This window comes from Plecotus auritus (assembly GCF_963455305.1).
Source record: "Plecotus auritus genome assembly, chromosome: 4".
NCBI lineage: Eukaryota > Metazoa > Chordata > Mammalia > Chiroptera > Vespertilionidae > Plecotus > Plecotus auritus.
This window is the reverse complement of record NC_137775.1, coordinates 87,446,202-87,711,599: the sequence shown is the minus strand read 5'-3', so window position 1 is coordinate 87,711,599 and position 265,398 is coordinate 87,446,202. Positions and strand designations below refer to the sequence as shown.

The window sequence follows — 265,398 nt, the reverse complement described above, 5'->3', positions numbered from 1 at the left end:
CTGTCCTAACCCTTCCCACTTCCCCAGACTTAGCATTCATATTACTCAAGTTATTTTGCCCACAAACACTGCTTCCTACATGGGTTTCTATGAACTTATTTCCAATACCACACAAGTTAACACTTTTGCTCTTATCTTGTCTACTAGAGGCCCGGTGCACAAAATTCGTGCAGGGAGAAGGGGATGTCCCTCAGTCCAGCCTGCATCCTCTCCAATCTGGGACCCCTCGAGAAATGTCCGATTGTCCATTTAGGCCCGATCCTACATCCCTCTCACAATCCAGGACTGCTGGCTCCCAACTGCTCGCCTGCCTGCCTTCCTGATTGCCCCTAACTGCTTCTGCCTGCCAGCCTGATCACCCCCTAACCACTCCCCTGCCAGTCTGATTGATGCTTAACTGCTCCTCTGCCAGCCCGATTGCCCCTAACTGCCCTCCCCTGCTGGCCTGGTCACCCCTAACTGCCCTCCCCTGCCAGCCTCATGGCCCCTAACTGCTCTCCCCTGCTGGTGTGGTTCCCCCCAACTGCTCTCCCCTGCAGGCCTGGGTCCCCCCAAATGCCCTTCCCTGCAGGCTTGATTGCCCCCAACTGCCCTCCCTTGCAGGCCTGGTCCCTCCCAGCTGCCCATTTTGTGGCAGCCATCTTGTGTCCACATGGGGGCAGCCATCTTTGACCACATGGGGGCAGCCATCTTGTGTGTTGGAGTGACAGTCAACTTGCATATTACTCTTTTATTAGATAGGATAGAGGCCTGGTGCATGGGTGGGGGCCAGCTGGTTTGCCCTGAAGGGTGTCCCAGATCAGGGTGGGGGTTGCCTTGGGATGTGGGGCGGCCTGAGCGAGGGACCTGTGGTGGTTTGCAGGCTGGCCATGCCCCCTGGCAATCCAAGTGGAGGCCCTGGTATCTGGGATTTATTTGTCTTCTATAATTGAAACTTTGTAGCCCTGAGCGGAGGCCAGGGCAGGCCAGCATAGTGGGAAGCTTGGCTTCCTCCATCGCCGGAGGCAACCCAAGCCTCCTGCTTGCTCCAGCTTGATGGCCGCCACCATCTTGGTTGGGTTAATTTGCATATTTGCTCATGATTGGCTGGTGGGCGTGGCTTGTGGACGTAGCTGAGGTAGAGTCAATTTGCATGTTTCTCTTTCATTAGGTAGGATGTTGTTGTCTATTCCTTTATACAAGCCTTTTCAATCGAGCTTGAATATAAGACTTCAATAATAGAGACAAGGTCCTTAACTTGTCCTACCATTCCAGTAATTCCTGGCATATCATTTAGGTCACAGAAGATGGTAGAAGATACTTTTTGATTGATGAAAGAGTCACCAATTAATGATCAATTTTATTTTTGCCAGGAACTGGAATCTAATATAGTAACTGCAGCAGGTATAGAAAAAGATCAACACTTCGAATTAAAGTTCAACCTCATAATTTTTGTGATTCAGGAAATAGGTTTTGTCTCCACTATCGCTAACACTACCTGACCTCTTCTGACAATCCAGTAGGAGCCCTGTGAAGAGTGGAATAACTTGGCCTTGTTAAAACTTAACAGAAGGAAAACTGGTAAAGAAGTAGCATAAAAATAAGATACTTGAATTCCTTGAAAAATCAGAAATGAGAGAAAAAGTTTATGGATTTTAGGCCATGATAGAGTAAGAAACATGGAAGATATCTTACAAATCTCTAAAATCATCATTTTACAGAAGAGCAAAGTAAAACTCAGAAAGCAATTTGCCTGAGGTAGATCCAATCCTGGAACCCATGTCTCTGGCTTCTTCAGTCCAGGATTCTTCCTACTCCGATTATGATTTGTTTTTCCTCCTATTTTCCTAATAATCTGATGAAACGATGCACTGAATAATTGTGCCCATTTTCTATCAGGAGACAATGCATCCTAGAAGAAGGAAAGATATGAAATGGAATGTTCCTAGGCCCTTAGTTCCCATGATACACCACTTCTCTTTCTTCATGCCAATTGTATGACTCCACTTTTATATTCCATAGCTCTGAAATCAACACTAAGATTAAAATTAAACAATCCAACCAAAAGAGCATAGCACTAGTTCATCTTGGGGTTAATATTAGGAATGACTCATGAGGCAATTCCTGAGAACTGAAAACATTGTGTGATATGGTAGTGTTCTGTACAAGTGGGCTCCAAATCCTTCATGAACATTCTCTGAGGCCTAAAAGTATGATTTGGTAAACAGTCTTCTAAAATGGTTTTCTTAACTTAATCAGTCATTATCAAAGTTAAATTATTGTTGCATTTGGTTGTGTGTGGTCCAGTGGAAATAGTTTAGGCATGACGCTGTGGTGAGGACCACTATTGGAGACAGACCATAGTTAATATTATACAGCTGGTGTGATGAATTCAATCATTACTTGTTGAGATTTTCTACATCTTTAGAACATTTTAGGGCTCTGAGGAGAGACTATTTCATTAGTCAGGGACTCTTGTTAGATTAGTTTGGTGAAATAGCCAAGTATCTTGGTAAGTCCTGGCTCAGAATGTTGTATATCCTACATGATACTTGCTGAATAGCTCATTTTACACCTGGAAAATAGGGCATGCATTTTACTTCTTCACTAATGGAGTCAATAAATCAGCACTCTGTGAGTCACCATTGTGGGAACAAACAGCAAACATTCTGTTTTTTCCCAATGAATTTCCAGTGGAGAATAAGAAGAGGGAGGATTCACAGTCGCAAGAAAACACTTCAGGAAAAGGCTGGAATGACACTCTCCTCCAGGCCCCTTTTGTCAGCTTTACTCCTTCTCCCAAGGAACAGAATATGGTGATTACTATCCTTATTTTCAGATGAGAAATGTGAAGCTTTGAGAATTTGAGTAATTTGCCTAAAATCACTAGTGATGGAGTGATGGAAGTGAATGTGGCATTCACATGTAAAACCTTATGAAGTTTCTGCCATATTTTATTGCTTGCCTTATACCAAATCAGACCAAACCAAACAGAAGGCAGATCTGCTTGGTTGTTAACTCTCATGAAGCAAAAAAGAGAGGAGATCCAAAGATATCCCCCTTTCACATAAGAACAACTCAAAACAAACAAACAAACAAAAAGAACCCTCAAGTAGCCAAAACATTAAACATGAACAACTCTCTTATTAGCTCAATGGGTTTGGTTGAAGCAGATAATGGATGTAAATATGCTATCTAAAGCTTATTTTAAGTTTCTGATAAGTCTGTGTAAATATCCCATTTTAGAATCCCAAGGTTCATTGGTAAATGATCATCTTTCTCCTTTACCCTTTGTGCCAAAGTTGCATCTTTAAGCCTGTAACAGTATTTCTCAAACTGCATTTTGATGTTAATGAGTGTGCAGAGGAAAGAGAAGTTAATTTAAAAGAAAATGTTAGGGGATGGCTGGAAGATGGCAACCGGCAGGAAGGTAGGGAGGGAGAGAGTGTGAGAGAGAGAGGTAGCCATAGAGGAGAGTGTAGACGTGTGTAGTGTGTGTGTATGAGCTAGGGACAGTTAGATTCTGCAGGTCCTCCAAGGAACTGCCAAACTGGGCAATCTTAGACGGTGGAGCCCTGCGCTCAAAGCGGACACTTCTGGGCGGCCAGGGCGGGCACAGAGACCACACCATCTTGAGAAACAGAGTGGCTTGAAACTAGGATCCTGGTCTCAGCACCACCCAGTCACATCTCAGACACAAACCAGGACCCTGCAGTCATTGGGGACAGAGAACTGCGACCACAGCTTCAGACCAACAGACAACAAGAATCCAGACTTCCCGGCTGCAGATTTCTGTGAGTCAAAAAGCCTATCCCCCACCCCGCAGGCTCGAGGATAGCGCCATAGTAACTGATAGACCTGCCCCTCGCTCAGACTGCAGCACCCCTACGGGAATTTGAGCTTGGGAGCGCACGCTTGGGCCATAGCACTGCTACACTGGAATCTGCTCCCCGGATGCAATCGGGCTACCAAACCTGAAGCCCATGCAGGGTGGCAGTGCCACCTGACTTCGATTCTGGGCAAGTGCACATGGAAGTCTGTTTTCCGCAGTGCACACGGAAGTCTGTTTTCAGCAGCGCAGGCATGCCACAGTGCTACTGTGCAACCCAGTCCCCCATGGTGACTGGGACCCAGATACTCCTGGCAAGAGGAAGCACTGAGCACCACTAACTTGACTCTGTTTCTTTCTTTTTTTAAAAAAAAAAATATATTTTATTGATATTTTACATAGAGGAAGGGAGAGGGAGAGTTAGAAACATCGATGAGAGAGAAACATCGATCAGCTGCCTCCTGCACACCTCCTACTGGGGATGTGTGCCCATAACCAAGGTACGTGCCCTTGACCAGAATCGAACCTGGGACCTTTCAGTCCGCAGGCTGACGCTTTATCCACTGAGCCAAACCGGTTTCGGCTTGAATCTGTTTCTTACTGTGTGCGCCTGGGATCCCTGACTCACAGCGCATTCACATTAAGAGCCACTGACTCCAATTCTTGGTGCATGTGCACCTGCGGACCCTGATTCTCAGCAAGAAGCTGCATGAGGCAACAGAAACTCTGATACTCGAATGTTGATGCAGACACAGGGAAACTTTGACTCCTGGCACGCGCTAGGGGACTCATTTTCAGCACACACCAACAGCGCGGTACAGGCAGGGTCCCTGACTCTAGGTGTGCACATGAGACCACACTTAATACTGGTAACACTGACCCTGGGTGAGCCTGGTTCCCACCAACCCACGGCAGCCACACTTCCTAGTGTCGGAGCACTTCAGTGACACTCGGGTAGTGCGAAGCTCCCACAGCACACGGCCCAGGTCCATGCAACTTGAAGTTTTAACCTTCTGGTGATAGTCAGAATGGGGAGGTGACACAATCCATAGAGGAAAGAAAATGAGGAGTTGCCAAGAAAAGAAATTAGAGAAATTGAAGCATGCAACATGACCGAAAAAGAATTCAGAGTAATGGTCATGGAATTCATACATCGGATGGATGAGAAAATCAACAACCTATGCAAGAATCAGGAAGAAATGAAAAGTGATATAGCTACAATCAAAAACACCATGGAAAGTTTCGACAGCAGACTAGAAGAAGCAGAGGACCGAATTAGTGAGTTAGAAGACCAGGTACAGAAAAAAGCTCAATCTGAACAACAACTGGAGAAAAAAATTAAAAAGCAGGAGGAAAGCCTAAGGGAGCTTTGGGACAACATGAAATGAAGTAACATACATATAATAGGGCTGCCAGAAGGACAAGAAGAGCAGCAAGGAATAGAACATCTATTTGAAGAAATAATGACAGAAAACTTCCCGGATATGGGGAAGAAAAAAGTTACACAAGTACAGAGAGTCTCATACAGGATCAATCCCAAAAGACCCACACCAAGACACATCATAATTTCAATGGCAAATATTAACGACAAAGAGAGAATCTTAAAGGCGGCAAGAGAGAGACAGAGAGTTACCTACAAAGGATCCCCCATCGGACTATCAAATGATTTCTCAATAGAAACACATCAAGCTAGAAGGGAATAAAAGGAGGTATACAAAGTGTTGCAAAGCAAAGGACTGAATCCAAGAATACTCTATCCAGCAAGACTATCAATCAAAATTGAAGGGGAAATAAGGAGCTTTACAGACAAAAAAAGGCTAAGGGAGTTTATCACCACCAAACCAGCAATGCAAGAAATGCTAAACGGAATACTGTAAAAAGAAGAAATAAAAAGGTATGAAGGAACACAGACACAAAAACAGATATGACTACAAACAAGTACCTTTCAGTAATAACTTTAAACGTAAATGGACTTGCCCTGGCTGGTTTAGCTCAATGGATAGAGCATCGGCCTGCAGACTGAAGGGTCCTGGGTCCAATTCTGGTCAAGGTCACATGCCTGGGTTGCAGACTCAGTTCCCAGTGGGGGGCGTGCAGGAAGCAGCCAATCAATGATTCTCTCTCATTATTGATGTTTCTATCTCTCTATCCCTCTCCCTTCATCTCTGAAATCAATAAAAATATATTTAAAAAAAGTAAACGGACTAAATGCTCCAATCAAAAGACATCGAGTGGCTGAATGGATAAAAAAAAACGACCCATATATATGCTGTCTACAAGAGACCCACCTCAGAACAAGGGACTCACACAGATTGAAAGTGAAGGGATGGAAAAATATCTTTCCGGCAAATGGAAATGAAAAAAAAAGCTGGGGTAGCAATACTTATATCTGACAAAATAGACCTCAAAGTGAAGGCCATAACAAGAGATAAGGAAGGCCACTTCATAATACTAAAGGGATCAATACAACAACAGGATGTAACCCTGATAAACATATATGCACCCAATGCAGGAGCACCCAAATACATAAAAGAACTCCTGGAAGATATCAAGGGAGAGATCAACAACAATACAATCATAGTAGGAGACTTTAATACACCACTGACATCACTGGATAAATCCTCTAGACAAAAAATCAGTAAAGACACAGCAATCCTAAATGACTCACTAGATCAGATAGACTTAACTGACATCTTCAGAACATTTCACACCAAAGCCACAGAATATACGTTCTTCTCAAGTACACATGGGACATTTTCAAAAATAGACCACAAATTGGGTCACAAGCAAAGTCTCCCCAAATTCAAGAAGATTGAAATCATACCAAGCATCTTCTCAGACCACAATGCCATAAAATTAGAAATAAACTACAATAAAAACAATCCAAAAATCTCAAACACTTGGAAGCTGAATAGCATGCTATTAAATAATGACTGGGTTACCAATGAGATCAAAGAAGAAATTAAAAGCATCCTGGAAACTAATGACAACAAAAACACAACAATCCAAAATCTATGGGACACAATGAAAGCAGTCCTGAAAGGGAAGATTATAGCTCTACAGGCCTACCTCAAAAAACAAGAAAAAATGGTAATAAATCATTTAACTCTACAACTCAAAGAATTAGAAAGAGAGCAACAAGAAAAGCCCAGAGTGAGCAGAAGGAAGGAGATAATAAAGATCAGAGCAGAAATAAATGACATAGAGACCAAAAAAACAATACAAAAGATCAATGAAACCAAGAGCTGGTTCTTTGAAAGGATGAACCTCTAGCCAGGCTCACCAAGAAGCAAAGAGAGAGGACTCAAACAAAATCAGAAATGAGAGAGGTGAAATAAAAACAGACTCCACAGAAATACAAAGGATTGTTAAAAAATACTATGAACAACTCTATTCCAACAAACTAGACAACCTGGAGGAAGTGGACATATTCCTAGAAAAATACAACCTTCCAAAACTCAATCAGGAAGATTCTAAAAATCTCAATAGGCCCATAACTATGGAAGAAACTGAAACAGTCATGAAAAAGCTTCCAGCAAACAAAAGCCCGGGGCCAGATGGCTTCACAGGGGAGTTATACCAAACATTCAAGGAAGAACTAAAACCTATCCTCCTCAGACTATTCCAAAAAATTCAAGAGGAAGGAACACTTCCAAGCTCATTCTATGAAGCCAGCATCACCCTAATACCAAAACCAGATAAAGACAACACAATGAAAGACAATTATAGGCCAATATCCCTCATGAACATAGATGCCAAAATCCTCAACAAAATTCTAGCAAATCGGATCCAGCAATACATCAGAAAGATCATACACCATGACCAAGTAGGATTTATCCCGGGATGCAAGGATGGTACAATATCCGCAAATCAATAAATGTGATACATCATATAAACAAATTGAGAGATAAAAATCACATAATCATAACAATTGATGCAGAAAAAGCATTTGACAAAATCCAACACCCTTTCTTGATAAAAACTCTCAACAAGGTGGGAATAGAAGGATCATACCTCAACATAATAAAAGCCATATATAAAAAACCCACAGCCAACATCATACTCAATGGACAAAAACTAAAATCATTTCCCCTAAGAACAGGAATAAGACAGAGATGCCCACTCTCACCACTCCTGTTCAACATAGTACTGGAAGTAGTAACCATTGTGATCAGACAAGAAGAAGAAATAAAAGACATCCAAATTGGAAAAGAAGAAGTAAAACTGTCCTTATTCACAAATGACATGACATTGTACATAGAAAACCCTAAAGACTCCATCAAAAAATTATTATACTTAATAAGTGAATTTGGCAATATAGCAGGATACAAAATTAATGCCAAGAAATCTATGGCATTTCTTTACACCAATAGTGAACTTATAGAAAGAGAGACTGAAAAAGCAATCCCATTTACCATTGCACCAAAAAAATTAAGATACCTAGGAATAAACTTAACTAAGGAGGTAAAAGACCTATATGTGAAAAACTACAGGACACTGAAAAGAGAGATAGAGGAAGATAGATGGAAGAACATACCATGTTCATGGATTGGTAGAATCAACATCATCAAAATGTCCATACTACCCAAAGCAATGTACAGATTCAATGCAATCCCCATTAAAATACCAACGGCATATTTCACAGACCTACAACGAACTTTCCAAAAATTCATCTGGAATAAAAAAAGACCCCAAATAGTCACAGCAATCCTAAGAAAGAAGAACAAAGTAGGTGGTTTCTCAATACCAGATTTCAAGCTGATTACAAACCACTGTTCTCAGAACTGCCTGGTATTGGCACAAGAACAGACATATAGATTAATGGAATAGAATAGAGAATCCAGAAATTGACCCAAACCACTATGCCCTATTAATATTTGACAAAGGAGGCATGAACATAAAATGGAGTCAAGACAGTCTCTTCAACAAATGGTGTTGGGAAAATTGGACAGATACATGCAAAAATATGAAACTAGACCACCAACTTACACCATACACAAAAATAAACTCAAAATGGATAAAAGACTTAAACATAAGATGGGAAACCATAAAAATACTAGAGGAATCCACAGGCAGAAAGATCTCAGACATATGCCGAAGGAACTTCTTCACTGATACTGCCCCTAGGGCAATGGAAACTAAAGAGAAAATAAACAAATGGGACTACATCAAAATAAAAGGCTTTTGCACAGCAAAAGAAACCATCAAAAAAAAAAAAACAAGAAAGCCCACTGCATGGGAGAACATGTTTGCCAATGTCATCACCGATAAGGGTTTAATCTCCAACATTTACAAGGAACTCATACAACTTAACAAAAGGAAGATAAACAATCCAATCACAAAATGGGCAACGGACCTAAATAGACACTTTTCGAAGGAGGACAGAAGGAAGGCCAAGAGACATATGAAAGCATGCTCAAAGTCACTAATTATCCGAGAAATGCAATTCAAAACAACAATGCAGTATCATCTCACACCTGTCGGAATGGCTATCATCAACAAATCAACAAACGACAAGTGTTGGTGAGGATGCGGAGAAAAAGGAACTTTTTTGCACTGCTGGTGGGAATGCAGACTGGTGCAGCCACTGTGGAGAACAGTATGGAGTTTCCTCAAAAATCTAAAAATGGAACTCCTATTTGACCCAGCGATCCCACTTCTAGGAATATATCCTAAGAAACTAGAAACACCAATCAGAAAGGATATATGCACCCCTATGTTCATAGCAGCACAATTTACCATAGCTAAGATTTGGTGCCCATCATCAGATGAGTGGATTAAAAAACTGTGGTACATCTACACAATGGAATACTACACTGCAGTAAAAAAGAAGGAGTTCTTACCACTTGCAACAACATGGATGGAACTGGAAAGCATTATGCTAAGTGAAATAAGCCAGTCAGAGAAAGATAAATACCACATGATCTCACTCATTTGTGGAATATAATGAACAACATAAACTGATGAACAGGGACAGATCCAGAGACAGAGAAGCATCGATCAGACTGCCAAACTTCAGAGGGAAGGTCGGGGAGGGTGGGGGAAAGGAGGAGAGGTCAACCAAAGGACTTGTATACATGAATATAAGCCTAACCAATGGACACGAACACCAGGGGGGTGAGGGCATGAGTGAGGGGGAGGGGTTGGGGGTTAATGAAGGGATGAGGACACATCACACCCAGCTCAAATCGGGATCCAGTTAACAGACAGAGACTTCGCTGACAGCAGCTGCCCTCTTACTGCAACAAGACTTGTTTGAGTTGTCTTGTATCCATGGTGTGGGGAAGTGAGTTTTTGATATCTAAATCCAACCTAGCACCAGGAATGCTCAGAGCCTACTCAAGAAGGCAAATAATCCTTTCCACTAATATTTACAGGGTAAAATAAGATTGTTGTTAGAGTATTAAATTTGACAGTAAAATAGTAGTCAAGTTCTCAGACTAATTTAAATTGGGTAAGTGAAATAAGCGAATATTCTAGAAAAATTAATGGTACTGGACAAAATGCTGTTCCTAAAGTGTTAAGTAAAATTTTTCTTGGTAGTTCATCTCATGGTAAAATTGCGTAACATGTAATGAGCCTAAAGCAGAAATATTTTAGTGCAAACAGTTAAAATTTAAGAGCTATCAAGACTACATTATAAAATTTCCAAAAGCCTCCTAATATTTAAATAAAAAAGGGGGGGATAGTAGAAGAATATCATGTAAGGAAAAATATCCTGTAAGTAAATTACATCTAGAAAATTTTTACTTTAGAAAATTAACTTTCATTTGTAATGCTAACAGCAAGACACCCATGAAAAACACACATGGTGTCAAAACTAGCCAAAGGAAAATAGTTTGGGCAAAAAATGAAAAAGGATCCCAAGTCAAATTTATAGAAAAGATTCCTTTGTTAACTTTTGGTCGAGAATGTGTTTGTATATTTTTAGAAAACACCTCCAAGACCATGTGGATTCCTGCAACAGAGAGGAATTGACAGGACTGCTCCAGCCATGAAGACAGAAGAGAAACAGTCCAGAGATGGAAGACGCTGACGACGCCTTGCCATACTAGCAGTCAGCAGCTGTGTGTCGCGGCAGGTTGCCCAGGACCAAACCAGAGAGGGTCGGACCTGCATTACCACCATTTGTCCACCATCTAGAACTGAAATATCATTGCTGACATGTACACATAAGGAACTGTTTGACATTGAAATTGGGACTCAAAAGAACTGCTGGACCAGAAAGAAACTCACTACAGACTGATTCATTTGCCTCTCAGCATAACCATTATTGCTTGTCTCATTTTTGGTTCTTATAAGTGTATTTCTAGTATCACATGATCTCACTCATCTAGGGGAAATAATGAACAACATAAACTGATAAACAAAAACAAACCTGGAGACAGGTAAGCATCGATCAGACCATCAAACCTCAGAGGGAAGGTAGGGGTGGGTGGGGGTAAAGTTGAGAGATCAACCAAAGGACTTGTATGCATGCATATAAGCCTAACCAGTGGTCACAGACAACACGGGGGTGGGGGCATGCGTGGGGAGGGGTTTGGGATGGGAATGAGGGGATGAGGACAAATATGTGATACCTTAATCAATAAAGAAATTAGTAAAAAAAATGTTAAAAATAAGTTGAGAAAATATCAGGATACATGCTATTTTATTTTTGGACTTCTCATATCTAATAAAAGACTTTAATCATATCTAATAAAGAGGGAATATGCTAATTAACCCTCACACTGTTGCAAAGATGGCAGCTCCCACAGCCATAAGGAGGGAATATGCTAATTGACTGCCCTGCCCTCAAAGATGGTGGTGCCCACAGCCAATAAGGAGGGAATATGCTACTTGACTGCCATGCCTTCAAAGATGGTGGTGCTCACAGTCACAAGATGGCGGCGCCCAGTCCCCTCAGCCCCCCAGCTGCCCAGAGCTGGCCCGAGGTGCAGGCAAGCCTCTGATGTCGGCTGCCCAGCTGCCCAGGGCCTCCCGAGGCTCAGGTAACCAGGGCCAGCTGAGGCTGGTGCTGCTGGTAGTGGCAGCAGCAGAGGTGTGATGAACGTTGCCTTCCCCTGATCACTGGGTTGCCTCCCGCCTCTGAGGGCTCCTGGACTCTGAGAGGGGGCAGGCTGGGCTGAGGGACCCCGCCCCCCTCCAGTGTATGAATTTTCATGCACCGGGCCTCTAGTAAACCAATATTCATGGACTTGTTCACAAACATATTTGACCACAGGAACTTTATTTTTAGAGGGATGCATCTATGACCATCTTATGTCCACTGGGACATTAGAAAACATTACCCAGTACAACAATATAAAAGTTAGTTCCCTGGCCCAGCTGGTGTGGTCAGTGGTTGATTGTTGACCTATGAACCAGGAGGTCATGGTTTGATTCCTGGTCAGAGCACATGCCCGGGTTGTGGGCTCAATCCTCAGTATGGGGTATGCAGGAGGCAGCCGATCAATGATTCTCTCTTATCATTGATGTTTCCATCTCTCTCCCTCCCCCTTCTGCTCTGAAGTATATATCTATAATAATAAAAGGGTAATATGCTAATTAGACCAGATGTCTTCCAGATGTCCTTCAGGATGTCCCTCCTGATGAAGCTGGGGCCCGAGGGAAACCAGCCTGGGTCCTGGGTGCCTGATGGCAGCTGGAGGAGTGAAGCCTGGGTACCAGGTGCCAGAGGGAAGCTGGTGCTGGCAGCTGGGGGAAGGAAAGCCTATTCTTGCTCAAATTTTCATGCATCAGGCCTCTAGTATGTATATATAAAAGTTAGTTCCCTGGAGATTCTAGTGTCAGAATTTCCAAGTTTTGCAAGATGTAGGAAGCAAGTTTCACCTGTGACTGAAACTTTTGTGATTAATAACTGAAGAAAACGCTTCCAAAATAAACTAAGTCAAATAAATGTAATACAGTGTTTGTTGAAGGAATCTTTAACAACAAATCATTCTATGTATGACTGGTTCTCTTTTTATCACTCAGAACTTCTCTGACCATCTGATTTAGAGTTCTTTTTTGCCCTCTTCACATTTCTTGAGCCAATTTATATCATATAATTGACTCAATTATATGATAGAAATATAATATTTCTAGCGTATGATCTTGTTTAATTTTCCTCATAGAACTTAATCATCATCTGAAATCATCTTGTTGGTTTGTCCATACTTAGAATCTGAAATTCATGAAAGTTGGGTCTTATACTTACAGCAACTACTACAGTGCCAAGTATAAATAAAATAACAAAAGTTGTCTCATTCACTCATGTATTTATTTATTTGACAAATACTGAATACTTCCCATGTGCCCCAAGTCATTCTGGTTCTGGGTGCAACAGTAAGGAAAATAGACATCAGTTGGCTTCTTGAAAATTGTCTGTATATTAGTGTTGTTGTTTTTTTGAAAATTAAATGAGACTTGCCAGTTCCTTTGAGAATGAAATATTTTAAAATCATTGTAATTATTATTTAAAAATTCAAAATATCAATAACAAATTTACCTAATTCTGTTAACATGAATTTCCATATGATGTTTTTATTGTAGTTTGTTGTTATTTGTTTAAAGGAGAAAGGACAAAACATTTATGAATATTACCTCATTTATTGGTAATCACAACAACCACCCTGTAAAGGGGAGACCATTACATCTATTTAACACTTGAGGAAATTGAGATTATGGAAATGGCTTACCCAAGACACTTAATTAGAAGATAGGTAGTATCTGAATATAATATGCCCAGAAGATCTGTAATCAAAGCCCATATCCTTTTCCACCACAACCACTGCCTTCTGTGATATTAGTAGAATCCAACCTTTACTAATAGAGGAAAAAGTTAGAAGCATCAAAAAATGACTGAGTCAATGGGACCCTCGTGTCTCATTAGTAACCATGTGAATTCTCTCTAACTGATTCTTTGCATTTATGCTCCCTTTCTGAGCTCTGGGCAGTGCATCTTTTTACATAATCCTGTCAGGGCAGTGAGTAGGTGCCTGCACCACCTCAGAAGTAGTGAATTCCATATTTCTGACACCTGCTGTCTTCCTGATGAATAAGACCAAGAAATGCATTTCATTACATGGATGCTGCAAAGGGAAGATAAGAGCAATAAAAGAAGTAAAGGAAACCACAGAAAATTAGAAAAAAGGCAAGTTCCAAATGACCTAAATTTTTTAAAAATGTATTTTTATTGATTTCAGAGAGGAATGGAGAGGAAGAGAGAGATAGAAACATCAATGATGAGAAAGAATCATTGATTGGCCTACTCTTGCAAACCCCCTACTGAGGATCGAGCCTGCAACCCAGACATGTGCCCTTGACCAGAATCAAACCTGGGACCCTTCAGTCTGCAGGCTGATACTCTATCCACTGAGAAAAACCAGCTAGGGCCCAAATTACCTAAATTTAGAAATCATTTGGAGTTTCATTGTTTAAGTTACAAAATTTATTTTGTTTTCCAACTCTTCATGTTTTGCAGTAATTTGATGTGTGGACATAACCTTATCAGGTCTCTTTGCCTTTTTATGTATTAGGTGGATGGCACTATAGGGTGTCGAGCCAGTCCTAGACTGCTGATCCCAACATCTTTAATGTGAGATCATGAACCCTTGTATGTTTCCATTACTGCTGTTTTGGAATTTTCTGTTATATGCAGCCAAATATAATCCTAATTGAGATAATGGGTGTACACCCTTGAGACTTGAAATACTCAAAGAAAAAGTAGTGATGTAAATAGTGATGAGAAAAAAAGTTAATAAGGAAGACAAAGTAAAAGGAAGTGTTGAGTAGAGTTGGAATGTGGCAGAAGAGACAGGAGGAAGAGGAAAAAGAAGAGGGAGAGGGATAAAAACAAAAGAAGAAGGAGGAGGAAGAAGAAAAAGAGAAGAAGAAGAAAATCAGGAACAACAATAAAAACAACAAATAGCAAAACAAGTAGAAGATTCCTTTCAAATATAGAGTGAAATTCTTCAGTTGATATTCAAATATTTTCCAAACTTTGTGTAACTTTGGAGCACCCTGTACTCATTGCATATAATTTTCTCCAAAGATTTCATTATTACATTCTGCTGTCATTCCCATCAAAACCCATAAAACTGAGGTTCAAAGTTCCTATTGCATATAATAGCCAGCAACATTTTTATCTTTTAAGGTAACTTGATCAAACACACAGCTCATTCATTAACCAAATTTTATCAAATATTACTAACCTTAGTATTCTACCAAGGTTTCCACTTCCCTCACTGAGGCCAAAGTCTTCTTGGGGTTCCTATCTGACTTAACATTTCTTTCAAGCTTTGAATCAAAATCCCTTGTCTTTGCCTCCTTGATGTTCCAATTTGGAGTAGCTTGGGCCTCTGACTAGTCTACAGGTCCAATGCTGTCTACAGCAGACCTGTTGAAAGGAGCTGGTGGCAGGACGATAGCCCTTCCCTAAAGCTGGACTATAATGCTCCCCACATTGATATACGGCTAGGGTATGTGAATTACTTTGGCCAATGAAATGGGAGAAAAATAAAACTTAAGAAATATAAAGCTTTCTGTTCACCCCAGATCAGAAAATGATTCTCTGGCAGAAGAAAAGAAAAGATAAAGGGAAAATAGCCAAAAGAGGTCACAGGGGAAAGAGGAAAGAGGTGGCCACATGATCTAAAAGGAATGAAGATGGCCCAGCCTCTAGTCCACCAACACCTTGCATTAGCCAGAGCTGGGGATCAACAAGGAGCCAACTGAGAACCCTGGGCCTCACCCTTATGAGCCCTGTATATTCCCTGTACTCAAGAGCCACGCTAATTTTTCTTCCTGCTGTCACAAAATGAAGACTTTCCTTAGCAGTAATCAGCATGATGCCTATTTATTCAATTAGTAGGTGTGATACTCATTTGAGCCCTCTGTCTTTGCTTTGGCCAAGTTTGACTTGCATTGTGTGGATAATCTCCCACCCTTCTCCATGACACCCATGTCCACCACTCTCAACACTCAAAAACACCATGGGGTTCATCAGACTTGCATGGTGGAGCTAAATGGTAAGAGGGAAAGGCTTTAGGCTTGGGACTTGGGTGGGTTAAATTCATTGAGGCTGAGATCCTCCCTAAACTGGCACTGAGGTCACACATATCTCTGTGAAGCTTAATCCCTCCATTGCTCAATCTTTGGTTTGGCAGCTGTCTTCTGGCTCATGTACTTACATGTGTCTGTCCTGCAGTAACCTACCCTTGTCTTCATTTGCCGGTTCCAGTGCCTGAAATGACTACACCAAGTCATTCTTTTGTTTCTTTCACATCTGCAGCCAGCCCAGTCCTGGGTCTACCATCCTTTGCTTGCCAGCATTTCCCTTCTGCAGATGAGCTGTTTTATTTCTAGTGTAAGAATTAGAGGGGAGTTAATCAACCACTGAGCACTGCGTTACAACTGCGCATCATATGCTTCAGTTTACTAGAGTAGAAACATCTAGCAAAGAAGAAAAGAAACAGAATAATAATGTTTTTAATTTTTTAAAAATATATTTTTATTGATTTCAGAGAGGAAGGGAGAGGGAGAGAGAGAGAGAGAGAGAGAGAAACATCAATGATGAGATAAATCATTGATTGGCTACCTCCTGCACTCCCCCTACTGTGGATTGAGCCCACAACCTGGCATGTGCCCTTGACTGGAATTGAACCTGGGACCCTTCAGTCCGCAGGCCAATGCTCTATCTCCTGAGCTGAACCAGCTAGGGCAGAATAATAATTTTTTAAAAACTGTCATGGAGTTTTATGTGTGAAACCTACTTGTTTTTCCAAATCAGAGGAAAGTGATTCTAGTACCATCCCCACCCAACACCATCCTGTTTGGGGCTTTTGAAGCTAGTGGTGGTGTTATTAATTTGTACTGAATGGATGCTTAGCAACAACCAAACATGGTGTATTAAATATAAAACTACTTTCTGAAGTAGCTCAGAATTACAAAAACAAGCTCATCGGGACATAGCTCAAAAAGAGCTATATAAATAGAACATAAAAATTTGAAAAATATGTAAAGAGATTTCATCACATTCCATTAATTGATGGATGAACTATAGTAAATTAAATCAGATAAAGTTTTAATCTGGTTTGAATTAATTTTGTTTCATTTTATTTTATGGTGCTTGTACTCCAAAGGAAGAAAACTCAATTTGGTTTTCATCATAGTATGGTCACAAATTATTTTGAAGTGATATTAATTTTAAACTTTCTTAAACCTGATCCAAACAACAGCACAGCATTAAATTTATGTTATAAAACTCTTACATAAACATGTAGCATACAGTATCTGCTGCAACTAACAACCCCCAAATTTTAGTGGCCTAATATGGTAAAAGTTTATTATTTACTGTCTTTACACTTCATTGTAGCTTGGACTGGGAGGAGGTGACCCTTCTCCACCCAGTCATTCAGAGACCCAGACATCTTGCATCTGTGGCTCCACTGTCTCCTCAGAGCCATTCACTGGAACCATGATGCAGGCAGAGAACAGTGGTGCACGGAAGGTGTTTTATAAGCCAAACCTGGAAGTGGTGTAAGTCAATCACTTATCTCCACATTCCATTGGTCTGAAATCAGCCTCATGATCACACCTAACTGCAAGGAAGGCTGGGAAATGTAAGGCAGCCTTGTTTCCAATAGGAAAGGGGAATCAGTTTGGCGAAACTGTTTCTGGAGATCTACGTGGAGATGGAAAAGGCTCCTTGCTCAGCAAAGGAAAACCAGAGATAGAAGGAAATGGCACTGTATGGAAGGGAAAAGATACAACGCAAGGGGTCTGCAGTTTCTACCTTTGTTTTTCCAGAATGAAAGAAGATGTGGACTGCAACATTAAAAAGAGCTGAGGGCATGCCTCAGCTCAGGTGACAGAACCTCCTCTGGGTTCTGGAAGGTGTGGATATAACGCCCACCAGTGAGCAGTGACTCAACTCTTCAGCCACCCTTAGATTTAACTAAAGCAGTTATGTCAGATTATCAGCATCCGTTAGGTTTAATTAGGCTCCATTTTCTGTCTTTTGCTATATGCAAATTTATTCATATAATCTATGACAAGGATGCATATCCCATATTTCAGAAGGTCCCAGGAACTTGTGGTCTCTCTCTCTCTGTCTCTATTGGTAGGAGTAATGAGTAACTGTTGAGAAGGGAAGCAGAGTGTGGGCTGAAATATATTATTAAGAGCAATATTTCATGTACACTAATTGTCTGGGAGAATTTGTGGAACATTGAATAGATATATTCCCCCAGCCATGCTATCAGGCCTTATAAATGCTATTTATTGCCTACTAGTGACTGTTTTGTTGGAAATGTATTGAAATTCTGTAGCATCTAATGTATTGAAATTCTGTAGCACCTACTGCACTTGTCATCTACCACATATCAATCTTAGATGTTGGTACTGTTGCTTAGTGGAATGTTGATGGAATTCATATTTTCAGAGTGAAATCACTGGAGCATCTTGATAACATGGCTAACAAGCTAGACAAGTTGAATACCTTTTATTACAGTTTAAATCCCCTTCCTCTGATTATGTTATTCCTCCCAGTGACGGCATTGATAGGAAGTATGAAAATATTTAGAGATTTTTAAAATGAGAGCTGAAAATGCACTAAATCATTCTTCTTGTGGACAGCACTGCTCTAAGATATTTTAAAAGTCTTAGGTATGTTTGAGCTTATAAATTACTGCAAGAGATGATTGCCTATTTGGTGTTCTGAGATGTGGGAATTTGCATGGCTTTGATGGAGTATCTGAAGCATCATATGACTCACCCCTTTGGAGTAAATCTCTGATGATGCCCCCAGAAGAAGCAAAGACAGAGTTATCAGCATAAATCCTGGAGCCCAAGCGTCTGGATTAAATCCTGGCTCACCACGGACTACCTGTGTGCCTTTAGGAAAGCCACTCAATGCCCCTGAGACTCAGTTCCTCTTCTGAAAAATGTTGATAATGCTAGTATCTACGTCATGGGGTTGTAACAGGCACCTGATGTTAGATGGGCACTTGAGAAAGAGACAATCTAACTCCTCTACTAATGGAGACATCCTTGAGTGCAGTGTCTCTCCTCTCTCTCGCTCTCTCACTCTTGCTTGTTCGTGCCCTCTTTGCCCAGTGCCTGGCACTCTGTTGAATTATCTTAGTTGATGGATGGATGAATGAATGAGTGAGTGAGTGAATATCCTCAAAAACAGTTTTCGACTTTCCATGAAGCCTCTGAATGACACATTATGATATAGAAAAAGCTTAGCAAAGTCTCAGTGTGTAAAATCTAACACAACAAGAACGATTTTTATGAAGTTTAGTTCATTTATGTTTCAGACACTGGCCTATAAGGGCTGAGACCTCATTTTTGTTTTATTTTGTACTTAAGTTTCCTTTGGATGAGAAATGAACACAGCATGAGAAAGAATTCTGGGCATGCAACTTGGGGCTAACAAGCTTTTCTGTCTTTTATGTTTGGTTTTTGGTCTTTATCTCCCCCCCAAAAGTATGTTCATGGAAAAGGCAGTTCCGGGATGTGTTGGGGCCTCTTCCACAAGAGAACGAAGAGGGCGTAGAGATCTCTAGAAATTAAGTTCGGAAAAGAACTGAAATTGTTCACAGCAAGCTGGTTCGGAGAATGTGAGTTACAAAGTTCTCAGAAAAGAGGCTTGTTTGTCTAAAACTGCAAGTGAGAGTCGGACAGCGGTGAGAGGAAACCGGAGGAAATGAGAGGAAACGTGTAATGGCCATGCTTACAGCTACTGGAGAAAAAACACAATTGGGCTTCTGCAAAAATGACAGCCAGAAGTTTCCTAGGTCTAACAGCGCTGAGGGCTGCAGTAATCATTGACTCCAATTTCCAGGGAAGCTTATAGGTATGGGAAGTTGATCCAGACATGTTTTTCACCATTATTGTATCATGACTGTGAGCCGCTAGGTAGGTTACAGAGTTCACAGTGATTCCATCTAAATATTAGGCTGAGGCGGTTATTGGAATTATCCCTGTTTTATAGACTAGGAAACTGTGGTTGCAAGAGGTGAAGTATAACTGAGCTAGCAAATGCATGAAGCAGATTTAGGACGTAGAGGTTGGGTCTAAATTCAGTTTTCTTTCCACTTCTCCACGCTGCCTTTCCTTCTATCCCCTTCATGAAAAAAGGTGCAGAAAGGCCAATAGCTGTGGCTTATTTACCCCACAAATTCTGCTTTAATGGGCGCCTACCTGTACAATATTTATGTCATGACCATGTGCGTACAGCAGAGGACATGAGGCATATGGAGGGTCTGACAGCGCCACCAGCCTAGGCCAGCCTTCGTGTGTTCGAGGAGAAATGAAGACCCATGAGGTATGACTCAGCTGTCAATCGGGACTCAGTTAGAGCTCCTTCTCCAAGCTGAGTCCTCCCTCTTTCTCCTGGGCTCTCTCAGCAGCAGAGTGGCTGCTCTCTGTTGAATGTTGCAGAGAAAACCATGGTCTTAGACTTTTTTTCTTAAGTGAAAACTGTGCTTCCATTTATTCTGAAAGGGAAATAAATTGAAAAGTAAAACGCTATTGGCTATTTCTGCCAGTGCAGGAAACTATAAAGCAAGCACCCCTGGTTTCATAGCTATTGTCCTCAATAGAGTTCTGGAAACAACTTCAGAATGTTATTTTATGAATCATTTTGTCACATTTCTTGGAATTGAGGACTAAAATCAATATTTCCATATTGAGTGTGCTTCTTATTTGTTCTTGAAAGAAGAATGGGAAAGCATGGGAAGTGCTTACACAATGCCAAATACAAAAAAAATCAATCAACATTTATTATTATTATCAGCATCACTATATCAAGATGTATAAACCATCAGAATGCTCTCATAGTGCAGTTTAACTGAGCTGTTGGTTCTTTCCTCTGCTGCTCTAGAAAAATGGAATGCAACTATTTCTCATCACTTCCTGGGAAATATTTTCAGTTTAAGCCATTTCTGCCCTTCCAGTTTTGCTAGGCTGTGGTGTTTATGAGACATCGAGGCCAACTCTTAAAGAACAAGAATTGAGTTTCAGGGACACCACGTGAGCCTTAGAGAAGTGGGGAGCAAAGAGAGGTTCTCCATAACTAGAAAGAGCTCCTGCTAGGCTGGCCAAGAATGAGATCGCTGAGCCTTGGAGACCTAAGTCTGATGAAGATGGAGACCAAGGGCATCCAGGCAGAAGGGCGTGCAGACTCCATCCGGTGTTGCTAGCCATGCTGGTCAAGGTGCAGAAACCACAGTACAACAGCAAAAGCAGAATTTTAACTGCAATGTTATGACTTTAAAAAGGTTATTGCATATTGGCTATCAGAAAGTCATTTTAGTAGAATCCAGTCACACGCTTGAGCTGGCATGGAGTGTCCTAGAAGTAGGTATTCCTGTGAATAAAATCCGATCAGAGAAAAGAGGACTAAAGGCATAAAAAAGAAGAGGACTTCATTTCTGAGATTGTGCAGGTTGCCTTGTTTCTGCTGTGGCAGCAAACATCAGTCTCTCTTGCTTAAACCATGAGCAATACACTGTGGGAAAGGACTCTTCTCCTCTCTGATGCCCAGGGACCCAGGCTGATGAGTGCTCTGCCTTCTTGTGCCTGCAGAGCTCCCCTGTCGCAATGTGAGGGGAAGAGAGAAATACAGTGTATACCCCTATGCCTGTGTTTGGAATTGACACATCATTTCTACCTACACCACATTCGCCAAACTGGTCCCAAGACCCTGAGTAACTGTCAAGGCACAGGGAAATTTGGGGAAGCACTTAACACTCAGAGGGCAGTGGATGTCTCCATGACACAGAGTTTGTCTAGTCTAGTGTTTTTCAAATTGTGCCTCTTTGACCCCTGGGCTCTGCAGAGGTGTATAACCAGTTCTGTGGATAATGATGTACAGTCAACTAAATGTCGAGTCAAATTTATCATCATTTATTTGCTTTTTTATTGGTGGATCTATAAATGAATATGTCGTGGAAATAAAAGTTTTGTTGCTGAAGGAAATCAGAAATTTACTCATTTGTTCCATTGCTTGCCTTCAAAGAATGGTTCAGTTACACCGTCGCACTCAGAGGGCTGTTTCACTAGTCACTGAACATCCTTCAAGGGCATGTAACATGACATTTCTCCTGCTTGCATTTCAGCCTCTTAAACAGCAAAGTCAGGATGTTATCTCCACTTACCTATATAATCCTAAACATGCCTATCTTTCACAGCAACAACGATAAAACCTAAGGAGCACCTGCATGAATTGTGAGGCAAACTAGCTATGTGACCTCCAGTAAGTCATCCAAGCCTCTCTGAGCTCCACTTTTCTCATTTATAAAATGGGGATAATAGTAGAAACAAACCTATGCATTGTATTGTTGTTAGAATAAAATAAGTGGGTGGATGAAATGGGCTTAGCAACTTCCAGGCACATAGTCATTGCTCGAGTGATCAAAGGTCATAGTGGTGGTTTCTAGAAAGTGGTAGGCATTTCGTCAAGAAAACAAATTGTTTACACATAAAATTGTACTCCTGTCAGTAATAACCTATAGCCATTTATTAAAACGCCAAGAAATAAGATTGTAAAATGAATAAAACCCTAATAAGTTTTAAAAATTTATCCATGCTCAATAGTGGAGAAAGATGGAAACATTTATTCTAAAAACATTTTTGAAACAAAGGATATTGTGCTAAGGAAAGCCAGGTGTCCTGGTCCACTCCTATCTGCAGGCTCCAGGCTGCTTCACCAAGTCTGGGGTCCCCCGTGCACAGTGCTCATTTGCACCTCATTTGTGAGTGCTGTCCAGCGTCCTCCACTGGAGCCAAATACATAGCCAGAACTCTACTAGAAAGGAAAACCACTGTAGAGGATTACTTCCACTATGGTCTGAATGTCTGCGTCCCTGCCCCCCCACCGATTCATGTTGAAATACTAATCCCCAAAGTTGATGGCATTAGGGGTGGGGCCTTTGGGAGGCAATCAGGTCATGAGGATGGAGGCAACCTAAGGAGCATCAAGTGGAGGAGGACCTGGAGGCAGAAGAAAGCTGGTAAATATAGTCAGCTGGGGAACTAGGCTCCCTGTGACGCTGGAAGTAAGTGTTGTGGGAATAAATGAGAGGACTAGGCGGGTAGAAGGCTCTGGCCAGAGATAGACGGTCTGGATTTAAAACCTCAGAGGACAAGCAGTTAGGGGTGGGGTGACAAGTTCTAGTGCGGGTATGTGCGGGTGACTGCAGAGCTGGTTAGGGGAAGAGAATGGAATTCTGAATGTGGTTTTGATCATATTTTAACACAATGTGAGACCACCTAGATGTAGAACATCCCTCTGGAGGTAGTCAGTGTGGCACATGTGATTAAAAAAAAACAGCAACACACACACACACCAACTCTCCTTTCCCTTTTTCCAAGGAAAGAAATGGACACAGATTATAACTTCCTTTTTATATGGTAGCAGGAACAAGAGTTCATGCATTTACTGACAGAACTGCAGAATTAAATGGTGGTGCATTCTTTTTTTAACTTGCATAAACTTGACAGCTAACATTCATCCTGATCGAGCAATGATGAACTAAACACTAGCCCTAAGTGGTTGCAAATTCAGCTGAAGTGTGTATCATATGCAAATGCAGTGTTTCACTGTGAGCCTTCCCTGAGAACACACCTGGCATCTTTAGAGGAATTTGCCAGATTAGTCTGCAACTCTCAGACCTGCTGGGGATTTCTACACTTTCCTCAGTCCCTTTGGTCTCTAGACCCCTGAGCCTGCTAAGCTGATTTACAAGCTGCTAGCTAAGCTTTAAAATCACTGTATTAGTCTGGAAGAGTTAATATACTCCGAGTACTTAGTTTTCTGCTAGGGAGTCATCTGCTCATTGGTAGGAAACAGATGACTAAGCCAGAGGTCGGCAAACTGTGGCTCGAGAGCCACATGCAGTTCTTTGGCCCCTTGAGTGTGGCTCTTACACAAAATACCACGGCCTGGGCGAGTCTATTTTGAAGAAGTGGCGTTAGAAGAAGTTTAAGTTTAAAAAATTTGGCTCTCAAAAGAAATTTCAATCGTTGTACTGTTGATATTTGGCTCTGTTGACTAATGAGTTTGCCGACCACTGGACTAAGCAATCATTATCAACTCCACGAGATAATTCTAGCGCAGGGAGCAAATAATCCAGAGGACAGCATGCACTACAAAGCTTACTTACTGTGAAATAAAGGAGGAAAGCAGCTTTTTATTTAATATTAAAGGAAAAATCATGACATCACTGACCACTCTGTTATTACTGTCATATTTTCTCCTGAACATGACAGAATTTCTTTTCTGGATTTCATAGAGAACATTTCAGGCATAAGTCTCAATAATGGAGCCAAATGTTGTTATTTGCCTTGACACATCATTATATTTGTGTTTCCATACATTAGCAAAAATAGTGTCTTAAACTGTGATTACAGACACCTTGAGTCAAGAGTGCTTTCACCTTAATTGAAATACATACAAATGAATATATCAATCTACATACATTTATTAAATATGTCTTATAGGGAAGGTGCTGTCCCAGATGTAGTTGAGTGTAGAAATGATCCCTATCTTCACAGGTCTTAGAAAGCTTTCATTTTATTTTTACTTTTTAAACAATATGTTTTTATTGATTTTAGAGAGAAGAAAAGAGAAAAAGAGAGAGGTAGAAACATTGATGAGAGAGAAACATTGATTGGCTGCCTCCTATACACCCCTACCAAGGATCGAGCCTGCAACTCAGGCATGTGCCCTAATAGGGAATCGAACCAGTGACCTCCTGGTTCATGGGATGATGCTAAACTGAGCCACACTGGCTAGGCTATTTATACTTTTAGCATCAGACATGTTCACAATAAAGAATTATAGTAATAGAGCTTGATAATTCCAATTGCTAGTTGAGAATCTTATTAAGAAAAATAGCCCTAACTGATTTGGCTCAGTGGATAGAGCGTCGGCCTGTGGACTGAAGGGTCCCAGGTTCGATTCTGGTCAAGGGCATGTACCTTGGTTGCGGGCACGTACCTTGGTTGCGGGCACATCCCCAGTGGGGGACGTGCAGGAGGCAGCTGATTGATGTTCCTATCATTGATGTTTCTAATCTCTATCCCTCTCCCTTCCTCTCTGTAAAAAATCAATAAAAATATATTAAGAAAAAGAAAAATACACATTTCCAGAAATCATTATTTAATATTTTTTATGCTAGCCTTTCTCAACACAGAAATTTAAGTATGTTGCCTTCATGGTGAATTAATGTATTCAGATTTTCATTCAAATGGCATTATTACTATTTAAGGTCCTAATATAGTTTTTCATAAACCAAATTCCAACTTCTTAAGAAATGCCTCTTCTTCTTGATCATTTAAACATTTTCTGTAAACCACATATTCAGGTCTTCATATCAGTGAGTGATGTCAGATTCTTGGTCTACTCTTGAGGTCACAAACACAGGCACATTTAGACATTTTCTTGAACTAAATACTAAAGCAAAAAGGTTCAGCAGCAAATTTTAGTCAAGCTCAGGTCTCTGTGCTGCCAGGCCCGTGGGTGAGGGGCAGTCACCCTCCAGAAGGCCCAGTCCTCCGTGGCTCCAGAAGATGTCACTTTCTTTGTCTATATTCAATTCGGCATTGTCCTTCTGGCTGCTGGACACCCACCAAATGAAGAGAACTCTAAGAGCAGAAATGCAGAAGAAATGTGGAAATTAAGAGATAGACAAAACCAACAGTTTTAGACTTACAGTTTATTCAGTTATAATTATCCCTAAAAGATACAGAATTTACATTTAGAAGATTAGAAGTATTTGCTTGATGAGTCTTATCAATTTGAGCCTCCCACTCAAGGGACAGAAAAGAAGGCAATCCCTTCTTCTAATGGCCAACCCATCACAGGTTCATCAGCTACCCACCCTACACTTAGTCTGGCTAAACAGGATGCCACAAATAAGACTCTTTCTACATTTCTGGCCCCTAACTGGGACACCTTATTTACAATCTCTGGGTGAGACCTTTATGCCATGTAATAGAAGTTTAAAAAGCAAGGATGACACCCAACCAACTGAGCAGGTATGGCTCACTTGGTTGGGTGTCACCCTGTGCAACTAAAGGTTGCTGTTTCGATTCCTGGTCAGGGCACATGCCCAGATTTCGGGCTCTATCCCTGGTAGGGAGTGTGCAGGAGGAAGTGGATCCATGTTTCATTCTCCTATTGATGTTCCTCTCTCTTTCTTTCTTCCTTTCCCTCTAAAAATTAGTATAAAATCTTAAAATAAAATAAAATAAAATAAAAAGCAAATGAGGTGTTGGTGGTATGAATGAATCACTATTACAGTATACCCAAGGCCCTAACTTCCAAAAGGATATTTTCTGGGTTCCAAATGTTCCGATTTCTTTCTCTCTAGTTATGAACAAGGAATAAATGTGTATGGAGATGAGAGGTGGACAGTTTATTGCAAATAATACAGAGGTTGCTGAGGCTTGGGAGCTTGAAAAAGAAAAGCTACCTATTCTGCCAACCGTGAGGGTTGAGGGGGAGATGAGAAGTGAGGAAAGAGGAGATGGATCCAAGTTAAGTCATCAGTCTACCATCAAGTGTGAGTGCAACATGGCCCGGAATGGGCTCCTTAGCCAGGAGCCTCTCAGGGAAGTTGGTAGGATGAATGCAGGGTTTCTGTGGATCCTGTGGAATTGCAGCCCCAATTCTGTGTGTATGAAGAGGAGTGTGTTTTTCTAGAAAGGGAATCCAGAGGTTTTATACTGCACCCCCCCCACCCCCGAAAAGGTATAAGAGAATAAAATCAATCGAGCAAACAAAACCCCACTGTGTTAGTACAAATGTGCTTGCTTTTGCTATCCAACCATGGACTCTGGAGAGCTTTGTGTTTCCTTACTGTTTGGTTTTTAACGGGAGAGAATGGAAATTCAATGAATTTCTTAAGATCTTCTGAGGTAAAATAAAACAATGGGTTGTTGCAAAATTAAATTGGGGATTCTAGCATTTGATTTTTGCTATTATGACAAGCATATTCCTTTTCAAATCCATTAGTCTCTATGCACGTGACAAAATGTTCAGAACATGCCCCGGCAACCACCCCCTCCCATATCCTACAAGAACATGGACATTTGAAGGTCATTTCCTACGGTTTTTGATCACCTTATTTTATAACTTAGTAACACAGGCCCAATAATTACATAATTTCCATTGATCTTTCTCTTTCTAGAATAAGAATTTATGAAATAGAATGCCCTTTGAGATCATGAGAATTCACTTAGACCTGTACTTTTGACAAACTGAGATAGCATCTCTTAAAAAAAAAAGTTCTTAGTAGTATCAACACAGAACTAGGATGTATGTAAAATAATATAATAAATACAACTAACAGAATTTTTAGCTAGGAAGGAAGTGCTGGGAATATCTTGCCTGGGGATCTGGTCACAATGACTGATCTCCAGCATTGGGGTGATGTGGCTCTGACAAAGGTTATCATTCTGATCTGAAAAGGAGTTTCTGTGTCTTGCTGGTGGGGAAATAGTTGACATCCTGGCAAAAATGTGACATCTAACTCGGGGACCAGGGACCAGGATTTGGTGCCTGTAAAGCCTGGCCCTGATCTTCTTTTTGCTAAAAACAAACAAACAAACAAACAAACAAACAAACAAACAAACAACCCTGTCCTCAGCTGAGAACCTGTGTGAAGGGTATTTGACTCCTGTTTCGTTGTAGGATTCTGAGAGCTCCTCATGACTGATAGTTACTTGTTCTCAAAATAGAAGCGCAAAAGAAATTAGGGGAAAGTGCTGAAAGGTGCACTTTTGTGAGTAATACAATATTGTCTGTGTCACTTATGCACTTACATAATTTCTATTGAAATGTCACCCAAAGGTTTTATTTATCCTTCCATAGATTAGCCTCATTATATCAAGCTTAAACCAAAGCACAAAATGCTATGTGAATAGCCCTATCAGTGCAATGCTTAGTTTTTTAATTTCACTTCAGTTTAAATAGCACCTTTTATCCAGAATTTTCAAAATGACTTCCAAACATTTGGAATTAAATTGCATTTCCCCTTGGACAGTGGTCCTCAAAGTGTGGTATTCAGACCAGCATCATCAGCAGGACCAGGACTTGTTAGAAATGCAAATTCTTGGGCTTCTCCCCAGACACACTGGATCAGAAAATCTAGGGGTGGGGCCAGTATTCTGTGTTCTAACAAAGCCCTCAGGTGATTCTGATGCTTCCACCAGTTTGAGAGCTGTTGGTCTAGGAAACAGAACTATAGAAAATGATGGGAACATTCAATGGTCAGAGGTTGGAAAGGTCATGGCCTTTTCACTTTTGTCCACTGTTTTTACACTGGGTTAGTTTTCTTCCATGCCATTCTTTTCAAATGGATCAAGGGCTACAACCTGCCTCCAAAACTGATGGTTCACTTTTGGACCCACAGACATATCTTTCTAGGGGAACAAGCCCAATATCAAGGCCATGTTTATCTAACCCAGGAAAAGGGGTTAACATTGGTAAATTAATTGAAGAGGTCCCAACACTAAGTGGTGGAAATACTGCTATTGGGTCCTGGTCTTGTGATGATGGAGCACATAGATTAGATGTGGAATGAAGGGAGTATCTTCTTAGTCTAGTTCAATGTTAGATACCCGTTAAGATCAAGTCTAAGAGAGGGAATGAGTAGCTCATCTCTACTAATTAAAACCAAGGGGTGACAGAATAAATTGATGAACAAAATAGATCCAGAGACATAGAAGTATGGACCAGACTGATGAATCTCAGAGGGTAGGTGGGTAGATGGGTAGGAAAAGATTAATGAAAGAATTTGTATGCATATATATGCATAACCCATGGACATAGACAACAGTCTGGTGAAGGCCTGGGTATGGGCTAGAAGGGCTCAATGGGGGAAAAATGAGGACATCTGTAATACTTTGAACAATAAAGATTTTTAAAAAGATAAACAAAAATAAAACCCAGGGGTGAAAGTTCATATCAAATTTAAAAGTCATACTATTCAAAATTCTGAAAATACTCACCTGTTTTGGCAATGGGTCCAGAAGACTGCAGTCATAATAGTAAAATAATAAAATAATACACATTTCAATCTCTAACAGAGCAAACCATCTGGAAGAAAAATATAAAATTGTTATTTGGTTATGAAAAGTGCATAAGTATTCTCTACCAAAGAGAATATCTAGAAAGTACACATATTTCAGAGCAAATATGCTCTTCTTTGCAATATAAATTTTTACTATTAAAAGGATAAAGGAAGATCTTAATTTTTGCTTTCACAGGCATGCCTCATTTTATTGTGCTCCACTTTACTGCATTTCACAGATGTTGTGATTTTACCAATTGAAAGCAAGATCTCCACCAGCAAAAAAAAAGATTATGATTCACATCATTGGGGAGGTCTGGCATTGAACTCACAATATCCCTGAGATGTGCCTGTATAAAACTGTCTATTCAGTAAGGTAGTTGGGATGATGAAATTGTTTAAAAATGTATGTAACAAGCTTAGCCAGTACAAGCTCTTAATAAATGAAAGCCTGGGTCTCTTTCTAAGCTTAGATCTGTGCTTTCCAATATGATAACCATTAGACACATGTGGCTATTTAAATTTAAATAAACAAAAAAAATTCAGTTCCTCAGTGCACTAGCCATATTTCAAGTGCTCAATAGCCATAGGAGGCTACTGGCTACTATACTGGACAGTACACATTTAGAACATTTTCATGATCACAGAAAATTCTATTGGACAGTCTTGTCGATCTAGACCCTTATTACCCACTGAAATTTATTGCCTAAATGTTCTATAGGCACCTCAAGTTCCCCCCAAATTATGTACAAATACTACTGTATTAGTTTACTGTCTACTTTGTAAGATACATACAAATAGAAACAAACAAACAAAAAGACAAACAGAAAAATGGAAATGGAATTCTGCTTTATTTTTCTTTTACTCCAGTGGGTTGTCTTGAATTCTCCAAAGGGTATTCAAACCCTTTTAGAGGTCATAGCCCTTAATGAATACGATTAGCCCAAGAGGTTGGAAAACTGGAAGTCATCATTGATTCCATCCTCTCCATCACCCTCCATATCCAATTAGGCACTGAGACCATTTTCTGTATCTTCTAAATAATTCCCCAATCCCTCTCCTCTCCCTTTGTTTCCAGTCCCTCCACTTCTCCTTCAGTGTGGTACTTCATTTATTTCCTGGATCAGATTGTTACTGAATCAGTTTAGCTTCCAGATTGGTCTCTCTGCTTTCAGTTTCACTTTCCCACACTCTAGCACTGGAGTGAACTTTCTAAATCATAAATCTATCATTCTACACAAACACACACACACACACACACACACACACACACACACACACACACACACACACACGGCATGAGAGAGAAAGAAAGATGCTTCCTAGTTTCCTCCAAATGCTATAGGAGAACACAACCAGTTCTTAAAGGTCTGCTGTTTCCCCAATAGCTTCTCTTTGAAACCTATACTCTTGCTACACTGTATACGTGATGGTCCCTGAAAGGTGATGCTCTCTTTTGCAAGCTCTTTCCCTGTCTGAGGCTCAATATCCTTGGGAGGCAGTCCCTGATCACTTGCCTCTGGGCTGAGGTGCCCTTCCTCTCCACTTCTGTGGCTTGCTGTGCACATCTCAGTCAGAGCATCTATGACACTAAATTGCAACTATTAGTTATTTCTCTCCGGGAGGAAGAATTGCATTGCTGGGCCTTCGCACAGTGCATAGCACACTACTGGTGCCCAATAATGTTTACTGAATAAATGAACAGATGGTGGAAGGTGATGCCTTTTATAAAGCAGATTCAATTTCCTGCCCTTTTCAACCTTCTCTGTGTTTCTGTGGAACGTGACACATACATCAACTAACGTCTTTATCCTACAATCATACTATATCCTACCATATTACAGTTAATCTTTTGTATGTATTTCCTCTTATAGACTACAATCTTCACAAAAAAGCAGAAACTATGTCTTATTTATCATTGAATCCTTAATGTTTGTTGATTGAATGAGTGAATGAATATGAATGATCTGATATTCCTATCAGGCAATTAGATTTGTTATTCTTGAAACATCTTGCCCATATTTTATTTCAAGTGAAATCTGGATCAACGGGTGTTGTTATAATCCACTTGGATACCACATCCATTCTTCATGAATATTTATGATGCAAATTTAACCCTACTTACTTGTAAATACTAAAAATAATTTATTCCAACATAGTATCAATGTCTGTGAAACATAATATACCCAATCTTTACTGATTCAAATTAAAATTCAGCAGCAGTTCCAAGAAAAAGCAATTTTTCTAATTTGTGTACAGGTTCAGAATTTCTCACAACTAAATTTTTGTCTAATTTCTTACCAATTAGAACGTCCACCTGTGCCCATGATGGAGTAACAGGAGTCAGTTATCCTACACTCAAAAACTGGGCAAGATTCACAGTGTAAAATGAAAACTCCCCAAAAGAAAGGAAGAAATGAGGTGAGCCCTATGACTGACTCTGTTCATTGCCTATGGTAGTTTCCAGGCCACATTGCAAGGAGGAGAAAGCCCCCCACAGACCTGGCAGTCTCACTAAATTAAGAAGACAGAGGATCAAAGTTCAGGCAAGTGAAAGAAACTAGAATTTTCAGGAATGAATATCAGAAAGGACGAAGTTTCACAGGGAGAGCAAGAGTGCTCCAGAGAGCTACCCAGCGGGATCGATGTCTCTGGATCAGTGCCTATTTGGCTAAGAAGTGATCTCTGCACGTGTAAGAAAATACTACTGAGGCTGGAGAAGGAAGATGAAAAAGGAAGTCAAAGAGCAATAAGCTGAATAATGCCCAGAGGTCACACAAGACATGGAAGACTGCATTCCCACAAGCTAGAGTGGGAAGATCTTATAACACATGGGCCATTGGTAGAGTCCTTAAAAGGCATTGCCTTAGTAGTTGGTTTATATTATTTTAAATTGAATGTCATTCTGAATTTACCTTAAAGCCTAAGAACAATAAAGCCTAAAACTAAAGGAATACAATAAAATCTAGTATCCATGACACTTCAGATTTATGTTTTGCTCTTATTCAAAAATTACCAGGCCTGGAAGAAACAGGAAAATGTGACATATAAGCAAGAGAAAAATCATTCAAAAGAAACAGACGCGGGGAGAAACCAAGATGGCGGCATAGGTAAACACCTAAACTGCTGCCTCACACAACAATTTCAAAACTACAACTAAAAGACAGAACGGACACCATCCAGAACCGCAGGAAAGCTGACTGAGTGAAAATTCTACAACTAGAAGGATAGAGAAAAGCTCACAGAGAATTGGAGGTACGGCAAAGGGTCTTTGTGCACGCAGAGAGGAAGGGTGGCTGAGAGCCTGGCTGACTTTCTCTGGCGGAAGGGGGAAGGGAGCCCCCGACCGCACTGAACCCCAGTTCTGACTGCACTGAACCCCTGTTCCGGGCGAGCCCCTGGGGACTCACGCTCTTGTGGGGGGAGTCTTGACTCTCAGGCGGAGACTAGGGAGCCGGGGAAGGCGGAGGACTGAAAGTCCGCTCGCACCAGTGCGCACAAAGGCTGCGGAGGTTGCCACAGGCTTTCCCTAGCGGAAGGGAGTGAGAGGCTCCTGACGGCACTGAACCCCAGTACTGACTGCAGTGAACCCCAGGTCCAGGCGAGCCCCTGGGGACCCACGCTCTTGTGGGGGGAGTCTGGACTCTCAGGCGGAGACTCGGGAGCCGGGGAAGGCGGAGGACTGAAAGTCCGCGCGCGCCAGTGTGCACAAAGGCCGCGGAGGTTGCCACAGGCTTTCCCGAGTGGAAGGGAGTCAGAGGCTCTTGACGGCACTGAGCCCCAGTTCTGACTGAAGTGAGCCCCAGTTCTGACTGCAGTGAACCCCAGTTCCAGGCGAGCCCCTGGGGACCCACGCTCTTGTGGGGGGAGTCTGGACTCTCGGGCGGAGAATCGGGAGCCGGGAAGGCAGAGGACTGAAGGCATACACGTGCGCGCAAGGGCAAGGCTGACGGGAAGCCAAGGCTGAGACTCCACCCCATCCAAGCTGAGCTCAGAGGCTATTGCAATTTGGCAAGTCTAATCCTATAAGGCTGTCTCCAGCACCGGACTTCTCCCAGCATAGACACAGCTGATCCTTATAGCCAACTGGCCTGGAGGTCAATTCTTCCCAGTGATACCAACAACAATCAAGACTTAATTACAACAAGGCTGTACACACAGTCCACAAAGGGGTGCACCAAGAGTGTCCACCTCAGGTTAACTGGGGAGGCAGACCCACTGGGCCAAATTGGAAACCTAGCACACAAATCTACCAACTCAGGGAAGCAGTGAAAATGCGGCGTCTAAGAATCAGATCACAAACGAAAGAAATGGAGGAAAACAAACGACTGGATATAGAATTCAAAACCACGGTTATAAGGCTTTTTAAGAATATCCTAGAAAAGGCCGATAAATATAATGAGACCCTCGAAGATATGAAAAAGGACCAACTAGAAATTAAACATACACTGACTGAAATAAAAAATATTATACAGAGACCCAAAAACAGACAAGAGGAACACAAAAATCAAGTCAAAGAATTGAAATACAAAGAAGCAAAAAACACTCAACCGAAAAAGCAAAAAGCAAAAAAAAAAATCCAAAAAGTTGAAGATAATGTAAGAAGACTCTGGGACAACTTCAAGCGTACCAACATCAGAATTATGGGGGTGCCAGAAGAAGAGAGAGAGCAAGATACTGAAAACCTATTTGAAGAAATAATGACCGAAAACTTCCCCCACCTGGTGAAAGAAATAGACTTACAAGTCCAGGAAGCCCACAGAACCCCAAACAAAAGGAATCCAAAGAGGACTACACCAAGACACATCATAATTAAAATGCCAAGAGCAAAAGACAAAGAGAGAATATTAAAAGCAGCAAGAGAAAAACAGTTAGTTACCTACAAGGGAGCACCCATACGACTGTCAGCTGACTTTTCAACAGAAACTATGCAGGCCAGACAGGAGTGGCAAGAAATTTTCAATGTGATGAATAGCAAGAACCTACAACCAAGATTACTCTACCCAGCAAAGCTATCATTCAGAATTGAAGGGCAGATAAAGAGTTTCACAGACAAGAAAAAGCTAAAGGAGTTCATCACCACCAAACCAGTACTATATGAAATGCTGAAAGGTATTCTTAAAGAAGAGGAAGAAGAAAAAAGGAAAGATAAAAATTATGAACAACAAATACATATCTATCAACAAGTGAACCAAAAAATCAAGTGAATTAAAAACCTGAGGAACAGAATAATCTGGTGAATATAATAGAATCAGGGGCATAGAAAGGGAGTGGACTGATAATTCTCAGGGGGAAAGGGGTATGGGGGGTTCATGAAGAGACTGGACAAAAATCATACACCTATGGATGAGGACAGTGGGGGGTAGGTAAGGGCAGAAGGTGGGGTGGGAAATGGGTAGAGGGGAGCTATGGGGGAAAAAGGGAGAAATAATTGTAATAATCTGAATAAAGATTTATTTAAAAAAAAAAAAAAGACCTTAAAAAAAAAAAAAAGAAAAGAAACAGACGCAGAAATGATAGATATTGGAAACACCAATGAAATCTACTCCACATGTTCCAAAGGTAGAAGCAGGATGAAGAGAGAAATGGAAAATATAAAAAAAATCTAAATTGAACTACTAGCAATGGAAAATACAATATCTTCAATGAAAATATGCTGGATGGATTTAATAGAAGGTAAGACACTACAAGAGAAAAGGTTGTGGAACTTACCGCAACAATGGACAATATCCAAAATTAAGTACTTAGATTAAAAGGACTGAAAAAAGAGCCCTGGCCAGCTTGGTTCAGTGGTTAGGGTTTCAGTTTTGATTCCCAGTCAAGGGCACGTACCTTGGTTGCAGGTTCCCGGCCCAGTGGGGGCGTGTGTGGGAGGCGACCAATCAATGTGTCTCTGTCATGTTGATGTTTCTCTCTCTCTCTTTCCCCCTCCTTCCTCCTTTCCAGTCTCTCTAGAAATCAATGGAAAAACAATCAAACAAAAAACACAAACAAAAAAAGACTGAAAAAAGGAAATAAACAGAGTGCCAGTGACATATACAAATATCAAGCAGTCTTAACATACATGTAATTTGGAGATGCAGATAGATGGGCAGAAAAAAATATATGAAGAAGTAATAGTTGAGACATTTTCAAATTTGTAAAAACTGTCATTTACAGATCCAAGACAATCAATGAACCCCAAGCAAAATAAACATAAAGAAAATCTTGCCAGGGCAAATCACAATCATATTGCTAAAAACACACACACAAACAAAAAACAGTGATAAAGAAAAAACTCTAAAAAGCGGTCAGAGGAAAAAAGACTCAATAAATAAAGAAAAACAGAATTAAAAATGATCACAGACTTCTCATCGGAAACCATGAGTGCCAGAAGATAAGGGAACAACATCTTTAAAGTGTTAAAAGAAAAAAAGAAATTGTAAAGGTATGAAGAAAAAGTACTAATATTGTTTTTTATAATAATGCACTACTGATATGAGAAAGGCCAGTCTGGATAATTTGGGGCTAAATATTTAATTTCCCTTTTATGGATATACATATATATATATATATATATATATATATATATATATATATATATATATCTGTTTTTGGGAGATATGTGAAAGAGAGAAAGAGAAAGAGTTGAAATGATAGCCAACCATTCAGTCGAAAATATGAAGAATAAACCTTCGGACACACCCTAAGGGAACTGGACATGGTGAGCCATCACGAACTGTTTTGAAAAGCTCAGGTCCCAAGGACAATCACGGACTGTACTGCTGAAAGCACCCAGGTTATTCTCTACTTAGACTTTGAGAAATGTACTCATGAAGGTAGGAAGATGTGAAATGAACCTGTGTGATGAGCCTCATTTTCACCCATGTTGGAGCTAGTGTGAAAGAAACAGGGTACCTGCCTTTCCTCCCTACTTCCCCAGAAGAGAGTAACATCTATGGGAACAGTGAAATGACACTTAGGTCACACAAGATAGTAAGATCTTCATTCATTCAATAAATACTGAGTATATAAATATAATAAAATAATTTCTTGCCTGGCCTGTGTGGCTCAGTGGTTGAGCATGGACCTATGAACCAGGAGGTGACAGTTCAATTCCAGGTCAGGGAACATGCTTGTGTTTTGGGCTCGATCCCCAGTAGGGGGCATGCAGGAGACAGTCAATGATTCTTTCTCATCATTGATGTTTCTATCTCTCTCTCCCTCTCCCTTCTTCTCTAAAATCACTAAAAATATGTTTAAAAAAATAAGTTCTTCATTCACTTATTCATTCAACTAGAGGCCTGTTGTACAAAATTTGTGCACAGGTAGGGTCCCTAGGCCTGGCCTGTGGTCAAGGCCGATCTGCGGGTCGATTGGGGGGTGGGGAGGGCCCTGCTGGCACCCGCCTTGGTTGGCCTGGGGCCTGTGGGCTGGGGACAGCTCCTGTGTTGAGCATTTGCCCCCTGGTGGTCAGTGCCCATCATAGAGACCATTCGTTCCACCCGTTTGGTCAATTTGCATATTAGGTTTTTATTATATAGTATATTTACTGAGTGTCTTTATGTGCTGTACGTATATTCTTCCAAGTGCTAAAGTTATAGCGGTAAACAAAAGCAACATTTATGCTCTCAAGAAGATTCATTTCTAGTAGGGAGGTAATGAGCAGGCAGTGGATAAATAAACAGGAAATGCATATATCAAGTAAGAGAATAATTGCTAGGATAATAAATAAGACAAGGTAAGGGGAAAGGGAGTGATAGAGGTGTGGGCTACCATATTTTTTAAAAATATATATTTTATTGCTTTTTTACAGAGAGGAAGGGAGAGGGATAGAGAGTTAGAAACATCGATGAGAGAGAAACATCGATCAGCTGCTTCTTGCACACCCCCTACTGGGGATGTGCCTGCAACCAAGGTACATGCCCTTGACCAGAATCAAACCTGGGACCCTTCAGTCCGCAGGCCGATGCTCTATCCACTGAACCAAACCAGTTAGGGCTGGGCTACCATATTTTACATAAGGAAGGCCTCTGATGAGGTGACATGTTAGCAGACTCTGGAATCAAGTAAGAGAGTACCACATGTGAATATCTGGGTACAGTATTCCATGCAGAGGAATTAAAAGGAACAAAAATCCAGAGGAAGGAGAATGAGAAACAATGAGAAAGCAAGTGTTGCTGTAGGTGAGCAACAAAGAGGGAATGTTAGAGAAATCTCCCAGACACATAGAGAGTCTTGTGGCCCATTAAATTCATTTTATTCTATGAGATGAGAAGCTATTGAATAGTTCTGAGTAAATTTGCCTTAAATTATTAAAGGAGCCTTCTGGTTGCTACTTTGAGAATAAAATATAAGATGATGTAGATCAGGGGTCCTCAAACTTTTTAAAGAGGGGGCCAGTTCACTGTCCCTCAGACTGTTGGAGGGCCGGACTATAGTTAAAAAAAAAACTATGAACAAATTCCTATGGGCACTGCGGGCTCGGGACGAGTCAGCTGCTAAGCAGGACAGGCAGCGGCACCCGGTGGGCCGGATAAATGTCCTTGGCGGGCCGCATGTGGCCCGCGGGCCGTAGTTTGAGGATGCCTGAGTAGATGGAAACTAGAAGACTGATTAGAAAGCCATTACAATTTACCGGACAACAGAAAGCAGTGACTTGGACCAGGAAGGTAGAACTAGTCATGAGCCATGGTCAGTCTGTAGGATGGATTTGCATTACAGATGTGGAGACATAAAGTCAAAGATGACTCCCAGTTTTTGACCTGAGGAAATGCAAGGATACAGCTGCTATTTACCTCCGCAATGGGGAGGACTGAAGGAAGAACAGGCTAATGGGTTGTCACATGAAGCTCAGGTTTGGACCTGGAAAGTAGAGCTTGCTAAGACCAGTGCCCTGAAGACATCCGTTGCAGATGTTGAGTGCAAGCTGGGTAAATGAGCCTGGTGTTCAGGAGGGATTCTGTCAGGACTGAGAACATAAGAGGTACAAATAGAGTTATTGCTATTCAGACAATTATTTAAAGCCACGGGACAGGATGATATCACATGGGGAGCGAGTTAAAAAGAAAGCATAAAAAATCTGAGGCGAGGGCCCTGAGATACTCCAAAATTTGGAGGTCAGAAAGGTGAAGAAGATGAGCAAAGGAGAGTGAGAAGAAATAGCCAGAGAAAGAATAACAAGAAGAGAGTGATGTCTCCAAAGCCCTAGAAGAAAGTGTTTCATGGAGGGCATGAGCCTCCTATCAGATGAGAGGGGTCAGGAGTACCAACATGTGAAAGTCAACATTCAAGTTCTCACTTACAAAAATGACCAGTTCCCACTTCTCCCTTCCAAGAAGTAAATTAGATGAGTTCACTCTTTCCAATAACTTCTGTGTTCAGTAGAATTAGCAGTGACTCCCCAATATTCAATGTTTACCTAGCAGCATTAGAACAATATTGGCTAAGTGTATATTTATAAATTATAAAACAGTGTTATAGGTTCCACTTTATTCAAACAAATCCTGCTTTCTTATAACTGTTTTAGCCCTTTTCTAACATTAGCTTGCTGTGGACGTGCACTTCCCTGAGCTCGACCCTCTGGGGTAAAGACAGTACCCGACAGCAAGACACTAAGCGATCTAGTGGGCTGGGTGGAGCTAGAGTGGAGAAGGCACTTAAGCCCCGGCTGGTGTCGCCCAGTTGTTTAGAGTGCCGTCCTGTGCACGAAAGAAAATTGCATTCCCGTGGGTAAAACTATAATTCGGGCTCTTGAAGAATTCATATTGTTCATTAGTGGGGCTTTAATATTTTTCTTTTATTTTTAGTGTTAAATTAGTTTAGTTACTAAATTAGTATTAATTATGAAAGTAGTATTAATTAGTAATATTACATTATAAACATTTTGTTAAGTAAGGTGAACTAATAATACAGATAACAAAATAATATGTGCTAAAATCTTATTTTCTCTCAATCCAAATATTTGGAAATTCTTGTAGAGTTACCTCAATTATCCACTAAATAAAGTTGTTTTGCAATGCAAAAAAAAATACTTGTGTTTTCAAGCCTTTATCAATTTACTGAATTTTGTTCAATGTCTACAATATGAGACTAATATATGTACCTGTGACATTAAAAGTTTTTTATGTCAAAGAAAAAGGGTTCATAAATTTGTGTTTTTACAGAAGCTCTTCAGAAGCAAGCTGAGCTATTTCATGTCAGGAATGCTTTCTTAATACCACTTCTAATGTCAAAACAGTGAGAATAATGAGGCCTATTACTTATAACAGATTTATTTTTTACACTTACAAGAACAACATTACACATCTACAAATAGAGTTCATTAAAATATAAACATGCTGAAAATTCCTTAAATACTTAGTACTTGCCTATTTCTCCCACTTGTAGATAACTGTTCAAGGAGCGTTCGCAGGCACTGAGAGCACCACGTCTGACAAAACACAGACTCCAGCCTCACATCGCTAGTAAGGCACGTGGAGAGATGGGAGAGGTAACCATCTAAGATAAAGGTGGAAACGAAAGGCCTGTTTGGAGTCTGGAGAGAGAGCTCCAACTTGGAGTAATCAAAGTTGACTTTATGTGGAGGTGAAACTTGAGCTAGACCTTGACGAAGGACAGGCTTTAAATAAGCAGACATGTTGAGTGAGGGCATTCCTGACCCAGCAGATAGCATGAGCAACAGGAGGGATGGGCTGTCGTTAGGAAACAGAGGGTGGACCCTCTGGGGAGGGCTTTCCCAGAGGTTCAGAAGGGTACAATTGGTGTCAGAATTCTAGGGGCACCAGAGTCTTAACAAGAGAATGACTATCAGAGATGACAATTTAAGGAAAATTAAATATGTAGGCTGTATGTAGTGAGTAAGATGGACTGAAAGAAGAGACAGCGGAGCCAGGGAGAAGGGATATGATATCACCTGATGCTAAGGCACAAGACCTGTTTTAGGAGGTGGGAATAGACATGGAAAGCCAAAAAGGGGGAGGAGTCAAGGGTGACTCTAAAAGCCCTGGAGTCTAGGAGAACAGTGGTCCATTGAAAAGTAACAGAGAACTGAAGGAATGCAAGGATTAGGGGAGATTGATGACTTTAGGTTTAGGTGTCTCGGTTGTGAGACTGAATCCCTCTCTTGGAGTCGCTCAGGGCAATGCCAGCATGGGCTGGAAAATGGCCACGGTTGCCAGGAACAAGGGCTCTGCAGTATATTCCTAGTTGCTACCAGCTGTGGCTTATGAAAATAGAATGATCTTGCCCTGGAATGCAGAGAAGGCAGCATGCAGACATACTTTCACAGGCATCGTCATTGAGCACGGCTACTCAAGTTAAAGGGAAAGTACTTTTCCCACAACCTCATCCCCCTGAGAAAGTTTTTAGGAAAATACAATCAATTTGGTGGCAGGAGGAAAAATAATATAGACGAGGAGTTCTGAAACTTTAGCATGTATCAGAATCACATGGCGGGCCTGTTAAAACACAGGTCACTGGGCCCCACGCCCTAAGTTTCTGATTATGTAGGTCTGGGGAAAGGCCTGAGAACTTGCATTTTTACAAGTTTACAGGTCATGTTACTACTTGTGGGGGAGTGTCACACTTTAAGCATCACTCATCTAGAGCACCTTGACAAGGAAAAAGGAGAAAAAAATGTCAAAAGAGAATAGTTTATCAAAGCTTTTACAAAGAATCTCTCAGCTCTACCTGAAACACTCTGGCTGGGGTACCAAGCTTTTGGTTGATGGTGTGGACACAATCTGGTAGAGTGAGCAGGTAGATGCCCATATTAAATAAGGGGTGGGGGGAAACCAACAGAATAACATGAGAAGAGAAGAATGGGATAAAGGTAAGTTGGAAGAGGAAAAAGAAGAAAACACATGAAAAAGAGAAGAGAATGAAAAAAGGGAAAAGGAGGTGAGAAAGCAGATGAAGAGACAAAGACGAAAGGACTGAGGAACCTCCGCCGTTCTTGATGTGAGATTCCATTTGCTGTGTCATTGGGAAGATCAGAACGGGCTCCTGGTGGGAGGGCACGCTCTGAGGTCAGTTTCACAGAGTGGCAGCGGGATTGTTCCAATGGCATTGCTGCAGCTACTCCGCCTGGAAGTGAAGCTCCCATATGTAGGAGCTATGAGCTAGAGATGTGGATACTTCTTTTTAAGGAAAAAAAAAAAGAAGAAGAAAAAGGCAAAGGACCAGTATTGACTTAAGATCAAGTACTCACCAAAGAGAAATTATCTCTTATTATATGTTAAATCTCAGATCTTCTAGGAAAAATTTAAGAAGTGGCACTTACTTTTGCTTTTTGATATACCCAAAGTAAATGAAATTCAGCCCTTTTACGAAGCACAAGGTATTTAGAAAGCTATTAACTGATATGGTTAGTATATGTTTATTATTTCATAAGTTCGATAAATCTTTAACATTTTTTTTTCTTTAAAAGAAAATTATATTACTTCGGATGCTATCAGTTGCACGTGACAGAAAAACCACATTGGACTGGGTTCTGTACTGAAGGGAATGCATGGCGTTATGGATCTGAAAAGCCTGGGGCTGGCCTCGGGCAGAGACCACTGCGGCAGCCAGTGATGTTCCTGGGAAGCCAGGCCGCCGCTGCTGCTCTGTTCTATGGTACCAGCTTCATCCCAACAATTCCTCCTTCTGAGTCTCAAATAGCTGCCAAGGGTTTCTAGGATCAAGTCCTTCCTTATTCACATCCAACAGGGAATGGTTGGTTATTTTTGACCCGGAAGTCCCAAAAGAAACTTCAGTAGTTCATTGTGCTGCTTAAAACACATGCTAACAGCTAAACCAGTGGTCGGCAAACTCATTAGTCAACAGAGCAGCTCGCGAGCCGCATGTGGCTTGCGAGCCGAAGTTTGCCGACCACTGACCTAAACCAATCCATATGGGGAGGGAGGAGCCAGGGATGGGAAGTGAGGATTGGCTTAGGGAATTGTACTCCCCAGGGACAGAGTTGGGGGTGGAATCAACACTACAGGCATATTGTGTGATATGGTACAGTTTTCATTCCGGTCCTCTTTTTTAGGAACAGTAGACACCTATTCAAGAGTAGTCAATGAAGTGGGGGGGGTGGAGGGGGGACACCAGCCCAAAGTCTCCTTTCTCGCCATAGAGAAATCCTGCATCACAGAGGGGCTGGAGATCGTTGAAATTCTGCTCAGAAAGGAGCATATTTATTTTAGCACTTTGGCCTATCAGAGTCTCAAAAGTCACTCTTGAATGGCTTCTTTTGTTCTTCACAGACTGAAATCTTAGGCTCGTAATGAAGTGTCAAAATGAAATGGCTAAGAAAGTAATGACAGCAACTGGGCCAGTGGTCTCACGGCTCCTTTGCGTGAGTCGCTGCTCCTTAGTAAAGGAGAAAGAATAGAGAAGCATGGCTACAAATTCACAGAGAGTTCTGGCAGCCCGGCTCAGAGTCCTGGGATTAACCGGATCTGCCCTGCCTACCCTCATCCTAACCACTTTATATACCCACCAGGACATGTGCACACTGTGGTGAAAACGTTAGGTAACCACTGTATAAGCAGATGCAATTCTATTTAACAACTGGAGTTGAGGGGATGCGTTTGTTTATGTAACAAACTAGAGGCCGGATGCACGAAATTCATGCATGAGTAGGCCTTCCTTCCCCCGGATGCCGGCACTGGCTTCCCTCTGGCACCTGGGATCCGGGTTTCCCGCCGGCCGCTGGCAAGCACCCAGGACCTGGGCTTCCCTTGCAGCCCAGCTTCGTCCGGAAGGTCATCTGGAAGGACATCTGGTCTAATTAGCATATTATGCTTTTATTATTATAGATTCCTCAGAATGTGGGCTAGGAAAATTGGGTTTGCAGTTGTAATATGAATAAATAATACAATAATTAATAAATAATAATACAAGAATAAACTCTATTCTGGGTATTCACAACTGTAAACCTACTTTTGCCCTCTCCATATACTGAATTTGCAACATGTCAAGAAACCCGTAAAGATCTCAGTTTGCTCACTCCTCAAAAGTGACCAGCTAACAGTACTTCTCAAATATAAGATTGTGCAAAGCTATTTCATTAGGGCACAATTATTAAAATTACATCATCTTTAAAACAAACATACAGAAACAACTGTGCTCAGAGCCTCACAAACCCCAAATAGACAATTGCCTTGCTACCATTAACATACAGGTCCATTACATTCCTATGACTATTTCCTCTCATCTCTCCTAAAAGTTTGATACCACTGCCTGTGGGGAAGGTGTGCTTTCTTCTATGCTGTTTATTGATTACTCCCATCTAGGCCAGTGGTCGGCAAACTGTGGCTCGCGAGCCACATGCGGCTCGGGAGCCACAGTTTGACGCTCTGTTAACTAATGAGTTTGCCGACCACTGATCTAGGCCATAAAGCCCCTTTTAAGGCCCCTGAACTCCTATGGCCATTATATGACTCACCTGGAATTGCTCAGGTGCTATCTTATGCAGTTAAGCAGGCTTGTTTTCTACGTTGCTATGTCTCATCTCCCTAACTACATTATATGCAATTCAGGAATGCTATGTTTCTTTGACTCTCCCTGGTGTTTACTAAAGTGACTTAAATTAGACTATAAGTTCCTTGAGGGAAGGGACTTTCATCCCTTATTTTGTTTTCCAACATAACTCCTAGAGCCCTACCCTGAAATACAGTATATTCTCCATAAATATTTATTGAATGAAATAAGAACCATACTAAACCAGGTGCTCAAGAGGTATTTGTTAGGTTGAATAATATTACTACCAATCTACTATCAGCTGGACCTATTTTTGGATTAATTTTCCAACAGCTGTGTGATTTTCATTAGTAATTCAACACACGTCCATGACTTTGTGGCCTAGTACTGCCCTATGACACAGGTGAGAGCCAAACACACACAAAAGGGTGGAAATCACAGTTTCTATTCCCAAGGGATCCATGCTTCTTTGCCATTTCTCAAGTACTGCAGCTGTTCTCTTATATACCCTCTTCTTGTCTTCTTGTCCAAGCATGCCTTTGCAAGCGGGGTAATCATGCCAACAATCAGCGTGACTATTTTACACTAGAATTTAACCCCTATCAATTAGCACAATGAGACAGCTACCCAGGCATCCTCATGCACAGATAGGAACCAAGGAAAATCAAGGCTGCTGGCTTGGTGTAGATTCCAGGGGTTGGGTCTAGCAAGCACATCCCTTTCTGCCAAGATCATCTACTCTCAGAGACACCCACACGACACTAAAATTCCCTTGTCCTGTTTCTCCATTTAGATTGACAGTTTAGGAGGAGAATGTCCACTATAGTGGGACTCTTCATTTTGCATGCTACCAATGCTGAAGAAGTCTGGGAGTTCATGCTGCTTTCTCCTGTTTTCCTGCAAAGCCATGTTCTCCAGCGGAAGAATTACTAGGAAGGGTTTCCTTGCTGTGTTTCCCCAGCTTCAAGAAAGTGCCTAGCAAAGGGTTCTTCCTCCAAATGCATTTCAGAACTCCCACTATTTGGAGGAGGTACTGCAGTTCTTCCATTCCAATGTTTATCTGGCAGTTGATGGCAGCACTGAGTACTTATTTGGTAAATTCAGCAAAATATTCTGTGTTCACTTATGTGAGGGGTTTTCATGTTGCCTCAGTGGCCTGGACTCCCAGGGGTGACAGCTGCAAGGCCACAAGACTATTTGTGATAAACTTTGATTGTCAGAAACTTTACAGGCAACTTTCTCTGACTCACTGCGTGTTTGGTACATGAGAAAGTAAATTGGCTCCTGATACACAAACTAAGAATGGGCACGATTTTCTGGGGATTATACTAAAGGTTTATGGGATTAAATTTCTATCGCAGACCTGGATGGTGTGACTCAGTTGGTCAAGTGTCGTCCCATGCACGGAAAGGTTGCTGGTTTGATTCCTGGTCAGGGTACATGCCCAGGTTGTGGGTTCAATCCCCGGTTGGGGAGCATGTGGGAGGCAACTGATGGATGTTTCTCTCTCACGTGGATGTTATTTCCTCTCTCTCTCAAATCAATAAAAACATATTTAAATAATTTCTAGTGCAAAATTTCTACAGTTTCTGTATAACATACTACTGATTGAGCTGAAATGTCATGATTCCCTGCATTGTATCCATTACTCTCAAACCCAAGCAAATGTCTATCAGCCTCAACAGATATTACAGTAATGTCCTAACAGCTCCTCTTACAAACAACAGTCATCGACTGACCACTGACCCATATTACATGCTCTATTGCCATGCATTTCAGACCTTAGTTTAAAATATTTCTTGGTCAGCTTCAAAGATGGTTATAATAAACTCTTTAGTTGCAACTGAAGATATATACTAAAGGAACATGAAAAAGGTACTATCTATTCTTTTCAGAAGATCTACTCTTACAAACTGTTACTTAATAGTGACAAAAACAATAAATGTGTTCTTGGCTTAAGAACTGCTTATCTAAAATAAAAATAATATAAGAGGCAGGTGTGTGTGTGTGTGTGTGTGTGTGTGTTTTGCTATTACTGTTGTTTTCCTTTGTCATACTCTGCCCCTAAAGTATTGGACACTCAATTACAGTGTTCACCTTGGAAGTTTTCTGGTGGATATGTCAGCATGCTTTCAGCTCTCAACAATAAAACCTTCAACTCAAACTGCCTTAAAAATCATGAACATTTATTATATGTAATAAATATACTATTTTATTATTATTCTATCTAATAAAGAGGGAATATGCTAATTGACTGCCCCGCCCTCAAAGATGGTGGCCCCCACAGCCAATAAGGAGGGAATATGCTAATTGACTGCCATGCCCTCAAAGATGGCAGCGCCCACAGCCACAAAATGGAAGCGCCCAGTCCCCTCAGCCCCGCCGGGGCAGCAGGCGTGCAGCAAGGCCGGGCCTGCCCCCCAGGTGATCCCGGCCACTCCGCACACCTGCCTCCAGAGTCCCCCAGTCCCCTCAGCTCCCCAGCCCCCCAGGGCTGGCCCAAGGTACAGGCAAGCCTCGGATGGTGGCTGCCCAGCCGCCCAGGGCCGGCCCAAGGTGCAGGCAAGCCTCAGATGGTAGCTGCCCAGCTGCCCAGGGCTGGCCTGAGGTGCAGGCAAGCCTCAGATGGTGACTGCCCAGCTGCCCAGGGCCACCCTAGGCTCAGGTAACCAGGACCGGACGAGGCTTACGCTGCCGGCAGTGGCAGCAGCAGAGGTGTGATGGGTGTCGCCTTCCCCTGATCGCCAGGTTGCCTCCCGCCCCTGAGGGCTCCTGGACTGTGAGAGGGGGCAGGCCGGGCTGAGGGACCCCCCACTCCAGTGCATGAATTTTCATGCACTGGGCCTCTAGTTATTTATAAAAGTGAAAACATTTATTATCTAGCATGACAGGAAGTAGATGAACTCCTCAAAATTGCTGGTTCAGTGACACAATGATATCACGTGAACCAGCTTCTCTCCATATCTCTGTTCTGCCCTCCATAGACTCCACACCATCATGAGGCTGTTCCACTGGAATCTGCTGCTAGTAACAACTGGGCTGTATGCTTTCTTGTTCACATCCAATGGGAAAGGACAAAGTGGGCCTCTCTCCTCACCATGGAAGAAAAGTCTCTCCTTTCAGTCTGATTGGCCAGTTCAGGTCAACTGCCCATGCCAAATAGTGTCTCCAGGGAAACACTATCCAACAATTTGCTTACCCTTAGGTTCCTAGAAGAACTTCTAAAAAGGGAAAAAGAACAATCATGGCTGGCTGAGACTAACTAAAATCATTTGGGGGAGGTGTATATTACTAAAAGCATATTGATACTACGATCTGAAGCCTGAGAATCCACAACTGCGGCACCCCAGGAACAGCTGCGAGCCCCAGAACAACGCTCCCCAACTGGCGCAAGCACACGGGTTCAGAGGAGCTCTACACTCCACCACGGAAAGGTCAGATTTCGCCTGGGATAAGGTGAGGTCTCTGGTCCCGGAGGGAGAGAGGAACGCGTGTTTTGCGGGAGCTGGAGGACCAGGGAAGTCTGTGCCTAGAAAAATCCGTGGCTGTAGGGGCTGGCGTGATCTGTGATTGTGGAAAGGGGTCCTCAGAGCTGCTAAGAGAAGGGCACTCTAAAAAGCAACCCATTTTGATCTGAAGTGCAGGGACACCCTAAGAATTTCAGGCAGTCCAGACTTACGCGCAGCCCCTGCGTTCCCTGGGTGCCTGGGCTTACGCGGAGTCCCGGAGTTCGCACAACTGAGCTTTTTCCTCTTGAAATTCTTGCCTCTGATTACTAAGCCCAATACATAGGATCACCCAGTTGGGGACACCCTGGGAGACTGCAGGGGAAGGTTGTTTTTCTGGAACCTGGGGATCGGAGCTGGGCGTGACCATCAGAGAGTCAGCTCTGAAGCAGACCACTCCCACAGGCCAGTGGCGAGTGCGGGAAAGAAGGCTCTAACACTGCCTAGAGAGGCCATAGATAGACCCGGAAGTTAATCCAGAAACACTGCCACCCAGGGGCGGAATCACAAATTGACTCTTGTGTAATCAAAAATAAAGGAAAACGAGAAATTAAGACACACCGCCTGCTTAAAATCAGGACTGGCTTACAACACCGAAGAGCAGTGGATCGCAGGGAACTGCAATACTGTCTGGACTGAAAAACAGGCGTGCCAAACAGAAAAACAGAGGAAGTGAATGACCTTCACTACTTCACATTTTATTTTTACCTTTTATTTTTTTATTTTTTTATTCTTTTTTATTTTCATTTTTTGCATCTTTTAATCAAGAAACTTTTTTTTCTCTTTTTTCATCACTTGATTTTACCTTTTTAATTATTACATTTTTATTTTCAATCCGTATTATTACTACTGCTATTTTATCTTTTTTTTTTTTTTTTTTTTTTTAAGTGTCATTTTATTTTCTCTTCATTTTATTTTGGGATTAGGGTTCTACATTCTATTTCTATCTTTCCTTTAGCATCGTTTTACTCTATCTCAACTCTACCTTTAGGCCATCACTCCCCTCCTAACCTCCCCCTTTTCAGTGTCCTGTTTATCTTACCCTTTTACTGCTTTAGATTCTCCCTATTCTTTCTGTTTACCCCTTGTTAAAATTTCACCCTACTTACATATCTAATCTCCAATCCCCTGCTCCAAGTCCACATACACCTCTCCCTTCGCTGTCTGAGCTATCCATAAACTTGTCCTTCTCTCTGTCCTTTTGTTGTTGTTTGCTTGAATGTAGATTATATCCAATTTTTATCCTTTTTTGTGAGATTGTTTTGCTTATTCTTCTTTTGTTTATTTTTTTGTTTGTTTTGTGCTTCAGCTTTCCCTTGCCTCACTCCATATTAGTTGGTGTTGTAGTTTGTACTAATCCCCAGGCACTTGTTGCTGGCATTTGCTGGAATTAGTGATTGTTCTATTGGAGTTTTATCCCCAATATATATAGTCTGTTCCCCTATCTCTCTTAGTCACTTTCTTGTCTCTCTTACTTTTTTTTTTTTTCTTTTTTTTCTTCTCTTTACTTTCCCTTTTCCCAATTTCATTTTCACACTCCTTTTTTCTTTTTTTCTTTCTTTCTTTCTTTTTTCCTCTTCTTCTTTCTCTCCTATCACCTAATTTGCCTTTTTCTGGTGGTCACCTTTATTGGAGGTTATTAATATCGTGAATACATTCCTGTTCAGTGCCTTGTGAGTTGTACCTGGTAGTGCTGTATTTTGTGCCTTTAAATCAACCCAGGAGAGAGAGAACTACATAACCAGACACCCAGAGAAGAGAGACCATGGGGAGACAAAGAGGCAGCCCGCATATGAAAGAAAAGCAGGCATCACCAGAAAAGGAAGTAAACGAAATGGAGGCAAGCAACCTTCCAGAAAAAGAATTCAGAGAAATGGTCATAAGGTGGCTGAAAAGAATGGAAGACAAATTCGACAATATGAGCAAGAACCAAGAGGAAATGAAGAAGAACCAAGAAGAAATGAAAAATGACATCGCTGCTGTAAAGAACTCAATAGAAAGCATCAAGAGTAGACTAGAAGAAGCAGAGGACCGCATCAGTGAGCTAGAAGACAAGATGGAAAAAAATACCCAAGAAAAGCAACTTCTAGAAAAAAAAATTAAAAGGCAAGAGGAGAGTCTAAGGGAACTTTGGGACAACACGAAACAAAACAACATCCGCATAATAGGGGTTCCAGAAGGAAAGGAAGCTGAGCAAGGAATAGAAAACCTCTTTGAAGAAATAATGACAGAAAATTTCCCAGATATAGGGAAGAAAAAACACACACAAATCCAAGAAGCTCACAGAGTCCCAAGCAAAATGAACCCCAAAAGACCGACGCCAAGGCACATTATAATTAAATTGGCAAACAACAACGACAAAGTAAGAATCTTAAAAGCAGCAAGAGAGAGACAGAAAGTTACATACAAAGGAACCCCCATCAGACTAGCAACTGATTTCTCAACAGAAACTCATCAGGCCAGAAGGGAATGGAATGAAATATACAAAGTCATGCAAAGGAAGGGGCTGAATCCAAGAATACTGTACCCAGCAAGGCTGTCAATCAAAATTGAAGGTGAAATCAGGAGCTTCACAGACAAAAAAGGACTAAGGGAATTTATTACCACCAAACCAGCAATGCAAGAAATGCTAAAGGGTCTGCTGTAAAAAAAAAGAAATAGGAAGTGAAGAAGTAACACAGGGGTAAAGAATAGGAATGGCGACAAATAAGTACCTATCAATAATAACTTTAAATGTAAATGGATTAAATGCCCCAATCAAAAGACATAGGGTAACGGATTGGATAAGAAAACACGACCCATATATCTGCTGTCTACAAGAAACCCACCTCAGAAAAAAAGACGCACACAGACTGAGGGTGAAGGGATGGAAAAAGGTTTTCCAGGCAAATGGAACTGAAAAAAAAGCTGGGGTAGCAATACTTATTTCTGACAAATTAGATCTCAAACTGAAGGACATAACAAGAGATAAGGAAGGCCATTTCATAATACTAAAGGGAGCAATCCAACAAGAAGAAATAACTCTGGTAAACATATATGCACCCAATACAGGAGCACCCAAATACATAAAAAAACTCCTGGAGGATATCAAGGGAGAGATTGACAGCAATACAATCATAGTAGGAGACTTTAATACCCCACTATCACCATTGGACAAATCCTCTAAACAAAACATCAGCAAAGAAACATCAATCCTAAATGACTCACTAGACCAGATGGAATTAATTGACATCTTCAGAACATTTCACCCCAAAGCCACAGAATATACATTCTTCTCAAGTGCACATGGGTCATTTTCAAAGATAGGCCATATGTTGGGACACAGGCAAAGTCTCTTCAAATTCAAGAAGATAGAAATCATATCAAGCATCTTCTCAGACCACAGTGGCATAAAACTGGAAATCAACTACAATAAAAACAACCCAAAGAAATCAAACACATGGAGACTAAACAGCATGCTATTAAACCATGACTGGGTTACCAGAGAGATCAAAGAAGAAATAAAAAACATCATGACAACAAATGACAATGAAAACACTACAATCCAAAATCTATGGGACACAGCGAAAGCAGTCTTGAGAGGGAAGTTCATAGCTCTACAAGCCTACTGCAAAAAACAAGAAACAGGGGTAATAAATTACCTAACCCAACAACTCAAAGAGTTAGAAAAAGAGCAACAAGAAAAGCCCAGTGTAAGCAGAAGGAAGGAAATAATAAAGATCAGAGCACAGATAAACGACATAGAGACCAAAGAAACAATTCAAAAGATCAACAAGACCAAGAGCTGGTTCTTTGAAAGGATAAACAAGATTGATGAACCTCTAGCCAGGCTCACCAAGAAGCAAAGAGAGAGGACCCAAATAAACAAGATCAGAAATGAAAGAGGTGAAATAACAACAGATCCCGCTGAAATACAAAGGATTGTTAAAAAATACTACGAACAACTCTATTCCAACAAACTGGACAACCTGGAGGAAATGGACATATTCCTAGAAAAATATAACCTTCCAAAACTCAATCAGGAAGAATCTAAACAGCTCAACATGCCAGTAACTATGGAAGAAATTGAAGCAGTCATCAAAGAGCTTCCGGCAAACAAAAGCCCGGGGCCAGACGGCTTCACAGGAGAGTTCTACCAAACATTCAAGGAAGAACTAAAACCTATCCTCCTCAGACTATTCCAAAAAATTCAAGAGGAAGGAACACTTCCAAGCTCCTTCTATGAAGCCAGCATCACCCTAATACCAAAACCAGATAAAGACAACACAATGAAGGAGAATTACAGGCCAATATCCCTCATGAATGTAGATGCCAAAATCCTCAACAAAATTCTAGCAAATAGGATCCAGCAGTACATCAGAAAGATCATACACCATGACCAAGTAGGATTTATCCCAGGAATGCAAGGATGGTTCAATATCCGCAAATCAATAAATGTGATACATCACATAAACAAATTGAGAGATAAAAATCACATAGTCATATCAATTGATGCAGAAAAAGCATTTGACAAAATCCAACACCCTTTCTTGATAAAAACTCTCAACAAGGTGGGAATAGAAGGATCATACCTCAACATAATAAAAGCTATATATGATAAACCCACAGCTAACATCATACTCAATGGGCAAAAACTAAAACCATTTCCCCTAAGAACAGGAACAAGACAGGGATGCCCACTCTCACCACTCCTGTTTGACATAGTACTGGAAGTATTAGCCACTGCAATTAGACAAGAAGAAGAAATAAAAGGCATCCAAATTGGAAAAGAAGAAGTAAAGCTGTCCTTATTTGCAGATGACATGATATTGTACATAAAAAACCCGAAAGACTCCATAAAAAAACTAACAGACTTAATAAATGAATTCGGCAATGTAGCAGGATACAAAATTAATGCCAAGAAATCTATGGCATTTCTATACACCAACAATGAACTTACAGAAAGAGAGACTAAAAAAGCAATCCCATTTTCCATTGCACCAAAAAAATTAAGATACTTAGGAATAAACCTAACCAAGGAGGCAAAAGACCTATATGAGGAAAACTACAGGACACTGAAAAAAGAGATAGAGGAAGATGTAAACAGATGGAAGAACATACCATGTTCATGGATTGGTAGAATCAACATCATTAAAATGTCCATACTACCCAAAGCAATCTATAGATTCAATGCACTCCCCATTAAAATACCAACGGCGTATTTCACAGACCTAGAAAGAACTCTCCAAAAATTCATCTGGAATAAAAAAAGACCCCGAATAGCCACAGCAATCCTGAGAAAGAAGAATAAAGTAGGAGGGATCTCAATACCAGATTTCAAGCTGTATTACAAAGCCACTGTCCTCAAAACAGCCTGGTACTGGCACAAGAACAGACATATAGATCAATGGAACAGAATAGAGAATCCAGATATAGACCCAAACCAATATGCGCATTTAATATTTGACAAAGGAGGCATGAGCATACAATGGAGTCAAGACAGTCTCTTTAATAAATGGTGTTGGGAAAATTGGACAGATACATGCAAAAAAATGAAACTAGATCACCAACTTACACCATACACAAAAATAAACTCAAAATGGGTACAGGACTTAAATATAAGACGGGAAACCATAAAAATACTAGAGGAATCCACAGGCAGCAAAATCTCAGACATATGCCAAAAGAACTTTTTCAGTGATACTGTCCCTAGGGCAATGGAAGCCAAACAGAAAATAAACAAATGGGACTACATCAAAATAAAAAGCTTTTGCACAGCAAAAGAAACCATCAACAAAACAACAAGAAAGACCACTGTATGGGAGAACATATTTGCAAATGGTATCACTGATAAAGGTTTAATTTCCAACATCTACAGGCAGCTTATACAACTTAATAAAAGGAAGATAAAGGATCCAATAAAAAATGGGCAACGGACCTAAATAGAATCTTTTCGAAAGAAGACAGAAGGAAGGCCAAGAGACACATGAAAACATGCTCAAAGTCACTAATTATCCGAGAGATGCAAATCAAAACAACAATGCGATACCATCTCACACCTGTCAGAATGGCTATCATCAACAAATCAACAAACGACAAGTGTTGGCGAGGATGCGGAGAAAAAGGAACCCTCGTGCACTGCTGGTGGGAATGCAGACTGGTGCAGCCACTGTGGAGAACAGTATGGAGTTTCCTCAAAAAACTGAAAATGGAACTCCCATTTGACCCAGTAATCCCACTCCTAGGAATATATCCTAAGAAACCAGAAACACCAATCAGAAAGGATATATGCACCCCTATGTTCATAGCAGCACAATTTACAATAGCTAAGATTTGGAAACAGCCTAGGTGCCCATCAGCAGATGACTGGATCAGAAAACTATGGTACATCTACACAATGGAATACTATACTGCCGTAAAAAAGAAGGAATTACTACCATTTGTAGGCACTTGGATGGAATTAGAGAACATTATGCTAAGTGAAATAAGCCAGTCAATGAAAGAAAAATACCACATGATCCCACTCATTTGGGGATAATGAAAAACATTATAAACTGATGAACAAAAAAATAGTTACAGAGGCAGTAAAGCATCAAACAGACTGTCAAATTACAGTGGTAAGGTTAGGGAGAGGTGGGGGAAATAAGAGATCAACTGAAGGACTTATATGCATGTATATAAGAGTAAGCAACGGATACAAAACATTGGGGGGTGAGGGCATGTATGGGAGTGGGGTGGGGGTGGGGGGCAATGGTAAGATATGTACACATATAATACCTTAATAAAAATTTGAAAAAAAAATAAAAATAATAAAAAAAAAAAAAAATAAATAAATAAAAGCATATTGATACTACAAACACGAAACAAAGGAGGGGTAGAGCGGATGCTGTGGAGTAAGTCACAATTGCAAATATGGATGGACATTACTATTCAAACAAGAAAGACAACTGACTTCTTAAGTTAAGAAACTACAATTTTTCTGATATATGATTTTTAAAGGCTTTGTACATCCACTGAGTGAGATTCTGTTCCAAACAGGTGCCAATAATCCTCTAATAGAATGGTACCAATAACCCTCTAACAGAATCAGCATCAATGAAGAAGTGGGACTTGTTTAACGCAGAGTGCAAGTTTTATGAGGTCAGGGACCATGTCTGCCTTCCCCACTGCTGTCACTGAGGCTTAGAAGAGTGCCTGGAACAGGTGAGATGTTAAAAAAAGTGTCTGCTTAAACACATAAATATTAAATATCTTTCATTAAATGATAAACACCTGCCCCAGAACAGGACATCACACTGCAGAGAAGTCCTGGGTGCCAGATTAATTTAACTACAAAAGGTGTCAAAGAAAATTTTGACAGAACCAAACTAACCCAATAAATAAAAGCCATTTAGTAAGCTGCTGCTATGCTCCATGCTAATGACATTCTGGACTCTCAACAAATGTCTACTATAAGACTGTAGTTAAAGAAATATTACACCTGCCCGGCAGGCATGGCTGAGTGGTTGAGCGTCAACCTATGAACCAGGAGGTCACGGTTCGATTACCGGTCAGGGCACATGCCCGGGTTGCGGGCTCAATCCCCATTGTGGGGCATGCAGGAGGCAGCTGGTCAATGATTCTCCCATCATTGATATTTCCACCTCTCTCTCCCTCTCCCTTCCTCTCTGAAATCAATAAAAATATATTTTAAAAAAAGAAATATTATACCTCTATCTTTATCTTTTAAAAAGGTGAAACTCAAACGACTTTTGGGTTATTCTTATATGAGAGCTGAGCATCTGAAACATAAACCCTGAGTGCATCTGGCAGCTGGAACTGTGATACTTGGTTCTCCTGAGGTCTCCTATCAGAAGCCACTTTAGATATTCTCACAAAGACATCCCACAATATGACTGGCCAACCAAACAAAACACGGTCTCTGGCTTGCCCTGCAGTTTGATAATAAAGAAAAGACAGACTGAGCCAGAGCTCCCCCGCTCCGCGCCAGCATCTCCCCCATCTCCCCGCAGACTCTGTGGATGAACGTGGCCCGGCTGTCTCACTGACCTTCCTGGACACTGGTACTTCCCGCTTCCAAAGGCCACAAAGCCGTCCAAGAAAGCATGCTTCTCTAAATTTGCCTCTTTCCAACGTTCCTGTGGGAAGAAAACATTTTTTTTTCCAAATCAGCCTTATATAAATAAGCTTAACTTTATTTCTCTAGGCTAAAAATGACCTTGTACAGCTAATCCTTGCATATAAAGTTGCAGGCTTGTTGGTCATTTTTTCCAACCTGTTATTAATACCAGCCACGATTACGCTTTTGGAACATAACTAATAAATAAAAGGGTTTAAGAAGAATTCTGTTAAGTGGCAAATGTAGATGACGATGTAAATCAACCACAGGACCGACTCCAGAGAGGAAGAGTATTTACAATGGGGCCTCAAGCTTCATCCTGAAACTGTTGTTGGTGATAAATTTAGTAACAGACAGCTGCTGACAGCCCTGTTGGAGGGAGCCTGGATGCAGAACGGATACATCTGGATGCCATTTTTGACAGTTTCACCTGAAGGCAGAGAATAGATCAAATGGCCTCTTAAGATTCTGTTCAGCCCAGACACTCCCCCAATTCTAAGAAACAGCAGAACACAGTTTTAATTTGCTTCATTTTTATTTTTTGTGCTCCTTGGAAACCAATAATGAGAACAGTTGTCTGAAGAACGTGAACTCAGTCTTCTATCAGAACTAGGCATGTTTACTTTAACACGCTCTGCTGGTTTCAGATAAAAATTTATTGTAAAGTTGCTGAAGCTTATTCCAGGAACTTGCCTATCTGATTCGTTATACATGTTATGCCATCTATATTGCAAATCTAATCTGTATGTTCACCTTTGTTACTAGAGAAATAAGCTGCTTAATGACACAGTCCTAGTTAATTTATGAATTCATACTCCTGGCACAAAAAGAAATTAAAATCAAAGAACTATGTATATTGAAAGAAGTAACTTACGGGTTTGAACAGTTCCGGTTCAGGAAAATACTTTGGATTTCTATGTAGCCAAAATGGAGACAACATCAACAGGTCACCAGAAGGAACAGTGAAATTCTACGATAGAAAAATTGATTCCAATTCATTGTTTTTGAAGTCTGTTAAAAAGTGTTTGGATCATTAAAAATAATGCTACGACTATATTGTGGAGAAGGCACATGCATTTTATAATCAATGGTGATAAACTCTAACTCTTTCCTGGGTAGACAGTTCTATTTTCCAACTCGGGCAATGACTGATTTATAATTCTTATTTTTTTAAATACTCTTATTTTAAAAAAAATTTTAAAGATTTTTTTAAGAGAGAGAAAGGGAGAGGGATAGAGAATAGAAACATTGGTGATAGAGAAACATCATTGATTTTTCTGCCTCCTGCACAGTCCCCATTGGGGACTGAGCCTGCAACCTGGGCATGTGCCCTGACTGGGAATTGAACTAGTTACCTCTTGGTTCATGGGTCAACGCTCAACCACTGAGCCACACCATTTGGGCACTGGTTTCTAATTCCATTGATCAGTTACTGAATATATATATATTTAGTTACATGGGGAAAAATATTTGATAAATGTGAAAATTTCAGAAACCAGTATAGGTCCATTCTAGTGCAGTTTTTGATGTTCAATGCTGAGGTTTGCAGCAAGTGTTCTAGAAAAATCTAATTCTGAGACAGGACACTGGTCACAGCACTGAGGACAGGGGCAGCAGGTGTCCTGCCCCTGGGGACGCTCATGAGAGTGTCAAGGCAGGCTCAGTGGATTCTTTGTTTTTTCACTCTTGCAGCAGCTGTTAGGGCAGAAGGAATATGAAGGCAACTGGTTAGTAAGACACAGGACGAAGCAAGTGTTGGGCGTTTATTTGGATGGTTTTGTGTTGGACGCTGTGGTGATTGTGGGGCTGAGCAGTGGTATTCCTTCGACAGGAGAGTTTGCACAATCCTTCTGCATTCATGTTAAATAAGCTATACCAAGGACTAAAACCATCTCATAAAATCACCCTTATATCACCATGCTCAGGAACCACAGGGAAAAGAGCTCTCCCATGGTGAGTGATCACTAGGTAGCTACCCACTTTACTAGTGGGGCCATTTTACTAGTAATAGCAACTCCCACCGCCAAACATCAGAAGACACATCTATTTAACCCTGCATAATTTTCAAGTGTCCTCAAGATATTTGCAAAACACGAAGTTCATGCATCTAGAATTAACACCTTACAATAAAAAACATGTATCCTTATGGTAGTAGGAGGCCGAGTATGGGGAGAGGGTCATTATTTTTTGGCCCAAGAGAACCCCTGTTGGCTCTGATGGGAACTGATTGTTGCTTGAGTTTTGTAATTTCAATGCCAGGACAGCTGGATAGTTAGATCCAAACCCGGGAAGAGAGCAAGGCTTGCTGGTGCCCTCTTCACCATTTTTTTAAGTTGAAAGAGATCGGTGAGATCCCAATCCTGTGTGTTCATTCCCTCTGCTGGAACTGAGGCTAGAGAGGTCATGCCTGATCTGAAATCAGCTGGGGCAGGGCTGGAGGCAGTCTGCCCTTCCCTTCCCCACCAAGCAGTCCTCTTTAGTGGCAGTTGACCTGTGATTATGACTTGGAGGCTGCTGACTGCTGAGGCCTACAAAGCCAGCTAATAGAGAAAGACGTCAAAGGGGGCCTGGATAACACCATTAACATTAGCAACAGGGAGGAGACCAAAGAGACATGCCTCTTGTAGCAGCAAATGCCAGGCTGACAAATGGCATAAAAGGATGTGAGAGCTGGTTGTATCAAACGAACCCTCTGAGAGAACAGATATCAACATGCCCAGTCTAAACAGGCCCTGCCATTATTTACAGGATAGATGAAGAGACAGATCAAGAGGGAGACAAAACAGTAACAACTGGAAAACAGACCACTAGCAAAGAGAAGCCACAACTTGTTGCAATAATAACTGCATTTCTCAGGTAGACAGAATGGAACCTGGCCAGCCCTCCAAATAGGGATACTATGAGGCCAAATGAGCTTCTAGTCTGGAGAGAAAAGAGAAAGAAGGGCTCTCTGCTATACCTCAAGAAGAATTCTGAGAGCAAAGTGGGTGCAAGGAATGCAGAATATGGAAGAAAAAGGAGGAGTCGTATAAAGACAAAGCATCAGTAGGAGAAGGTCCAGAGCACATGGTTTCCCTCCTAGCTCTTGGCCCGGAGCTTGGTTGCTCTTAGCACTTTAAAAGTTAAAGACTATTTATTTCTTCATATTGTAAAGTCATTGTGAATAATTCCTTCTCCAATGGCTGTTTAATCTTTCATTGGCTAGATTAAATCGTAATTAATCTGATCCTTTTCTAATGTTTTTCCTAGTATAAATACCATCACTAGAGCCTTCTTCCTCAAAGCATTTTTCATACAAAATTGTTTAACAGAGATATTCAGAAGACATAGGACATGAATATTTTTAAGGCTATTAATACCTGTTGCTTAATTGCTTCCTCAAATTTTGTAAAAAAAATGTCGCTAACTACAACGTGAACATGTCAATTTCATTACACTCTTATCTGCTAGTCTAACATCTTCAATAGGCTAGTTTTGATTGCCACCTAAAATTTTGTGTCTTTGTTGAGCATTTTCCATGTTGTTTTCTTCTATAAACTTTTGTGCATTCATCTATGTCATCCTAGTGCTTTATTTACTGAGCTGTAAATTCTTTATATATTAAAATTATTTCCCCCTTGTGTTACAAACATATTGACATTTATTCTTAATTTTTGGTTTACATTTAATTTGGATTATACTTTACAAAATAAGATATGTTAATTTTTGATATGGTACATTCAAACCTGTTCATCTGCTTTGTAGTTTCACTGATTAATCCTAAATTTATAATAGGGGCTACAATATTGGCTTTCTCTACAATAGTAACTTTCAAAGATGGTTTAGGGATTTCTAAAAGTCCCCAAGACCTTTCCAGAGCGTCTGCCAGGTCAAACATCACTACAGGGTGAAAATACTCATTTGAAGTACAAGATACACCAGTGGATTTTAACATAACTTACTACAAAAATTCACTGATATATTTTCAGATTGCAACAAACTTATAAGAAAATACCACTATTGCGTTTTAGTGTAGTATCAAAGAATAGCCACACATATCTGAAAAGGCTACTAAAACACTCCTTTTTTGGCTACATGTCAATGTGAGGCTGGATTTTCTTCATTTCCATCAATGAAAACAATACATCACAATAGACTGATTGACTGATTGCAGACACATACATAGGAATTTAGATATCTTCTATGAGCAAGACATCAGATTTACAAAAATTTAAAAATCATGCTACTCTTCACTTTTTGTTTTGGAAAATATGTTTCTTAAAACCGGGCTATTAATTTAACATGTAATAGGGTTTCTTGTTCTTTTTAAATGAATTACTAAATATATACTTTAACAATTTCTCAGCTTTGGTTTCTAATACAGTAAATATATATAACTCACACAGACAAAAGCTCTTTGGGATCATCAATAAATTTGAAAAGTATAAAGAGACCCTCAGACCAAAAGTTTGAGAACCACTATGTTAAAAAAAAGTACCCACTTTTATTTATTTTCTTTTTTTGAGAAATCATTTGTATATTTATTTGTTTAGGAACAATTTATAACTTCTTAAAGATTCTTTATTGTTGAAAGTATTACATATGTCTCCTTTTTCCCCCATTGACCTCTCCCAGCCTGCCCCTACACCCCAGCACAGGCCCTCACCCCGTATTGTCTGTGTCCAGTGGTTATGCTTATATGCATGCATATAAGTCCTTTGGTTGATCTCTTACCCTCCCCACCTCACCTTTCCCTGCCTTAGTCATCCCAAACCATATATTAATCTCTTCCCTCTTCATGAACTTATAATGATTATTTATTCTGTTAAATTCTTATGTATAAGGGGTTTTGTTTCTTTGTTATCTATTGAATCTATTCTATTGACCTGACAATCTGGTCTGACACCAGTGTGATGCCATTTTAATTGTTTTAATAACATGTTTTAATAGTTTTATAATATTTTAATACCTCAAGAAGATAATTAATATGCCTTAATTATTCATATTTTCCAATACTACTTTGTTTATTATTTGCTTGGTATTCTTGCAGATTAACTTTGCACTAAAAATATGAAACCTTGAAAAGAGAGTATAGGTAGAAGTTTAAGTGTTTTCAAAAGGTGGCATAATAGCATATTCTTTTATACTCTTAAAGTAATTAAGAATTTGATTATTTAAAAGCAAAAACTGTTTAAAATCACACTAAAACTAAATCCTGTAATTTATGTAAGATCAGCCAAACAACATCTCTTCTGAATTTAGCAAGTTGCAACCTTTATAAAATCTGTGTTTTTTTTTTGTTTTTTTGTGTTGTACCACTGCAAAATGTTCTTGGTTTGAATCCAGGCATTCTCATGCTGTGTGTAAAAACAGCCAACAAGAGTGGAGGTCTGACTTAATGTGATCTTGCAGGCTCTAAGTCAAATCATTCTGAAACAAAATTTTGTTCTGCCTGATTGACTCAGCAAATATTGACCTGAAATTCTGCCATGTACACATGCCTTTCATGGTGCACTTCAGATTTTTCTCCTACTCTGCCCATAAAAAGGACCTCTCTCCCTCACTCGGACGCTGATTGCTAATATCAATTATCTGTTCCCATATCTGTAATCTGTGGTCTGAAACTGTCTCTAGTTGGACATTCTCTTGCACATGATTCCTATGGCTGCTCAGCAGTGAAGATATTATCTAATCCACCTGCTTGATTGAAATAGGATTATACTAATTTTGATACATAATCACATAGCCAAAATGATTATTAAAATATTATATTGTAGCTAAAATCTTCACCAATGGAAAATGTAGGTATTTCTACATTGACAAAACGTTGCTGTACAACTCTTGTTAGTAATCTATTGCTAGGTCATTTAGTGCTACTGGAATTTAAGGAATTACCTAATAGTATATGGGAAAGATATGTACATTTTTTCCCTAGAGAGATTATTTTAAAGCCAAACCAAAGCTTACCAAAATTTTAACTGGTTTCAGCACTTTTCTAGTAATGGCACCCGGGGCTCTTAAACGAATTGTTTCCAAAATACACCATTTAATTAGAGGGAGTTTCTTCAAGTCATCCTCAGACACTTTAATCTTATCTTTACCTGTAAAAAGAATTTAAAAAGAAAATGGACTTATAGAGGCCAGGAAATGATTTTAGGTAAGCTCATAAACATAGGTTAGATTCTACCTCTGACAGCTAGTGTTAATATTACTATTACTCCTTAAATACCAGCCTTAGACATTTATTGCCTCTTAACAAGATAAAATGTATGGCACAAAAAACTAAGTCAATGTGGATTGCTGCAACATGATGGATTGTATCCCATCTTGGTTCTCACAATCATACGTCTGTCAAATGACTAAGACAGGCTCTGTCAGAAAGGTGTTCAATTTTCACCCATTTCATTCTTCCTTGTTAAAATACTCATTTCACTTAAGGAAACAGCAATATAAGACTGGCATAAAAAGTACAAAGAATATGTCCCAAGAAATCAGAAACACCAATTAGAAAGGACATATGCACCCCTATGTTCATAGCAGAACCATTTCCAATAGCTAAGATTTGGAAACAGCCCATCAGCAGATGAGTGGATTAAAAAACTGTGGTACATCTACACAATGAAATACTATGCTGCTATAAAAAAAAGAAGGTACTTTTACCATTTGCAACAGCATGGATAGACCTGGAGAGCATTATGCTAAGTGAAATAAGTCAGTCAGAGAAAGATAAATGTCACATGATCTCACTTATTTGTGGAATATAATGAACAACATAAACTAATGAACAAAAATAGATCCAGAGACAGAGAAACACTGAACAGACCGTCACACCTCAGAGGGAAGGCCGGGGAGGGTGGTGTGTGTGTGCTGGTGAGGGGGAGGGGTGTAAGAGATCAACCAAAGACTTGTATGCATGCATATTAACATAACCAATGGACATGGGAACTGGGGCGGTGGGGGCTTGTCCTGGGGGGTAGGAGTGGCTGGGGAGGGGTCGATGGTGGAAAAAGGAGACATATGTAATACTTTAAATAATAAAAGAAAAGAAAATAAACTGAAGAAACAATTGCCTGGCGGGTGGAGTACAAAGTAAGAGATCTGAGAAGGCACCTGGCTTACTTCTTCTATCTCTTCCCTGCTGATTCATTTTTGTTTTTGCTTATTTTGAATCATACATTTCAGAAGTTTCCCCAAAAAATATTAGGAAAGGGGTGATGAGATACATGTATTTTATCTGGAGTGATGATTCCTCTAAACATAGGTGCATCAGATGTTCCTAAGGTAACATGCATAGCTTAGCTAATATTCAGACCCAAGGCAACTGAAAAAGGATGGAGGCCAATCTGTTTATGATCCAAAGTATGGGCAGGGCCTTAAGTCAGATTAGACGACTTAGCTAATGGTGGTATTTCAAGTAAAATGTTTCCATTTTGAAAATTAAAACAACTCAGCTTTCAATTGGTTTTGCAGTATTTATATATATGTAAGAGTAATAATCAAATCGACAGAACAGTGGAACAAGCAGAACAACCACTCGACCAGTCGCTATGAGGCACACTGACCACCTCTTGGTCCCTCCCCCTGGCTGGCAGGCTCCGATCCCTCGATGGCGAATGGGGAACCAGGGGTGGGTGGCAGCAGCTGCTGGCAGCTGGGGAAGATGGCCCTGATCACAGGCCAGGCCTAGGGACTGTATCCACACAGGAATTTCGTGTGCTGGGCCTCTAGTATGCTTAATCAAAGTTAACAACATTGTCAGTTAAATTAAGTCAACTTTCCTATTTGCTTCCCAACTGTACTGGGAATGACTGGGTCAGAGTGAAATATAGGGTCTCCAGCATGTCTCTCCTACATTCTAGATGAGGCTTTTCTAAAAGCAAGTACATTCTGCATGAGAGATGGGTCCATGCTGCCTGGGACACACTCTATGTCAGCACATGTGGAATTCCTGGGGAGTTAGAAGCAAATGTCTTTGGTTAGTAGAGTCTGGGAACCAGGGCTTTTGGACTCTGGTTCTACTAATCTCCATAGGGGTGCCTACACACTCCATTAAACTCGATAGATTCTTGACACAAATAGGGACCAGGAGCTGAGTTAGGCTCTACCAGGGTTACAACAATGAAGGCTTCTTGCAACACATTTAGTCTCGTAGGAGGTAAGAGACAAGCTTATAGTTAACTGGTACACCACGTAGGCAAGGAAGCTATTCTGTGAGGTGTAAAATATTCTGAGAGTGAAAGGCAGGGGTGCTCGCATTCAACTACAGGTAAAGCTAAATATTCTATGAGTATCTTCTTCTAAAGCTACCAATATAATTAGTTCCTTATATAAGTAGATCTCAGTAAATACATATTAAATTAACAAATGGCCCAACTTCCACATGGAGAGATGAATAGTGGATATTCTAGGTAAACAAAAGATGAAGAGCAAGTCCCTGAAAGTTTGGACTCTAGTAACAGTGAAGATTCTAACCTCCTTCTATTTTATTATCTTTTATTTTATTTTTCTGACTCCTTTTAGAAAAAAAAAGGACATTTTATAAAAGTTATTATTAGAGTAATTGATTTATAAAGTGCAAAAATGTTTTGTGTTATGTAATATAGAAAGAAAAGCTTCTTTTGAGTTGAATATAATATTTAAAATCTATTATGACCTATAAAAGTATGAGAGCTGCAGACTACTCTTGGAGAACAAATGTTTTGATAAAATATTTTTGGTTTCTCAAAACCCAATGTGATGTGGGAAAAGCAAGGTAGTATTCTTGGATTATTCAAAGAATAAAAGGAAATATGCTAAGTTTTCAAACAGCATCTTTAGGTTAAAGACCTTTCTTATTATAACCCTTAGAAAAGGCTCTGTACTCATACTGTGCATATTTCAATGCACATCTTTGGTTTGTTCCCCCAGTGTTTTGACCCTAAAATTAGGAGGCTTCACTTGGAAGCATGCCAAGTTCATCATCAAGTGCGCTAGAGCCTAAAGCCACCCAGGACCAGTGCAGAAGACATCCAGGGAAGAAATCATGGGTGATTTCGGGTAAAATTCAGAGTCTGTCGTTTAACTGTGGGCATAAATGCAATGAAAGTCAAACCAAATCTTAGGATATTTGAAATCAAATAAAAGAAGTAACATATTAACTATAAATTATATTTGTTAAGGTTATATAATGGATTGAAATTTTATTATTTCACCCATTTATTCACTCAATAGAAATTTGCTTCATATTTGTTATGTGCTAGCCTATGCACAGGTGCCATAAGAGACAGGAAGATAATAATACTAATGCATTGGCCACTTAATGTCACAGATACTTTGGACCACTTCATTTATTTCTTATAACTATCTGCCAGCTATCAAGCCTCAGAGAGGTTATTGTGTGTGAAGACAAGCCCCTGTGCTGCAAACCCATGTCTACCTACATTGAAAACCCTTGCCCTTGATCACTGTGTCCCATCACTTCCCCTCAGAGGAGAAAGGAAGGAGAAAAATACAGCCATTGCATTAAAGGAGCTTGGACACAAGGACCCAACATCATATCTAGATATAAATAACCATAAAAGGAGTTACATGAGAGAGGATTCAAGTGTCAGCTGTGTTCATCGCCTCCTGACTAGGATTGGAGTTTCAGCTACTAGTAAGCCTGCAGGGATGAGTGAGGCTCGCCCAGGCAGAAAGAAAAGGCGCTTACATACCAAAATTAATAATAAAAATATGATTTCTTGGACTTAATGAAAATAAACACAAATCAAATAAATCACCAAAGTGTGACAGATGGCTATTCTGGTGCCTTAATATTTAAGCCCCTGCCCCTTACACACATACACACACACACACACACACACACACACACACACACACACACGCAATATAAAATATAGAAAATCTGTTCCTATAGTCCTGGGGTAATATTACATAAGGGTTTAACTAATCATTTGGGGGAAATAATCCATGTTTTGAGAGAAAAGAAAAGGAATGGTAGATATTTGTTGAGTCATTCAGACCTTTTGAGAAATATTCTAAAAACACTGAATCAGAAGGTGAGGTTGCAACGTGGGGTTGAATACTGAGGGCCCCTGTGCTTCCCACAAATGAAAGACAGATGTAGATGCTACCAAGGAATACATGGAAAGATGAAGAAAAGCAAATAATAAGCTCCACTGAAATTTAAACAGTGCATCCCTCCACATCCCTCCACCTTTTTCTTTACTTTTGAAAGCATGGATTCTCAGTTCTGTTTGTTGTTCTCTGCTGTAAGTTAAGCTTTCCTTTGCAGAGGCTGCCTTTTCATATTCATAGAACAGCTTGTTTAAAACACTTAAAGGTGTATGCAAAAGGTCAGAGTACACATGAAGAATGAACCTGGGATAAAAATGCATGACATAAAGGTTGAAAAATAAAGAAACTCATGTAATAACCTTAAGCAATGATTCCTATCAAAATCTGGTCAAGAAATTTGCTTCCAAAATTTTATGGTAATTTATTTAAAAAATAAAAGTCAAATAATAAAAATTAGTGTTTATTTTAGACTGTTCTTAGGGAAATTATGTAAACGCTTTGAAAAAGAAAGCATTTCTATGACTTCTACTAAAAAATAATGAAGCAATGACATCAACTGTAGAAAGAGATTAAGGGCAAGAAACTAGTTTCCTGGCATATTTTCTCAACCATAGACCTCAAGAAAAACTTCTGAAAAAAAAATCCATTTTTAGAGAACAGAAACAAAGCTAAAGAGAAATAGTAAATAGTTTATAGTAATCCACAGGGGAATAAAATCAGTATCTTACATTCTTCCCTTTATTTCAGGAATTTTAAAAACTTCAATATTTTAAGTAATGTTCAAAAGTTCAATTTTTAAAAATTATACCTCTATTTTATGCCAGGAATATCGTATATAATAAAAGGCTAATATGCAAATAGACCGAACTGTGGAACAACTGAAACAACTGAACAACCAAACAACTGGTCACTATGACGTGGGCTGACCACCAGGAGGCATGTGTGGAACATGGCGGGTGTCGACTGCAGTGGGATGGTGGAGCAGGTGAGTGGGGGCGCCAGACCAAGGTGGGGGCGCTGGTCGCTGTCATCAGGTGAGCCTCTGGTGGTTACTAAAAATTCTTTGCTTTTGTGCACCACGGTCCCGCCTGGCACTTGCACCTGCTGCCAGCACCAGCCCCGCTCGCACCCACAGCTGGCGCCGGTCCCAATCGCTCAGCACCATCAGTGGGTGCGGGCGGTGGCTGCCAGCCCTGATCACCCCTGAGGGCTTCTCCACCTCCCCCTGCTCTTGAGTGGTGATTGGGGCAGCAGCCACTGCTCACACCCACTGACGGCACCAGCCCTGCTCGCACCCGCTGCTGGTGCTGGCTCCAATCGCTCCATGCCGTCAGCAGGTGGGAGCAGTGGTGGCGGGAGCAGGGCTGCTGGCAGACAGGGGACTGGGGTTGTGGTGGGAGGGGCCAGGCAGGGGTGCGGAGGATGAGCTGAGATGCACCCCTGTGCCTACCACAGCCTCATGGCACACAGTTCCTTTCAAGGTGCACAAATTCATGCACTGGGCCCTAGTATTCTTATATTTACAAAGTTGCTCTTTTTTTTTTTTTTTTTTCAGAAGAAACCCATGTTCACTGGAAAAGGTTAGTATACTGCAAATAGAATAATAGTTGATAAAATGTACTGAAGTAGAAAGCATCACTTATAATAAGCTTTATATCTCAAAAGACCCTAAAACAGTTATTTATAGGTAGAACATGCTGGTTACAGGTTTTTGGAAATGTTCAGTGAGATGAAAATTTGTTTGTTGACTTGTTCCCCAAATGGGGAAAGCAATAAACCCCTTTCTACAATTATTCTTTTAAATTTTATAAAGAAATACTGTGAAACTGATGTTTGAGTATTTAAAGGGAAAATTAATTTTAAATTGTGTGTAAAGATCCCAATGACCTTTCCCTTCTCCAAATATGTATTTCCCTCTATCCCTGCAGACTAAGAGATAGTGAGAGAAATGCCCAGGACAGGGGGAGACCAGAATTGAGAAACAAAGAGTAGCAGAAATAGGAAGAGAGAAATGAAAGAGAATTAGTGAGTAAATAAGGTCACAGAGCTAAGCTGGTTAAGCAAGGTGCATATTGGAGGGACTTAATTGTTCTACACAATAAGACCCAGGTTTTTCATAATGTTGCAAATTATGTGTTGTGGCTGGACCTTCCCCATTGATATGAGTAGGATATGGACACAAAAGATTCTAAAGAGTGTGTTAAGAAAGGGAGAGGCTTTAAAATATATATATTTTTATTGATTTCAGAGAGGAAGGGTGAGGAAGAGAGAGATAGAAATATCAATGATGAGCGAGAATCATTGATTGGCTGCCTCCTGCACACCCCTACTGGGGATCAAGCCTGCAACCTAGGTAGGTGCCCTTGACCAGAATCGAACCTGGGACCCTTCAGTCTGAAGGCGAACACACTATCCACTGAGCCAAACCTGCTAGGGCAAGAAAGGGAGAGGCTTTTTGAAGAACAGACTGATGGTTACCAGAGAGGAGTGGGGAGGGGGGATGGATGAAAAAGGTGAAGGGAGTAAGAGGTACTACTTGGTAGTTACAAAACAGTCATGGGGATGTAAAGTACAGCATTGGGAGTATAGTCAATAGTATTATAATAATATGGATGATGCCAGGTGGATACTGGAAATAAGGGGGAGGGGGGAACCATGTTGTATATAACTATCTAACGACTATGCTGTACTCGTGAAACTAGGACAGGGAGAGACCAGAATTGAGAAACAAAGAGTAGTAGAAATAGGATACTGAATGTAAACTGTAATTGAAAAATATAATTTAAAAAATGTACCTGTTTAAAAAATTGTTTTCAACTTGCTGAGCCATGTTTCCCATCTCTAAGAATTAAGGGAATAATAAACTGATAAGCCATCAAATAAAAAAGGAGATGCTGTTTTGGTTTTAAGGGAGTGACAGAGAGATCACTGGGCAGTGAGGCCTGAGGAATAGAACAGGGCTTCACTTGCATAGGAGAGTTGAGCTTTTAAAAATGCAGCCTACCACGAAAGAAGGCCCTCCAATCTCCAGTCCTCCTTCTCCTCCTCCCTTCTCCTTGCCACCCTGCCTTTTTCCTCCTCCCTCTTGCAGATGTCCTGATCTGATTCTGATCCTTCTGCACATAGTACAGGGCAACTCTAGATTTATGGCATCTGAAGACATAGAATGGGGGTTTATTTGGTACCTAAAGTAGAGAGTATATGTAATTTTTTAACACACACACACACACACACACACACACACACACACACACACACACACACACAAGAGGGAGGGAGGAGAGAGAGAGAGATGAAAAAGGTAATGAATTAATTAAAGAAAAGAGCAGAATAGATCCCTGGAGGTTAGCTAGGTCCTGCTGTCTCATTCAGATATCTCACTGAAACCTCTGGAATGTGAAGAAAGGGCTGATAGAAAGAGGTCCAGTCAGGCAAGCTCCAGAGGTGAGAACATGAATGCAAAAGATAAGCTACGTCCACCCTTCTCGCAAACACATGGCTTGCACTACCTTATCAAGCAAACAGTAAGCTTACAGTGATGAAATCCTTCAAAAACATCAAGTGAAAAAACAGTATTCTGTGTTAGCTTCCAAATACTTCTTTCATAGAGAAAAATATATACTCTGGGTTTGTCTTTTTGTTTACAAAAGATTAATTTCATTATTGTGCAAGTACATTATTGTGTATGTGCATTATAGTAAAGGTTCTGAGACTAAATTCTGTGAGAAAGATATTAAGTTAAATTGATAGCAAATTCAAGAGAGAGAAGATGAGAGTAGATGAACGATTAGGATGTGTGTGACAGCCTACGACATTCAATGCTTTCTTGTTCACCGCAGTTCCCTATGAATTCTTTATTGAGTCTCCCCAATGACCGCAGGTTTTTTAAAATATAAATTTACTGCAATTGTTGATAGTTTAGAAAATTTTCCCTCAAGAATGTTAAACAGTGTAAACATTACTTTTCTCCTTTAATTATTTTTAGCTTTGAAAGAAAAGACTGAATTTGCTTTCTGCTGGCAAATAGCAAATGAATAAGGGTTGTGATGATCCGCTGGTTTTCCTGTAACATTTGTGTCCTCTTTTTTAATAGCAGCATTATCATCAGTGTTAAAACCTGGTAGGGCAGGTCTGGCCTTACTAGTTTATATTTCTAATAATTCTGATATCTAATCACATTTACTCTTCAAGTAATATTTAAGTTGCTCAGTTAATTTTCCCCAAAAAACACTGGAATTCTCATTATAATTAATTAAATGTATGTTAATTTTAAAAGGCTTGGCATTTAAATTGGTAGGCTTTATTCTTAATTTAGGTTGTTTAATTAAAACATATGATTTTATAAAATGTTAGAATTCCTCCCTATAGGTTGTACACCAACCCAATTCCTTTATGCAAGAGAAATACCAGTTACATGAGTAGAAAGGACAGATATAAATGGGAAGGAAGGTTTAAAAAGCAGCTTAAGATACTTGTGGTGGATAAAGTGTGGGGAAAACAAAGAATAAGCCTGGAGACTGTCTGTGGACGCTGAATATGGGTGAGGCGTTAGGGGTCACAGCTGCAGCCTGGAAAGTCCACATCTCCTTCAGTTCTTCCCTCTAACCACACGCTTCTGCCAGCTACCTCAGTCGTTTTTGAGCTTTCAACTCTGGTTCTTCTGACTTGTCCAGGGTGGATATGGCTTTTTGGTGTCTGAAGGATTTAGCATAAAATTTTATTATCAAAAACACGTATTCCTACTGTTGGGAAAGGCCATCATGTGCAGTCTTTCAACCCAACTCAGTCACGTTAGAATGGCCCTTAAGCCTGGGACACTCCTTCCCAAGAGATGAAGAGCCCACACAGCCTGGGCATGACTCACCCCCTTGTGTGGGAACATTTTTCCTTGTTCAGGCACCATGAACACTCTTTTATCTCTGCTTAAAGTGTGTGCAGCGTATGGTACCTGTCCAACACCACTGTTTTATCTGTCCCTCAAGGGGAGGAGAGGAAGGAGTTAAGAATCAACAGACTGACCCTCCCCAACCCTTTCCCATCCATACATGCACTTATAAAAATATACCAAATTTTATTCTATCATTTCAAGAAAAGTTTAATGCTACTATACCAAGTCAACCATGTAAGATTCCCTTCTGGTGGGGGGGGGGGGGCGTGAAATCCTGTTATTTTAAGAAATACTAATCTCATATATTAAAAACAGGTTATCAGTTTCCCTATTATGGGAATGTAAAATTTACCCTGCTTTATATCATAACACTTTTCAGAACATAGTCCAATATCTAATAAATAAAAGAGTGAGATACTGACCAAATAAGATAACAATGGGTAGATAATAAGACATAAAATAAATTTTGATCTAGAAATACCCTTATAAACTGCATGATGACTCTAAATTTGGATTGTGTTCTCTGAAGAGATGTTGACCCAACTTAAAGACCTTTATCTCAGTCTTTTCTAAAGAGGCAAAAAGATTATCCAAATGCCTGAATAATTCTCCAACAGAACACTCTAAAAAGAACTGTGTCTAAATGAAAAATGCAGAGGATAAACAAGGCGGGTTACAGGTGCTGCACTGCGGTGAGAGAATAGGAAGCTTTAATAAAACAGGAGGTGCCAGAGTAGGACCTTCTCCAGGTTGGTACATTTGAAGAGGGATATCAAATAATCTACAGTCACCAGAGGTATCTCTCCCCACCTGCTGAAGCTATGCAATAAAAAAGGAGAGACTGAGCTATAGTATCACAAGACGCCCTTCAGGTGGAGGCAGGAAGCGGTGGAGGAAATGCATCTGCTGGGAAATCTCTTGGGCCAGATACCATCCATGCTGGTTTCTGCAGCCGGGTTAGGGGATCAGAAAGTAACGAGTCATTCCAAAATGACACCATCTTGGTCTTTAAGGCCAAGTGGAAAAGAACATAACAAAACTACATATTTGGAGGAAAAGAATAGTTTCAGATGAAATCTCCTGCATTTATACATACTTTCTTAGGTAATCTACCTATGTCCTTCAAAGTTGATGAATAAGAGAAGTAGGTTGTGAGGAGCTCCAAGACAATTGAATGTTTTCTGGGTCCATTCCAGGATTTTAAAAGCTGGGTTAGCAAAGGAAAATGAGACTACGTAAGAAATTTCCTGTCTGATACACTAAAACCTCCAAAATAGCCATATTAGGTTCATATTGTCAGGCTACCAGAAGAATTTTTAAAAAGTAAAATAACTTTCCTCTGTTCATAACTCCATTGGAGTGCCCTTGACTCTGCTACTTGATCTCTTTCCTCAATAGTTTAGTCAAGGTGCAGCGCAAAGGGCCAAGAATCTACCACAGACACCAGTTTGGCTATCAGCCACTGAGCCCTGGCAAGCTGCAGAGGAGAAATGAGGGTGAGCTTCCTTAGTTAGCTGGAGGGACTTGGGTCTTTGTTAGACCATCATAGGGGCCTCCAAGAATGTTATTATTGGTTGGCAAGATGGTACTAGACACATCCAAGTAGATATAAGATGCATACAAGTTGTAATATGGGTAAGATATAACTATAAAGTTTCAAGAATAAGTACAAATGTTTAAATGCAATGAAGTAAAAACAATGAACTATTTCAAATAATGCAAATAACATGGAATTTGCCTAAAACCTGAGCTTCATTTATCACTCTGCTGGTTTTTATGTCTGTTTACTAGAGGCCTGTTGCAGGAAGATTCCTGCAAGAATAGGGCTTCCTGCGGCCGTCTCCGCCACCCCGCCTGCTTCCCTCCCTTCTCTGCCATCCCGCTTGCTTCTCCGCAGCTTCGCTCCCTTCTGCAGCGCTTGGCTTCCTTCTACACTGTCTTCAGTCTTCACTCTGCACCTGGATATGCAAATTAACCACCATCTTGGTTGGGTTAATTTGCATACTCGCTCCTGATTGGCTGGTGGGCATGGCTTGTAGGCGTAGCGGAGGTACTGTCAATTTGCATGTTTCTCTTTTATTAGATAGGATAATCGTGAGCAGAGACAGAATCTTTTCTCACTATTGTATGGCTACCAGAGCCCTCTGAGTCAATGTCACCATGTAATGGCACCTGGCCACTTGACAGTGTCGGTATGTCCCCATTCGGATTGTCGCTAAATCAGAACACAGGAGTATCCAAAAACATTATTGGTTGGTTCTGAGTAAATTTTCTCTTTTATCCAAAGTCATATAATTAGTGAGTAACAGGACTGAAACTCATGAATCACATTTTTGACTCTTACGCACAAATCATGTATGTAAGATATGAATGAGTCAATCCTATGCAGGTACATTTCCATTATCTAACCTGATTCATTATAAATTAACAGAAAAAAAATTGAGTAAACTTTTCCTTAAATAGAGGCACAATAAAAGTGAATGGCAAAAATAAAAATAAAAATAAAGTGTGCTGTGAGTGCTACCCCACATTAAAAATAGATGGACTGAGCTAAATGCAACTGGTGGCCAGATACTCACAGTGAGAGTCCTCAATTAGAAAAGAATGTTGCTTTAAAACACTATCTAAACAGGACTCAAATATTAAAGCCTGGGAGTGTGCTAGGTCAGCTGCCCATAAATATGACTATTTATGTTATATTGATGAATCTTTTATGATCTAGTAATCCTTTAGTAGTTATCTTGAAAAAGCAAAGTACAATGAGGCTAAAAATGCAAAAATCATCTAAATATATATGCCTGTATTTTAACTCAAATGAAAAGAAGAGTAAACCATAATAGTAGGTGAGTGGAATGCTACTTAAACTAACACTTAAATAAATAAAATTGAATGTCATAATATATAGCTTAATGTTAAAATAAAAATATGAATAACTTAATTTCCTTCTTCAGCTTTGTGGATATAGCAATGTTAACTATATTGAGAACAGTTAAAACCCTATATGAAGAGGAGGAGATTTAGGGAAAAAATTCTTTTTATCAAAACATACAAAACAAAGTTTGGTTGAACTATCAGTGAGCGGATTTTTAAATAAACAGGATAAAGAAGACGAACATTTGTCTTTGGACAGAACACACAAGTGTTTCGGTTCATACTGCACTTTTTATTGAAATTGTCCATAGCTTGAAGTTCATACAAACATGAAGTTTCATGAGAAAAGTGTGGTGATTTAACTATATTTAGTCTGCTTTCATGGAATTTACTAGCAAGGGGTCACCTCACTGGGAAATAAAAGGGATATATGTATATACTCACGCAGACATATACATATATAAAAAGCTAATATGCAAAGTGTCCCCTCCGGTGTTCTACAGGGAGACCGGGAGTTCGTTTGCTCACTATGATGTACGCTGACCACCAGGGGGTGGCATGGAACATGGCAGGTGACCGGCAGCGGTGGTGGCGGGGTGCTGAGGGAGCAAGGGAAGGAGGAGGTGGGGAGGTGGGGAAGCAGGGAGGCGGGGAGGCGGGGAACCTGATCGGCCCTGATTGCCAGCCAGGCCTAGGGACCCTATGCGTGCATGAATTTTATGCACTGGGCCTCTAGTATATATATATAAAGGCACACAGTTATATTTATAAAATGTATACAAATTTATTTATACATTAACATAATAAATATGCATACCTTTTATACTCACATATATGTAAAAATATATATTATGTTATGTACACACCTTGACATTTGTCAGTTTTGGCTGCACAGTATTTGAACCCTGTATTTCAACAGACAGTTTGCCTACCATCACAGAGCAGGAAAAAGCCAGATTTTTGCTTTCCCCTCCCTTGAAGCTAAGACATTGACATGAAAATAAGACTTTGTCAATCAGTCTATCAACCCAGACTAGACTTTGAACCAAGACTTAGTGATGTAAAGAAATGGAGGCTGAGAAAATGTTCCCTGGTAGCCTTTGCAGGAGGAAGTTTCTGGGGCCCCAAAGTCATTCAGCATCCATTGCCAATGGCCACATGGGCTTGGCTTTGGTGGCAGTGTTGTGCTTGCCACACCCGTTCTGCAGCCTGATTTAGGGCATTATTTCAGGCCATACACCTTCCATGCCAGGTTGCCCAGCCCTCCTGAAGTCTGTGAACTGCCAAGCATTTAATACATTGGGTTTTTAGCTAAATCAGCTATAATAAGGTTCTGCTGCTGCCTCTTTAAGCCTTGCATAGAAATTACAGAAGGAATGACCAGAGTGAACAATGTGGAGAAACAGAAGTGACAACGTCCAGCTATTGGGAAAGTGAATGGAGCCACAAGAGGGGGAGGGGCTTGATGCCAGTAGAGGTCAGAGAGGATAGGTGAGCAAGAGAAGAAGCATCTACCCAGATTTTCTGCTGTGATCGATCAATGTGCAGTGGACTCTTTAATCTGAAACATGTAAATGGGTCAAATGCAAGTCTGAAAGCCACGAACCAGCCAGTTCTCACAGTGATGGAAAGTAGGAAGGACACCATGGCATATGCTTGTCAAAAGGAGAAGAGGTGAATTTCAGTGGGGCTAGAAGCCAAGACATTTTCTCCTCTTGGTGTAGTCTCTCTAAATATGTTAAATCAGTGCCACTGATAGTAATGACCTCAGAGAATTCTGTGAGAACACAGTAAGGGCACACCTGCCTACCAGACCCCAACCAGCTCTTCCTCCAGACATCTGCAGTCTAAATCCTAATCATCTTGAAATCCCTGCCAATCAGGCCTGATCTGACTATTTAATGCTACCACCTGCCTACTCCCGGCACTCTTGACCCTCCCTACCTTACTCGGTTTTCCTTTTATACATAATCATTTCCTATTTTTGGAGTTTACTTATGTATCATGCTTTGGATCTAAGCATATTACTTCAGACATGCTGAGTAAAATTTGGCAAGGAGATTTATTCATTTGCATCATCAACTCCATAGCCAGACAGCCTTTGGTTCAATTATGGTTCTACCATTTACGAGCTGTGTGGTCTTGAATAAATGACCTAATTGGTACTTTATTTCCCTCTTGTTTAAAATGGTGGTAAATAATATCACTTAGAAGGGATGATTCCAGGATTGAGTCAGTAAAAAAAGCACATAGAAGAGGGCTTAGTACTTAGTAAATGCTCTGTATTAGCTATTCTTATTGCTGTTATTTCTATCCCCTAGGGTAATTCTACCTAATAAAAGAGTAATATGCAAATTGACCACCACTCCAAGACACAAGATGGCCACCCCCATGTGGTCAAAGATGGCTGCCCCCATGTGGACACAAGGTGGCCACCACAAGATGGCCTGCAGGGGAGGGCAGTTGTGGGCAGATAGGGGTGACCAGGTCAGCAGGGGAAGGCAGTTGGGGGAGACCAGGCCAGCAAGGGAGGGCAGTTGGGGGGCACCCAGGCCTGTAGGGGAGGGCAGCTGGGGGGGGCAGGCCAGCAGAAGGGCAGTTAGGGGTGACCGGGCCACAGAGGAGGGCAGTTAGGGGAGAACAGGCCAGCAGGGGAGGGCAGTTGGGGGGCACCCAGGCCTATAGGGGAGGGCAGCTGGGGGGGCAGGCCTGCAGGGGAGTGAAGTTGGGGGGGACCAGGCCTGCAGTGGAGAACAGTTGGGGAGGACCCAGGCCTGCAGGGGAGGGCAGTTGGGGGTGACCAGGCCAGCAGGGGAGGGCAGTTAGGGGTGACCAGACCAGCAGGGGAGGGCAGTTAGGGGTGACCGGGCCAACAGGGGAGGGCAGTTGGGGGCAACCAGGCCTGCAGGGGAGGACAGTTAAGGGGGACCAGGCTGGCAGCAGAGGGCAGTTAGGAGTGACCAGGCTGGCAGGGGAGAGCAGTTAGGGGCAATTGGGCCAACCGGGGAGCAGTTAGGCATTGATCAGGCTGGCAGGGGAGTGGTTAGGGGGTGATCAGGCTGGCAGGCAGAAGCGGTTAGGGGCAATCAGGCAGAGGCAGGTGAGCGGTTGGGAGCCAGCAGTCCTGGATTGTGAGAGGGATGTCCAACTGCCTGTTTAGGCCCAATCTCGCAGGGGTCCCAGATTGGAGAGGGTGCAGGCTGGGCTGAGGGACATACCCCCCCGCACCGTGCACAAATTTTGTGCACCGGGCCTCTAGTATTAGACATAAGTAGCCTCATGCTGTATTTTTGCTGCACTTCAGCCCCTTTACAAGATAGTTTATATGAAAGTAATTTGCTTATTGCTGTAAACATTCGAGAAAACTTTATTATGTCAAAAAATAATGATGAATATTTGAAAAAAGAAAACTCAAAGTCATGATAGTTACTAATTTCATGATATGGGAAAATTACAAAATTCCATACAACTAATATAATTATATCTGTTTGGTTGTAGTTAAGACTTATAAGACAGGCACTGTGCCATGTACTTTATATTTGCTACTAGGGGCCCAATGCATGAATTCGTGCACCTTGAAAGGAACTGTGGGCCGCGAGGCTGGGGTGGGCACAGGGGCGGGTCTCAGGCCATCCTCCGTGCCCCAGCCTGGCCCCTCCGGCCGCGGCCCCCAGCCCCCTGTCTGCTGGCAGCCCTGCTCACACCACCACCGCCGCTCCCATGTGCTGACAGCAGTGCAGGCCCCACTTGCAACTGCTGATGGCGCGGAGCCATTGGGGCTGGCGTTAGCAGCGGGTGTGAGTGGGACCAGCACTGTCATGGGGTGTGAGCAGTGGCTGCTGCCCCAATCACCCCTCAGGAGCAGGGGGCGGTGGAGAAGTCCTCAGGGCTATCAGGGCCAGCAGCCACCGCTCACACCTGCTGATGGCGCTGAGTGATCAGGACTGGCACTGGGCGCTGGCAGCAGGTGTGAGCGGGGTCGGCACTGGCAGTGGATGCGAGAGGCAGCTGCTGGCCACGATCACCCCTCAGGAGCAGGGGGAGGTGGAGAAGCCCTGAGAGGCGATCGGGGCCGGCAGCCACTGCTCACATCCACTGATGGCGCCAAGTGATCGGGGCTGGCACTGGGTGCCGGTAGCGGTGGCTCCAGCGCCAGCAGCAGATGTGAGCGGGGCTGGCACTGGCAGCAGGTGCCAGTGCCTGTGAGACCGCAGCGTGCAGGAGCAAAGAATTTTCAGTAACTACCAGAGGCTTGCCCTAATGACAGTGACCAGTGCCCCACCTTGGTCTGGTGCCCTGCTCACCTGCTCCACCATCCCACCACAGCCGATGCCCACCTTGCTGACGCTCACCATGTTGCGCGCGCCCCTGATGGTCAGCGCATGTCATAGCGACCCATTATTCAGTTGTTCCACCGTTCGGTCTATTTGCATTTTAGGGTTTTATATATATAGTCTCCTAATAATTCCATGAGATGGGCATTCTTATTTTGCCATTATTCCAAAGAGAAAATAGGTTTCAAAAATTTGGTAACTTAAATAAGGCTGGGTTTAAACCCAGGAAATCTGATCTCAGTTCTTACACTGTGTTTCTGAGGTTATAACAAGCTATTGAAATAATACGTTGTAATTTATAAATTCAAAGTTAAAACTAAATGACTAATTTCCAGGAATTATACCCCAAAACTCTGTATCAAAGTAAAATATTCTTTATCAGCTTCCCCATGACATGATAATGTAGGTTGCACTGAAGATCAAAGGATAAAATAAAATGTTAGGCAAGAAAATGCTTTACAGAATTCAAAACTCTGAGAAATGCTAGCATTCATTACCACTCATATGGATTCTTGGGTTTGAAACTACTCAGCGTCCCATATTACTGATTAGATATTGGCTGAGACTAGGGTCCTGCTAACTCAAAAATTCAGTGCAGAAAATTGTCAAAAACTTCTTTACATAAAACTAACTCATGTCCTCTGAACTTTTTTTTCTTTTTTTTTTTTTAAACAATTTTTAAAATATATTTTATTGATTTTTTTACAGAGAGGAAGAGAGAGGGATAGAGAGTTAGAAACATTGATCAGCTGCCTCCTGCACTCCCCCTACTGGGGATGTGCCCACAACCAAGGTACATGCCCTTGACTAGAATTGAACCTGGGACCCTTCAGTCCGCAGGCCAAGGCTCTGTCCACTGAGCCAAAACGGTTAGGGCCTCTGAACTGTTTAATGGGATAGGAGACAGAGCTGCAAATGAAGGCTAGACTAAGACACTCATCTCTTAAAAATATATCCTTATATTTGTTCATTAAATTCAGAAAATATTTGTTAAGTAATTTTTTGGTTCTAGGCAGTTAAAGATACTATAGAGAGCACAACAGACATTGTTGCTGTTGTTGGAGAGATTATGTTCTGGTGAAGGTGGTGGAGGATAAATAAATAAATACACTAATAAATAAATAATCATGCGTATGAAGGGAATAAGGAGCAAGATGAGCCAGAGAAACACCGGGGCAGAGCTAGGGAACATGTCTTTAGATAGGGTAAGTCTACAAGTCCTGTCTGAGGAAATGACATTCAAGCTGAATGATGAGCAAGAACAAGGGAAAGGTTCCAGGCACAGAAAACTTACAGAATTCACCAGCAGGTACACATCTCCAATAAAACAATAGAAATATTCCTTTTTCTCTGCTAACATCTGCTAGATACTCCCCAACCTGCTTTCACATGACAGAAAAGCAATTCATGAGCTTCCTTGAGAGCACCTTGCACCACACCTCACTCCCCTTCACAGCCCTGGCATTTCTCAAAGAGCCAAGTCAATGAAGGGATGGCTTAATCCATCTGGAAGGTTTCCTAAAAAAAAAATCTTGAAACGTATGGTTCAGGGTTATGTCAGCTAAAAAAAGACTTCCAAAACTCCCTCTTTAGAACCGATGAGAAATATGGTAAAAATGGTCAGGATCACTTTTTCAGAACTCTGAAAATTAACACGGGCTTACAGCAATTCAGGGAGTGCATATCCAAGAAAAATGGCTGAATCTTGGTAAAAACAGCAAGCTTAATGACATTTTAGCTTGCCCTATTGTCATCCCCCTCTCTCAAGCTCCCAAGTAACCTTGAATATTGATATTTGCATTCATATGGCAATCAGTTGCCCTGCAGCCACCAGATGGGGGAGAATAGGGTTGGAACTACTCCGAAGCTTTGTTCCTAGAAAATTATCATTACTTGACCTGTGTGGCAGTCCCCTAGAAAATCCCACTTGCAAGACTGTCTTGATCTGACCTGACTTGGAGCTCCCCAGTGGAAAAAGTCTTTTCCTCCGGGATGTTGGCTGAAAACTTTTAAAGATAATTGTTTAACTTGGCAGCTACCTGAAGCAATAGATAACAGTTAGGACAAACAACAAGTAAACCCAAAATATTAAAATGAAAAGCTAGGAAATGAGATGTCCTATGGGCTTTGAAGAGTTCCAATGCATTCCTGGAAATACTGAAGGCCATGCACTTGTGTAGGACTGAACAAATGCCCAGGGCTTTACTCGTGCTCTGAAAAGACCTGAGAAGTCCCAATGTTTCAACAATGGCTGACTTTGAGGTTCTGTGCAAGCAGGAAGTAAAAGCTAAGGCAGAATTGTCAATTGCTTGGCCATGTGTTGAAGTAGGCCTCAACATGCACGCAGAGTCCCTTGGCAAAGAATGGGAGACTTGTTGGTTCCTAGTGTAAAAATACTCTGCCCAAGTATCGGTTGACCACTAAACTAACAAAGCAGAGACATAAGTGCCACATATGATAAGGAATACCAACTAAATCACTAAACAAACAACAATAAGCAGCAATAACAATAAACCTGAGAAGAGAATCTGATTTCCAGAGTTGCCACATTATGTTATTAAAAATATCCAGTTTTCAGCAAAAAATTATAAGACATGCAAAAGGAAATATGAAATAAGACATGAAACAAAAAAATACTGACCATACACAGAGAAAAAAGCAATCAATATAAACTATCCCTGAAGAAAGTCAGATATTGGGCTTACTAAAAAAGACTTCAGATGTTTTAAATATACCCAAAGAACTAAAAAATCAAGTCAAAGAACTAAGTAGAGAATATCAAGAAAGAGATAGAAATTATAAATAATAAAGATTAGAATAGAAATAAATAAAGTATAAACTAGAATATCGAAAGAAAAAATAAAATCAAACAAAACCAAAAGTTAGTTCTTTGTCAATAATACTGGCAACTCTTTAGCTACATTGACCAAGGGGGAGGGAGGAAAAAAAGAAAAAGAACACATTACCAAAATGAAAAGGAGAGATGTTTTCCTTGTGACCTAACAAAGAAAAAGGATTATGGGGAATACTATGAATAATTGTATGCCAACAAGTTAAATAAAAATGGGCAAATTCTTAAGGAGTTACAAAACTAAACTCAAGAAGAAATGGATAATGTGAATATGCTTGTAAGTGGAGATATTTAATTTCTTTAAAACCCTCTCACAAAGAAAATCTCTGGACTAGTTTACTTCACTAGTGAATTCTACCATATGGTTAATGAAGAATTAACATCAATCCTTTAAAAATTCTACCAAAAAATAAAATAAAATAGAATAGGGAACATTTCTGAAGATATTCTATAAAGCTAGAAGTATCCTACTATCAAAACCACCCCAAAACATTGCAAGAAAACTATAGACTAATATCCCTTATTAATGTTAGTGTAAAATTCCTCAACAAAATACTAACAAACTGAATCCAGTGATATATGAAAATTATATGTCTTATATGGATTATACTCCGTGATTATGTAGGATTTATCCCAGGAATACAAGGGTGGTTCAACATCTAAAAATCAATTAAAGTAAAACATAACAATATAAAACATTATGTTAAGTGAAAGAAGCCAGACACAAAAGACCAAGTATTCAACAGTAGTAGCCTTTACCCTTAAACTTGTTTAATAAGAAAGTTAGGCAAAGTGTCTGTGATGGGCTCTAGGGGTGAGTTTTGAGGCCAGAGAGATGCAGAATTGGAAATTCACTGAGGACATCTCCAAGAAGGAAATAGTGATCTTGTGATAGAAAAGAGCATACAAATGGGAAAACTGACATACTGAGTCAGATCCTTGTTCCATGCACTCTAATGTTCTTTCTTTGACAGGATCTTTGTACAGGTACACAGATGTCTTCCTTGATATCAACCATCAAAGACCTATAGTCTCCTCTCACAACATCTAAATTCCTGAGCTACTACTACGGCTTATGCATGCATTGATCTGAAATACAGAGGCATGGCAAGAAATGATGGATATATTTTTTTTTATAAATTGTTTTCAATTCTACAATAGTCTCATAAATTGGAAGCATTGACAAAAGTATAGCTGGTACTACATTTGAAGGAGCAATTTTCTGTCAAAGGAAAACAATAGGTTCTAAAAAACAAACAGAACATGGAGAAGAGAAAAAGATTTCTCTTTCTCCATTACCACTGTGTTCAATAATTCAAGCTTCAAGCATTGTAGACATTTAGATTAATGTAATATTTAATTGTTATGTCTTGGGGTCAGATAGGCTTCCCACATTATTCCCACCATTCCCATCTGTACCTTTTTATTTCCTAAAGACCAAGAATTTGGAAAGTCCTAAATCAGGACAAGGCTCTAGTGAGGAAATGGTACCGGAGAATTTGTGACAATCAAGGACACATTCCCTCTTATCATCTGTAGACACGCAGGCATGTGCATGCATTTCCATTAGCTTTGTAGATGAAAGCTCCATAAAGGCAGCCTTCTCTTCGATTTTCCACAATATCGCCAAATCTACCTTGTGAGCACTGTTGGTCCTCTGTGAGTATAATGCTCACCATTTTTAAGATGAGATCCAGCGCCTGCTGATTCACACTCAAGTCTCAGAACTGTAGGGCTCAGATACTCACATTGGTCAGGCCAATTTGCTTTTTGGTTTAACTCAGCAAGAAGTAGTCAAAATTAAATTAAAAATTCCAAATAAAACATTTTTAGCAATCATGAAGGGGAGAAGGATAAGTGTTAATTGTCATGATCCTTTTTGTCCTACTATTATATTGTTTTCTTCCCCAAAACCAAGACATTTGTTACTCTTTTCATATTAGAATACATAATTTGACATACTAAGTCTTTTTTTAAATCCACTCCAAAACAAGTCAGATTATACTGAATAAACAAGTAGCTTAGCCCTCTCCGTTCCAGATTATTTCTGCTTTTTAAAACAAATGACAAGAAAAGAATGGAGTCTGAACCAAAAAAGAAAGGGAGCAATTCCTATCTCTGATGTTAACCCTGAAATCTCTAACAACTGTAACTTTTAAACGAATTCCTTTGGTGGTAGAATGTTATCTGATTTCCCTACCTCATTAGTACTGTTATGTAATATATGCACTATATATCATATTACTTTTATGAAACAAGGAAAATCCTGAATTCCAAAATTATGGATTTGTAGCTCAATTGAAGTAAGGGGCCAGAAGACCAGAAGAAAAAGCCCTGCACATTATATATTTAAGTTTATGTAGGGAAGTTGGGCAAATCACCATCTCCCTAGCATTTATGTCATCATTTGGAAAATAAGGGAGTTAGGCAAGCTGACCTCTAAAATCCTTGATAGTAATTCAATTCCAGGATTTTACCTAATCCATGTAAGTCCTACAACACATCAATTATGTTCAATTTTGGACTATATGGAATTTCTATGAAATTACGGGCAGTTGACTTTGCTTGTGATGTGTAATGAGCACACATTATTTGATGTCTCTTCACTTATGTAATTTAATTCAGTTTTAGTACCTGCTGCGCCAAACACAGATGATATGCCTTCCGTAATGGCCTTGTGAATACTGGGTTGAGAGAGGATAAATCCAAGTGTCCAAAATGCAATCTTAAAAAGAAAAACATATATCAAAAATTACAACCTTCTTTGAAAGTAAACAAATGCAGACTTAGTATTAGGCTCAAACATATATAGTACTTTCAATAATAAATATTTTTTTAAATAAAAAATAAATAAAAGAAGCAAGGAGATTGTTTAAACTTAAAAGCATGTTAGTAAAGAGCATCTTTGAAGACAACTAAGTTTTATGAACAAAAGAGACAGTATTTATCTCTAAGAGGTCCAATTTATAATTTTATTCTCACTACAGTTTCACTATGTTGTTTATATAGATTAATCTACATGAAAAAAATGTGAAAAGTGGGATTTCTTTTACAATACACAATATAAAATATTATATAGGCATACAGTGAATATTTTTTGTTTTGCTTGTTTGTTTTGTTAATCCTCACCCCAGGATAGCTTTTCCATTGATTCTTTTTTTTTTTTTTTTTTAGGGAGAGTGGAAGAGAGGAAAGGTGAGGAGGGAGAGAGGGAGAGAAAGAGAGAGAAACATGATGTGAGAGACACATGGATTGGTTGCCTCCTGAACACACCCCAACCAGTGCCAGGGATTGAGCCTGCAACAGGTATGTACCCTTGATTGGGAATCGAACCCGAGACCCTTCAGTGCAAGTGCCAACACTCTAACCACTGAACACACTGGCCAGGGCGAGCATACAGTGAATATTTAGAAATTAAAAAATTATGCCACTTAAGAATGTTAATCCAAGTCCAAAAAAAATTTTAAGATTTAATTTCCTTGAAATACAAACGAATTGTCAAGTCATATATTCTGCAAATGAAACATGGCAATTTTAAGTAAACCCCAGATACTATATCTAAACTGTCATAAACTAAATTATGAGAGTACTCCATATAAAAAATGGGGTCCTGCCGAAACCGGTTTGGCTCAGTGGATAGAGCGTCAGCCTGTGGACTGAAAGGTCCCAGGTTCGATTCCGGTCAAGGGCATGTACCTGGGTTGCGGGCACATCCCCAGTAGGGGGTGTGCAGGAAGCAGCTGATCGATGTTTCTCTCATCGATGTTTCTAACTCTCTATCCCTCTCCCTTCCTCTCTGTAAAAATATCAATAAAATATATTTAAAAAAAAAATGGGGTCCTTTCACACCCTACTGAACATAATAAGGTGCTCAAAAGTTCATAGCTTGTTACTAAATGCAGTATGCTTGCAAGTTCTCTCTCCAGACCAAACAGAAGTATTTCAGATCTTTCCTCATTGCAGTATCATAAAATAAAATTATAATGCTACACATCTCAAAAACTAGCTTTTCCTCAACTCGGGTAAATGTTTTCACTCCTATTTTTAGGTTACACAACATAGAAAACCTACATAAAATCATTAAAAGAAGCTTGAATTTTGTTTTTGTTTTTTTTCTTCAGTAAACATTGTATTTTGAAAGAAATTTCATGTAGGTAAACCAGTCCCAGACTACACTTTGTGTCACTTAAGTCTGTCCCTTTTGTGAACTAACTTTGGGTACCTTCAAACAATTCCAGTACTCCCCTCTGTGGTCAAAAGAGGAAGAGCATTTATGTGAAAGGAAACACTCCCACAAAGCCAAGGTCAATGCTACTTTATTGTTTCCCCTCTGAGACATTAAACTGCAGGGAAGGGATCATTGTGTTAAACCCAGGCCACTACGATGGGGAGGAGCGGGGGAAGCCGCTTTCTGTGGCATTTTCCAGATTACAAAAGAATTCTCCTAGAGATGGATCAGTAGGAGTAAGACTCCCAGAGACCTCTCTTCTGCCTCCCCACTCAGGCCCGTTCTACTATTTTTCATAGATAAAAGTGCTGAATTACTGTGTTTAATTAATAATGACTCCATACTCAATTCATCTTATTTAAAGAGTCAGAGATCATGCTGGAGGGTTAGGGGAAGGCTTAGTGTCATACATAGATTTTCAGTTACGCAAAAGAAGGGCCTAAAGTTCTATGTGCTTAATTAGACTTTTATAGATTCACCTATAATACCTTTTTATAACAAATACAAGAAATTCAGCTAAACTATAAATAGCTGTACAATGGTGCCAGTTATAATTTTAATGCTTTTTTTCTTAACAGATTTTGCTTCTAAAAATCTTTAATTTCTACTTCAGAAAACCAAATCACTTTTTAAAAAATAAACAGCATGCAAAAAAGAGTAAAAAGTAATGTTGTTTTTTTTAAAATATATTTTATTGATATTTTACAGAGAGGAAGGGAGAGGGATAGAGAGCTAGAAACATCAATGAGAGAGAAACATCGATCAGCTGCCTCCTGCACACCTCCCACTGGGGATGTGCCTGCAACCAAGGTACATGCCCTTGACCGGAATCGAACCCGGGACCCTTCAGTCCGCAGGCCGACGCTCTATCCACTGAGCCAAACCGGTTTCGGCAAAAGTAATGTTTATATACATTACTGAATCAACAAACAAGAAGCGACCTTGAGGTCTTTGTTCACCCACATGTGGGAAAGGAGTTAAAAAGTGCTCCCAAAAGTACCAATTAATATTTTGCCAAAGGGGTCAAGTCCATGGTGAGGGCTGGGTAAGAAGGGGAAAGGCCCCTGGCTCAGTGACCTTCAGAAGCAGCCACTACCATGCCTTCCCACTGCTCTGGAGAGGTAAGAACAAAGGTGATAGAGACAGCGAGGAAAGCTCTGCCTCACTGTGTCATAAAGAGGATGAACTGAGCATCATTTATCCTTTCATTCAAAAAATGATTAAACAAATATTGATGGAGTCTCTATAACATGTTAGGTAGTCTTTGACCAATCACGGTAAACACAAATTGGTATAAGTCATAATTCCTGCCCAAAGAACTTTCACATCTAGTTGGGGATATGAGATGAAAAAAATATCTAAATATAGAGGGAATGGGTACCACAGACAAAAAAGTGAAGGTCACTACTGAAAGTGCTTAGAAAAGAGCTCTAGGGAAGATTTTAAAAAAGGAAAAATGTCAGTTTTGAGATTAGACTTGCAAAAATGTTCTTGAAAAGTTCTTGGAACTTGGAAGTGGTTTTAGCATAGAAATAATTTCATAAATTGTGGCTAATATCTTGGGCCAGTCCACCAAAGTTCACCTGGGTGACAATGGGGCCTCCCAGGGCCCTGTACCAAGCCTATTCGAAGCTTGAGCTCTGAGCCCCACGGGCCTCCAGGCAGAGCACAGAGTAGGACAAATCCTAAGATCTGATCTGGGAACCAAGAACTGTCACGCCCGCCACCTACACCTCCGGCAGGATGTTCAGCAGCTCTCCAGGCGATGATGGAAGACCACAGAAACCAGGACAGCAGGACAGCAGAGGCCACTCCTGCCCTGGGGCATTTGAGTAGTCACGTTTTGGAATCCAGGATAGTTGATTACTAATGGACCATTGAAAATAATGGCTGATTGAAACCAGGGCTTTACTTTTTATAAGTGAACAAAGCTAACATTTATTGAGCACCTATCTTGTGCCATGGACAGTTAGCTATTTCCATTTATTACCAATATAATCCTTACAACAACCCTATGAGGGAGATATCATTAAATCTATATTACAGATGAGGACACTGAGGCTCAGAGAGGTTAAACAATTCACCGGCTGTCACCCAGCACTGGGATTTGGCTTTGGACCTGACCTAAAGCCTTCCAGGGTCTCTGCCTACACACCAGCTGCCCCTTGGAAGTGCCAACAACAGCCAGCAAGATGGAACTTTGAACAATCATCAGACACTTCCTTTCTGAAATTAAGGATTTAAATTCTTTCAGACCAGTGCCAGGAACAAATTCCAATGCGCTGACTTCCCCCGAGTCAGATCAATGGGGCTTTGTGTCCCTGTCCTCCAGGGGACTGTTCTAATGGGATCTTGAAAATCAATCCTGTGACAGGAGTGGCTGTATTGTTGCTGCTTTGGGAGTTGTTTTCATGTTTCCTTTTTAATTTTGCTATTGCTTCATCAGCTTCCAAGAAAATTATGTAAGGAAAAATCAAAGATTAATATTCTTGGTACACAAAGAAGGGGAAAAGATTAATTAAACTATTTTATATATTCTAGTGGTTGACACACATTTGGGCAGAGAGGCTGAAATTTCTATTTCTGCTCTTTACCCAATGAGTTTTGAAGCAGGTTAAAGGAAACTAGAATGTCAGTAGTTAGAAAGCCTTTAATAGTCTTGACCTTCATAAGAGGAAGAAGATATAAATAATACTTAACATATCTTATTTCTCTTTGTTTGAAGAAAAAGAAGAAAAATGACCACATTTATCATTATAGATGATCTGAATGTTCCTGTTAAGGAAAAAATTAAGTGTCTATAAAAGGTCACCCTTTAATTTCTCAGATAATATAAGTGCAACTTAGGTTAATGTGAAATCCTCCCAACACAGGAAGCCAGTATCGAACCTGAGGAGGCAGACAAAGCTCATGGCTTTAATCTAGTTCATAAGAGCTTTAAAAAATTAGTTACACAGTCTCCGCTCTCTTCAGAAATATTGTGCATTCCAGTGCCACCAGCTTCATTTATAGGGAAGCTTAAAGGACCAAGATGGCAGGTAATGCAAACAGGAGGTGCACAGAAGGAGACGGGGATGGGGAAGACAAAGAACTCATATTCACCAGGTACCAGATGGGCTTATCTTGAATCCTCAACAACAACCTTGCAGAGAAATGAGAGTTACTATTAATAAGTACCCAAGTCCTAGGACCTCACTAGGAGTTTCCTTATCCCCTTTTTACAGAGAAGGAAATGGAAGCTCAGAGTTGAAATTACCTCGTGAGATTCTATAGCTGTGACTGGGGATACCTGGATTCAAGTGCAATTCTATCTAAACTATCTGTTGACCCACTCACTCCCCAACAAAAGCTAAGGGTCAAGCCTTTTTCATCTCTGCAGCACCAATGCTAAGCACACTGCCCGACAGAGAAGTGCTCCATAAGCAGGTGTCATAGCTGACCCAGAGTGCAAGCTTCTTCCTTAGCCTGTGACATGCTGCACTTCAGACACGGAATTCCCATAGATCTACACTTTGCCTCCTCTGTGATCTTATCAGACTTCATTAGATATTCAGTCTTATTTTTCTATCTCACAGACAACTCCACTGCAGTCTTTTTCTTTCCCATACGGAAAGGAAGGGAAGGAGGGAGGGAGGGAGGGAGGGAGGGAGGGAGGGAGGGAGGGTGGGTGGGAAAGGAAGGGAACATTGAAAGTGCATAGACGGAAACACAGCCCTTACTTTACTGACACACTTACAGGGACGGCATTGGACAAAGAAGCCCAAAGGAGTAGAAGCCCGTAGTTTGGACTTTGCTCATTTGTTTCCGTCTCTATGATATCCAACAGCACCTGCATTAGTGTCTGTTGAAAGAAATAAGTATTGTCAAACCACAGCTATGTGATAAAGACTGATGTTGATAAACAAAAGACCACACATTTTTCTTTTATCCAAAAGGTATTATTTCTGCCATTCCCAGGTTTGCAGTTTGAGGCATGCTAAGGGATTTACATACTTACTTTTTGTTCAGTGATTAGGAGTAGGGACTCTGGAGCTCAGCTCCCTTACTCTATTGCTTCAAAATCTGCCTTAGTTTTTTTTTAAGACTTTATTTTTTTTTTTAGATTTACAATAAAATTGACAGGAAGGTACAGGGATTTCCTTATAACCCTTACCCCACACATGCGCAGCCTTCCCAATTATCAACATCACTCAGCAGTAAATTACATTTCTCACCAAGGATGAACCAGCATTGACACATCATAATTACCTAAAGTCCATAGTTTACTTTAGGGTTCACTCTTAGTATTGTACACTCTATGGGTATGGAGAAATCTATAATGACATATATCTTTCATTATAATCCATCACACACTGAAGGGTATCTTGGTTCCTTCCAAGTTTTGACAATTATGAGTAAAGCTGCCTTAAGCACTGCTTTTGCTACATCCCCAAATCTGGTAGGCTTAGTTTTCATTTTCATTTGTTTCAAAATATTTTTAATGTCTCCCAATTTTTCCTCTTTAACCCATGAATTATTTAAAAGTGTGTTGTTTTACTCCTTATATTTTGGGATTTTCCTTTCTGTTACTGATTTCTAGTTTAATTACATTGTGTTCTGAAAGTAGGTATGATTTCTATTCTTTCAAATTTGTTAAGCTGTTTTATGGCCAATAATGAATAGACAGAGCACAGAGGATTTTTAGGACAGCAAAAATACTCTATAACAGGGGTGGGGAACGTCAGGCCCATGGGCCATATAAGGCCCGTGAAATCATTTGGTCTGGCCCTGTCAAGGCATTAGGGATGAGTTAATTAAATGTTTGACCAAATACAGCAGGCTAATTTTTAAGTTGATAATTTTGTATGGCCTGTGACTGATGTTATAAATATCCAAATTACCCTTGGCAGAAAAAAGGTTCCTCCCTCCCCTCCCCCTCTCACCCTGCTCCATGTGGATTGCTTAGAAGGAAATTGATAGCATTGATGGACATATTAGAAAAGAAGAAAGCTTTAAACTCAATAAACCAAGTTTCCACCTTAGGAAACTGAAAGAGAAACAAATTAAACCCAAAGTAGGCAGAAGAAAAAAGAATTTGAGCAATCAATGAAACTAAAATCAAGAAATCAATAGCAAAATATTAATGAGATCAAAAACTGGTTCTTTAAAAAGATCAATAAAGTCAACAAGCTTCTAGCCACGTTAACAGAAAAAAATAGAGAGAGAGAACACAAATTACTAAGATCAGAAATTAAAGAGAGGACATCATTATAAAGCCCATGAAAATTAAAAAGATAATAAAGGGCCCGGCCGGTGTTGCCCAGTGGTTGAGCATCAACTCATGAACCAGGAGGTCACAGTTCAATTCCCAGTCAGGGCACATGCCCAGGTTGCAAGCTTGATCCCCAGTAGGAGGTGTGCAAGAGGCAACTGATCAGTGGTTGTCTCTCATCATTGACGTTTCTATCTCTCTCTCTATCTTCCTTCCTCTATCTGAAATCAATTTAAAAAACATTTAAAAATTAAAAATATCTACACTAATAAAGAGAAACATGCAAATTGACTGTCCCTCTGCTACGCCCACCAGCCAATCAAGAGCGAGTATGCAAATTAACCCAACAAAAGTGGCGGTTAGCCCTAACCGGTTTGGCTCAGTGGATAGAGCATCGGCCTGTGGACTCAAGGGTCCCAGGTTCAATTCCAGTCAAGGACATCTACCTTGGTTGAGGGCACATCCCCAGTAGGGGGTGTGCAGGAGGCAGCTGATTGATGTTTCTCTCTCATCAATGTTTCTAACTCTCTCTCCCTCTCCCTTCCTCTCTGTAAAAAACCAATAAAAAAAATAAAAAGATGGCGGTTAATTTGCATACGCAGGCGCGGAGCGAAGACTGAAGACAGCGTAGAAGGAAGCCAAGTGCTGCAGAAGGGAGCAAAGCAGCGGAGAAGGGAGTGAGGCAGCAGAGATGGGAGGAAGTGAGGCAGCGGAGACGGGAGGGAGCGAGGCAGCGGAAGCCCTATTCTTGCAGGAATAGGCCCAAGGAAGCCCTATTCTTGCAGGAATCTTCCTGCAACAGGCCTCTAGTATATAATAAAGGGATACTTTCAACAACTCTTTGCCCACAAATATGATAACCTAGATGAAATGGACAACTCCCTTGAATGACACAATCTGCCAAAGCTCTCACAAAAAGAAACAGATGATCTAAACAGGACCACATCTATTAAAGAAATTAAGTCCATAATTAATAACTTTCCAAAACAGAAAGCACCAGGCTTTTTACCAAACATTTTAAAATGAACTTATAGTAATTCTCGTTCAGAGTATAGTAATAGAGGGAGCACGTCCTAACTCATTTTACAAGGCCAACATGACACTAATACCAAAACCAAAGACATTATTCTATCCTATCCTATCTTATCCTATATAATAAAAGCCCATGGACCGAATGGTGGAACGACCAGAACGACTGGTCTACCAAATGCTATGACGTGCACTGACTATCAGGGGGCAGATGCTCATTGCAGGAGCTGCCCCCTGGTGGTCAGTGTGCTCCCATCGGCTGACTGGGATGAGCGGTGCCCCCACAGCTAAACATAGAGCAAAAATCCTTAACAAAAAAATCAGGTATTTGCCTACTGTTCTCTCCATTCTTGAGGCCAATGGTTTGCCCTGTATCCTCCCTCTCTGGTGGATCCAAGAGTTGTTGATTTTTCAGTTTGTTCAGGTTCTTACTTGAGAGGATGAAGTGACAACCTCCATGATTCTTTCATGAGAAACTAGAACTTGGCTGTTATTTAAGAATTGGGTAACCCCAGACAAATTAAACTCTCTGTGTCCCAGTTTCATCTATAAAATGATCATAGGATTGTGGTAAGGATTAAATGACTTGCCATTTTGAGAAATGTTACTTTAAACACACACACACACACACACACACACACACACACACAAAACCCTCTACTCTTTGAAAAAGAAACACAGCTCTCTGGAGCATTCAGGAGAAAACATTACTGCCATTCGCCATGCAGATTCTCAGGCTATGCCCCATGAGAGAGAAAACTGCAGGGCCAGTGTACTGTAAATACCATCATTCTCTGAAACCCTGTGGAAAACTGATGTTTGCCTGAATGGTTCTGGGTCAGATTACAGCCTCACCCAAGGTTACCTATTATGGTTACTCTCAGGTCATGGCACAAATATCCTAAGGGTATTTTGCTCATAGAAAGGTGTCCCCAGGTTTGCCTATGCCTATTCCCCAGCATGAGGAAGGAATTCAGACACTAGAGCATTTTTATTAAATTACTTGTGCACTTTGAGCCTTAAGTAACTCAGGCATAGGTGATGGAAATAATGATAGCTACTGTCTAGTCATTGCTTGCTAAGGCAAATACCATTTCAAATGCTTTATAAGTATTTTATCCATTCAATCCTCACCCAACTCCAGGACATAAATACTATCTTCACCATTTTACATTTGAGTCAACTGAAGTACGATTAAGTTAGGGGACTTTGCCAGGGACATATATCTTCTAGGTGGTGGGCTGGGATACAGACCCTGTGAGCTTGGCACTGGCTCCAGAGCCCACACTCTTAGCTGCTATACTCTACTGGCCCCTTAGAGGCACAACTCATAATTCTCAAGGATTAGGGATTAGGAGAACTGCTTTGTACCATATGTAGTAGTTTTGCTTCAGATCCTACAATACAGAAAATAACTATTAAATCACTATAAAAAATATATAATTAGAGACAGTTGCAGTTACTTACTAAGGCACGTAATGTTTCAAAAGTGGTTAACCACTCTAATCCCCAGCTTTCTGGTTTTAATAACCCCCAGTTTTCTGGGTATGAAAGTTGTGGAAAATAAATGATAAATGAATCTGTGAATGTGTAACACTGTGCCTGGCATGGAGTATGCAACCCATAAACGTCAGTAGTGTCTTATTGTTATTTGTAACAATGGATTAGCAGAACTGAAAATAGTTTAGGTATAAATTTCATTTAAAGCTGGTTTCTATCATACTTACAATGGAAGCTATTATAACACAAAGTTTATATCTCATGAAAAATCCTACAGATGTATTTCGTTATTTTGGTATGCCATTCTGTAAATGGAAATACTCGTTCAATATACATTTAGACACATGGAAGAAATCACCACATTTGATATTTCTAACATAATAAAATGGGTGTAGAATATTTGAAAAACAAAAACAAAAAACTTCTTTTAGTCCTTTGCTTAAGTAGGCCATTGAAATCCACTTATGCAGAACACAACAGAATCATTTATTTTCTTCTTAGCCCACATTAAAAAATGTGGGTATCAAAACAGGAAACTTCTCGAGGAAAACAGAAGCAATACATACAAAGATGAAGTTAAACTGCTTGTGACTGTTCACACTGAATTCTGTTCCAAAGTCTTAAACAATGAATGAGCATCAGCAAAGTTCAAAATTTGTCTTGATTCAAATAGGGAGTTAGAGTGGCTATGATTTTAAAAGCCTCATTGTCTTCATCTCATGTATTTTAGGGAAGAAAGAAAAAGATAAGGTCTACTTACCATGGAATTATCTTTTTCAGATTTTTTTGTTTTTATATCTGGGATGTTTTTCTCAAAAAATGCTAGAAACCACCTTTTGGATTTTGACCAGTTTCTAGGTGAGAGAAAAAAAATGTGTATAAATTAATTTGAAAGCACTTTAGAAGTAATAGGTCACAGTAAGAAATGGGGGATGTCTATAGAATTATTTCTTCAAATTTTTCATCTTCAGCTAGAATTTCATGAGAGGTCTACCCTCAGACTTACTAGTCCATAAGGAAAATGGTAAGGGACAACTTGAGTGTTTTTTATAGATATATGTTTGAATTACTATAGGACTGGCACTGAACAAGAAAACAGAACTCAGAGTAAAATACTTTTACTCTGGCTGTTGTCACTTACAGAAGAATGAAAAGCTAGTACAGGGACCCATTGCTGTATTAAACCAGGTAAAGCAAACTGGCTATGTGTTTTTAATCTTTCTGACCATTGACCACTGTAAACCAATTGCCAAGAGATAAAAAAATCATGAGCTACTTTGTATTCGAGCCATTTTATAAATATTTATCTGAGCCACTTTGAGAAATGCATTTAACCACACCTACTTTTGCCTCAGAGAGAATGAGGATGACAATGTCTGATTCTGAGACTAGACACACTGGACAGTTTAATACAGGTCCAAACTGTAGCAATGTGTGTGATTATAAACTGTAAATGGGATAAGCCTCAAATAAATTCTTCACTTCATTCTAATATTCACATTCATATTCATTTCCTTTCCCTTCCTCTCTCTCCCTCTCCTTCCCTTTCAAGGATTTGCTCCTCGAAATTAAAGAAGAAAACATGCATATCTCTCTGTTTCTCCTTCAAAAACAAGCCAGTCATAAAAAACAGTTATTTCTTTTCTACTAAACTGTTATATCTACTTTGAACAGAGAAATGAGAGACGTTTGAATTGCTGGGAGGAGCTTGGCCAATGAATTAATTATAGGAAACAACTTCTACCTTAGAAGACATTCTGGCATCTGGGACCCATGTTCAAAACCTTCATCATAAGTTTGAAAATGCTGATAGAACTCCATGATTTTCCTCTTGTTTGTGGGAAACAAACCTTTTTTAAAGAGCATATTTACACTGACTGGATAAAGGAGATGCCTATAAAAAGAGAAGCATGTAAAGTCAGACCCAATGACCAGGAGAATGTAAAGTCAAAATACAAAAGAGGGCATTATTTAACAGCTATATATAAGGAGTAGAAAATAATACATGATAGATTTTTTGGGGGAAAAGCTACCCTTAACAGGTTTCAATATTTGCATATTGTTGTCAAGATGACTCAGGGGTGTCCAGCCGGTGTGTCTTAGCGGCTAAGTATTGACCCATGAACTAGGAGGTCAAGGCTCAATTCCTAGTCAGGGCACATGCTGGGGCTTGGGGCTCCATCCCCAGTAGGGGTTGTGTAGGAGGCAGCTAATCAACGAATCTCTCTCATTACTGATGTTTCTATATCTCTTTTCCTTTCCCTTCCTCTATCTAAAATCAACAAAAACATTTAAAAAAAATATGACAAGAGTAACTGAAATTATAGTCTTATTTATCTGAAGATTTTAAAATGCTTTCTAAGCAAGCATTCTTAGATTCTGACAAATGTTAGATGCACAGAAATAAATTGATTCAATGCAATTTTAAAAATCATTTATTTAACAGATAATAACTAAGATATAGTCCATGCCTTTAGATAACAGCAAATATAATCAAAGAATCAAGGGAGATATTAGTCATCAAATTTCCTAATGTCTACAGGATCCTACAAATGTGAACTATTCTATATTGAAATATAGTATGTATCATTAAGTTTTACCATAAGTGAACAAAATTATTACTGTAGCATACTTAAGTAAAAGAATATCAATGATTGTTAATATGCCCTAGAGTGGTAACACTGAGTACTGTTAATTTCATTTTTATTTATTTTCTCCAAAGTTTCAAAGATAGCTGAGAATTTGCTGTTTTGTTGTACATTTGGGGCATGCCAAAAGTTTGGTTGGATGGTTGTCTTTGTTCCTTTTTTTCTCTCTCTTTCTAACCACTAACAAAATATTAAGTGTTGTTCTGTTTTATGAGTCTGAACTATTGAATCCTGCCTTCAGCATCCCAGTATCCCACTTAGATGGAAAAGTGCCCAAGGTAACTTCAATTTCCTATATCTCCTTGTGTACATGGGAAATTTCTCTCCTGGTTCCCATGCCCAGACCTTCCATTCGCCAGAAAGCTTCAGAACATGGCTGACGTGTTTTCCTATCTCATCCGCCTTTCAGCACCTCCCCTCCAGGAGGCATCTGGGGTGAGGCCTCTGTTGACTTTGCCTCAGTAAACTTTTCATGTCTCACACCATCTCCTGGACCCTCTACTTCAGTGATTCCCAACCATTTTTTGGCCATGCCCCACCTAAGCATCTCTAAAATCCTGATGCCCCCCCCCCTCCGTGACATATGATTATTATTATTCAAAAAGTGAACTCCTGTTCAAGTGGAGAGAGCCTAAAAGGCCATTAACTTGGTCTGAACAAACTTCCAAAGAACATGGCATCCATGAAAGAGAAAAATAAAAGAACAAAAAGACAGCTGAAGTACTGAGGAAGAAATCACTAAAAAAATTGTTTAAAAATAATAATATGAAGTGATATGAAAAAATAGCAAAGTTTCAAAACATATAATAGAGAACTGAAATGTATAAATATGTCAATATATATTTATATACTGTATGAAGCACTTAGAACCATAAGAAATGCAAAAATTCACTGTTAATAACTCATTCTCGAATTGCCCCCCTTAAAAACCAAATTGCCCCCCAGTGGGGCGTGTGCCCCACATTGCGAAACACTGCTCTACTTGATGATTCAATCCTCTCCCTTGTCCTTTCAACATCCACTTGCTATAATAATCACAAATTGCACTGAATGTTTTATCAAAAATCTGATGGATGCATGACAATTGTAAGAGGTAAGTCCATACAGAGCATATACAATTATATGGAATGACTAAGGAGAAATTACTGTACATGTATTAAAATGTGTTGACTTATTTGCTCACCATAAAAGTGGAGTACTCAACTGAAACCTGCCCATTAATTAGAATTTAAAATATTAACATAATCTCTTAATTGCTAGTTAGGTAGACTTTATTGATCCACCAGATAATTTCTGAAGTCCAATGTATAGGCTTAAGATGTTTTATTCCAAAAAAGCAAGATGAACTAATACCAGTTCGTCTATTTACCTTACTAAGATGTTCAGGTCCCTTGTCCCATGAGTGCCTAAGTTCTCCAGTTGTTCCTGTAATTCTTCAGTTAGTTGTCCAGTGAATTGACATAGGTTGAAAGTCCCCATTTTCCCTTTCATCATGATATAAAGTTTTTCATGCAGTGTTAAAAAGACATTCTTTGGAATTGATGCTATAAACAAGAAAACTATTTTTAAAAGAAGCAACAACTCCTTGATGCAGTCAATATACCAGTACTTCTATTATTTGATCAGTAGGGAATATAGCCAAAGTTCACCAAAAACATAAAATAACCTCCTGGGAATAAAACCAGGTAAAGAGTCAACCTATATTGTAAAATAGTCTGTAGGGTAATTTACTCTAAGGTATAATCTATAAGTGGGCCTCTGGGAAATACAATTCTAATGATATTATTTTCATGCTTCAACCTTTCATTGGCTTTCTGCCAACTTTTGGACTCTCTGGTGATATTTCCCCCTCCAAATATACATTTCAAGTATATTGAAAACACAGTTTTATATAGCCCAGCATTTTCATGAGCTGTTCGATCTGCTCAGAACATTCTCTACTTGACCAACCTCACTCCCACCCCCATGCACTCATACCTACAAGACCTAAGTTTCTCCTGCTAATTTCTATTATTCCTCTTTCAAACATCTTCTTGAATATTACTTCCACCAGGAATCCTTTCCTCGCCCCATGAATTGCTTTTGCTCCACTGTTTCCTTTATATTAGCGTTCATGCTCCTTCCACAATACACACTCCTGGTGTGGTTGAGGTAGTGAGAGTATAAGTGAGTGTTTTTAATGAACTATTCCTTTATATTTTTCTTTAATCCTATTTTATTTTCTTCAAAGTAACTTTTCAAAAAATAATTTTTAGTTTTTTATTTCATCATCCTATTATGTATAGGTCACATTTTATATAGGTAATTAAAAATAGTTTTTAGATACCCTGAAGCATTCATCTTCTCTGTAATAGGGGAATACATGAGAGGAAATTGGAAGCTGGCTCAAAAGTAAATATTAACATACTTCCTCTATTGAATAAAAATATTTAAACATGAAAGCCACCAGGAAGGGAGGGACAGGTATAAACTCTTGATCACTTTCATGTATCTGACAGGTGTTTTGGTATATATTTCTGAAGGATATGTGGCTTTATAGATCAAAAAATTTCAAAATATTTATATTCTTTGATCTGAAATTCCATAGTCCAAATATCAAGAAGTGTACTAAATACTCATAAAATTTAAACAACATGTGATTTTCATAAAAGCAATATGAAAAAATAATCATTCTACTGGTCACTGAGAGCTTTTAAAATCAACTTTTTGGTCTTAATGGTAAAAACAAAAATGCATGAGAGGCTACATGAAAAGGAATCTAAGAAAGAAGCAAAGAGAAAAAAGCTATAGTCAGTAGAAGCAAGCACAGACATTGTGAAAACAACGGTGCAAAATGCATCAGATGCCAAATGAACCAACCCTGCATTCCTGGGAGGACAAATGGGCTCAGCATGCACATGTGTGACCTGGGAAGAAACAGAGGAGACCGTGACCCTGTGAACACACTAACCAGTACAATCCAGAGGTCACTGAGGACAGAGAATTGGAGAAAGGGCACCACTTACCTTAGTAGCCCCATGGATTATGTCAGGAAATGCCATTAGCAAAGGGCTTAATAAGCAGTGGAATTCTACTTTCAGGGAGCAGAGCAGTAAGATGTGATCAAGCCAAAAGCTACAGCCTGAAGAACACTGTATGCACAGTAGCAGAACAGTTAGCCACATCGTGGGAGCTGTAACAGGATACAGATTCCAAATATTTTCCGAAGAAAACATCAGTGAGGTAACCTCATCTCTTTCACATGTCTAATTGAGATCTAACTGTATTAGGCTGCTGATACTTTGTTTTTCAATGACCAAACTCATCATACACTCTTTTCTCCTTCTATCCCTACTCTAAACAATAAAATAATGAAGCCTCATCATTATTGATATAGGACTAAGGATGTATCTGTTACCTAAAACTACTCGTGGATTCCAATGTTATATTTCAAATGAACTGAGAATATTCTTTACCTATACGATAGACGGGATCTTGCACCGCAAGTTCAAAATTTACTTCTTTGGATTTTAGAAACACATCAATGCCCTCTTCTTCAGTAACAAAGGTCATTCGAGTTCCCACAGCAAAGACTGTAAATATTGGTCCATACTGAAAAACACACATAAATACAGATCATATTAGTAAGCATTTCTGATAACTAAGTTACTGGGCCATGGGTTAGGTTTAAGAAACAGTATGCCTCAAGAACCCCAATGCTGAAGTTATAGTCAAGAAAAAAATTATCATCATTATATATGGAAATTAATTCTAAATTTTGACTGATTTGGCCAACTCTAATACTTAACCTCCCTTCTGACCATGTAATTACTTAGTTGCATCTTCCTTTCTTGGAGTGCAAAATAATAATTAGAAGTAATTATTAGAAATTTTACTAAATACTGTAATATTTGAACATTGTTTTCAAGATCCAGTAGGTTATAAGTAACCTGTAGCTCAACTTTATTCAAGAAAAATATACAAAATTGTTGACTTCTTTTACTATAAATTCATGGTCATTCAACAATGTCTTGCAATCCTACAACGTTCTCTAATGTGTTCACTTTCTCACTTTCCAAAATGACTATTTTACCTGTACAACTTGCGCAACCTTCTTCACTGAGGTAGTGTTCCTGCTTTGTATGTCACTGGGAATACAGAAGCAATCAAGTAAGAGCACTCTCAACTTCTTACCACCAAATCCTGCAAAGTTTACACATTTGTCCCCATTCTCCATACTTCCCTCTGGTGAACACAGGTGGAAGGCGAAATGCCAACGCCCCTTCCAGGCTCTCTTACCTTCTTTTTGTCCTACATTTCTTCCTTCTCTCTCCTACATCATCAGTTTTGCCCTTGCTATCAGATCATCCCAAGTAGCCTACAAACATACTCTAGCCAGGGGTTTGATTCCAGGAAGTCCATGACTTTATTAGGGGGGAAATATATCATTATTTTCATTTCCCCTGTGGCCACAGTGACTTTACCGTACTTCATCCAACATACACATTGTTAGAACAACCACCCTTACTTTTATCTCTGAATACCACTTATGCTCATTACTACTTCAATATTATAGTCATTTCTAGACCCTCCATGAAAAGACATTTGATACACTGTTGAACACTATCAGGCAACTGAGGGCTTAATAATCATGGAGCCACCAAACAGTGAAGATTCACTAGTGATCCATATGTTAGCAGCAAAAATGGCAACAGGTGCTAGACTGGTGGAGTCAGACTGGACCTTGGCTCAGCAACCTGGAGTTCTGACTAAGAAAGAATTCAGAGCCAAGACAAACTATAAGAGAGTTTATTGAGAAAGTCACAGAGGTAGAAGTGAGCCATAGAAGAAATGGGCTCAGTAAAATGTGCCTGAGGGAATGGGGCAGGGAAAGGCATGGGCATGCTCCATAGAGAGAGTCCCACTGGACCCTGGTCAAGAGGGTATTTATCTGGAGATCTCAGGGGAGGATCCCAATAGAACAATCATCAGCTTTCCACCACTGTGTCCAATTGTGGTTTCCGCAGATTGGCTGGTGCCAAGGCAGGGGTAATTAGTCAATGCAGCTGGTCCTGAGGTCAGCCATAGGGTCCCTTGTCTGGTTTGGCGGCTTTTCTGGGCCTGGAGCTAAAACCCAACTGAGGCCTAGATGTAACTGATTTGGGTCAGAACCTCATTGTCCTCAATGCATAAAGGGCTATTCTCCAGACCCTTTGTTCATTCCCCCTCTAAGGGGTCTGACCCACATGACTTAGCAACATGCTAGGGCAGAAAAGATCAGAGGAGGGTCCCAACCACATGACCAGAGATATGAAAAGTCAGAGGGGTCTTACCACATGACCAGTAATATGCTAGGGGAGGAAAGGTTACCCTGGGGGCAATGTTCTTGTTTTCTCAGGTTTGCCCATTGCTAAGCACCCTAGGCTTCCCACCCTGTTGACCTTCTGTAACCTGGCCCACCCTCCTTGCTCTGCTCATGTCTATCGAACTGCCTACAACACTGGCATCTACACTTCTTTCCAAAATTCCCTCTCTACAATTGTTTGCTAGTCAATACTTAGAAGATGAGTAATTTCCATTGTTTGTTAAAGCTTTGTCCAAAAGAGAATCCTTAAATTTCCATTAGAAATGTGTCCTTTTGTAACACATATTGGCACCCAGGCCACAGGGTAAAACACCCAAGTTCAAACACACTGAGTAGTGGAGACAACTGCTGACAAGTAATATTTAAAGTAACTTATTGCAAAATGACTGCACAGTGCAAATGGCCATGTTCAGTGTTATAAATTCTGTTGACAATGAGGTTTTTCTGTCTTATTTGCCTTCCTTCTGTTCTCGTTTTTGTGCAGTGTCAGCACTCTGAGTATTACGAAGTAAAGGCAAGCACATGCAGTATGTGTAGATGCGATGCTTGTATTTTTTTCATTAAACTTTTTATTTTGAGATAATGTAGACTAACATGCAGGTGTAAGAAATAACAGAGATCCCATGTACCCATCACTCTGCTTCTCCTAGTGTTAACACCTCTCAAAGTGATAGTACAGTATCATAACCAAGCTACAGACATTGATAAAATAAAGAAAATATGTCCCTTTTATAGCCACACCCATTTCCCTCCCACGCCCGACTCCTCCTTAACCCTTGGCAGCTACTAATCTGCTCTCTATAGAGTACTGAATTTTAACAATGTTATAGAAATAGAATCATAGTATGGTGAACTTTGGAATTGGCTTTTTTATCCACCTGGCATAATTCAATTGAGATCCATCCATATTGGTGTATGTATCAATAGTTCATTCCTTTATATTTTGAGTAGAATTCCATGGTATGAAAGTACCACAGTTTGTTTAAACATTGTTGAAGGACGTTTGTGTTCTTTTCAGCTTCAGACCGTTACAAACAGAGTAACTATAAACATTCACATACAGGTTTTTGTGTGAACACAGGCTTTCATTTCTCTAGGATAAGTTCCCAGAATATGAACCAGCATTTCCATCAGCAATTTTACCATCTTACATTTTGTATTTCCACCAGCAATGTATGAATGACCCAGCTTCTCTGTATCCTTATTAGCATTTGGGTGCTGTCCTTATTTTTCATTTAGCCATTCTGATAGGTGTCTCGTGATATTCTATTGTGGTTTTAACTTACATATCCCTAATTGCTAATGATGTTGAACATTTTTCTATGTGCTCATTTGCCATCTGTATGTCCTCTTCAGTAAATTGCTTGTTCTTGACATTTGCCCATTTTTAAATTGGACCGTTGTGTTTTTTCTTTAATCTGGAATGTTGAGAGTTCTTTATATATTCTATATACTAGTCCTTTGTTAGATATGTGGCTTGCAAATATTTTCTTTCAGCCTATCGATTGATTTTTCAACCTCTTAACTGGGGACTTTCAAGCTAAATATTTTTCTTTAACAACTATGTTAATATTAACAAATATGTTAATATTTACTTTTGAGCTAGCTTCCCATTTCCTCTCATGTATTCCCCTGCCACAGAGAAGATGAATGCTCCAGGGCATCTAAAATTATTTTTAATTCACCTATGTAAAATGTAGCCTAGACATAATAGGAGGATGAAATACAAAATTAAAAATTATTTTTTGAATAAGTTACTTTGAAGAATATAAAGCAGGACTAAAGGAAAACAGAAAAACATAATGGGTTAAAAAAATACACTATCACTACCTCAACCCTACCAGGAATATGTATTGTGTAAGAAGCATAAACACTAATATAAAGAAGATAGTGGGGCCAAAGCTATTCGTGAGGTTAGGAAACTAGACATGTTTATGCCTTTACAATATAAATCTATTTGAAAAAAAAAAAAACCCACAAAACACCACTATATTTTAAAGAAGACAGACTTCTAATTTTGATAGCAACATTGTGGCAACTTCTTTCTGAATTTTTCCACTTCTTTCTGAAACTACACAAAGCCAAAAGGAGAATGACACAACCATATGCACAAGCAACAGACTCAGCTAAACAATAAGAAGAAAATCTACAAACTACAAAAGCCACCAGACCTGAAACCAGCAGAATTGGCAGTGGAAGCTCCAACAGTATAGCGGGGAGAAATGAGGAGTGTCCAGAGAGTTCAATACTGAAAAGCTCAGAAATATACACTCAGGGTTAGGAGAAGGCAAAGCTCAGAGCTAGAACCACTCTGCGATGGGCTAAAATAAGCAGGCCATGGATATTGAGGGAACTAGCAAAGGATCACACAGAAGCTATTCAGAGGGTTCCAGAAGCAGCATCTTCTAAACGTGAAGAGGCACCTGAGAAGACAAGAGTCCTGTCTCTTAGTAGCAACAGCTATGGGAGAAAGGCAGTGAGAGTTCAAGTGTGGAAGGGCAGGTCCTGAAAGGCAGGAGCCATAGATCATGCATGCGAGGAGGCACTATGTTTTCACTGTAGCAAGAGAGGATAGAAAACTTAAGCTGAGAAACTTGGAAAGCAACTACTTCTAACCAAAACCTCTTGTTGACAGCTAGTCAAAGACAACTCAACTCTTTAAAATATGGTTAAACAAAAGGGAAAAATTCAGCACTGTAAGAAAGACAAGAATACCCTGATAAAGAAACCCACTGAAAGTATTTTGCTAAAGAGTACATTAGAATTGAAAAGCAAAATTATTGTTGTGATTTGTAAAAATTAACCTAATAATTGCAGTTGCAAAGAAAATAAAGCAGAATTATAAGAAACCAAGGGAAAAAATAGCCAGACAAAAGAGGAAAGTTAGGAAATAAAGGAACTCAGGAAAGAAAAACACAATAAAGACATTTCTGAATAAAAGAAAACAATTACATGAAGTACAAGTGAGGCTATACACCCCACACAAAAAGGCCTAAGGAAAAGAGAGTATAGAAATGTGAGGAATGCAAAATGGAAAATAGAAATAAAGGTTAAAACGATTGCAAGGGAATGACAGCCATGGGAGACAGGCCAAGGAGATTAAATCTATGCATAATTGGACCTCTTTCCTGAACTCCAAATTCATTTATCCAACTGCTTATCTCAACATCTCCACTTGGATGTCAAAATCCAAAAGTTCTACAAATCTAAAGCTGAACTTTCCTTCCAATGAGTTCTTGCAATCTTGTCCATTTCATTTGATGGCAATCTACTGTCTAGTTTCTCAAGCTAAACTTCTTGGAGTTGCCTTTGCCCTTCTCATTCTCTTACACACCACATTCAATAACCAGTAAATCTTGTAGCTTCTACCTTCAAAATGTTCCCAGCTGTTTCTCAAACTGCCACTGCTATCACCATGGCCAAAATCGCCATAACCTTAAGCTTGAATTATTGCAATAACCTTCAAATTATTTTCCTTCTTTTATCTTTAGGTCCCTGTTTTTAACATAGCTGTCAAAGTGACCCTTTAAAATTTAAATCAGATCATATTACTCCTCTGCTCACAACATTCAAAAGTTTTCCTCCTTCACTCTAAATTACAAATATATTTACACTTTCAATCTGATAATTTATAGATATACCGTACACACAGAAATGACATTTATTGCTACATCCTATCTAATAAAAGAGTGATATGCAAATTAACCACCACTCCGCTACACCCACAAGCCACGCCCACAAGCCAATCAGGAACGAATATGCAAATAAACCCAACCAAGATGGCTACGGCCACAGAGAGCAGGAGGGAGGCTTGGGTTTCCCCTGCAATGGAGGAAGCCAAGCTTTCCACCTGCCCTTGCCAGCCTAGGCCTCCACTCAAGGCTACAAAATTTCAATTATAGAAGATACATAAATCCCAAAGAAATGGCTGCTGCCACCGAACAAGCAGAAGGCTTGGCTCCGCTCCAGGCTACAAAGTTTCAATTATAGAAGATAAATAAATCCCAGATACCAGGGCCTCCTCTTGGGTCACCAGGGGGTGTGGCCAGCCTGCAAACCACCACAGGCCCCTCGCCCAGGCTGTCCCACGCCTCAAGGGAACCCCCACCCTGATTCGGGACACCCTTCAGGGCAAACCAGCTGGCCCCAACCCATGCACCAGGCCTCTATCCTATCTAATAAAAGAGTAATATGCAGATTGACCATCACTCCCAACACACAAGATGGCTGCCCCCATGTGGTCAAAGATCCTGCCCCCATGTGGACACAAGATGGCTGCCAAAAGATGGCCAGCAGGGGAGGGCAGTTGGGAGGGACCAGGCCTGCAAGGGAGGGCAGTTGGGGGCGATCAAGCCTGCAGGGGAGGGCAGTTAGGGGTGACCAGGCCGGCAGAAAAGGAGGGAAGTTGGGGGCGACCAGGCCTGCAGGGAAAGGCAGTTGGGAGGGACCCAGGCCTCAGGGGAGAGCAGTTGGAGGGGACCAGACCTGCAGGGGAGGGCAGTTAGGGGCAATCAGGCTGGCAGGGGAGCAGTTAGGCATCAATCAGGCTGGCAGGGGAGTGTTTAGGGGGTGATCAGGCTGGCAGGCAGAAGTGGTTAGGAGGCAATCAGGAAGGCAGGCAGGCGAGCAGTTGGGAGCCAGGAGTCCTGGATTGTGAGAGGGATGTCCGGCTGCCCGTTTAGGCTCGATCCCACCGGGTTCGGGCCTAAACGGGCAGTCGGACATCCCTCAAGGGGTCCCAGATTGGAGAGGGTGCAGGCTGGGCTGAGGTACAGCCCCCCACCCCCCCATGCACGAATTTCATGCACCGGGCCTCTAGTTATTTATAATAGCAAAATATGAGGGGAAAAAACATGTCCATCATTAAGTGACTGTTTAAGTGAACTATGTTTCAGGGAATACTTTGCAGGTTTTATTTCTTTGTAGGATGTGGTAAAACCAGGTGAGCCAAGGTTCTTACTGCCAATTTAAAAAAGGTGAATAAATTCCAAAGATCATATTTTTAAAAGCATCAGAGAACTGGAGATACAATAAAAGCGAAATGGGCTAAAACTCCACAGAAGAGAGAATTGTACAGAAGTGAAAAAACAATAGTTCACTATTTATTTCCCTGGTGAATTCTGGGTATGGGCTGAAGGTCAGAACTGAAATAGGCACCTTTGGAAAATTGATAGTTAACATCATATTTAATGGTAAAATGTCGAACATTTAACCTAAAATTAGGAAAAAGAGAAGCTTGTCTACTCTCATCACTTTTATTCCACAATATATTAGAGCTCCTACTGATTGTAATAACGCAAGAAAAAGAAATAAAACACATAAACATCATGGCAGGGGGGAGAAAATAAATTTATCTCTTTGCAGGACATATTGTTTATGTATAAAAACTCCTAAGAATTTTACAAAATAACTACTGGAACTAATAAGTGAATTTAGCAAGGTCACAGGACACAAAGTTAATATTTAAAAAAACCCAAAACCCTGCATTTTTTATGTGCCAGCAGGATACAATTAGAAAGCAAAAGTGAAAACAATTTTATCTATAACTAGAGGTCCAGTGCATGAATTCGTGCACCAGTGGGGTCCCTCAGCCTGGCCTGCGGGATCAGGCCAAAACCAGCTCTCTGACATTCTCCGAGGGATCCCGGGTTGCAAGAGGGCACAGGCCAGGTTGAGTGACCCCACCGTTGCATGATCGGGGCTGGGGAGGGATGTGGGAGGTTGGCCAGCCGGGGAGGACCGTGGGAGGGCTCCAGGGCATGTCTGGCCCATCTCGCTCAGTCCCAATAGGCCAGACCCCAGCAGAAAGCTAACCTACTGGTCGAAGCATCTGCCCCCTGGTGGTCAGTACACATCATAGCGACTGGTCAACCAGTCAATGCACGTCATAGCGAGCGGTTGAATGGTTGAACAGCTTTGATTGGTTGAACAGCTGACTGGTCGACTGGACATTTAGCATAGTAGGCTTTTATTATATAGGATAGCCTCAAAAATATAAAATCCACAAGCAAATAATAACAATCACAGGCAAGCCCTCATTGCAAAAAACTACATGTTATTTCTGAAAGAAATTAAGTAGCTAAATTGAGAGATATACAGCATTCATAGACTAGAAGAATTAATATTGTTAAAAAGTGTATTCCCCCCTAATTTTTCTACAGATTTAACAAACTTCCAATCATAATTCCAGCAGTCTTTATAATAGAAACTGACAAGCAAATTTTAAAATTTATATTAAAATTCAAATGTAAATCTTGAATGTCAAGGCAATTATAAAAAAATATGTAGAGAAATTTCACGACCTGATTTAAAGACTTACTATAAAAACACAGTATTTAAGACAATTCAATGTTCATAAAGGAGTGGTCATATAAATCAATGGAATAGGATAGAAAAGCTAGAAATAGAACTACACATATACAGTCAACTAATTTATGAAAAGCTGCAAAGGCAATGCCATGAGGAAAGTCCTTCAAGAAATGATACTGGAAAAACTGGACATTCAGATCAGGGGGGAAATGAACCTCACCCCTTACTTACACCACATACACAAAAATTAATACAAAGTTGATTATAGCCCCAAATGCAAAATGCAAAACTATAAACTTTTTAGAAGAAAATAAAATAATCTTTGTGACCTTGATTGACCTTTTCAGACAAGCTTGTAAAAACATTCCCTAAACATTATCAAAATCATACTCTTAACGAAGGCTATATATGTGTGTGTGTATATACATATACATATACATATACATATACATATACATATACGTGTATGTGTATGTATATGTGTGTATGTGTATGTATATATATATATATATATATATGTATATATATGTATATATATATATGTATATATATGAGGCTAATATGCAGAGTGTCCCCTCGGGAGTTCAACCGGGATACTGGGAGTTCGATCTCTCGCTATGACATGCACTGACCACCAGAGGGTGGCGGGGAACAGAGGGAGGGAGGCCTCGGCCGGCAGGGATTGACCCTGATCTCCAGCCAGGCCTAGGGACCCTACCTGTGCAAGAATGTCGTGCACCGGGCCTCTAGTAGAAGATAAAGGAAAATTTCTTTTAAAGATACTGTTTTGCATCTATTAGACAAGCAAGAATTATGGTTCCTTGTGTGGGCCAGGGAATGAGGAGCTAGGCAATCCCCTACCTACACTTAAAAGAAAAGAAAAAATGTATACTGTTAAATCCTTTTGCAAGGGTAAAATGGTAACATAAGCAATGTAAATGTTATGTTCTTTGGGCACTTCCATTTTTAGGAATTTATTAAGGAAACAATCAGCTAAGTGCAAAAAGCAACACACACACACACACACTAAATATATGTATGTATACACAAACACACACACACCCCAGAATGTTCAGTGAAGCACTGGTTGAAATAAATAAAAAAGTTGTCAGTATTCTATAAACTCTTTTTGCAAGATATACTATATTTGAAAAAGTACAAAAACAACTACGACAACAACCATTACTATACTTCTTAGTTTCCAGTGAAAATGGGTTTCATCATCGTCAAGTAATAACACCAGTGGAAAATACAGGACCAGCAAAATTTGTAAAGACCAAGTTTGTAAGCAATTTTTTTTACAACAAACTGGTGTTAACTCCTATTTGGATACTAATTTAATATGCGTTTTCATAAATTGAAATTATACTTGTCTTCCCCAATTACTGAAGCATTTACTTAATATGTATACAAAGGACTTTTTTATGATGAAGTAATTAGCACTCATAATGTCTGCTTCCCAAAAGGCAGTTAGTTGCAAGCTGCATTGTACTTCATAACTGATAAAAATCTATTTGGTTTTTAAAAGACAAGCATAAGACATAGCTGTTAGTTGAGCAATTCATAAATGACTAGATCGTTAAATTGAGGGCAGCAGGTATGTTCCCCGTGTTCTAACATTAAACTCGAGATCCAATGAAAGAAAATAAAAAAATAACATTACCTTCTCCGGTAACCCCACCTACTAAGGCCTCTTACCTTGATTCTTGCTTTCTCTATAAATTCTAGAGGGGCTTTCCCAAACTCAAATGCAGCTCCAATCCAAGGAATCCAGCCGCTGATGCAGGGGGGTCCGCTCAAGTTATTCCATTGAAGGAATAACAAAAGAGCAACGCAACCTAGGATTATAATCACTGACGGGAAAATTAGTTCCATGTTTTTGTCTAGCACCTTCCAGAATCAAAGAAGGAAAAGTCCTGCTGCCATGCCACTTGTTCCTTCCCTCTGGGAATCGGGAGCTTCCACCGGACCTCGCAATGTTTCCTGCTGCAACTTTTGCAGCTTTCTTTGCCTTTCCGACTGTAGTCGCCTTTCCCCGCCCCAGTTTTTAGATGACTTTTGCATCATCGCTCCCTCCCACTTCTCTTTCAGATCTTGGCCAACCGGTTCGTCGTGCTGAGGCTGGACCGCGGCCGGAGGGCGGGTTCCGAGTGGCAAAGGGGGTGGGGGGTGGGGGTGGGGGGGGAAACACGCGTTGTTGCCATGGATTCCGGGGGCTCAGCGAGCGCGAGATTGCGACCAATCAGAGAATGCGGCCCGAGAGGCGCAGAGTGCGGAGGACTACATTTCCCAGAAGCCTCGCGGGCTCCGCGTTGTTGATCTGTTCTCTCTCCGCTGGACCACTCCATCCTGGGGCTGTTAGGAAGGTTGCGGGTTCGCAGGGCCAAGCCGAGAGAGGGACGCCCTTTGTCGGTTGAGGAGAGGCCGCCCTGGCAAGGTGGCACGCCAGCTGTGGCGCCCGCGCCGGCCAGAAGGGGTGCATTGTCGTCCTGTCCTGCTGAATGTCGGTCCCAGAGGATGAGGAGAGGCTTTTGCCGCTCGTCCAGAGATGGCCCCGAGCCAGCAACTTCGTACTGTCCGGCTGCGCGGCCACCGTGGCCGAGCTAGGTACCCGGACGCCCGCTCCTGGGCCTCTCCCGCCGGTGGTTGTGGCGCCACCCTGGAAAGAGGGGTGGCAGCGGGGGAGCGGGGGAGGGGAGGTAGGACCGGTAAGGCCAGCAGATGGCTTCGTTCCCGGGTGTGTGCAGTCCGCGAGGTTGCGCCCTGCCCTTCCCCACGTGTCCTGCAGATGTGGCAGGGTGCGGGCAAGGCCATCTTTGTGTGGAGGAGGGAGTGGGGGTCACTGAGGTCTTTGCTTTCCAATTTCGTCTCCCTCAGAGGTGTGCAGTTGCACCCAAACGTGTACTTTTAGGAGCTTCACGAGTTGTCATTCCTCTTAAGGAGTCATTTTCCCTTTAGTGAGGATGACCTTTTGAAAAACAAAATCCACTTTTCATCCTTATTGAAATAATCTCTTTGATGTATATTCTTTTTTCAAAACTTATCTTTACTGTTGAAATTATTACATATGTCCCTGTGATTTATATTCTTACACAGCCTAACCACATCATTGTCTTCTGGGTCCAAATCGTGGAACCAACTTGTGGGACTTAAGTTATTAACCTATCACACTTAACTGAGCATGTACTCAGCACCTGCCAGTTGGCCACTTGGAGCTTAACTCGTCTATACTGTGTTTACCTTGCAGGATTCTGAGAAGTCAAAAATATATAAATACTAAATCCAAGGCAGGACTCCCAATAATCGTGTTATTATTATAATTACTGCAATGCTAGAGACTGTGGAGATATAGTTTAAAAGACCCAATTCTGACCTTACAGGCTGGTGGGGAGACCTGCATTATTATAATGAAGGTATTGTTATGTATCAGAAGAGCATAGAGATGAGCAGGTACCTCTGTGTAAGCAAGTCAGGGAAAATGGAAGGCCACCTAGAGCAGACTGATGATGCCCTCACATGAGCAGGTGGTGTTTCTTCCAAGGATTTTGTGAGTAGTGCCTACCATTCCCTGTGAAGCCTTCCCTGTAAATTTTAAGATGACCCTTTCATTTTGTTGCCCATTTAAAACAAACAAAAAGTTGCCGCTCTGATGTGTTATCATTTGTAAATATTTGTCCTGTTCTAAAGTGAGTTTATTTTGTATTTCCAGCCCAGCCAGCACATTATCTGTTGTTTCACCCTTTGTGCTCCTCCACTCTTGCCCTTTGAACCTTCTCCTTTTTCCTCTGTCCACCCCCAACTGATGGAGAATTACTTTCATTCATTGTTTTTACTGAAATATAATTGATCAACTTTTTTTTTTTAATTTAAAAGCAGATTGCTGAATGATTAGATATATTCCAGGTGGGGCTTTTTTTGTTTTGTCATTTTGTTTGTTTTGTTGGTTTTTAAAATTTATTTAAACTGATGTTTCCCCTCTGACCAAAGGCTTTTATTTCTAACTCTGTTAAAAATTCATGGAGAGTTGTGAGGAGGCTGGGATGGGAGGCAGGGAGAATCAAAACATGAGACGGTTTTGAGTGCAAAACAATTTAGGATCAGAACCTGGAGCATGATTTAAGTAACTAGCAAGAAAAACAAATTGGTTTTGAGAGTCATAACCTATGCTCATATAGAGGCTCCTATGACTTAAGACATATCATATTTCAAGGAAGTATTGCTTGAATCCTCTATATGTTAATTACGTCTGTTTTAGGGAAACTATTGGCAAGATATAAATTTTTCCCAAGACCAGTGGTAAGATTTAATATTCTCTTCCACTCTGTTTTCTTTTGGAAAGACATAGCTATGGTTTTGTATCAAGTGGGAGTCATTGAAAAACTTAAGTAATGTTAGCAATGTTCATGAACTTAACTGAATCTGGTCATCTCAGTTATTCGGGACATTGTGTATATAAAGTTATGAGCTTGATATTCCTACTCTGGGCTAGTTAGTGCCACTCTCTTTCAAGGTAAAAGGTCTATCTCTAATTCAAAATGTAATAATTAGAAAAATAATTTTCAAGGGCAGTTGGTACTTGTAAGGAGGCCATGCATAAAAATTGTCAGTGCTGGAAAAACAATATGTGCTTTAATACAAGGCCAATGAGCATGCCATCCTCGTATATAAAAGATGATATTATAAGCTCCTGTTGCATCTTCTGTGTCTCAAACAAGTTAGTGATTCATCTGCGTGTGAACATCATCTATAAAATTATAGAATTCAGCTTCATCTGGCATTCAGAACCTAGGATACAGTATTCTAAAAGTCACATTAGATCTTAATCACAATTGCAGTCAAGAGTACATTACAGAATATGGATACCTGAAATTATAACCATCGGAAAGCAAAACTTAAGGACAAAAAATAGATTTTAGACTGAAATTTCTGAACAAAAAGAACCCAAGGCTTGTCACTTTTCCTCCTGGCGATTGGGATGTGCTCTGGAACAGTCTTTTGTAAATTTGGGAGTGCGTACGAATCAACTGATTTCCATAGCCGATTCTGATGTACTCTAAAATTTGAGAATCACTGATCTTGTGACTAAAGTATTATTCCTATGATTTTAGAATTGTTGTTTGTTTCTCTGATTATTGTGGGTTTCCCCTCATTTTGTTTTATTTGTATTAGCAACCTTTCCCCTCGATCTCACAAAAACTCGACTCCAAATGCAAGGAGAAGCTGCCCTTGCTCGGTTGGGAGACAACGCCAGAGAATCTACTCCCTATAGGGGCATGGTGCGCACAGCCCTCGGGATTGTCCAAGAAGAAGGCTTTCTAAAGCTTTGGCAAGGAGTGACACCTGCCATTTACAGACACGTAGGTATTTATCTTGATTCTGGCTGGTAAGTTTGTTTTGATTTCTGTGTTTGTCTCCTCTGCTTTTCTGTTTGGTTCTATCCAAAAACCAGTTAGTTTTTTCTACTAATGTGATAAATGAATATATAGTCTCTTAAGAAGAAGAAGATTAACTACCAATTGTTATTAAGGAATTATTGCACTAAGTTTTTAGAAATACATATAGAATTATTTAGGGATGAACTGTCATAATATCTGTAATATACTTTAAAATAATTAAGAAAAAACACACAACATGAAGCAAATATGGCAAAAATGTTAGCACTTTATAAATCTGAATTGTAGATACTGAGGGAGTTATATATCATTTTCTCTACTTCTCTGTATGTTTCAAAATTTTCCTAATAAAATTCTTTTCAAGTTTAAGAAAAAAAGCATAATTTATGTATTTGGCTATTTTAGAAACTTTAAACACAAAATTAAAAATGTTTATGTTCTTGAAAATTAAATATATTTGACCACAATTCCACATCTCACCAATACCTTAGAAACCAGGCTACTCTGAAAAGACAGCAAGCAAGAATGACTGTGCAACTCTGGCAGTAGAGTACATGTAAAAAAGGTGCTTTTTGTTGCCTCAGTTTCCCAGACTACCTAACTAGCTAGCTATGTGGGCCTTTGGTCACTCTTAAAGGAAAATAGCCATTAAGTACACGATAGCCAATGAGAGCACTTTTCTGCTCTGCTTCCCAAGTGGCACTCATAAAGACAGGAGGTGTTGAGTTTTCAGCTTGTAGACAGCGGAACGTAAACTTGGCTTCAAAAGGTAGTAGGGCAGTCCTGAGCAGTGGTTGAAGCACCAGCCCGAGTACTGAAGGGTCACCCTGGTCAAGGGCATGTACCCCAGTTGTAGGTTCGATCCCTGGCCCTGGTCGGGGCACATGCGGGAGGCAATCAGTCAATGTGAGAGCACACTGATGTGTCTCTCTCTCTCTCTCTCTCTCTCTCCCCTCCCCCTCTTCCCCCCCTTCCCTTTTACTCTCTAAAAAAAAAAAAAAAAAAAAAAAAAAAAAAAAAATCAATGGAAAAAATATCCTCAGGTGAGGATTGAAAAAAAAGAAAGGTGGTAGGACAGGTATGGCATTTTACTCCTCTACATTCATGTTTCCTCAACTATTGAAGGGACCCTTGGTCAGAGAACTACCCAGCAGTAACTTCCATCTTATTATTTTTAAAGCTTCAGTTTTTCAGATGAGTAAGTTAGAGTGTATTCATCAAAAACTATCCAGAAATGTGCAAATGTGTTTTGGTACTTTGTATATTTTTTTAATATCTTGACATATTTCATCAAACTTCCAGAAATATCAAGAAAAATTCTCTATATGAATATCATGTACTGATTTTAATGATTTTTATTTTTCATCCTTTTAAAAAATATTTTCTCCTTTGCTTCCCATTGTTGTTTTGAATTTCACTTCCTTTCATGTGTATTTGTTGACCACCATATATAGTTTTACAGTTAAGCTTAATTTCATGTATTTGACACCACTGAAAAATGACTGTACTATAATAAATTATCCAATAAAGGTATACATGTTTATTGAATGAAAATGCCCGCTGTTTACCCAGCTCTGTACTAGGGCATATAAGGTAATGAAAACCTACCTTGAAAACCTCATGGTCTGATGAAAAGGTGAGCAAGAAAATCAAGTCCATCTCTAATCAGTATGATTAATGCTGAATTAGATGTGTGCCTGTGTGGTTCTGTGGGAACACAGGGGAAGCAGCAGGTGCCATGACAGCCTAGAACACGGGAGCAAAGGTCAGAGAATGTTTCTGGAAAAGTAGTTCTCTGAGTTGAGTTTTGAAGATAGGAGGAGTTAGCAAAGCAGAGAAGGGAGAATCCATGCAAGAAATATCAGCCAGACTGTGAGAAGGCCTGAGGCTGAAAAAGGCATGCCACCTGTGGAGAGCCATCAGGAAGTCCCTGGGTTGGAGGCATAGGCTGCATAAGGAAAAGAGCCAGCTGGGGAGGTCAACCAGGCCAGGTCAGATGTCCTCGTATTTTATTAAACATATAGCTGAATCCACTTTTTTCATGCTCTCTCTTACACAGTGTACTCTGGAGGTCGAATGGTCACATATGAACATCTCCGTGAAGTTGTGTTTCGCAAAAATGAAGATAAGCATTATCCCCTTTGGTAAGTTTTGTTTTGAAAATAAGATGCTATTGCCCCTAAGGTTTTAATGTTTTATCCATTAGATTTATATAAAATTATGCATTGTACCGAAATCACCTCAAGTTACAGGCTTAAAATAATAAATATTAACAATATAAATCCAAATAATTTACCATTTACTGCACTTTGTATACACATGTATATATGTACATAAAATTTTGTATGTATCTATTATTTTAATATTAAAAATTGTTTTAGAGCACATTCTGTATTCCTTTTTCTACTGAGAATTCCTGGGCTTTAGAATAAGACAGAGATGGGCCCAAATTCCTGCTCTACCAACCTGTAACCTGGGCAAACTATTTGAATTTCAACTTTCTGTGGTCCTTTAACCTTGCCCTCTGTAAAGAGACAAATCATCCACTTTCCTCTGATTTGTTTGGGTCTGTTCCTCATTTTGTCTTATATGTCATATGCAGGGGCTGTACCAGCATGGTACTGTTTACTACAAAACTTGTGAAATTAATGGTCACCTTTAAAAATGTATGTCCTTGTATAATCAGGAAATCAGTGATTGGAGGGATGTTGGCTGGTGTGGTTGGCCAGTTTTTAGCCAACCCAACAGACCTAGTGAAGGTTCAGATGCAAATGGAAGGAAAAAGGAAACTCGAAGGAAAACCACTGCGGTAAGTTCTCTAATTAATTCACACCTTCTTTTCCCCTTTGCCTCCATCGTATTTTGAACATTTACCTAATGGACATATGCATTTTTGTAATTCAGCATTCAGTAAAGACATTAGTTTTGACTCTTTTGATTTGGAAATTGTATCCATTACGAGGAGAGCTAAGGTGGATCTTTTCTTTGCATGATAAAGGTGCACATGTTCTCTACCAGACAAATTCTGTGTGTGCTGCCTTTCCCAGCTCAGGCAGCAATATAAAGAGTTTGATCATTAAAATTTGCCCTGCTGTGAATCCTGATTTAGCCATCATGGCCTGGTGTTGTTCAAGTCAATTAACATTTCTAGTCTCTGCTTCTCTGTCTTTACATCTCTGAATTTTATGTACATCTCAGAAGGTCTGCCTGACAGTGAGACTGCCTGGCTCATAGATGCCAAGAGTTTAGCTTCCTTCCCTTTCTCCCTGAAAGAAGGGAAATAGCAAAGTTGATCTTGCAAGTGGTTCCTGCTTCCCTGTCCAATCTGCTCCTCTTCTTTTTACCAAGTTTAAGGAAGTGTGAAAACCACGCCTTTGTGATGTGAAAGGCGCCTATTGCATTACACTATATTACCGAAGTTTGCCTTTCTTCCAAGGGCTTCATGTTCAACAATTTATAAAAATGCCACTTGCCAGTTTCCCCCAGGAAAGGGGCAAAGTCTTGCAGATAGATAGCTCCCTCCCAGGAAAGAGGAAAAGTGCCGGACACCTTGAGCTGAGTGCATGGGGGTCTGATCCTCTGAAGACTGCAGGTCTGTGGCTGAGCCAGAGGTGAAGGAGGTTTGGAGCCTCCTCTGGGAGTTCTCTCCTGACCACTACTCTCTGCTCTGCTGCTCCCTGAGCTGACTCAGTGGAAAATGAGGTTGGGCTGGGAAAGAGCCTGCACCACAGAGGAGAAAGGGAAACCACTCTGATTTAACCAAGTAGTTCACGGAATCCCAGGGCCTATTTTGTCACCTGGCAACAAGGTCTAATTACTCAGTAGCAGGGAGAAGTGATGTGGCCTTGGTTGGATATAGGGAGAGGACTAACTATTTGGAATCCAGAAATAATCTGAATTGATTGCCTCAATTTTTTTCCCTCTCTCATCTTTAATGTTGGAACTTTTTGGTTTGCTGTAGTAATAAAAAACATTGAATATTGTTGTAAAGAATATGAATGTTGGGATCAGATAACCTGGGATTCAAATCCAGCCTTTACCACATTTTAACTCTGTAACCTTAGTCAATTTCCTAACCTCTCTAAGCTTCAGTTTCCTCAGATGTAAATTGGAGTTAATAATACACACTTCATAAGTTTTCAAAAATGAAATGTACCATATGTGTATAAAAAAAGTCTGGTGTGTTTAATAAGTGCACAATAAATTTTAGCTACACTAGCCATTTAGGACCATACCTCCCATGTAGCATCATAGTAATTATGCATGCCTAATAAATGTCATATTATCTTTTCAGTGCAACTCAGAAAGTGTAAGTCCTGAGCAAAAGCCACACAACACAGCTAGTAAGTGGGAAAGGTAGCATTTGACTCCAGGTATTTCTAACTATATAAATCCAGATCTTTATTTTATACCAGAGGTTTCCAGATTTGGTTCATGGTTCAGTATCATTTTTTTAAATCTGTGTATAGAAAAACAAGCAAAATAAGAATAAAATAGTAAATTTTGATAAAGCCAAAGTATTCTATTTTAAACCTCATATGATGAGGTTGTCCTTCTTACTTTTTGGCCTAAAAATATTTCTTTAAAAGATTATGTGAGGATCAATGTTATTTGGCAAAATTACAAAATTTGTAGGTCTCCCATAAAGTAGTAAAATGAACCCAGATATATGATAACTACTGTTCCCCTCTATAATTAATATGTGCACTGATTATATAAAATATCAAGAAAATAATTTTAATGTGTTCAAAAATCTGAGAAGAGGTTGACACAGTTTATAAAGATTTCCATTAAAATGTTTAATTAAATGTTGGCCTTTTTTCTAAAGGATTTTTAATTTTTTCTGGAAATTAGATTTATGTGGATTGCTTTAATTTCTAACAATTCTGAGTAATTAAGATGTTATTTTAGTCCAAATCATAACAGCTATATAGGCAAGCTTATCCAGTTACATTCCATACAAAGGAATGCATGAAGCTTTTACATTTCATTATTATTTTCCCTTAGATTTCGTGGTGTGCATCATGCATTTGCAAAAATCTTAGCTGAAGGAGGAATACGTGGGCTTTGGGCAGGCTGGGTACCCAATGTACAAAGAGCAGCGCTGGTGAATATGGGAGGTAATGGAAACTTCATTGAATTCTGAGAAGTGTAATGGCCTTAATAATTATTGGAACTCACCTCAGGAAAAATAAAAAGTGTTATTATTATTATTTTTTTTAAAATATATTTTATTGATATTTCACAGAGAGGAAGGGAGAGGGATAGAGAGCTAGAAACATCGATGAGAGAGAGACATCGATCAGCTGCCTCCTGCACACCCCCCACTGGGGATGTGCCCGCAACCAAGGTACATGCCCTTGACCGGAATCGAACCCAGGACCCTTCAGTCCACAGGCCGACGCTCTATCCACTGAGCCAAACCGGTTTTGGCAAAAGTGTTATTATTTTTTAATAATATATATAGACAATAGTCTTCTTTTATGTTGCACTGTAATTGAGAATTTTCCCTAGAGCATTTTCACTTTTTGGTATAGCATGTGAAAAGGATTTCCAAAAATAAGCTAATTGTGACAATCCTAATATTTAAAGAGCCAGGGTCTGTCATGACTGAAACTTCCGGATGGACGACCAAACACCAGGCTAGGGTCCCGGCTGGCGCGACAGACCCAGCGGCCTGCGACGCGGTGGCGGGAGGGAGCTGTGGGCCCCAGCTGCCCACAGCGCGGTGGCGGGAGGGAGCTGTGGGAATGGAGCCATGCTGCCATCGGACTGGTTCTGGGTCCCTCCCCCGGCCCGCAGGCTCTGGGGAACCAGAGCCATGCTGAGATGGGGCTGGACCCTGCCCGAGGGGTCCCGGATTGTGAGAGTGTGCGAGCTGGGCTGAGAGACCCCTCCCCCCGAGTGCACGAATTTTCATGCCCCGGGCCTCTAGTCTATAATAATAAAAGCGTAATATGCTAATTAGACCTGATGTCCTTCCAGACAACCTTCCTGATGAAACCGGGGCTGTGAGGGAAGCTCGGGTCCCGGGTGCCAGATGGAAGCCTGGGTCCTGGGTGCCGGCAGCCGGGGAAAGGAAGGCCTACTCTTGCATGAATTTCGTGCATCGGGCCTCTAGTAAAGATAAAAGACCAAATTATTTCTAAGGTCTCCTCTCTGCTCCACACCTTCTCTAAGAGTCAAAAGATACTCATTGTTGAATAAATAAGTTGTCTTCTTTTTCTTTCTATTGCCAGATTTAACCACGTATGATACAGTGAAACACTACTTGGTATTGAATACAACACTTGAGGACAATATCATGACTCACAGTTTATCTAGGTAAGTGGTTGTTTTAGTTTTAGACTTTATTTTTTTCTCCAGATCACCTTTTCTCCATATTTGACATACACTTTTTTTGTCTCTTTTGATTGGGAATCTAGGGATATCTCACTTAGAGAAAGGTGATAGTATATTTATAAAAAGCAGTTTTCTTTAAGTTTGTTGCAGTTAAAATGGAGAAGACAGAGATGAAGTTGTAGAATGTTGTAGATTAAACTTCCCCAAATATTTGTACCTTGTTGGGGCCCTGCCAGCGTCAGATTCTAATGATCAGCTCTCCAGCTCGTTGAGCAGATATGTTTGAGCATCTTCTGTGTTAAAGGCACTGTGCAGGGCCCTTGTAGTCAGTACAGAACATAAACCCAACTCCTTCCCAGGATGTTTACCAAAACAGAAAACAAGACAAGCGTACAAACATTGTACAGTAAATGACTAGTTACTGTAGAGTTCAGAGGAGGGAGAAGTAATAACCACTTGGAGGGGATAGTTTAGATATGTGTCTTGAAAGGCTGTGCTTTTGATAGAGACAAGAGAAGAGCATTCCAGGAAGGAGTAATATGTACCTTAATCTCTTTGCAACAATTTCAAATATCCATTAGAATGAGTTATTTTATAGATGTCTAATATCCTTAACATTATAGTGATTTTATTTAGCTCCTGATCTTGTTTCCAAATTCTAGCACCCTTTCTGGTATTTGGACAACCCCAAAAGTAGTATATTAATAGTGCCAAACCAATGATATTTGGAGATATATAGGTACAGATATAAATGATTCCTAATTCAGGTTCACCTTAACTAAATATTCCTATGGTAGTGTTTCTTCATTCTTCCTCTTTTAAAATCAGTGTTGTCTTTAGTGTTGCTAGGGCAATCTTTTTATATGTTTTTGCTCACTGTTCTTTCCCATTCCAAACTCTTACCCAGGTGTGTTCACAGTCTACACCAATGGTTCTCAACCTTTCTAATGCCACAACCCTTTAATACAGTTCCTCATGTTGTGGTGACCCCCAACCATAAAATTATTTTCGTTGCTACTTCATAACTCTAATTTTGCTACTGTTATGAATCGTATTGTAAATATCTGTGTTTTCCCATGGTCTTAGGCTCTACAGCAGCGGTTCTCAACCTGTGGTTCGCAACCCACAGGTTGAGAACCGGTAGCAGGGTCACCTAAGACCACCGGAAAACACAGATATTTACAATACGATTCATTAACAGTAGCAAAATTACAGTTATGAAGTAGCAACGAAAATAATTTTATGGTTGGGGGTCACAACATGAGGAACTATATTAAAGGGTCGCCGGCATTAGAAAGGTTGAGAACCATTGGTCTACACCATACATTCTCTGGCCTCTTCACAGAGCACTGAGGATTTTAGGGCTCCTTCCACTTTTACCTCCATCCCCGTAAACATATGTGTTGTATCTGTAGTCACCCATACTTTTCTTTCCTCCACTATCTTTGTGCATGCTGTCCCCTCTGCCTATGAGACCTTCTTCACCAGTTTCTACACAGTTGAGTCATCATGAGAATTACCTTTCCCGATGCTTGTGTGGACCAGTTATGCTGTACTGTGGGAGCAGATAAGTCAGGTCTTTCCAAAAGTCCCACAGTGATATCATCTCTGTTTCTTTTACCTTGTCTTTCTAACCAAATAGTCTGAAATCCCACACTTCTTACCTAAGATTCATGGATTTCTCAGAAGGAGTAAATCTGTTTAATGTACACTACTCCACCTCCCAGGTATATCTTTTTTGGAAAGACTTGAAATTTCCAGCTGTATATATTCCAGCCCTAATCTGAAATAACTTAGCTTTATTCTTCTCTAATTAAGGTTTTGAGAAAATGGGATGATTGGTATTTGGCTCATTTTTAAGCTTCACCCACTTGATCAGGTTTTTAAGTGCATTGCATGAGTATGTATGGTATGTGAGGCAGCTCAGAGTTGCTTACTGTGAATGCAAATCTAAGTAGGTAAATAGTGCTGTGTAATCTGAAAGTTAAAATGAATGCTCATGGAGGCGTGAAGGGGACTGCAGCTCTACAATCAGAGAGCTTTACCCAAGCCGCCAACATCTGGGGAAAAGGAGTTCAATATGAAGAATAATAAAAATTGTGTAAGCTCTGAACTATGCACTTAAACATGGTGAAAAATGGCAAATTGTGTGTTATGTATGTTTTAGCACAGTTTTTTAAAATGGTGTAAGTAAAATGAAGTCCTGGAGTAGGGCAAGAGCAGTAGAAGCCTGTGGCCAGGATTTGGATTTGGTGAGGTGGGAAGGTATGTGACAAGGTATGTTAATAGGAGAAGCAAAGGAAAGATGGGAGTAGAATTAATGGTCAGGAAATTATATAGAACAGAAAGACCAGGATAATCCCCTTTTTTGTTTTTGTAAAGTCATGAGGCTATTAGGTAAAACTGAGATGGTCAGTCTCTATTGTGTGAAGATTATATGTGAGCATGGTTTTTTAGTTGATCCTGAAGAGTGTTGCTGATTCTGACACAGTGCTGATGGGAGATTTTAAACTAGTTTTGTAGCGAACCATTGGCCTTCTAGAGAGAACAGAAGACTTGCCCAGTCACCTCTGTCTATTTTCACTTTCACTGTGTCCTGGGCCGCATTTGGGCTATTACTAGCAAGGAGTGATACAGGTCAATAGCAATGTACCCATGCCCATTATGAGTAGCTTGATGAAATAAATCTCCTGTTATTGCCTTATCTTTTTACTTTAACTCTAGGTATCATCATACTTGAGACCTTTATAATACATTATTTGCTCTCTTTTAATATTTATTTTTTAAAGATGTCAGCCAGATCATACTGTGGCATCAAAACAGTTGGATAAGAGGATGAGGCCATCAGCAGTTGCATCCTTCGGTCTCTGTTTAATATTTTACACCATGTTCCTTTCTAGCTTTCCATTAGCCAAACATAAGCTACTCTCTAACCTTCCATGATCCCAGACTGTGGACTTAGCTGCCAACTTCTGGATCTTCGGCCTCTGTTTTCTGTGATCAGGTTGTCCACCCCTCTTCTCATCAGATGCCTTTCTCTTGGAAAACTTTAAGTAGTTAATGAGTTGTCTGTTTATGAAATTTTGATTATGTTCCTGTATTATCTCTCTCATGTCTGTACACATCATGAACTTATAGTGGTTTCTTAACTTTCCAGTCACTCATTTACATAATCTTGATTTACTATGCAGTTGACATCCATTTTGTCTCTTTTGAGTAATTGACGAGAAACCTTTAACAAAAAGGAGTGATTAACCTTGTTGGGTAGAGAGAGGGATAAGCAGAAACTCCTCACCCCTTATGCCTGAGCATAGATTGAAGGAAAAACTGGGAATTTTCCAATTATATGTGGAGTGGGGCATTCCAAATGAAAGCATTAAAGGCATGGAGGTATTGGATAGTGTGGTAAGTACAGAGAACTACACTTAATGATAGCATTAGAGCATAATGCGCAGAGAGAATACCTGGAGTAAAATCAGACTCCTTCAATGGCCTTCATGGGCTGCGCTCTGTCTGCTTCTTTAGTCTTTCATCTGGATGGACCCTCTCCAGGATGCTGCAGCCACGTGGTTGCTTTCCACCTCTGACACACCAAGAGTATTCCTGACTCGGGGCTTTCACTGTGCTCTTCCTTCTGCTTGCAATGCTCTTCCTCCAGGTCTTCGAACAGACACTTTCTTCTCTGCTGCAACTCCCCATCACATTACCCCGTTTGAGTTTTTCATAGTACTTATCAGCATCTGAAATGACTCATTTTTCCTGTGCCTCTCCACCAGTGGAGTATAAGTGCCTCAAGGGCAGGATCTCATCGTCTTGTTCTGCCTATCCCCAGTAGGTTTTCAATGTATAATTGCCTTTTTTCCTTTTTAGTGGACTTTGGTATAAGTCATCCACTGACTTCTTGATTCAGGCTGTCCAAAACATTCTTTTGTTTTTCCTTTTTTTCTACCTCTTTAATGAATTTAGCACTTATTTTAAGCTAAAAGAGCATTATTATGAAAGATATTATAGTAATTTATTTAGTATTCTATTCTATCTAAATGTTAAATTCCCTTTTATTAAAATTTATAAACTGATACATATTATCATGCAATTTCATTTATTTGTATTTATAGTTTCTGTTCTGGACTGGTAGCTTCTATTCTGGGAACACCAGCTGATGTCATCAAAAGCCGAATAATGAATCAACCACGAGATAAGCAAGGAAGGTAGGTATAAAGTCTTCAGTGTCCATGTGTCGGAATCTCTGTAATAACACTGATCTTTAAAGATGCTTCCCTGTTTATTCTTGATAGAAATGTATTTGTGTGTTTGTGTGTTCAACCAGGAAGTTGTTTTTATGCAATTACTTGCTCTTTGTCTGATGAAAAAGTACTGTGCCTTTGGGGAAATGAGCTAATTTAACAATCATATTTAGACAAAAGATATTTATTGTGACTTTATTGTTTTCAAGGAGGTTTTGAAAACATACTCTGCTGAGAATTTACAGAGTACTTTCTTCAGAAGCTTATGACTTACAGGTAACATGGAGAATTTGATCTGACATAAAACAGTATTTTCTCTCTGGAAGAGATCAGGTAGAGTGAATTCTAAGTATAAAACCAAGGGTGGGATGAATCAGAAGAGTCAAACTTAAAAATATCTTTAAACTCAAAAAGATGATCTATATACAGCAGGTCTTCAAATAATGTCATTTCATTCAATGGTGTTTCCTTATAATGTTGATGAGATGCCGTAGGAATTTAACTCTTGTTTCTATCCATTAGCTTGTGGTGAATTGGTTTTGTGAATACACCATTTTGCTTGAAATCGCAGAACCTATCAACATTAAGTGAGGACTTACTGTATACAGAACCACAAATATTATTTGTTGTAAACTAGCAGGAAATATTTAACTTACAGCAAGTTTCCTTAGTCTATTCTTAATTTTATATATTTATACACAAGAAACTTAACAGAATTGTCTTGTTTCCTTTTCAGGGGACTTTTGTATAAGTCATCCACTGACTGCTTGGTTCAGGCTGTCCAAGGAGAAGGGTTCATGAGTCTGTATAAAGGCTTTCTACCATCTTGGCTGCGAATGGTACAGTTCGGTCTTTCCTTCTGTTGTTTTTGTTTTCTTTGTACTTACATTACTTTTAATCCATAAGTATTTTCTATTTTCTTTTCTGGCATGGCCCTGCCCCCAAACCACAGTTCTTTCTTTTTGTTTTCTTTGACTTCTCATCAGAGTTCTATTACCTTCTTTGGTAGATTAAAGTAAAATAATTCAGTTACATCCAGAAATTAATAGGTTGATACTCTGTTGTTATAAAGCCAGTGGATAGATTCTTCTGCATTGTGAAGCCTTTAGTAGTCTATTTAGGCAAAATACTGTTGTTTTGGACAGATGTACTGATTTAATACTAGAGATCATTCCTATGGAAATGCTAATGTTTCAAACAGAATTTGTTAGTTTGATGGCACATGTTGCATTACCCATTGATATTTATTATCACAAAGTTCTGCTTAGTAAGAAAGCATTATGTCATTTTTATTTGGTTTAAATGTTATTTTTTCACTGAAGTAAAGCAATATTTAGAATTAGATAGACTTATTTAAGAAACATAAAACTATATTAAAAATGAAGTACCCAAATATTTTGTAAGTTAGAAAATATTTGAAAGAATGGCTGAGTTGTGGGTTTAGAAATTCAAACAATCAATAATTTACACCATATAATATTAATTGAGTGCCTATGCCTTGCCAAGCCCTGGACTCAGTGTGGGGCTTTGGGGCAAATGGAAGAGTCTCGGCCCTTGTCCTAGTGCTGGAGCTTCTATTCTAAGTGAGGAAAACATTGAATAAGAAGCTAGCAGTGATGAGGAGTAGGGGAAAGTACATGGTGTTGTGCAACTTTACAGCAAGTAAGTGTAGCCTAGGCTGAAAGATTAAGAAAACCTCCTTGTAGAATGGACTTTTGAACTAAGAGATGAGGCACGAGTAGTACTTAGCCTAGTGAAAAGGGCAGAAAGGATCATTTTAGGTGGAGGGAATAGTTGGAGTGGATGGAGAACATGATGAGTTCAGGGAACTGCAGAAAAACGAGTGGGCCAAGGCCCAGAGACATGGAGGACAGCAGCACAGGCTGAGGCCAGAGAGGGGCAGAGGCCAGAGAGGGGCAGGGACCAGATTGGAACGGGCCCCGTGATCCGTAAGAGTGAGGGCACCAACTGGATGACGTGTGTTTTTAAAAAGAGCGTTCTTGCTGCCATGTGATTCTGGAAAAGCCTAGGAGTAGTGATAGATGAAAGATAGTGATGGCTTGGACTAGAGCCGTGGTCAGCAAACCGTGGCTCGTGAGCCACATGCGGCTCTTTGGCCCCTTGAGTGTGGCTCTTCCACAAAATACCACGGCCTGGGTGAGTCTATTTTGAAGAAGTGGCATTAGAAGAAGTTTAAGTTTTAAAATTTTGGCTCTCAAAAGAAATTTCAATCGTTGTACTATTGATATTTGGCTCTGTTGACTAATGAGTTTGCTGACCACTGGACTAGAGTATAACAGTGGGGACAAGAGAAGATGGATTTAATAAGTATGTAGGAGATAGAAACGTGGCTGGAGAAGATAAAAGTCTGGCTTCACTCCCAGATTTCTGCCCTAACAGATGATGTAATTTCCTCAAACGGGATCATTCGCAGGGAAGAAGATTTTGTGGTAGAATAACAAGTTTAGTTTTAAATGTGTTAAGTCTGAAAACATAGCTAGATGATTACCTTCACATATTGGTCTGGATCTTGGACTACGAAGATAGAGATTTAGATCTGAGCACTCCCCACATCTAGATGGTCATCGAAGCTTTGGTAATAAATGATATCACCCAGGGATGGTATCTATCTATTAACATGAAATGAACTGCCAAAGCCGTTGCCAGTATCTGATGCAAAAGTGTACCCAAGTTGTAAAACATTACTTTGACTGTCTAGATCAGTGGTTGGCAAACTCATTAGTCAACAGAGCGGCAAACCGTTAGATTATACCTTGAAATTACCTTACATCTGTGGGTATTTCTTACTGGAAAGGAAGATTTTTATTTGGCCTGCATGAACCAGGCACTATTATAAGTGCTGGTAACACTAAGGGATAAGATGTTTATTTTTTGCACTAGAGGAGGTTACATTGTGATGGAGAAGACAGATAGGTATTTGAAAGTACAGAAATAAAGCTAGTATTACCAAAATCACTTGGTATACAGTCAGTACTGTGCTAATCATTTTTATGGCTTAACTCACGGAATTCTCCCAACAATCTATTTAGCAGGTTACTATAATCTCTCTCTTTTATAGAGGAGGAAACAAAAACATACAGTTTGGATAACTTGGACAGAGCAGGTGGTTAACCAGTGGAGTCCGGGCATCAAAGCCAGTCAGCCTGGCTCAAGAGGGCATAGTCTTATTAAGGAGGTTATATTAGTGCTTTGCCATGACCAAAAACACTGCGGGAACAAGAATAGTGGAGTAAAAATACCTTTAACTGTTTAGGACACCATAAAAGCCTTCACAGAGGTGATATCTGATCTAAGCTTTGAAAGATTAGTAGGCATTTGTCAAGATGTGTATGGGCATTAAAGAAAGGTAACATGGGCATGGGCATCAAATCACATGTGGGCCTGGTGTTCAGAGAACTGCAGAAAATTCATTGTGGCTGGAGAGCAGGCCTCACAGGGCAGTGGTAGAGAAGTACTTAAGGACTCGGCTGAGAAGGACCTTGTTGGCCAAGTTCTGTAGTTTACTTACTAGGTGTACAGGTTAATAATGGCAGATTTTGTAGTCAAAGAAAACACAATAATTTCAAGAGAAACATCAAAAGTGCTTTATTCAAAGTAATGTCCATCGCTAGCATACATTTCCACCATCGTCCAGGTAATTTATGGATACTGTCCCAATAGAACTTTTCTTGTTTTGAGGCAAACCATTCAGAGACCCAATTTTCCACTTCTTCATATGGTTTGAAGTGCTGCTCAGAAAGTGTGTGTGCCATCAATCAGAACAAGTGGTAATCTGAAGGAGCAAGGTCTGGTGAATATGGTGGGTGGGTTAATACTTCCCAGGCAAGATCTTTTAATGTGTCTTTAACTGGTTTTGAAGTGTGTGGTGGTATGTTACCATGAAACAAAATTACTTTACCGTGTCTTCTGGCACATTCTGGTCATTTCATGAACAAAGCGTGGTTCAAATTGATTATTTGTTGTTGGTAGTGATCAGTATTAACGGTTTCACCTGGTTTTAGAATCTCATAATACACCACACCTTCCTGATCCCACCAAACACAGAGCATTGTCTCCTTTCCAAAGCGATTTGGCCTTGCAGTCTATGTTGGTGGTTGACCTGGATCAAACCATGATTTTGTGCGTTTGGGATTCTCAAAATAAATCCACTTGTCATCGCCAGTCACAATTCGATGCAAAAAAAGACTTTCTTTTTTGCCGTTGAAGCAACATTTTACTGATGACTTTTCGGTTTTCCATTTGTCTTTCGTTCAGTTGATGTGGCACCCATTTTCCTTCCTTTAAAATCTTTCCCATTGCTTGTAAATGATCAGAAATTGTTTGCTGAGCAATGTTTAATCTTTCTGCAAGTTGTTTTTGAGTTTGACATGCATCTTCATCCAGTAATGCTTGTAATTGTTGGTCTTCAAACTTTTTTGGTTAACCTGGACGTTCTTTGTCTTTCACATCGAAATCATCACTTTTAAAGCATTTAAACCAATGTTCACAAGTATCTTGAGATGGAGCATGTTCACCATAAGCTTCCCAAAGTATATGATAACTTTCAGCAGCACTTTCCTTCAAAATAAAGTAATAAATTAAAACTTCCCGCAAATGCTCTTTTGGCACAAAATTCAACATTTTTAAGCATAAAAATATCTGTGATGTTAACACCTTCAGGAAATTTGACATATGAAGTTTTGAAGCTTGCTGTCAATACAACAAAATAGCATATCAAATCGCATATATATCAAAACCCAGCTGAACTCAGTCCCAACCCCTTCCACCAGGTAGAGGCAGTATGAGCTCGCTTTGCTCAATCCCTGATTAATATACATTTCCTTTGCATATAGTTTGGCTGCTATGTCACTAACTTGAGGGACAAGTCTAATGACCAGAGCAATTAGGAATAAATGCGTAGTCCATTCTTAACTAAGGCCTTTGCTCCTTGCTCCATCTACAGTTATGTTCTTGGTTCACTTCATTGTTATTGTCACAAGAATATGATATCATCACAGCTTCGCATTATTTTGCGTATGTCTTCAGACATTTAACTGACCCAGATGTGGTCTCCTAAATCCACTCTATAGTAAATTCTCAGTCTATCAAGATATATTAATATTTCCAAACACATTGACATATATATTGCTTTACAAACTGTCTAACCAAATACATTCTATAGTCTAATTGCTTAAGTTTATATCTCTAGTTTGATATTGTTTCTCTCTGATCAACATTACCCATCACCTATGAACCAAACCATACAGGAGTGGGATCCAAGGCACCCTTTCTCTAATGGTTACTTCCAATGTTCACTCTCTGATTTCCCTGTATCTTTTAGCATTTTATAACTATTATTGAATAACCCTCAATCCCTTATGTGTAATTCCTTTTGGCACAGTTATAACTTCATTCAAGTTAGTCTTTCTGAGCTGGAAGCTCTTCTCTATTTAACATGAATTTTTACACCCATTTTGTGATACCCTACATGTTGGTTTTGTCACCTCTCAGTATATTTTTTCATCTTCATTTCTAAGTCTTTAAGTGCCTCCTTGTCATGCTCTGTATACACCAAATGTAGAGGAGCCAGCCTGGAATTCAGACATACTCAGCCTGAGCCTTTATGCAGTTACATGCAGTAAAAAAGAACTCTGGAATGGAGGCCAGAAGCCTGTAGTCTAGACCCACAACATGTTATTAGGCATTTGATTGCTAAGCCTCAGTGTCCTCATTTGTAAAACAGGGATATCAGCTATAAATTGTTCAGAGAAAATATATGACATGAAAATGTTCGGTGAGAAATGCTACATGAAAATATTTTGTGCATTATAAGGTGTTTTGCAAGGGCAAAATAAAAATATTTGTTTTTAGCCTAGGTAGATTCAAAATGACTTTGTCATTTAAAGATGTTATACATATATGTAGAATATTCAGAATTGCTTTGAAATTTGCACTAACTTCTTTGGTTAATCTTGCAGACCCCTTGGTCACTGGTGTTCTGGCTTACTTATGAAAAAATCAGAGAGATGAGTGGAGTCAGTCCATTTTAAGCCCTTAAAGAGACAGTGTTCAGTATCAGTGAAATATGGGCATCTGCAACACCCCCCTATTATTTCTACCTCGTTAGGAAGACACCTTCCGCTGCAGAGACTGTGATTTATAGGGGACAGCACTTTGTTTTTCTCTGGAAGCCCGAGTTCTCTTTGACTCCTCTTTGTTCAGAAGCAATCTGCGTGGATAACACAGGCCACCCAGTGGACCCAGCAGAGCACTTTCTAAAGAAGAATGCAAGCCTGACCACTTCCCTTGGGAGATCTGACCTTTAAGACGTTATTCTGTGCTGAAGAGACTAACAGGAGATGCGCCAGAGGGAGACAGCAGCTCAGATCTGGAGTAGACAATAGGGATGGGGAAGAATACACACATACATAGTGATGAAGAAATATATTTAACCTGTTATGTCAGTATTTCCAAGTGAAACTTGATAATTCACTTTCCTGTTGTTGTTAAAGTGTACATACTGTACATTAAATAGAAGTGAATGGAAATTGATGAATAAATACTTTGAATTTCCCTAGTGTTGAAGGACATTAATGTACCTTTTCTTGCCAGAAAGATGAAAAAAATCAAGGTGGTAGGATGTTTGGATTTGAAGGAAAGAAGCTGCTTTCTGTCATTGCCCCGTTGTTAGTTAGACCTGTGTTAACTGGTCCACACTCCACGCACCTGCGGGGGACTTCTGACAGCCACAGACTGAAGCTTGATGAAAACAGTATTTACTTTGTTCCATGTCCCATTACAACCTGGATTTGTTGCTAGCTCTCAAGAAACTTCAATACATTAAAAACCCAACTCACTTGACTAAAGTGCAGGTGGATAGATCTTTTTATATAAAGCATCTTGTTATCATAAGCCCTTTAGTGGCAATTTAAAAGCAAGGCTGAGGTTAAGTCAGCCAGTTCTGACATGTACCCTCTCTTGTTTCCCCTTCCCTAACACTGAGGACTCTAGAAAGAGAGAGCCAGAACTCAGAAATCACACTGAGGCTGTCTCTAGCCTGAATCTTACTCAGTTTGACAGAGCTTCCTGCCAAAAAGTGATCAACTGCCTATGATATAGTTATATCTCCCTCCAATCCCTGAATCACATCCATTTTCTAATTTTAGAAAGATGAGAGAGTTCTTCAGATTCACCCATCTCCACCTGCTCCCCCAACACCAGACAGTGGGCATGTCTGGATAGATGGCTACAGTTATGGGTAAATGTCATAACTGTCAAAATAGGAAAACTCAGAAAGCAGACCTAAGAAACCTGACCTTGAGGCTAACCAAACAATTGTTATGGACCTGGATGCTGTTGAAAAGTTTTACAAGCGCTCTGTGGTTGCACTAATGCACAATCACTGCCATTTAAGAGGGGAAATGTACTCTAAAATATATTTTCGTGTGATGTACTAATTTGCTGATTTTTCTGTACAGTTTGCATGAAATCTTTCGGTGGTGTAGTTTCCCACTGCATTTGTCAATCTGTATGAATCGAGTTGTTAAATACATTTAAAATAATATTACGTAATTACATTCCCAAGTGTTCTGCATTAGAACCACTTGGGGAACTTGGGTTATTTTATGTTTTATAATAATTAAAATTAAGTAAAGACTTAATTTCTGATTATACTGGATCAAAAGAACTATATACAACTGTACCATAAAAATATTTATTTAGCTTTATTCTTGAGGGACTTCAGGTGAAAACACTGCTTAAGTACCAAGATTCTTCTTTAGTACCTGGACTCAACATGAGTGATTGGAATTTTTTAACCTGAAATGACTCTCTGGCACCATCTGGTTTAACCCTTTCATTTTACGTGTTAAGAAACTAAGGCCCAGAAACTTCGAGTTGTTGATGCTTGTAAGTTACTTAGTAGCAGAGTCAGGATGAAAATACAGATCTAATTACAACTAACAGCTATTGTACAGATTTTTCTTCATGGCATTTTTTGTCTTATTCATGTTAACTTCTGTTGCCTTTAGTGTAAATTTTAGAATGGAGTCACCATGCTTTAGTTTGAATATTAAGACCCTCATATGCTGACCAAATCCTGTATATTCAACACATATAGCCCATCACACTCACACTTTTCCAGTGAAATAATATTCATTCATGTATTTTGGAACTTTGCTTTACTTTTACCAACTTGAAATCATCTTGCTCCTCTCTAAAATAATCAAAAGTAAATAAAAAGGAGTAAAAAGTTCAGTAATTTTGTGTTCATACTAAAAGACTTAACCATTTCAATCTCACATTCTTATATTACTTCAATATGTGGTTTTATCTTCAGTTCAGAATTGATAACACTTAACATCTAAATTTCTTTTGCTTAACCTCCACATTTTTTCTCTTCCCAAATCATTTTTTCTCATTGAAAAAAAATATATATATATTTTACTTTTAGATATGTAGTTATTTATTCTTTATAAATGACTTAGCATATATATCCAAATAAAGAGATAACAGTTCCTAAATTTGCTTTTAGTAAGGGACCATGTGTCTTTATCAGGTTCTCCAAATGTGTATTTTATTGTGACTAGGGGTAGGACTATGTTTTTATGTCTTGTTTTATATATATCACTACTCATTAGTAGCATTTCTTTGATATTAGGTACTCAAAAAATGTTGATTACAGTTACATGCAGCATGAATCAATTTTTTCTTCATTATTTTAAGAATCTGACTATCATAAAACTAGTCTGAAATTTCTTTCACTTTGCTAAGAAAAAGTAAACATTCAGAAATGTGAAAAAAAATGCTGTTCTATTATTTCAAAAAGATTTAAGCACAGCCATTTATTAACAATTTAAATAGTTATGTATGTTTTTCTTCATTAATGAAAATAGATTCCCTCAGGACCTATGGCTAAAAAAACAAATTGGAGGGGGGGAGCACTATTTAATTCTCTTCTTCCCAGTTAAACATGGATTCTTAAAAATGATTACCAAACAAGTATAATAATTAAATGCCAGATAATGTGGAAGTAGGACAGCGTGGGTTCTAAAGACCTTTATCATATTTGTGGTTCTACTCTGACAAAGTCTAACTATAATCAGTTTCCTTTACTTCTCTGATTTCTACTTCTTGATAAGGTGAAGTGATTGAACTCTAGAATCTTAAATTGCATATACTTGAAGGGGGCCATTATATTTATGCCATGTGAAAAAGATAAGATTAAAAGTATTCATTGGGATTTTTTTTTCCTGGACTTAATTGATTTGTCATATTTCAAGATTGGTAAATGTTTATTCCGGCATTAAAGTATAACACAAACTTGAAAAAAAAAAAGATTGGAAAGTATAATACATTTTATATGGCTGGCCTGTCTCACTGAGAAATCCACCAAGTAGCAGTCATCTTCAGACAACTCTGGGCATGTCAGCCCATTTTCTTCTCTTCAATTGGTCCTTTCTACACACAATAAAAATTAAAATTCTCAGTACTATTTACAAGAACCTCTCCATCTGACTTCCTTTTTCTAACCTTTGCATTTCACTGCATACCTGCACTATACCTCCTTTTACATGCATTGCTCACTGATTTCTCTAGAGATGCTCACGGCTGCCTTTCATGCAGTGTTCACACTGGGCTCTCCAACTGACTTTCCACCACCACCTCCACCACCCATCCCTCCTCATTTCCATCAGTTACATCCAGAAGTAACATCTAGAATGATCTCTGAGGACCTAGACATCTTCAACCCCCATCCTCCCACTGCCCCCCCTACTGGGGCTATATGTCTGAAAGTATGGGTGTGTGCCTGTGTCCCCTCGGCTACATCTCTGTTTCTCGTACAATTCAAACAGGAGCCAATAAAAAGGTATTGATTGAATTCAGAGATTTTTAGGGGGTGGAGAGAAAAAAAATTTATGCACACATGGTTAAGTTATTTGTTGTTTTCTTCCTACTGTCAGAGTAATTGTGAAGTTAGTAACACTTGATTTCATGAGATTCTTGACCATATTAAATGCTTAACTGCATTTTCCTAAGATCATGTTTACATGTATGTAATTAACATTTCAAAGAGGTATTCATCAGTTTCATAGCTATTCCACAAAAAACCTAGAACTTGCAAGTTTTAAGTAATACAAAATATTTGGTTAGTTTGATTAATAGTTAATACATATATGACGAGTGTATGTTATTCATTTTAGAGTGTCTATGGAAATTATATCACTCTTTTGGCCTCATTGATGCCATGCAAATGCACATTTTGCCCACTCAGATGTTTTGTTTTGAATTTTGAGGGATACATGATTGTTTTTCTCTCCCCATACTTTACCCCCAACAGGCTGCTGTGATTGTCAACAGCAGCAGGATCCACTTTGAAGGTTTGATAAAAGCAGATGAAGATGCTTAAAGATGTCTGTTTGCTGAAAACATCGGGTAACAGGAATATATGTGAGTAAATACAGTGCATTCTAATTTTTTTAAATAAATGTTTTAAGACTCCTCACTGGCTGTTAAGGGTTTTGTTTTGTCCTGATGTGTAGTTTTATCCTGGTGTATTTTTTAGTTAAAATGATAACAAATTTATGTATCATTTTTAAATCTTAATCTTTACTTTTTACAAGTGAAAAAGAAACTGGCTTAATTTAGGATGTCAGAGCTGAAATAATTATATTAGAAAAAAGGATGCTCATACCTTATCACTATAATAAATCCATTTCGGCTGTTAATCCTGTTCTCCCTACTAATGTAGTTCTGCTCTGACTACAAAGAATGGATAACTGTTAATTACAAAGATAGACATGCTCAGGAGCTGAGGACAGAAGAGGAAAATAAAATGGGAATTGCTTTAAACATTGGAGAATTAGTCCCTCCTTTTTTGATACCATGTTCTACTTTGATTTCCATGATACTATTCCCTCCTGTCACTTATATTTTCCATTACTATTTTTCAGTCTCTATTGGCTATTTCTTTTCTGCCAAGTCTTTAAATTTTGGTTCTCAAGGTTCTAATTTTGGCCCTCTTCTCAATTTCACTCTCTCTCTAGGAAAAGCCACGCATTTCTGTGATTTCAGCTACTACACTTAGGCTGGTTTTTCCCAAACACATAAAAGGCACTAATAAATGGTAGGCACTCATTACCTGTGTTTCTACTCCTTACTCATTCCTCAAGCTTTAATAGTGTTTTATCAATTGCCAATTATATTTCTACAGCAGGATGGCCCACAGTCCTGTGACCTCAAGTTTCCCAGTATTAAGTCATTTTCTTTTTTTTTGGTACAACTCCTTCCTCCCTACCCTTTAAAATGTGCTCTTCCTCCAGGATTCTCTGTTGCACGACACAGCCAGTACAGCAGCCAAGAAACCTGGGGACATCCTTAACTTCTCATTTGTTTTCTTATTGTTCAAAATGTTTAAATCCATTTATAAAAAAGAGATCAAAGTCTCTTGTGAACATAGATGCAGTAAGTACCACTTCACACCCATTAGGATGGCTGTTATAAAAACAAAACGCAAAATAACAAGTGTTAGGGATGACGTGGAGAAATTGGAACTCTTGTACATTGCTGGTGAGAGTGTAAGATGGTACAGCTGCTATATAGAATAGTATGGGAACTTCCTCAAAAAATTAAACAGAATTATCCTATAATCCAGCAATTCCACTTCTTGGTGCATACTCAAAAGAACTGAAAGCAGAGATTTGAACAGATGTTTGTATAGTAATGTTCATAGCAGCTTTTTTTCAAATAGCCAAAAGGTAGAGGCAACTCAAATGTCCATTGATGGATAAATGGATAAGCAAAATGTGGTGTATACCTACAATGGAATATTATTCATCCCTAAAAAGGAAGGGAATTCTGAGACATGCTATATCATGGATGAATCTTGAAAACATGCTGCGTGGAATAAGCCTGACACAAATGGGCACATAGTGTCTGATTCTACTTATATGAGACACTACAATAATCAAAAAGTAGAAGAGGGTTACCAGGAACTTGGGTGGAGGAGAATGAGGAGTTAGTGTTTAAAGGGTACTTAGTTTCAGTTTGGGATGATAAAAGAGTTCCGGAGGTGGATAGTGGTGATGGTTGCACAACAATGTGAATGTACTTAATGCCACTGAACTATACATTTAGAATGGTTAAAGTGGTAAGTTTTAAGTATATTTTACTAACATTTTTTAAATCTAAAAAAATTTAAAGTGCATGAGTATAGTTGTAAATATATATTAGCAAATTGAATTAAGCATTATAAAGAGGACACTACATCATATCTAAGTGTGGCTTATCCCAGGAATACAAGGTTAGCTTCAACATTTAAAAGTCAATAGCCCTGGCCAGTGTTTCTCAGTGGTTAGAGCATCAGCCCGTGCACTGAAGGGTTGTGGGTTCGATTCTCACTCAAGGGCACATACTTGGGTTGGTCCCTACCCCTGCAGTCGGGGCACATGCAGGAGGCAACCAATGGATATGTCTCTCTCACATCAATGTTTCTCTTTCTCTTTCTCCCCTCCTCCCTCCCTCTCCCGCTCTCTCTAAAAATCAACGAAAAAAGTATCCTCAAGTGAGTATTTTTAAAAATTAATATAATTCACCTAATTAACAAACAAAAAAGAATCAAGCATCTCAATAGAATATGTAAAGTACATAATACAATCCAATATCCTTTCATGATTAAAATTCTCAAAAAACTAGGCAAAGAAGGTAACTTTCTCAACCTGGTAAAAGAGATCTAAGTAAAGCCTATACCTAACATCACATTGGTGAAAGACTGAAGGCTGTCTTCCCACAGGAACAGGACAACAATACCCAGTCTCTCCATTTTTATTAAAAATGTACTGCAAGTCTTAGCCATTGCAATGAGGCAAGAAAGAGAAAAGGCGTATATATCAGAAAGGAAGACATAAAACTACCTTTATTCATAGGTGATGTAACTGTGCAGACAATCCCAATGAATCTACCAAAAAAAAGCTACTAGAATTAATCTTAGCAAGATCATAAACTAGAAGGTCAATACACACAGAATATATATTGCAGTAACAGTGAAAATTTGGAAACTAAAATTTTGAAAAATAAAATTTACAATAATATGAAAAACTTAGGGCTAAATCTAATAAGATACTTGCAAGACTTGTTCACTGAAAACTACAAAACATAGCTGAAGAAAGTAAAGAGTTCAATTAATGGAGAGAGAAACCATTTCCACGGATTGAAAAAAATATTCTCAGAAGTCAGTTCTCAAATTAATCTCTATCTACAATGCAATCCTAATAAAAATCCCAACAGGTTTTCTTTTTTTGGCAGAAATTGGCACGTATATTCTAAAATACATATGGAAAAGCAAAGGCTGGGCATTCAGACCATAAAAATAAATGAGAGGAGTTCCTGCTTTCAGGAAGGTCTCACTGGTAGAAGGGAGAAAGAGTAAACAATTGCAAGACACGATAGGTAACATAACAGACATATGTAAAAGGAAGGGATAGGAGAGTCATGAGGAAGAGAGATTTCAGCTAGATCTTGCTAGACATCTTTAAATCACATGCTTTTCTTACATCGTGATTGAGACATTAACTAGAGTTCATTTGGAAAATGGAATTGAATCTTCAAGGATGAGTTTATGGGTAAAAGTTTAGCTTTTTTTCCAGCTTCCATAGAGAATACTTTTTATTGTACAGGTATATACACAACAGTTTAATTTGTGAACATTTACAGGCATGGAGTTCAATACCAAATCTCCATGCACCCCATACACTGCACTGTGCACTCCTGTTTTGGTTCAGCCCAACAGAAATGAGATACAAAGTTATTGCTTTGCGAACAGAGAGCTTCAATTAAGTAGAATCTTTGGCATCAAGAACAGAGCCAAGGATCCTAATTCCTAATACCCCATAAAAAAGTGTTTAGTATCTTCAGATATCAAATCCTGCATACAGTAGGAGGCAGATTCTATCCACTTAACAACTAATAGGTGGTATTGGACACAATAAAATATTCCCTTGTTCAAAGGGGGCCTTTGAACTTTACAAAATGTGTAGAAACAAAGCTTGCTGATGATTTTATGTTTGTTTGTTTAAAAAAAACAACTTTGAAACTTAACTCTTCAAATGAAATGTTCTTTGAAATGACATCTTCCTTTAAGGTACTGAAGCTTTATTTGCATATTTCACATCTTGGTGATTTGAGTAAACTTGAAAAGTCTAGCTTTTCAGAGAAATCAAATTCATTCTTTCATTTACTAGTATTCACCAGAGGCCCAGTGTACGGATTCATGCACGGGTGGGGTCCCTCGGGGTGGCCTGCAGGGATCGGGCTGAAACCAGCAGTCCAACGCCACCTGCCGCTCCTGCCTGCTGCTCCTGCTCATCCCAGCCCCACTGCGCCGCACTCCCCCCTCCCCCTCTCGCTCTGGGCTGCAGTGGCCAGCCATGAGCCCTTCATAGGCACCGGAGCAGCTTCTCACTGGGAGTGCACTGACCAGCAGGGGGCAGCTCCTGTGTTGAACATCTGCCCCCTGGTGGTCAGTGTGCATCATAGCAACCAGTCACCAGGTTGCCTAGACTTTTATATATGTAGATTCTGTGAGTACTAGTACTGTATGTACTGCCTCAGCCCCAGGCTGGATTCCAAGAATGCAAGAAACAGTTCTTGCCAAAAGGAGATTTTAAGCTGGTGGGATGGCTAATTGCAACACAAATAAGAGTGCAAAGTAAGCCCAGGGCGCTCCAGAAGTGGGGAGACCTCTAATCTGTATAGATGGAGACACTGAGCTTCACTCCCGTAGACCAGGGTTATATGCCTTGACTTTATCTATATTGTATTTGATGATATTTCATAATGTGAAAGAGTGAGATGGAAAAGTATGAGAAACTAAGATGAATGTTTCTAACTTTGCAAATGAACAGAAATCCAATGCAGACATCTCTGGGAGCTACTTACAGGGTCTGCACTTCTCCATGACACTCCCTTCTCCTTGACAAATGGAGTCGTCCAAGGACTCCCTTGATGAGATTTAGGTGGGGGACAAACAAGAGTTCGGCCAAGAGGCCCTCTGCCTCAGGAGATACAGCAAGACTTTGAAGTCACATTTCTTCCTTTACTCTTGACCTCCTTTTATGAGCCCAGTTCTGTCCTAGCTCTGGGAGTAAATGAAGAATAAATGCCTGAAAAGCTAGGCTGCCAGTTAGGCAACCTAAACAGCAAAGAAACTCCCACTGGATAGGCACGGGGAAGGAAGCATTAAGTCTCCATATACTAGAGTCTCATACTATTTATTTATTTATTTATTTATCCTCACTGGAGGATATTTTTTCCATTGACTTTTAGAGAGAGAGGTATGGAAGGGAAGGGAGAGAGAGACATCTATGTGTCCATTGGTTGAGCCTGCAACCAGATACATGCTCTTGAACAGAATCTAATCTGTGACCGTTCAGTCCTTGGGCTGAAACTCTATCCACTGAGCCCAACAGGTTAGGGCTCACACTTTATTTTAACCCTTGTAACAATTCAGGTGATCAAAGGGGTTCACAGAAGAGGGTCAGCAACTTGCTCCAGGTCACAGCAAACCCTGTCCCATGTAGGACACAAGCGCATAGGCACCCTCAGCCAGGGAGCGCCTGGGGTCCTGTGAGTGTTGGGGCCCTAAAGCCCAGGGATGTGCTGTTGGCGAGTCACTTCTGCCTTTCCCCCCTGGCGAGCCTTCCCTGGCTCAGCACTCGCTGTACAGCCCAAGAGGAAGCAACTCTCTGGCCTGGGCCTTCCCGCAGCCGCAGCCGGTGGCCAGCCCTTCACACTGCGTCCCTCAGAGTGGAAGGCGCTCTCAGGAGAGGCAGGTCGTGTCCCAATCCTGGCCTCAGGAACAGCCCAGCAAGTCTCTTCTGCCCTCCTGCCACCAGCCCTCTCTGGGCTCCGACCGCAGCCAGGCCGCTTCCCTCCATGGCCCGCGGCCGGAAGCGGGGCGCCGCGCGCGCAAATGCCTGCGCGGCCGCGCAACCGTGGGCTCAACCGTGGACGGTTGGACACGCCGCGGGGTCTTACCAGTTGGTGCGAGTCCGGAGGCTGGGCGATTGGCGCGTCGCCTCCGGTGGCCTCGGGAGTCTTCCCAGTGCTTCGGTCCAGAGCCTAGGTTGTGCTCCTTCCCGAGGCGGAGGGGGTTCACGGGCCTGACCCGCCGTGGCCGCTCCGGAGGCGGTAGCCACGCCGCGCCGCGGAGATGTGCTCCACACCCGGGCTGCCCACGCCCGGGGCCTCGCTGGCCCTGAGGGTGTCCTTCGTGGCCGTGCATTCCGAGGTGATCCCTGTGCAGCTCTGGGGGCTGGTGGGCGAACGGCGGGAAGAGTACCTGCGGCTGAGCCAAGAGATCCAGGAAGCGGCGGCCACGCGCGGCCCGTGGGCTCTGGGCGGCGCCTCGGCTCTGCCTGGCGAGCTGTGCCTGGTGCAGGTGGGGCTGCGGTGGCACCGCGGCCGGGTGGCCAGCCGGCAGGGCCAGGACAGCCGCGTCTTCCTGCTGGATGAAGGCCGCACCATCACGGCGGGCGCGGGCTCGCTGGTGCCCGGGCGCAGCGAGTTCTTCCACCTGCCCTCGGAGGTGCTGGGCTGCGTGCTGGCCGGCCTGGTGCCCGCGGGGGACGGCGGCGGCAGGCCCCACCACTGGCAGGCCAGCGCCCTGGATTTCCTCAGCAACCTGCAGGGCAAGGAGCTGCGTGGGCAGGTCCTGGACGTGCTTCTCCCCCACCGCCTGGTCTTTCTGGAGGTGCCCGCGCTGTTCCAGCAGATGCAGGAGCTGGGCCTGGCCAGGCAGGTACCGCACAGCCTTTTCCGCTCGCTGCTCAAACGCTACCTGCCGGCGGCCTCTGCGGGCCTGGGCTCCGGGACCCCCGTCTTGCAGCGAGTCCTGCCCAAGCAAGAGCAGCCTAGCCTGGATTACTTCTACCCCCAGCTGCAGCTGGGCGTGACGGAGCCCATGGTGGTGACGCAGGTGTGCCACCCCCACCGCATCCACTGCCAGCTGCGGAGCTTCTCCCAGGAGATTCGTCGCCTCTCTGAGAGCATGGCCCATATCTACCGGGGTTCCGTGGGGACCGGGGATGAGAACTACACCAGTGCCCCCTGGGAGGGGGAGGAGGAAAGCCCAGACAAGTCGGGCTCTCCATGTGCATCCTGTGGGTTGGACGGACATTGGTACAGGGCGCTCTTGCTTGAGACCTTTCGGCCCCAGCGCTGTGCCCAGGTGCTTCACATAGACTTCGGCAGAAAGGAGTTAGTGAGCTGCAGCAGCCTGCGCTACTTGCTGCCGGAGTATTTCCGAATGCCCGTGGTGACCTACCCCTGTGCCTTGTATGGTCTCTGGGACGGTGGCCGAGGCTGGTCTCAGTCCCAGGTCGGTGGCCTGAAGGCACTGATACTGGGCCAGGCCGTGAATGCAAAGATTGAATTTTACTGTTCCTTTGAACATGTGTATTACGTCACTCTGTATGGAGAAGATGGGATGAATCTTAACTGTGCCTTTGGGGTACAGTCCTGTTGCCTGATTGACAGATTCCTTCAGAGCCCGGGAGCAGAGGAGGAGGAGGAGGAAGAAGAGGAGGAGGAGGAAGAAGAGGAGGAGGAGGAGGAAGAGGAGGAGCCGGAAGCAGCTCTTTACTGTCAGTCTCCTGCTGAAGAAGTGGAAGAAGAGCTTTCACTCCCAGCCCTGAAGTCTGTCCATTTAAAGATCAATGCCTTCTATGATGCCCATGTTGAGTTTGTTAAAGATCCTTCTGAGTTCTGGATCGGGTTGAGGAAGCACAGGGGCACCTTCAGCAAGCTGATGAAGAGAATGTGCAGTTTCTATTCCTCGGCCAGGAAGCTGGATGGGGTAGTTTTGAAACCGAAATCTGATGACCTCTGCTGTGTGAAATGGACCGAGAACGGTTACTATCGGGCTGTGGTCACCAGATTAGACGACAAGAATGTGGATGTATTCTTAGTTGATCGAGGCAATTCGGAGAAGGTGGACTGGTGTGACGTGAGGATGCTGCTGCCTCAGTTCAGACGGCTGCCAGGATTGGCTATGAGGTGCACTCTGGCTGACATTTGGCCTGTGGCAGGAACCTGGAGCCAGGAGGCAATTTCCTTTTTTAAAAAGACTGTGCTCCACAAAGAATTAGTCATCCATGTCCTTGATAAGCAGGATAAGCAATATGTTGTGGAGATTCTTGATGAATCAAGAACAGGGGAAGAAAACATTGGTAAGGTAATTGCTCAAGCTGGATATGCCAAGTATCAGGAATTTGAAACACAGGAAAATATTCCTGGATGTACCCACTCCCCAGAGCATGTTTCAAACCATTTCAGTGCTGAGAAGAACAAAATATCTTCTGCCAAGAAGGAAGAAGTAGAACAGAAAGCCAAGGGAGATAATAACACTACATGTGTTTCAGAAGCTTTGGTGGACACAATAGTTGGTACAAATGGTTCAATGGGACTAGTTGTGCAGGGAAAAGAGAAAAGAGTGTCTGTTTATTCTCCTCTTATACAGAATTTCTTGGAAATTAAACCAGGCTCTTCTTGTAAAGGAGAGATAAAAGTTGGAAGCACAGTGGAAGTCAAAGTGTCTTATGCTAAAAACCCAGGCTATTTCTGGTGCCAACTGACCGGGAACATGCAAGGATTTAAAGCTTTAATGTGTGATATTCAGGACTATTGCAAGAATACCCCTACTCCTTACCAGGGAACCACCCCCGCTTGTTTGGCAAAGCGAACAGCAAATGGAAAATGGTCCAGAGCTCTGATCAGGAGGACACAATCTTCAGAGAATGTCAAAGTAATATTTGTAGATTATGGAGACAAAGATATGGTATCTGTGAATAATATTTGTTCAATTAGCGAAGAATTTCTCAAAGTTAAGGCTCAGGCTTTTAGGTGCAGTCTTTATAACTTAATTGAACCAACTGGTCAGAATCCTTTTGCTTGGGGTGAAAAGGCAATAAAAGTTTTCCGTGAATTTGTAGTCAATGCATGGAAAGACAATCTAGAATTAAAATGCACAATATTTGCTACTGCATCAACAGGGGATGAGGAACTGTTTTATATTGTGGATTTGCTAACACACTTTCAGAGTGCAAGCCATATTTTGGTAGAAAAAGGACTTGCAAGACCAATCAAACTTCCGAAGCCGCTGGGGTTCCCCGTTCAGCTATGTTCTTACTACTATTCAACACATGATATGAAAATTGGAAGTGAAGAATCAGTGCTTATAACACATGTTGTTGACCCTTGGACATTTTATTGCCAGTTGGGGAGAAATGCCCATATTTTAGAAGAGTTGTCATGTTCTATTATACAATTAAATAAAACTTTGCTGAACGTAAAAAAAAATCCCTTGATCCCTGGAGACTTGTGCCTTGCTAAGTATACCGACAGAAATTGGAGTAGGGGGATAATGATAGAAAAAGACCCAAATAAAGTCTTTTTTGTTGATTTTGGCAACATTCGTGTGGTAACAAATGATGATCTGCTTTCAATACCTAGTGATGCATGTGATGTCTTACTTTTGCCCATGCAGGGCATTAGATGCTCCTTGTCTGATATTCCTGACCATATACCAGAAGAAGTTACAACATGGTTTCAGGAGACTATTTTAGGCAAGTTATTGAAGGCTGTGGTCATAGCCAAAGATCCAGATGGAAGACTGATGATAGAACTATATGATGACAGTATTCAAATTAATGCTAATATTAATGAGAAGTTAGCATTACTTGGTTACAAAGGTAGGGAACGAAAAAAAGAAGAAAGTGAAGTACTCTCTGCAACAGAAACTCTTGATGTGAAAAAGAAAAATATAAAGTTGTCACCTATGGAATATTTAAGCAAACCAGTAGAGAACAAGATACACAATATGGAGATCCTGGCAGAATCATACAAATCTAAGGGCAGCTCAGCAGGTAAGGAACTCAAACTTTCACAAAGTTCAACAAAGACAAACGTAGTCCCTCAACATCGCAACTCTGTGGGGAATGGAAAGAGTGAAGTGTCTTCATTAATAGAAAAGAGCGAAGAAAGAAAAGTCATGGAACTGGAAGTCACTCCTTTAGAGAGAAAAAGAGGAGATTCCTGTAACAAAGATTTGCCTCTAAAATTTTCTGAGTTCCCACAGAAGACTGTAAAGCCTGGCTTTAAAACAACTGTGTATGTTTCTCATATAAATGATCTTTCAGACTTTTATGTGCAACTAACAGAAGATGAAGCTGAACTCAGTCGTCTTTCAGAGAGATTAAATGATGTTAGCATGAGGCCCGAATGTTATGCAGGTCCACCTTTGCAAAGAGGAGATATAATATGTGCCACTTTCCCAGATGACAATTTATGGTATCGTGCTGTGGTCAAGGAAAAACAACCCAGTAACCTTCTCTCTGTACAATTTATAGATTATGGCAACGTTTCCATGATTCCTACTAACAAGATAGGTAAACTTGACCTTGTTCATGCCCTGTTACCAAGGTTGTGCATTCACTGCTCCTTACAGGGACTTTGGGTTCCTGAGATTCTAAATTGTAAAGAAATGATGCATTACTTTTCTCAAAGGACAGACGAGGCTCCAATAAAATGTGAATTTGTTAAATTCCAAGACAGATGGGAAGTTATTCTTGCTGATGAACATGGGATCATAGCAGAAGATATGATTAGCAGATATACTTTCAGTGAAAAATCTGAAGTAGGATTTTCCATCCAAATAATGAATGGCGCCTTTTCCAAGTTGGCCAACAAAACAGACAGTGACACTTCAGTATTTCTTAACTGGTATAATCCCAAGATAAAAATGATAAGAGCTTATGCCACTGTGGTAGATGGACCTGAATATTTTTGGTGTCAGTTTGCTGATACTGAGAAACTTCAGTATTTAGAAGGAAGACTACAAACTGCTGGAGAACGGACAACAGATTGGAGAAGTTGTATCTCATGTCCTCAGATTGGAGACCCTTGCATAGTGAGATACAGAGAAGATGGGCACTTGTATAGGGCACTTATCACCAAAATTTGCAAAGATTCTCTTGTGTCTGTCAGGCTTGTGGACTTTGGGAACATTGAAGACTGCGTGGACCCCAAATCCCTCTGGACCATTCCTTCTGAACTTATGGTGATTCCCATGCAAGCCTTTCCCTGTTGTCTCTTGGGATTTCATATTTCAGAGGGCGTGTGCCCTCAAGAGGGAAATGACCTTTTTTATGAAATAGTAACAGAAGATGTGTTGGAGATAACAATCTTAGAAATAAAAAAGGATATTTGTGATATCCCTTTAGCAATTGTTGACTTGAAAAGCAAAGGCGAAAGTATTAATGAGAAAATGAAAAGGTATTCTCAGATTGGTATTAGAAACAGTGATCTGCCCTATGAAAAAAATGTCCCAGGGATAAAGGGAGCTCTTAGATCCCCCGGTCCTGATGTCAGACTTAAGAAACCATGTAGTAAGGCTGGACAAGAGAAAACATTATATGTGAAACCACAGGCAGGTGAGCTCTCTGTAAGAATTGAGAAAGACTTAAACATGATTGAAATCAAACCAAATAAATTCCATGATCCCAAAACTGATACCGTTTTTGAAGCTTTTGAAAACCCATGCAAAGATAAGACTGGCACTGAGGTCCTAGAAGGTAAAGTAGAGTGCCATTCGGTTGACAAAGCAAAGTTTGATGATGAACAAATGACAGGATTGAATGTGTTATTTCCTCGTGCCGATGAAACAGAGGAGATACTAGAACTGAATTCACTTGAGGTGCCGCTTTCTCCTGATGATGAATCAAAAGAATTCGTGGACCTGGAATCCATGGAGTTACAGCATTCCCTAGTCGGGGATGAAGAAAAGGAAGAGCCAGGCCTGGTGCCTCCCGTCGAGCCACTCCCCCTGGTCTGTGACACAGAAGCCACCCTGGAGCCCTTCACAGTGCAGCTGCCCCTCACCTATGAAGCCGAGAAGCAGCCAGAGCTAGACTTACCTACAGCCCAGCTGTGCCTGGAATCCCTGTATGCTGAGGACACGAGAGAGTCAAGCTGTGTGGAATGGTTTGATGACCAATCCGGGTTGCCATTGCATCTACATGGAAAGGATTGTGATCCCAAGACACAGATAGAAATGACTATATATAAAGAAGAATTTACAGAATATAAAAACAGAGATGCCATTTCCTCATTGACGTCTCTGTTTTCTGAGGAAGAACCCAGAGATGAGCGGAAACACGGTGCTTTACCAGGGGTCCCAGGTATGTGAACTTTTTCTCTCACTTTCATTTAGGTTTAACCTGGTGTCTTTCTTATTTATTTACTAATTTGTCTTAAAGAAAAAAATAATTCTTATCTGAATTTTTAAATTAACTTTTTGGGGGAACAGATTAAAACCTGAAAAGAGAATCCGATTTGGAGGGTATTTTTAACATAGGAAAATTAAATTGTAAAATTTGTGTAAAATAATACTTTATATGCTGGGTAAAATGCTGACTTATTTTGTGTTTAAAAATAGAATGCTTAAAGTGTGTTTCCAAAAAGTAATCACATTAAAATGTAAAACAAAAAAACAACACCTTTAAAATAAAGAGGTTATATTTTTTGGTGTTTTTTAAAAAAGTGTGGGTTTGGGTTTTGTGTGTGTGTGTGTGTGTGTGTGTGTGTGTGTGTGTGTGTTTTCCAAACATTACTATAGGCATGAATTTATGATAAGGATCATTTCAGCAGAGTTTTCAAATTTAACTGTTTTGCTTCATGCAGGTACTTTGCCATTCATTTAGAATTCCTTAAACAAAAACTAGATTATGGAGCCTATACAAACCAAAAAAGTTAACAGCCAGGAGTAAATATTAGAGAACATTTATTGTCATTAACTTTTCTATAAATTATTATTACTACTATTTTCTTGGCTGCTTAATAAGATTCAAAGTTAAATGAAATGGCTAACTTTTAGTTTGTTTTTTTAAATCAATGTAACTTTTTAATAATTGTTATATTATTCAACTTGAGTTATTGTACAAAATAGAGAAAACGATAGACTCTCAGGAGAATGAAAATCACCATAATTGCATCACCAAGAAATGACCACAGTTAACACCATGTTGTACTTCCTTTCTGTTGTCTTTCTGCATATGTGTGTGTTTATTTATGGAGAGTTTAAAAAACTAAATAGAGATCATACTATCCTACAGTGTTCACCTCTTAAATATGACTTCAAAATAATTTAATTCCAGAGTGTGCCATCCTGTGGATATATGATGATTTATTTAAATATTATACTAGATTTTTAGTCTTCATTGTTACATTTCAGAATAGTAAGTAATAGCTTTGTGATAAGATTGTCTGTTCATTTGCAATATGCTGCTTTGCTATAGAAATGGTTGTTGTAACCATAGATCACACCACCTCTGACAAGAATAGCCTGCTTTTTGTAGTAGTTTTGAATGTTAGAACCAGACACACACCTTTAAAAAACACAACACATAGTGATGGTTTTTTGTTTGTTGATGTTTGTTTGTTAGTTTTTGAGGAAAATGGTAAGGAATTATATGGGGAGGGACCCTGATAGAATTTAGACAAAACCAAGGAAAGATGACAGACTTAGATACTGATTATATAGGAATAGCAATGGCAGAGTAGGAAAATGCTTTGCTCATGCATCTAATATTAAGGAATGAAGAGGTATGCATTGAGTCTTACTCTATTCAATCTGGCAGCTCAACCAGAGAACACGTACACTCTGAAAGGATTTACTGTGGGATCCAAATGTGTTGTGTGGTCAAGACACACATGGTCTAAATGTGAGATTTTGGAAATAGCTGAAGAAGGCACAAAGGTGAGTACAGTTGAAATACTTTATCTCAAACTGTACCTGAAGACTGTTAAGGAAATTTTATAAGCTGAGAAAATGCAGTTAAACAGATGTTCAGCTGTTCATTCCCCCTCATATTTTGATGCAGTGCAAAATATCGTTTTAAGAGTTCATAGATGAGCATCCTACCAAGAAATTGTGCTAGGCTTTCCTCCTTACCCCTAAAATTCTATCAATCACCAGGTTCCACACTTTCCACTTCCAATGTGTCAAAATGTTTTAGATCTCTTGCCACTGCCTTTGTCGAGTCCCTCATTTCACAACCAGATTATTCTAATAACCTTCTATTTGGTTCACTTCTGGCCTTCCTTCAGTTGATTCTCCACCCTGCCAGTGTGCAGTTTCTCAAATGCCAATCTGAGTACATCATTCCCGTGTGTCAAAGTTCTTGGGGACTTGCACTTGAATGTGTCTCTCCTGTGACCTGAAAACCACTTGTATCAGAATCACCTGGTGTGTTTACTTAAACTGTAGGTTTCCAGGCTGTGCCCTGGCTGGCTGACTCAGAACTTCTGGGAGTAGGACCAGGACTGTGCATTCTTATACCACTAAAATTTGGGAGCCACTCTTCTAGAATAGAAAAGTCAAGCTCGCCAACATGACATAGTCCTCCGGGTTAAAGATGACATAGTCCTCCGGGTTAAAGTGTCAATGTACCTCTCCATCCTTAGGTCTTGCTCCTTTATGTTTTGTACTTGACATCAGATGAACATCAGACGGCTTGGTTTCTCATATATGTATGATTCTGCTTGGCTTCTTTGATTGATGTATTTAATAATGCAGTTAGTTCTATTTGCCTGTATTCTGTCCCCTGCCAAACTGGTTAATTTCCACTTATCTTTAAAAGATTTACTTTAACCATTGCTTCTTCCAGGAAGCATTCACTTGCTTTATTTTCTAAATTTCTCTCTCTCTCCCCTTTCCCTACCTTCAAAGAGCTTTATGTCTTCTGTATATTTCTGTATCTCCTGCTGCAGAAATCTGTTATGCAATTTACTGCTTAGAGATCTGTTTCTCCACTAAATTTTGAACCTTTTGAGATCTAAATTTTATCCATCTTTGATCTCTAGGCTTATTCAATATACGTTTTTTGAACTAGAGTATCATTGAGTTGAAACATAAGACTGAAATTTAATACAATTATTTTATTGCCTTTTAAGGTATTTCATTTTTGAAAGGATTGTTGTGGTACAAGAATCAGTTGCAGTTTTTGGAATCTACCAATATTTATTACATTTTTTTCTATGGTAGGTTTTGAACCTTTCAAATGGTATGGAGGAGATAGTGAACCCTGAGAATGTCTGGAATGGCATACCCAAATTGGATAAGAGTCCATGTGAGGTATGGAATTATAGAAATAGTAATTAATGAGAGCATTGTCCTTCATTTTGAAAGGTGATAACTATTGCCAAAGATCTTGTGTTTAGGAATAATGGGGGTCTTTATTGTAATGACAATGAAAAACAGCAATAACAGAATCAATGTTTCTGGGCTTTATGCCTCATATCCTTTTGGACAACCTAGTTATTAATGTTTTACTCTTGATTTTCATTTTGGGACTTAAAACATTGAAATTGTTTGTTGTCCATGACCTTTATAAAATAAGTTTGATGAAGAAAATCTAGGACAATGGCAAAGTTAAAAAGAAAAGAGTATCAGTCACCTGTAATATATTCATCCAAAGATAAACACATTGGTCAATGTGGTTTTCCTTTATAGTTTTTCTGATTATATGGAATATAAACATACCATCTATATATTTTGAACATAGTTTATTTTATTCTACATACAGTTTTATATTTTGTTCTTTATTCAAGATTATAAGGTGGGCAATTTCTGTTGCCATTATGATATGTCTGGACATTTGAATTTATCCTGTTTGGATAAATTTAAATCTCATGAGGCATTAACTTACAAAAGACTACTTTTTTGTGATACATAAAGTCACCATGGTCTGGGATTCTATTGGATTACATTTAAAAAATTTTTTTTATCTGAGCTATTTTCTCTTACCATAAGAATAGGTCTCATGAATTCATTTCTGTACAGACATCACATTCATGATGCTATTAGGAGTTGAAAGCATCCAGGAGAACTATTCCTCTTCATGAAGTCTTTAATAAACCTTATATGGCTCACCATGGATAATGTGTTTGAAAAGCAGCCCTTGAACAATGTACCAGACACCAGAGTTGTGGGACTTTAGGAGCTAACGGTTGGAAGAGGGTACTTCATTCCCTGTGTCGAATGCTCCCATGGAGATGGGCCAGAGAAATGAGTAGCTGAAGGATAGAAAATGTACTTGAGGTGATTCTTCACTATAAAATCAGATCCTTTTTAAAGGATTACCTTTTGTTGTTTACCATTTTTCTGGTTTATCTATGGTTCCCTTTCTGGTTTTAATTATTTTGTGCCTACAATGAAGAACTGGTTGTAATCCAAAGGTTCATTTTGCTGGGATATAGTCCAAACACCGGGGAAAGATCTTTCCTTCATGTCATTGGATGATACCACCATTTAAGGAAACTTTTGTTTATAAAACAGATTGTCAAATCTTAAAGATACCATTACCCTGAACCCTCAAACAGAAATGTTTTATCAATTAATTCCCTTGTCTGTCGGTAGTAAGAAAAAACAAAAACAAAACAAAACAAAAAACAACTCTTTAGCTAAAATGTTAAATGTGCTTAGGAGGATAAATAGCCAAGAAGAGGAATTCTTGAAATAGGAAATGCTTGTTGATTGAATTAACCTTGAAAGTTAGATTGTGAATCTGATAAATTCATAGTTTAAAGGTTTATTTCAGTATTAATTAGCTTATATGTTCAAATCATCTATGTATGTTAAATGGTCTTCTGGAATTTCTTTCAGGATTTTTAGTTTTATGTATATGGTACAGTTCAATTTGGGGGATTTCCTGGTCATCGCATGGTCATGTTCATAAGTAGCATACTTGTTCTTAGAATTGAGCAGATTATGAATGAAATCAGCTCTTGGTGGCTTTATGTGAAAAATACACACTAGTCAAGGAGAACAATGGGCTAACTGGCTACCAGCCTTGTTAACATCCTTCTAGCAAAATAAGAAAATATGCCCATTTCATAATATTTTAGAGAAACTTTGATAATAGGTAATGTATGAGAACCAAAACACTAAAAATAAAACATTTTATAGGGATAATTCTCTGCAGTAATTAGAATACTCACTCATCCTCCCTCCCCATTTTTAGAGGACATTAAATTTGTGGTGGTCGCTCCCATGTAAGTAATTTTCTTGTTTTTCTGTTTCTTTCTCAACCTCAGAAAAGGGGCCTGGAGGTAACATAGATTTAGCTGTGGATCCAGTCAGAGCTGCTCTTAAACAAGAGGCGTGGCATCCAGACCAATAGAGTGTTTGAGCAAATTGAGAGCCTGGATCACAAGAAATTGTCATGCTTTGGAAACTTTGATATGTGAAAGGTTGACTGTGCAGTGTATTTATAGTCATACTGCTGAATGTATATGGATTGGATCTCTTTATTTTGCTAACCAATTTACTAACACATTAGGTCATATTTTAAAAAATTATTTAAAATATAGTGTTTAAACAAGTATAGGTTTATAACAAGTATATTATATGATGCTACTTAGGAGGATGGTTTTGTAACTCCTTCAGGATTTTTGTTTTTGTTTCAGAAGCTTTGTCTTCTCTGTCTAAATATTTGACTAATTGCCTGTTTGAATTTGGAAGTATTCTTAATGACACAATATTTGAATAAAGTTGATCCTTAAAAGTGTAGTGGTCTCTTTTCATTAAATAGGAAATAGAATTTTGGAATATCCATAGTAAAGGAACCACAATTCTACAGTTGGGGGAAAGAGAGCAGCATTAAATGCTAGCTCCGGGTTTAGTCACTCAGCTGGTACTTTAAATGCATTTTCTTATTTACTCCTCAACTCTAGGTGCATATTAATATTGTTCATATTTTATAGGTGAGAAAATGGAAACTTTTTACAGAAGCTGAATAACTTGCCTAAGGTCAAAGAGCTAGAGGCTTGATCAAACTGGACCCATCTAACATCAAAGTCCATGCTTTTAAAAACATGGTTGTAAGTGGTAGTAGGCAAGGTCCAGATCCTAGTATCAGGAAATAGATTCTTCTTATATACTGCTTACTATATATGCAACCTAGGCAGACTATATAATATCTTTGAGCCTTGATCTTCCTCATCTGTGAAATGGGGATAATAAAACATTTCTTGCAATATTTTTAAGATTATAAATAATTTATGTAAAGTACCTGAAAAGGAGTAGGCATTCAACAGGTACTTCCTTCTTTTCCCTGAAAGATATTCAGTATGCACTATACTAGGGTTGTGTTTTTTTAACCTTAACTCATTGGATCCTCTCAGCAGATATTTTCTTTTTTTTCCGCAGCAGCACATGCCACCAACAAAGGATTTGAAAGAGTTGCTATTGAGTGGGACAGTCATACAATTGGAATGGTTATCCATTTCTAAAACGAGGTTTGCAACATGAGAGTGGGGAAAAGATGTTTGCATGGGAACATTATCAGACCTTGAAGCTCGAAGGGAATAGAGAGAACAGAGGAGCTTAAAAGCTGGGTGTAATTTCAAAAAGCAAAAAGGATATGGTTTTGCATTTAACTTAATGTAGGTAGATAAGTATATGGTTGTTCCTGAGATAATGAACAGACAAGTTTGGCTCAACATGTAGGAGACACAGTTGTGAATTACTGAGAGAAATGTCAGAGAAGGCATTTTAGGGCCAGATTACAGGAAGCCTGCAGTTTCATGCTGAGGAAACATTTTAAATCTGAATGGCTATATAGGATAGGAGAAACCAGATTTCTCAAAATGGGTCTTTGTGCACCTTAACACATTAAGACAGGCCCGAAGTGCCATTTCAGAACACGTACTTAGTAACTGGGCAGAAGGGGTAGAGATGGAATAGTCATAGTGAACCAAGCTTCTTACCAAGTACTGATTATCCCTGTTCACACAGGCTTAATTAACTATAAAGAAATCAGAGGAACAAGGCCATACTTAGGCCAAAATATACTTAGCTACTCAGTTGTGTAAGTTTTTATACCCTTTGGGAAACTAAAAAAAGTGTTTCCCTTGACTCCTGCACATATCTATACTAATAAAAGGGTAATATGCAAATGGTCAGGATACCCTCAATAACCGAACAGCAGGCTGTGTGGGGCGACGAGGTCAGCGGGGGGGGGGGGGGGGGGGGGTGCAGTGTGGGGTGACCAGGATGGCAGAGGGGGGCAGTGAGGGGCAACCAGGCCAACATGGGGGGCATTTTGGGGTGATCAGGCTGGCAGGGAGGGCAGTGAGGGGCAACCAGGCCAGCAGAGGGGAGCAGTGAGGGGTGACCAGGCCAGCAGGGGGGCAGTTGGGGGTGATCAGGCCAGCGGGGGGGGGGGGGGCATGAAGGGTGATCAGGCTGGCAGAGGGGCAGTTGGGGCGACCAGACCAGCAGGGGGGAGGGGGCTGTTGGGGGTAACCAGGCCAGCAGGGGGGGCAATTGGGGCAACCAGGCTGGCAGAGGGGGGCAGTGAGGGGCGACCAGGCAGGCAGACATCCCCTGAAGGGTCCTGGATTGGAGAGGGTGCAGGCTGGGCTAAGGGGACACCCACCCCCCCCCCCCTGCACGAATTTCATGCACCGGGCCTCTAGTAAGTGCATAATGTTTAAGGCATTCTTTTTCCTCCATTTATTGTGATATTCTATTTCCAGTACTACCTATATAATTAAAAAAAATTATTAAATAAAAATAATTGAAGACCAGCTGATGTGACCTAGTTGGTTGAGCATTGTCTTATGCACCAAGAGGTCACTGGTTCAATTCCAAGTCAGGGCCCATGCCCAGGTTTTTGGCTCAATCCCTAGTAGGGGGCATGCAGGAAGCAGCTGATCAATGTTTCTATCTCTCTCTAAAAATTAGTAACAATAAAAAAAATATTTAAAAAAGTAATTAAAAAACATAAAAATAAATAAAAATAATTGGAAAATAAAGCAGTTAAACGTCACTCTGAATGTTTTCTTTGTTAACCCTGCCTTTGGTGAATAATAAGTGAATGTGTTATGTAGCTGGTATTTCTGCTCTGTCTTTTGCACCTTTCTTTCGTAAGTAGGATCTGCCAAGAATAAACCATTAAAATAAATACAAACAAATTACCCGCTTCCTTTAATCTGCTTTAATATGCTGCCCTTGCCTGTTTCCAATAATCTTACCCTTGTCCATGCCCCACTTAGTCATCATGTTCAATTGTATAGTATCACTGTGGTAAAACAATGGCTTTATGAACTGCTTGATCTAAGTTTTCTTAACATGGCCCAAAACAAAGGGAAGTGCTGCCAAATTCTATCCATATTACCATGTTGCTGAAACACAATTCTACTGCTCATAAAATAAAATAAAAAAGAGGCAGAGGCAAGAAAATCTCTTTTTATTTTTTCAGGGAGTGTTATGTACTTGCAAATTTTTTTTATTGGCATTGTGCCTGTTTTAATATCCTTGTTCATTAATGTAATGTAAAAACAGTTATTAACTTGATACTAAAAAAGGATCACTTAGTGAAAAGTAAAATTTAGGCTGGTATGATTTTTACATAATGTAGTCTCCCTTTAAATTTAAAGGGAAAAGATTTAATCTAAATTTCAGTCACTATTATGGTATAGCCATACAACACACACACTTTCAAACAGTTTTAAAATAAGACTTTTTAAAAAGCACTTTTAATCTAAATTCTATTCCTCTACACTTGAAGAGTTCTGTAGAGTGCCATGATGGTTGGTTGTGTCAACATTAGTCCCTGGAATAAGGTGATCATCTTTCCCGTCAATCAAATAATCCCATTTATCAAAATCTTTCTGAAGTCCTGGAAAATATAAATATTAATAAACATTAAACTTTCGAGAGTGTTGAACAGTTGAGTGCCACTAGGTGGCATCATAGCATCACAAATTACATAATCCTTGTACTGATCAGAGAGACAAGGTATCCAGTGTTTGGCTGCTGCATCTGAATGAGATGGGATGGATGCAACATGCACAGTATCCTCAGCATGGAAGTCCACACCAGTCTTACTTACCAGGAAGACTGTTGGCTCTAACATGTAGACTTACTGTCTGATATATAGTATGCAATGCTGCAAAATTAAATTTTCTCAAGTTTTCAAACTGATTTGACTGCTATGTTAAATTATAAACCACTAGAAACGGTTAACATGAAGCTAGTGCTGTAATAAAAGACAGTTTTGTTCTGCAAATCATCCTGTTTGTGGAATGAAAGAATATTTGTTTCTTACCTAAATGCTTTTGTAAGAATGCTAATGAAGCTTTGTTGGTAAGATCAATAGCTATATTTGAATCTATTTTTCCTTTTAGTGTGAATATGTATCCAACTGCTTTGCCAGTTGCAAAAGTGAAGTCAGCAAAATTCTGATGTACTGAACCCCTGAAAGATAAATGAGACATTTACAAATCACATTGTTTGTAGTTAGAGTGCAGGAAAGATATGGGCCTGGTTGACTTTTTCTTTCTTTCTTTCTTTCTTTTTTTTTTTTTAAATTGATCTTTAAAGAGAGAGGAAGGGCGAGGGAGAGAGAGAAACATCAATGTGAGAGCAAAACATTCATCGGCTGCCTCCAGGACGCCCTTAAAGGGGATCGAGCCTGCAACCTGGGCATATGCTTTGGCAGGGAATCAAACTGGTTACCTTTCAGTGCCTAGGGCAACACCCAACCAGCTGAGCCACACCAGCCAGGGTCTGGTTGACTTATTTACTGAAAACCAAGGAAACAAGATTTATCAATTTGATCTCCTTAGATATGATTTTGAGGGTCACAGACTGCTCATTTAGGGATCTTAGAGTATATATTTGTCTTCCCTTCTATATAAACAATTCAACGATTCCTATTTTGCTTGGCATCTTGTCTTTAAAAGAAATGATTCCAGCTTTTTAAGGGACTAGAATACTTCTCATTTCATTAGATGGAATGTGTTATATGTTGAACTCAGAGCCAGAAGCCTGCTCCCTTACTACAACCACTTAACTTGATATCTATTTGATGCTAATCAAGACACTTTGGATTTAAGCCTTGGATTAAGTAGATTAGAGAAACATGTTTTCTTGTATTATTTCAAATGTAAGCACCTTCCAAATACCACTAAGCTGCACGTTAAATTCACCAACAGCCTACCCTCAAATAGGATGGCCTTTTTTATTGCTCATTTTCTATTACCTCTGGGACATTCGACACTTGATTTTATTGCATTTTTTCCCTCTTTGTTTCCTTGACATTGCACCTGCCCCTTTCCTTGTACTGTTCTTTCCTGGCTCTTCACCTAAAATGTAGGCATTCCTCAAGGTTCTCTTCTCAGGCCATTTCTCTTCTCACTTTGTGGTCTCGTCCATACCAAAGGTTCATCTATAACATACAAAGTCTATGCATTTCCAATTTGGTCAGGCAGCTCTACCCATATTTCCCAATCTCAAGCTGAGAAATACCAAGATTAAAATACTTTTTTTTTCAGGCCCCACGTGGTGCAATTCTTTTTTTTTCCACTTTGCTGCTACTCATACTAGTAAGTAAACCGTGAATCCTCTTAGTTATAACTACTCAAAACCAAGCCACTTGGCACCTGCTCACTCTTCCCCACATTTCAACCAAAACTTGAGTATGAGACTCATAAAGAAGGTAGATATAGGGAAAAGCAGAAGCCTGGATGCTACCTGTAGTAGAGGATGGCCAAGGAGAAGGAGAGGGTGGGGGGAAAGGAGGAAGTCATCTAAAATTTAGACACTAAATGGCAGGGGAAGAGTAGGGCTCGGTAGCCTGGGGAGGAGAAATAGGAGTCCTCAACAATATTGAATGGATGCAGAGAGAAAGGCTGAGACTACACATAGACTGCTGGGCTTTTAAAGCCTCGGCAGGGCCAGCTTCAGCACCTGGGGGGGGGTGGGGGGCGGGCGGGATGGGGGGCATTTGGGAAGCTAGACCACAGGAGTTAAGAGTAAGTGCAAGTAAGCACATGCAATATTAAATATAAGCTATTCTTTCAAGATTTCTAGTAGAAAAAAAGGAAGAAAAAGAGTGCCTAGTAAGGAAGTGGGGTGAAGGACAGGTTAGGCGTTCCGTACTATTTCTCCTTTAGAATTAGACTTGCACGTGCAAATATGCTACATTGAAGTCCTTTCCTTACCTGGACCTTTCCTTGCAGTCTGTCTAAACTCTCTCGATCCTTCAACACCCAATTCTACTGCCATCGCTTCCAAGCAGCCTTTTCTGACTACCTCAGTTGGAAAAGACCTCTCCATTTGCTGATCCCGAAGTGTTCATTGCCTATACTATATATTTTCTTCCTGGAAATAAACCAGTTTCATATAGGAGAGGGATGAGCACTATCTTTGCTTTATAACATCCCATTGTGAGTCCAAAACCCTTTTGGGATTTCTTTTTCACATCCATGATATAAGCATATTGCCAGCACTCGAGGGGACCCCATTATAGTTTGGGGAATTTATACATTTGTATTTTTCCCAAATAGGTAAACACATTGCCGGTCTGAACCTATGATCTGACTTTTTTCCTAAAGAGTTCCTACCCTAGCCTGGTGATGGAATACTTCCCTCTGCCCAGACCCCATAATGAGTAAGCTTGCTCTTGCGTTTACATGAAAGTGGCACGCACCCTAGTGCACATTTTAATTATCAGTATATGAGCTGCATATAGTAACACCATTGAAAATTTGCATTTTAAAAAGAGTAAATCTAAATGCACTTAGAACCTGAGATTTTTCTAATATTCTCACTTATCGAAAGTCTACACAACAAATTTAACAATCCTTTAATGGCTGCTATCTGTTGTGGTTTATCCAAGTTTCAAGTTTCTATTTCAGATAATGAAGTCAGTTGTTATTACCTGATTGTGATCATTTTCCTTTCTTTACCAGGTGCGTAGCATTTTTTCATTCTTATGATATTAGCAGGATACTGGAACCGTTCCGAATTGATAAAAAAGAGGGGCTGAGAAAACTTGGAATATACTTCCTCATTCAGGGGCAGCATCCATGCATCCAGGGCAATACCGCACCTGCAGGTGTTTGTTGAGACGATAACAGAAGGCTGGTTACACACTGGCAAACATTCAGGGCTTTCTAATAAAGCCAGGACTAATGGACACATACCACACTGGTCCATGATGGTTATCTCACTGGTATTGTATTTCATGTGAGAACAAGATATATTTAGCTTTATAAGGTCACAGATGTGGGAACTATGTAATCGTTTTCATTAAGAGGCATTTAGGAATTGGGACCTTTAGAACCATATATAATCTTTAAATTTTTCATTCATTTTAATATTATTTTCAAAATACATTTTTGAAAAGTAGTAATTTCTTCAAAATTGTGGGTGTTTGAAAAAATTCAATGCATGCGTTATTGCTCCTATGTTTCTGGATACCCCATAGTCTATTTATTATATCTTTTCTTAGAGTAACAATTGGACCCATTGCTTTATATTTAGAGGTGCTGTACCTGAAAAATTGTCTGGGCACTGAAGAAAAACATATGGGCATATGGCTTGAAAATATTACTAACTTTATTATTGAAAATATTACTAACTTTATTATTTTACTTCTTTATTTTTTATTTTATTGTTTATAGTATATAGATGTTCCCAGTCACTAACTTTCTTTTTACAAGTCAGTTTATCCTATGTTTCATGACTTTTTGGACACTATTGTATGTGCTAAATGGACTAAGGAAGAGAAACCCCTTCTACCGAAACAGATTTTAAGAAATGCGAGATGAAGTTTCACAAGTGATCCTCCCTTTCTATATGGTGGGCTCTACGTGAGGTCATCAGTCTGGGATGAAGTAGTTCAAGACAGAAAACATTTCCTCATGTTAGAATACTGGAGTATTTCAGACCTCACTCCAAATTAAAGATGAAAAAATAATTTAAAATACCCGGCCTACTAGAGAGTATAAGATGGCCACATTAGCCGAAACCGGTTTGGCTCAGTGGATAGAGCGTCGGCCTGTGGACTGAAGGGTCCCAGGTTCGATTCCGGTCAAGGGCATGTACCTGGGTTGCGGGCACATCTCCAGTACGGGGTGTGCAGGAGGCAGCCGATCGATGTTTCTCTCTCATCGATGTTTCTAGCTCTCTATCCCTCTCCCTTCCTCTCTGTAAAATATCAATAAAATATATTAAAAAAAAAAAAAGATGGCCACATTATTATCATAATCTTATGTCGCTGATAAAATGTGTATATAAAGGCACATTTCCAAGTGAAAATGTTAAGCCCTCAAACAGATGAATAACAATGAGGGAAAATATATGGGGGAGGGGAAAGTTTTTAATAGCAGTGAAATCAGATGTTTTCTGCTTAGGAAAGTTCACAGAGAGTATTTAATAGAGGCACAAGAATAGACTTGTAAGCCTCAAAGGATCCCTTCCTTACTAAGAATTTGATAAAACTGTATTTCACATAGGTTATCACTCCCCCTCTTCCAATAAATTACTGTTCTGTCTCTTCACCTCATCCTCTTACCTGAATCTCCGGTCATCATGAAGAGCCTGAATAACTGTGGCTCCACCAAAAGAATGTCCCATTACTGCTATTTTATCTCTATCAATGGAGTCCTACGTGAAAAAGCATGACATGAATTCATAACTATCTCACAGGTTGTTAGAAAAATAGAGTAAATCATTTTGTTAGTCAGTTAGTATTCAATTCATGGGCATGGTTATAAACCTTGATTTCTTATAAAAGAAATACACACATATACAAATATACACATATAGTACACACACATAAATATGTACATACAAATACATCCGCACATATATATGGTAAGCATTTGTAAAAGTTCAGAAGTGAACTTAGTGATCTTCCTAGTCACCCACACTTAAAACATCATCAATTCTGACTTCTCCCTCTCCCCAGTTCATATTTATCACTTTGTTCATTCCATGAGGATTTATTGAGCACCTGCTCTGTACAAGGCATTGTAGTTCATTTCCAGTGAGCTCACAGCCTATTGGGAAGGAAAGAGATCCAGATGCATGATGCAAATACAATGGAGTGGTAGCAAGGAGTAGCTATGATAGATAGCTAATCCAGGCCAGGGCTGGGCAGTGGGTCCAAGAAAGCTTCTCTTAGAAGAGGTGCTGCCTGACTTGAGTTGAAAATTAAACAGCACTTAGTCGGGGGGGCGGGGGTGAGTCATGTTGCCAAGGGGACAACATACAAAGGCATGGAGACAAGAGAGAGAGTGGCGACCATCATCTTATGCTTAAACTCAAGTACTTCTTGTTGCTTCTACTCCCTGTACTCTACCCTCCGCACCCACGGTTGAGTCTTTGTTTATGCTCTTCACTTGGTCCCATATTCTTTCCCTCCCAACACTGTATCTAAAACTTGAGATGATAACAGAAGGATTTCCAGGATCAAGCTCAAAAACATGCAGAAGCCATCCAAGAAGTGACAGTACTTCTACAGGAGGTGTTAAATTGAATCACGTGGAACTGCCATTTTTATACATTGACTATTGGCAACTTTATATATAGTTCAACCTAATGCATTCCTCCTTGCCCTAACACTTCACCTTTTTTTTGCAGCTCTTTATCATGTTGTACCCTGTATTACAGCAGAAAAGCAAACAATAGGGAATAAAGAGCTAAGAACTACAGGACAGGGAAAAGGGCTTTCGTAGCTCACCCGCAGCTGTTGCATATCGAACTCTAAGTCTAATACATTCTTCACGGGCGTTCCAGAAAGCATCACATCGAGAGCCTGGGAACACTCCTTTGCTCTTTGTCGCACCTGAAATGATTATTAGAAGAAGGAAATGACAAAGTAAAAGTTGTAATACTTTACAACTTATTTTAATGTTTGTGTAGAGCTTGCATGTGGGAACAATGGTCAGCTGCTTCTAAACTGGCAATGTCTGAGCAGTGAGTGGTTAAAAAACAGCCCAGCATCATGACGCAGGCACCAGCCTTGTGGGGTCCACAACCTGGCTCAGTCGCTTAGCCACAGTGTGACCTCAGGTGACTTCATCTCTCTGAGTTTCCTTTTTCTGTCTAATGCTGCCTACCTCAGTGAAATTTGGGTGGGATTCAATGCAATAACATATGTAAAGCACCCACAGGAAAGCCATCACAGGGCGGGAACCAGTGTGCTGGATTTCATTTAATCTTCCCAACAGCCCTGTGGGAAAGACACTAGTACTCATTATTTTGTAACAGAGAAAACAGGGACAGTAAATTAACTTGTCCAAGATGATGCCACTGAAAAGTGACGGCTCCAGGATTCAAATGTAGAAAGTAGGATCCTAAGGCCTAGACTCTTAATGCTATGCTATACTCCCTCTCTGAAAAGTAGTCTTTCTTACAGGACTATGAATCTTCCTTGAGATTTTAAAATGAGAAGTTGTAATGCAAAAGAATTCTGTATAATCATGGTCATCTCCCAGAATTTTGCTTGTCTTTGATTTCACGATGACCCACACATTTCACTAAGGGCATTGTATTACTCAGTGAACCTGCTGATGGATCTTTGGGCAATGGGAAGTATGAAAGCAAGGAGCACAGCTTGCCGAGTATAAATCTAAATTAGCAAATGTCATCCTGTTGCCTGTGTGTTTTAGTCCCCACGCCACCTGCCCTGACAGCAGTGTACCTGAGAATTTCGTAGAAGCACCTCATTCTCCCCTTGTTGTATGGTTTTGAGATAGAGCCAAGACTTGTTCCCTATTTCTGCATCAGACTGGTCATTGAAATAGTACGTTGCAGAGGCGGATCCATCTCTTCAACACAAACAGAATCAATTACTTACACTTTCCCATTGCACCCATGTTCCTCTTTCCCACCCTTGACTCAAGGTCACTATGACCTTCCTGACGTCCCTTTCTTCCTCTATACTACATTAAAAAAAAAAAAAATTATGCCCAGCCAGTGTGGCACAGGGTTGAGCATTGACCTATGAACCAGGAGGTCATGGTTCGATTCTGGTCAGGGCACATGCCCAGGTTGTGGGCTTGATCCCCAGTGGGGGCCGGGGGGGCATGCAGGAGGCAGCCCATAAATGATTCTCTCTCCATTCTTCTCTGAAATCAATAAAAATATTTAAACAAAAAATCAAAGAGGCCCTGAAGGGACTTCTAAGAAAAAGACATCATTGTGAGTAAACTCAACAAAGATGATAACAGAAGGCTTTCCATTCTACCTTCACAATTCCAGGAGGCCACGTTGAAATCTTCCTCCCGGAATAAATCCAGCAATGTCACTTACTAGCTGTGTGGCTTTGGGCAGATAACGCTTTGCTGGCTTCCTTTTCCTCCTCCTTAGAACAGTGATAATGGTAGCCATCTCATAGGGTGGCTATAAGGATTACATAATGGTGTGCAAATACAGCACACAATAAACCCTCTAGAAATGTTAGCTGCTTTTGTAATTCTTGAAAAGCTAGCTCAGTCTCCTTTTTCTTATATAATCATAGCTGACCATCCAACATTTTCTATCAACCTTTAGGAAAGTTAAAGCCCAGCTATATACCAGGTGACATACCTGTGTTCTACAGTAGCAACTATAAACCCATGAGATGCCAGGTCATTGCCAATTGCAGAATAAATTGTCCTTCAAAACAAAAAGAGGGGAGCATTCAACTGACAGTCATGATTACAAGGTGGCGTTTACTAGTAAACCTGGGCTGTTACACCCTGTAGTAGTGCCCTGGAGTAAAGCAGAGAGCTGTGGTTCTCAAAGGGAGGCGATTTTGTCTCTCAGGATATTTGACAACATCTATTGTTATTTTCATTATCATGAGTTGGGAGAGGGTGCTACTGCCATCTGGTGGGTAGGGACTCTGCTAAACATCCTACAATACAGAGGACCACCTACCCTCCACAACAAGAAATTATCCAGCCCAAAACATCAACAGTACCAAGTCTGAGAATCCCTGGTGCAATGATTATCAATACTGCTTTTGAGAGTTCTGAGTATTAATTGTGGCTCTGCCACTTACCAGTCACATGACTTTGGGTAATTACATTTCTGATTTTTTGTCCTCACCTGTCAAGTGGGGCTAATAAAGGCTTTGCTGTAAGGTTTTAATAAGATAATGTGTGTAGGAAGGCAGTACTGTGTGGTGCTTAAGAGAATGGGATCTAAAGTCTTGCCACTGTGTTTGAATCCTGGTTCCACTACTTATTAGCTATCAACCTTGGATAAGTCACCTATCGTACCTCTGCCTTGGTTTTCTTTTATCTGTAGAAGGGTTATGCTATAACAGTATGGCATCTAATGGGATTATTCTTAGGATTAAGTAAATTAGTACATTTTCAGTGCTTATAATAATGTCTAAAACAGAGTCATTACTGAGCATGTCAGCTGTTGTTTAAATGACTGGACAGGGTGAGATGTTTACCAGTCACGTGCAAAGCCACTGCATTTGTAACCCCCTTCCACGTCTTCATTCTGCACAATCTTCTCATGTCATTCATTCAGTAGAAAATGTCCAAAAAGAATAAAAAGGAGGTAGGGAGGAACTATGTCTTCTACCCCTGAAGATCCAGGAACTATAGGGACAATAATCTAGCACAGGGATCAGAAAACCTTTTCTGTAAAATGTCAGACAGTATATCTGTCCAGCTCTGTGCACCAAACATTATGGTCACAACTACTCAACTCTGCTGTCATCGCACAGAAGTAGCCACAGACAATGTGTAAAATGACCGTGTTCTAATATAACTTTACAGAAGCAGGTAGCAGGCTGGATTTGGCCATGGAATTCTAATCAAATAAATAGCTAGACCACAATAAAAGAACTAAAAATCATTTATTGCAGATGCTACCCAACTTTTTTCTAGGTAAAATCCACCTTTTATTTTCTGAAAGTTGTATTATCCTCTGAGGTGAAGGAAGGAGAGGCTGATGAGAAAATGGAAGAAGGAAGTGGAAAGGGTGTAGTGATCATGAAAATAAGCCACTCAGATATCATACTACTGAGACTAGAGTTGTCTAAAGTCCCCACCCAGCTCCAACCCCTCTGGATCCTTTGATGAACAACTTTGGGTCAAGCACTCCTTCCATTGGCCTCTTAGAACTGTGCTACAGTCTGAGACTTTTCATACACAATCAACCTTTAGGAAAGTTAAAGCCCTGCTACATACCAGGTAACATACCTGTGTTCTACAGTAGCAACTATAAACCCATGTTTCTCATCTCCTTCCCAAATGTCCACCCTGCATCATGATCTGAAGGCTCTCCCCATCCTTTCCTGATCCTTCCCCTCTATCCTTCATAGGCTTTTCTCTCAATAGCTGCCTTTCACAGCTAATCCAATCTTGGTGTCTATTTCTCAGGGACCCTGAACTAACACAATGGATGATTTTGAGAGTATGAATATTATAATACAGAAGGACAACAGCCAAAAATGCAACACCCTCTCTCCTCTGTTGTGAGGCTAGGCTTCAGGAGCTGGTAGGTGGAAAAGACAGGGCTAGGACTGATCAATAATAGATCATAGCCAATTCTTGAGGAACCCCAACTCCTCCAGGATAAGGGCCTGTATGACACTCCAAAATATGCTACTCCTTTTGGGGCTGGGGGAATACATTGATCCCTCATGGCTGAAATTGTTCAATCTCCCAAACTTTACCTCAATGCTCCAAGACCATGAGATAAAACAATCAGTGGGTATTTTTCACCAGTCCTCACTGGAGCATTCCAGCTTGCAGGCGTGGTTTTTGAACCTAGAAAGCAATGAAAGATTATAAATAGGGGTTTTTACTTGAATGTTGCTGGTTAATTTAACTTACATCTCCTTAGTATAAAATCCTGACCCATGGAATTTATATTTTTTGCATTCATTAAAAATTCTCCTACTAGATACCCACCAACCAAGGACCTGAACCTTAGGTTTTTTCCTAAGACCACAGTATCATTAATGATCAGTTCTCCTTGCCAGCTCTGAGCTTAAGGTGAGACATTTTACTACTTATAGGCATATTTAAGAAGGATGTTCCTTACTACCAATCCTAGGTTTTGGAAAAACTTCAAAGGGAATGCTCTAAAAACAAACTAAACCTCAGGGACATTACAGTGAAAGTCAGAATCTTCAAATAGGAGACGCCTCTCATTCTATATGGTCATGATCAAGAGAAAGGTGAAGAGACCATTGACTTCATACTCAGATGTGGCTTTGGACACAGCTCTGCCACTCACTAGCTATTCACCAAGGGCAAGATAAGAAAACTGTCTAAGCTTAAGATTCATCTACACAAATAAAAGAGAAACATGCAAATTGACCGTACCTCCACTACACCCACAAGCCACACCCACCAGCCAATCAGGAGCGAGTATGCAAATTAACCCAACCAAGATGGTGGCTGGCCATGGAGATGGAGCAAGCAGGAGGCTTGGTTTGCCCTGGTGATGGAGGAAGCCAAGCTTCTCGCCTGCCCTGGCCAGCCCTGACCTCTGCTCAAGTCTACAAAGTTTCAATTATAGAAGATAAATAAATCCTAGATACTTGCTTCCAGCTGGCCCTGGCCTCTGCTCAAGGAGGCTCTGGGAAAAAAAAAGAAAAAGAAAAAAAGGAAGGGCTGGGACCTTGGGTTGCCAGGGGGTGATAAGGCCAGGATGGGATGGCAGGAGCCATTGCGGGTAAGCAGACCAGCAGGGGGGTCAGTTGGAGGTGATCAGGACAGCAGGGGCGGGGGCAGTTTGGAGTGAGAAGGCCAGCAGGGGGGGCAGTTGAGGGTGAGCAGGCTGGTGGCGGGGGGGCAGATGGGGGTGAGCAGACTGGCAGGCAGAGTGGTTAGGGGCAATCAGGCAGGCAAGCAGGCAGGTGAGCGGCTGGAGCCAGCAGTCCTGGATTGTGAGAGGGATGTCTGACTGCTGGTTTAGGCCCGATCCCTGTAAACCAGCAGTAGGACATCCTTCAAGGGGTCCCAGATTGGAGAGGGTGCAGGCCGGGCTGGAACATCACCCACCCCCTCATGCACGAATTTCAGGCACCAGGCCACTAGTATTTTTTTTTTTTTTATAAAAGGAAGGAAATCATAATCTATCTCATGGGGTTTCTTGTGAGAATTACATTTAAGTAGGTTAACACATGTAAAGCACCTATGCAGTCAATAGTAAGGGCCACAAAAATGGAAGATATTGTCTTCCCTTCTTTCACTTCTCAATTGTCATTATTTTCATCGACTACTTGTGTTTCCTTTGTCATGTAGAACATGAGATGTGATCATGAAGACCAAATGTGACGACTGCTAAAGAACTGATGTATAAGTTATTCAAGCACCACAAAGATATGTAGTTTTTAAGAAAACTCCAAAAAGATGTTTAAAATAAATGCCAAAAGCTGTATGTAGTTTTTAGGGGGAAATCTGAAGATATAGTTAACACCAGCCCAAAAGTAGTGCCTGGTCAAACAGATAAGGAAGGAAAGTCTATACTCATGAGGGTAGACAAATTAAGTGATGAATGCATATCAGATTGTCTTTGGGAGAGAGGCTGGTCCCTTGGGTGTGGGTGATGGGAATGAGTAGAATCTCCTCATTTATGCTCAATAGGAAATTAGCTTTTGCTTCTTAGTTTGAGATTTGAAAATTATGGATGGTGGCTTCTACTTTTGTTCTCTTGTTGCTGGCCTGTAGAAAGCACTTTAGCACGGAGCATAAGGCATAGTAGTTGCATTGGCCCAGCTGCTGCTTTTGCCATATTATTGCTCTCCCACAATATGTAAGAAGAAACGAAAGCCCTGCCATTGAGAGATGTTAGAGCCAATCTGAAAGTCTGATACTTTCATTCCCTCCACCCATCCCATCATATTCAGAATGGACAAAATGAGAACCTTCGATTCATTGATAGTTACCTGGCCTTTGACCTTTCAAGAAATGTGTACTTTCTTTGTCATCTTAGTTTAGACTGATGAAACTCTACTTTGGTCCTTAACGACCTGAAACTGTCGCTGTTTCCAAGACTATCTTATATTCTGGAGTGTATAAAACAGGATCAGCAGAAATCTTACCAAATAAGAAGTTCAAAACATTGCCCATAAGCCCGTGTGTTCCAAGAAATTTACTAAGACCAAAAAAATATTCCTTGTTTGGGATCCACACGGTGTCAGGGTGATCATTATCTTGGGATGGATAATACAGACGCAAGAAGGTGCTCTGGAGAGGAAAGAAATTAATGCACTTTTAGTCAAGTCACTTCTCAGATTCCAACAGCTATTTTAGTGGGGACCCAAATACCTCTTTTGCTCATGAAAGAAGTCCAGAGAACTTTTTAAGCTGCTGTCATAATTTAATACAGTCAAAAGAGAAGAGAAATAGAACAACAACAAGCTTTCGCGGTGAAAAGAAAGTGAGCCTGGTTTCAGCCATTAAGGAAGGGGGAAAATAGAGTTTATAGTTAAGTTAATCAGATGACAGCAATGAATTGGGGAATGACTTAACTTGAAAAAGGCTTCCCATGAAGCAATACAAATGGCAAAGTGAGTCATTCTCAGGTGAGGGCAAGGTCAGCTTTCAAAACCTCTAGGGAGTCATAGCAAGTCAATATTCCAATACAAGGATAAGTGGTTTTAAAGCATCACCTGTTTAGTATATTCAGACATCAAGTCTGTACAACCGACGGGATAAGGTCCACTTCCTTTGGGGATTTTAGTCTGGCCCATGATTGCAGCAGCCATCAGAGCTTGTATTTTATTGATCCGTGCTGAAAAACAGGTGCATGTTATCTCACTTGTCATTCATTATGCCCCAGATTTTATTATGCAAAGAAATTCCAAGGAAATCAAGTTCCCGCCCATAGTGTCTGGTCTCCTTCATTTTTTTACTAACTAGAAAAATATACAAGTTATTATTGGGAACCTGCTGTATGCAAAGTACTATGTGAGGGAAAAGACAGAGGTAGACACAGGCCTTCTCACGAGATACTTAGCACTATCACCTTCTAATACTTATAGCCTTGCCCTTACCTTCTGCTCCAATGCAGACCATATTAAAGACCACTTCCCAAATCTGTTTCCTCTAAACATGAACCTTATCTCCTATTTCTGATTTGTGCTTACAATTCCCCATTTCATATCCCCACCCAATGTCCTTCCATAGGAGCATCAAAGCCAATGGCCCAAAATAAAACTAAATGACATCCTCCCAACTTCCCCACCTCATCCTCCAACCACAAACCTGGAGTCATCTCTCTTTCCTACCTCTTTCTCACAAACCCCTTACATCCAACCAAGTCTCAATTTCTAACGTTTGTTTTTAGCTTAGGGTTCTCTTTCCAATATACCCCTGACCCTCTGGCACAACTGTCTCATACATACCTTCCCTGCCTCTTGACCAGACAGTTTCCATCTCTCCTAACTGCTCTATTCACTTTGGAACTTGACCTTTTCAAATGCAAAGTTCACCCAGATCCTGGAGTGATTAAAACACAAAGCTTACCAGGCAATTCTTTGCAAAATCCTTCAATGGCTTCCTACCACCACATGGTTTTTCTTGAAGAGGGAATGTACTGGAATCTTTTTGGAAGGCAGTTTGTAGGTGATTTAAATTTACACATACCTTCCCAAGCTATTTCCATTGCTACTTGAGGCATGGTCTTTCCTCCCAGTGTTCTGGGGTTAAACCGTGTTCATAGGCACACAAGTTAAACCCCCAATTCCTGGGCACTGTAAGAAAGACTCTCCATGATCCAGAGTTCCACTACCTCATACTCTTCTGCTTTTTTCCTGTATCTCCCTTCCATGTGCTCCAGGTGCCTGAGCCACACACTGGGCTGTCTGACACCTCTGCACCTTGGTAAATGTTAATCCCTGTGTTTGAATAGCAAAATCCTATTCAACTTTTAACATCTGGGTTAGTTTTCAGGTCTTCTCTGAACCCTTTCCTGATCCCCAAGAAATAATCATTTTATCCTTAGTATTAAATAAATTCCCTGTATATGTTTTTAGCATTCTTCATATCATATTATATTAAAACTAGAGGCCCAGAGCATGAAATTCATGCACTGAGGGAGGGTCCCTCAGCCCAGCCTGCGCCCTCTCGCAGTCCAGGAGCCTTTGGCGGACATCCCTCTCGCAGTCCGGGAGCCCTCACTCCTTACCACCTGCCTGCTTGCTGCTCCTTAGTGCTGCTGTGTAGGCGGGAGAGGCTCCCACCACTGCCACTGCACTTGCCAGCTGTGAGACTGGCTTCTGGCTGAGCGGTGCTCCCCCTGTGGGAGTGCACTGACTATCAGGGGGCAGCTCCTGTGTTGAGCGTCTGCCTCCTGGTGGTCAGTGCGCATCATAGTGACTGGTCATTCTGGTTGTTCCGCCGTAAGGGTCGCTTAGACTTTTATTATATAGATTATATAGATTATATAGATTATGTGTTTGCACACTCAGTCTCCCATAGTGGGCTATTTCTGAAGAGCTGTATCCATGTTTTTGTATCCTCAGAGCTACATGGTCAGCGCTCAATAAATATGAAAATGAGCTGAAGTAAGCTTTTCACTGCCACTGGACTGTCATTTCTGTCAAATGCTTTATGGTATTCATTCTCTTACCCACCCACTCTTGAAACCTTCTCTCTGGTATCAAAACCCTTCAACACACCTGCAGTTTCATTTCATCTGTTCTCCTTTCTAAACCCCAATCAATATTTAATTTCAAGACTCTGAGTACAAATATCAGTATATTCAGACTTACTTTTCTAGATTCAGCTTGTCCACTCCTTTCCCTCTGTTGGACTGTGAGTTGATTACCTCTGCTAGAGAGACACCTTCATGCTTTCTATTACATTCTCCCTCTGCCACTAAGACACCTACAACTATGTGAGGAATGGCACCTGCACTGATATCTTAGGGAATCACCCAGAAAGATTTTGAGACGTAATTAGAAGCCCATGTATATTCTCCACTTTGGTGAGTAATTGTGCAGCATGTGCTGGAAATGAGCCTTTTGATAAGGCCTTGCTACTCAAAGTTGGTCCATGAACCAGTATCATTGGCATCACCTGGGAGCTTAGAAACACAGGATCTCAGGCCTCACCCCAATTCTACTGAACCAGAAGAGGTGTGCCTATTAAAGTTGAAGAAGCACTGGCCTAAGGTACCAGACCACCTTCAGTCAGCAATTCACAGTCAAATAGTAGCAGATAGTTTCAAGGAAGGCAGGGGGTGAGATGGACCCGGGGTCTTGGAGTCAGGTGATCCTATTTTGAATTCCAATTGTACCTCTTGTAAACTCTTATGCTCTGGAGTAGGCGATTTACCCCCCTCTCTCATGTAAAGTGGGGATAAAGTACTTGACAAGCCTACAGTTGTAAGGATGCTGTGATACATACTAGTAAGTCAAGTACCTAACATATAATGGGTAGAAGACCAATATCATCTGTCCCTTACCTAGACTTAGTTAACTCTGGCTATCCAAATTCAATCCTTTAGAGGAGTTTTGGCTGCCCTAAGCTAAACCATACTATACCTATCTGAGGCAGATTCAAAATCCAAGGCATTTCCTAAGAGATTTTTAAAAAACACACATACCTGTAAGCTAAAATTTTAGGGTTGATTTAGAATTACAAAAGGCATGTTCCCATTTAAGACTCTCTACTGAGCCATGCTCTGTGGTGTAATAGGGAGATGTCAGGTCCAGAGAACGGTGGGTTGGGTCACAGCTGCCCTGCGCTCTGCTGTGCCCCGCCCACAGGTAGCCATGGTTTGACTGCACAGGGGGTGAGGGGAAGAACTCTGGCTCACAGAGTTTGGTGATGAACCCACAGCTGCCTTGGAGGCATTACCACTTGATTTGGGAGTTCAGTTCTAGAGCCGTCAGAGGGTTCCAGATGCACAAGGTTCTCCCTGGGAGATCTCAATTCCACCTGTGCTTTGGTAACCTTTTTCAATCATCGAGGAGTGCTCTGGTTCTCTAAAACCAGGCTGCAGCTAACCTGGTCATGGTCTTGGATTTCCTGTTCTCTACCCACCTATCAGGACTCGTCATGAAGAAAGAGGCAGGGAAGATGATTGTCAGGTTGATGGCCACTCTCTAGATGACATAATTCTGTGGTTCAGATTTATGTCACTTCCTATTTCTCTTCAACTTTATTTTCCTAAAAGCATCGGAAAGCTTGCTACGTTATTAATCCGATTACACATTTCTGGTGGGATTCATTTTTAAGTACTCCTGATGTTCATTCCTGGGTTTGGAGATGAACTGTGTACATGCTAGGGACATTGCATTCTCTTACATGGCTTTATGACCTCCATTAGCAAATGAACTATCTTTAGCCTAAACTTAAAACCTTTTACCTGCATAACTGTATTTCCTATGCATTTGTTTAGTAAGAAGAATATAATCATCTTTTAATCTTTTATTTAATAAGCTATTTCTAATAATTTAAAAAATGTTTGTGCATTCATTTTTGAGCATTTGAAGTGAATGGGGCATTGGGCTCAATGCTGGAACTACAGAGATGAATAAAGCAGTGTCTCCAGCTTCTGCCAGTCCAATAACAGCTCTCCAATCATTTTCAAACATGAGTGGTAATGGGGAAATTAATTTAATTAGGCTGCAGGCTCCTCGAACTTGACTACAAATGTTGGCGTAGTCACCAACGTATTGCTGATGCTTCAGCTTCCTGATAGGTGTTGTTGAATGAATGGACCTGTGAGATATTGTGCCATTTCCTATGCAAATGTAGATATAAGGTGAAGTCCCTCTCCTACTGATGCATTCATTGCCCCAACTATGACGTAGGGTGAAATTTATCTATAAGGTACTGGGTTATGAAAAGACTTTTGTAAATGCTACAGCAATGAGTCACCACCAAGCCTGAATAACTCGATACAGAGGGACCATATCTATCCAGGTGCACAGGTCTGTGGGTACAGGTATTAGGACACCATTCAGAAGCCACCCACACTGCTCACCCGAGGAGGCTAACCCCTCTGGGGTTAGCAGGAAAGCGCAAAGCTCCAGAGGCAATCTCTTTGAAATAAAGTTCCTTCTTAGTGATGGGAGATGTATCTGTCTAGAGATGGCTGTCCCACTCTGGCCTCACTTCCTGGGCTTGTCTGTTCCTTCCTCGCCTCTCCTTCCCTCCCACCACAATGTAAGAAAGAGCAAGCAATGCAGTCCATTCTTATCTAGGGCTCCTTAGCACCTACTTCTCCCTGTCATTAGGTAGAAAAGATGGTTTCCTTCTGCATCCCCACACCCTAAATTGCCACTTCTCACACCACCACTACCAGGACTATAGTTGTTGAGCGTGACACCTGACTCTTCTCCCCTGTGTAGAGGCAGGTTTTGAGGTTGCTCCTGAGGGAGCTCCAGGGGATCTGGGTTACTATGTTGGAGTGGGAGTGGGTCAGGGCAGTGAGGGAGTTCTCCATGGGGACTGCAAGCTGAGTTTCTGGTTTGTCTGGTTCTGTCCTGCAGGCATCATATTTGAAGACAGGTGCTTGGAATGAAGAGACAGGGAGGCCCTGTCACATACCCCAGGAGAACAGAGGGCCTCCATGAGCATCTTCCTACTCAAACTTGCTTACAGGCCAACTTCTCTGAGTCTGGCAACAGGTCAGTGGCACAAGCCTTGATAAATGTACCTCTTACCTGCTGGTTTAACATGGGCAACAGGATTTACGTCTTGCCAGTCAAAAGGATGAACCAGGGTGAGGCAGCTGCAGAGGCAGAAGAGCGCATGCAATTTGGGTGGCAGCATCTCGGGAGCTGAGCGGTGGTTTCAGCTTAACCTTCTTCAAGGCAGATTATTGAAAGAAAAAAAAATAAAACATGCAATAAAGAGAATTTAAATAGGCTGGCAAATCATTGTTATTAGATACTAGTAATATGATTTTATAGATTATAAGCAAAGAGGACACTTGGAAAAAAATGGCACATGCATTTTCTGGAATGGACTTTTGGTAGGTACTAGGGAGGCAAAATCCTTGACAATCTGTTTATAGAGCACAAAAACAATGTCTTCAGGATGTTATATTAGGTTTTTAGCCACTAGTTCTCTTAACTGTGTAGAAGTCTAGTTTGATTACAAAGGAGAACACCCACATATAATGATGATAATATATTTCATAATAATAATATCCCTAAGCATGTCTATCACATAGAAAATATGCAATAAGTGCAGGCTAATAATCCCATCATAATTATAGAATGATTATATTGCTACAGCTGTGGTTGTGTTTGGTGTTGGCATCATATTTTTTGTATCTCTATAACCCTGCTACACTGAAGGCCTCCCAAAGGCAGAGGTCAGGTCTCCTTCCTGTCCCCAGTGCCTAATAGCAGGCCCAGTGCCACTGGTGTTGAATAAATATTCCAGTGACTAGAATATCAGACTCACGGTAATGATAAATGATATTACTACTGAGTTCATGCTAAGACCTTATTAGCAAACACTATCTCATATTTGAGCATCACCTTTCCCCTTTAAAACTTCTCCCCTCATTTTTCTGAGGAGACGGAAATGGTCCAAGCCATCACCATTTCTCACGTGAACTTCGGCAATAACCTCTAACTCGTCTCCCTGACTTTACCCTTGTCCCCATTCAGCCAGATTGATCACGTCACTCCTCTGCTCAAAACCCGCAAAATGGCTTTATATCACACAGAACAAAACCCACAGACCTAGTCACCTAGAAGGTTCTACACAGTCTGTACTCTATAGAGGCCCAACCCTACCCCAGCCCCTCTCGCATGCTCACTGCAACCACACGGGCTTCCTTGCCATTCAGCAAGTATATCAGGCACTCCCTGCCCGGCCGTGGGATCTTCACATGTGTCCCTTCCTCCAGGAAGGCTCTTTGGCCTGATACCCAAATGCCTGGCTCCCTCACCCCTAGGTTCTGCTTCCCTGTTACCTTCTCAGTAAGGCTTTCCCTGATCAATTTAAAATTACAACCCACCCCTCTTCTCCACACTAATACATGTCCTACCCCTGCCCCTGAGCTTTATTTTTCTCCATGATATTTATCACCAACTAATATGCATGCTTTAAACATTTTTATTAATTATTTCTCTTGCTCTACTAGAAAGTCAGTCCTAAGAGTGTATGGAATTTTGACTGGTTATTTCCACCCCTCCCTTCCCCCCCCCCATTGTATTCCCAGTCCCTAGAATAGTGCCAATAGCTAGTTGGCATAGTTATTCTGCAGAAAGAAAGATATAAACGTAGACCAGTGGGTGGCACACACAATCGGTGCTCCTGAGTAGCTATGTGCTCCCCTACACTTCTAGGCCTTCTCTTGGCTGGGTGGAGCCATGGGACTGATTTCTGACAAATGGGAATTTGAATGGAAGTGGTCCATTTGCCACTGGAACCACCAAGAGTCGGTATGTCTTCTCCACCCCTTCCTACCCCTGATTCAGAAGCCACATGTGGTTCTCAAGACGGAGGAAGCCTGGGTCCCTGTCACAAAGAGAGAAGAGCCCCTACCAATCACATGGCCTTTCCTGCGTAGGAAATAGACTTCTGTGGTGTGAAGCCACTGAAATCTCCAGGTTGAGTTGTTACTGCATCACTGCAGCCCAGCATGGCTTATCCCGACTAGTATCTCATCTGCAGCTATTTAGTCAATGGGTATTTATTGAGCCAATACTACACACCCTCTGCTATGTCAACAATTGGGAAAACGCTGCAGAATTTGACACAATCCCTGCTCAAAAAGAGCTTACAATGAGGTTTCCGAGATAAGATGAACACATCTAATATAAGAAGATAGCAAATTACAGAGACGTTTAAAAATTCTTAAATGAGATGGTACAAATTCTCAGGGCAGCAGGAATTCAGAGAAAGGTTTCAGAGGAGACAGCAAGGTCAGCTCTTATCACACAGCTCATAAAAGTCCAGGCAGGTTGCTGGGAAAATTGCTGCTGGAACTCTATGCTGCTTGGGCTGCGTGCAGAATGACTGTATTTCCTAACTTTATGTATATAAATATGTCAGAAAAAAATTTATAGCATAACTCTTTAAATTATAATTTTGGTTTATTGTGTTTTATCTTATGTTAGTATTATTTGTAATTTTATATATAACTAGATGCCCGGTGCATGAAATTTGTGCATGGGTGTGTGTGTTCCTCAGCCCAGCCTGCACCCTCTCCAATCTGGGACCCCTCGAGGGATGTCCGACTGCCCACTTAAGCCCGATCCCGGTGGGACTGGGCCTAAACGGGCAGTCGGACATCCCTCTCACAATCCAGGACTGCTGGCTCCCAACTGCTCGCCTGCCTGCCTTCCTGATTGCCCCTAACCACTTCTGCCTGCCAGCCTGATCACCCCTAACCACTCCCCTGCCAGCCTGATTGATGCCTAACTGCTCCCCTGCCAGCCTGTTTGCCCCAAACTGCCCTCCCCTGCAGGCCTGGTCACCCCTAACTGCCCTCCCCTGCAGGCCTGGTCACCCCTAACTGCCCTCCCCTGCAGGCCTTGTCCCCCATAACTGCCCTCCCTTGCAGGCCTGGTCCCTCCCAACTGCCCTCCCCTGTTGGCATTATCACCCACAACTGCCCTCCCTTGCAGGCCTGGTCCCTCCCAACTGCCTTCCCTTGCTGGCCATCTTGTGGCGGCCATCTTGTGTCCACATGGGGGCAGGATCTTTGACCACATGGGGCAGCCATCTTGTGTGTTGGAGTGATGGTCAATCTGCATATTACTCTTTTATTAGATAGGATAGAGGCCTGGTGCACGGGTGGGGGCCAGCTGGTTTGCCCGGAAGGGTGTCCCGAATCAGGGTGGGGGTTCCCTTGGGGTGCGGGGTGGCCTGGGCGAGGGGCCTGTGGTGGTTTGCAGGCTGGCCACACCCCCTGGCGACCCAAGTGGAGGCCCTGGTATCTGGGGTTTATTTATCTTCTACAATTGAAACTTTGTAGCCTGGAGTGGAGCCAAGCCTTCTGCTTGCTCCGTGGTGGCAGCCATTTCTGTTGGGATTTATATATCTTCTATAATTGAAACTTTGTAGCCTTGAGTGGAGGCCTGGGCCGGCCAGGGTGTGCAGAAAGCTTGGCTTCCTCCATCGCCCGGGGCAACCCTAGCCTTCTGCTCTTTCCAGCTCCATGGCTGCCGCCATTTCTGTTTGGGTTTATGTATCTTCTATCATTGAAACTTTGTAGCCTTGAGTGGAGGCCTAGGCCAGCAAGGGCAGGCGGAAAGCTTGGCTTCCTCCATTGTGGGAGAAACCTAAGCCTTCCTCTTGCTCTCTGTGGCCATAGCCATCTTGGTTGGGTTTATTTGCATATTTGCTCCTGATTGGCTGGTGGGCATGGCTTGTGGGTGTAGCGGAGTGATGGTTAATTTGCATATTACTCTTTTATTAGATAGGATTATACATGATTTCAAAAATAAGGTAAATAAAAACTTGAGTTGCCTCTACTGATAACCACTTGTTAGCAGATCTTTTCCATATGTATTTCTATGTTTGAATACATGCACATATATACAATACATACATATAAATATACACATATATATATATAGTTTAAATTCTTATTTACAAAACTTCATACTATAATTCCACTTACGTTTTAATTGTATAATACACGGTAGATATCTTTTCACATGAGTACAAAGCACTATACCATGTCTTTTTATTTTACAACTGGAGGCCCAGTGCATGGATTTGTGCACCAGTGGGGTCCCTCGTCATGGCCTGCAGGGATTGAGCCAAAACCAACAGTCCAACACTGCCTACCACTCCTGCCTGCCAGGAGCACTCATCCCGGCCCTGCTGTGCCTGCTGTGGGCTCGCGCACAGTCAGTCCCAATCTGGAGAGGCTTGCGCCGCCGCAGTGGTGCTCACCAGCCGTGAGCCTTACAACTGGCACCCATTGGTCAGCTGAGTGGTGCTCCTACTGTGGGAGTGCACTGACCACCAGAGGGCAGCTCCTGTGTTGAAAGCGTCTGCCCCTGGTGGTCAGTGCACGTCATAGCAACTGGTCGACTGGTCATTTGGTTGCTTAGGCTTTTATATATATAGATGGCACTTAGTTGTTCTTCCTGTAAAGTTTGTTCACTAACTGAATAATAATGCTGCTGACATTTGAAGGCTTCTTACATCCCAAGTGTTCTGCACAGTTTCTGGCATATTATCTTCTTCAATCATGATCAAAACAGTCTGTGGGGGAGGTTTAGTTATCCCCATTCTACTGATAAGGACATTGAGACAAGAAGAGTTGAATTACTTTGTCCTAATCAACCAGTGGGGCTTGAACCCAGAATGTCTCAGTCCCTGCTTTAACCACAGCAGACCAACTCTGTGTAGCCTCAATTCCTGCTCAGTTGAAAACTACAATATTCTAAGTTAATAAATACAACAATTCATTTAATGATGCTAAGGTTTTCAGGAACTTCTTGGACTGAGAATACAACTTAACAAAGAGTTAGAAATTGTTCCCCAGAGAGATGAGACTCTGTCTCATTGTTTTCGCCCTGATTTATATTAGAGCAAGATGTTAAAAAGCTGCAGAGTACTGTGTCTGAATCCAGAAAAATCGCTACTGAGTTTCCCAAGTAAACAAGAGAAGTTGAACTAAAGTCAGGCTGTCTGCTGGCCAGCTCCCACCACCACCCTCTGTATACTGTCGCAACTTGGTTTTCCACCAGATAACATCATCCACAGAAAGTATTTACAGGGTCATGAGCAGAGGACTTTAGAAAATTCCATCCCTGATGCTTACAGCCTGTAACTGAATAAGGGGAGTGTCATTCATCCCATTTGGAAAATCACTGAGGATGAAAACAAGAAAAAAGGAAGACAAAGTGAGTACATAAGGAGATCAGCAGCGATTTTTAGGAACATCTCATGACCCAAAGTTTAGCTTACCCATGGAGACTTAGTATTCATCACATCTTCCCTGTCAATAACCTCAGGAAGAACTAGAGACAGCCAGTTGCTGGCAGGGCTCCCCCAAATCCTCCAAGCAAGACTGGGGTGCTCAGCCCTCCCCATGCTTCCTCCCAGACCAGCGCCACAGCCATCACCTTTGGTCCTCAGAGTGCAGCAGGGGACACTTAAGACCAGGTGAAAGGACACACTAGAGTTCCTAATCTGACCTCACCCACACTACATATGCTCTTGGGGGAACTTTGGACGTACGGATTCCTGAGCCCCACCCCAGATCTACTGACTTAGAACCTTCAGAAGGCAAGCCCGGCCGTCTGCATTTTAGCTCTCTAGGAATTTTGGCATAGCTAGTCCTAAAATAAGAGTGTTTAGAAACTGCTGCAATGGAATAACAAGTACTAATTGTTGGGAGTTTTTCATTACCCTGTCACATGTGCTATCTGATCTCATCCTCTGAATGGTCTAATGATTAGCTGAGTCATTCAGTCATTCATTCGTTTATTTCATTTATTCAATTTTAAGAGTGGCTATGTGTCAGTCACTATGTTTGGGATAAAAAGAGGTTTTTTTGCATGCTTAGACTATTTCATTTTATTTTTAAACTTTTTATTTTTTAATTACAGTTGACACAGCATTATATTAGTTTCAGGTTGTCAATATAGTGGTTAGATGTTTATATAACTTATGAAGTGATCACCCCAATAAGTCTAGTATCACCCTGACACCATACATAGTTCTTACAATATTACTGACTACATTCCCAATGCTGTACTTTACATTCCCATGATTATTTCATAGCTGTCAATGTGTACTTCTTAATCCCTTCACCTTTTTCACCCATCCCCTCCTCCTTCCTTCCATCAGGCAATCACCAGTTTGTTCTCTTTATTTGTGAGTTTGTTTCTGTTCTGTTTGTTCATTTATTTTGTTTATTGGATTTCACATATAAATGAAATCACATGGTATCTGGCTCTCCCTGTCCTACTTATTCAACGTAGGTGTGATTTTTTTTTTTTACTTCAAAATCCCACAGGAAAAGAGACTTTCAAAAAATCACAATGAATGCTAAACAGATAATTTACAAGACTTAGTGGAAATAAAGGTCTAATGAGCATAAAAGAACAGAAGCAAATGTTAGCACCTCCTTTTTCCAATTTGGGAGATGGAAATCAAAGACACACAGAAAGGCTATGCAACCTGCCAGAGGCCCACAGCGAGCCTCTGGCGTGGGCAGGACTGTGGCAGGTCTTCCTCCTTCCACCCCACGGTACCGAGAGGTAGAAGGACCCAAAGGGGATCCCTCTCCTACCTACATCTTCCCAGCGCCACAAAGTTGCCGTCTCCCACTGCCTCCGGGGTGCTTTGTGGGATGGAAAGAAAGGCCAGGGCTGTCTCCAGCTGATGGCAAGACAGCTGTGCCCAAAGCAGTAGACAACCATCACCAAAGCTTCCCTGAAGTCAAGAATGGAGGTCCATGCTGGGCCTGACTCCTCAAGAGCCCCAAAGGAGAAGGCACTTCTCATATCACTGCGCAGAGGCGAACAGACCACAGGGCCTCTAGCAGCACAGAAGGCTGCCTCCCCTTTGCTCAGGCAGCTTCCTGTGCACGCCTCCATGCAGGCACTTTTTACCTCTACTGCAATGCTCTGTCCAAGGTATTGCTGCACCCGGGAGCTCCTCCAGGGCAGGGATTGGTCTCATTTGTCTTTTTATTATTATTACTTAGCAAAGGGCTCAGTGTATAATTAGCACTAGGAAATGCTTCTTGAATGAGAATGATGGATCTGTCTTCTTTTTGACTTGGGCCATCAGATAGCCCAGAAACAGTTTCCAGATGATTTCACACCAGATGGTGACTTCTCAATATGCCACTGAAATGGGGAGTGGTCAAGTGCTTGGGCTTTAGAGCCTGGAGCTCAACTGCTTGGGTCTGAATCCCAGCCTTGCCACCAAAGTGACCTCCTGTAACTATGGAAACCTTCTGTGCCTTATTCCCTGACCTGCAAAGTGGGGCTGAGGATGATGGTAACATTTACCCAGAAGTAAATGATAAATATATGTAAAACGGTGTTTTTGCAGGTAGCTACATGTAAACATTAGCACACGTATTTTGCATTCCTAGCATGCCCATCGCCTCTAGGTAGGTAGTTGCTCAATAAATGTTAACAAATGAAAGACAAGACATTGAGATAGGAACAGAAAGACTTAGTCATTGCTGACTGAAGTCACTTGTTGGTCATCATATACTTTGTCCTTAGGTGGTTCTGTTGAAAAGATCTTACGGGTTTCACTGAGGCTGTAACTTCCCTAAGCACGGTAGCAGCACTACAATAAGCATTTTCCCTACATTCCCTAGGAACTTTGTGTTCACTGCCCTTCTTCCTCTCTTCAGGCTCTTAGTGCCCTGGTAATGCCTGGGCACCCCTTCTGGTTTACCACCATGGCCTGCCTCGCCATAACTTACCAAACATTCCCCATTGCCAGCTCCTTACACTTGGCTGCCAAGAGGTACTGTACTGGTATACTCAGGAGCCTTTCCTCAGTAAGTTCCAAATAACCGCCCTTTCTTTTAACTGAGGTCTCCTGGAGGCATCAAAGCTCAGGAAATTTACTCTAAAGACACAAATCACATACTGTTGGAGAGAAATATTTTGAAGAAAAAAGTACTTTTCATGGCCTTCGGATCAGATCCCAGGAGCAGAATCCACTCTGGTGTCCAGCACCGTGTGGCTGCCAAGCTCCAGCAAGAGCGAGTGAGGCTGTGCTCTGTCCTAAATGAAGAGCTTGAATGATTCAGAGTATGGTTTGTGAGGTAACTTCTGTGTTTGAGGGAGGAAATAGGTAACAGACAATACCTAAGGTGGGTGGAGAGGGAAGGGGGGAACCTCGGAGCAAATAGTTTTGTTCTTGGAATGCCACCTGTGCACATGACAGCAAGCAAAAATGGGACAATTATTCTTTTCTGAAAAAGTTTTCTTTAACTCTGGGGAACCAGAAGCCAGTCCTCTCTCGGGAGATTTGTGTGAAAGGGGCAGTTCTAGATAAGAAGTCCTTTTGAAACTAAATTACTGATGCTATGGCAAAAGGCTGAAGAAGACATAAGACGATTTTGATATCAGTCTTTTGAGTATATTTTGAGCATTTTCTCAATCAGTTTTACGTTTTCTAAAATCCTGAGTGAGAATTCCTGGGACCAGGAAGAGGACTTGATGAAGCATGTTTCTGGAAGAAATGATGGGGAACTCAAGAGGTTAAAAATGTTTAGCTTTCGTTATACAGTTAATAAGCTTGGCGATTAATGCACGTAGAAGGAGTTGTTCCAGGAACAGAGATGTATGACTGGACCTACCCTGACTCCAGGACACCCGCAAGCAATTCGACCTTTGTGCCGCAGGTGATCAAGACACTATCTGAGCCACTGAGCTCCAGAGAGAGAACGTCACCCACCCAGGACGCAGATAAAGGATCACCAGGCGGCAGATGAAGGGAAATCAAATTGCTGGACTGCAGCTTTTATCTGATGAACCTTTTCCCTGAATTACAAACCTCTTACCTAATTTCTCCGGAATCTCAAATGCCCTTTAGCTCCACTTTTCTTGTCCTTATATAAAAGGTCGACTCGAAATGAGATGGAAGAGGGTACATAACCATGGTCTTTTAGGGTAAATAACCTGTGGTCTATTCAGGTCGCCAGCCATCTGAATAAAGCGCCCATAAAGAACCAATCCTCATCTCTACTCATTGGTTCTGGTAGTGACAGGCAGTAGGATCTCGACCTTTCGGGTTTCAGAACCAACAAATGCTCCTGATTGACAAGTCACGGGCATCTGAGAGGAGACCCAGGGATTGGTTTCCCAGTTGATCTTGGTTTAGTTGTGCTTTAATATTAGCAGAAACTCTTAAAGATAAGCAAAGAAGTATTCTGACTGTAACTTAGACTTTCTGACTACAAATTCGATTACTGTTTAGGTAAGTTGCTGGAGAAGATCATGGAGAGGACAGGATCTCCTCCCTGCTGACCCTCAGGCTCGACCCAGGCTCCACCCCGCCTCCCCTATCCTGGGAACGAGCATTCTGCTTGCCTTCCTCATGTTAGAAGCTGCCCAAGGACATAGCCTTGAGACAGTAATGTGTTGTTGAAACCATCTGGACAGTACACGTGCCTAAACCCAGCTAAGGCCTCCAATTAGTGGTTTGTGGTTATTAGGATTTCAAGAAACTTCTTGCGGGTGGGTGCTGAAATCTACTCACCTTGTGGCTGCTGAAGGAAAGCCAGCATAGGTAAGCTCCCTTGCTTATTAAGCTGCCACTTATCCACCTAGAGTGGTCTGAGTCTCTCTGCGGTCTCTCCCTGCCTTCTGTATGTATGGGGCCTGGTTTCATACTCCACCTCAGAAGCTCCTGAGGTTGCAAACTAACAGAAATTTTAAAAGGTGATATGAGGATGTCAGGTGGGTACTAAACTTCAGGGTGATCACTTTGTAAGTTATGTAAATGTAAGTAAGTTATGCAAATGTTGCACACCTGAAACTAATATACTATTGTATGTCAACTGTAGGTGAAAAATAAAATAATCAGTCAATAAAAAAAAATAAGTAACAGGTGATATGAGGCATAAATTACTTTTTTATTGACCATCTACTATGTTCCAGCACTGTCTGGCTAGGTACTTGATGTAATCTCTGGACCTCCCAACAAGGAATAGAGTTGGGCCGGTAGTATTACCTTCATTTTACAGTTAAAAACACTGAGGCTTTGAGAACTTGGCTGACTCCTGCGATTGACAGGATTCAGAGGCTTGATCCACAAACCCAGCCCTCTGAGGTCAATGAGAAAAGACTATCAGTTAGCATGCTCTAATTTTTATTTAAAGATATACATTTATACACAAATAGGGGGGAAATCTAGATGGATGTTAAGCCAGAATGTTCTCAGTGGTTATTATTTGAGTGGTGGAATTATAGGTGATTTTATTTATTTATTTTTAACACGTACTTTAAAAATTTTCAACAATGCACATCAATTACTTGAGTAGGTAAAAAGGCAAAGAAACAAAACCCTAGCTCATTTCTTGGGCAATTAAATCCAAACAAATAGCTTCATGTCAGAAACAAGTCAGACCTTCAGATATTTTAGGTCCAATTCAGAAACAATATTGGATTTTGGGCTTTGCTTTGGAGCAACAATTTTAGGAGACAGGTATGCTTAGTTTCACTTTGAAAGTTTGGGGTAGGTATTTTTCCTTTAAAAAAATATTGGTTTGTGGTTATTACGATTTCAAATTAGTACTCATGAGCTAGGCATCGTGCTTAGTTTTTAAGGGAGTCCCAGTGTGTGTGTATACTGGGGCTGGGCGGGGGGGAGAGGAGGAGGTGTAGGATGACAAATAATACATTTCAAAGAGTGCCTGGTTTTGTGGTTCAGATGAAAATGGATATAAACTATTCTACTTCTGGTTAAACCATGAGACATTCATTTAATCCCCTCATTTTACATACAGGGAAACTGAGGCCCAGAGAGGGGAAGCTACTTGCCTGAAACCACACAACAATGCAGTGGCCAAGCTGGGATCAAAACAGCTTGTTCCCTGGTCACCAGTCATCAGGTTTGCAACAGCAGTGAGTCCTACCCTTTACTGAGGTTCATCTGGGCTCTTTTGTCGAGATCTGGACAATGAATATGGAAGCTGCCAAGGGCAATGACAGCGCCTGGGTTTGCAATCAGAAGGCTTAACTCTGGCCCAGTCACTGCACATGGGAGACCTAAATCTCCCAATGAGTGAAAGGGGATTAACAATCCTTAACCCACAGGGTTGATGAAGTGAGGTTGCTCTCCCTCTGCACCACTGACATTGGGACCAGGTAACACTTTATTGCGGGAGCTGTTTGGTGCAGTAAGAATGTTTAGCAGCATCCCTGGCCTCTCCCCACCAGATGCCAGTAGCAGCACACCCTCTCAATTTTGACAAATAAAAATGTCTTCAGACATTTCCAAGTGTTCCCTGTGGGTGCAGGTGATAAAATTGCCACTGGTTGAGAACCACTTGGCTACATGAAAGGCAGGCAGGCACAGGAAGGGGTCTACCTTACCTGGGAAATGGGACAAAACCACACACCGAGAAACAAACAGGGTGGAAAATCATCTAGTTTAAGAGAAATAACTGAAATTCTGAGTCCTCTTGCTAAACAGGTAGGTGGAACTAACAGTATACATAGTGTTGGTTTTGGTTTACAAAGATATGTAAATTTCTTATTAATGTATTCAACTTAAGACTTACCATATTTTTCCGTGTATAAGACGCTATTTTTTTTCTAAAATCATTAAACTGAAAATTGAGGGGCATCTTATACATAGAAGTCAGCCCAGGAGGGAGCCCCCCTGTATGTAGCTGCCCATACCTTGTCAAACAGGCTTCCTCCAATCACAAGTCTTATTGTTGATGACATCAGCTGATGCCATAAATGGAGATGGAGGTGGAGAGTGCACAGATGCAACAGGGACTGGAGCGTTCTGAGCCCATAAAGATGTCAAAAAATAAAAAAGATAAATACTGGTAAGCGATGTCTTACTCTGCAAAATTCAAACTGAATGTAATCAGCTATGCAAAAGAGCATGGAAATAGAGCTGCAGAGAGACAATTTGGATCTCCTCTCACTGAGTGTATGATCAAACAGTGGAGAAAACAGGAAGAACAACTCCTTAAGATGTCAAAAAAGAAGAAGGCCTTAAGAGGAAACCCAGCAAAATGTTTAAAATATTGATTTCTTAATTTTGGGTTAGAAAAGTGAGAGGCGTCTTATACACGAAAAAATATGGTACACACATCACCATACACTTGCCTTACATATTATTCTCCAACTAGAGGCCTGGTGCACAACACTTGCACACTGGAGAGGGGAAGAGGGAATTCCCTCAGCCCAGCCTGCACCCTTTCCCCGTCTGGAAGCCGTCAGTCAGACATCCTTAGGGCTGCCATGGAGGCAGGCCACTGTACTCACCCCAGCCATCAGCCCAGCTTGTGGATGAGCAGCACTCCCCCTACCAGGGGCAGCTCCTGCACTGAGGATCTGCCCCCTGGTAGTCAGTGCTCATCATAGCAACGGTCATTCCACTGTTCGGTTGATTTGCATATTACCCTTTTATTATATAGGATTATTCTAGTTGGGGATCTTCCACCCTGATGCCTTTGCTTATTTCACAGCCAGGAGCATGTGCCCCTTCCCACAATGATCACAGCACTGTTTGTTCCGCTCTTGGGGTGCTTCCTTTTTTCTTTTTTTAATATATTTTTATCGATTTCAGAGAAAGGGAAAGAGAGATAGAAACATCAATGATGAGAGAGAATCATTGACTGGCTGCCTCCTGCATGCCCCCTACTGGGGATCGAGCCCACAACCCGGGCATATGCTCCTGAGAAATGTCCAATATCTTTCATCTTTTTAGATTTCTCACAGTTCTATGATGTGCCTAGCCTTAATAATACCTTTTAGATTTCTCACAGTTCTATGATGTGCCTAGCCTTAATAATACCTTCCTCTGATTTCAATCAGAAAAATATACAAATGAATTAGTCTAATGAATATATGCATGAATTTTATGTTGGCCTAGTGTTGTCTTTATCTTGAATTACATATAGAGGATGAGTATACTGTAGCATTTGTAGCACTTCTCTAGCTTTATTTCTTATATATGCTGTGTTCTTATTTTGTGTGATTTCATTATAAGTAACACTTTGGGGGAACATGAGCAAACATTCCCCCTGCTACTAAAATGAAAACAGTGCTTCTTGCTTTTATGAACAAAGAACTACTATGTATGGCCACAAGTCCCCATCCTCCCTGGACACTGGAGTCTTTCATCTTCAGATGTTCATTGAGATCTGAGAGAATGACCACAGGGATTCTGACTCTGAATACAGAGGAATAATTCATAAAAAGTCTTAACTCTCAAAGCAATCTTTCCACAGAAAATGAGCTAGCTAGAAATGCATTCATATTTGAGAACCAGGACCCTGAAAAGTCTAATATTTATTTTGGGCATTTAGAACTGATGATTCCAAGGTGACAATGCTAAAACTCTTAATACACAGCCTTCATTATCATAACCTGTGAAAACCCATTATCCCCATACGAAATTTTCTAGCTGGTCACACAGAGCAATAACTGGTAACCCCAAATCCAGAACACAGAACTTACCCATTTTTTAAGATTTTTTTTCAATTAGAGTTTACATTTGATATTATTTTGTATTAGTTTCAGGTGTACAGAATAATGGTTAGACAATCATATACTTCACAAAGTGGTTAATCTGTTCTTTAACAATGCAAAATTTACCAAAGCAAATTCAGCAATTCTAGTGGAAGTATAAATGGATACATAAAAGAAAAGTAAAGAGGAGACAAAAAGAATAAGAAGAAACAAAACAAATAAATAACAAATATTTACTAAGTTTATCTTCTTTAGAGAGTTTTGTGTAGTTAGAAACTAAAGGTAATTTTTTATCCTCCCCTCTACTTTTCTCTTTTCCACAATATTAAATCAATGAGAATATCTATTTTTAAAAAATCAATAATGATTTAAATACTAAAGGTGGAAAATAATTGTCTTTAATTTTGGCTCCTTGACCACCAGATAAAATACCATCCTGGAAGATCAAGAAGACCTTTAAATGAGAGGTCAGAGAACATGTCCTATTTCAACCAATTTAGAAGTAGATATCTTTTTGCCTTTTGTCTGTGGACTTTGTATCTACCACTGAAACCAGGGTTTCCTATGTGCTCTTCAATTCTCAGCTGAGATCTCTGTATACACTACCATGATCTCTGCAAATACTGTTTTCCCCCCATTTGTCTGTCACTGTTAAATTCTCATCAGGCATCATGTCCCTTTTGAAATAAAAGATAAGCCAAAACAGTATGTAAGATGTCCATTCTTAAGACCAGAATGTCTGTCAAGAGCTATTGAATAAGTTCATTCAAAACCCACTTCTGGCCACAGATTAGGGTATGGGACTTTAGTCTTCTGTTACCAGTGAAGAGAAAGAAAATGCTCTTTCACAAGTATCAGTGATCTCTTTGTCAAATTCTTTCTGATTAACTTTTGGAATGGGAGGATATGACAGGCAGAATACTGAGCCTACTCGCACCCCCCGCCCCAACAAAAAAAGAGTCCACACCCTAATCTCCAGTATCTGTGAATATGTTATGTTACATGGCAAAGGGAAATTAAGGTCACAGATGGAATTAAGGTTGCTAATTAGTTGAATTTAGAGACATTATCCTGAATATCCAGGGCCCAATATAACCACAAAGGCCCTTAAAAGTGGAAGAGAGAGGCAGAAGAGGAAGTCAGAGTGATCATATGAGAGAAAACTCAACCCACTATTGGTGGCTTTGAGGATGGAAGAGTGGGGCCATCAGCCAAAGCATATGAGTGGCCTTTCTGGAGAAGGTAAGGAATCAGGTTCTCCTCTAGAGCCTCTGGAAAGGAATGCAGCTGCCGGAAAACCTAAATTTTAGCCCATTGAGGCCAATTTAGACATCTGGCTAACAAAACTGTAAGATAAATTTGTGTTGCCTTAAGTCAATAAATTTGTGATCAATTGTTATAGTTGCAATAGAAAACTAATACAGAGCATAGAAAGTTACAGAATGAGATCAGAGAGTCAATAACAGACCAATTTACTTTCGACTAAAGCCAATGAAAGGGATTTCTTAAATCTCACAATTGAGCCCATACCAAAATGAATGATTAAGAAGATAAAATCTTCTGATTTGGATGTTTCACAATAGGATGAAGGCAGGAGACTGTCAATCTTGCAGCCCTGATCTCTAAGCAATTTATTACTACTTTTCTATCGTAGTACCCTTTGTTGTTATTTAACGTGTTACATTACATGTTTGTTGTTTACAAATTCAAAAATTACAGAAAGGTGTAACTCTGAAAGTCCAAATTTCTGTAACTTTACACCCGTTCCCTCCCCTGATCAGACGAAGTTTCATATTATGGAAACTCCTGCTCATAATGAGATGTAAAAGACCTCATACATTTTTCTATAACAATATTTTTAAAGCAACTTATACTCTTGCTTGATAAAGAAACAATATTTCATTCTGAAACAGGCCCAAGGCAGCTAGAATATCATCATATAGCAGTGATGCTCAATTGGAGCAGTTTTGCTTTTCAAAGATATTTGGCAAAGGCTGGAGACATTTTTGATTGTCACAACTGGGAGTGGTGCTACTGGCATCTGATGGGGACTGGCCAGAGATACTGATAACCATCCTACAATGCACAGGACAGCCCCCACGGTAAGTGTCAATAATGTTGAGACTGAGAAACCCTGGTCTAAGGGATGCCAGTGAAACAAAATATTCATTTCATTCTGAAACAGGCTACAGGGAGGCAGATGCCTGATCAATACAAGGAAGAAGATTTTATTAATCAGGCCATTTGCGATGTATACCTCACAATGCAGAGAGTTCTCTGTCAAGAGAAAAATTCAAACACTGCTAACTGGTCCCCTGCCAGGTGCTGAAAAAGTGATGGTTGCATGGGTGTGGCTGGACTCTGAGGTTCCAGCTTTATCTAAGAAATATGATTCCTTTTAAAAGCATTGACAAAAATTCCCTTACTTCATACTTGTTCATATTGAAAGTAGGAAAGAGAAAAAACCTACTCTATTAATATTATTTTTCTCTACCATATGAGCTATGGAATAAAACTTAAATCTGGACGTTATCTCAGATGTAAAACATCTAAGTGCCTTCTGCAAAAGGATCTAACGCCGCCGCTTATCTTGGGAAGTAGATACAACTCTTGTGAAATCATTTCACAACCTAAGAAACACCATAAAGGTCAAGAGAGCAAAATAAGCAGTTCCCCATTGTGGTAATAAAACGGTCGTTTACAAGTACAAGTACCTCACACTGCAACTCAAATAAAATGGATGGATTCTACTTAACATTTTTTAAATGGGGACTCATCTGCATCCAGTTTGCAAATGTCCAGATGTCTGGTACCCTATCCAGCCTAAAAGCCACAGGCACTAAGAGTTTTCTAAATCTCCGAGCAGTTTGATGCTATGCTGGAAGCATATTGGGACATCCCATACCAGTTAAAGCACTTCTTATGGAAGTGTTGGGGCTTCAGGAACTTTAAAAACTGAGTCAAGGGAACAATAACCCAACAATAACTAGACTGTTGAGGGCACAAGGCAGCAAGCCTCAAGAGGAGATGTTGAAGGAACCAGGGATGTTTACTCAGGGGAAACCCAGAGATTACATGATAGCTGCAAACTTATGGACAAGAACTTGTTCTACTGGGATCCAGATTGTAGAACTTGGTCAGAAGGAGCCTTGCAACAATTACCGTATTCTCTTTATTAGAGGAGCAGCTTAAGCACAGGTGTGGGGACTACCAGCAAAGATCCTGAGAAGGGATTCCTGCATTGAATAAGGGTGAAAGTGGAACCGATAGACTAGAGAACCATGAACCTGAAGGTTAAGATCAGAAGCAGGCAACGTAGATGAGTTAATCAGGACCCGTGTAACAGAAAAATCAGTGGTGGGGACTGTGGCAAATGGGACCATCTAAAAGGGAGTCACACCACTCTTCAGAAGGAATGAGAGCTCCATGTCACCAGGTCTCCTAGTTTATTTTTCAAGAAAAGCTGGAAGACTATATTCATATGTACAATCTACTGACTTACAAAGGATAGCAGCTACTTCAGCACTTCATTTCAAAACATATAACTCAAACAGAACAGATGAGTGGCCTCCAAGCAGAACAAGAACCTCTTCCTTAAAAATGCCCCAACCATCCTCACCCCTAAGAGATTAGAGTGGTAATTACCACAGGAGGAACTCATACAGATCCCAAAATTACTGTCACGTTTTTGTCTGCAATTTGAATGACCAGACTGGCCACTTTGAACTGAAATTCAGAACCACTGACCAATAAATAATGAACAGGGCCTGGCGAGTGAAGATAACCGAGAGACAATTAAGTCTCTAAAAGCTGAATCTTCCCCTGCACACCATGTGATTGAGGAAGGGCTTCCATTTTCTTGTAAACAAAAACATCTCATTCTAGTGAACTGCATGTCAAAATGAGGCAGGGAAGAGAAACAGGGCTGCCTCATTGTGCCAGTAGGTTTCCTGTTGCTGATGTCATCCCTACTATAGCTGGTGAACAACATTGAAACTCTTCCCTGGCCCTCTTAGTCAGTGGTCAACTAGGGAAAACGTTCAAGCTTCCGTTGAGAGAGAATGCCTCACTAAGGTAAACAATCCTATTCAAGTCTGGTTCACAGCCCTCTCCAGATAGATTTTCAATTATCAAAAGACCTTTGCCCAACAGATATCTGTGCACAGCAGTATTCGGGACAAAGGCAAAGCTGCTAACTCTTTTCTGTATTTTTTCCAATTCCCTGCTTCAAATACTCTATTTTGAATTTTACCCAATCATTTTCAACTTCTAAAAGTGGGCTGGCTATCAGTTTAACATTAATATTACAGCATTCTATGATGGTGTTTTGTTGTTTTTTTCCTATTGATTTTTAGAGAGAGAGGAAGGGAGAAGAGAGAAACATCAATGTTGAGAGCATAATATCCACCGGTTGCCTCCTGCACGACCCCTACTGAGGATCGAGCCCTCAACCTCAGTATCCAAAGGTCAACCCTTTGGTGCACAGGTCCATGACCAACCTCCTGAGCCACACAAGCCAGGGCTATGATGGTGTGTGTTATAGGTAGCTCTTAGGTAAGGGTTCCCAACGCTCGGAACAGAGCAGAACATTTTTTGTGTATAATAAGTTACATTATTTGGAAAGAGTAAGAAATTTAAAAAACAAATTTATTATAAACATTTTGAAAATTATGCACAGGGAATTCAAAGCAATTGAATAGCAAATAATGATAGTAATAAACTCTTACATTACCCTTAAGAGCATATTCACTAGTGTATTTGTTTTTACAAAATATAGCAATGTCATCCCCATTGTGTAGATGGGAAATTTGAGAAACATTAACTTCCCACTCTACCTCTAAAAATAGCTTCTGCCCACCTACTGCTTCCACCCTCCACTAGATTGCTACTAATAAAAACCCAGAGCTGGTCTCCTTTCTCCCTATCAACCATTCTTCATATAGCACCCAGAGTTACCTATCTTGTAACACCTCTGCTTCTGGCTTCTTACTGCTTGTAAAGCCCAGAGGGGTTACCTCAGCCTAGGAGGCTCTGCAGGACCTGGCCCCTGCCCCTCACCCTCACTCCTTCGTTCTGGTTCTCCTTCTCCCTCCTCGCTCTAGCCACACTGCCTTCCTTCCCACGGCCCCTGGAACACACCAGACTTGTTCCCAGGACTGTGCACTTGTGGTTGCATCCACAGAAACTGTCTGCCCCGTCTTCTGGGGACTCATCTAAAGGCCATCTCTCAGAAAAGCCTCTCCTCAAAACCCAATCCAAGAAGCCCAGCCCCTCCCATCTCTCTCTCTCTCTCTCTCTCTCTCTCTCTCTCTCTCTCTCTCTCTCTCACACACACACACACACACACTCACACACCCCACAATATCTACCACAGCACTGTTTCTTTTTCTTCAAAGCTTGCAGTACTATCAGACTTTACCTGCCCATCCCTTGATTCTAGAATGTGAACTCCTTGAGAACAGAGCCCTACCTGCCTTAATCACACTGCTCTATAGTTAGTGCCTGGCACATGGAGCTCAATAAATATTTCTTGAAGTCAGTGAGGGAATGAACAAAGTTTTCACTAGGAATCAACTAGCCAACTTAATTCAATCAGCATCTATTCTTATACTAGTAAGTACACTTTTCTTTCTCCCCCACTGTTAAGTTTATTTTTTAAGAGAAACTATAAGCATATAATATATATATATTAGACTGTTTCTATTAGTGTGCTATATCTGTAAAATGGTCAAAGTGACAGTGAGGGTACATAACAGGTGCTGGCTTCACAGAGAAAGGCAGTCAGAATCCACTGTCCATCTCTTAAAACCACAAAGCTTCCATGGAATTCCAGAACAATATGACTTTTGAGCTCAATGTTCCCACTTCAACGTCCCGTCACTCAATACTTTCTCTTCAGTGCTTCACTTTTATGGGATTTTCTCAGTGCCTCGAGAGGTCAGTGTGACAATTATCATGGGTGTTAAAGAAAAAAAATCAGGCTTGCCCTGGCCAGTGTGGCTCAGCCGTTTGGGCATCCTCCCATGCACTGAAGGGTTGCAAGTTCCATTCCAGGTCAGGGCACATACCGAGGTTTCTGGCTTGATCCCCAGAGTGGCAGGTGGGGAGGGCATGTGGGAGGCAGCCCCATCAATGTTACCCTTTCATATCAGTGTTTCTCTCTCTCTCTCTCTTTCTCTCTCTCTCTCTCTCTCTCTCTCTCTCTCTCTCTCTCTCTCTCTCTCTCTCTCTCTCCCCCTTCCTCTCTTTCTAAAAATCAAGAAGAATCTTTAAAAAAAAAAAATCAGGCTTAAGATGATCCAAGGTGTAAAAAACCTAATTATCACCTTCCTTTCCAGGAAATATCCATTTTCTGGGGTGTCAGGGAAAGGAATATAGATGCCTAAACTCCAGCTGACTTTCTCAGGGGTCCCATTCCAGTTGCTCAGATACCTAATCAGCACTTTCCTTAATGCTCTTGTGGTGAGAGCCTCAAAGAGGATGGAAAATTGTATCGTCCCCAAATCTAACCATGTGAGGGCATAGACATAAAGTGGAGAGGGAATGAGGAACCAGCTGCCCAGGCTTCTGCTTTTTTTGGGAGGGGGGACAGTTGGGGTGGTAGGCAAGCCCTTTCACACCTCAGAAGGGATTTCTCAATAGTCAAATGAGTGGCTGAGCCAGATTCACATCCCTCCCTACTCTGCTCCTCCCTCACTGTCTTGTAGTTCTGCAGACACTGGCAGCCCTGGTGCTAGTCTGTGGTGATTGTCTGTGGTGACAGACTGTGCTGTCAGCCTAAGGAGGAAGGGCCCATTTCAATGAAGATCATCATCATGCTGTCCCCAGCAGCCACTCCTACACAACTGTCTGGGGAAGAGAGAGAACCCTCCAGGCCCAGAGGCAGTGAGTGGAAGCCTGCCGGCTGGAAAATGCCATGTGGGTGGGCTCTCTCAACCCCGGCCACCAGGACTCCCTCTGTGAGGACATCTGTCCGTGTCCTGGCAGCTCACCAGAAGGCCATCTTAGGGATCAAGCCAATACTTAATGCCCTGATCCTCGAGTTCCATGTTAGCCTGAGATTTGGAACTGAGTCTTTTGGGATTGTCAACACTTTAGACACATTTTCCTGCTCTTATTCACATACCAGTGTCCCAGCTCAGCAGTCTCATTTGGGTCAAAGGCAATTTGTGCAAGACTGATTTGTTAATACAAGTCCCTCCTAAACCTGAACCTGTGTGTTCTTCAAAGGTGGCAAGCTCCCCTCCTGAGCCCCCACACCTCTCCCTCCTCCTCCCGCATCACCTCTGCAGCAACCCCAAGAACCACAGGTCTGACGGAAAGCCCGATCTTTTCGTTTCTGGAGATAGAATCTTCTAGTAGAAGCTCCAGGGAATGATGGGGAAGAGCATATTCGCCGCTTCCAGGTTTTGTTTGACTTTTAAAAATTAATCCCCTCTGGCCCGGGGTAGAGCAGGGCATCCCTGATCTCACAGGGCCCGCAGGGGGCGCTCTGGGGCGTGAGGAGTGAAGGAGCCCAGCAGGGGCGGCGCGGCTTTGTTTCTGTAATTCTGGTCCCAAACAGCCCCCCAGAACTGGGTTGATGCAGAAGTAATACTCCCAAAGGGGTGGGTTTGTTTTGCTTGTTTTGTCCCCAGGAGAGACCTAGTGATAATCAGGCTACCAGTTCCCTGGGCCTGATTCTCCCTATCGGCCCCGAATTCTTCGGGTTTCTTCCTCGGGAAAAGGTGCGGGAGACAGAGTTCGAATTCCGTCGCGCCAACCGCAAACATCCCAGCGCAGCCCCGAGGGCGAGGGCGGCGGGACAGCGAACCCAGCGCCCGCCGGGGGGCGGGCTCCAATCCAGCTAAGCCACCCCCAGAAACTCACAGGCGCTCCTAGTTCGCCTCCCGCGCGGGGCCGGTCCAGCCCAAGCCCCGCGGGCCCCGCACCTCTCCCCCGGCTCCCGGCTCTCCCCGGGGATCCCGCCTTACCCGACGCTGTGGCGAGTTGCTCCCAAGAACCCGGGACCCTGGGCGCGCTCCGCGGCGCTCAGATGCGACCCGAGCGCGTTTTTCGCGGCGGCTGCTGCTGCCGCCAGCACCGCGGGCCTCTGCCAGCAGCTGTCACGTTGGCTGCGGGGCGGCCAGGCAACTCCGGCGTGCGGCGGGGCGTGCGGCGGACGAGTGGGTAGCCCACGGGCTTTGCCCTAGGTCCGTCCCGTGCTGTTTTATCGCCCCAACTTCTCCTCCCCCAGCTGCAGGAGGAGGGGCCGGGGAGGAGCGTGTGGCCACCAGCCTCCCACGAGCAGAGGCGGTTTGGGATGCGAGGGTGCTCAGGAGCACCCAACACCCTCCCCAGAGCCCGGGATCCCGCGACCTGGACCCGCGGATTAATGTAAGGCGCCAGGGGATGGACCCAGACAGCGCCTGGGATGGGTTGCTGTGCCCCCCAGCTTCTGTTCTCAGACTTGGTTCTCATTCAGATCAGATCTGTTCCCTGTTTGGTTCGCCCCACATCCATCCTACCTCGCTTGTCTCACTAGATTTCCTCCGCTTGCATCTGCAATCTTGAATGCCCTGCGCATTCCGCATTTCGGTACATTGTAGGGTGGACACCAAATCAGAAACTGGGTAGAGTATGCTGCGGTTGGAAAGCCTGCCACGGGGGTGGTTTCATTTCTCCAAGGGAGTACAGTGCAAGGCGATCAGAAAGAGCGCTTATGGCTTAGGGGGAAATGGTGTAAGAGGGGCCATCTCATAGCTCTGTTTATCCCAATTATTTGTAGTTTAAACTGAAATCCCCTTCCCCATTTTTCAATGCTTTCTCCTCAATCCACTTTCTAATAAAAGCATATTTATTAAAAGTTTCCGTTAGAGACTCAGGGAACATAGTTTGAAATTTATGTCTGGTGTTATTGAAGTTTGCTTTTCTTAAAGAGGATTTTTGGGTGGGTGGTGGAACTGTAAATGAAATTTATTTTATTTTTATTCTGAGGACTCATGGATTATAGCTCCTTTCTCTCCCACTTATGAGTGCTTTGACCTTGGGCAAATTCTTTATCCTTTCTGCTTCTCAGTTTCCTCCTCACTATCAGGGAGATAATCAAAGTCCATCAGTCAGAGTCACCTTGTGGGAATAAAATTCAAATGCAGGTGAAATACTTAGGGTGAGCATGGCTCATGGGCAACATTCAACACTTATCTAATAGTAATACCTATAAAGAATCAGTGACAAATGAACCTAATGCATGAAAAATTAAATAAAACTACATTAGCCTAATGACATTTTCCTGTACTGCCCGAGAGAACCTCCTGTGTAACCATCTGCCCCCAGAATGTTAACCTGAAAGGGTACGTATAATCTAAAAGGCTACCCACGAGATCTCTAAGACCCTCCTCCCTTTGGCCTTAAGTTGAGATGCAGCATGAGACTGCATCACACTGAAAAAGATGGTGGGATTTGAAAGCAGGTCTTGAAGGCAAGTATGAAGTATTTTATTTATTTCTCTCAATGCCAGCTCTATGCCTCTTCCATCATCATCAGATCATATTCCCTGAGGCTGTCAGAGTGGTTGGCATTTAGCAAGTTACTGCCTGGAGAAAATACCCAGTGTAGGGTTGCCAGATTGAGCAAATAAAACAGCAGGACAGCCAGTTAAATTTGAATTTTAGATAAACAACAAAAAGGTTTTAGTATAAGTATGTTTCATGCAGTATTTGGAATATACTTGTACTAAAAATTATTTGTTGTTTATCTGAAATTCAAATTTAATTAAGCATTCTGTATTTTATTTGGCTATGCTGGTCCAGTGAAATGAATAAAGAATGGGCCCCACATCCAAAAGGAAGACAAGTTGACACAGACCTACTGATTATAAGGTAGGTCTGATGTGGGTTTTGTTTTAGTGCTGTTCAGTGAAGAAAAGAAATAATGTACTTGTGTTTATAAGTTGATTCTTTGTTGAGCTATTTCTTTTAATTCTCACTCCCATTTCCCACCAACTTAGCAGCGCTTACGCTTACTTACCCTTTAATATGAGCAAAAATGATGGCTCACCCCTTCAATCAAGATATTGGATTAAATCATGTGCTCAATAGTGTTTCCAAATAGTTTTTATTAAAGGCCAACTGAATGTCAGGTGCCATTTCAAGGATGAGTAAGACACAGCCTGTGCCCTGAAGGATAATAAAATAACAACATAGAGTGCTCCTCCATGTAAGTAAATGCAGAGGACTGTGGGAGTTCAGAGAGTGAGTTACTGATTGTGCTTGGAAGCGGTGGCAGTCAGAGCCGCCCTTACCCTCGCTGCACAAGATCAAATGGCTCCAATCCAGATGAGTGAGCAGAGGAGGCAAGTTCCAGAATGACAGCTGCGCCTAGGCCTGGAGACGAACCCATCCTGATTGGAGTGGTTAAACTGGAGGGGAAAATGGGATTTGATAAATCTGTAAAGGTATGATTGGGAAACTAGAGACTATTAAAAGTGACAGGATACAAAAATAAATAAATAAATAAACAAATAAATAAATAAAATACAAGTTTAAATTATCTAATTTTAAAATTTTAAAAATTAAGTTAAAAATAGAAACTGCAAGGGGGGAAATGTTGTGGGAAAGGCAAGTGTGATGAGACCTAAAATAGATTGATTCTTTTAAATGTTTATTTTCCTTTTTATGAAAAATATTAGGGTGACGCTAGTTAACAAAATTATACAGATTTCAGGTGCAGAATTCTACAGCACACCATCTGTACACGGTATTGTGTGTTCACCACCTGAAATTGTCTCTGCCCATCACCATTTATCCCCCCTATACCTTCCTCCGCATCCCTCCACCCCCAACAATCACCACACTCTTGTCCATGTCTATGAGTTCTTTCCCTTGTTTTTCTTTTGTGTTCAATTCCTCCACAGCCATCACCACGCCCCACCACCAACAGCTGTCAGCCTGATCTCTATCTATGAGCCTGTCTCTATTTTGATTATTAGTTCATTTTGTTCATTAGATTCCATATTTGAGTGAAATCATATGGTATTTGTCTTTCTTTGACTGGCTTATTTCACTTAGCATAATGCTCTCCAGGTCTATGCATGCTGTTGCAAAGGGTAAGATTTCTTTCTTCTTTACGGTCGAATAGTATTCCACCGTGTAAATGTACCACAGCTTTTTTACCCACTCATCTGCTGATGGGCACTTGGGCTGCTTCCAAATCTTGGCTATTGTAAATATCAGGTGTACCCGTTAATAATGAAGATTTTTTTCAAATGATGGAATTATACATATGTTGATATATATGCAATTTGATATGTTTGCTATTTTGTTGTATTGACAGCAAGCTTCAAAACTTCATATGTCAAATTTTCTGAAGGTGTTAACATCACAGATATTTTTACACTTAAAGATGTCGAATTTTGTGCCGAAAAAAGAGCATTTGTGGGAAGTTTTAATTCATTATTTTGAAGAAAAGTGCTGCTGAAAGTTATCATATACTTTGGGAAGCTTATGGTGAACATGCTCCATCTCAAGATCCTTGTGAACGCAATTTAAATGCTTTAAAAGTGATGATTTTGATGTGAAAGACAGAGAACATCCAGGTCAACCGAAAAAGTTTGAAGACCAACATTACAAGTATTATTAGGATGAAGAGGCCTGTCAAACTCAAAAACTACTTGCAGAAAGTTTAAATGTTGCTCAGCAAACAATTTCCAAACATTATAAGCAATGGGAAAGATTCTAAAGGAAGAAAAATGGGTGCCACATCAACTGAACGAAAGACAAATGGAAAACCGAAAAGTCATCAGTAAAATGTTGCTTCAACGGCAAAAAAGAAAGTCTTTTTTTGCATCGAATTGTGACTGGCGATGGAAAGTGAATTTATTTTGAGAATCCCAAACGCACAAAATCATGGGTTGATCCAGGTCAACCATCAACATTGACTGCAAGGCCAAATCGCTTCAGAAAGAAGACAATGCTCTGTGTTTGGTGGGATCAGGAAGGTGTGGTGTATTATGAGCTTCTAAAACCAGGTGAAACTGTTAATACTGATTGCTACTGACAACAAATAATCAATTTGAACCACACTTTAATTGTGAAACGACCAGAATGGGCCAGAAGACACGGCAAAGTAATTTTGCTTCATGATGATGCACCATCACACACTTCAAAACTAGTTAAAGACTCATTAAAAGATCTTGCCTGGGAAGTATTAACCCACCTGCTATATTCACCAGACCTTGCTCCTTCAGATGACCACTTGTTCTGATCGATGGCACACGCACTTTCTGAGAAGAACTGGAAAACGTAAGAAGAAGTGGAAAATTGGGTCTCTGAATGGTTTGCCTCAAAACAAGAAAAGTTCTATTGGGACGGTATCCACAAATTACCTGAAAGATGGGGGAAATGTGTAGCTAGCGATGGACATTACTTTGAATAAAGCACTTTTGATGTTTCTCTTGAAATTATCGTGTTTTCTTTTATTACAAAATCTGCATTATTAACCAGTACACCTGGTAATGCTGCAATGGACATAGGAGTGCACATATTCTTTTGAATTAGTGTTTTGGGTTTCTTTAGATATATTTCCAGAAGTGGAATCACTGCATCATAGGGCAGTTCCATTTTTTATTTTTTGAGGTGACTCCTTACTGCTTTCCACAGTGGCTGCATCAGTCTGCATTCCAACAGTGCACAGGGTTCCCTTTTCTCCACATCCCCACCAATACTTGTTGTTTGTTGATTTATTGATGATAGCCATTCTGACAGGTATAAGGTAATATCTCATTGTGGTTTTAATTTGCATTTCTCTGATGATTAGTGATGTTGAGTATCTTTTCATATGTCTATTGGCCATCTGTATGTCCTCTTTGGACATTTTTTAAATTGGCGTGTTCATTTTGTTAGTGTTGAGTTTTAAAAGTTCTTTGTAAATTTTGGATATTAACCCCCTATCTCGATGTATTGGTGAATATGTTATATCCCTTTCAATGGGTTGTCTTTTGATTTTGTTGATGATTTCCTTTGCTATGCAAAAACTTTTTAGTTTTATGTAATCCCATTTGTTTATTTTTTCCCCTTGCCCAAGGAGATATATCAGAAAAAATATTGCTATAAGAAATGTCTGAGATTATACTGCCTATGTTTTCTTCTAAGATTTTTATGGTTTTGAAGTCCAATATTTGAGTCTTTTATCCATTTTGAGTTTATTCTTTTGTATGGGGTAAGAAGGTAGTCTATTTTCTTTTTCTTTCTTTCTTCCTTTTTTTTGTTTTTGCATGAATCTGTCCAATATTTCCAACACCATTTATTGAATAGACTCTCTTTACCTCATTGTATGTTCTTGCCTCCTTTGTCAAATATTAATTGACTATAAAGGCATGGGTTTATTTCTGGGCTCTCTATTCTGCTTCATTGATCTATATGTCTATGTGTGTTTTTTGCCAGTACTATGCTATTTTGATTACGATGGCCTTGTAGCGTAGTTTGATATCTGGTGTGCGATTCCTCCAACTTTGTTCTGCTTTCTTAAGATTAGGTTGATGCTCAACCCCTGAGCCATGCCTAATGGCTCATTTAGCTCTTTTTCTGCAGATTTCTCCTATTCTGTCATTTTGGGCCTGTTTCTTTGTCTCCCCATTTTGACTGCCTCTTTGTATGACAGATTTGCTATGACTCCCAGTCTTTGTGGGTTGGCCTTATGTAGGAGGTGTCCTGTGGAGTCTAGTGGTGCAGTCTCTTTGATCTCCTGAGCTGGATGCTCCAGGAGTGTCCCTTGTGTGGGTTATGTGGGCCTTGCTGTTGTAATGGTCTTGGCTGGTATTGGCTTGCTCATACGTGGAATTGATGATCCTCAGGCTGGCTGACTGTGAGGCTCAACCCCCACTAAGATATGTGAGCTGCTGTGCAGGTGCTGACCACAGGAAGCAGAATTCACCACTGCAGAGTTTGGTGCTTGCTGTGATCTCCCTTTGGATATGCTGCTTGTGAAGCTTATTGGATCCTGTTCAGTTGTTGTCTGAAACTGGCCACTAGGTGTGTTGTTTCTGGGCCTCTTAAGAGGGTCTCTGGTACAGACCAATAGAAGATTGGCCTATGACTGGTCCTTGGCAAACTTCTTGGAGCTACAAGTGATCCACAGCTTATGGCTCCCTCTGCTGGGCCTTGGTGTGCACATAAAGGATCAAGCTGCACCCCAAGGCTAGCTTTTACCAGCACAGAGCCCAAGGGCTGGTCAGCAGATGTCCTAAGGCACCCCAAGATCTGGCTCTACCTGCCTTCACCTGCAGGCTACCTGTTTGGCTCAGTTACTGAAAAGCCTCTGGCTATACTTCTCAGCAAGGTGTAAGCACCACAAGGTGAGACAAGTGGGAGACCAGAGGATGGGGTTATTGCTTTCTCCCAGGGCTGATGCTACAGGGAGGAGAGTGCTCCACCCAAAAAAGATGGCATCCCCAGCATGGGAAATGACTTAGCACAGGGTCCTGCTCCCTTTAGCTCTCTGCTCAGAGCCACAAACCCCAGCCCCTCCCCATGTGGCTTCAGTTTGTCCACCTTCTTCAGCAGGAGTCCAGGGTGAGCGGCTGCGAATGAAATTTTGTGTGTTGGCCCTTTAAGACGGTGCCTATATCTCTAGTGAAATCCATCTCTCCCTGGTGAACAGAAACCCCACTGCTTTTCACAGCCAGATGCTATGTGGTGCCTCTCCCTGGCAATGGTGCTCTGGGCTGGGGAGCCCGGCTTAGGCCCCATGTTTCTCAGGGGGCACCCCCTGCAGTTGACATACCACTCTGAAACCTCAGCCACTTCCTCTGGGAGTGGGGCCAGCCCTTTTTGCATTTCTGCCCTTCTAGTCTCAATGTGGCTTCTTCTGCAAATCCTTGGTTTTAAGACTTCTCTTCAACTAGTCTTCAGTTGGTTATTTGGGATAATTGTTCTATAATTTATTGTAATTCCAGTTTGGTCTGGGAAGAGGTGAGTATAGTTTCCATCTACTCTGGCACCACCTAGGATCTCCCTGGATTGATTTTCGAGTTACTTACTGGGTGGTATCTAAAAATTCAGACTACATTTAAACCTGAAATCCAAGAATATACTTCTGCAAATGGCCCAGAGAAGAAAGTATGATCAGAAAGCTCCACTAGACTATAAAGAAGATTCATAGTCTAATAGTGGAAATATTGCTCATTGATTTTCAATTTTTAGAATTACCTTGTAAACAAGCCAAAGAAGAATTGACTATCACTATACAAGAGAATGTGAATATGATTAATTTTTAAATGTTAAAAGGATGTGCAGTGGGGAGCAGAATAGAATTTGGGTTACTAAGGATCTCATTTAAGAAAGTGGAGAATCAAGAGATACTGTCTATAATTGGTAAAACAGTTAATAAAGATCTGGATACATAATAAGTTTGTAGAGAAGAGAACTGTGCAGGGCCTGAGTGTAGAGATGTCACTCTATTAAGAAGATTAGGGAAGAGAAAAGATAGGACCAGTGAATACATGAGCTAGGAATGAGATAGTTCTAAGATGATGCACCAAGAAATAATAATACAGTAACAGTTTGGAAACATTGAGATCACCACCAGATATCTAAAAACAGAAACCATTAGAGTGACTCTCTTTGGGAAATTGTACTGAAATTGGGGTGGGCTCAGGTGGGAGACTCTGGCTTTACTCTTTTGGTACTTCAGTACTATTTAACTATTTGGAGTAAGTGCATGATTAAATATTTGTGAAAAGAAAGCCTTCACCAAGACAATGGTGTTCAAGAATGAGTAAGAGTTCACCTGGAAGGAAGAGAAGAAGGGAATTCTACAGAATGTGGAACTGCATGAGCAAAGGCACAAAGGCCTACAGTGAACAATATACTTTGGGAATGTCCAGTTCTCCATGTGGCAAGAGCATCAGGTACATAGGTAGGATGGAGCAGAAGGTAAGGATGTGAAGGTGAGCTGGGACCACAATAACAGTCTTGTGAGTGATGCAATAGAGTTTGCACTGTGAGCTTCTTGAGAACAGGAACTACGTTATTTTTATTGACCTGTATCCAATAAGGAGCTGGGAAAACAGTAGTTGCCCAATAAATGTTTTCTGAATGAATGAAAAATACCTTGGGGGCAATGGGGAACCACACGTTTTTAAGCCCAGCAGTTGCATTTCTTATTTTTGGAAGATAATTTTGTACTGGAAAAAGATGAACTAAGATTGGGGAAGCCAAAAGCAGGGGATGGAATAGGAGGCTATTAGAAGAAAGGGGATGATATAAAACAGGAGAGTGACGGTGGGAATTGAGATTGGAAGACCTACTTGAGAAATATTAGCAAGGCAGAAATGGGTGGGAGGACAAAAAAAGGGGAATGAGTCTAAAATGGCCCAGAGATTTCTAACTGGGGAAACCAAGGAGCTGCTGGTTCATTAACTGAGAAAGAAAAATAGGAAAAGGGAACAGGTTGGAGAAGTGAGTTAATAAATGCAATTTTGTGTATATTGGGTTTGAAAGATTTGAGGGTGATGCTTTAAAAATGGTGAGTCTGGAATTATTAATGGCTTATGAAATCTACTTGGTGAGCCTAGACAAGTAGTTTTTAATGAAATGGAACATGATAGATTTTAAAGCATATCATATGTGGTAAGGTTAAGTGTTGTTCCACAGAACTTTTATTTGCCTGTATATAAGTATGTATGTAACTGGTATAAAATGGGTCTTCCAACATATGTCAAAAGAAATGTTTGAGATTCTCTGCCCTTGGATACGAGGTGGAATCAGTGGTATGTGGAGTTGCCTTATACCTGCTTGAGAGAGAGCCATCTCTATAAACTTCTTTCTAGCTCTATTCAGTAACCTTACATTGATAGCTAGAAATCAGAGTTGGGGAGTTCATGCCACAGAAACCAGAAAACACTAGAAAATTGGACTTTTTCCCTCTGTAGTGAGCTAGGACACCTCTGGGTGGAACCATCTCATGAGTAGTTATGAAAGCTTGAAGCTCAGTATAGAAACCTGAGCAGGAGTTATTTAGAAGTGAAAATGCCCAGATTGCATAAGATTGGCCATTGAGAGCTTTTAGATAGAGCAGAAGTAGAAGATAGAATTCTAAAGAACGCGTTCAGGGAAGGTAGGAGGAAAAGGAGCCAGTGAATGAAACTGCGAAAGGTTGATCAAAGTGATAATGGAGAATAGGAGAGGGAAGCTCTACAGAAGTCAAGGGAGAAAGAGATTTTCAAAGGTAGGTATGATCAACACTGTTGATTAAATAGAATGGGTGAAGACCAAAGAAAGGGCTGTGGGATTAGCAATTAGGAGGGCAGGCACCAATTTTAATTTTTAACCCCTAAAACCAATTTTAGTGTAATTGAGGGACAAAGGCAGGGAGGCTATCAGGACTAGAGATGAGGATACAAAGACTCTAAGCGTAGATTACTTTGAAGACATTTTATGGAGAAGACAAGGAAAGGGACATGGCTGTAGCTTGAGTAAGGAAAAGCAGGAGGAAGAGTGAAAATCTGGAAGATAGGTGTGAGATCAGCCTGAGGAAGTCTGAAGCCTCTGAGCCCCAGGTGGCTGGAATTCACTCATTAGTCATGGAGTCAGTCTGTCTGGTGATGTGCTTTTCCAGGAACATTTGCCAGTCCAGGAACAGGACCAGAAAGGAGGGTTACCTGGACTTGGAAATTAGGAGAGTAGATTGGCCAATGGCAAAGAAAATAAGGGAATTGATGGTAATTTGAAAAGATAGATTATTTTTTTCTAGTTAAAATGTCATATATTTGTATTGTTGGAAATCTGAACAAAACAACATCAACAAAAGACAGAAAGTGGGGGTGTCTCCATAACCACAACCTTATTTGGTACTTACTTAACAATGTGATACATATCTTCTGGATACTTCTGCAGGCTGAAGTAAAATACTAATTAAAAGGGCTGAGTCATACAGACCTGGGTTTGTATTCAGTACTAGCTCTAAGGCCTTGGACAAGTTACACAGCCTTTCAATCCCTCGGTTTCCTAATCTGTAAAATAGAAATAATAATAGCATCTATATCACAGGAATGCAGTGAGGTTTGAAAGGATCATGCATGCTAATTGCTTAGAACAATAGTTGGTAAGCAGAGTGAACACTTGAGATACACATATACACATACAAAAACACACACTTATATGGGAAAGAGAATTCATATATATAGGAATACACACATACATATATAACATCAATAACCAGGAAGCACTGAAAAAATACTGGTAATTTGAGTGGGTTGGAAGAACCTACCCTAGGCAGAGTGACAAAGTGGGAGGGTGGAATGTCATGGTCAGAGAGTGGAATTTGAAGTACAAGACTTCAGAGGTGAAGCCCTTCCAGAAGACAGCGGGCCCCAGATGGTCATGCCTCTAAGTTTCTAAAGTGGAGAGAAAATAAAGAATTCTTTATTCAATATTTTAGCCAATTCCAAAATGTATTATTCACTGCCAGGTTTAGTCTTCATTCCTCTGTGGCAGCGTCTTAATGCTCTTTTTAGACTTGGTTTTCCTGGAGACTCTGGAACTATGAATGTCAAATCGACTTGTTTGTATGCATTCAATAACTGGGCTCTAAGTTCTGGCTTGTCAAACCTGTCTTCAGGATGTTTTTTTCTTGCCCAAGTCATTGATAACACCTCTACTAACCTTAATCAAGATGAAGGCGGTTTTGTGCTACGTCCAAGACTAAACAGTGTTTCCCAGGGGCACTATGATTCACAGGCACCTGGCTCCTTTATCCAGGCACCAAGTTATTTGACTCCACATGCATAATGTCATCAATTCCCTCCTTCCCACTCCTACTATTACCATGCTAATCAAGGTCTGCAAAAGCTCTACCCTTGACAACTACATGTTTCCTTTGTTAGACAAGTTATGCTCATTGTAGGAAACATGCTATTTAGCTCATACAAATTCAATGTACATCCTTTTATTTTTTATTTTTTTTAATGTGCATCCTTTTCAACTTTTCTCCACATAAACAAGTAATTCACAGATACTAAATTTTTGGTCAGTTTTACAAGATTCTACTTTAATTTAGCAATATAATACTAATATTTTACCAAATCAATAAGTACATAGGTGCAGTATCAGTTCAAATGGCTCTATATATTCCCTTTGTAGAAAAAATTTGGGTTATTCATTATAAATTTGGTTGTTTACAATTTTTAGTTTTTGAAATAGCACTTTAGTAAATATCATTGCAGTTAAATCTTTGTGCATGTTTTAAATTATTTATTTGTGATAAATCTCTGGAGATGGATTTTCTGAGTCAAAGTATATGCATTTTTATTTCCTTTTTACTCTTTTTTCCTCCTCCATGGGTGTCCCTCACCCCAGAATACATTTTACTTTCTTGTGGCAAAATTATTTCTCTAAAAATGATGGACTTGTAATCATTATACTTCCCTATTCAGAAATCGTCAATATTTCCATTGTACACAGGGATCAATGAAGTCTAGATATTTGTGGCCTTCCAGGATCTGGCCTCAACCTTCCTTTCATTTAGGTTTCCCCTGTTCAACTTACTTTACACTCATCCATTCTGGACTCCATGTTGGGGCATTATGCCCTTTGCTTGTAGAATTCCTACTTCACTGGGCCAGATCCTGGCAGGAGGCATGTGGCATCCTCAAACTGGGTTATTTAATGAGCGTTTGTTCTTTGATAACTGTTTAGCAAGGTGAGAGTAGAATTTAGGGAGTGCACAAGGCATAGTCCTCTGGCCAAACGACACCAGTGAGCCCTTACCGCCCAGTGGCCTGAAGGAGCAAGAGGAAAGAGAAAGCAATGAGTGGGGCCTGCTGAGGATAACTCCATGGAGAGGGCCACCTGATATCTGCAGCAGCACCCTGACAACTGGGCAGGAAGTCAAAGGACTAAATATTCCAGCCATACTTTCTATCCACCCTCAAATCTCCTGCTGGAAATCAGCCAGGCCCAAGCCAGAGGGCTCTGGCCCATGGATACTGTACCTATAGGTGAGCCTGCCATGGTGAATAGTGGAGATTGGCTCTGATGGGACAAATGGAAGATTTCCAGCATCCTTTAAAGATTCTTACATGTAACATCTTCATGTGCTTTAGTGCTTCTTTTAGGGCATTTAATACAGCCTCAATTATATTTTATTTGTGCAAGATCTTATCTCCTCAATTAGATCCATAACTCTTTAAAGAGAGAGATGGCTTTTTTGCATGTGTGATCAGAAACTCAGGGAAAATTTGTTGTGAATTTGCCTCCTACAAAGGGACTTCCTCAAGATAGTTGAGACAGAAGCAACAGGTCGACAGGAGACAGTAGAAAAGATGAATTGATTGGACAAGGGCTGCTTCATGGAAAGGGTATTAGGTACAAAGTCATGTGAGGGAGCTACATAGACCCACATTTGGGTTGTGCAGCACCCAGTGAGGAGAACCAAGCTATGCCTCTGAAGGATACAAGATGATAAAGTAACACCTTAGTGAATATGGCCAACCTGGAAATCCTAACTCCCCAGAGCAAGACTCCATAAGCCTCATGCTGGCTTGGCACACATCTCCAGTTTGTGCTGATCTGCAGCGATACTGGAATCCCAGACCCAGCACATCCCCCTTCTCTAGTCTAATCCCAGGGACAGTCCAAGATGTCAACCTAAGTCCTCCTTCCTGATCAGGAAGCTCCGTGAAAGCTTCTACAATATGCATATAAGCAGAAGGGAACAAAAGATTCGGAAACCACAAATGGAACCCGACTCTCACCTTCCCAGGCCCAGAGGCAGAGACTGGGTATGATCAGCTCTCCCACTCTCCACAGGAAGTAGGCAGCCCTGGTCTGGGCATGTTTAAGCCCTCTGAGCCTCCATTTCCTGGCTTGTGAACTATCTATATCTCTGACTTAGTTAAGACTGATGAGATAATGCCCATAAAACACCTAGAACAATACCTGATGTACAAAGGCATTCCACAAATCTTTCATTTCCTTCTTGCCACTCCCAGTTCCCATGTCACCATTCTGTCCACCTCACTGTATTGCCTCTTTCAGTATTGGTTTGAAATGGAAAATGCAGCACTCCTGCATGTGATTTTGACTTGCCATCTCCAGAGACAAGGCAGCAGCATAGATAAGACCATAGTTACTGTAACAAACTACCTGGGTTGTCCGATGACTAGCTTTGTCACCTTAGGCCTTACTTGATTCCTATGTGTCTTAGTTCACTCTTCTGTAAAGTAGGGATAATACTTGTACCTGTCCCACATGATTAAACTTATTAATATGTGTTAGAGCACTGAGAACAAAACCCATATGGCCTTCTCATTAGCATCTTCTTTAGAATTAGAGGGAGGTGGAAGAAAATCAATTCACAGTGGCCTGAGCAGGGATCAATAGTAAGCAGTAAATATGCAAAGGAGTGGCAAAGCTGCTCAGCCCAGACTTGAACTTGTGGTCACTGTACATCAACTCTGCATGCTGAGCTTAACTAGGGTGGGGAAGGTTGTAAGAGATGAATTAAGACCTAGTAGCAGTGTGACTTTTATGAAATAAGTTCATGTCCATAGGTCTCAATATTCACACCTATAAAGTGAATTTTTAATTCATGATTTCCAGAGTCCCTTCCTGATTTAAAAATGGCTTTGATTCTGTGGGGGAAAAGACTTCATAGAACTCTTTTAGAAATTTTAGTCCCTGTGCTTGAGTCATTGTGGCCACAGGTTGATGGCTGGCCCACAGATATTACTTGGTGATCTCAGTGGCTATCATGACATGGGCGAGAGACCCTTGAGGATAGATTTTTGACATTAACCCCAGATGAAGTTATTCATCAGGTCACACTGATGACACTGAAAAGCATTTACCACACAAATTCAGTTTCCCATTAGCAGATTCACTACTTGTAGTATACAAAAAATTATTATTTTTGTAAGATCAGGATTTGTCTTCATCTCATTTTTATATGGCCTTGTGTGCTGTTTGTGTTAAAATGTTGTTTTTTTTAGATCAAAGCATACCCTTTTTAAGTCATTTCTTCATCACTTTACTCTTGACTTATGAGAAATCCTAGAGGCCTCTCCCTTTGGTTTCCTCACTTCCGGTCAGCTCATGGTTTATCAAGAAACTGGGGCTCAGAAACCCATTACAGGTTTCCCCCACTATCCAAAACTGGAGGTGCTTATGAAACTTTTAGTAAGCTGAAATAGCATAAAGCAAAGATGTGATTATCATTAACTTATACGGAAACATTTTGAGTGTTCTCAGTCCCCAAAAGAACCTACCAAATTATGCCAAATATGCTTAATTACATCTGGTTTTACAATAAGCTTACTTAGGCTTCTCTGATACCTTACAACTCATCTTGCTAAGGAAGCACAAGATAAAACACAGATGTTCACAGACTCAGCTCAAACCCCTGGTGGTTAGATACTGAGATGCTGAGTGTGGTTCCTGGGAAGGAGCTTGCTTGGGGTGCCTGCTGCCTCTAATAACAACTGCTGCAAGAACAAACACTGAACTATTTTTGCAAAAGTGAAAATCCTCTTTGGATTTTTTTCAAATAGCAAAAATAGGTACTAATATAGGTCTTTCACAAGAGCAAAGTGACATCATGTGAACTTTCACAAAGTGAGGGACAGGTGTATTAGGGAAGGAACCATGTGGGGGATGTGGCCCCAGATGCATGCAATTTGTGAATGACAACAGCTCCACCTCTTACCATGGGGTCCTTATTAGACTACAGGTTCCTTGAGGGGAGGGCTCTGTCCCTGGATCCTTGCCTCATTCCACACTTACTAGTTGCTTATAAAATATGTATTTGTTGAATAAAATCAAGCTGAATTGGAACTGTTCTGGTGCTTAGAAAGCTTATAAGACACTGAGCCCTTTGGGGTTGGGCATGGGGTCTCAGGTGAATCTTTTCCTGCCTGTCATAGGCATTCATTAAACCCCATCCTCTTTGACATGGTTGACCCTCTTAACCTTTAGTTTCTGTGGGACTATATTCTCCTGGTTTCCCTCCTGTCTCCCTGACAGTGCTTCTGAATCTTCTTTGATAATTCGTCCTTTGCTATCAGATCTCTGAATGATGGCAGGCCTCAGGGCTTGGGTCTCCCTCCTCTCTGTACCTGCTACCTTTAAATGACACCTTTACCTATGCTGACGACTCCAAATGTGTATCTTTAGCTCAAAAGCCACAGAATTTTGGTCTCCTATTTGGTAATTTGGATGCCTTATAGGAACCTCAAAACTTAACACATTTAAAACAGAACATTTAATTTAAACTAGCCTTCTGCCCCCCTCCAGTCATCACTATGCCATCAAATGTCACCATCTTCACACCAAAGTGGTCAAACCAGAAGCCCAATGATCATCCTTGATCCCTCCATTTCCCTGACCACTCATATAGAACCCATTGACAGGTCCTGTTAATAGTCCCTCCTAAATCTTTTTAAAATACATTTTTATTGATTGATTTGAACGAGAGAGAGAGAAACATTGCTTACTTATTTATGCATTCATTGGTTGATTCTTGTACTAGTATGTGCTCTGACTGGGGATTGAACCCACAACCTTGGCATATCAGGACAAAGCTCTAACCAACTGAGCTACCCGGACAGGGCCCTAAATAGTTCTTGATTTCAATCATTTCTGTACATGTCACTGCCAAATACAACAAGCCACTGCTCTTTCCTGTCTGGACTTCAGTAACAGGCTTCTCAGTGATCATCCTGCTTTTCATCTTGTTTTTCTTTAGTCTCTACCCCATGTACAAGCCAAAGTCACCTTAAAAATATATAAATTGCACCATCTTGTTCCTTGCTTAAAACCTTTCAATGACTTCTCCTTGTACTTGGAATAAAATCCAAAATCCTTGCTGTATCCTAGGAGACCCTGAATGATCTAGCCTTTGCCTATCTTCTTCCACTTGCCCCACACCACACAGACTACCCACATCCTTCTCCTCTTTATTTCTCACTTAAGCCAAGCTGTTTCCCTCCCTCTGCCTGGAACACCTTCCCTAGCTCCTCAGATGCCTGGCTCCTCTCATGCCAGGTCTCAAATCAAATGTCAGCACTTCAGGACATCCATGATCACCCTCCTTTCCCATTATTCTCCAACATTGACCGTTGTTTGTGCACGACACTAGTAGAAGTTGTAATTTTACAGGTATACATTTATTTGTTTTCTTATTGTCTGCCTTTTTCACTGGACTCTAAGCTCAAAGAAGGGAGGAACAATGAGTAGTAGTACCTTGTTCTCCATGCGGCCCAGTATAGTGTCTGACAGATATAAGGCATTCAATAAATACACGTGGGGAGAAAGGTAGAAAGAAAATAAATACAGAAATACATGTAGGAAGGAAGGGGAAAGAAAGAGAGAGAGAGAAAAGAAAGAGGAGGGGGAGGAAGAGGAAAAGGAGGAGAAGGTAGGGAAGAAAAAAAAGAATGGGATAGATGGATGAAAGAGAAAGAGAGGAGAGAGGAGAGAGGAGGGAGGAAGAAGGTCTTTTAGACCAGCATCATCATAAAGATAGATGCTTATAGTAATTAGAGCAGAAAGAGGAGGCAAGGAGAAAGTACCCAAAGTTTTCCTCCTTTCCTCCCTCCCTCCCTCTCTGCCTTCTCTACCTTGTGCCAGGTGGGTCATAAATTATTTCAGCTACTCTCCTTTCACAGCCCCAGGGAAAGGTGTAAATACTTCATTTTATTGGTGAGAAAAGAGAGGCTCAGCAAAGTTAAGAGCTTCGCCCAAGATCTCCCAGCTGGTTCTGAATCTGAGGAGGCCACCTTGTCCCCACTACTCCACAGTGTCATGTGGACTGTCAATCATATTTTTAATTTTCATATTTCTTTATTAAATGCTATTTGCAATGAACCTGTTAGGAGCCACCCTTGGACTACCAAAGCAGACTGGAATTGCTGACCAGTTTCAGTGCAAAGCAGAGGGGCAGCCCCCATCCACCGGACAGTCACCGCCTAGTGAAGCTGAGGTTGATTGACAGACTTTAATGAGGAAGGAGGGGTCCGTTTCCATGGTGTGAAACAACAAGACTTTGGCAGCCAAGACTCCCTGCCAGCACTGAGCACGTCAGTTTCAAACAAGACAGTAAGTATTTGTATATTACCCTTGTCTTCAGATGTTTACTGCAGTTACTGTAGATCATTTGTATTTATTAGAGCTTATAATTACTGGCTACTTTTTTACATTGAGACACCTGAACCAGGAAGATAGAAATTCAAGTGCACTTAAATATATAGGGATTCATGTGAAGGAAAATTTGCTAAAGTTTAGTAGTCGGTGGTAGGCTAGTGAATTGTATGTTTTCTACAAATAACGTTTTGTGTTTTTTTTTTTTTTAAAGAAAGCATTTAATTTATAGTATCCTTTCTTTTTTCAAACAGCTTTGTTGAGTTATAATTTACATACCATAAAATTCACTTTTTTAAAGCACACAATTCAGTGAGTTTTAATGTATTCAAAGTTATAAAAGTATCACCCTCCATTATTTAATTTTAGAACATTTCATCACCACAAAGAAAAATCTTGTACTCCTTCCCAGTCACTTCCCACCCCACCTTGTTCCAGCCCTAGGCAACCAATAATCAACATTCAATATAGATTTGCCTATTCTGGACATTTCACATAAATGGAATCATACAAACATGCGAGTTTTTGTGATGGGCTTCTTTCACTTAGCCTGTTTTCAAGGGTTATCCTTGTTGTCACATGTATCAGCATCTCATTCTTTTTATTGTCAATTAATATTCCTTGTATGAATATCCCACATTTTATTTATGCATTTATCCATTCATGGACATTTGAATTGTTTGCACTTTAGGGCTATTATTAATAATGCTGCTGTGAACATTTATGTACAAGCTTTTATGTGGACGTATGTTTTCATTTCTTTTAGGTATATACCTAGGATTGGAGTTACTGGTCATATATAATTGCTCTATGTTTACCTTTTAAAGAACTACCAAACTGTTTTCCAAAGTGGCTTCCCCATTTCATATTCCCACCACAGTATATGAGAATCCCAATTGCTCTACATCCTTACCAACACTTGTTATTATTTGCCCTTTTTATTATGTTATTGTAGTGGGTGTGGAGTGGTGTCTCATTATGTTTTTGATTTTCATTTCCCTAATGACTAATGGGGTTGAGCACCTTTTCATGTGCTTATAGGCTATGTGCATATTTGTTTTGGAGAAACTTCTGTTTATATCCTTTGACCATTTTTAATTGACTTATTTGTTTTTTTATTGTTAAGTCCTAATGGTTCTTTATATATTTTGGATACAAATTTCTTATCACATATATGATTTGAAAATATTTTCTCCCATTTGGTGGTTGCTTATACTTTCTCAAAGGTATCGTTTACAGAACAAAAGTTTTTAATTTTAGTGAAATACAATTGATTTAATTTTTTTCTTTTGTTGCTTGTGCTTTTATTGTCCTATCTCTGGATCATTGCCTAACCCAGGGGTGGGGAACATCCAGCCCATGAGCTGTATAAGGCCCGCATAATCATTTGGTTTGGCCCTGTCAGGACAGTAGGGGTGAGTTAATTAAATCTTTGACCAAATCTAGCAGACTAATTTTTAAGTTGATAATTTTGTATGGCCAGGGAATTATGTTATAAATATCCAAATGGCCCTTGGCAGAAAAAGGTTCCCCACTCCTGGCTTAACCCAATGTGATGAAGAGTTACCACCATGTTTTCTCCTAACAGTTTTAGTTTTAGGACATGTATTTAGGTCTGTGATATATTTTAAATTAAGTTTTGTATATGGCAAGAGGTAGAGGACCAACTTCATTCTTTTGGATATCCAATTGTGTTAGTACCTTTTAGAGACTATTCCTCACTGAATTTTCCTGGCACTTTTGTTGAAAATCAATTAATTGACCATAAACATAAAGGTTTATTTCCGGACTCTCAGTTCTATTCCATTGCTCTATATGTCTATCTTTTTGCCACACAGCATACTTTGTACCACACTGTCATGATTATTGTATCTTTGTAGTAAGTTTAGAAATCAGGAAGTGTGAATCCTATTTTGTTCTTTTTTTTTTTTTTTTCAAGATTGCTTTGGCAATTCTGAGTCCCTTGCATTTGAACTTTTAGGATCAGTTTGCTAATTTCTCTGCAAATAAATTTAGCTACCTACTCATTGAGAACGTCTACTTAAATTATAATTTATCCATGGGAAGTTGCGGAATTTCCTTGGTGTGAACTCAAATGTGGAACAAATGGGGCTAATTTAAGTGTAAACCTGCTGACAGGTTTGTGTGAATGGCAAGCAAAGAAACAGGCTCCCACACACTGATTCTAAAGATGGTTTGGCTTTCTGTAACACCTGCAGGGTAGAAACTGTCTAGTACCTCTGTTCACCATGTTATCTTTGATCGAATGCTCCAGTATAAGGGTTTTCTACTAAGACAAACAAGCCAAGATAAAATCCTGTGTCATCTTCTGTTACCTAACATACATACTCAGCCCCCACTTCATGCAAAAAGGTCGAACCACTTGGGGCTGAGGCCCAGGCAACTGTTGTTTACACCCACCAGTGATCCAGCCAGACTGCCTCTGCCTTACTTTAGGTCTCGCCAATGCCTTGTCGATGCAGAGACATTGCTACTCAAATGTGGTCTGTGAACTACTAGACGCTCTGGGGACTTGTTACAAAAGCAGGATCTCAGGCCCATCCCAGTCCAGTGGAATCAGGATCTGCATTTTAACAAGATCCCAGATGCTTTACATACACCAGAGGTCGGTAACTGTAATCTACAGGCCAAATCTGGCTCCCTCCCTGTTTCTGTAGGTGCATGGTCACCACCTGTGGAGGTGGGCTCACTGGGCAAGCACTATGAGCCTCGGAGAGCCAACTGAGGTCACTCTCTGTGCCCCCCATACCCTCTCTACTCCCGGCACTTGCCTCCTGAGCCCGCTGCTGTGCTAGGCACTGCCCAGGACCCCGCTGGTCACCACCTACACCTTGGGGACTCTGCTATTGGCAACTACAGGGCACTGATTGGAATCATAATCCAGTCGAGTTGCCTTGCCTCCTGCCAGCTGTTAACTTGTGACAGTCACGTTCCTGGAGAGGAGAGAGAGCATGCTGGCATCTGGGAGTCACCTGGGCACAGTGAGTGACCTTCCCACGGGCCAGGCCCCTCCCACTCTGGCAGGTTGCCCTGAGAATGTCTCAAGCTGAGGGCTGGCGGTCACTAAGCATGCTCACTCACCAGCACCAACCCTTCCTCCCCCAGGATGGCCCCTCCCCCATACACAGGACAGGAGTTTTTCTTGTTACCTACCAGTCCTGATTTTGCCTGGTGGTCTACAGAACCTATAAAATGTCTTAACCCACCTTTTCCAAGAGAAGTTTGTGGTCTACACATTAAAGATGGAGCTACTTGCACTTTGCAGAATGTGCCTGAGCTGGGACCCTCCACCACTGTCGGTGCCCAAAATGATTCTTATTCAGGGACCTGGCTTAGGTTGTTTTCAGAGAGAAGTGCCTTTTACTTCTGAGTGTTGGTGAAAGGTCCTTTCCTCTGTCCCCAGAAAGTCATCACCATCCTAACACTTGGGCTTGCTTGTGAATTATGGTACTTCCTTCTCTTCTCTCCCACTCTGGAACGGCCCTCATACGTCCATGCACATGAGACTCACCTGAGGACCCACTATGACACAGATTGATCCTCCCACCCCAATTTCTGACCCACTAGGTCTGATTTGGGGCCCAATCATTTGCATTTCTAGAAGGCCCTGGGTGCTGCTGATGGACCACCAGTTGTGCGATTGACTCTAACTTCTTGAGGTCTCACTTCAGTGTTGAGATGGAAGAGACATTTCTAACAGCCCTTTCTCTAGGGGTTCTCTTCTCATTCCTTTTTCCTATATCTCAGCCCCCTTTTTTTGTTATATCAGTAATACTCAGACTTTTCCATCTCAGGACTCCTTTACACTCTTAAAAATTACTGAGAATCCCAGAAGGAAGTTTTTTGTTTATTTTTTAAATGTTTTTATTGATTTTAGATAGAAAGAGAGAAGAAGGGAGAGGGACAGAGAGAAAGAAACAAGAATCGACTGCCTCCTACACACCAGCTACTGGGGATTGAGCCCGAAACCTGGGCATGTGCCCTGACTGGGAATCGAACCAGTGATCTCTCAGTGCATGGGATGATGATCAACTGAGCCACACTGGCCAAGGCCCAGATGGGGTTTTTAAAATGTAGATTATAGCTATCAATAATTACTGTATTAGAAATTAAAACTGAGAACATTGAAAAATGTGTATTAATTCATTTGCAAAAATCATAAGCATACTAGACAATAAAATACTGTAATTTTTATGAAAAATAACTTTTCCTAAAACAAACAGTGTGAGAAGAGTGGCATTGTTTTACTTTTTTTGTCAAATCTCTTTAGTATTTGGTTTAGTAGAAGACACCTGTATTCTATCTGCTTCTGCATTCAGTTTGTTGTTCTGGTTGAAATACATAAAGAAAATACGGTTTCACATCTATATGAAGTTGAAAAAACGGAGGAGTATTTTATACCCTTTTCAAATATTGTGAATATTTTTCTTTGATACTGCACCAAAACTAGACAACTGGTAGTGCTTTAAATGTTAGTTGAAATCTGAAATGGTCTGTGTGTTTTCCATGCTCTAAATTAAAATTCATTACACTGAAATCCATTGGCCTGTTTTGAATAGATCCCTTTACCCATGCATTTGCTAACATCATACACTTGTCCTACAGAAAATATTGGTTGATGGAGTTCTACAGACATTCCCAACGTTGATACATTTCATTATTTTTTAATCCCTTTTACTAAGTCATGTAATCAAGAGTAAAAATTTGATAAAAATGAATAATTCTTACTGCTTTAGTTTCTTCACTGAAACTAGCTATTTTATTCTTTAAACTGTGTGTGTGTGGTGGTAAAGGATACCATGACTGCTAGTCCAGTCTGGGCCACTGCCCACTGCTGCCTCTCTTCATGCTAAGGCGCCTGCAGTTTTCTATGCCTTTGCTGGTGAACCATCAGGGCAATTTTCAGTACAGTATACAAGACCAATGACATTTTAATATTATAATGAAAGTAGTTTTGACCTTATGGACTTCCTAAAAAACTCTCAGGGATACCTAAGTATCTACTAGTATAGACTATAGTTGGAGAACGGTTGGTTTATGTCTTAATGCTGTAAATAATTTAGCCATTTTATTTGTATCTTTATATTTTATCTACCTCATGAATTGATGGAGTAATAGTATTTAATTTCCACAGAGTATATGTTCTGTGTCCAGCATAAGCTTTTCACATGGATTGTCATTGTATCCTCACAGCAACCCTGGCAAATTATACCCATTCTACAGATGAGGAACTTAAGGCACAGAAATACACAATCAGATCAGAGTCACACTACTAGCCCTGGAAGGTGGTTTGAGACCAAATAACAAATTCCAGCCCATGACTTTAGCCTGGAGTTCTGTAGGCAGAGGACAGCCACTGATAGTTTTGGGCAGGTGACTGGCATGCACTAACCACAGTAGCTAAGATCTAAATGTCTAAATGTACACTCGGCAGAGCACACCCTGGATGCAAATTTAGGATAAAGAATCCTCACTAGGAATAAAGGGTTGTAGATAATTTCCTAAGTGGCATATTTTCCCCACAGTTTTTTGTCATGGAATTGAGGAGAATGTCAGACATGACAAAGCTCCATCAAGCTGTGGCTGCAGGGAACTACACTCTGGTGAAAAAGATTTTGAAGAAAGGTCTCTGTGACCCAAACTACAAGGATGTGGACTGGAATGACCGAACCCCACTTCACTGGGCTGCAATCAAAGGTGAGTGTGCAATACAAGCAGAGTCCATCCCCTGCAGTCTATGTTCGTGAAGGTACCAATCAGCATCTGTGTGGGGTAGCAGAAAGAACATACCTTTTTTTTTAATCCTCAGCCAAGGATATCAATTTTTATTTGTTTTATTGATTGATTTTTAGAGAGAAGAGAGAGAGAGAGAAATATCGATGCCCGATGGAACATTTCAATCCCAGCACCACCACTTACTAGTTGTAGCACCTTGACAAGTTATTTAATGTCTCTAGGCCTAGTTTATTCATCTACATAACGGGAACAATAATGCTACTTTGGAGTCGTGTAGTGAAGATTCAGTGAGATAATGGGTGTACAGTGCCCAGCACATACTCTGCTCTCAATTAACATTAATCCTCTGCCCTCTTGACCACTAACAGGACGGGAGCATTATTCCTATAGTAGGACAGGGACTTTGTCTGTTCATTGCTGCCAATGATGGCTTAGTTACAGAATTGGAGGAGGAAAATGGCAAAAATTCAACTAATGGGCTTATCAAGGCCTTTGGCAATAGAATATAATTGAAGAGTGTTAAGTAAGAAAGTGTTATAGTCCACTTTACTTTCTAAAAATATGTTTTGTTCCTATATGCAGAATGGATTGGCAGGAAGCAAGACTGGCTTCAGAGAAATCAGGTGGGAGGATTTTGTAGAAATTTAAGTACAATGTCATGGTAGCTATACTAGGGCACCTTTTAACAAACATTTGCCATAGGCTGAGTACTATGCTACGTACTTTAGATCTATGATTCCATTTGTACTTCACTAGAACTCAGTGAGGTAAGTAGTAATATCCTTAATTTACAAATGAGAAAACTGAGCCTTAGACATCTGTTGCTTGTCCAGGGTGCCATAGTTAGTAAGTGGTGTTTATCATCAGGTATGAACCCCCATCTATCTGGCTAGAAAGCCTGGACAATTCATCTTTGCTAGCTATATTGTAAGTGAAACTTCAAATATTTTTAATTGAGGTATAATTGACTTATAACATTATATCAGTTTCAGGTGTGCAACATAATAATTTAATTTTTATATATATTGTGAAATGATCACCACAAAAAGCCTAATTAACATCCACCACCATCCTTAGTTATAAATTATTTTTTCTTGTCATATCTTTGAAGAGTTACTATCTTAGCAACTTTCAAATTAGGCAGCACAGAATTATTAATTACAGTCACCATGCTGCACATTACATCCCATGACCTTGTAATTTATAACTGAAAGTTTGTACCTTTTGACTACCTTAACCCATTTCACACATCCCCCACCGCTAGAACCCACCAGTATAATCTGTTCTCTGTACCTATGAGCTTGGCTTTTGTTACTTAGAGTCCACATATAAGTGAGATTACGCGGTATCTATCTTTCTCTGTCTGACATGTCTTTCTCTATCTGGCTTAGCATAATGTCCTCAAGGTCCATCCATGCTATAGCAAAATATTTGTTTTTGAAACCAGCCTGGAGACTGCCAAAAGCAGGGAGCTTGCCAGTGCCAACATAGGCAGGGGTAGAGTGACTTGGGAGAGAAAGCAAGATTTCTAGGCAGGGCTGGGAGGGGAGGGTCTGGGAGGGAGTCGAGGGAATATTTAGGGGGCCTCAGCCCCTGGGTGAGAGAGCTTGGTTCCTGGGGGTAAGGGTGGGGTACTGAGAGGAAAAAGGGAGGAGGGAATGAGGCTGGGCAGCTGGAGGGGCCTCAAAGCCAATGTCTTCCCCTCTTTTGTGCTATCTAGACTAACCCTGGCCTCGGGCCAGCAGAGACATTTTCATCTTAACCTTCTATTTCTTCTTGGTGCACCTAAGGGCATATGGAGGTGATGAAGCTCCTCATACAGTACGGAGCCAGACCCTGCCTGGTAACTGATGTGGGCTGGACCCCAGCTCATTTTGCAGCTGAGTCAGGCCATCTGAATGTGCTCAAAATGCTCCATGCTTTGCACGCCGCCATTGACGCCTCCGACTTCTTTGGAGACACGCCGAAGAGGATCGCACAGATCTACGGACAGAAAGCCTGTGTCGCATTCCTGGAGAAGTAAGTTCCATTTCTTTCCAACTTTAGGAAGGGCAGAGAAACAGGAGCCTGTGATCAAGTCTTTGCTTACTCAGTGATCTCAGGTCGATGTGAATGAAATGAGGAAATCCAAGCAACTATTGTTTGAGTTTTTGTTTTTTTAATATATTTTTATTGATTTCAGAGAGGAAGGGAGAGGGAGAGAGAGAGACAGAAACATCAATGATGAGAGAGAATCATGATGGGCTGCCTCCTGCACGCCCCACACTGGGGATCGAGCCTGCAACCCGGGCATGTGCCTTTGGCCAAAATCAACCTGAGACCCTTCAGTCTGCAGGCCGACACTCTATCCACTGAGCCAAACTGGCCAGGGTATGTTTGAGTTATTTTTTATTAATTTTTCACTGAAATGACTAATTTGGTGTGGAAACTGTAATGTGTTACATTATGTAAAATCGATTATTTTAAAATTATACAAAATTATCATTTTTATAATTATACATTATTATAATTTTAATACCATAATATATAATTATTGTTGTAGATTATGCAAAAATGATCTCAGATAAGAGAGGTGGGACACCAGGTTTGAAAATGAGACATGGTGTAATATTTATCATTGTGCTGAATCAGCTCTCATCCAAGTTACCAGGGAGTCTTGTTGCTCTATCAATGGCCTCTTCTCAATTCACATCTTACCTCCCCTTAATTTGATTCCTGACATTTTTCAAACTCTTCTCTCTTGTTTTATCTGATGCTACTCTCTTCTAATTCTCCTTCTACCTATCTGACTATTTCTTCTCATAATTTTGTCTAAGCTCTTATTTTTGCATGCTTTTTAGATGCAGAAATCCCTCAGGGTCCTGTCCTTGGCTCTCCTCACTGACTTTCTCTGAGTAAGCTCAGCCCCTGCCCAGTGCCCAGTAGATGGCTGGGCATGAAAGACACCCCAGAATAACTGAGTGGGGGAGGAGTGGTTCCTCCAAATAGTCAGCAGCGCCATTACCAGGAAAGCTGGGCAAACAGTGCTGAGCAGACAGAAAAATGCATCATGTGTAAGTCATCTCTACTTGTCATCCTCTCCCATGGGGAACTTCCCTCTGACAGTCATGGGGTTTAGAGAGAAGGATCCTGGTTAAGAGATATTTAATCTGGACCTTAAAAGATGGCTAAGAGCTGGCTAATAAAGGAGGGAGAAAAATTTTTGATTGAGAGGAAAGACACCAAGTTGGAAGTGTTCATAGATTGTGTGTCCATGTGAGAAGGTAAAGGTATATTGGAGAAATGAGGGGCCTGGCTAAGTAGAGCATCACACCTCTAGAGAGAAGTGTAGAACAAGGTTGGGTGGCCGTGTGGGTGACCTTAGTGAGATGGGCAAGCATATGAGTGTGAGCTCATTAAGGGCTCATCAGCAGAGCCACTCCTGTAGTGGAAGAGGCAGTGATATTGTGCAGATAGGACTGGAGGCACTTAGATTCCAGGCAAGGAGATCACTTAAGGAATTTCTTAAAAATTCATGTTGTAAGGCCCTAGATGGTTTGGCTCAGTGGATAGAGTGTCGGCCTGTGGACTAAAGGGTCCAGGTTTCTATTCCAGTCTAGGGCACATGTCCAGGTTGTGGGCTCGATCTCCAGTAGGGGGTGTGCAAGAGGCAGCTGATCAATGATTCTCTCTCATCATTGATGTTTCTATCTCCCTCTCCCTCTCCCTTCCTCTCTGAAATCAATAAAAATATATTTTTAAAAAATCATGTAAGTAAGTGAGCTCCTGGATGAGGATGATGAAGAGAAAGGATGTAAGAGAGAGTTTTTAAAGTAGCCTAGACAGTATTTGATCATTTTCTGAACATTCTCGGGACCCTAGCAGAACAATTCAACTTTTTGATCCAGCCTCGCTAAGCAGTGCATCTCTCATTCAACAAATACTTTGGAGACCTTCTATGTGCATGGCATTGAACTAGATACTAAAAAGGAGAAAAAGATAAATCAGATATAGCACTGGGACATCAAGAATTTCCCTGTCTGGGAGAGGAGATAACTTGTTTGCATAATTAACAAGACTGGTATCCTAAGAGCAGGGCAGAGGAGGTCCAGTGAATGTTGAGAGGGGCACAATGGATGTGGTCTAATTATTGGGAGGTCACTCCCAACTTGTTGGGAAAATGGGGTCTGAGGGGCAAGCAGACTTGCTATCCTCTGATTGTATGATGTTTTGACTTAAAATACTCTTTGCCCTGCCTGTACCATCACCTTTCCTCTCAAATTCTATTGATCCTCATATTGGCTCTAGTTTTATCTCTGTGAATGGTTTTTACCAATTTCTTTAAGCAAGTCATACACCCACCTTTGGCCTCATATACAAAATGGTACATAATATGGACACTTTGCATTTTCTTTGTGTGCGTGGCAGTCTATTCATCTAACTACTTATCTATCTACCTCCCTATCTATCATCTATAATTAGTTCTTCACATGAATCCATCTATACATACAGTACATATGCAATTATGAGTAATTTTTATTTTCTTCCTTATATGCTTTTGTGCTTTTAAACATTTTACAGTGAATAGACATAACTTTCATAATTAGGAAAAAAATAAAATTACAAGTAAGTTAAGGAAAACAGCCTCGTAATAAGGTGTTGTTACTGTGTAAACAGTGAGTAAAGAATTAGCAGGGCCTTCTTCAAGCTAAGTGCTAACTGATTCTGTCCACACCTTACTCCTGGTGCACCAGTTTTCTCCACCTCCAAGTAGTTTCTTTAGCATCTGAGTCCTCCTTAAGTGTACACTTGGAAATGCTTGAATGTGGCCTCTTTCCTTTGGGATGGACCCCTGAGGTGCCCAGGGTGGGGACGCCCCTTTCAAAGCTGGGCCAGGCTCGCCTGCGCTCTCTGAGAGCCACTGTCTCCCCATCTCCTAGGGCTGAGCCCGAGTGCTGGGACCACCGCCTCACCGCCAGGCAGAAGGGGCTGCCGCTGGATCAGCGGGACCCGGACTGGGATGCCAAGAAAAGGGAGATGGAGCTGTCTCTTCCTTCCTCGAATCAAAACACTAATAAGAAAAAGCATAAGAAAAGTCGAGGCCCCACCAAGCTCAGCAATACCAAGGAGAGGAAAGTGTGAGAAGGCTGGGCCACCAAGAGGCTGGAACCTATGTTTTCTGCGGGGAGACTTTCCCTAGTATCAAAGTAGAGCTTGTCAGTCGTGTGCTGTCTTTACTTGATTTTACTCATAGGTCATTATCCAAATGGCTTCTACTGGTAGCTCAAGACCTGTCATTCAACCCAGAAGTCTTACCCTGAGGCTGTCCTTGCTATTGTCTCCTCACTAATACCTGCTGTCCACAGAATTACCAGCGGGAGACAAGTGTCAGCAGCTTGCATTACCAGTGATTTGGACTCATCAGCTTCTCCTGACCTCCACATGCAATTATAGAATTTCAAAAGAGTGTCTCCTAAGGAAACTAGATTGTTTAAATGCAATAATAATAATAATAATAATAATAATAATAATAATAATAAATCACCAAAATATTGTTTAGTAAATCTAAGAAAAAATTATTTGTTGTCACAGAGGCTAAGCAAAGAGATAAACGAATGTATGTCCCATTTTCCAGCCATTTTTGTTGCGGTTGTGGGGTAGAGGGCCACCATCTCCTCATGGCCATCTTACTCAAGATCACCTCTACACAGGAGGAGCAGTCTGGGCAAGAGACCAGCTCAATGGGACCTAACTGGAAATTCTATGTAATCAATGAGAGAGTATAAAATAATGGAATGGGTGATTACAGCTCTATTTATTTAATTATATATTTTAGGACGTCTGATACAAATCAGGTATTTTCAATGAAAATATTGTATCCAAAGTGAGATGGGCTGTAAATGTGAAATACATATCAGATTTTTGAAGACATAGTACAAAAATGTAAAATAGCTCATTAATACTATTTAATGTTGATTACTTGCTGAAATAATATTTTGGATACTGAGTTAAATAAAAGATACTATTAACATGAATTTACTTTTTTCCTTTCACTTAAAAAAAGTTTAAAATTACGTACGTGAATTGCTTCCCTCCCCCCACCCCCCAGCTCCCCTGCCCCGCTCCCCGCATCAGACAACACTACCATAGAAACTGAAAAAATATTTAAATCAGGCAACTGGCCTGGCGCACTTTAATTGGCTACCCCATATGCTAGGTTTACTAATTTCTCTGCCTAAAGCTATTGTTTTTGGGCACCTAACATCTTTATTACACATTCCTCAATTAAAGCTTATGTTAATACAGGTCATGTTAACTTTGAAATTTCTGAAATGAATAAATGCTTGAACATCTTATAGGAATGTAGTATAGCTAGGAGGATACCTTTCTAGTGTTCATCCACCCGAGCATCCATCCCCTTTCTCTATGCCCTGCAGCTTACAGGGGTGGTTCCTGCTTGCCATGTTTGTCCCGGTCCCCAACCAGTGTGAACATTAGAAGACACCTGACTCAACATGAGTCACCTGGACCAATATTAGTCTCCTGAAACTTGAAAAGGGTCTTCATAAGAAGATGGATCAGTAGCATATAACTTCAGCCTACAATAGGACTGAGGAAGTAGAGATGTGTTCTGCAAAAAGAAAAGGCTGAAGGCAAAGATGGAGATAGAGACAGAGAGCTAGAGCTAGAGAGAACAACTTTCTAGTTTCAGTTTTGAGTCCTTACTCCAGAAGTCTGTGAAATACTACTTTTATAATATTATTTCCTCTTTTGACACTCCACCCCCCCCCCCCCCCCCCGCTCCCCACAACCAGTCTTTTCTAATAAGTACAGTTTTAAGATCATGGGCTTATGAGTCAAGCAGACTTACGTAGGTTTGTATCCTCTTCTATAAAGTAGGCAAAATAATCTTTACCTCCTGGGGTTGCTGTGAGGATGAGATGGGAGGATGTGTGTAAAATGCTGGCATTGGCACTCTATAACAGGCCTGTGTAATGGCTATTATATCACTCTGTAAATTAGCTTACTTTTTCCCTAGGAATCCCAAAGGGGTCCAGAAATAATTCCTTTTACTAATCAAGTGAGGCTTTCCATTGTTCAGTCCATAGATATCCCCTGCCTAGTTTTATGACATGGATAATGGCCTGCTTGCATTGACCATCAGACTTGGACTAAACTGTGATAAGTATTCAGAGGGTTCTCTACTGTGTTCATAACCCATGCCCACCCCTCCACCCCCAGTGTCCTCACTGAGTCCTCCTTTCATTCTTATTCTCATTGAAGCATTAGGAAGGAATATATTCTTTCTCCCGTGAGTTTTTGTATAATAAATAAGAACAACAGGAAGAGGACACTAAAATTGCTTTCTTGTATGAAGAATTTGTTGCAGTGGAGAGTCTGTAATAAGCACTTTACATGTATTATATCTAATCTGTATGACACACCTGCAAGGCAGGTATGATTCTCCCCAGTTAATATCACAAACTGAAGTTCTGAGAGGTGAGTGACTTGCCCTAGGCCAGTGGTCGGCAAACTGAGGCTCGTGAGCCACATGCGGCTCTTTGGCCCCTTGAGTGTGGCTCTTCCACAAAATACCACGGCCTGGGCGAGTCTATTTTGAATAAGTGGTGTTAGAAGAAGTTTAAGTTTAAAAAATTTGGCTCTCAAAAGAAATTTCAATCGTTGTACTGTTGATATTTGGCTCTGTTGACTAATGAGTTTGCCGACCACTGCCCTAGGCCACCTGGCAGATGCTTGTATAGTCTTTAAAACCAAACTGGATTGGATGGAGCTCTAGTTCTTTTGGCTGTGGGACCTTGCGGGGCGGGGGGGTGCTTAATTTCTCTAGTTTTCCCATCTGTAAGTTGGGGAGAATACCAGTGCCTATGCCATGACGTTGTGGTGAGAACCAAATGAGATAATGCATGTCAAGCATTTAGTACAATACACTCTACATAGTAATGTCAATTATTGGGATGGTCATTGTTTTCATAGCCTTCATTGTCTTAGATAGGTAACAAAGAAGAATGACTTGCCCAGTGGCATGGCTCAGTGATTGATGGTAGACCTATGAACCAGTAGGTCACAGTTGGATTCCCAGTCAGGGCACATGCCTGGATTGCAGGCTTGATCCCCAGTGTGGGGTGTGCAGGGGGCAGCCAATCAATGATTCTCTCTCATCGTTATGTTTCTATCACCCTCTTCCTCTTCCTTCCTCTCTGAAATCAATAAAAAATATATATATTTAAAAGAAGAAGAAGAAGAAGAAGAATGACTTGCTGGCAAGCATTAGCATCAACCCAGAGGGGTAATTTGGGGAAAGTATTCTCTCTAAGCACATCAAAGCCATGGATGAAGATACCCACCTGTTTTCTGTCCCATGAGGTTAAGATCTCAACCAAGTAGCCTCATGGCTGAGATTACTTCACAATGACCATGGACTTCACTTCCCACCCTCACCCCATTTTAGTGAAGCCTGTATGAGGATTTGCAACATTGGCTGGGTCTGGTATTGGGGGTATTCATCTGCTCTCTCCCACCCTTATTTTGTGAGGAGCAGGGACAGCATCCTATATAATAAAGAGTAATATGCTAATTTGTCCATTACGGTGTCCGAGTCACTACCAGTCAACGGGTTGCGCACGCATAGGAGCTGGGGGGCAGGGACTTCTGACCCCAGCAGAGGCACGCCCAGGCCTGCCCAGTGCTGACGTCCCACCCAGTGCTGAGGTGAAGCTGCCTGCCTGCATCCCTGGCCAGGGACGTTACGCTGTCTGCCTGTGTGCCTCACCTGGGACGTGACACTGCCTGCGTGCATCCTCCTCCTCACCCCCCCAGCGCAGAGCTGCTTCGGTGTCTCGGTGAACTTTGCAACCAACCCAAGGAGGAAACCGAGAGGGGTGAGGCCAGGAGCTGTGGATTCCCAGCGCTTTAGTCACTTGAAAACAGCCCTGCTTGGAATGCGAGGCGGCTGTAGTTCAGCTGAGAAGTGAGGGGGCTCAACACCACCGTCGCTGGGCTCTGGTCTGTCCGAGGCCTGAGCGTCCAACACAAGAAGGAAAAAATGGAGGGAGGGGGCTGGAGGAAGGGAGGACAATCGATGGAAATGTGTCTAGACTTTCCCCAGCTCTCTCCCTCTTTCCACTGCCTACAAAAGCCGCAGGCCCAGCCACAGTTCTGTGTCCACCTTTTAGTCCCCTGTTCTCCAACCACAGAGGAAAGAAATAAGGAAGGAGTCTGTGCTGCCTCCAGAAAGTATCTATATACCTGATCAGCTGGTCACCTCCCGCAAAGGGAGGCCAGACTGCGGCTTAGGCCATCAGTAGGACGTCCTGTGAAGGCTCCCAGACCTGTGAGGGGTGCAGACCAGGCTGAGGGACCCCCCTCCCTGTGCATGAATTTTTGTGCACCGGGCCTCTAGTCATGATATAAAGAAGATAATGGAAGAGAAGAGAAGCCATTCTAGGCCTGGATTATCAGGGAACCTGCTATGGGACTGTGAGCAGTGCTTTTGGGACAGGGTCCCTTACCTGTAAAATGTCAGGGTAGAACTAGATCTCCAAGATCACATTTAATGCATGTAAATGAAAGTTCCACAGGGCTCTTCTGAGCAATTAAACTGAGTTTTATTCTGATATAATTTGCAAATGAAGGAACGTGGACTTTAGCATGAACTGAAAATGCTCTTTGAGGTGAGGCATGGATTTAAAAAGCAAAAGTCAAAGGGATGGGCTGCTAGACAACAAGAACATAAATTTACATCATTCATTTTTTGATGGGGGACAATGGAACTTTCAAAGGTCGGCTGACTCAGTAGTCAGCAGTTGGGGTTGGGAGATAACAATGGTAGTTTTGGTTGACTCATGGGCAGCAGGTAGAGTCATGGGATATGGCCAACAATTGTAGCCATGAGACATAGCCAGCAGGGGAGGGGGCATCATGGGGCATGAGCCAACACTTCAGTTCCCCGGGCAGTCTGCAAAATAAACTAGTAAAACAAGATTTGTCATGACACAGACAATGCAGGGAATTCAGTTCCTCAGGTAGACAGAGTCAGAGTTTAGAAGGCAAAATGACCTAGTCACTACAGCAGGGTCAGAGATCAAATTGAAGAAGAGCCTGGATATTTGGTTCCAAAATTGTATTTAGAGTCCTGATGTATGAGTGTAAGACCCTTAGCCCTAGGCTGTCTAAGAAACCAAAATAAAGTAGGATATTGTCCCTTATTAACTTAAGAAAACATTCAAACCTATAGAGAAATTTTATCAGTTAAAATTTGAGTCAAACTGATGATAATTGCCGGGATACAAAATCTCAACAAGTGGAGAAAATGCTATGGAGAATGGCAGTTTTGCAGCTTATTTTATACATTAGAATAAAAGGAGACGTAAGAAGGGTTATGGAGATGGTGTTTGGACAAGATAACTGTTTGGTGCCAGGTGAGTACTTGAAATATCAGGTACTACTTTGTAAAGTATATAATTGTCTAATCCAGCCGTGGGCAAACTACGGCCCGCGGGCCGGATCCGGCCCATTCGGCTGTTCTATCCGGCCCGTGGAGCCGAAAGAGCGGAGGGTTCTCTTGCTCTCCCCTCCGCTCCTTTACTTTGAATTTATATTAGTTCACACAAACACTCCATCCATGCTTTTGTTCCAGCCCTCCGGTCCAGTTTAAGAACCCATTGTGGCCCTCGAGTCAAAAAGTTTGACTCTGGTCTAATCACTATGCTGTACACTTGAAACTAATACAAAATAATACTGAATGTAAATTGTAATTAAAAAATAAAATAAAAATTTAAAAAAGATAACAATGAAGGATTCTGTGGTCTCTTGCTCTGATGCCTGTGGCTGTGCCCTGGAGGGGCCAGGAAAAAAAGGTTACTCTGATATTTCAAAGGTATGTTATCTTATATGCAAAAAGACAACTGACCGTCACACTTAAGGATTGACATTTGCCAAGGAAGCCGCAGGCCTAGGACATGACTACCCTCCATGACCTGCTTTTAGTTAGGAATTTTTATGTTCAGGCTACAGTATGTGTTTATTTCACTCTCTGAATTTGTAAGGCCATCATGCAGGCCTCCCCTGAGCTTTCAGATTTAATATGTGGCTTCTTTTTGGTCCACAACCTAATGAATTTACACCAGGCATCTGATCTGGATATTTAAATTAAGATTTCCACATTTTTTAGAATCAGTGTTTTGGACTTATACAAAGCTTTGAACTAAGGAAATGGCAAGCAATGACTTTTTTGTCTCCAGGGAAAATCTAAAGCAAGCACAGTCTTCCCTCCCTCCCTCCCTCCTTCCATCCCTCCCTCCTTCCCTCCCTCTTTCCTTCCTTTCTTTTTGCCATTTTTCAAATATTTTTAGACCCTATATTTTGGAAAAGCACTATGCTTGGTTCTGAGAATCAAAAGATGAATAAGGGAGATGGAGAGGGCCTGTGTGACAGATTAACTCATTGGTGTTGACCAGAAAATCCCAGACTGATTGCTTAAGATTATATTTCTGGGAAAGGTTGAAACAGCAAGTAGGTCAGGTATTAAATCTAGGTTTAGAATCATGGGCTTTAGCACACATGATGCAAATTTTAGGCCCGTGGTTTCCTCTTTAGCATTTCACAGCCCTCAGAAGGCATCAACTCTGCTGACACCTGGATTTCAGACTTCAACCCTCCAGAACTGTGAAACAATACATTTCTGTTGTTAAGGCTCCCCAGTTTCTGGTACTTTGTTATGGAAGCTTCTGCAAGCTCTGCAAACTAATGCAGAAGTCTTTTAAATGACAGCATTTGTAATAGTTAATTCTGTGTGTCAACTTGACTGGATTAAGGAATGCGCAGATATCTGGCTATTCATTATTTCTGGGTGCATCTGGAGGGTACTTCTGAGTGAGATTGGCATCTGAATCAGTGGACTCAGGAAAGCATCCTGCCCTCCCCAAGGTGAGCAGGCATCAACTAATTCACTGAGGGCCTGAATCAAACATCAGGTAGAGGAAGGAGGAAGTCACCCTGTTTCCTTCCTGACTGCTTGCTTGAGCTGATGTGGTAGACAGACAGACATGAGCAGAACAAGGATGATGGGCCAGGTACAGAAAGTCACCAGGGTAGAAAGCCTTGGGTGCCTAGCAAAGGACAATTATAGGGTGGGTATCATCCCCAGGGGGACCTTTCCTCCCTTAGAATATCAATGGTCATGCTTTTTGGACCCCCTTGACCTTTCATATCTCTGGCCATTCCATTTAGACTCCCTGGCCTTTCCTCCCTAGAGATAACATCTAGGCCTCAGTTATATTTCAGGTCCAGGCCCAGAAAAGCAGAAAAACCAGACAAGCTACACCATGGCTGACCTCAGGACCAACTGCATTGATTAATGACTGCTGGGGTTCTTGTTCCAGCATTAAGAAGGGTTCAGCAACCTGGAGAAAGGCTGTGTGTAACTGAAGTAAGAGTCCAGAGACGAAAGATAATTTTGAAAGGCATTGGGGGTCAGAGGAGCCTGGCTGAAGAAACCAGGTTCACCTTGTCTCAGGACCCCTTGCTTTTTATTAACACAATTTGCCCTAAGGCAAGGTGGAGATATAGCCAGAGTCCATTGTCAGAGTAGGAAATAGCCTACGGCTGTTCAGGTGTTTCGCCAGTAGGAGGCAATAACATGTAGATCAAGATGCCCTGAGCGGTCTGGCAGCAAACAATCAATTTAATGCATCCTTTTCAGGTTTGTGGAAATGCCTATAGCCATTCCAGCAGGTGATAACATATGTGACTCAGCCCTTGTTGAGTCCCCAAGTTCCATCAACCTTTGGATGAAACTCTTGCAATTATGACATGCTGGAACTGGCTTCTGGCAAATGACCCCCTGCCCTGGTACCAGCCAATCAACCAGTGGAAACCACCATCCTGAAAGGACACACCTCGGAAGTTGCTGATATTCTGTTGAGATCTTCCCCTGGGACTTCTCCTAAAATCTCCACCCTTAAAACACTTAGGACAGAGGACCCATCCTGCTCTCCCTTTTGGAAGCACGTCTGCACCTTTTCCTTTCCTTCCCATGTCCCCTCCCCATCCCCCCAGGTGAGTCACCTTTACCTTCCTCACTTCTAAACTTCAAGGGCTCTTCCTTTGCCCTATAACTCATTTCCTCAGCCAATTTCTTCTACCAATTACTTCTTCTACCTCTGTGATTTTCTAAATAAATGTGCTCTATGGTTTGAGTCTTGGCTCTGAATTCTTTCCTAGCCAGAACTCTAATCCTGACATTGCTGAACCCAGGTCTGGTCTGACCCCACTAGTCTAACACCTAGTGCCGTTCTGGCCACCACCAACACTGAGACATCAGTTTTTCCTGCCCTTGGGATGGTATTTACCCCCTTTACTCCCCTGGTTCTTGGGTCTTTGGACTTGGGCTAGAAATAGACCACCTGCTGCTTTCCTGGGTCTCCAGTTGGCTGAAGGCAGATAGTATCTCCTCTGTAATCACACGAGCCAATTCTTTATAATAAATCTCATAATAAATCTCCATATACATGTATATGGTTCTGTTTCTCTGGAGAACCCTAATAGTATTGATCACAGAATGGGGACATTCTCTCATTATTCACTGCCATGTCTCTGAACATAGTTACTTAACATATCAGAAGGACTTAACAAGTGTTTCTTCAATGGCACTACTAAACACTGTGCATTTTGAAGGGTAGAATCAATATTATAACCCAGAGTTTTGTTTTTGTTTTTAATTAATTTATTTTTTTAATTGTTTAAAGTATTACAAATAGTAGTACATATGTCTCTTTTTTTCCCCATTTCCCAGCCTTCCCTTCCCCCCAGTACATGCCTTTACCTGCCCCCACCCCAGTGTCTTTTATCCATTGGTTATGCTTATATGCATGCGTACAAGTCCTTCAGTTGATCTCTTATAGCCCCCCCACCCAAAAAAAAAAACCTCCTCTGCCTTCCCGCTGTAGTTTGACAGTCTGTTCAATGCTTCTTTGCCTCTGTATCTATTTTTTCCCCTTTTCTTTCCTTTAAAAAATCTTGCCTCTGCAGACTAGAAATAAACGTATAATAACAAAAAATGTTTGAGTCCCAATTTCAATGTCCAACAGTTCTGAGTCCCCGTTTCAATGTCAAACAGTTCCTTAAGTGTACATGTCAGCAATGATATCTGGATGGTGGGCACATGGTGGTAATGCAGGTCCGACCCTCTCTGGTTTGGTCCTAGGCAAACTGCTGCATCGCACAGCTGCTGACTGCTAGCGTGGCAAGGCGTCGTCAGCGTCTTCCATCTCTGGACTGTTTCTGCTCTTGTCTTCGTGGTTGGAGCAGACCTGTCAATTCCTCTCTGTTGCAGGAATCCACATGGTCTTGGAGTTGTTTTCTGAAAATATACAAACATATTCTTGACCAAAAGTTAATAAAGGAATAACCCAGAGTTTTTGACTCCTAGTTCAGAGATCTTTCCAATACATTGAAAGGATAAATAACATTGTATATTTCAATGCCCTTCAGCATGGCTGTTAGGTTTTTATTTTGGCCAATGACTATTTGAAGTACATGAAAATCTCTGTCTATGGAAAATTTTTATATCTTATTTTAAAAAAATCAATATTTTAGTGAATAGATTCTAAAAGCTGCACCACAGAATAGAGCATTCAGAGTATATCTCCATGAGATAAAAGCAACTAATTAGATAATGCAATAAAGAATCTTATTGTTTGGTATTTATGATAGCAAAGAAGTTGGTGGGATTTATTATTTAACAGCATACATTATCTGGCATTGCCTGAGAGTCCCAAATAGCTTAGTGTCTGCCAAAAACATTGTTAAAGTTGTGTGTGTGTGTGTGTGTGTGTGTGTGTGTGTGTTTAATTTCCAATGTTCTTGTTATTCATCCAAAGTTTGTGGGCCCAAGGCTTCCAAAGACCAAAACTCAAAATGTCAGAGTATGGGAAGGTTTACTGGTTGAGAAGTGCTAATGAACAAGATAGGAGACTTAGTATTGCCTTAAATCCACCTTAACAAAGTGCAGAGTTCAGGCTTCTTTTATGTTAAGAGAAGGGAAAATGGGAGGGGCTGTTTTTGTAAAACTCAAGCCTCAAGTAAGTTCCTCTGATGATTTGCAAGTGTATGTGTAAGACTAAGCAGAAGCTATTAGCCTAAAGGCCAAGGGAATAAAACAGGCTTGAACAAGGTACCAGTAGAGTCAGAGATACTCAGCACTTTACTTTGTTAGATTCACATTTGGGCTGTCATCCTTGACACTCTGTGTTTTGTTTTTGTCCTGCATACTCCATTGGTGGGCAATGTCTCCTTAAAAGCTCTGGGAAGAGAAACTTTATAGGTGAAGAAGAAGGAAACTATCTAACAACAAAATGAGTTAACTAGGTCCCATATTTCACACTGACTTATCTATACTAATAATAGAGGAATGTGCAAATTATCCAGGACGCAGTCACAGTCACAGTAATGACCAAACAGCAGGCTGCATGGGGCAACCAGGCCGGCAGGGGGGCAGTTGGAGGTGACCAGGCTGGCAAGGGGGGGCAATGAGGGGCAACCAGGCTGGCAGGGGGGGCAGTAAGGGGTGACCAGGCTGGTGGGTGGGGGGCAGTTGGAGGCAACCAGGCCAGTTGGGGGGGCAGTTGGGGGCAACCAGGCTGGCAGGGGGCAGTAAGGGGCTACCAGGCTGGCAGGGGGGGAAGTAAGGATGACCAGGCTGGCGGGGGGGCAGTAAGGGGTGACCAGGCTGGCAAGGGGGGGGGGCAGTTAGGGTGACCAGGCCAGCAGAGGGAGGCAGTTGGGAGCAACCAGGCCAGCAGGAGAGGGCAGTAAGGGACAACAAGGCTGGCAGGGGGGGGGCAACTGGGAGTGACCAGGCTGGCAGGGGGGGTCAGTTAGGGGCAATCAGGCAGGTGAGCAGTTAGGAGCCAGCAGTCCCGGATTGTGAGAGGGATGTCCAACTGCCAGTTTAGGCCCGATCCCCGAGGGGTCCCGATTGGAGAGGGTGCAGGCTGGACTGAGGGGGGACCACCCCCATGCACAAATTTCTTGCACCATGCCTCTAGTCCTATAATAATAGAATGATCATTAAGTTCATCTTTTTTTATTACGGCTTGGAAGACAGTAATATGTTGATTCCTAAATTTCCCTCCTCACATGTTTTTAATTAAGTGAAGAGATGGCAAATTTGGAAGGAAAAGTGACTAAAGTGTGGATTAAAAACCTCTTAGGAAGGAGACTTTTAAAGTCACTTTGATCAAGAATAATAATATTTACATGAAACTACAATTTTCAGAGAAAATGTTTTTTAGATGGCATTAATACAGAAATCAAAATTATGAAAAATAATAGAATGTTAATTATCTGAACCCAAGCCCCTAATCTAATCTCACTTCTGAATCCTCCTTGTGTTAGGGAAAAAGGGCATGTAATAAGAATAGAGCTACAGTTGTCTGAAGATTATTCACTTTACTAATAATAGGTGAGAAGTTTTCTTACAGACCCTGGAAACTGGAGGATAAAACAGGCCTGTAAAAGACCAGACACCTCAGGGCCTAGATGGGCCCATTATTCAAAGTAAAGAAAAACATTTTGAGAACAGACCCATGACACGTTTTGATTTGGTTGCTGCACCCGAACCCTGACCCTGACCCCTTCCGTGAGTTTTCCTCTGGAATACTGACCCCTCTCATGTCCCAGGAACGGGCTGTGCCATTTGTAACATCATAGAAGATTAACCACTTTGTTATCAGACCTTGAGCTTCTGATGGACTGCAGACTCTACCCTCCCCTGTCCATGTTAGATTTGTGGCTCGCAGCTGCACGTAGCTATCTTCTCCCTCATGTGTGTATAATCAGCCAACTGGCAAGGGGGGTCAGAGCAGATCTTTGTGGGTGAGCAACTGCTCTTCCATACTGCCGGCAGTATTGGAATAAACGTTCATCTATGATTCAACACTGTCTCTGCTTCACTGGCTCGAGTAGTGACAGGCAGAACGGACCCATTGTTTGTCCGGTTACACTTGTACCCTCCTGGCCTGCCAGCTGGGCTTCTTGCTGCCTTGTATCGACTTATGCACTAAGCCATGTTCCAGACATGTTACTATGTACACTCAATAATTCTTTGAGGGAGATGTTATTCTAAGTGAGGACACAGAGTATGAGAGAGGTTAGGTAACATGTCCAGGTCACACAGCTAGAAGGAGTCAGGGAATTAAGCAATGTAACTTACAGCCTGGCCTCCTATCCTCTGTGTATCCTGCCTCTCTACAGGGGGCCCTGCTTCCTGCTGTCTCTGCTGGATACCCTCCATTTTCCCTCCTGACTCTCCAAATCTTATTCTTCCTTCAATGTCCACCTCCACCAGGAAACCTTCTCAGATTACAAGGGCCACACCACCTTGCTTTGAGTTTCAATTGAATTTTTAATAATATAGTTTTATTTTTGTCTTAATTGGTTCATGGATATCACTCTCTTTTTTCTTTAAGCGTGTTTCTATTTTAAACTCTAAAAAGCAAGGTCTCTGCATATACTTATTTGGTTCCCCCAATAGGCCTAAACACAATGCTAGTTACATGTAAGGCTCAATACACATTTCTTGACTAAATTGGAGTCACTAGCATGTTCTAGATCAGGATGAAAAAGAATTTCCCTCACAAACACCAAAAATAACATCAAAGGACCTACGCTGGATTATGTAAGAAATTAAGGATGGTTTTCTCTATAACTTAGAGGAACTTGCCCTTTCTATCTTCTAAGCCTAATGTTTAGAAACTGGCACAAGTTTAATTTTAATCCACATTACTGAGCTGGTTGCCATGGCAAATAATAGAAGCTTCTATTTTGTGGGCAGGGGCCATATGCCAGGTGTTTTGTATCAATCTCTTCATAACATCACACTGACTCACTAAGTTAAGTATTATTAGTGATAAAGAAATGAACATTTAGGAAAGCTATTTGTCTAAATCAATAAGTTACTAATGCAGAGTTGGGAACCGTTATCTGTTGCACTTGAATCTCATGCCCATTCTTTTTTAGTTCTCCCAGCTGTCATTTATTTGGATTTAGCTAAGTTCTTGGTTTTTAGCCTTCATCCAAACTGTTGCTTGACAAACTACTTAACATTTCTGATCTCAGTTTTCTCTTTTATAAAGATGGCATTCATAGTTGACATGACTGTTTATTTAGGAAATCTCAAAGAATCTGGAAAAAAAGCTATATAGCTGATTAGGTCACTGGATTGCAAACATGCAATGAGGACATAAAAACAGTAATTTTTCAAAACAACTAACAGAAATCAATTGTTCTTATAAATAAGACTGACCTAACTAGTTCAAGCATCAAATTTTGCTTTGGTTTGGAATTATGTCAATTCAGTGAGATAACCCTAGTTCCTTAATGCTAGACTGATTATTAATGTATCTGAAAATTTGATAATTTTTAATTAATAAAAATGGTAATGTTGGTTTCAATATCTTATGAAACCAACATTACCTTAATAATAGAACCAGACAAAAAACATTTAAAGAAAACTACAGAACAATATCCCTCATAAACTACGAAATTAAAAGGTCAACAAGGGAATACTATGAACAACTCTATGCCAATAATTTGACAACCTATAGGAAATGGGACAAATCCTTCAAAGACACAGTTTGTCAAAGCTCACTCAAAAATAAATAAATAAATAGTTCTATATTTATTTTTTAATTAAATGTGTAGTTAAATTGATCTACGAAAAAAAATCTTCAGGCCTAGATGGTGTTTGACAAGTTCTATCAACCATTTAAAATAGAAATAATACCAATTCTACACAAACTCTCCCAGAAAATCAAAGATGAAGGAACATTTCTCAATATCTTATGAAATCAACATTACCTTGATAATAGAACCAGACAAAAAGCATTTAAAGAAAACTACAGAACAATATCCCTCATAAACACAAATGCCAAATTTTTTAAAAACTATAGAAAATTTAATCCAGTAATATATAAAATATATATAAAGATAATGCATCATGATTAAATAGCCTCCCACCCAAGAATTTCAGGCTGGTTTAACATTAAAAAATCATCTAAAGTAATTCACCATTAGCAACAAATTAAAGAAGAAAAACCATATGAATAGATTATCTCAATAGATGCAGAAAAAAAAACCACTTGACAAATTCAATAAAACAAAATAAAAACACTTGAAAACAAGGAAAAATTACTTGATGAATGCCATCTATCAAAAGAACTATATTAACATCATAATTAATGATAAAATCTGAATGTTTTCTCCCTTGGATTGGGAATAAGACAAGGATGTCATATTCCACATTATACTGGAGGTCCTGACATATGACATAAGACAAGGAAAAAAGAATACAGATTGGAAAGGAAAAGATAAAACTATCTCTATTCAGAATATGTCTATTTATAAAATTCCAAATAATCTGCAAAGAAAGTTACAAGGGCTAGTAAGTTTAGAAAAGTTTTATTACATGTAAATTATACCTTAAGTACTTTTTATAAGAGGAAGAAAATAATTACTTAACCCATACACTGACAAAGCCTTTTAGAATACCAGGTTCATGAGAGTTAAGGGTGAAAAAGGGACTATATACCAGAAATTCTTGGAGAAGTTTTTTGGAAATACCAGAAATTCAACCAATTTCTTAATAGGCTGTGTATCAGAACCACCTTTGGAATTTGTAAAATTACACAGATTTCATCTCAGAGATTATAGTTCATTAAACCATGGCTACATCTCAGAAATTTCTATTTCTTCAATATTCACTAAATTATGACGAAGCCATTTTAGATTTAGAACCCCTAAGACATATAATTGCTGAAGTTCTTTCCAAACTAAACATTCCCGCACCTGCATAAAACAGCATGTATGTGAACTTCTCTGGGGGGAAAATCTTTTCTTTTATTAATCCTAACTTACATTTAGCATTTGCTTCAGCTATAAATTTGGGTAACAAAACTCAGAAATATTAGCAGTTCTTGTGACTTTGCTGCACACAGACATCTCAGATCAACATGATATTATAAATCATATTTCAGATTATGAAATATTTAGATATTCAGATATGGTTGGAAATTATAGTAGCTATTGGAATGATATTTGTGTCTAGTTATAGACTATATTAATAAACATAAGTGCATCACAAATTATTTTAACATTTTTTTAAATATATTTTATTGATTTTTATACAGAGAGGAAGGGAGAGGGATAGAGAGTTAGAAACATCGATGAGAGAGAAACATCGATCAGCTGCCTCCTGCACGCCCCCTACTGGGGATGTGCCCGCAACCAAGGTACATGCCCTTGACCGGAATCGAACCTGGGACCCTTGAGTCCGCAGGCCGACGCTCTATCCACTGAGCCAAACCGGTTTCGGCTATTTTATTTTATTTATTTATTTTTTATTTTTTTTTCAAATTTTTATTAAGGTATTATGTGTACATATCTTACCATTGCCCCCCACCCCCACCCCACTCCCATACATGCCCTCACCCCCCAATGTTTTGCATCCGTTGGTTACTCTTATGTACATGCATATAAGTCCTTCAGTTGATCTCTTATTTCCCCCACCTCTCCCTAACCTTACCACTGTAATTTGACAGTCTGTTTGATGCTTTACTGCCTCTGTAACTATCTTTTTGTTCATCAGTTTATAATGTTTTTCATTATCCCCAAATGAGTGGGATCATGTGGTATTTTTCTTTCATTGACTGGCTTATTTCACTTAGCATAATGTTCTCTAATTCCATCCAAGTGCCTACAAATGGTAGTAATTCCTTCTTTTTTACGGCAGCATAGTATTCCATTGTGTAGATGTACCATAGTTTTCTGATCCAGTCATCTGCTGACGGGCACCTAGGCTGTTTCCAAATCTTAGCTATTGTAAATTGTGCTGCTATGAACATAGGGGTGCATATATCCTTTCTGATTGGTGTTTCTGGTTTCTTAGGATATATTCCTAGGAGTGGGATTACTGGGTCAAATGGGAGTTCCATTTTCAGTTTTTTGAGGAAACTCCATACTGTTCTCCACAGTGGCTGCACCAGTCTGCATTCCCACCAGCAGTGCACGAGGGTTCCTTTTTCTCTGCATCCTCGCCAACACTTGTCGTTTGTTGATTTGTTGATGATAGCCATTCTGACAGGTGTGAGATGGTATCGCATTGTTGTTTTGATTTGCATCTCTCGGATAATTAGTGACTTTGAGCATGTTTTCATGTGTCTCTTGGCCTTCCTTCTGTCTTCTTTCGAAAAGATTCTATTTAGGTCCGTTGCCCATTTTTTTTATTGGATCCTTTATCTTCCTTTTATTAAGTTGTATAAGCTGCCTGTAGATGTTGGAAATTAAACCTTTATCAGTGATACCATTTGCAAATATGTTCTCCCATACAGTGGGGTTTCTTGTTGTTTTGTTGATGGTTTCTTTTGCTGTGCAAAAGCTTTTTATTTTGATGTAGTCCCATTTGTTTATTTTCTGTTTGGCTTCCATTGCCCTAGGGGCAGTATCACTGAAAAAGTTCTTTTGGCATATGTCTGAGATTTTGCTGCCTGTGGATTCCTCTAGTATTTTTATGGTTTCCCATCTTATATTTAAGTCCTGTACCCATTTTGAGTTTATTTTTGTGTATGGTGTAAGTTGGTGATCTAGTTTCATTTTTTTGCATGTATCTGTCCAATTTTCCCAACACCATTTATTAAAGAGACTGTCTTGACTCCATTGTATGCTCATGCCTCCTTTGTCAAATATTAAATGCGCATATTGGTTTGGGTCAATATCTGGATTCTCTATTCTGTTCCATTGATCTATATGTCTGTTCTTGTGCCAGTACCAGGCTGTTTTGATGACAGTGGCTTTGTAATACAGCTTGAAATCTGGTATTGAGATCCCTCCTACTTTATTCTTCTTTCTCAGGATTGCTGTGGCTATTCAGGGTCTTTTTTTATTCCAGATGAATTTTTGGAGAGTTCTTTCTAGGTCTGTGAAATACGCTGTTGGTATTTTAATGGGGAGTGCATTGAATCTATAGATTGCTTTGGGTAGTATGGACATTTTGATGATGTTGATTCTACCAATCCATGAACATGGTATGTTCTTCCATCTGTTTACATCTTCCTCTATCTCTTTTTTCAGGGTCCTGTAGTTTTCCGCATATAGGTCTTTTACCTCCTTGGTTAGGTTTATTCCTAAGTATCTTAATTTTTTTGGTGTGATGGAAAATGGGATTGCTTTTTTAGTCTCTCTTTCTGTAAGTTCATTGTTGGTGTATAGAAATGCCATAGATTTCTTGGTGTTAATTTTGTATCCTGCTACATTGCCGAATTCATTTATTAAGTCTGTTAGTTTTTTGATGGAGTCTTTCGGGTTTTTTATGTACAATATCATGTCATCTGCAAATAAGGACAGCTTTACTTCTTCTTTTCCAATTTGGATGCCTTTTATTTCTTCTTCTTGTCTAATTGCAGTGGCTAATACTTCCAGTACTATGTCAAACAGGAGTGGTGAGAGTGGGCATCCCTGTCTTGTTCCTGTTCTTAGGGGAAATGGTTTTAGTTTTTGCCCATTGAGTATGATGTTAGCTGTGGGTTTATCATATATAGCTTTTATTATGTTGAGGTATGATCCTTCTATTCCCACCTTGTTGAGAGTTTTTATCAAGAAAGGGTGTTGGATTTTGTCAAATGCTTTTTCTGCATCAATTGATATGACTATGTGATTTTTATCTCTCAATTTGTTTATGTGATGTATCACATTTATTGATTTGCGGATATTGAACCATCCTTGCATTCCTGGGATAAATCCTACTTGGTCATGGTGTATGATCTTTCTGATGTACTGCTGGATCCTATTTGCTAGAATTTTGTTGAGGATTTTAGCATCTATGTTCATCAAGGATATTGGCCTATAGTTTTCTTTTTTTTGTGGTGTCTTTATTTGGTTTTGGGATTAGGGTAATGCTGGCTTCATAGAAGGAGCTTGGAAGTGTTCCTTCCTCTTGAATTTTTTGGAATAGTCTGAGGAGGATAGGTTTTAGTTCTTCCTTGAATGTTTGGTAGAACTCTCCTGTGAAGCCGTCTGGCCCCGGGCTTTTGTTTGCCGGAAGCTCTTTGATGACTGCTTCAATTTCTTCCATAGTTACTGGCATGTTGAGCTGTTTAGATTCTTCCTGATTGAGTTTTGGAAGGTTATATTTTTCTAGGAATATGTCCATTTCCTCCAGGTTGTCCAGTTTGTTGGAATAGAGTTGTTCGTAGTATTTTTTAACAATCCTTTGTATTTCGGCGGGATCTGTTGTTATTTCACCTCTTTCATTTCTGATCTTGTTTATTTGGGTCCTCTCTCTTTGCTTCTTGGTGAGCCTGGCTAGAGGTTCATCAATCTTGTTTATCCTTTCAAAGAACCAGCTCTTGGTTTTGTTGATCTTTTGTATTGTTTCTTTGGTCTCTATGTAGTTTATCTGTGCTCTGATCTTTATTATTTCCTTCCTTCTGCTTACACTGGGCTTTTCTTGTTGCTCTTTTTCTAACTCTTTGAGTTGTTGGGTTAGGTAATTTATTACCCCTGTTTCTTGTTTTTTTGCAGTAGGCTTGTAGAGCTATGAACTTCCCTCTCAAGACTGCTTTCGCTGTGTCCCATAGATTTTGGATTGTAGTGTTTTCATTGTCATTTGTTGTCATGATGTTTCTTATTTCTTCTTTGATCTCTCTGGTAACCCAGTCATGGTTTAATAGCATGCTGTTTAGTCTCCATGTGTTTGATTTCTTTGGTTTGTTTTTATTGTAGTTGATTTCCAGTTTTATGCCACTGTGGTCTGAGAAGATGCTTGATATGATTTCTATCTTCTTGAATTTGAAGAGACTTTGCCTATGTCCCAACATATGGTCTATCTTTGAAAATGACCCATGTGCACTTGAGAAGAATGTATATTCTGTGGCTTTGGGGTGAAATGTTCTGAAGATGTCAATTAATTCCATCTGGTCTAGTGAGTCATTTAGGATTGATGTTTCTTTGCTGATGTTTTGTTTAGAGGATTTGTCCAGTGGTGATAGTGGGGTATTAAAGTCTCCTACTATGATTGTATTGCTGTCAATCTCTCCCTTGATATCCTCCAGGAGTTTTTTTATGTATTTGGGTGCTCCTGTATTGGGTGCATATATGTTTACCAGAGTTATTTCTTCTTGTTGGATTGCTCCCTTTAGTATTATGTAATGGCCTTCCTTATCTCTTGTTATGTCCTTCAGTTTGAGATCTAATTTGTCAGAAATAAGTATTGCTACCCCAGCTTTTTTTTCAGTTCCATTTGCCTGGAAAACCTTTTTCCATCCCTTCACCCTCAGTCTGTGTGCGTCTTTTTTTCTGAGGTGGGTTTCTTGTAGACAGCAGATATATGGGTCGTGTTTTCTTATCCAATCCGTTACCCTATGTCTTTTGATTGGGGCATTTAATCCATTTACATTTAAAGTTATTATTGATAGGTACTTATTTGTTGCCATTCCTATTCTTTACCCCTGTGTTACTTCTTCGCTTCCTGTTTCTTTCTTTCTTTTTTTTTTTTTTTTACAGCAGACCCTTTAGCATTTCTTGCATTGCTGGTTTGGTGGTAATAAATTCCCTTAGTCCTTTTTTGTCTGTGAAGCTCCTGATTTCACCTTCAATTTTGATTGACAGCCTTGCTGGGTACAGTATTCTTGGATTCAGCCCCTTCCTTTGCATGACTTTGTATATTTCATTCCATTCCCTTCTGGCCTGATGAGTTTCTGTTGAGAAATCAGTTGCTAGTCTGATGGGGGTTCCTTTGTATGTAACTTTCTGTCTCTCTCTTGCTGATTTTAAGATTCTTACTTTGTCTTTGGTGTTTGCCAATTTAATTATAATGTGCCTTGGCGTCGGTCTTTTGGGGTTCATTTTGCTTGGGACTCTGTGAGCTTCTTGGATTTGTGTGTGTTTTTTCTTCCCTATATCTGGGAAATTTTCTGTCATTATTTCTTCAAAGAGGTTTTCTATTCCTTGCTCAGCTTCCTTTCCTTCTGGAACCCCTATTATGCGGATGTTGTTTTGTTTCGTGTTGTCCCAAAGTTCCCTTAGACTCTCCTCCTGCCTTTTAATTTTTTTTTCTAGAAGTTGCTTTTCTTGGGTATTTTTTTCCATCTTGTCTTCTAGCTCACTGATGCGGTCCTCTGCTTCTTCTAGTCTACTCTTGATGCTTTCTATTGAGTTCTTTACAGCAGCGATGTCATTTTTCATTTCTTCTTGGTTCTTCTTCATTTCCTCTTGGTTCTTGCTCATATTGTCGAATTTGTCTTCCATTCTTTTCAGCCACCTTATGACCATTTCTCTGAATTCTTTTTCTGGAAGGTTGCTTGCCTCCATTTCGTTTACTTCCTTTTCTGGTGATGCCTGCTTTTCTTTCATATGCGGGCTGCCTCTTTGTCTCCCCATGGTCTCTCTTCTCTGGGTGTCTGGTTATGTAGTTCTCTCTCTCCTGGGTTGATTTAAAGGCACAAAATACAGCACTACCAGGTACAACTCACAAGGCACTGAACAGGAATGTATTCACGATATTAATAACCTCCAATAAAGGTGACCACCAGAGAAAGGCAAATTAGGTGATAGGAGAGAAAGAAGAAGAGGAAAAAAGAAAGAAAGAAAGAAAGAAAGAAAGAAAGAAAGAAAGAAAGAAAGAAAGAAAGAAAGAAAGAAAAAAGGAGTGTGAAAATGAAATTGGGAAAAGGGAAAGTAAAGAGAAAAAAAAAAGTAAGAGAGACAAGAAAGTGACTAAGAGAGAAAGGGGAACAGACTATATATATTGGGGATAAAACTCCAATAGAACAATGACTAATCCCAGCAAATGCCAGCAACAAGTGTCTGGGGATTAGTACAAACTACAACACCAACTAATATGGAGTGAGGCAAGGGAAAGCTGAAGCACAAAACAAACAAAAAAATAAACAAAAGAAGAATAAGCAAAACAATCTCACAAAAAAGCATAAAAATTGGATATAATCTACATTCAAGCAAACAACAACAAAAGGACAGAGAGAAGGACAAGTTTATGGATAGCTCAGACAGCGAAGGGAGAGGTGTATGTGGACTTGGAGCAGGGGATTGGAGATTAGATATGTAAGTAGGGTGAAATTTTAACAAGGGGTAAACAGAAAGAATAGGGAAAATCTAAAGCAGTAAAAGGGTAAGATAAACAGGACACTGAAAAGGGGGAGGTTAGGAAGAGAGTGATGGCCTAAAGGTAGAGTTGAGATAGAGTAAAACGATGCTAAAGGAAAGATAAAAATAGAATGTAGAACCCTAATCCCAAAATAAAATGAAGAGAAAATAAAATGACACTTAAAAAAAAAAATAAAGATAAAATAGCAGTAGTAATAATACGGATTGAAAATAAAAATGTAATAATTAAAAAGGTAAATTCAAGTGATGAAAAAAGAAAGAAAAGTTTCTTGATTAAAAGATGCAAAATATGAAAATAAAAAAAAATAAAAATATAAAAAAATAAAAGGTAAAAATAAAATGTGAAGTAGTGAAGGTCATTCACTTCCTCTGTTTTTCTGTTTGGCACGCCTGTTTCTCAGTCCAGACAGTATTGCAGTTCCCTGCGATCCACTGCTCTTCGGTGTTGTAAGCCAGTCCTGATTTTAAGCAGGCGGTGTGTCTTAATTTCTCGTATTCCTTTATTTTTGATTACACAAGAGTCAATTTGTGATTCAGCCCCTGGGTGGCAGTGTTTCTGTGTTAACTTCCGGGTCTATCTATGGCCTCTCTAGGCAGTGTTAGAGCCTTCTTTCCCTGTGGCACTCGCCACCGGCCTGTGGGAGTGGTCTGCCTCAGAGCTGACTCTCTGATGGTCACTCCCCGCTCCGATCCCCAGGTTCCAGAAAAACAACCTTCCCCTGCAGTCTCCCAGGGTGTCCCCAACTGGGTGATTCTATGTATTGGGCTTAGTAATCAGAAGCAAGAATTTCAAGAGGAAAAAGCCCAGTTGTGCGAACTCTGGGACTGCGCTTAAGCCCAGGCACCCAGGGAACGCAGAGGCTGCGCGTAAGTCTGGACTGCCTGAAATTCTTAGGGTGTCCCTGCACTTCAGATCAAAATGGGTTGCTTTTTAGAGTGCCCTTCTCTTAGCAGCTCTGAGGACCCCTTTCCACAATCACAGATCACGCCAGCCCCTACAGCCACAGATTTTTCTAGGCACAGACTTCCCTGGTCCTCCAGCTCCCGCAAAACGCGCGTTCCTCTCTCCCGCCGGGACCAGAGACCTCACCTTATCCCAGGCGAAATCTGACCTTTCCGTGGTGGAGTGTAGAGCTCCTCTGAATCCGCGTGTTTGAGTCAACTGGGGACCGGTGTTCTGGCGCTCGCAGCTGTTCCGTGGGTGCCGCAGTTGTGGATTCTCAGGCTTCCAATAAGCTCCACTTTCCGGATCAAGATGGCGCAGACTCCTCGTCCAACCCCGCAGCTCCGGGAGGGGACCCAGCCGCAGTTGGTGCTGCCAGGTCAGGGGAACCCCGTTCAGCAGTCCCCCACCTCCTTCTGGAATTCAGCTGTCTCCCAACCAGCCAACAAATACTCCTTGTGCAACCCTCAGCTGTTCTTTCTTTCTGCTCCGGGACAAGGCTCGGAACACGTCTGTCTATTCCGCCGCCATTATTCCCTCATCCTCGGCTATTTTAACATTTTGATAGTTGCATTTTAATAAAATGAATTTTCTATATAATCTTTTGTGTTTTATTTTGTTAATTTAAAACCACTTTCTCTAGAAGAGGTCCAGATCTTCACTAGATGACCAACAGGGCCAATGGGACAAAACATTTAAGCATGTTCATGGTCAGTCTTCCTGACTTGAAGTACAATGGCTCCCCAAACTGCAGACACACCCATATTTAAATGAATATGGAGGGGTGAAAACTAGTTTAAAATACAAATGGTGACTGGGTTTGGGATTATCTAGGGTACTTCTGGTGAGCAACACCCCTCTACTCAATCAGGTTTGGGCCAAGCTGACAGATAGAGGGTAATAGGTTGGGTCTAGAGAGAAATGTCTATCAATAGTTACACATTATGTGCCCTGGTGTAACTTCCTTCTTCTATTTATAGAGAGTGGCAAACAAAACAAAAGACAAAAAAAGAAACAGCCAAGGTTGTGAACTGAATTCAAAGGCATTGGTTTGTAAAAGCAACAGATATTATGGAATACACACAAGTACACACACTCACACACATGCAAAACACATGCACAAAAACCAACTGTAAGTATTAAGCTCTGTGGGAGAAGGACCACATAATTTAGGTATTCTCTTTTAAGATACTGAATTTGACATTCTGGTCATAGCAGAGTGATAAACCCTGAGCTGTTTTTGTTTTGTTTCATTTGGCTATAAAAGATGTAAAAATGCTAGTAGAAATCAAGGATTTCTGGTCTAGGTACATGCCTGGGTTGTAGGTTGCATTCCTGAGAGGGGGCGTGCAGGAGGCAACTGATAGATATTTCTCTCTCATTGATGCTTACTCTCCCTCCCCCTTACTCTCTTTCTCTCTAAAAAATTTTTTAAAAAGAAGAAGGAGGAGGAGCAGGAGAAGGAGGATGAGGAAGATGGGCAAAGTGAAGGCATAATGGCTATGCTTTGAAAAAGTGCCATGTCAGAGGGCATGAGGGCACAGGGGTAAGATTCTAGGCTTTAGCCTGAGATAGATGTGGGCTCTCATGCTTCCCAGCTAAGTAGCACTAAGCCAGATGCTAGCCTTTGTGACCCTATTTCTTCATCCACATGGGAGGATCCCACCTACTGCCTTGGTGCATGAGATGATTAAATGACATGTGGCCATGAGGAAGGATTGAGAAGTCTTGATGGGAGAAAGCTTTCTCGAGATTAATTAAAACTAAATGATTCTACAAAAAATAAGGCGGGTTGATGGAGTAATAGAGACATGGCCAAATGACACAATATGTAACAAAGCAAGCAGTAAGATCCAGTAGACTCGGTATAAAACTGTTCACTGTAAAATTCTTTCAATTTTTCTTTATGTTTAAAAGATTTCTAAATACAATGTTGGGGAGAAATCTAAAGGCTTTTCTATACAGTGAGTGGCCTTGGGAGTCCAGATATTACTGCTTTATAAAAATGTTAAGCTAGGAGAAACCAAGATGGCGGCATAGGTAAGCACTTAAACTGCTGCCTCGCACAACAATTTCAAAACTACAACTAAAAGACAGAACGGACACCATCCAGAACCACAGGAAAGCTGGCTGAGTGAAAATTCTACAACTAGAAGGAAAGAGAAAAGCTCACAGAGAATTGGAGGTACGGCAAAAGGTCTTTGTGCACACAGAGAGGAAGGGTGGCTGAGAGCCTGGCTGACTTTCTCTGGCGGAAGGGGGAAGGAAGTCCCCGACCACACTGAACCCCAGTTCTGACTGCACTGAACCCCAGTCCCAGGCAAAACCCTGTGGACCCAGGCTCATACAGGGGGCGTCTGGGCTGTCAGGTAGACAGAAAGGCACCCGGAGACTCGGAGACCCGGGGGAGCCCCGGGGGAGCCCCGGTGGGCAGGGTTCTGGAGACATGCGCTCCAGTGTGCACAAAGGCTGCGGAAGTTGCCACAGGCTTTCCCTAGTGGAAGGGAGTCAGAAGCTCCTGACTGCACTTAGCCCCAGTTCTGACTGCACTGAACCCCAGTTCCAGGCAAGCCCCTGGGGACCCACACTCTTGTGGGGGGAATCTGGACTCTCGGGCGGAGACTCGGGAGCCGGGGATGGCAGAGGTCTGCAGGCGTGCACGCGCGCAAGGGCAAGGCTGACTGGAAGCCAAGACTGTCTGCTCCGCCCTGAGACTCCGCCCCATCCAAGCTGAGCACAGAGGCTATTGCAATTTGGCAAGTCTAATCCTATAAGGCTGTCTCCAGCACCGAACTTCTCCCAGCGTAGACACAGCTGATCCTTACAGCCAACTGGCCTGGAGGTCAATTCCTCCCAGTGATACCAACAACAATCAAGACTTAACTACAACAAGGCTGTACACACAGTCCACAAAGGGGTGCACCAAGAGTATCCACCTCAGGTTAACTGGGGAGGCCGACCCACTGGGCCATATTGGAAACCTAGCACACAAATCTACCCTACCAACTCAGGGAAGCAATGAAAATGCGGCATCAAAGAAACAGATCACAAACAAAAGAAATGGAGGAAAACAAACCACTGAATATAGAATTCAAAACCACGGTTATAAGGCTTTTCAAGAATATCCTAGAAAAGGCCGATAAATATAATGAGACCCTCGAAGATATGAAAAAGGACCAACTAGAAATTAAACATAAACTGACTGAAATAAAAAATATTATACAGAGACCCAACAACAGACTAGAGGAACACAAGAATCAAGTCAAAGAATTGAAATACAAAGAAGCAAAAACACTCAACCGAAAAAGCAAAAAGAAAAAAAAATCCAAAAATTTGAAGATAGTGTAAGAAGACTCTGGGATAACTTCAAGCGTACCAACATCAGAATTATGGAGGTGCCAGAAGAAGAGAGAGAGCAAGATACTGAAAACCTATTTGAAGAAATAATGACTGAAAACTTCCCCCACCTGGTGAAAGAAATAGACTTGCAAGTCCAGGAAGCACACAGAACCCCAAACAAAAGGAATCCAAAGAGGACCACACCAAGACACATCATAATTAAAATGCCAAGAGCAAAAGACAAAGAGAGAATATTAAAAGCAGCAAGAGAAAAACAGTTAATTACCTACAAGGGAGCACCCATACGATTGTCAGCTGATTTCTCAACAGAAACTATCCAGGCCAGACGGGAGTGGCAAGAAATTTTCAAAGTGATGAATAGCAAGAACCTACAACCAAGATTACACTGCCCAGCAAAGCTATCATTCAGAATTGAAGGGCAGATAAAGAGCTTCACAGATAAGAAAAAGCTAAAGGAGTTCATCACCACCAAACCAGTATTATATGAAATGCTGAAAGGTATTCTTAAAGAAGAGGAAGAAGAAAAAAGTAAAGATAAAAATTATAACAACAAATACATATCTATCAACAAGTGAACCTAAAAATCAAGTGAATTAAAAACCTGAGGAACAGAATAATCTGGTGAATATAATAGAATCAGGGGCATAGAAAGGGAGTGGACTGATAATTCTCAGGGGGAAAGGGGAATGGGGGATTCAGGAAGAGACTGGACAAAAATCATACACCTGTGGATGAGGACAGTGGGGGGGAGGTAAGGGCAGAAGGTGGGGTGGGAACTGGGTGGAGGGGAGCTATGGGGGGAAAAGGAGAAACAATTGTAATTGTAATAATCTGAATAAAGATTTATTTTAAAAAAATGTTAAGCTACTATATAGATTTTGAGATGTTTTTTTCTACCATCAGAGAAACCTCTGGGACCGGAGGGCAAGTAGCCAGCAGACATCAGATGAATTCTTCTTTTATAAACCAATTCATTGAGGTACAATTTACATGCCATAAAATGCTCACATTAAGTGCATAATTAAATGATTTTTAGTAAACTTGGAGAGCTGTACAACTATTGCCATGATTCAACTTTTATCACACCAAAGAGGTCCATCCTGCCCATTAGAACCAGAATAATGTTTGACCAAATATATGGGCACTCTGTGGACACATGAAATTAGCCATTGACTGGATTAATAGGGAAGACAGTAACTGAGGGTGCCATTTTATAAAGGGAGGATCAGAAGAGGCAGCTCCAAGGAGAGGTCATGTGACCTAAATGAAGTAAAAGTAAGAAGCTGTGGAGGAGGATCATCCCAGACAGAGGAGCAAGTGCAAAGCCCTGCACCTGGGACAAGTTTAGAATTGTGTGAAACCATGTCCCACGTGGCTTAGGGTTCGGGATCTGGAGAAGGGCTACGGGCAAATGACTAGATGAGACAAGAAATAATAATTTGGAAATTGGGGGCCAGGTGGAGAGTCCAATGCTAGGGGAAGGACTTCACTGGTGCCCAGGCCTGCCAACATTTTATTCAATTTTGGATACACATGTTGCCCTTAGTCAGGCAGGCAATTCCGGGAACAGACAGACTATCTTAAAGGTCAGTAAATATTAGTAAAGATTGACTTTGAGACTATTTGGTCAGGTAATTGCTTGAGCCACCATTGTCTTGACTAAAACAATCGGTGCATAGCTATGGGCCTTGCCAGGGCTCAAGGCTTACCAGCATTCCGGGCTCCTTGTTTATACTTTTCTGATAGTGATGACAATGGGTAGCTTCCAACAAGAATATTAGAGCTGCAGTGAGAAGTCACCATGGCTAGAGCATGCCTCAGGGAAGGAGCTAAGGTTGTAGAGGTAGGCAGCAGGAGGCTCATGTTGACCTTGTGAGCCAAGGCAGGAATTGGGCACTTCGTTTTAAGGGTCATGGAAAATGACTGGAGTTTTGACCACATCTCTGACTACTGTGCTATAGATAGGCTGTAGTGGGGAAAGGGTGGAAGCAGGGACACCAGTGACTGAGCTTATTGCTGTAACCAGGCTAGAAATGACGGGCTGTGGCTGGGCTGTGGTAGCTGTCATGAAAGAGGTGGGAAGTGGCTGCTTATGGACGTACTGTGAAGAAAGAGTGGAAGGCCTGGTTGTAGGGCGAATGGACAAATTTATAGATACATTAATAGAAAATAGACAGATGCTCTGGATGTGCCCCATCAAACCTTTACACAGACCTTGGTTCTATTTGATGACAATTCAGTTTTCACAGAGGGAAACCTTCTGCTGGGTGGCCTCTGCCAGCTGACTGCTTTCTGAATGGTTATGGATGTGCTTATACTTCTGGAACTTTGCTCTTGCTTTGTGCATCACTGTATGCATCTGTCTGATTGCCAGGGAAGTTGTCTCTGTATACGCTGCTGCCTTTATCATATTTTGGTAGCTCTGCTTTGCTTTAGGAGCTCTTTTTGGCTAAATATCATAAATGTATTTGTTTTGTCTTGTCTTATTTTTTCAAGAACTAAAATGTTATTTGGGCATAATTTACATAAGTCAAATGCACAAAGCTAAGCAAAAAGTTTCATTTGTATACCTGTGAAACCTATACCCATAATTCATGAAAATTCCCCCGGGCCTCTCTCCAGTCAATCTCTCCCATCCCTATCCCACCCAACCTCTGTTTTGATTTCTGTCACCATGATTTAATTTGGCCTCTTCTTAAACTTCATGTAAGGAAATTACTACTGTGCATTCTTAAGTTCCTGGTCTGTTTCATTCAACATAATGTGTTTGAGACTGTGTCAGTAGTTTGTTCTCTGGATGAATACAGTACAATTCATTTATTAATTCACCAGTTAATGGACATTTGGGTTGCTTCCAGTTTGAGGCCATTATGATTAAAACTGAAACGAAGCATTATTTACAATATCCAAGATGTGTAAACAACCTAAATGTCCATCAGCAGATGAATGGATACACAAAACATGGTATATACACACAATGGAATAATATTCAGTCTTAAAAAGGAAGGAAATCCTTCCATATCCAACAACATGGATGAACATGCAGGATATTATGTTAAGGGAAATAAGCCAGTCACAGGAAGACAAATATAGCAGAATTCCCACTGATATGAGACTAGAGGACTAGTGCACAAAATTCATGCACTCGAGGTGGGGAGGGTTACTCAGCCCGGCCTGCGCTCTCTTGCAGTCCGGGAGCCCTCAGGGAATGTCCGACTGATGGCTTAGGCCTGCTCCCCGCCTAGAGCAGGCCTAAACTATTAGTAGGACATCCTTAGCGCTGCTGTGGAGGTGAGAGAGGCTCCCACCACTACTGCTGCTCTGCTCCCACTGTGGGAGTGCACTGACCACCACGGGGCAGCTCCTGCATTGAGCATCTGCCCTCTGGTGGTCAGCGCACATCATAGCAACCAGTTGTTCCGCCATTGATTTGCATATTAGCCTTTTCTTATATAGGATATTTAAGAAAGCCAGACTCATAGAAGCAAAAAATGGAATGGTGGTTGTCAGGGGATGGGGAGAGGGGAAAATGGGAAGTTGCTATTCACTGGGAGTAAAGTTTCATTTATGCAAAATGAATAAATTTGAGATATCTGTAGTATATCACAACTATAGTTTACAATACTATATTTTGTTAAAAGAGTAGATCTAATGTTAAATTTTATTATTACAATAAAAACTGCAATGAACATTGAGTACATGACTTTGTCTTTACACATATTTTGATTTCTCTTTGGTAAATACTTAGGAATGGAATTGCTTGGTCACAGGGTAGGTCTATGTTACACTTTATCAGAGTTTTGTTTTCAAGTTAGTTTTCATGTAAAAGCCTTTAGCCTTATGTCCACTTAAAGACTTTCATCATTGGACCATAGAAGGAAAACAACATTTGGTGATAATGATGAAGATAAAGAGGATGAAGAGGAGCAGGACAGGAGGATCATGATGATGCTTATGTTTTGGTAGTACTTACCATGGCAGTTTTACCTGTGTTGATTTATTAAACCCTTATATAGTGCACAGAGGTTGGTAGTATTTTCCTCATTTCGCAGTAGAAGAAACTGAGACTCACAGAAGTTAATTAAAGTTCTCAAGGTCATTCACACCCATATTGAAAAGGCCCATGTGCTCCTTCTATGAATCCAACAACCTCATATAAGAAGTCCTTCTCATGGACATCGTCTCTCACATCTTCTCCTGGTGCCCTGACCAGGCTCTGCATGGCTGCTTTGCCCTTCATGAGACTTTCTGAGTCCTCCTGGGGTCCACTTTGCTTGGCAGATGCTCTCTGGTGTCTGAAGTGCTGACCTAATGCCTGCCTGCCTACAGGGTCCCTTTGAATACCAATTTGTTTTTTCTTCCCCATGACCCTCCACTAAATCTTCCAATTCCTTTTCTACCTTTCCCGTATCTCTATTAAACTTGTCCCACCCCCTTCGCTTCCACCATCTCCATCACGAAGCCCCATTATAGTTTACCCAAAGCCCATAAAGGGACATCCTTGGATCAACTTCTCTCAGTCAGTGGTTAGATGAATCTTCTCTCAGTACTACTTATTTGCTCTCCAAAGTACTTTTTATTTTGTACAGAATTGTACCCAGAATAATTTTTATAATGAAAATATTTGATTCAGTGGTTTTATTTTGATTAAGTCACCATGTAGCATTAAAGGAATAAGGCACTTGAGTGCAGATTATTTATATGGGTATATTTCTTCTATTTGATGGGAATTTCAAACAAATACATTTCAAAGAGAAAGGTATATCTTTTATGATTTCATCTTTACTGTTTTTCTCCTAAAAATATCTAATTATAATTAATACACATTCTGCGTCCTGATTTTTCGGCAATAAACTTCTGTTTAATAACAATAGATTGCATGTAGATAGTGTTTCAGATCACTTTAATATACTTTATTTTTATTTCCATGAAGCCCTCAGGGTAAATCAAGCAGAAGTAATTGTACAAGGGATAAAACAGGAATTTGGTAAGTTAAGTAACTGAGGATTTTCTATAATAGTGAATAGAATCTCAAGTGTAGCTCCATACAAATTTCATCACTCCAATATCTTGGGTAAAATCACAAATTAACCCTTTGTGGAGATACTTCTTCTTTAAAAATGGAAATAAATTTGTACTAACAATTATCGTTTGAAACATCTAAATAAGCTACAGGTACATTTTAAATCACTTAAAATCTGTGCTGGCTGGAATTTCCTTGAGACTTATGAGAACCATTTCTGTGGCACCAAGGCTCTATACAGATGTCCAATTCGCTAGAAAGTGGCGCCCTCTTGTGGACCATATAATACCAAAGACAGATTTCAGTTGGAAAACAATAACACTAACCAATATGCACACTAAAACCCTAGCTTTGAATTATGAAAGCAAATAAAATCTTAAAAGTGGATGGTAAGTTTATTTAAGACTTCAGTGAACCTTAGAATTTGAGATGTTACATCGACAAGGTGTGACATTGTTATGCCCAGATTTCGTGATCCCCAAAGACCACCAGGGAGCCGAGTCCGATGCAAAAGCAAAGAGCCTTTAATCGAGCTAGCTCGAGCCCAGTCCCCCCCACACACACACACACCAGCGCAGCGGCGAGGTGGAGAGAGAGAGAGCGAGTCAGCCGCCAAACGCGCTGATTTATAGGGGGCCTGGGAGACGTAGGAGGGGTGAGGTAGTGTGGCCTCTGCTGATTGGTCGGGGTCAGGTTGCACATGGGGGCAGGGCAAGGCTTACTTTCCCTTGCATTTCTATTGGCTAATTCAAAAGTGTGGGTTGGGCTCTTGGAGAGGTTCTAGGGCGGGAACCTGACTCCACGAGGTGGAAGACATGGAACAAAAGGAACATGGAGTCTCCCTGCCCTTTCATTCCCCCCTTGTCTTGAAACTTACAGGCCCAATCATGGGTCGGTTTGTATTTCTACTGAACAACATTCCTGGGTCACGAGGGTACACCATCCCAAATTCCCTGCACTGATAAAATCGGAGTCCCCAAGTCTTCCCAGTGTCCCATCCGGTAGCCTTCCTTCCCCCTCCAGCATCAGGCAGGTCGAGCTCGCCGAAGCTTGAGCTTGAGCGGGTTGCGTTGATCTCGATCGATGCTCCATTTGGTGACGAAGTCTTCCCGGATCACAGATGGGTCCGCTGACCGGACGTGAGTGTGATGGACCCAGGTCGCGACGCCGTCTACCTTGAGAGCGGTGGGGGTCGTCAGCACTACGACGTAGGGACCCTTCCATCGTGGCTCAAGGGTCTCCTGGCGGTGTCTCTTCACGTAGACCCAGTCCCCGGGCTTATGCTGATGAGGAGTCGGGGCTGGGCCGGTCTCATAGATAGTGCGGAGGCGTGGCCAAATGTCCTCGTGCACCCTCTGGAGCCCTCTCAAGGAAAGAAACAGTTCTTGACTTTCAAATTCTGTAAGAAATTCGGCTTTAAGGTTAGGGATAATAGGGGGTGGCCGGCCAAACATGATCTCATAAGGAGTAAAACCCAGGGTGTAGGGGGAGTTCCTAACCTGGTAAAGGGCATATGGAAGGAGAGCCACCCAGTCCCCGCCAGTCTCCATGGTCAGTTTGGTAAGGGTCTCTTTTAGAGTTCTATTCATCCTCTCTACTTGCCCTGAGCTTTGGGGCCTATAAGCACAATGCAATTTCCAATTTGCCCCAATGGCCTTGGCCACTGCCTGCGTTACCTGCGAGACAAAAACTGGTCCATTGTCTGACCCTATCTCAGCAGGAAAACCGTACCTGGGCAAGATGTCTTCTAGCAGCTTCTTAGCTACCGTCTGAGCTGTTTCATGCTTAGTTGGATATGCTTCTACCCATCCGGAGAAGGTATCTACAAATACTAAAAGATATTTATAGCCATACTTTCCTGGTTTAACCTCAGTGAAGTCGACCTCCCATTGTGCCCCAGGCTTGGTTCCTCGAAGCCTGGTTCCTTTTTCACTCGGCCTGATTCTCGCATTTGTGAGTTGACAGGTCTTGCAAGCAGATACAACCTGCTCTATTTTAACGTCCTGCTGGTGGATCTTAATTCTGGCGTGTCGGATTAAGTCCTTTAATTTACGTGCCCCCAGGTGAGTGGACCGGTGCATGTGTTTTATCATGGAGACTCCAAGCTGGACCAGCAGTAGGAGCTCCCCTTGTGGTGTATACCGCCACCCGTTCTCCTCCTTTGCTTGGGGAAGCTTCCTAATGCGCTGTAACTCCTCCAGGGAATATCCTGGATGAACTGGCAGAACTGGGTCTCCTGGGTCTGGGAGCTGTAAGGCCATGGTGGGGATCGGAGAAATGGCTACTGCCTTGGCCTCCTGGTCAGCCCTGCGGTTTCCTCTTGCCACTGGGTCGTCAGCCTTCTGGTGTCCTTGGCAGTGTATGATGGCCAATTTGGCAGGGAGCCATAAGGCTGAGAGTAAGTCGAGTATCTCCTGTTTATTCTTTATAGTCCGCCCCTCTGCTGTTAGTAGCCCTCTCTCTTGGTAGATTGCCCCATGAACATGAGCGGTGGCGAATGCATACCGGCTGTCTGTGTAGATGTTGAGCCGCTTTCCAGCTCCCAGTGTCAAGGCCTTGGTGAGGGCCACAAGCTCTGCTCTCTGGGCTGACGTCCCGGAGGCAGAGCCTCTGCCCATACAGTGTCCGTTTCAGTGTCTACAGCTGCACCTGCATACCTGCTCCCGTCCCGTACGAAGCTGCTTCCATCGGTGAACCAGGTGACGTCTGCATCTGGAAGGGGCTGGTCGATCAGGTCCTTCCGGAGCCCATGCACTTGCTCTAGGATTCCTGCACAATCATGTAGGGGAGCATCTAGGTCTGGGTCGGGCAGCAAGGTGGCAGGGTTGAGGGCCGCACTGGGATGAAACCGTACTCTGGGAGGGTTGAGAAGGAGACTCTGATAGTGGGTTATACGTGCATTGCTCATCCATCTATCAGGAGGCTGCTTCAGGACTCCCTCAATGGCATGTGGGGTGGTGATCCAGACTTCCTGCCCCAGGGTCAGCTTGTCAGCGTCTTTGACTAAAAGCGCCATTGCCGCAATAATCCTTAGGCACGGTGGCCAGCCGGCAGCTACAGGGTCTAACTTCTTGGACAAATAAGCCACCGGGCGGCTCCAGGGGCCTAGGGTCTGAGTTAGGACCCCTTTCGCTATTCCTTTGTGTTCATCTACAAAGAGATGGAAGGGCTTCGTGATGTCTGGCAGGCCCAGGGCCGGAGCACTTAGGAGGGCTTTCTTTAACTGCTTAAAGGCTGCCTTCTCTCTTTCAGTCCATTCAAAGGCCTTTCCCTCCTTGGTTGCCTCGTATAGGGGCCTGGCAATCTCTGCGAAACCCGGTATCCAGAGGCGGCAGTAGCCAGCCGATCCTAGGAATTCCCTTACTTCCCTTCGGGAGGTGGGGGATGGGATTTTCAAAACAGTCTCTTTTCTGGCATCCGACAGCCGCTGCTGTCCACCATCCAGGATGTATCCCAGGTAACTCACCCTTTCTTTGCATATCTGAGCCTTCTTTGCAGAAGCCCGGTATCCAAGGGCCCCCAAGGAGGCCAGCAGGTCTCTTGTCCCCTCCTTGCAGTCCTCAGCTGTGTCTGCTGCAATCAGGATATCGTCCACATACTGAAGGAGAGTGAGGTTGGGGTGTGCTCTCCGGTACTCACCCAGGTCCTCATGCAGGGCCTCATCGAAGATGGTGGGCGAGTTCTTGAACCCCTGAGGCAACCGAGTCCACATCAGTTGTCCACTGTAACCCTCTTCCGGTCATGCCATTCGAAAGCAAACAGGGGTTGACTACGGGGAGCGAGCGGCAAACTGAAAAAGGCATCCTTCAAATCTAACACAGTATACCAGACACGGGAGGGTGCCAGAGAGCTTAAGAGAGTGTATGGGTTGGGGACCGTTGGATGTATGTCCATAACTCTTTTATTTACTTCTTGGAGGTCCTGTACTGGCCAGTAGTTATTCTTGTGGGGCTTCTTGACTGGCAGGAGGGGTGTGTTCCAGGCAGACTGGCAGGGGACCAGCACCCCTAGGCCCCTCAGTCTCCGAATGTGTGGCTGAATTCCCTTCCGGGCTTCCTGAGGCATGGGGTACTGTTTGATTCTCACAGGGCCTTCCCCTGGTTTTAACTCTACCAGGATTGGGGCCCTGTGGGCGGCGAGCCCCACTCCCCCTGTCTCCGCCCAAGCCGTGGGGAACTCCTGCAGCCATTCGTCTGTGCTGCCCTCTATTGAGAAGGCTTTTTGGTGAAGCCGGTACTCATCCTCCAGCCTTATGGTCAGGACCTGAATGGGGTGGCCCTTGCCATCAGTAACCTGAGGCCCCCCTTGTCTGAAAGTTATCTGAGCTCCAATCTTAGTGAGCAAGTCTCGTCCTAACAGTGGGTAGGGGCATTCCGGAATTACCATAAAAGAGTGGGATACCCAGCCCGTCCCTAAATCCACCGTTCTTCGGGTAGTCCATGAATACTGGCTCATACCAGTTGCCCCTTGTACCCAAGACTTCTTATTTGTTAATTTTCCTTGAGGCATACAGAGGACCGAGTGTTGTGCTCCGGTGTCGACAAGGAAGTCAATGGGGGTCCCCTCCACTTTAAGAGTTACCCTGGGCTCCGGGAGGGGATCCAAACCCCGACTCCCCTAATCACTCAGTTCATCTAGCTCCAGGACCTTCACTCGATCCGCTTCGTCTCCCTTTTTGCTGGCCCTTTTTGGACACTCTTGTTTCCAGTACCCTATCTCCCTACAGTAAGCACACTGATCTTTCTGCAGCTTCCGCCTCCTGCCCCGGGCGGTCCCCTTACCGTCCTCCTGGTTGCCGGCGAGTTGGCGGAGAGGGTGGTTCCGTTCCTCGGAAGAGTCCGCGGTGGTGGCGAGCAGGATCTTAGCTAGGTCTCGGGTTTGTTTGCTGCTCGCAGCCGCTGCAGCGTGAGCCTGCCTTTCTTCCGGGGGCTCCCTGTTATTATACACCTTCTCGGCTACCTCCAGTAGGTCCTTTAAACTCTTCTCCCCCAGCCTATCTACTTTTTGCAGTTTCTTTTTAATATCCGCAGCCGATTGGTTTACAAAGCTTATGATCACAGCTGCCTTGTTTTCAGGAGCTTCTGGATTCATGGGGGTGTAGGTGCGGTATGCCTCCATGATCCGTTCTAAAAAGACAGTTGAAGACTCATCCCTTTCCTGCTGAACATTCCCTACCTTGGCCAAATTAGTTGGCTTTCTAGCAGCCATTCGGAGACCCCCCATTAGAGTCTGGCGGTAGACCCGGAGCCTCTCCTTACCTTCTGCCGTGTTGAAATCCCATTCAGGCCTAGTTAAGGGAAAAGAGACATCTATCTGGACCGGGTTGGTGGTTGGGTTCCCATCCACGTCTGGAACCACTTTCCGGGCCTCATTGAGGATTCTTTCCCTCTCCTCAGTTGTGAACAGGACCTGTAAAAGCTGTTGGCAGTCATCCCACGTGGGCTGGTGGGTGAAAAGGACAGAATCTAACAGATCAATAAGCCCTGCTGGCTTCTCAGAGAACTTAGGATTCTGAGCCTTCCAGTTGTAAAGGTCACTAGTGGCAAAAGGCCAATAGTGATGGAGTTGATTGCCATCCGCATCTGGGAGCCCACCGGAACCATAGCCGCTCCCGGAACTCCACCCCCAGCAGCTCCCGGAACTCTGCTCCCCGTGGCGTCCGCTTCCCCTCGCGTGGGAGGATCACCCCCCTGTGAACTCCTAGGGGCCTGATATGAGGGAGGAAAGATTAGTTCCTCTTCAGTTCCCCCCTGAAAGACAGGGTAGAGGGGAGCTGATGGCGGGGTGAGATCCTTCTTCACCTTCTCCATTTCCTGCAAAGCAAGTATGGGTTTCAGCTCCAGGGGGCGCAGGGACAGAAAGGGCTTAAGCCAGGGGGGTGGATCTTCCATGAGGTCCTGCCAAGTAATAATGTAAGGGAGTTGATCAGGATGTCCCTTCTTGGGCTGAGAGACGATGTCCCTCACCCGGTGGACGGTGGGGAGGTCGAAGGTCCCCTCCGGCGGCCACCCGACACTAAAAGTCGGCCACTCCCTAGAACAAAAAGTTTACCACCGGCCCTTCCGGACCTCTACACTGAGTTTGCTAGCTCTTCCCTTAACCTCTTTGAAATGATCAACCATAATGCTTAAAGGAGTGGTTTGAGTCTGTCCCATGATGTCCGTCAACAGAGTCCACAAAACAAAACAGAAAAACACAGACACAGACAAACAAAGGGCCCTTGAGACAAGCTTTCCAACGCGAGTCGTTGGAACAAAACTGACAAAACCGAAAGTGCAGACGACGGCCTCACGCCGATCGGTGGGAGCGACCCACCTCGTCCCAGAGGTTTGAGGGGAATACACGTCCCTCCTGAAGGAGGATCGGGACGTCTCCCGATTCCTCCCGCCCGTGGTCCTCCAGTGCGTCCACCTAGACCACTTCGGACACTGCCAGAGATCCAGAAATGAGCTCACACAAAAGAGACAAGGAACAGACAGACACCTACCGTGGCCAGTCAGACTCTACGGATCGGGGGTCCCTTGAGGTTCTTGGGGATCCCGGGCGAGCCCCCAAATGTTATGCCCAGATTTCATGATCCCCAAAGACCACCAGGGAGCCGAGTCCGATGCAAAAGCAAAGAGCCTTTAATCGAGCTAGCTCGAGCCCAGTCCCCCCCCCACACACACCCCGGCGCAGCGGCGAGGTGGAGAGAGAGAGCGAGTCAGCCCCCAAACGCGCTGATTTATAGGGGGCCTGGGAGAGGTAGGAGGGGTGAGGTAGTGTGGCCTCCGCTGATTGGTCGGTCAGGTTGCACATGGGGGCAGGGCAAGGCTTACTTTCCCTTGCATTTCTATTGGCTAATTCAAAGGTGTGGGTTGGACTCTTGGAGAGGTTCTAGGGCGGGAACCTGACTCCACGAGGTGGAAGACATGGAACAAAAGGAACATGGAGTCTCCCTGCCCTTTCAACATCATTTTACAGATAAGGAAACCAAAGCTTAAAGAAGTAAGTTGTCCTCAAATCATCAAACATCACAAAGCTGAGATCCGACTACAAATTTAAGATCTTTTATAAAAACAGCATTAACATGCTGATTGTCTATAAAAGACCATGTAGAGATACATGTCAAGAGAAATATCTACATGTAGTATGGCAAATGTAAAAATGTCTAGTAACCCCTTACTGTTGTGCATTCCTTAAACATTCTTGAAGTTTCTTACCCTAGGCAGAGTGAATTGGTGGGACGGTTAATCAGGAGGCTGATGCAGTCCCAGAAGGGGATGGTGATACTGATCTGGGATGAGACGGGGGCTATTGGGAAGTGAAGGGTTTTTGAGAGTTGTTTATGAGGGTGAATCCAACAACTTATTGAGATTGATTGTGATGAGAGGGAAGAAGCAAGAATGGTTCCTAATTATCTGGTTTGGGACAGGGGATATGATGAAGAGCAAGCTTGAATGAATAAATGATGGCCGAAAATGTTCATAGCTGGGCTGTCTACATGATGTTGTTTTTTTTAGGATTGGACACATAGTTGAACTCCTATGATTCTGTGTGTGTGTGTGTGTGTATCCAAATAGGTATTTATTTGATAGCAAGGGGATTAGAGAGAGTCCATGCCTGACTCATAAATGTTGGTGAGATTTAAAAATGAACAGTTCAAAGGCATAATGGAGCTTTTTCTTCTCTGTCTTATTTTTGCCAGTAAACGTTCATAATGTCCCAGTTTTAAGACATAATTACAAGATAATTAAGAAGCTCTAAATTATATAATAAGTACATTTAGTTTAATTATGATCACTTATTGGTTCCTTGTGATACCGAATTTTTGGACTGGAACCCAGATTCTTTGTCTGCTGGAATCGAAGAATGAATCCACGGACAGAAAGTGGTATAGCAAAGATGGAGATTTATTGAAGAACAAGTACAGACTCCCACGTGGGGAGGGGGAAGAGTCCCACAAAATGGACTCCCAAGTAGGGAGGGGGAGAAGGGTCCCAGAACTGACTCCCACGTGGGGAGGGGGAAGAGTCCCACAGAGTTCTTTTTCCCCAGGGCTTATATAGGCTGCAAATCCTGGTGCCTTGATATCCCCTCTGATTGGTCACTATTCCCTTAGACTGGTTACTATAGTAACTCCTGGGCTCAAAAGTTGAACCTCACCTGGCACATATGAGGTTCTCCCCACCTCCTTCCCTATTGTTTTCCTATTCCCCCTGGGCCCTCTTCTCCTCCTTCTGAATGAAGGGCTTCCTTCTCTTTATTTTTTAAATGTGACCTTTCTTGGCTACTTCCAGTTCCCTTGTCTTATGTAAATAATACCTGTTGCTGCCTCCTTGTCTTATGGAAATGTAACTGCACCTGGCTTCCTTGTGTTATGGGAATGTACCTTCTCCCAGTCTGCAGCCCCATGCTTCCATGGACCCCAATTCTAAAAAATCCCTAAGCTGCCTATATCCCCCTAAAATTCCTGCTTCACTTGTTTGTAACATAATTGCATTGGTGAACAACTGATGAGGCCTGGCTGGTCTCTTTATTCATAATCTAGGTAATTAGACTCATGTTCTGAAAATTTCAGGTGGGCTATACCTTTGGGAAGGGGGCTCCATGCCAAATTCCTTGGCTTAAAATATCATTCTTCCTAGGGGTTTAGAATTTCCTAGGGGATTCCAAAGAAGAGAGAAGACTTTAGAACATTGGTCAAATATTCTTTGATGCTGGGTTTTCAGGAACTGAAACAGAGGATAAAGGACATGCCTTAGGGCCTAGAAGGGCTGAATAAAGCATCTCAAGCCTGAAAGACAGCCACCAGTTTACCCTCCTGTGGAATCAGGGAGAAAAAACTGATATAAAATAGGCTGTGTCAGAAGACAGATCAATTTAAATGTTAATTACCACTTGTACAAATTATTAACCTTTACAGTTTTCTCATCTATAGCATAGTTGATGGTGATGTTACCCATGTGGTATTAGCCTGCTTGACAGACTGGATGGCATAAATAACAGGCATTTATTTTCTCACAGTTCTGGAGCCTGGGAAGTCTAAGATCAAGATGTTGGCAAATTTCTGTCTGGTAGATGGCTGCCCCTTGCCACTGCCTCACATGGCTTTTCCCGGACACGTGCATGTGGAGGGAGAGAGTGAATTCTTCAGTGTTTCTTCTCATAAGGATCAAGGCCCCATCCTTATGATTTCATTTAATCCTAATTACTTATTTAGAGGCCCAGTTTTCAAATGGAGCCCGTCTGGTGATTAGGGCTTCAACATATGAAGTTTGGTGGTGGTTGTGGTGGCAGTGGTGGTGGTGGTGAGGGGGCAACACATTCAATTCAAAACATATATAAAAGGCTTTATTAAAGATGAAGCAACATAATGATGCTAAAAACAGGCTCTGTCTGGTTATAGCAAAAGATAACAAAAGTGGACTTCCTTTGTCCCTTAAGAGACCTGTTATGTCTACTGTGTTCATAAGCATTATTCCATTCAAAGGGTCTACTATAGGAAACTCATATTTGCCACTCTTGCTAAATGTATTATTATTTGTATCACAGCATCTAACAAAAGATGAAAGAACGGACATTGCTTTGTGCATGTGATTAGTCCAAATATTCCTCACTTCTGTGTTGTTTTGCCTTTTGTAAACCACCAAAACCATAGTATTTTGTTTCCTTTTTAAAGAATTAATTCCTGCATTATTACTCTCCTTGGCTAAAGGAGTTGAAACTGCCCTTACGTTTCTGCAACATGCCTTCAGATAGTGGTGGGGTGGGGGAGAGGGGGATTGAAGATCTTTTGTAATTGTATTTCTTTAAAAAAAATAACAAAACAACTCAGTACATTTTTTAAAAATATACGTTTAATTGATTTTTTAGAGAGACAGGAAGGGAGAAAGGTAGAGGGATAGAAAAACATCAATGAGAGAACACTGATCAGCTGTCTCCTGCACACCCCCTACTGGGGGTTGAGCCCGCAACATGGGCATGTGTCCTGACTGGAAATGGAACCATGACCTCATGGGTCAGTACTCAACCACTGAACCACACTGGCCAGGCCAACTCAGTATGTTATGCCCAGATTTCGTGATCCCCAAAGACCACCAGGGAGCCCAGTCCGATGCAAAAGCAAAGAGCCTTTAATCGAGCTAGCTCGAGCTCAGTCCCACACACACACACACCGGCACAGCGGCGAGGTGGAGAGAGAGAGCCCCAGTCCCCAAACGCGCTGATTTATAGGGGGCCTGGGAGAGGTAGGAGGGGTGAGGTAGTGTGGCCTCCGCTGATTGGTCGGGGTCAGGTTGCACATGTGGGCAGGGCATGGCTTACTTTCCTCTTGCATTTCTATTGGCTAATTCAAAAGTGTGGGTTGGGCTCTTGGAGAGGTTCCAGGGCGGGAACCTGACTCCCCGAGGTGGAGGACATGGAACAAAAGGAACATGGAGTTGGTCTCTCCCTGCCCTTTCAAGTACATTTTTGATAGATCCTCCCTTCCCCCAACTGATGGACGGAGAATGACGTAAACTCCACCTGCAGCTGGAACATTCCTGAGCACCTAACCAGGCACCTTATATGGACTATACATTGAACCACCAATCAGCACCTGCCAAATACCCTAAGCCCCCGATTCCTAAGTACCTAAGTGCCTAATCATGTGCCTTATATGAAACCACCAATCAGCGCGTGTCGAGTACCCTAAGCCCCATCCCTTCTCATTCCTCCCCTCAAAAAGCGTGTTCACTCCTGCACGTGTGCTCTCTTCCTTTGCAAGGCATCCCGGCAAAGTCCTTCTTCTCTAATAAAGCCTGTAGTCCTGGTTTTCGGCCCTCTGTCTCATCTTTCAATTTGGACTCAGCTATTCTTCTTATTGGAGTTTCTTCTAAGGCAATAACCTGAGACGCATATAATTGCAAATGCAATATGTTTACTGTAGCATTGCCTGTGCTAAGCAAAATCAACCGAAATCAACTCTACATCCACAACACAGGCTTGGTTAGTTAAACCCAGTATACTCATTGAATGAAATTATATGTTAAGCATGTTGTTGATGAATATCTATCAACATGGAAAAACATTTGTAAGTGAGGCTATAAACCAAATGTAACCAACATTTTTATGAAGAAAAATAGACATGGAGGAAAATCTAGGACATATGCCAAATTTGTTAGCAGTGGTTATTTTGGGTAGTTGTTGTAGTGTAACCCCCATCTTACAAAGGACACCTCAAAAAGTCAAATTATGGAGTCATTTATTAAAAGCCAGCGGCATACGAGGGAGCAAAAGTGCTCCAGACCTCGCAGCCCTGAACAGCTTGCCACATCTGACTTATATTGGCAGAATATCACAAAGGTATAGATTACACCTTTGGGTCTGGAATAAGGAACCTCTTCCTCGAAAAGCATTCTTTACAGAAGCGAAATTGAGCAATTTAGTTATCTAAAGTATCTACAAATCACTGAATCAACAGAAACACATTATCTGGGACCACCTGGGCAATTTAGAATAATTGTGCTGTCCAGATTCTGGGATCACTGAGTCAACAGGAATGCATTATCTGTAGCTACTGAGGCAATTTAGGGTCTGTTCTGATTCTGGGACCACTGAGTCAACCGAAACTCAGTTATCTGTAGCCTGGGTCCCAGAAGAATGTGCTTCGATGACCAGTGAGATCACAATCAATGGGATATTCAAACCATCATAACTTTTAAATGAGTACAGAACGCAAAACAGCAAGGTTAAAATATTAAACAGCAATTTTTATTCAAGTATGGTTGCTACCATACTTCATTCCCCACTGGTTTTATGTGCATGAGTCAAATCATGGACTCATCCTTATTAGTTAGGGGATTGTACTGCCCCCTAACTTCAGGTAGTTTGACTGCATTAATTTTTCTAAACTGCCTGCTTGGCACAATTAGTTTTCTATTTACTCACCCCACTTCTTTTAAGGGCATTCTCTGTTCTGTTCCTGCTCTCCCGTCCCCTAGCACATCTAGCCTTACTTGGCCCTGGACTTTCTCACTGGCTAGCAAAAATGTTCTTACAGTTACCAAGGCCCCTAGTACCACGGTCCCCTAGTACCACGGTCTCCTGTCCTCACTGAAGTCCAGTTCCCCTCCTGCAGGCATTAAGTCTCCTCCTGGCCTGTGTGGAACCCAGGCTAGGGATCTCACGGGTGAGGCCGCTGGCTGCCAGGATCCAGGCCGTTTCCTGGTGCAGGAGCTGGAAGTGGTGTAGACAGGTCTGGATGCCATCTACTTTAACAGCCGCGGGCGTGCTCAGGATAACAGTGTAGTGTCCCTTTCAGGTTGGGGTGAGTCCTTGGGCAGTGGACTTCTTTACCCACACTGAGTCCCCGGGCTGGAAGGGATGTACAGGGTCTGTGGTGGGCACTGGCAGTGCGTTTCAAACAAGCTTATGGGTGGCTCTCTGGGTATACTGCAGAGCCTGTAAGGACTTGAGCAAGGAATGGTTATGAATTCCAGCTTTCAGTTTCTCCCTGACCCTGGGAAGGATGGGGGGAGGTCTACTATACATGACCTCAAAAAAAGGGGGGAACCCGTCCCGGTAGAGGGTACATCTGGCCCATAAGAGGGCGAAGGGCAGGAGGTTGGTCCAGTATTCACCCGTTTCTAGGACAAATTTAGTTAAGCTCCTTTTTTAGAGTCCTGCTCATGCCTGTCCTGAATTTTGTGGCCGGTATGCACAATGGAGTTTCTAATTTATGCCTAAGGCTTGAGCTATACTTTGAGATACCTTGGCTACAAAGGTGGGCCGTTATCTGACCCTATGACTACTGGCAGCCCGAATCTAGGTATAATCTCCTGGAGTAATTTCTTGACTACTATAGAGGCAGTTTCTGTCTTAGTGGGGTATGCTTCAACCCGACCCGAGAAGGTGTCTATAAGAACTAACAGGTACTGGTACCCTGACGCTGGTGGCTTAATCTCTGTGAAATCCACCTCCCAATGCTCTCCTAGGGAATTTCCCCAGGGCCTGAATTCCCAGGGGGGACCCTCTTACCTTGCTTAGCATTTACCTGTGCACAGATAGTACATCTAGTGCAGGGGTGGGCAAACTTTTTGACTTGAGGGCCACAATGGGTTCTTAAACTGGACCGGAGGGCCGGAACAAAAGCATGGATGGAGTGTTTGTGTGAACTAATATAAATTCAAAGTAAACATCATTACATAAAAGGGTATGGTCTTTTTTTTTTATTTCAATAGTTTTATTCATTTCAAACATTTTAACAGGAAGAATGTAAACACTAATTATTATAATTTGAAACTTCAAAAAATGGAGGAATCATAGCACAATAACATACCTTATATTGAAGATGGCAAAGGCAAAATAAAATTGCCTAACAAAGGAAAGGTACAAAAGCCTTTCAAATTAAACTTAAATATAATAAAATAATTTAAAACTAAAATAGAAAAGAACAAAATGTGTAAACAGTAAATTAAACATTTTCTTTAGTGCAACTTCCAAATTATGCCCGGGTGTAGATGTAGATGGCAATGTAGACTGGGTTGAAAGGTTTTTGGTCTTTAAAACATCAACTTCAGTGGGAACAGTGTTGTTGGTCTCCTTTTTAGCTAATGCTCTGATACTGTGCTCTCCAGGGGCGTGTCTCCCTACATCACCACGATAACGTGTCTACGCATTCCCGGGGTGATGTCGGGGGACGCGTCCGCGGGCATTACAAGGAGCCTCTGGAAGATTGAGAGGTTGTTCCTTCTACTGAATCCGCCCACTCAGAAGAAGGAGCTGCGGCCGTGTTTCCCGACGTTGCCATGTTAACACTGCTGCTGGTGAAGGAGCGGAGGGGAGAGCAAGAGAACCCTCCTCTCTTTCGGCTCCGTGGGCCAGATAGAAAAGCCGAACGGGCTGGATCCGGCCCTCGGGCCATAGTTTGCCCACGGCTGATCTAGTGACTATGCTTTTAATTATCTTATCTAAGCTTGGTATGTAGTACCTGCCTCGCAGAAGTTCAGAAGTCTTGGTGATGCCTAGGTGGGTAGCCTGGTGTAACTGGGCAACTAACATCCGACCTAGAGCCTCTGGGACCAACAGTCTGTCATCTGTAGGGTCCACCAACCATGTGGTCCTTTGATGGCTTGCTTCTGTTCTGCCAGTTCCTCCTCCTGTTTGGTGTAGGAGGGGGGTCTGTCGTAGGTCCGGGTCCGGCAAGGTTACTAAGACGTGTAAAGGCCCCACTGGTTTTGGGGCGGCTTCCTTGGCAGTTTGGTCTGCAGCTCTATTTCCTCTGGCTTCAGTTGTCTCCCCTTTCTGATGTCCTTTGCAGTGCACTATTGCAACTGCCCTTGGGAGCCAGATGGCCTCTAATAAGGCTGAAATCTCTTCCCTATTTTTAATGTCCTTTCCGGCTGAAGTTGGTAACCCTCTTTCCGGTGGATGGCACTGTGTCCCCATTGGAGGGCCCGGATCAAGGCCAAAAGTTTAGCTTTTTGTATTGATGTCCCCCTGTTCAGGGACTATGCCCAAATGGTGCGGTCCAGGGTGACTACCGCTGCCCCTGCATATTGGATGCCATCCTGAACTAAACTGCTCCCATCCGTGAACAGTACCTCGTCTGGTGATGATAGAGGGACATCTGTCAGGTCTGGGCGAGCTGTTTGTACTGCGTCTGTTACCTCTATGCAGTCATGAATTGCTTCCTCCGGATCATCATCTGGAAGCAGGCTGGCAGGGTTGATGGCCAGTGTCTTATGGAACCGGATACGGGGCTGGTCCAGGAGAAGAGCTTGGCACTGGGTGATCCTGGTGTTTGACATCCATCTCTCCGGAGCACCTCAAAGGAGGGCCTCCACAGCATGGGGTGTCGTCAGGGCTAGTTCCTGGCCCAGAGTCAGCTTATCTGCCTCCTTTACCAGCAATGCTATGGCGGCCAC

General features: G+C 41.2%; 5 protein-coding genes across 6 annotated transcripts; 3 read left to right on the top strand and 2 right to left on the bottom strand.

The window, feature by feature from the left end:
• Positions 1-23,963: 23,963 nt before the first annotated feature.
• CYP39A1 (cytochrome P450 family 39 subfamily A member 1) lies at positions 23,964-108,248 on the bottom strand. Its single transcript, XM_080665567.1, has 12 exons — positions 107,920-108,248; positions 98,024-98,159; positions 95,938-96,112; positions 93,665-93,814; positions 92,681-92,774; positions 87,877-87,981; positions 82,547-82,637; positions 60,880-61,013; positions 55,808-55,903; positions 54,864-54,952; positions 28,817-28,904; positions 23,964-25,447 (listed from the first exon to the last, which is right to left on the bottom strand). Exons 1-12 carry the CDS (start codon positions 108,094-108,096, stop codon positions 25,376-25,378), a joined length of 1,407 nt encoding a protein of 468 aa, XP_080521693.1. The 5' UTR covers positions 108,097-108,248; the 3' UTR covers positions 23,964-25,375.
• Positions 108,249-108,523: 275 nt separating this feature from the next.
• On the top strand, positions 108,524-132,704 carry SLC25A27 (solute carrier family 25 member 27). The gene is made up of 9 exons (XM_080666461.1): positions 108,524-108,828; positions 111,391-111,582; positions 113,674-113,758; positions 114,301-114,423; positions 116,622-116,734; positions 117,854-117,938; positions 122,072-122,164; positions 122,937-123,039; positions 128,179-132,704. Exons 1-9 carry the CDS (start codon positions 108,723-108,725, stop codon positions 128,248-128,250), a joined length of 972 nt encoding a protein of 323 aa, XP_080522587.1. The 5' UTR covers positions 108,524-108,722; the 3' UTR covers positions 128,251-132,704.
• A 5,703-nt stretch (positions 132,705-138,407) lies between these two features.
• TDRD6 (tudor domain containing 6) lies at positions 138,408-149,813 on the top strand (the record flags this gene model as incomplete). Its single annotated transcript, XM_080666460.1, has 4 exons — positions 138,408-144,432; positions 145,891-146,009; positions 147,297-147,386; positions 149,348-149,813. 4 exons carry the CDS (start codon positions 138,408-138,410, stop codon positions 149,369-149,371), a joined length of 6,258 nt encoding a protein of 2,085 aa, XP_080522586.1. The 3' UTR covers positions 149,372-149,813.
• Positions 149,814-152,483: 2,670 nt separating this feature from the next.
• Positions 152,484-192,814, bottom strand: PLA2G7 (phospholipase A2 group VII). Of its 2 annotated transcripts, none has more exons than XM_080665001.1 (12): positions 192,648-192,814; positions 170,689-170,831; positions 165,682-165,803; positions 165,112-165,256; positions 162,733-162,826; positions 160,641-160,709; positions 159,754-159,880; positions 158,791-158,895; positions 157,621-157,712; positions 155,983-156,153; positions 153,367-153,515; positions 152,484-152,937 (listed from the first exon to the last, which is right to left on the bottom strand). In XM_080665001.1, the coding sequence occupies exons 2-12, from the start codon at positions 170,795-170,797 to the stop codon at positions 152,807-152,809; spliced, it is 1,314 nt and encodes a 437-aa protein (XP_080521127.1). In that variant the 5' UTR covers positions 170,798-170,831; positions 192,648-192,814; the 3' UTR covers positions 152,484-152,806. The 2 variants fall into 2 exon arrangements, with proteins under 2 accessions (XP_080521127.1, XP_080521126.1); XM_080665000.1 differs by having other exon boundaries at positions 192,114-192,695.
• A 16,355-nt stretch (positions 192,815-209,169) lies between these two features.
• On the top strand, positions 209,170-220,130 carry ANKRD66 (ankyrin repeat domain 66; the record flags this gene model as incomplete). Its single annotated transcript, XM_080667169.1, has 4 exons — positions 209,170-209,210; positions 214,799-214,970; positions 216,800-217,028; positions 219,929-220,130. The coding sequence occupies exons 2-4, from the start codon at positions 214,808-214,810 to the stop codon at positions 220,128-220,130; spliced, it is 594 nt and encodes a 197-aa protein (XP_080523295.1). The 5' UTR covers positions 209,170-209,210; positions 214,799-214,807.
• Between the last annotated feature and the right edge of the window lie 45,268 nt (positions 220,131-265,398).

What these genes read in the sequence shown, in the direction of transcription:
- CYP39A1 (XM_080665567.1), bottom strand. Translation starts at nt 108,096, where the DNA reads ATGGAACTAATTTTCCCGTCAGTGATTATAATCCTAGGTTGCGTTGCT. An exon ending in TAGAGAAAGCAAGAATCAAG is followed by an intron (nt 98,160 to 107,919) that starts GTAAGAGGCCTT and finishes TGTGTTTTTCAG; the next exon opens with TATGGACCAATATTTACAGT. An exon ending in TGAAACCAGTTAAAATTTTG is followed by an intron (nt 55,904 to 60,879) that starts GTAAGCTTTGGT and finishes TTTCTATCGTAG; the next exon opens with AATTTCACTGTTCCTTCTGG.
- PLA2G7 (XM_080665001.1), bottom strand. Translation starts at nt 170,797, where the DNA reads ATGCTGCCACCCAAATTGCATGCGCTCTTCTGCCTCTGCAGCTGCCTC. An exon ending in CATGGTCTTGGAGCATTGAG is followed by an intron (nt 160,710 to 162,732) that starts GTAAAGTTTGGG and finishes TTTGTTTTGAAG; the next exon opens with GACAATTTATTCTGCAATTG. An exon ending in ATTCTTACAAAAGCATTTAG is followed by an intron (nt 152,938 to 153,366) that starts GTAAGAAACAAA and finishes TATATTTTCCAG; the next exon opens with GACTTCAGAAAGATTTTGAT.
- SLC25A27 (XM_080666461.1), top strand. Translation starts at nt 108,723, where the DNA reads ATGTCGGTCCCAGAGGATGAGGAGAGGCTTTTGCCGCTCGTCCAGAGA. An exon ending in GGCCACCGTGGCCGAGCTAG is followed by an intron (nt 108,829 to 111,390) that starts GTACCCGGACGC and finishes TATTTGTATTAG; the next exon opens with CAACCTTTCCCCTCGATCTC. An exon ending in AGCGCTGGTGAATATGGGAG is followed by an intron (nt 116,735 to 117,853) that starts GTAATGGAAACT and finishes TTCTATTGCCAG; the next exon opens with ATTTAACCACGTATGATACA.